This window comes from Mustelus asterias, unplaced genomic scaffold (genome assembly GCF_964213995.1).
Source record: "Mustelus asterias unplaced genomic scaffold, sMusAst1.hap1.1 HAP1_SCAFFOLD_229, whole genome shotgun sequence".
Classification (NCBI taxonomy): Eukaryota; Metazoa; Chordata; class Chondrichthyes; order Carcharhiniformes; family Triakidae; genus Mustelus; species Mustelus asterias.
Window position 1 is genome coordinate 479363 of NW_027590208.1, and position 233594 is coordinate 712956.

General features: G+C 50.7%; 2 protein-coding genes across 4 annotated transcripts; one reads left to right on the plus strand and one right to left on the minus strand.

Annotated features, from left to right (window-relative positions):
- The first annotated feature begins 28619 nt into the window (after positions 1–28619).
- Positions 28620–121666, plus strand: adar (adenosine deaminase RNA specific). 3 transcript variants are annotated; one of them, XM_078203901.1, is made up of 15 exons: positions 28620–28836; positions 74990–76606; positions 80580–80760; positions 83686–83852; positions 86389–86524; positions 89850–90064; positions 91272–91425; positions 93100–93271; positions 103456–103549; positions 108499–108618; positions 111722–111855; positions 113565–113747; positions 117029–117141; positions 118254–118381; positions 119393–121666. In XM_078203901.1, exons 2-15 carry the CDS (start codon positions 75093–75095, stop codon positions 119631–119633), a joined length of 3552 nt encoding a protein of 1183 aa, XP_078060027.1. In that variant the 5' UTR covers positions 28620–28836; positions 74990–75092; the 3' UTR covers positions 119634–121666. The 3 variants fall into 3 exon arrangements, with proteins under 3 accessions (XP_078060027.1, XP_078060028.1, XP_078060029.1); XM_078203902.1 differs by lacking the exon at positions 28620–28836 and adding an exon at positions 30300–30352; XM_078203903.1 differs by lacking the exon at positions 28620–28836 and adding an exon at positions 67029–67535.
- Positions 121667–133829: 12163 nt separating this feature from the next.
- On the minus strand, positions 133830–149093 carry LOC144485833 (neuronal acetylcholine receptor subunit beta-2-like). Its single transcript, XM_078203906.1, has 5 exons — positions 149049–149093; positions 144781–144825; positions 143724–143833; positions 139655–140657; positions 133830–133994 (listed from the first exon to the last, which is right to left on the minus strand). Exons 1-5 carry the CDS (start codon positions 149076–149078, stop codon positions 133830–133832), a joined length of 1353 nt encoding a protein of 450 aa, XP_078060032.1. The 5' UTR covers positions 149079–149093.
- Between the last annotated feature and the right edge of the window lie 84501 nt (positions 149094–233594).

The window sequence follows — 233594 nt, forward strand, 5'->3', positions numbered from 1 at the left end:
TTTGCCTCCTGCCTCTCAGACGGTACGGGTTTAAGCGCGGGGCACTGGGACAGCCGACACGGCAAAAGGCTAACAGTGCAAGGACCCCCAACAAGAATGAAGACTGTAGCATAGGAGTAGCTTTATGGATGCTCGGGGGGGAAAAGATGGAGATCCACGCATAGAGTCAGAGAGGTTTACAGCATGGAAACAGGCCCTTCGGCCCAACTTGTCCATGCTGCCCTTTTTTTTTAACCACCAAGCTAGTCCCAATTGCCCGTGTTTGGCCCATATCCCTCTATACCCATCTTACTCATGTAACTGTCTAAATGCTTTTTAAAAGACAAAATTGTACCCGCCTCTACTACTACCTCTGGCAGCTCGTTTCAGACACTCACCACCCTCTGTGTGAAAAAATTGCCTCTCTGGACCCTTCTGTATCTCTCCCCTCTCACCTTAAACCTGTGCCCTCTAGTTTTAGACTCCCCTACCTTTGGGAAAAGATGTTGACTGTCTAGCTGATCTATGCCCCTCATTATTTTATGGACCTCTATAAGATCACCCCTCAGCCTCATACGCTCCAGGGAAAAGAAGTCCCAGTCTATCCAGCCTCCCCTGGGGAGGAATGAATAAAGCTTTGGGAATGGTGCGCTCGAAGACTGGTGTGAGGAGAAGGAAGGCCCTGCAGGGTTGGGAATAGTTTAGGAGGGAAAGTTTAGACAAGCACTGACCTGATCAGGTTGATATATGGAGAGAAGCGTTGTGACAGAGAACGTGGGTGTGATTTTTAACACACTGAAAGCCCATTCATATGCATTGTGTTACAATCAGTAAGAAGTCTCACACCACCAAGTTAAAGTCCAACAGGTTTATTTGGTAGCACAAGCTTTCGGAGCGCTGCTCCTTCATCAGGTGAGTGCCTGAATAATGGTTGGAATGCGAGTCATTACAGGTAATCAAGTCTTAAAGGTACAGACAATGTGAGTGGAGAGAGGGTTAAGCACAGGTTAAAGAGGTGTGTATTGTCTCCAGCCAGGACAGTTAGTGAGATTTTGCAAGCCCAGGCAAGTCGTGGGGGTTACAGATAGTGTGACATGAACCCAAGATCCCGGTTGAGGCCGTCCTCATGTGTGCGGAACTTGGCTTGCACTCCAACCATTATTTTGTAAATTGAGTTTGTGTCTTTATATGCCCTGTTTGTGAACTGAAATCCCATTCACCTGATGAAGGGGCGGCGTTCCGAAAGCTAGTGGCTTGTGCTACCAAATAAACCTGTTGGACTTTAACCTGGTGTTGTGAGACTTCTTACTGTGTTTACCCCAGTCCAACGCCGGCATCTCCACATCAAGAGGCTGTGTGAGCAGGGAGATGGGAGACAGGGAAGTGATGAAAATAGAGAGAAACGTTTAGTCATAGGAAATGGTGTGATGTGGCTGGATTCCATCTGAGTGAGAGGATGGAGGTACCAGCTGTATAATAAGGGGTGCTGAAGATATTCCGCACAGTACCAGTGACTGCAGTCGAAGTGGCTGTTCAGTGTGCGGTACAATGGATGCCTGCGTTTTATCAGTTGCAGTATCTTGAGGAATTAAGATTTCATCATCTGCCATCAGCTCGATGATAATACCACTAAGCCACCATCTCCTTTCTTTCCCTCCCCTCCCCTTTGTTTAATTTTATCCCGAGTGAATGGATGACACAGCAGAGGGACAAGGGTGTGGAGTGAATGAGGATTTTTAAAAATGAGGATATAAAGGCACTGCCAAACCCTGACTAACAGCACAGAGGAAATCTGGTAATGCAGTCTATAGCGGACTATATAACGATGGCTTGTTTAGATATGCACCGCACGGCTTTAAAAAAAAACTAGAATTATCCTTCTATTAACCGCCTGGATAACTGTTTGCAATATTCGAATACCCGAACCTTGGCCAGACTCTTAGAGATTTCTTTTTTATTTTTTTATCGTACGGCAAAAGTATTTTACAAAGTGGTTCAGCCAAAGTTCGGGATCAATCCCTATCTCAGTCCGAATGATTTACAAGTGGAATGATAATGCCATTCTGAAGGAGAATCGTCTTGGACTCTGAACGTTAACTCTGTTCCTCTCTCCACAGATACTGCCAGACCTGCTGAATTTTTCCAGCACTTTCTCTTTCTATTTCCGATTTCCAGCATCCACGGTGTTTTGCTTTTATGAGAAAAAAATGCCATTCTTCTGTTATCTGGGAGACGATTTGATTTGAACCTACTTCCTGTGGATTATTAAGCGTGTCTGTATAAGTTGCTTCCTGGTATTCTGACTGGCAATGATATATATTTTATATATATATATATATATGTCACTCATTTATATTAGGGTAAAAGCGAGGTACAAATATCTCCTGACACCTGAATGCATACACACCCTGCCCAGTGCAATACTGAGCCAAGCAGAGTGGATCCCAGATTCCGTCCCTGTCTGTAATGAGTTAGCTTACTTTTAGGTGGAGCAGTGGTAAAGGTGTTACGATTAGCCTCAGGGCCCCTAGGCTGAGGAGGGGCTTAAACAACCAGGTTTCCCCTTCCCCCAACCACGCGCTTTAGATTACTACCCGGTGACAGTGGACTGTGGGTAGGTGAGGCCATCAAGTGGTTGGGTTCAGTTGGTGAGGCTATCACGGTTGAACACCCCCTGCCGCCACTCGCCATCTAGGCTGGTGCATGGAGATCAGTCACTGGGATGAAGGTGCAGGGGCTGGGCGCCATGCCAAGCGAAGTACTCCAGGGAGAGTCTGGTGCGGCACAGTGGCAGAGTGGTTAGCACTGCTGCCTCTCAGCACAAGGGACCCAGGTTCGATTCCCGGCCTTGGGTCACTGTCGGTGCGGAGTCTGCACGTTCTCCCCATGTCTGCGTGGGTTTCGAAGAACGAAGAAAATTACAGCACAGGAACAGGCCCTTCGGCCCCTCCAAGCCTGCACCGACCATGATGCCCAACTGAACTAAAACCCCCTACTCTTCTGGGGACCATATCCCTCTATTCCCATCCTATTCATGTATTTGTCAAGACGCCCCTTAAAAGTCACTACTGTATCTGCTTCCACTACCTCCCCCGGCATCGAGTTCCAGGCACCCGCCACCCTCTGTAAAAAATCTTCCTCGTACATCTCCTTTAAACCTTGCCCCCTTGCACCTTAAACCTGTGCCCCCTAGTAATTGACTCTTCCACCCTGGGGAAAAGCTTCTGACTATCCACTCTGTCCATGCCTCTCATAATCTTGTAGACTTCTATCAGGTCGCCCCTCAACCTCCGTCGTTCCAGTGAGAACAAACCAAGTTTCTCCAATCTCTCCTCATAGCTAATGCCCTCCATACCAGGCAACATTCTGGTAAATCTTTTCTGTACCCTCTCCAAAGCCTCCACATTCTTCTGGTAGTGTGGCGACCAGAATTGAACACTATATTCCAAGTGCGGCCTCACTAAGGTTCTATAAAGCTGCAACCTGACTTGCCAATTTTTAAACTCAGTGCCCTGGCCGATGAAGGCAAGCATGCCGTATGCCTTCTTGACTACCTTCTCCACTCCTCCGGGTACTCTGGTTTCCTCCCACAGTCCAAAGATGTGCGGGTTAGGTTGATTGGCCGTGCTAAATTGACCCTTGTGTCAGGGGGATTATAAGGGTAAATGTGTGGGGTTACGGGAATAGGGCCTGGGTGGGGATTGTGGTCGGTGCAGACTCGATGGGCCGAGGCAAGTTTTTTTACACGGAGGGTGGTGGGTGCCTGGAACTCGCTGCCAGGGGAGGTAGCGGAAGCGGATACGGTAGTGACTTTTAAGGGAAGTCTTGACAAATACGTGAATAGGATGGGAATGGAGGGATACGGTCCCCGGAAGAATCGGGGGTTTTAGTTCAGTCGGGGCAGCATGGTCGGTGCAGGCTTGGAGGGCCGAAGGGCCTGTTCCTGTGCTGTAATTTTCTTTGTTCTTTGAATGCTGTACTGTAGGAATTCTATGACTTTAGGGAGAGAGTGGATGAAAATCAGAGTTTATATTCCTGAATCCCGTGACTAGATTACATTTTGGGATAACGAAAGCCATGGCCCTCATTATTTACTGAGCCTCTCCAGGCAGCAGACTGTTTAGTTCCACAAAGCACCCACATTATCCTGTTCTGAATAGACCATAAGTTCATTGATCTTGTGTGTGTGATCAGGGCACTCCTGATTTATAATCCTGTTCCCGCTAAGTGCCTGGGAGCGGATGCGTCCCCTCATAAAATGGATTAGGTTTTATCTTAATGTTTGCCACTCTAACGGAAATGCTCTTTTAGAGTCCATGGTAAATTATATAGAGTCACAGAGGTTTACAGCATGGAAACAGGCCCAACTTGTCCATGCCGCCTTTTTTTTTTAACCACTAAGCTAGTCCCAATTGCCTGCGTTTGGCCCATATCCCTCTATACCCATCGTACCCATGTAACTGTTAAAAGACAAAATTGTACTCGCCTCTACTACTACCTCTGGCAGCTCGTTCCAGACACTCGCCACCCTCTGAGTGAAACAATTGCCCCTCTGGACCCTTTTGTATCTCTCCCCTCTCACCTCAAACCTAGGCCCTCTAGTTTCCATCTGGATTCAATCAGCTGTAGAGCAAGATAGCAAAACACAATGAAGGCACTTCGACAGCGACTGAGTCACCTCAAGTCTGCATCCAGAATAAGGTGAACATTAATATTAGGTTAACTCCCTCAAATACATATATTTGAGTAATAACAGCCCATCAAGCTAGATTCCCTGACCGTCATTACTTCAAACCTTAGAATTTTCTTTGTGATGATCACTACCCCTAAGTGGCCTCAAAGTCTGAGAATGGAAGTGTTCCACACCAGGGAGGGTGGGATGGGTTGTCAGCATCAGGGCATCAGGACCCTACTGATGAGTCCCCTGGCAGCCCCCCTATGGGTGGCATGATGGCGCAGTGGTTAGCACTGCTGCTTCACAGCGCCAGGGACCCGGGTTCGATTCCCGGCTTGGGTCACTGTCTGTGTGGAGTCTGCACGTTCTCCCCCGTGTCTGCGTGGGTTTCCTCCGGGTGCTCCGGTTTCCTCCCATAGTCTGAAAGACGTGCTGGTTAGGGTGCGTTGGCCGTGCTAAATTCTCCCTCAGTGTACCCGAACAGGCGCCGGAGTGTGGCGACTAGGGGATTTTCACAGTAACTTCATTGCAGTGTTAATGTAAGCCGATTTGTGACACTAATAAATAAACTTTACTTTACACCACCCTTCTTGAGAATATTTTGCTTGTGTCACGGAGGTGGATGTTTTGCCACTGACATTCTCCCCTGAAGATGCTAATTCTTGCCCCAGAATCACGTCATGGGTTCCAATCCAACCATGAGGAAACTGTGGCTGGGTCTATGATGAGACTTCATCCCAACTTGTTGGAGCGGGAATTACTGGATAGTGCTTAGCAAGGGGAAACCCTGCTTCAATTCTCTACGTTGGAGGGGCTCATAGAAGTTTAAAGTTTATTTATTAATGTCATAAGTAGGCTTACATTAACACTGCAATGAAGTTACTGTGAAAATCCCCCAGTTGCCACACTCCTGTTCGGATATACTGAGGGAGAATTTAGCATGGCTAATGCACCTAACCAGACGTCTTTCAGACTCAGAGGTAACAAGATCATTGATCGTGCCCAATTGCCGCACCCTGCTCAGTTCAACTAACTCATTACAGACTTAAGAATTGAAACTGGGCCCTTCCTGCTTTCAGTAGCACAATGGGCTATAAATTTGGGGTCAATGGAATCAAATGATTTGTACACTGTAAATGGCTGCCAGTTTGGAATAACGGTGCCCCGTGTTGTACATTAAAAATGACTACTGGTCTAGTACAATAGGTCATACAAATGTGCAGGAAGGTGGATGCAGAGATGTTGCTGGGTCGGAAATATTTTATTTCCCCCGGTCCCGCCAACCTCTTGGCCTTTTAGTCCCACCACCTAACAAGCAGTGACCACACAGGGACAAGTGAGACCTGTCGACATTGATTGCAAACATCCGATATGTTACTTGGTCATCCACTTTCCATCTCCATCTGGTTCTTGGCTTTGTTTTGGTCATGTGTGCAGTGTGATTGCAGCCAACAATCAGACACGGTCTAATCAATGGTTTAAACCTGTTCACTGTACAAAGTGCCTTGGACTTCAAGCTAAGGGGTCATCATATCAAAGGATATTCATTAAAGGCTTTAGAACCTAACCAACCGAGTCTTTGGTCATTTATTCTCTCCTAGGAACTTTCAGCTGTTATAACTCAAGGAGACAGGATGTATGAAGAAGAGCAAATTGAGCTTTGATTTGGTTTGATTTATTATTGTCACATGGATTGGGATACAGTGAAAAGTATTGTTTCTTGCGCACTATACAGACAAAGCAGAGGAGACCATAAGACATAGGAACAGAATGAGGCCACTCGGCCCATCGAGTCTGCTCCGCCATTCAATCATGGCTGATATTTTTCTCATCCCCATTCTCCTGCCTTTTCCCCATAACCCCCGATCCCCTTATTAATCAAGAACCTATCTATCTCTGTCTTAAAGACACTCAATGACCCGGCCTCCACAGCCTTCTGCGGCAAAGAGTTCCACAGATTCACCACTCTAACTACAGAAGGAAAGGAGAGAGTGCAGAATGTAGCGTTACAGTCATAGCTTGGGTGTAGAGAAAGATCAACTTAATGCAAGATAAATCCATTCAAAAGCAGCAGGGAAGAAGCTGTTCTTGAGACGGTTGGTGGGTGACCTCAGACTTTTGTATCTTTTTCCCGACAGGGGAAGGTGGAAGAGAGAATGTCCGGGGTGCGTGGGATCCTTGATTATGCTGCCTGCTTTTCCCCGAGGCAGTGGGAAGTGTAGACAGAGTTAATGGATGGGAGGCTGGTTTGCGTGATGGATTGGGCTACATTCACGACCTTTTGTAGTTCCTTGCGGTCTTGGGCAGAGCAGGAGCCATACCAAGCTGTGATACAACCAGAAAGAATGCTTTCTATGGTGCATCTGTAAAAGTTGGTGAAAGTCATAGTGGAGATGCCAAATTTCCTTAGCCTCCTGAGAAAGTAGAGGCGTTGGTGGGCTTTCTTAACTATAGTGTTGGCATGGGGGGGACCAGGACAGGTTGCTGGTGATCTGGACACCTAAAAGCTTGAAGCTCTCGACCCTTTCTACTTTGTCCCCATTGATGTAGACAGGGGCATGTTCTCCTTTACGCTTCCTGAAGTCGATGACTATCTCCTTCATTTTGTTGTCATTGAGGGAGAGATTATTGTTGCCGCACCAGTTCACCAGATTCTCTATCTCATTCCTGTACTCTGTCTCGTCATTGTTTGAGATATGACCCATTATGGTGGTTGTACAGAACTTTGGCCTGATGCCATCTGGAGTTCTGTGTTCAGTTTCACGTGCAACTCAAGAATGGAGAGGTTAACCTGCGAAGGGATGCAGAATCTAACTAGTGTTTGAAGAGTTAAATTTAGGGTTTATTCTCTCCAGTACAGCACGTGAGGTATTTAAAATGAGAAAAGGATTTTTTGGGTTAGATTTTTAAAAGAGTCTTCTGCTGGGAGAATCCAGAACAAGGGGATATAATCTTAAGAAAATAGAAGCAGACCATTCGGCAATGAAAATAAATTCTTGAGAATTTGAACAGCTCCAGCAGACCCGCTCGTAACCTTTTTGTTGGAAAGAGTTTCTCTAATCGCTCCTGCACCTTGCCTGTAGTTGGGATCCTCAGATAGTCAGTGTGGAAGCCAAGGCATTCGAGTTTGACCCTGCTGTCACAGCTGATTTCTGTAGCAGGGGATCACTGGGGCCCAGGCTCACCAGCCCTAGCATACCAAGTGCAGTTGTAGGACCCAGCTTGGATCAGCTACCTGGAAGTGGGTTTGCACCTCGGACTTTCGGGGCAGATCGTTTGTGAAGTCAGAAATCATAGAATCCCTACAGTACAGAAAGAGCAATTCGGCCCATCGAGCCTGCACAGAAAACTATCCCACCCAGGCCCTATCCCCGTAACCCCATTCATTTACCCTGCTAATCTCCCTGACACTAAGGGCCAATTGATTATGGCCAATCATAGAGTCATAGAGGTTTACAGCATGGAAACAGGCCCTTTGGCCCATCTTGTCCAACCCACTCAAGTTGTACCACTAAGCTAGTCCCAAATGCCCGCGTTTGGCCCATATCCCTCTATACCCATCTTACCCATGTAACTGTCGAAATGCTTTTTAAAAGACAAAATTGTACCTGCCTCTACTACTGCCTCTGGCAGCTCGTTCCAGACACTCACCACCCTCTGTGAGAAAAAATTGCCCCTCTGGACCCATTTGTATCTCTCCCCCTAAACCTATGCCCTCTAGTTTTAGACTCCCCTACCTTTGGGAAAAGATATTGACTATCTAGCTGATCTGTGCCCCTCATTATTTTATAAACCTCTATAAGATCACCCCTCAGCCTCCTACGCTCCAGAGAAAAAAGTCCCAGTCTATCCAGCCTCTCCTTATAACTCAAACCACCAAGTCCCGGTAGCATCCTAGTAAATCTCTTCTGCACTCTTTCTAGTTTAATAATATCCTTTCTATAATAGGGTGACCAGAACTGTACACAGTATTCCAAGTGTGGCCTTACCAATGTCTTGTACAACTTCAACAAGAGGTTCCAACTCCTATATGGACACTTATTTCAATCTATGTGGTGCACTATTAAAATCTGAGCCATCACTGTCAAGAAGGATGGCACGGTGGTTAGCGCTGCTGCCTCACAGTGCCAGGGACCTGGTTCGATTCCCGACTTGGGTCACTGTCTATGCGGAGTCTGCACATTCTCCCCGTGTCTGCGTGGGTTTCGCCCGGGTGCTCCGGTTTCCTCCCACAGTCCTAAGATGTGTAGGTTAGGTTGATTGGCCATGCTAAATTGTCCCTTAGTGTCAGAAGGGTAAATATGTGGAGTTATGGGGATAGGGCCTGGGGTGGGATTGCTGTTGGTGCAGACTCGATGGGCTGAATGGACTCCTTCTGCACTGTAGGGATTCTGCGAGGATGACTGTGGCTCGCCTTCCATATTCCGCACTTGATAAACTTAAAACTCATCCAGAACCTTGCTGACCATATCCTAATTAACATCAACTCCCGATCATCCATCATTGCTGTGCTAGCTTGCTCCCGGTTCAGCAACAGCTCAATTTTAAAATTCTCACCCTTGTTTTCAAAACCCTGGGGGGTACCTCCCCTCCTTGTCTCTGAAACTTCTTCTAGTGCTACAAGAGGGTGGTGTAGTGGCAATGTAGAGCAGGCGATGGCCTAGTGGTATTATCTCTAGACTATTAATCCAGAAACCCAGCTAATCACAGAATCGTACAGTGCAGAAGGAGGCCAATCGGCCCATCGAGCCTGCACCAACCACAATCCCACCCAGGCCCTATCGCTGTAATCCCATGCATTTACCCTAGCTAGTCCCCCTGACACTAAGGGACAATTTAGCACGGCCAATCCACCTAACCCCACACATCTTTCGACCGTGAGAGGAAACCGGAGCACCCGGAGGAAACCCCACGCAGACACGGCGAGAATGTGCAGACTCTGCACAGACAGTGACCCCAGCCGAGTATCGAACCTGGGGTCCCTAGCACTGTGAGGCAGCAGTGCTAACCACTGTGCCACCTGTTCTGGGGACCTGGGTTCGAATCCCGCCAAGGCAGATGGTGGAATTTGAATTCAATCATTTTTTAAAATCTGGAATTAAGAATCCACTGATGACCATGAAACCACTGTCGGAAAAACCCCTCTGGTTCACTAATGTCCTTCAGGGAGGGAAATTTGCCGGCCTTTCCTGGTCTAGCTTACGTGTGACATGTAATAAGTGTGAGTTTAAATTCCGCCATGGTGACTTGAGGATTGAAATTCAGATTTGTTTTAAGCTCTGGCACTAGCACCGTGGGTATACCGACACCACTGAGACTGCAGTGGTTCGAGAAGGCAACTCACCACCACCTTCTCAAGGGGCAATTAGCAAAGGGCAATAAATGCTGCACTGAGCCAATGACGCCCCACATCCCAGAAATGAATTTAACAAATAGAAACCTCGACTCAGTAAGAAGCACAGAATCCCTGCAGTGCAGAAGGAGGCCATTCAGCCCATCAGCTCCACACCGACCACAATCCCACCCAGGCCCTATCCCCACAACCCCATGCATTGATCCTAGCTAGTCCCCCTGACACTAAGGGGCAATTTAGCATGGCCAATTTCTCTAACCTACACGTCTTTGGACACTAAGGGGCAATTTAGCATGGCCAATCCACCTAACCCGCACCCCTCAAGAGTGACCATGAAGCTGTTGGATTCATAGAATCATAGAATTACTGCAGTGCAGGAGAGGCCATTCGGTCCATTGGGTCTGTGCTGACTCTCTGACAGAGTATCTTATAATGGCCCGCTCCCCCAGCACTGGCTCTGTAACCAGTTACCGTGGCTAATCCATCTAACTTACACATCTTTGGAGTGTGGGAGGAAACCCATGCAGACACGGGGAGAACGTGCAGACTCCACACAGACAGTGACCCGGGGCCGGGAATCGAACCCAGGTCCCTGGCGCTGTGAGGCAGCAGTGCTAACCCACTGTGCCACCGTGCCGGCCATAATTTGATTATCATGAAACGCAGAACTGATTGACAAACATATCTTGGCAATGGAAACCTGCTGTCCAAGTCTGGGCCGATATGTGACTTGAATTTCCGTGCCAACATGGTGTTGAAAATAATGTACTATATGTCATGTGTAGTAGGATCAACTGTTCTCTGAGCAAGGGCAACTAGGGATGGACAATAAATGCTGGCCCAGCCAGCAACACCCATGTCCCACGAGTGAATAAAACAAAATGTCCTGGACCTGGTAATTCAGAGGCCTGGGCTAATACTCCGGTGACGTGGGTTCGAATCTCACCCTGGTCGGTGGTGTAATTCATAAGACCATAAGACATAGGAGCAGAATTAAGCCACTCGGCCCATCGAGTCTGCTCCGCCATTCAATCACGGCTGATATTTTTCTCATCCCCATTCTCCTGCCTTTTCCCCATAACCCCTGATCCCCTTATTAATCAAGAACCGATCTATCTCTGTCTTAAAGACACTCAATGACCCGGCTTCCACAGCCTTCTGCGGCAAAGAGTTCCACAGATTCACCACTCTCTGGCTGAATTCCTCCTCATCTCTGTTTTAAAGGATCGTCCCTTTAGCCTGAGGTTGTGCCCTCTGGTTCTAGCTTTTCCCACTAGTGGAAACATCCTCTCCACGTCCACTCTATCCAGGCCTCGCAGTATCCTGTAAGCTTCAATAAGATCCCCCCCTCATCCTTCTAAACTCCATCGAGTACAGACCCAGAGTCCTCAACCGTTCCTCATACAACAAGTTCTTCATTCCAGGGATCATTCTTGTGAACCTCCTCTGGACCCTTTCCAAGGCCGGCACATCCTTCCTTAGATTATGGGGCCTAAAGCTGCTCACAATACTCCAAATGGGGTCTGACCAGAGCCTTATACAGCCTCAGAAGTACATCCCTGCTCTTGTATTCTCGCCCTCTCGACATGAATGCTCACATTGCATTTGTCTTCCTAACTGCCGACTGAACCTGCACGTTAACCTTAAGATTCAACCTCAATTAAATCTGGAATATAAAGCTGGTGCCAGTAATAATGGCCATGAAGCTGCCATCATCAATAATCATAAACCCATTTGGCCCCTCTAGGGAAGGAAAATCTTCTGGCCTCCAATGTGGCACGGAAACGCGATCGCCCTCTGAAATGGCCTAGCATCCACTTAGTTCAAGGGCAATCAGTGACACCCACAGCCCACGAAAGAATAAAATTTTAAAAAAACAGTATGATCTCTGTGCTCCTCTGTGCGGTCTCTTGAGCATCCATGTCTTCAGCTGCCTTGGCTCTACACCTCTCAACGCTCCAGCCGCCCTAACATCTCCTTTTGTGACTCAGTGTCAAAGTCTGCTTGGTTACACTCCCGCAAAGTGCCTCGGGGAGGCTTTACTACAGAAAGACGCTATAAGGGCGTCATGGTGGCACAGCGGTTAGCACTGCTGCCTCACAGCGCCAGGGACCCGGGTTTGATTCCCGGCTTCGGGGGTCACTGTTTTTGCGGAGTCTGCATGTTCTCCCCGTGTCTGCGTGGTTTCCTCTGGGTGCTCCGGTTTCCTCCCACAGTCCAAACATGTGCGGGGTAGGTGGATTGGCCATGTCAAATTGCCCCTTAGTGTCCAAAGATGTGTAGGTTAGGTGGATTGGCCATGCTAAATTGTCCCTTAGTGTCCAAAGATGTGTAGGTTAGGGGGATTAAGCCATGCTAAATTGCCCCTTAGTGTCCAAAGATGTGTAGGTTGGCGGGATTAAGCCATGCTAAATTGCCTCTTCGTCTCCAAAGATGTGTAGGTTAGGTGGATTGGCCGTGCTAAATTGCCCCTTAGTGTCCAAAGATGTGTAGGTTAGGGGGATTAAGCCATGCTAAATTGCCACTTAGTGTCCAAAGATGTGTGGGTTAGGTGGATTGGCTGTGCTAAATTGCCCCTTAGTGTCCAAAGATGTGCAGGTTAGGTGGATTGGCCATGCTAAATTGCCCCTTAGTGTCCAAAGATGTGCAGGTTAGGTGGATTGGCCATGCTAAATTGCCCCTTAGTGTCCAAAGATGTGCGGGTTAGGTGGATTGGCTGTGCTAAATTGCCCCTTAGTGTCCAAAGATGTGCGGGTTAGGTGGATTGGCTGTGCTAAATTGCCCCTTAGTGTCCAAAGATGTGCAGGTTAGGTGGATTGGCCATGCTAAATTGCCCCTTAGTGTCCAAAGATGTGCAGGTTAGGTGGATTGGCCATGCTAAATTGCCCCTTAGTGTCCAAAGATGTGCAGGTTAGGTGGATTGGCCATGCTAAATTGCCCCTTAGTGTCAGGGGGACTAGCTAGGGTAAATGCATGGGGTTATGGGAATCGGGCCTGGGTGGGATAGTGGTCGGCGCAGACTCGATGGGCCGAATGCCCCTTTCTGCACTGTATGATTCTATGATTCTCTAAATGCAAGCTGTTAACTGGTAGGGTCTGGAGAACAGACACTGATGGGGACTGTACAGCAGGGGGAGGCAGAGGGCCCGTGTTGTCAGCTGTTGGGATGCCCTTTACCCATCAGAAAGAACCACATTTCGCTTTGTGATCGTCCTCTAGTGGCTGGAAGCGGTAGGGGGAAATTAAACCAGGCCCGGTATTATGTTAAACATCCTTCCAACTTCTAAACTCAAGGGAATAGCTTCTGGAACTTCTCCTTATAATTTAACTCTTTATGCTCTGACCAAGTGGGAAGTTTAACAACACCAGGTTAAAGTCAACAGGTTTATTTGGTAGCAAAAGCCACACAAGCTTTCGAGGCTCTGAGCCCCTTCTTCAGGTGAGTGGGAATTCCCACTCACCTGAAGAAGGGGCTTGCAGCTCCGAAAGCTTGTGTGGCTTTTGCTACCAAATAAACCTGTTGGACTTTAACCTGGTGTTGTTAAACTTCTTACTGTGTTTACCCCAGTCCAACGCCGGCATCTCCACATCATGACTGACCAAGTGGCACAGTAGTTAGCACTGTTGTCTCTCAGCGCCAGGGACCTGGGTTCGATTCCCGACTTGGGTCTCTGTCTGTGTGGAGTCTGCACGTTCTCCCCGTGTCTGTGTAGGTTTCCTCCGGGTGCTCCGGTTTCCTCCTACAGTCCAAAATTGTGTAGGTTAGGAGGATTGGCCATGCTAAATTGCCCCTTAGTGTCCAAAGATGTGCAGGTTAGGTGGATTGGCCGTGCTAAATTAACCCTTAGTGTCCAAAGATGTGCAGGTTAGGTGGATTGGACGTGCTAAATTACCCCTTAGTGTCCAAAGATGTGCGGGTTAGGGGGATTGGCCATGCTAAATTGCCCCTTAGTGTCCAAAGATGTGCGGGTTAGGTGGATTGGCGAAGCTAAATTGTCCCTTAGTATCCAAAGATGTGCAGATTAGGGGGATTAGTGGGGTAAATCACTCTGTCGGAGAGTTGGCACAATAAGAAGTTGGGCGGCACGGTAGCACAACGGTTAGCACTGCTGCTTCACAGCTCCAGGGACCTGGGTTCGATTCCCAGCTTGGGTCACTGTCTGTGTGGAGTCTGCACATTCTCCTCGTGTCTGCGTGGGTTTCCTCCGGGTGCTCCGGTTTCCTCCTACAGTCCAAAGATGTGCGGGTTAGGTTGATTGGCCATGCTAAAAAAAAAATTGCCCTTAGTGTCCTGAGATGCATAGGTTAGAGGGATTAGTTGGATAAATATGTAGGGATATGGGGGTAGGGCCTGGGTGGGATTGTGGTTGGTGCAGACTCGATGGGCCGAATGGCCTCTTTCTGTACTGTAGGGTTTCTATGTTTCTATGAAGAAGTCTCACAACACCAGGTTAAAGTCCAACAGGTTTATTTGGCAGCACGAGCTTTCGGAGTCTCGCTCCTTCTTCAGGTGAGTGGGAGTTGTGTTCACAAACAGGGCATATACAGACACAAACTCAATTTACAAGATAATGATTGGAATGTGAGTCTTTACAGGTAATCAAGTCTTAAAGGTACAGACAATGTGAGTGGAGAGAGCGTTAAGCACAGGTTAAAGAGATGTGTATTGTCTCCAGCCAGGACAGTTAGTGAGATTTTGCAAGCCCAGGCAAGTCGTGGGGGGGTTACAGATAGTGTGACATGAACCCAAGATCCCGGTTGAGGCCGTCCTCGTGTGTGCGGAACTTGGCTATCAGTTTCTGCTCAGCGATTCCGCGTTGTCGTGTGCCGCGAAGGCCGCCTTGGAGAACGCTTACCCGAAGATCAGAGGCTGAATGCCCGTGACTGCTGAAGCGTTCCCCGACAGGAAGGGAACACTCCTGCCTGGTGATTAGTCTGCACCTAGGTGCAGAGTCGATGGGCCAAATGGCCTCAATCTGCACTGTCGGGATTCTGTTCTGTATCATACTAAAATGAAAGCTAAGCCACCCAGCCGTGAAATCAGGAATCGCTTTCCTATATTAGTTATGGTGGAAATCTGGACACCCCCCCACCTCCCCCTCCGCCCAGATTCTGAAAGGAAAAGCTGTATCTTAACTCCATTTCCCCACCTTTGTCTTACATCCCGTCACACCCTGAGCCAACAAAATTAAAACAGTAAACATGAGTTTAATTCCGCCATGGTGACTTGAGGATTGAAATTCAGATTTGTTTTAAGCTCTGGCACTAGCACCGTGGGTATACCGACACCACTGAGACTGCAGTGGTTCAGGAAGGCAACTCACCACCACCTTCTCAAGGGGCAATTAGCAAAGGGCAATAAATGCTGCACTGAGCCAATGATGCCCCACATTCCAGAAATGAATTTAACAAATAGAAACCTCGACTCAGTAAGAGTGACCATAAAACTGTCGGAATCATAAAATCCCGACAGTGCAGCAGAGACCGTTCTTTATTTATTTATTAGTGTCACAAGTCGGCTGACATTAACACTGCAATGAAGTTACTGTGAAAATCCCCTAGTCGCCACACTCCTGTTCGGGGACACTGAGGGGCAATTTAGCACGGCCAATGCACCCTAACCAGCGCGTCTCTCGGACTGTGGGAGGAAACCGGAGCACCCGGAGGAAACCCACGCAGACACGGGGGAGAACGTGCAAACTCCACACAGACAGTGACCCAAACCGGGAATCAAACCCGGGTCCCTGGCGCTGTGAGGCAGCAGTGCTAACCCACTGTGCTATATTCGACACATTGAGGCTGCACCGACTCTCTGATAGAGTATCTTAACCAGGCCCTCTCCCCCAGCCCTGTCCCCATCACCCCACACATTTTACCATGGCTAACCTACACATCTTTGGACACTAAGGGGCAATTTAGCATGGCCAATTCACCTAACCTTCATATCTTTGGACACTAAGGGGCAATTTAGCATGGCCAATCCACCTAACCTGCACATCTTGGGACACTACAGGGCAATTTATCATGGCCAATGCACCTAACGTACACATTAGACTGTGGGAGGAAACTGGAGCACCCGGAGGAAACCCACGCAGACACGGGGAGAACGTGCAAACTCCACACAGTCAGCCCAAGGAGGAATTGAACCCGGGTCCCTGGCGCTGTGAGGCAGCAGTGCTAACCACTGTGCCGCCCATAATTTGATCATCATCAGAAGCAAAACTTGGTTGACAACCAAATCTTAGCAATGGAAACCTGCTGTCCCTACCTGCTCTGGGTCTATATGTACCTGCTGTCTGTACCAGCTCTGGGTCTATATGTACCTGCTGTCCGTACCAGCTCTGGGTCTGTATGTACCTGCTGTCTGTACCTGCTCTGGGTCTATATGTACCTGCTGTCTGTACCAGCTCTGGGTCTATATGTACCTGCTGTCTGTACCAGCTCTGGGTCTATATGTACCTGCTGTCTCCACCAGCTCTGGGTCTATATGTACCTGCTGTCCCTACCGGCTCTGGGTCTATATGTACCTGCTGTCTCTACCTACTCTGGGTCTATATGTACCTGCTGTCCCTACCTGCTCTGGGTCTATATATACCTGCTGTCTCTACCTGCTCTGGGTCTATATGTACCTGCTGTCCCTACCTGCTCTGGGTCTATATATACCTGCTGTCTCTACCTGCTCTGGGTCTATATGTACCTGCTGTCTCTACCTACTCTGGGTCTATATGTACCTGCTGTCTCTACCAGCTCTGGGTCTATATGTACCTGCTGTCTCTACCTGCTCTGGGTCTATATGTACCTGCTGTCTCTACCTGCTCTGGGTCTATATGTACCTGCTGTCCGTACCAGCTCTGGGTCTATATGTACCTGCTGTCTCTACCTGCTCTGGGTCTATATGTACCTGCTGTCTCTACCTGCTCTGGGTCTATATGTACTTGCTGTCCGTACCAGCTCTGGGTCTATATGTACCTGCTGTCTCTACCTGCTCTGGGTCTATATGTACTTGCTGTCCGTACCAGCTCTGGGTCTATATGTACCTGCTGTCTCTACCTGCTCTGGGTCTATATGTACCTGCTGTCCGTACCAGCTCTGGGTCTATATGTACCTGCTGTCCCTACCTGCTCTGGGTCTATATGTACCTGCTGTCTCTACCTGCTCTGGGTCTATATGTACCTGCTGTCCCTACCTGCTCTGGGTCTATATGTACCTGCTGTCTCTACCTGCTCTGGGTCTATATGTACCTGCTGTCTCTACCTGCTCTGGGTCTATACGTACCTGCTGTCTCTACCTGCTCTGGGTCTATATGTACCTGCTGTCTCTACCTGCTCTGGGTCTATATGTACCTGCTGTCTCTACCTGCTCTGGGTCTATATGTACTTGCTGTCCGTACCAGCTCTGGGTCTATATGTACCTGCTGTCTCTACCTGCTCTGGGTCTATATGTACTTGCTGTCCGTACCAGCTCTGGGTCTATATGTACCTGCTGTCTCTACCAGCTCTGGGTCTATATGTACCTGCTGTCCGTACCAGCTCTGGGTCTATATGTACCTGCTGTCCGTACCAGCTCTGGGTCTATATGTACCTGCTGTCTCTACCAGCTCTGGGTCTATATGTACCTGCTGTCCCTACCAGCTCTGGGTCTATATGTACCTGCTGTCTCTACCAGCTCTGGGTCTATATGTACCTGCTGTCTCTACCAGCTCTGGGTCTATATGTACCTGCTGTCCCTACCTGCTCTGGGTCTATATGTACCTGCTGTCCCTACCAGCTCTGGGTCTATATGTACCTGCTGTCCGTACCTGCTCTGGGTCTATATGTACCTGCTGTCTCTATCAGCTCTGGGTCTATATGTACCTGCTGTCCGTACCTGCTCTGGGTCTATATGTACCTGCTGTCCCTACCAGCTCTGGGTCTATATGTACCTGCTGTCCCTACCTGCTCTGGGTCTATATGTACCTGCTGTCCCTACCAGCTCTGGGTCTATATGTACCTGCTGTCCCTACCTGCTCTGGGTCTATATGTACCTGCTGTCCCTACCTGCTCTGGGTCTATATGTACCTGCTGTCCCTACCTGCTCTGGGTCTATATGTACCTGCTGTCCCTACCTGCTCTGGGTCTATATGTACCTGCTGTCCCTACCTGCTCTGGGTCTATATGTACCTGCTGTCCCTACCAGCTCTGGGTCTATATGTACCTGCTGTCCCTACCAGCTCTGGGTCTATATGTACCTGCTGTCTCTACCTGCTCTGGGTCTATATGTACCTGCTGTCTCTACCTGCTCTGGGTCTATATGTACCTGCTGTCTCTACCTGCTCTGGGTCTATATGTACCTGCTGTCCCTACCTGCTCTGGGTCTATATGTACCTGCTGTCCCTACCTGCTCTGGGTCTATATGTACCTGCTGTCCCTACCAGCTCTGGGTCTATATGTACCTGCTGTCTCTACCTGCTCTGGGTCTATATGTACCTGCTGTCCCTACCAGCTCTGGGTCTATATGTACCTGCTGTCCCTACCGGCTCTGGGTCTATATGTACCTGCTGTCCCTACCTGCTCTGGGTCTATATGTACTGCTGTCTCTACCAGCTCTGGGTCTATACGTACCTGCTGTCCCTACCTGCTCTGGGTCTATATGTACCTGCTGTCCGTACCAGCTCTGGGTCTATATGTACCTGCTGTCTGTACCTGCTCTGGGTCTATATGTACCTGCTGTCCCTACCTGCTCTGGGTCTATATGTACCTGCTGTCTCTACCAGCTCTGGGTCTATATGTACCTGCTGTCTCTACCTGCTCTGGGTCTATATGTACCTGCTGTCTCTACCTGCTCTGGGTCTATATGTACCTGCTGTCCCTACCTGCTCTGGGTCTATATGTACCTGCTGTCTCTACCAGCTCTGGGTCTATATGTACCTGCTGTCTCTACCTGCTCTGGGTCTATATGTACCTGCTGTCTCTACCTGCTCTGGGTCTATATGTACCTGCTGTCTCTACCTGCTCTGGGTCTATATGTACCTGCTGTCTCTACCTGCTCTGGGTCTATATGTACCTGCTGTCCCTACCTGCTCTGGGTCTATATGTACCTGCTGTCTCTACCAGCTCTGGGTCTATATGTACCTGCTGTCTCTACCTGCTCTGGGTCTATATGTACCTGCTGTCTCTACCTGCTCTGGGTCTATATGTACCTGCTGTCTCTACCTGCTCTGGGTCTATATGTACCTGCTGTCTCTACCTGCTCTGGGTCTATATGTACCTGCTGTCTCTACCTGCTCTGGGTCTATATGTACCTGCTGTCCGTACCAGCTCTGGGTCTATATGTACCTGCTGTCCCTACCTGCTCTGGGTCTATATGTACCTGCTGTCCCTACCTGCTCTGGGTCTATATGAGACTCCAATTCCTGCACCGACGTGGTGTCAAAAATTATGTACAACACAGAAACAGGCCATTCGGGCCAACTGGTCTCTGTCGATGTTATGCTCTACACAAGCCCCCCCCCCCCCTTCCTCACTTTACTTTGTCTCACCCTATCTAACTGCCTTCTGATATGGCCAAGTAAACCACATCCTGTTGAATGAATGAAAATAAAAAGGGTGGTGGCCTCTGGAAGATCTTCACCATGCAGATTCGGTCAATTTAACTGATTGTCACCATGCCATGAGATTTAATATCCTTCTCCATCACCAGCGCACTGTAGCTACAATTTCCAGAAGGCATTTGATAAGGTGCCACATCAAAGGTTTTGATTTGATTTATTATTGTCACATGTATTAGTATACAGTGAAAAGTATTGTTTCTTGCGCGCTATACAAACAAAGCATACCGTTCATAGAGAAGGAAAGGAGAGGGTGCAGAATGTAGTGTTACAGTCATAGCTAGGGTGTAGAGAAAGATCAACTTAATGCGAGGTAGGTCCATTCAAAAGTCTGACAGCAGCAGGGAAGAAGCTGTTCTTGAGTCGGTTGATACGTGACCTCAGACTTTTGTATCTCTTTCCCGACGGAAGAGGGTGGAAGAGAGAATGTCCGGGGCGTGTGGGGTCCTCGATTATGCTGGCTGCTTTGCTGAGGCAGTGGGAAGTGTAGACAGAGTCAATGGATGGGAGGCTGGTTTGCGTGATGGGATTGGGCTACATTCATGACCTTTTGTAGTTTCTTGCGGTCTTGGGCAGAGCAGGAGCCCATACCAAGCTGTGATACAACCAGAAAAAGTACTTTGTATGGTGCATCTGTAAAAGTTGGTGAGAGTCGTAGCTGACATGCCGAATTTCCTTAGTCTTCTGAGAAAGTAGAGGCATTGGTGGGCTTGATGTAGACAGGGGCATGTTCTCCTCTACACTTCCTGAAGTCGATGACAATCTCCTTCGTTTTGTTGACATTGAGGGAGAGATTATTGTTGCCGCACCGGTTATTGTGGAAAATAAAAGCTCAGTTAGTTGCAATGAGGAAATAAGAACCTTTGGCAGGGGGATGGGACCCAAAGCAGTAGGGAGACAGAACAGAAGGTTGAGGACAGCACAGAAGTTAAAGAGAGCACATTAAATAGTAAAGGCAGTGACAGTAATCTTAGCACCAGACAGCTCAGGCAAAAGCAAGACAGAGGGCAAGGGAAGTCCAAGTTAAACTGCATTTATTTCAATGCAAGAGGCCTGATGGGCAAGGCAGATGAACTCAGGGCATGGATGGATACATGGGACTGGGATATTATAGCAATTACTGAAACATGGCTTAGGGAGGGACAGGACAGGCAGCTCAGTGTACAGATGCTATAGGAAAGATAGAACAGGAGGTAAGAGAGGAGGGGGAGTTGCACTTTTGATTAAGGAAAAGATCACAGCAATGCTGAGAGGGGATATATCCGAGGGTTCGCCCACTGAGTCTATATGGGGTAATCACTTTGATAGGGTTGTACTATAGGCCCCCAAATAATCAGCAGGAAATTGAGGAGCAAATATGTAAGGAGATTACAGATAGCTCCAAGAAAAATAGGATGATAATAGGAGATTTTAACTTTCCCAACATTGACTGGGACAGTGTAAGAGGGTTGGATGGAGGGAGATTTGTTGAGTGTATTCAGGAGGAATTTCTCATTCAGTATGTGGATGGCCCGACTAGAGAGGGGGCAAAACCTGACCTCCTCTTGGGAAACAGGGAAGGGCAGGTGACAGAAGTGTTAGTGAGAGATCACTTTGGGACCAGTGACCATAATTTTGTTAGTTTTAAGATAGCTATGGAGGTTGATAGGTCTGGCCCAAAAGTTAAAATTCTAGATTGGGGCAAGGCCAATTTTGATGATATCAGGCAGGAATTTTTAACAGCTAATTGGGGGAGTCTGTAGGAAGGCAAAGGTAAGTGGGAGGCTTTCAAAAGTGTGTTAACCAGGGTTCAGGGTAAGCACATTCCTCTTAGAGTGAAGGGCAAGGCTGGTAGAAGTAGGGAACCCTGGATGACTCAGGATATTGAGGCCCTGGTCAAGAAGAAGAAGGAGGCACATGACATGCATAGGCAGCAGGGATCAAGTGGATCCCTTGAAGAGTATAGGGGGTATAGGAGTAGAGTTAAGAAAGAAATCAGGAGGGCAAAAAGGAGACACAAGATTGTTTTGGCAGATAAGGCAAAGGAGAATCCAAAGAGCTTCTACAAATACATAAAGGGCAAAAGAGTAACTAGGGAGAGAGTAGGGCCTCTTAATGATCAACAAGGTCATTAAGTGCGGATCCACAAGAGATGGGTGAGATCCTAAATGAACATTTCTCATCAGTATTTACTGTCGAGAAAAGCATGGATGTTAGGGAACTTGGGGAAATAAATAGTGATGTCTCGAGGAGTGTACATATTACAGAGAAGGAGGTGCTGGAAATCTTAAAGCGCATCAAGGTAGATAAATCCCCGGGACCTGATGAAGTGTATCCCAGGACGTTGTGGGAGGCTAGGGAGGAAATTGCGGGCCCCCTAGCCGAGATATTTGAATCATCGATAGTCACAGGTGAGACGCCTGAAGATTGGAGGGTAGCAAATGTTGTGCCTTTGTTTAAGAAGGGCTGCAGGGAAAAGCCTGGGAACTACAGGCCGGTGAGCCTAACATCTGTAGTGGTAAGTTGTTAGAAGGTATTTTGAGAGACAGGATCTACAAGCATTTAGAGACGCAAGGACAGATTAGGGACAGTCAGCATGGCTTTGTGAGTGGAAAATCATGTCTCACAAATTTAATTGAGTTTTTTGAAGGGGTAACCAAGAAGATAGATGAGGGCAGTGCAGCTGATGTTGTCTACATGGACTTTAGCAAGGCACCTCATGGTAGGTTGTTGTATAAGGTTAAATCTCACAGGATCCAGAGTGAGATAGCTAAATGGATACAAAATTGGTTTGATGACAGAATGTGGAGATGCCGGCATTGGACTGGGGTGGGGCACAGTAAGAAGTCTCACACACCAGGTTAAAGTCCAACAGGTTTATTTGGCAGCACAAGCTTTCGGAGTCTCGCTCGCTCACCTGATGAAGGAGCGAGACTCCGAAAAGTTGATGACAGAAGCCAGAGGATGGTTGTAGAGGGTTGTTTTTCAAACTGGAGGCCTGTGACCAGCGGTGTGCCTCAGGGATCGGTGCTGGGTCCACTGTTATTTGTAATTTATATTAATGATTTGGATGAGAATATAGGAGGCATAGTTAGTAAGTTTGCAGATGACACCAAGATTGGTGGCACAGTGGACAGTGAAGAAGGTTATCTAGGATTGCAACGGGATCTTGATCAATTGGGCCAGTGAGCTGACGAATGGCAGATGGAGTTTAATTTAGATAAATGCGAGGTGATGCATTTTGATCGATCGAACCAGGGCAGGACTTATTCAGTTAATGATAGGGCATTGGGGAGAGTTATAGAACAAATAGATCTAGGGGTACATGTTCATAGTTCATTGAAAGTGGAGTCACAGGTGGGCAGAGTGGTGAAGAAGGCATTCGGCATGCTTGGTTTCATTGGCCAGAACATTGAATACAGGAGTTGGGACGTCTTGTTGAAGTTGTACAAGACATTGGTCAGGCCACACTTGGAATACTGTGTACAGTTCTGGTCACCCTATTATAGAAAGATATTATTAAACTAGAAAGAGTGCAGAAGAGATTTACGAGGATGCTACCGGGACTTGATGGCTTGAGTTATAAGGAGGGGCTGAATAGGCTCGGACTTTTTTCTCTGGAGCGTAGGAGGCTGAGGGGTGATCTTATCGAGGTTTATAAAATAATGAGGGACACAGATCAGCTAGATAGTCAATATCTTTTCCCAAAGGTAGGGGAGTCTAAAACTAGACGACATGGGTTTAAGGTGAGAGGGGAGAGATACAGAAGGGTCCAGAGGGCAATTTTTTCACACAGAGGGTGGTGAGTGTCTGGAACAAGCTGCCAGAGGCAGTAGTAGAGGCGGGTACAATTTTGTCTTTTAAAAAGCATTTAGACAGTTACATGGGTAAGATGGGTATAGAGGGATATGGGCCAAACGCGGGCAATTGGGATTAGCTTAGGGGTTTTTAAAAAAAGGGACAGCATGGACAAGTTGGGCTAAAGGGCCTGTTTCCATGCTGTAAACCTCTATGACTTTAATTAGAGAGATACTTACAAATGGATATGGATAGGTTAGGAGATTGGGCCAAAATGTGGCAGATGGAGTTTAACGTGGATAAGTGTGAGGTCATGCATTTTGGTTGGAAAAATGGGAAGGCGACTTATTATCTAAATGTGGAGAGACTTCAGGGTGCTCTGGTGCAGAGGGATCTGGGTGTCCTTGTCCATGAGTCACAGAAAACTAGCATGCAGCTACAACAGATAATAAAGAAAGCAAATGGAATGTGGGCATTTATAGCGAAAGGAATAGAATATAAAGGTAAGGAAGTCTTGCTGCAACTATACAAAGCTTGGTGAGGCCACACCTGGAGTATTGTGCACAGTCTTGGCCCTCTTATTTGAGGAAAGATGTAGTGGCATTGGAGGCAGTTCAGAGGAGGTTCACTCGATTGATTCCAGAGATGAGGGATTTGTCGTGTGAAGAGAGATTGAACAGTTTAGGCCGACACTCTCTGGAATTCAGAAGAATGAGGGGAGATCAAATTGAGGTTTACAAGATGGTAAACGGTCTGGATAAAGTAGATGTGGAGCGGATGCTGCCTCTGGTGGGACATTCTAGGAAGAGAGGTCATAGGATAAGGGGCAGCAACTTTAAAACAGAGTTGAGGAGAAACTACTTCTCCCAAAGGGTTGTGAATCTGTGGAATTCGCTGCCCCAAAGTGCGGTGGATGCTGGGACAGTGAGTACATTTAAGGAGGAGTTAGACAGATTTTTAATTGGTAATGGAGTGAAGGGTTATGGGGAGAAGGCAGGAAAATAGGGATGAGGAGCATATCAGCCATGATCGGGATGCCGACCTCCTCGTGAACCTGCTCCTGGGCCTGGCGAGACGCGCCATCAGTAGGTCCAGGCAGCGGGCGATCGACGGGGCCGTCCATCCCGACTGTCTGCCCCTCTACCGCGGCTACATTCGCGGCCAGGTGTCTCTGGAGTGGGAGCATGCGGTGTCCACGGGCGCGGTTGACGCCTTCCGTGACCGCTGGGCGCCGCAGGGGCTGGGGTGTATTATCGACCCCGATAATCACCTATTGGTTTGATGTTTTAAGTTTCCTTTCGACTTTGTTTTTGGTTCGGGCTGTTCCCCCTTCCTTTTGGGGAGCTGCCCCTCTTAATTTGTCCCTAAGTTAGTTTGAGTTAGTTTATTAAGTTGGTACCTTAAAAGAGATATCAGCCATGATCGAATGGCGGAGTGGACTCGATGGGCCGAATGGCCTAATTCTGCTCCTATATCTTATGAAGTTATGGAGGAGTTGGATTGTTCAGCATCGATACAATGGGCCAAATGACCCTCTTTCTGTGCTGGATCAGGTTCTGATTTTTCGAGCATGTTTTTCTTGCCTTTGTGGCATTAGGTCTTTATCTCAGTATCATTCTATTGGCTGGTTGTGATTGACAAAGTATTAAATTGCAGGGCAGTAATGATCTTGAGAACTTCATTTGGGAAGCTTATAAACAGTTGCTCAGTGTTGGGCAGCTGATTGGCTTCTTGTGTTTTAATCTTGTTAGTTAAGTATAAGCATGTGATGCTGGGTGGGAGGGGGCTGTAAGGGGAAGCTGGTTTCTTCAGCTAGCTTCATGGGTTGGAGATCCATGGGACTGGGCTCTGGCAGAGATAAGCTGGTTAATAGTGAAGATTTGTGTGTTTTTATATTTGCTGGGAGACTGTTTCCATAAAATTGGTGCAGTAGGAATGTGGCTTATTGGTGAAGTAAAGTGGAATTGTAAATGATCAGGCCCTTGTTTCCTCCTAGATTTAACTATTTTAATTCTCTCCTAGCCCACCTTCCATCCAAAACATTTACTATATCCTAATTTGGGTCAAATTTTATTTTCTCATTGCCCCTGTTACTGGCCTGACAATACCTCCGCTCTCCTAGGACCTTGCTCTATCCTATCTGTTACCTCCTTCAGCCCTTCAATTCTGAGGTCTGTGTTCCTTCAGCAGTTAGCACTGCTGCCTTGGTATTGGGGACCTGGGTTCAATTCTGGCCTCGGGTGACTGTCTCGTGTGGACTTTACATATTGTCTGTGTGGGGTTTGCTCTGGTTTCCTCCCACATAGAAAGCATTCTTTCTGGATGTATCACAGCTTGGTATGGGCTCCTGCTCTGCCCAAGACTGCAAGAAACTACAAAAAGGTCATGAATGAGGGCGGCACGGTAGCACAGTGGTTAGCACTGCTGCTTCACAGCTCCAGGGACCTGGGTTCGATTCCTGGCTTGGGTCACTGTCTGTGTGGAGTTTGCACATTCTCCTCGTGTCTGTGTGGGTTTCCTCCGGGTGCTCCGGTTTCCTCCCACAGTCCAAAGATGTGCAGGCTAGGTTGATTGGCCATGCTAAAATTGCCCTTAGTGTCCTGAGATGCGTAGGTTAGAGGGATTAGTGGGTAAATGTGTAGGGATATGGGGGTAGGGCCTGGGTGGGATTGTGGTCGGTGCAGACTCGATGGGCTGAATGGCCTCTTTCTGTACTGTAGGGATTCTATGATTCTGTAGCCCAATCCATCATGCAAACCAGCCTCCCATCCATTGACTGTCTACACTTCCCGCTGCCTCGGCAAAGCAGCCAGCATAATCAAGGACCCCACGTACCCCGGACATTCTCTCTTCCACCTTCTTCCGTCAGGAAAAAGATACAAAAGTCTGAGGTCACGTACCAACCGACTCAAGAACAGCTTCTTCCCTGCTGCTGTCAGACTTTTGAATGGACCTACCTCGCATTAAGTTGATCTTTCTCTACACTCTAGCTATGACTGTAACACTACATTCTGCACCCTCTCCTTTCCTTCTCTATGAACAGTATGCTTTGTCTGTGTAGTGTGCAAGAAACAATATTTTTCACTGTTAATACATGTGATAATAAATCGAATCAGTCCAAAGATGTGTGGGTTAGGTTGATTTGGCATGCTAAATTGTCCCTTAGTGTCAAGGGGATTAGGTGGGTAAATGTGTATAGGGCTAGGGCCTGGGTAGGATTGTTGGTGAAGGGCTGAATGGTCTCCTGTACTGTAGGGACTTTATTCATATGGGGATAAAAGTGCTGGAAACACAGCAGGGTTTTTTTGTTCATGGGATGTGGGCATTGCTGGCAAGGCTAGCATTTGTTGCCCATCCCTAATTGTCCTTGAAGTGAATAGCTTACCAGGCCACTTTCAGAGGGCAATTGTGTCGACCATGTTACTATGGATATGGAGTTGCAGGCAAGCCAGACCAGGTAAGGACGGCCGATTTCCTTCCTTAAAGGACTTTGTGAACCAGATGGTTTGTGGTTTTTTTTTACAGCAACTGACAGGTTTCATGGTTGTCGTTTGACTTTTAATTCCAGATTTTTATTGAGTACAAATATCGACATCAGTTGTGGTGGGATTTGAACTTGGGTCCCCAGAGCATTACCCAGCGTCTCTAGATTCCTAGTCCAGTGACAATTGGCTCCCCAAACCTGCTGCATTTTCCCGGTGAGAATGAGACGATTTATCCCCATGAAGCTGTGATCCTAGCCTCTCAGCACCAGGGACCTGGGTTTGATTCTGGCCTTTGGTGACTGCCTCACGTTCTCCTCGTGTCTGCGTGGGTTTCCTCCGGGTGCTCCAGTTTCCTCCCACAGTGCAAAGATGTGCAGGTTAGGTGGATTGGCCCACAACCCCATGCATTCACCCTAGCTAGTCTCCCTGACACTAAGGGGCAATTTAGCATGGCCAACCCACGCACAGACAAGGGGAGAACATGCAGACTCCGCACAGACTGACCCAAAGCCAGGAATCGAACCCGGGTCCCTTGCGCTGAGAGGCAGCAATGCTAGCCACTGTGCCACCGTGCTGCCTGCCTGTGTACCCGAACAGGCGGGTCACCTGGGGGGGGGGGAGGGGGTACCATCGCTGAATCCCCCCACTATCAACATCCTGGTGGTGGTGGTGGGGGGTGGTGTTTACCATTGACTAGAAACTGAACTGGACCCAGCCATATAAATACTATGGCTGCAAGAACAGATTAAGAAGTTTAACAACACCAGGTTAAAGTCCAACAGGTTTATTTGGTAGCAAAAGCCACACAAGCTTTCGGAGCTCCAAGCCCCTTCAGGTGAGTGGGAATTCTGTTCACAAACAGGGCATATAAAGACACAGACTCAATTTACATGAATAATGGTTGGAATTGAGTCTGTGTCTTTATATGCCCTGTTTGTGAACAGAATTCCCACTCACCTGAAGGGGCTTGGAGCTCCGAAAGCTTGTGTGGCTTTGGCTACCAAATAAACCTGTTGGACTTTAACCTGGTGTTGTTAAACTTCTTACTGTGTTTACCCCAGTCCAACGCCGGCATCTGCACATTACAGGAACAGATCACAGTTCTGCGAGTGACTCCCAAAGTCCGTCCACCACCTGCAAGTGTACACAAACAGGGGCAGGCTGGAGTGTGGCAACTGGGGGATTTTCACAGTAACTTCATTGCGGTGTTAATGTAAGCCTTACTTTGTGAGACTAATAAATAAAACTTTAAACTGGGTAAAAGACTAATGGACAAAACTTTACAGGGCAAAAGGAGGCCATTCAGTTTGGAGATCCTATGATTTTCCAGCATTCTCTCTTCTGGTTAGACTCCAGCATCCGCAAGTAATTTGCTTTTACTCTAGTGGCTTTATTACCTGTGCCACTTACACAAATGAACCCGAAACATTTAACACTGCCAAACCGTACACATTTACAAAGGTGAGCAGAAGCCACGCTGGTGGGGATTGTGGAGATCAGAAAAGATGCCTTGATCAAAGATGGCTGACTGACTTCCCCTTGATCAAAGATGGCCGACATCATCATCATCATCATCATCCTCCTCCTTGCGCGCGCGCGCGCTCACACTCCGGAAACGGCTTCAGCGCCGTGGCGCCTCCCTGCGTCGAGACGCCATTTCCGGTTGCCGTGAGGAGGGAGGGGCGGGAGAGCGAGCGGGAAAGGGGGCGGTGTGTGTGTGGGGGAGGGGGGGTTGTTGTCATTTGGAGCCGGGATACAATAGGAGCGGGTGTGTGTGTGTGTGGGGGGTTTTTTTAAAAAAGGGGGGAAATGAGCATATATTTAGATAGATATATATATAAAAAGGAACAGGAATAAAGCACCCATCCCATCCCACACACACAGACCACCCCCCTCCCCTCCCGCGATGCGGAGCTTAACCTGAGGAGAAAGCAGCACCGGCGCTCGGGGCCTAAGGAGTGATGGAGCTCGCCGCTTCGATGTAAATATGAACTTCCTCCATCCCCTCTTTACATGGCCCCCGGGAGGGGGAGGGGGAGGGAGAAAATAAAATATATTTTTGATGGCCTTACCTGAGGAGGAGGGAGAGGCTGCAGCCGCCGGCCAACCGTCCTCGAATGGAACGCGGTGTCGGCGGGCGCGAGGCGGCGCGAGAGGGGCAATTGGTGCCCAGAGGGGGGGTGGCGGTATTGAGTTGCCCCCTGTGTGTGTGTGTGTGTGAGGAGGAGGAGGGGAGGACATTGAGTTTCCCTCTGTATGTGAGGGGGGAGCAATTGGTGCCCAGAGGGGGGTTGGTGATATTGACCCTGTATGTGTGAGGGGGGAGCAATTGGTGCCCGGGTGGGGGGTGGGGGGGGGGGGGGATATTGAGTTGCCCCTGTGTGTGAGGGGGGAGCAATTGGTGCCCAGAGGGGGGTTGGGGATATTGACCCTGTTTGTGTGAGAGGGGGGGGGGGGGGGAGCAATTGGTGCCCAGAGGGGGGGTGGGGATATTGACCCTGTTTGTGTGAGGGGGGAGCAATTGGTGCCCGGGTGGGGGGGGGGGGGATATTGAGTTGCCCCTGTGTGTGAGGGGGGAGCAATTGGTGCCCAGAGGGGGGTTGGGGATATTGACCCTGTTTGTGTGAGAGGGGGGGGGGGAGCAATTGGTGCCCAGAGGGGGGGTGGGGATATTGAGTTGCCCCTGTGTGTGAGAGGGGGAGCAATTGGTGCCCAGAGGGGGGTTAGGGATATTGACCCTGTTTGTGTGAGGGGGGGGGGGGGGGGAATATTGACCATGTGAGGGGGGAGCAATTGGTGCCCAGAGGGGGGGTGGGGATATTGAGTTGCCCCTGTGTGTGAGAGGGGGAGCAATTGGTGCCCAGAGGGGGGTTGGGGATATTGACCCTGTGTGTGTGAGAGGAGGGGGGGGGGGATATTGAGTTGCCCCTGTGTGAGAGGGGGAGCAATTGGTGCCCAGAGGGGGGTTGGGGATATTGACCCTGTGGGGGGGGGGGGGGAAATATTGACCATGTGAGGGGGGGGGTTGGGGAAATTGACCCTGTGTGTGTGAGGGGGGGGGGATATTGAGCTTCCCCTGTGTGTGAGGGGGGGATCAATCGGTGCCAAGAGGGGGGGTGGCGGTATTGAGTTGCCCCTGTGTGTGAAGGGGGGGGGGGGGTGGCGATATTGAGCTTCCCCTGTATGTGAGGGGGGGGGGATCAATCGGTGCCAAGAGGGGGGGTGGCGGTATTGGGCTGCCCCTGTGTGTGAAGGGGGGGGATCAATCGGTGCCAAGAGGGGGGGTGGCGGTATTGGGCTGCCCCTGTGTGTGAAGGGGGGGGATCAATCGGTGCCAAGAGGGGGGGTGGCGGTATTGGGCTGCCCCTGCGGGGGAAATGGGCCGGAGCTGAATGAGGTGGGGGCGGGGCGAAGCATGCCGCCGGCGCGCAGGCGCACTCGGCCTCCCGCCTCTCTTCGTCCTGGGACCGGCTGGCTGGCTGCAGTAGCAGCACAGGGTAGGCCGCGTGTTGTGGCCAGCACGTTTTAACGCCTTTTAACACATTATTAATGTACATGTGGTGTTTAATGATTTATTTTCTAACCCTCTGTTTTTTTTAATGCTGCATTGGTTGTCCTGCAAAGAAAATCTGTGTTTATTTTTTGGGGCGGGGGGTTGGGAGAGAGAAAGGGAGCAAAAGTTTCAATGTAATGTTTCTTCTGATTTTTATATTTTTCTTTTAGTAAGCAGGCTGGTGTTTAATCATCTTTATTTGCCAAATATCCCCAAACAGGCTGAATTGCCTACCCCTGCTCCCAGTTCTTGAGTTGATTTGATTTATTATTGTCAAATGTATTGGGATACAGTGAAAAGTATTGTTTCCTGCGCGCTATACAGACAAAGCATACCGTTCATAGAGAAGGAAAGGAGAGGGTGCAGAATGTAGTGTTACAGTCATAGCTAGGGTGTAGAGAAAGATCAACTTAATACGAGGTAGGTCTATTCAAAAGTCTGATGGCAGCAGGGAAGAAGCTGTTCTTGAGTTGGTCGGTACGTGACCTCAGACTTTTGTGCCTTTTTCCCGAAGGAAGAAGGTGGAAGAGAGAATGTCCAAGGTTGCGTGGAGGGGGGTCCTTAATTATGCTGGCTGCTCTTCCCTGAGGCAGTGGGAAGTGTAGACAGAGTCGATGGATGGGAGGCGGGTTTGCGTGATGGATTGGGCTACATTCACGACCTTTTGTAGTTCCTTGCGGTCTTGGGCAGAGCAGGAGCCCATACCAAGCTGTGATACAACCAGAAAGAATGCTTTCTATGGTGCATCTGTAAAAGTTGGTGAGAGTCGTAGCTGTCATGCCAAATTTCCTTAGTCTTCTGAGAAAGTAGAGGCGTTGATGGGGCTTTCTTAACTATAGTGTTGGCATGGGGGACCAGGACAGGTTGTTGGTGATCTGGACACTGAAAAATTTGAAGCTCTCGACCCTTTCCACTTCATTGATGTAGACAGGGGCATGTTCTCCTTTACGCTTCCTGAAGTCGATGGTCTTAATGGCAGCATGTCGTTTGGTAGTAGGCTGGATTCATAGAATCCCTACAATACAGAAAGAGGCCCTTCGGCCCATCGAGTCTGTACCCACCACAATCTCACCCAGGCCCTCTCCCCATAACCCCATACATTTACCCTAGTAGTCCCCCTGACACTTAGCATGGCCAATCCACCTAACCAGCACATCTTTCGGACTGTGGGAGGAAACCGGAGCACCCGGAGGAAACCCACACACAGACACGGAGAAAATGCTTGCCACTGTGCCGCACCCTTGGGATTATTTGGTGCTGGCCAGCCCTTACGGAGGGTCATCTAGACTCGAAACGTTGGCACTGTTCTCTCTTTCTCCTCCCACAGATTCTGAGATTTTCCAGCATTTTTCTGTCTTTCAGATTCCAGCATCCACAGTTTTTTGGGTTTTATCTGGAATATTTGGTGCTGTCTTGGGACAGTATTATTATGCCGCTACGGTGGGGTTGTGTTGGGCCGGTATAAGAACATCAGGAGTAGGCTATTTGGCACTTTGAGCCTGTTCCGCCATTCAATAAGACCATGGCTGATCTTTTTGTGGACTCAGTTCCACTTACCCGTCCGCTCACCATAACCCTTAATTCCTTTACTGTTCAAAAATTTATCTACCCTTGCCTTCAAAACATTCAATGAGGAAGCCTCAACTGGGCAGGGAATTCCACAGATTCACAACCCTTTGTGTGAAGAAGTTCCTCCTCAACTCAGTCCTAAATCTGCTTCCCCCTTATTTTGGGGCCATGTCCCCTAGTTCTGGTTTCACCCGCCAGTGGAAACAACTTCCCTGCTTCTATCTTATCTATTCCCTTCATAACTTTATATAGAATCATAGAATCCTGCAGTGCAGAAGGAGGCCATTCGGCCCATCGAGTCTGCACCGACCACAATCCCACCCAAGCCCTATCCCCATAACCCCATGCATTTACCCTAGCTAGTCCTCCTGACACTAAGGAGCAATTTGGCGTGGTCAATCCACCTAACCCGCACATCTTTGGAGTGTGGGAGGAAACCGGGGCACCCGGAGGAAACCCACGCAGACACGGGGAGAATGTGTAGACTCCACACACACAGTGACCCAAGCCGGGAATCAAACCCAGGTCCCTGACGCTAAGGCAGCAGTGCCAACCACTGTGCCCGCAGATTGGGGCACATGCCTATGACAATAATAAAACAGTCGCTTTATTAATGAGTTGTGCATGTCAGTAACAAAAAGTACATAGTGAAAGATATATTAATATAATTTGTTTCTAAAAGTTCCCCCCCATTCTTCTAAATTCCAATGAGTATAGTCCCATTGTTGTTCTGCTGCTAAGATGAACCTGTATTACGCCGCACACCGTGTTATTCTTTGATTTTGATTTGATTTATTCTTGTCACATGTATTAGTATGCAGTGAAAAGTTTCTTGCGCGCTATACAGACAAAGCATACTGTTCATAGAGAAGGAAAGGAGAGAGTGCAGAATGTAGTGTTACAGTCACAGCTAGGGTGTAGAGAAAAATCAGCTTCGTGCAAGGTAGGTCCAAAGATGATTGGCCATGCTAAATTGCCCCTTAGTGGTGGGATGTGTGGGTTAGAGGGATTAGCGATCTAAATGTGTGGGGTTATGGGGATAGGGCCTGGGGTGGGATTGTTGTCGGTGCAGACTCGATGGGCTGAATGGCCTCCTTCTGCACTGTCGGGATTCTGTGATTCAAAGGTCTGACGGCAGCAGGGAAGAAGCTGTTCTTGAGTCGGTCTGTACATGACCACAGACTTTTGTATCTTTTTCCCGATGGAAGAAGGTGGAAGAGAGAATGTCCGGGGTGCGTGGGGTCCTTAATTATGCTGCCTGCTTTTCCTGGGGTAGCGGGAAGTGTAGACAGAGTCAATGGATGGGAGGCTGGTTTGCGTGATGGGATTGGGCTACATTCACGACCTTTTGTAGTTCCTTGCGGTCTTGGGCAGAGCAGGAGCCCATACCAAGCTGTGATACAACCAGAAAGAATGCTTTCTATGGTGCATCTGTAAAAGTTGGTGAGAGTCGTAGCTGACATGCCAAATTTCTTCACTCTTCTTAGATTCTTCTGCTGAGGTAGTGCTATGTTGTGGCAGAGTGTACTGTTCTTCAGTTAGGGTGGAGTACTGATGTGGCACAATGTGCTATTCTGCCGCTCAGGTAGGGCAGTGTTGTGACACAGTCGTCTTGTGTTACAGGCCTGTGTATTATTCTGTGACGAATATGATGCAATTGCTGTTTCTCTGTGCTGCACCTGTGTTGTAGCACAGCATTATTCTGCCGCTGCTAAGTGGGAGAAGTATTCGGGTGTCAAAGAACAAAGAAAATTACGGCACAGGAACAGGCCCTTCGGCCCTCCAAGCCTGCACCGACCATGCTGCCCGACTGAACTAAAACCCCCCTACCCTTCCGGGGACCATATCCCTTTATTCCCATCCTATTCATGTATTTGTCAAGACTCCCCCTTAAAAGTCACTATTGTACCTGTGCTTCCACTACCTTCCCAGAAGGCACCCACCACCCTCTGTGTGAAAAGAAAACTTGCCTCGTACATCTCTTTTAAACCTTGTACCGTAAACCTATGCCCCCTAGTAATTGACTCTTCCACCCTGGGAAAAAGCTTCTGACTATTCACTCTGTCCATGCCCCTCATAATCTTGTAGACTTCTATTAAGATTCTACTTAGGACGGAGGTGAGGAGACATTTCTTCACCCAAAGAGTGGCAGGCCGTTGGAATTCATTGTCACAGGAAGTAGTTGAGGCCTAAACACTGAATGTATTCAAGAGCCAGCTGGATAAAGACTTCAGCCCCTCAATTTCGGGGGATGATTTGCATTGCGTGAAAGTTTTGCAAATGGGTGGCTCCTTTTATAAGTGCCTTTGTCGCGTGGGTTTTCGAATATGTTGAAGTGTGCGTAGTGTTTACAAAACCCGGGTCCAAAGAGAACACCGTTTGTAATTCTGAATCTTGTCGGAAAGGGGCCATTACGAATCAGTGTTAATTATTCTGAATTCCTTAAAATCTTTGAATGTAAGAAATCGCAGACTCTTCCCGCGTCCCTTTTTTAATTTAAATTTTGTTAATGCGCGCAACAACATGCAGGTGCATAACGCGTGCTGTAGATATATTCAAAGAGTGTTAAATTCTAATTTAAGACTTGTACCTCCAGCTCTCTCTCGTTTGTCTATATTTGCTTGGTTTAATTAATTTTAATCACGTTTGTGCGGCTATTTATTCCCGACTGTTTGCGGTTCTGGATGTCACACCTCGGCAGCAGCAAATTGTTTTTATCCATTTTAAAATTGTGAGAGCTAATTTTGAATGTTTTCACTTGTGGATCACGGGCCTTGCAGTCCCTTGCTTGTGTTGTGTGGTTTTTTTTTTTGCCTCTGTGCTGTTTTTATAAACCGCGTGTATTAATATTTGTAGTCTGGTTCGAAATCACGTGCGCTACTTTGAAAAGGAATCAGTGTTTAAATCTTCCGTTTATTTCGGAGGCTTTATACAGTTCTGGATTCACAATAGGCTTCCATTTATTTTTCAGAGTTCTGGATTCACAACATTCTATGCTGGGTTTTTATTCTGATGGTTATTGTATTTCTGGGCGATGGGTGACACTGGCAAGGAGAATTACTATTTTCTCATCTGCATTTTCTCAGAGAACATTTAGGTAGGAGTCATACTGACATTGTGAGGAGGGTGGCACAAGTGGTTAGCACTGCTGCCTCACAGCGCCAGGGATCCGGGTTTGATTCCCGCCATGGGTCACTGTTTGTGCGGAATGGTTTCCTCCTAATGCTCCAATTTCCTCCCACGAGTTTGAAAGACGTGCGGGTTTGGTGTGTTGGCCAAAAGTAAATTGCCCCTTAGTGTTAGGGGGGATTAGCAGGGTAAATATATGTGTGGCTGTCTGTGCGGAGTCTGCACGTTCTCCCCCCTGTGTCTGTGCTTGGGTTTCCTCCGGGTGCTCCGGTTTCCTCCCACAGCCCAAAAAACGTGCTGGTTAGGGGGCATTGGCCGTGCTAAATTCTCCCTCAGTGTACCCGAACAGGCGCCGGAGTGTGGTGACTAGGGGAATTTCACAGTAACTTCGTGGCAGTGTCAATGTAAGCTGACTTGTGGCACTAATATATAAACTAAACTAGCCAACCCAAGTGGAGGTGGTAGAATCCCATCTCTGAATGATATTGGATTGATTTTTTTGATCATCCAGTGGTCGGTTTATTTCTGTACTTCAGTGCGGCGGCGGCTAGGAATCTGTGGTGCAGGATAAAGAGCAAAGAAAATTACAGCACAGGAACAGGCCCTTCGGCCCCTCCAAGCCTGCACCGACCATGCTGCCCGACTGAACTAAAACCCCCTCCCCTTCCGGGGACCATATCCCTCTATTCCCATCCTATTCATGTATTTGTCAAGTTGCCCCTTAAATGTCACTATCGTATCCGCCTCCACTACCTCCCGCAGCAATGAGTTCCAGGCACCCACTACTCTCTGTGTAAAAAAAAATCCGTCTTGTACATCTTTAAACCTTGCCCCTCGCACCTTAAACCTGTGCCCCCCCTAGTAATTGACTCTTCCACCCTGGGAAAAAGCTTCTGACTTATCCACTCTGCCCATGCCCCTCATAGCTGTTCCATGTTGTCACTGTACAGGATACTTGCTAACTGTTACCTTTTGAGAGTGATTCAATGACATGTAGTGTCGGTGAGCTGGAGCAACAGGCTATTGGTGACCTCTTGTTCCTTCGAAATGTGGAGGAGAGAATCGGGCAGGTCTCCTGTTCCAGCGATGAGCGGGTAAGTGCAGGGGCATTGACTGCAGCAAGAATTAGGGTCTGCGCGCCCGACATTTCTGCCAACCCCTCCCCCTTAATCAACCCTGGGGTGTGGTCACTTGGCTTTGGTATTGGAGCGTGCCCTGCTCGCCGGAATTTGACCCAGGTAACATCACGAGGCAGAAGGGAGGAACGCATAAAGCTTACGAAGTTAAGATGTCAAGGTTTGCATTTACCCAGATCCTCACCACCCGCACCCACCCTCCCAAAGCACCTTCAGAACTATGAATTTAACTGTGTAGCTATTGTTTTATGGGCAATTTTTAAAAAAAAGCCATTTGCAGGGCAGTAAGATTCCCAAAACAGGGATTGAGAGAAACGGGCAGTTGAGCTGTTGCTTCGGAAATTCTTCCTCTTGTTGCTTTTCCGTACTAATTCCAAACCCCACGCCAACACTATGGTTAAGAAAGCCCCATCAACGCCTCTACTTTCTCAGAAGACTAAGGAAATTTGGCATGTCAGCTACGACTCTCACCAACCTTTACAGATGCACCATAGAAAGCATTCTTTCTGGTTGTATCACAGCTTGGTCTGGGCTCCTGCTCTGCCCAAGAACACAAGGAATGACAAAAGGTCATGAATGTAGCCCAATCCATCAACCAAACCAGCCTCCCATCCATTGACTCTGTCTACACTTCCCGCTGCCTCGGGAAAAAGCAGCCAGCATAATTAAGGACCCCACACACCCCGGACATTCTCTCTTCCACCTTCTTCCTTCGGGAAAATGATACAAAAGTCTGAGGTCACGTACCAACCGACTCAAGAACAGCTTCTTCCCTGCTGCCGTCAGACTTTTGAATGGATCTATCTCGCATTAAGTTGATCTTTCTCTACACCCTAGCTATGACTGTAACACTACAATCTGCACCCTCTCCTTTCCTTCTCTATGAACGGTATGCTTTGTCTGTATAGCGCGCAACAAACAATACTTTTCACTATGTTAATACATGTGACAATAGTAAATCAAATCAAACCAAAAATACTGTGGGTGCTGGAACTCTGACATCGAAACAGAAAATGCTGGGAAATGTCCGGCAGTTTCTATGGAGAGAGAAAAAGAGTTAATGTTTCATGTCAAGGATATTGTCCTATCAAGGGAGGCTAAATAGCCTGGGTCTGTATTCCTTGGAGTTTAGAAGAGTGAGGGGGTGACCTTATTCAAACATAAGATAAAAAACAGGGGTGAGGAGGAATTTCTTCAGCCAGAGAGTGGTGAATCTGTGGAACTCTTTGCCGCAGAAGGCCGTGGAAGCCAGGTCCTTGAGTGTCTTTAAGACAGAGATAGATAGGTTCTTGATTAATAAGGGAATCAGGGGTTATGGGGAAAAGGCAGGAGAATGGAGATGAGAAAAATATCAGCCATGATTGAATGGCGGAGCAGACTCGATGGGCCGAGTGCCCTCATTCTGCTCCTATGTCTTATGGTCTTAAGATTCTGAGGAGGTTTGACAGGGTAGATGGTGAGATGTTTTCACTACTGGGAGGAGAATCTCGAGCAAGGGGACATCGCTACAGGATAAAAGGGCTGGTCATTTAAAACTGAGGTGTGTTGTGAATCTCTGGAACTCTCTGGGGAAATGGCACAGAAAAAGAGTGGAGGCTGGCATAGATCAGCCATTATTGACTGAATGGCAGGGTGGGCTTTAAGGGCCTGGTGGCCACTCCTGCTTCTAGTTCTTGTGTATCTAATCCCGTGCTGTACCTGTCCTGGGTGTGTTTGATGGGGGGGACAGTGTAGAGGGAGCTTTACTCCGTATCTAACCCCGTGCTGTACCTGTCCTGGGAGTGTTTGATGGGGGACAGTGTAGAGGGAGCTTTACTCTGTATCCAACCCCGTGCTGTACCTGTCCTGGGAGTGTTTGATGGGGGACAGTGTAGAGGGAGCTTTACTCTGTATCTAACCCCGTGCTGTACCTGTCCTGGGAGTGTTTGATGGGGACAGTGTAGAGAGAGCTTTACTCTGTATCTAACCCTGTGCTGTACCTGTTCTGGAAGTGTTTGAAAGGACAGTGCAGTGTACAGGGATATTTACACTGTGTGATAGATCTGGCTAAGCGATCACACACCGAACAGATAGGATCCAAGATCTGCAGTCCTGCCACATACAGTCATGGATGATAAAACAACTAATCAGAGGAGGAGGCTCCATAAAAATCCCTGTCCTGGGAGAGCCCAGCACATCAGTGCAAAAGGCAGGCTGAAGCATTTGCAATTCCCTTCAGCCAGAAGCGCTGAGTGGATGATGCGTCTTGGCCTCCTGCGGAGGCACTGAATACTGCAACGGCAATGGGCCCTGACAGCAATAGTGCTGAAGACTTGTGTTCTAGCTGCATCACTAACCAAGCTGCTTCAGTGCAACCACAACACTGGCATCTACCCAGCAATGTGGAAAATTTGCCCAGGCATGTCCTGTACACAATAAGAAGTCTCAACACCAGGTTAAAGTCCAATAGGCTTATTTGGTAGCACAAGCTTTTGGAGTCTCGGGCTCCTCCTTCAGGTGAGTGAGGAGTTGTGTTCACAAACAGGGCATACATAAGATACAGACTCAATTTACAAGATAATGGTTGGAATGCGAGTCTTTACAGGTAATCAAGTCTTAAAGGTACAGACAATGTGAGTGGAGAGAGGGTTAAGCACAGGTTAAAGAGGTGTAAATTGTCTCAAGCCAGGACAGTTAGTGAGATTTTGCAAGCCCAGGCAAGTTGTGGGGGTTACAGATAGTGTGACATGAATCCAAGATCTCAGTTGAGGCCGTCCTCATGTGTGCGGAACTTGGCTATCAGTTTCTGGTCAGCGATTCTGCGTTGTCGTGTGTCGTGAAGGCCGCCTTGGAGAACGCTTACCCGAAGTTCAGAGGCTGAATGCCCGTGACTGCTGAAGTGCTCCCTGACAGAAAGAGAACACTCCTGCCTGGTGATTGTCAAGCGGTGTTCATTCATCTGTTGCCGTAACGTCTGCATGGTCTCCCCAATGTACCATGCCTCGGGACATCCTTTCCTGCAGCGTATCAGGTAGACAAAGTTGGCTGAGTTGCAAGAGTAGGTACCGTGTACCTGGTGGAAGGTGTTCTCACGTGCGATGATGGCATCCGTGTCGATGATTCGGCAAGTCTTGCAGAGGTTGCTGTGGCAGGGTTGTGTGGTGTCGTGGTCACTGTTCTCCTGAAGGCTGGGTAGTTTGCTGCGGACAATGATCTGTTTGAGGTTGTGCGGTTGTTTAAAGGCAAGAAGTGGGGGTGTGGGGATGGCCTTGGCGAGATGTTCGTCTTCATCGATGACCTGTTGAAGGCTCCGGAGAAGGTGTCGTAGCTTCTCCGCTCCGGGGAAGTACTGGACGACAAAGGGTATTCTGTCTGCCGTGTCTCCTGTTTGTCTTCTGAGGAGGTGGATGCGGTTTTTCGCAACAAACAGGACAAATCCAACCCGGTCACTTACTACAAGTCAATTCTTGATCCTCCGAAAAGTGATGGAAGATGTTGGCAGTGTTATCAAGCAGTGCTTGTGTAGCAATAACCTCACTGATGCTCAGTTTTGGATCCGCCGGGACCACTTGTCTCCCGACCTCATTACCACCTCGTTCCAAATGTGGACAAAGGAACTGAACTCTCGGGTGGATGGTGGGAGCTGGAGAATTTCTCCACCATTTTAGTGTTATATCTGGCACATAGGAAGGTGGATGTTGGAGATCGGCCCCATCACATTACTGCACAAATTCCACAGGGTTGTGCCCCACGTCCAACCATCTTGGCTGTTTCATCAGCAATGATGCATCCCATCACTTGGCCTGCCTCGCAGCGGCTCGCACCCGGGTTCCATTCCCGGCTCGGGTCACTGTCTGTGCAGTCTGCACGTTCTCCCCGTGTCTGCGTGGGTTTCCTCCGGGTGCTCCGGTTTCCTCCCACAGCCCGAAAGACGTGCTGATTCGGGTGCATCAGCCGTGCTAAATTCTCCCTCGGTGTAACCCGAACAGGCGCCAGAGTGTGGCGACGAGGGGATTTTCACAGTAACTTCATTGCGGTGTTAATGTAAGCCGAGCTGTGACACTAATAAATAAACTTAAAAGTTAGTGAACCAGATGGGTTTTTCCGACAATCGACAATGGTTTCATGGTCATCAGTAGATTCTTAATTCCAGTGTTAATGTAAGCCTACTAATAAATAAACTTTAAACTTGGACGTGGGATGTTTGCTGATGATTGCACAGTGTTCAGTCCGATAATGAAGCCATCTGCATGGAAGCTGTGTTCTGTATCTAACCCATACTGTACCTAACTGGGAAAGTTGCAGCCTTAGCCCTGAGTGAAATGTTTGGTTTGAACATACTGAGTCTCCGCACAATGTCCCAATTGCGGTATCTGACCTTGCTATTGCAATATTGACATCAAGCGTCAGAAGTGGAAGAGGTGCCCATTTATTACAGTCTAGGCAGTGCAGTGAGATGAGCTGGGGCTTGCTGGAGAACGGTGGGACATGCTTTCCAATTGACAGCATTCAGGTGGAATCCAAGGTGGGCATTGACTGTCCTGCACTTGCCAACAGACAGAGGGTTTCTCATTGTCCTTATCAACATTCCTCCTTTAAACATCACTGCCAAGAAAATGATACACGCGACACTTGTCCTCTTTCTGTTTGTGTGATCTTTTCATGTGCAGCACAGGGTTAGATACAGAGTAAAGCTCCCTCTACACTGTCCCCCCATCAAACACTCCCAGGACAGGTACAGCACAGGGTTAGATACAGAGTAAAGCTCCCTCTACACTGTCCCACATCAAACACTCCCAGGACAGGTACAGCACGGGGTTAGATACAGAGTAAAGCTCCCTCTACACTGTCCCCATCAAACACTCCCAGGACAGGTACAGCACGGGGTTAGATACAGAGTAAAGCTCCCTCTACACTGTCCCCATCAAACACTCCCAGGACAGGAACGGCACGGGGTTAGATACAGAGTAAAGTTCCCTCTACACTGTCCCCCATCAAACACTCCCAGGACAGGAACAGCACGGGGTTAGATACAGAGTCAAGCTCCCTCTACACTGTCTCCCATCAAACACTCCCAGGACAGGTACAGCACGGGGTTAGATACAGAGTAAAGCTCCCTCTACACTGTCCCCCATCAAACACTCCCAGGACAGGTGCAGCAGGGGGTTAGATACAGAATAAAGCGGCAGCACAGTGGTTAGCACTGCTGCTTCACAGCTCCAGGAACCTGGGTTCGATTCCCAGCTTGGGTCACTGCCTGTGTGGAGTTTGCACATTCTCCTCATGTCTGCGTGGGTTTCCTCCGGGTGCTCCGGTTTCCTCCCACAGTCCAAAGATGTGCGGGTTAGGTTGATTGACCTTGCTAAAATTGCCCCTTAGTGTCCTGAGATGCATAGGTTAGAGGGGTTAGTGGGTAAATATATGGGGGTAGGGTCTGGGTGGGATTGTGGTCCGTGCAGACTCGATGGGCCAAATGGCCTCTTTCTGCACTGTAGGGTTTCTAAAGCTCCCTCTACACTGTCCCCATCAAACACTCCCAGGACAGGTACAGCACGGGGTTAGATACAGAGTAAAGCTACCTCTACACTGTCCCCCATCAAACACTCCCAGGACAGGTACAGCATGGGGTTAGATACAGAGTAAAGCTTCCTCTACACTGTCCCCATCAAACACTCCCAGGACAGGTACAGCACGGGGTTAGATACAGAGTAAAGCTCCCTCTAACCTGTCCCCATCAAACACTCCCAGGAGAGGTACAGCACGGGGTTAGATACAGAGTAAAGTTTTGTCAAAACTTTAACCAAGGGTCATCTGGACCCGATGCTGCCAGACCTGCTGAGATTTTCCAGCATTTTCTCTTTTGGTTTCAGATTCCAGCGTCCGCAGTAATTTGCTTTTTTCTCCAGAATATTAGCTGAGTTTCTGGATTAATAGTCTAGCGATAATACCACTGGGCCATCGCCTCCACCTCAGTGCTTGATGTACTGTGAGCCTCAGCATCGATGAAGTTGTGTAAATGCCATTCTTTACCAGATTTTCTCAGAAAGAGTTCAGTTCTGCACAGATCGAGAATTACTTGCTTCATGAGGGCAGTGGGAGGAGGGCAGATGATCAGGTGTGAGGAGAAAGATGCCATTAGTTGTATAAAGATATCCTAATAATTACCAACAAAGGTGGAAGTCTCTAGGTTCCTATCCTCCCGAGTGCTCAAGGCTTGACAATATTCTCTTGGCTGGGACTGAACCCACTCCATCTGACGAAGGAGCAGGGCTCCGAAAGCTAATGGCATTTGCTACCAAATAAACCTGTTGGACTTTAACCTGGTGTTGTTAAAACTCTTACTGTGGAACTGAGGTGTACAGATACAGGTGCCCCAAGTTGTGGCTGAATTGTGGTCTCGGCAAAAGGTAGCCTAGAGAGGGTAAAGTATAACCCAACTTCCTGCTCCCAGTTCAGTGACCTGCTTGGTAAAGTACGTCTATCCGGATTTGTGATGACTTGAGAACAATTTCCTTCCTGCTGCCATAGGGTGGCACAGTGGGTTCGAACTGCTGTCTCACGATGCCAGGGACCCGGGTTCGATTCCCGGCCTCGGGTCACTGTGCAGAATCTGCACCTTCTCCCCCGTGCCTGTGCATGGGTTTCCTCCGGGTGCTCCGGTTTCCTCCCACAGCCCGAAAGACGTGCTGGTTAGGGTGCATTGGCCGTGCTAAATTCTCCCTCAGTGTAACCCGAGCTGGTGCTGGAGTGTGGCCACTAGGGGGATTTTCACAGTAACTTCATTGCGGTGTTTATGTAAGCCTACTTGTGACACTAATAAATAAACTTATCAGACTCTTGAATAGACCTACCTTATATTAAGCTGATCTTTCTCTACACCCTAGCTATGACTGTAACATTCTGCGCCCTCCTTTCCTTCTCCCCTATGAACGGTATGAGCGAGCAAGAAACAATACTTTTCACCGTATCCCAATACACGTGACAATAAATCAAATCCGGATTTGTTTTTGCCCATGATTTTCTCTGTCCTCTCATCCTCGCCCCCTCGCTAGAAACTGGAAAAGTACCAAGTGTGCAGATAACGGGTGAGAGCCCTGTTGAAATCGGCTTTCTCTGCTGTCAGTCTGTTGACGTTCGCTGTCTCGATTCCCACATGATGTGGGGTGTTAGAGAGGTGATGATGACTAAAGCCGAACACTGTTATTATGTATTTTCAGAAGAGGAGGAATGTAAATTAGGCAGATGATGGAAGAGAAAGCGAATTAATTGTTTTTGGAAATGTTGGGTCAGGACGTTTCTCATGCCTACCGGGTGCGATTGGTCAATGTGAATCGACGGCTGTTCAGAATAACAGCGTGGCCTCAGTAACCCTTATCGGGCAGTCATAAGAGCAGAATTAGGCCACTTGGCCCACCGAGTCTGCTATTTTTCTCCTCCCCATTCTCCTGCCCTTTCCCCGTAACCCCTGGTCCCCTTATTAATCAAGAACTGTCTGTGAGGGGACGATGGTAGTCATGATGTGGAGATGCCGGCGTTGGACTGGGGTAAGCACAGTAAGAAGTCTCACAACACCAGGTTAAAGTCCAACAGGTTTATTTGGTAGCAAATACCATTTGCTACCAAATAAACCTGTTGGACTTTAACCTGGTGTTGTGAGACTTCTTACTGTGAGGGGGCAACATAGATCCCTTGCCAAGTGCATTGCGTTCAAAAATGCAGAGCTGGAGTGGTGTGTGCAGTTCTGGCTGCCACATTATCAGAAGGACGTGATTGCACTGGAGGGGGTGCAGAGGAGATTCACCAGGATGCTGCCTGGGATGGAACATTTAAATTATGAAGAGAGGTTGGATAGGCTTGGGTTGTTTTCTCTGGAGCAGAGAAGACTAAGGGGCAACCTGATCGAGCTGCTCAAGATTATGAGGGACATGGACAGAGTTTTAAAGTTTTTAAAAAAAGTTTATTTATTCGTGTCACAAGTAAGACTTACATTAACACCGCAATGAAGTTACTGTGAAAATTCCCGAGAGTGGATAAGGACAGCTGTTCCCCTTAGTTGAAGGGTCAGTCACGAGGGGGCCGAGGTTCAAGGTGAGGGGCAGGAGGTTCGGGGGGATTTGAGGAAAAGCTTTTTTACCCAGCGGGTGGGTGACAGTCTGGAATACGCTGCCTGGGAGGGTGGTGGAGGCGGGTTGCTTCAAATCCTTTAAAACATATCTGGGTGAGCACGTGGCACGTCATAACATTCAGGGCTATGGGCCAAGTGCTGGCAAGTGGGATTAGGTGGGCAGGTCAGGTGACTCTCGCGTGTTGGTGCAGAGTTGATGGGCTGAAGGGCCTCTTCTGCGCTCTCTGATTCCATGGCAGTTGAGTAAAGGAATTTGCTGTTAATTTCTGCTAGTACACTTAGGCACTGGTGATTTTGTTTTCACAACTCAGCGCGTAAGATGCTTCCATTACCATCATTTATTTTTTCACAGAAGCTAAGAGGAAGATAACAGGCATGACATTATCAATTCTGGTCACCCTATTATAGAAAGGATATTATTAAACTAGAAAGAGTGCAGAAGAGATTTACTAGGATGCTACTGGGACTTGATGGTTTGAGTTATAAGGAGAGGCTGGGTAGACTGGGACTTTTTTCCCTGGAGCGTAGGAGGCTTAGGGGTGATCTTATAGAGGTCTATAAAATAATGAGGGGCATAGATCAGCTAGATAGTCAATATCATTTCCCAAAGGTAGGGGAGTCGAAAACTAGAGGGCATAGGTTTAAGGTGAGAGGGGAGAGATACAAAAGGGTCCAGAGGGGCAGTTTTTTCCACACACAGGGTGGTGAGTGTCTGGAACAAGCTGCCAGAGGTAGTAGTAGAGGTGGGTACAATTTTGTCTTTTAAAAAGCGTTACATGGTTAAGATGGTTATGGAGGGATATGGGCCAAATGCGGGGCAATTGGGATTAGCTTAGGAGTTTAAAAAACAAAGGCGGCATGGACAAGTTGGGCCAAAGGGCCTGTTTCTATGCCGTAAACATCTATGATTCTAAATAGCGGTAACGGATAGGACTAATTGACTTTGTAAACTGGGTAATTTCGGAGCTCTGATTTTTACGATGCCCTCCTAGCCTCTGTAACAGAATAGCTTTGCCTGCTACCAAACGGTTTTGGTAATGCAGCAAGTGGTACTCATGATGCACAGATACTGACACTCAAAGTATAATTTGGATACGGTGAAACCTAATTATGTTGGGTCTGAGTCAGGCTGGTTGCTACGCTGCTTCCTTTTCAAAGCAAATGTGCGGAGGTGCTTGTCATTTCTCCCTGAGGGGTTTGTTTTTCAGTAACTGTGTATGTGGGGGGGGATAAATATTAGTATTGGGCAGTCGCGAGAGTGGTGCTGCAGTGTGGAGACCTGTGACTTGGGGGCCAATTTGGGATGACAGTGCATGCTGTCTGCCGCATGCAATCTGTCGCCTTGGGGGATAGTTCCACTCCTCTGCGTGCTGTAATGTCCGGCGCACCTCATTCTGACGATGCCTTCAGAGTATTTGGGTACCATTCCCAGCGTTGAGTCAGACACATCAGCGCATTGGCTAGCTGGGACGCCAACACATGACCCCTGCGAGAGGATGCCCTTGAAACAATACTTTTCACTGTATCCCAATATATGTCACAATAATGGGTTGGCACGGTGGTTAGCACTGCTGCCTCACAGCGCCAGGGACCCAGGTTCGATTCCCGGTTTGGGTCACTGTCTAGGAGGAGTTTGCACATTCTCTCATAAGAACATAACATAAGAACTAGAAGCAGGAGTAGGCCATCTGGCCCCTCGAGCCTGCTCTGCCATTCAATAAGATCATGGCTGATATTTTCGTGGCCTCAGCTCCACTTACCCGCCCACTCCCCTTAATTCCTTTACTGTTCAAAAATCTATCTATTCTTGCCTTAAAAACATTCAGTGAGGTAGCCTCAACTGGGCAGGGAATTCCACAGATTCACAACTCTTTGTGAGAAGAAATTCCTCCTCAACTCAGTCCTAAATCTGCTCCCCCTTATTTTGAGGCTATGCCCCCTAGTTCTAGTTTCACCTGCCAGTGGAAACAACTTCCCTGCTTCTATCTTATCTATTCCCTTCATAATCGTATATGTTTCTATCAGATCTCCCCTCTCCGTGTCTCACGAGCAGCCAGATCACTCTCTACACTCACTCCTTTATCTCCTGTCCCGTGGCTATCTCTACCCATATGGCTACATTCTTTTCTCTCTTTTTATTCTTTCATGGGATGTGGGCATCGCTGGCAAGGAGTGGGCAACGCGGTGGCACAGTGATTAGCACTGCTGCCTCACAGCCGTTCTAACCATGTTTGGTCCCTGGCTTGGAGTCACTGTCTGTGTGGAGTCTGCACGTTCTCCCTGTGTCTGCGTGGGTTTTCTCCAGGTGCTCCGGTTTCCTCCCACAGTCCGAAAGACGTGCTGGTTAGGGTGCATTGGCCGTGCTAAATTCTCCCTCAGTGTACCCGAACAGGCGACTAGGGGGATTTTCACAATAACTTCATTGCAGTGTTAATGTAAGCCTGCTTGTGACACTAATAAATAAACTTAAACCTAATTTGTCCACATGGTGCCCAGATTCCATCTGTGGGTTGATGTGAACTGACGCGCGAGCTTGCAGCTTCCTCAGCCTGACACCTTGCCGTTTAATAATTTAAGCAGTGGCCGTGTCAGTTACCAAGTTTTGTCTGAGGACCCCAAATAAATAGTCTGAGCAACGGGATATCCAGGTGAGCCAGAAAGGCATTAAGCACAGTTGCTGTGGATTAAATTGATGAAGTTGATTTTTGTTAAGTCATTGTGGTGCCAGATGGCAGAGGCCCGTTTAGATTGCTGTCCCGCTTCTTTGCGATTAAAGGATGAATTGTCCAGTGTGGAATTTCCTGTGGTGTGACTGGAAGAAGAGGAGCTGCTGGAGACTCATCGACAAAGGACAGTGTGTGTTGTACTTCTCCATTCAGGTCTGTGGCCTGTGTACAGGAGGTTAACCGTATCTTCCCCACCCCCCCAAAAAAAAACTTGTCAGACCCCTGGACAGGGTGAGCCTCTGTGAGGCACACGAGACTGTGGGGCAGCACGGTGGCACAGCGCCAGGGACCCGGGTTTGATTCCCGGCTCGGGTCACTGTCTGTGTGGAGTCTGCACGTTCTCCCCCTGTATCTGCGTGGGTCTCCTCCGGGTGCTCCGGTTTCCTCCCACAGCCCAAAGATGTGCAAGTTAGATGGATTGGCCATGCTAAATTGTCCGTCAGTGTCCCAGGTGCGTAGGCTAGAGGGATTACTGGAGTAAATCTGTGGGGTTACGGGGACAAGGCCTAGGTGGCGTTGTTGTCGCCACTCAATGGGCCGAATGACCACCTTCTGCACTGCAGTGTTTCTATATAAGTTTCTATATCATTGAGTGCTTCCCAGTACGACGTCATTGATCAGGGTGGCACAGTGGGTTAGCACTGCTGCCTCTCAGCGCCAGGGACCCGGGTTCGATTCCCGGTTTGGGTCACTGTCTGTGTGGAGTCTGCACGTTCTCCCTGTGTCTGCGTGGGTTTCCTCCGGGTGCTCCAGTTTTCTCCCACAGTCCGAAAGATGTGCTGGTTAGGATGCATTGGCCGTGCTAAATTCTCCCTCAGTGTACCCGAACAGGCGCCGGAGTGTGGCGACTAAGGGATTTTCACAGTGACTTCATTGCAGTGTTAATGTAAGCCTGCTTGTGACACTAATAAATAAAAGATGTGGGTACAAATCCCACTCCAGGACATAAGCGCAGCAGTTTAGACTGACGCTCTAGTGCAGTAGTTAGGGAGTGCTGCCCTGTTGGAGCTGCTGTCTTTTGGATGAGGTGTGAAACTCAGGTCAATGTTTTTATTTTAAAAATCCAGGACCTCCAGGAAGAAGAGCAGGGGCTTTGTTACATGTTGTATTTTTTTTATCAGAGCTTAATGTCAGCCGCAGTTCTTCTGAGCAGGTGTGGGGTGGGGGGTTGCAGGTCTTTGTCCCCATGCCAGGGAACAACCGGGCCAGATCTTGACGCAAACAGCATTCGGATTGTTGCGGGAAGTTGGTTTGGATTTGGTGAGAATGGAATTGGGTGGGAGGTTGTGGAATGTGGCTGTCTGGCATCGAGATACAGAAGCGATGGAAAGTGAATGAAAGCTTGGATGATCATGGAGAGTCTGGCAGCCTGGAGCAAGGTCAGATGAGATCCATTGACTGCAGCCAGAGAGACAGCAAATAATTCAGTGAATGATCCATGGCGCCCTGTACCTTGGTTTGAAATTGTTCCTATTTTCGACAGATACTCATTTCTTTCCTGCATTTGAACTTCAGGAAGTAAGGCCTGCCTATCAAATGCAAGAGATTTAATTTGACGGTGGGCCAATCAACATCTAGGGTGCAATCTTACCGGCTTACCGAAGTGACCGATCAGCGTGGCGATCCGGGAAGATGGCGGACAAGGATATAAAAACCAATTTGCACCCGTTTGTTATCCTCACGGCCCTGTTTTGCCGGCGAGATCTGGCTAACATAAAAGTAAAACGACTTATCTGCTCCCGCGCGACATTTTCCAGTCTCCTGGAATCTTCCCCTTCTCCGGTGGGATTGTCACATTAGCACGAGCCAGTACTGGTCTCCACCAGTGGAGACCAGACGCCATGGCCAAGGTGGCGGGGGGGGGGCTTACAAGTAAGGCTTACATTAACACTGCAATGAAGTTACTGCGAAAATCCCCGAGTCGCCACACTTGCCGCCTGTTCAGGTACGCTGAGGGAGAATTTAGCACGGCCAATGCACCCTAATCAGCACTCAATGACCCGGCCTCCTCTGTGGCAATGAGTTCCACAGATTCACCACATTCTTGGCTGAAGAAATTCCTCCTCATCTCTGCTCTAAAGGGTCGTCGTCCCCTTTACTCTGAGGCTGTGCCCTCGGATCCTAGTCTCTCTGACTAATGGAAACATCTTCCCCGCGTCCACTCTATCCAGGCCTTTTGGTTTTCTCTAAGTTTCAATAAGACCCCCCCCACCCACCCACCCCATCCTTCTAAACTCCATCGAGTACAGACACAGCTTCATAGAATCCTACAGTGCAGAAGGAAGCTGTTCGGCCCATCGAGTCTGCACCAACCACAATCCCACCCAGGCCCTATCCCCCTCAACCCTATGTATTTACCTTAGCTAGTCCCCCCCCCGACACTAAGGTGCAATTTAGCACGGCCAATCCACCTAACCTGCACATCTTTGGACTGTGGGAGGAAACCGGAGCACCCGGAGGAAACCCACGCAGAGACGGGAGAAAGTGCAGACTCCGCACAGACAGTGACCCAAGCCAGGAATCGAACCCGGGTCCCTGGCGCTGTGAGGCAGCAGTGCTAACCCACTGGGTGCCGTCCCATTTTAAAAACAGAAAATGCTGGAAATGTCCAGCAGGTAAGGCAGCATCTGTGGAGAGCGAAACAGGGTTAACGTTTCGAGTCTGTGTCACTCTTCCTCAGGCACACGGAATGTCAGATTTACTGGATTATCTCAACTAGTCACCAGTTCGCAGATGGCTGTGAGATCTGGGTTCACAGACATCGTCACACCATGTATAAATGCCAAGGTCACTGCTCGTTTACTGCCAACGAACTTAGCCGCTTATCTAGAGTTAGAAATTCCAATCAAACTGGCTCGCTGAACCGCAGCACTGCTGGGTAATATCAAAGCACAAGCTTACTACGGGTCCGGCTGTCAATGGATTCAATATCGCCCCCCGGGCCAAATCAGCAGACTGTAAATGTGTCACATCCCGTGGCAAGGCAGGGTCGTTTGCTCTTTAAAACCCAGCCACTCCGAGCGCAGACCAGACAATTCTGCCACTCGAGGTGGGATGAGGACAGACTAATGCAAAAAATTCAGTTACAATTAATACTAACATAGGACGAGGTAGCTTGTATAGAGTCGCAGAGGTTTACAGCGTGGAAACAGGCCCTTCGGCCCAACTTGTCCATGCTTTCCGGTTTTTATCATTAAGCTAGTCCCAATTGCCCACGTTTGGCCCATATCCCTCTATACCCATCTTACCAAGTGAGCGGCACAGTGGGTTAGCACTGCTGCCTCACAGCGCCAGGGACCCGGGTTCGCTTCCCATCTTGGGTCACTGTCTGTGCGGAGTCTGCACGTTCTCCCCGTGTCTGCGTGGGTTTCCTCCGGGTGCTCCGGTTTCCCCCCACAGTCTGAAAGACGTGTGGGTTAGGGTGCATTGGGCCGTGCTAAATTCTCCCTCAGTGTACCCGAACAGGCGCCGGAGTGCGGCAACTAGGGAATTTTCACAGTAACTTCATTGCAGTGTTAATGTAAGCCTACTTATGACATTAATAAATAGACTTTACCCATGTAACTGTCTAAGCGCTTTTTAAAAGACAAAATTGTACCCGCCTCTACTACTGCTTCTGGCAGCTCGTTCCACACACTCACCACCCTGTGTGTGAAAAATTGCCCCTCTGGACACTTTTGTATCTCTCCCCTCTCACCTTAAACCTGTGCCCTCTCGTTTTCATCTGGATTCAATAAACTGTAGAGCAAGATAGCAAAACACAATGAAGGCACTTTGACAACAACTGAGTCACCTCAAGTCTGCATTCAGAGAGAGTAAGGTGAACAGTAATATTAGGTTAAGTTCCTCAAATAAATATACGTAACTCTGAGTAATAACAGCCCATCAAGCTAGATTCCCTGACCGTCATTACTTCAAACCTTAGAATTTATTTTGTGAAGATCACTCCCCCTGAAAGTCTGAAAATGGGAGTGTTCCACACCAGGGAGGGTGGGATGGGTTGCCGGCATCAGGACCTTCCCAATGTGTCCCCTGAAGCCCCGCTACACCACCTCCACCATGCTGACCACCACACTGCACATAGTCATAGATAAAGTCATAGATGTTTACAGCATGGAAACAGGCCCTTTGGCCCAACTTGTCCATGCTGCCCTTTTTTTTATAAAACCCCTAAGCTAGTCCCAATTGCCCGCATTTGGCCCATATCCCTCTATACCCATCTTACCCACGTAACTATCTAAATGCTTTTTAAAAGACAAAATTGTACCCGCCCCTACTACTGCCTCTGGCAGCTCGTTCCAGACACTCGCCACCCCCTGTGTGAAACAATTGCCCCTCTGGACCCTTTTGTATCTCTTCCCTCTCACCTTAAACCTATGCCCTCTAGTTTTAGACTCCCCTACCTTTGGGAAAAGATATTGACTATCTAGCTGATCTATGCCCCTCATTATTTTATAGACATGCCACCACTCCCCTCACCACTCTGCATGAGCCCCTTCTATCTTCGTGCATGGCACAGTGGTTAGCACTGCTGCCTCACAGCGCCAGGGACCCGGGTTCGATTCCCGGCTTGGGTCACTGTCTGTGTGGAGTCTGCACGTTCTCCCCCGTGTCTGCGTGGGTTTCCTCCTGTTTCCACTGAAAGACGTGCTGGTTAGGGTGCATTGGCCATGCTAAATTCTCCCTAAGTGTACCCGAACAGGCGCCGGAGTGTGGTGACTGGGGGATTTTCACAGTAACTTCACTGCAGTGTTAATGTAAGACTACTTGTGACTAATAAATAAATAAACATAAATAAAAACTATTTAAGACAGCGGTAGATAGCTTCTTGATCGGTAAGGGGATCAGATGTACGGGGAAAAGGCAGGAGAATGGGATTGAGAAACGTATCAGCCATGATTGAATGGCGGAGCAGGCTCGATGGACCGATTGGCCCAACTCTGCTCCTATGTCTTATGGTCTTGTGCTTACCAAGCTCTTCGTTCAACTGAGGAACCCAAGTAGACCACCCATACAGTAATCAATCACAGGGAGGCACGGTGGTTAACACTGTTGTCTCACAGCTCCAGGGACCTGGGTTCGATTCCCGGCTTGGGTCACTGTCTGTGCAGAGTCTGTACATTCTCCCCATGTCTGCATGGGTTTCCTCCGCATGCTCTGTCCGGTTTCCTCCCACAGTCTGAAGATGGGTGGGTTAGGTGGATTGGCCATGCTAAATTGCCTCTTGGTGTCCCGGGATGCGTCGGTTAGAGGGATTAGCAGGGGAAATATGTGGGGTTATGGGGATAGGGCCTGGGTAGGATTGTGGTTGCTGCAGACTCGATGGGCTGAATGGCCTCCTTCTGCACTGTAGGGATTCTGTGATTCAATTGTTTGGTGTTTAACAGGCAGTTACTTCACCAAACTCTAAGTGGCTTGCTTTCTCCACGGCCAAACATGCGAGGTTTATTTATTATTCTTTCACAGGATGTCGCTGGCTGGGCCAGCATTTATTACCCATCCTTAATCCCCCGCTTGAGAAATCGTAGAAATCATAGAAACCCTACAATCCCACCCAGGCCCTACTCTCATATCCCCACATATTTTATCCATTAATCCCTCTAACCTACGCATCTCAGGACTCTAAGGGCAATTTTTTTAGCATGGCCAATCAACCTAACCCACACATCTTTGGACTGTGGGAGGAAACCGGAGCACCCGGAGGAAACCCACGCAGACACGAGGAGAATGTTCAATCTCCACACAGACAGTGACCCAAGCCGGGAATTGAACCCAGGTCCCTAGAGCTGTGAAGCAGCAGTGCTAACCACTGTGCTACCGTGCCGTGGACGTGAGCTGCTGCCCTGAGCCGCTGCAGTCCGTGCGGTGTGGGAACACTCACAGTGCTGTATGGGAGGGAGTTCCAGGATTTTGACCCAGTGGCAGTGAAGGAATGGCGGTATACCAGGATGGCATGTGGCTCAGAGGGGAGCTTGCAGGCAGTGGTGTTCCCCTGTGTCTGTTGTACTTGTCCTTTGAGGCGGTAGAGATCGTGGGATTGGAAGGTGCTGTCGAAGGAGCCTTAGCGATTTGCTGCAGTGCATCCCAAAGATGGTGCACACGGCTGCCACTGTGTTTTGGTTGATTGGGGTGCCAAACAAGTGGGGCCGCTTGGCCCTGGATGGTGTCGAGCTTCTTGAGTGTTGGAGCCGCACTCATCCAGGCAAGTGGAGAGTGTTCCATCACACACCTGATTAGTACCTGAAGTTTAAAATTTATTTATTAGTGTCACAAGTAGGCTTGCATTAATACTGCAATGAAGTTACTGTGAAGCTACCCGAGTCGCCACACTCTGGCCGGCGCATGTTCAGGTATACTTGCAGATGGTGGACGGACTTTGAGAGTCGGAAGTTGAGTTACTCACAGAACTTTGACCTGCTCTGGGAGCCACAGTATTTATATGGCTGGGTCCAGTTCAGTTTCTGGTCAATGGTAACCCCCAGGATGTTGATAGTGGGGGATTCAGTGATGGTCAATGGTAACCCCCCAGGATGTTGATAGTGGGGGGGGTTCAGTGATGGTAATGCCATTGAATGTCAAGGGGAGATGGTTAGACTTTATTTGTTGAGATGGCCATTGCCTGGCAGTTGTGTGGAGTGAATGTTACTTAGCATTTATCAGCCCAGGCGTGAATATTGTCCAGGTCTTGCTGCAGCGGTTGGGAGAATTACACTGAGACGCTAACACAAACCATTTGGCCCATCAAGTCCGTGCCAGAGTTTATATTCCTCTGGAGCTTCCTCCAACTGAGATGGCATTTTTTTTGTGTGTCCGGCTCCCTCCCCATGATTCTCAACCTGTGATGGGGAGTCGATCCACAGCATTGCGTGTGTGCCTGGGGCATAAGCTTTGGCACTCCACTCAGGAGAGGCGAGTGCGGCTGTGGCTCTCTACCAGCGGGCAGTGGGCTTGTTTCTGCGTGTACGCACCAGGGTCACAGGGTAGTGATCAGCAGCTGGACGTGGTCTCTCACACTTGTGTGGTTTTCCCCTTTTCTCTAGTCTGGGAGGTGCCCAGGTTACTCGGACATTTCCCCATTGTTGCCTTTGCAGAAATTAGTACAGAAGAACATAAGAACTAGGAGGAGGCCATCTGGCCCCTCGAGTCTGCTCCGCCATTCAATAAGATCATGGCTGATCTTTTCGTGGACTCAACTCCACTTACCCGCCCGCTCACCATAACCCTTAATTCCTTTACTGATCAAAAATCTATCTGTCCTTGCCTTAAAAACATTCAATGAGGGAGCCTCAACTGGGCAGAGAATTCCACAGATTCACAACCCTTTGTGTGAAGAAGTTCCTCCTCGACTCAGTCCTAAATCTGCTCCCCCATATTTTGAGGCTATGCCCCCTAGTTCTAGTTTCACCCGTCAGTGGAAACAACTTCCCTGCTTCTATCTTATCAATTCCCTTCATAATCTTGTATGTTTCTACAAGATCTCCCCCTCATTCTTCTGAATTCCAATGAGTATAGCCCCAGTCTACTCAGTCTCTCCTCATAAGCCAACCCTCTCAACTCCAGAATCAACCTAGTGAATCTCCTCTGTACCCCCTCCAGTGCCAGTATATCCTTTCTCAAGTAAGGAGACCAAAACTGTACACAGTACTCCAGGTGTGGCCTCACCAGCACCTTATACAGCTGCAACATAACCTCGCCGTTTTTAAACTCCATCCCTCTCGCAATGAAGGACAAAATCCATTTGCCTTCTTAATTACCTGCTGCACCTGCAAACCAACTCCTTGAGATTCCTGCACAAGGACACCCAGGTCCCTCTGCACAGCAGCATGCTGCAATTTTTTACCATTTAAATAATAGTCCATTTTGCTGTTCTTCCTACCAAAATGGATGACCTCACATTTACCAACATTGTGCTCCATCTGCCAGACCCTCGCCCACTCACTTAGACTATCTATATCCCTTTGCAGACTTTCAACATCCTCTGCACACTTTGCTCTGCCACTCATTTTAGTGTCATCTGCGAATTTTGAGACACTACTCTTGGTCCCCAACTCCAAAAAAATCCATGTAAATCGTAAACAATTGCGGCCCCAACACTGATCCCTGAGGCACACCCACTAGTCACTGATCGCCAACCAGAAAAACACCCATTTACCCCCCACTCTTTGCTTCCAACACAGACCCGGGAAACTGGCCTGGTCTCTTGTAGTCACTGGGAGTCAGTTGGTGAAGGAAATACGTGACTTGAGTGGTCAAGGATTCACTTAGTTTTGAAACTTTATTCAAAGGGTTGAAAATCTCTGAAATATTGTGTGCGTGCATGTGGGGGGGTGGGTCGGGCGCGTGACCAGCACGCGTGCGCCATCTAATCCAGTAGTGACATCTTTACTCTTACCTGTGCAGCCCAAAAGTATGTTGGAAGAGTTGAAGAGGCCACTACTGAAATAACGCAACAGACTATTTTTTTTTGACTGAACTGAATAGTTGAAAAATATTTTGCAGATAAAATTTTCACCAAGAAACTGCTGCAATTCTGGTCAAAGGCGTATCATCCGGAATGCCTATTGGGGAGATTTCTTTTTTAAGGACAAAATTGAAAGACGTTTTAAAGTTTATTTCTTAGTTACAAGTCGGCTTACGTTAACACTGCAATGAAGTTGCTGTGAAAATCCCCGAGTGGCCACACTCCTGTTCGGGTTACACTGAGGGAGAATTTAGCACGGCCAATGCACCCTACCTAACCAGCACATCTTTCGGACTGTGGGAGGAAGCCAGAGCACCCGGAGGAAACCCACGCAGACATGCGGGAGAACGTGCAAACTCCACACAGGCAGTGACCCAAGCCGGGAATCGAACCCGGGTCCCTGGCGCTGTGAGGCAGTAGTGTTAACCACTGTGCCACCCCCTTTGCAGCCGCGTAGCTTCTTGAAGCATTGCAAAAAGCGCAGGGTCTTTCAACAGTAACCCTCCTGGCGTGGTGAACAGTATGTAGGAAATGTGGCCACAGATGTAGTTAACGCAAAGTCTGGGGCGGGGGAGGGGGTGGTGGTTTGGGGGGAAAGATTCATTTGGCCCTCTTTTTTTTCAGGAGTCTGGTTGTTGCTTAGTAGAATTCCCCTAACCCATAATATCCTGTTGTTAACAGATGTCAAAGCCATTCTTGTTCTCAAATTCACTGATGCAGAAGCATGTACTTTTCAAACGCCATTCGCGTTACGCGGTCAGTATTACGTGCGTGAGAGTTGAGATTCTAATCTCTCTCACCGTTTGTGTGCCTATTTCTTGAATAACCGTACTAATGAGCTGTGCCTGAATTTGCATGCCAAACAAGGTCACCATAGCCTTTCGAGTGTACGCTGAGTTGTGATCACATGGCACTCTGAGGTGTGTACGCTTGGGATCCTGGTACAGTGCTTCGCCCTGGGAATGAGGGCGTTATATCCATCGGGGTCACTCCTTGGTGAGGCACAGTGTTCTCGGGAGCAGTAGCATTGGGTCAACCTTCGAAGGGTGCTCGGGAAGAATCATACGGTGCGGATGGAGACCATTCGGCCCATCGAGTCTGCACTGGCAACAATCCTATCCAGGCCTTCTCCCCGTAACCTCGTATTTACCATAGCTAGTCCCCCTGACACCTAAGGGGCAATTTAGCATGGCCAATCCACCTAACCCGCACATCCTTAGCACTGCTGCCTCACAGCTCCAGGGACCCGGGTTCGATTCTTGGCTTGGGTCACTGTCGGTGTGGAGTCTGCGCGTTCCCCCCGAGTCAGCATGGGTTTCCTCCCGGGTGCTCCGGTTTCCTCCCACAGTCTGAAAGACGTGCTGGTTAGGTTGATTGGCCGTGCTAAAATTGACCCTAATATCAGGGGGACTAGCTGGGGGTAAATATGAGGGGTTATGGGAATAGGGCCTGGGTGGGATTGTGGTCGGTACAGATTCAATGGGCCAAATGGCCGCCTCCTGTAGGGATTCTATGAAACCAGAAGAAGCCCACGCAGACACGGGGGGGGAACGTGCCGACTCCGTACAGACAGTGACCCGAGGCTGGAACCCAGGCAACGGGTCTTTGCTTGTTCCCTTTTGTTCCAGCGAGTTGGGATGTCGGTGCGGTCTGGCAGGGGGCGAAAATGAAATGGCTTAGCGGCTTCTAAAATAAACAGCCATCTGTTTTGCACCATGTAAACTGCAGTAAGTTTGGGAAAGTTATTTAGAGCTTTGAACCGGGAAACCAGGAAGTTTGAAAGTCTCTCTCTTTTTTCCAATCCAAACGGGAAATGGCCTGCAACTTGTGTTTTATCACTTTGTCGCACCGGCTGTCATTTCGGAGCGTCCTCGGAACATCTTTCACACACCAGCCGTTGCTCGCAAAAGGAACCATTTCCGTGCAGCAGGGCTTCCAATTTGACTGCGTTCTCAGTCAAGTGTAAAGACACTTGGTTAAGCGTTTAGCAGGGCGTGCATCTGTACGCAGGGTGTTGAATTGGGTGGCTTGCTCTGAAGGTGGGGGGGGGGGAGCTGCGTGCAAAGGGAAAATCCAGGATCTAAATATAGCTCAGCTTGGGAAGTCGGAAATAAAAATGGCAAAACAAATCAGCTGAACTGAGGAAACCTCTTCTCCATCAGGAAACGGACAGAATAGTTTCTCCCCCCGCTCTGGTTTTGCTGTATTCTAAACCAGGAGATACCCGGCGAAGCTTTGACTTCCAACTAATTGTGGCACGGAACTTGAATATTGCTAAAAAGACGCATGTTGCTGAAGCTTTTTGCCTTGCACTCATCAGGGCAAATGCAAGAATGCCAAATTTTATTTATTTATTAGTCACAAGTCGGCTGACATTAACACTGCAATGAAGTTACTGTGAAAATCCCCGCGTCGCCACACTCCGGCGCCTGTTTGGGTAACACTGAGGGAGAATTTAGCACGGCTAATGCACCCTAACCAGCACGTCTTTTGGACTGTGGGAGGAAACCGGAGCACGCGGAGGAAACCCACGCAGACACGGGGTGAATGTGCAGACTCCGCACAGACAGTGACCCAAGCCGGGAATCGAACCCGGGTCCCTGGGGCTATGAGGCAGCAGTGCTAACCACCGTGCCGCCATGCCACCCTAATTTCAAACGATCACAGCAATTTATACCACAGGAGCAAAACGATCTGATTGGTCGGCGAGACGTTGTCATGGAGAAAGCACCGGGGACCTGTGTGCTCCGAGGTCAAAAATGCTATTAGGCTTAAACATGCTAGGAGTGGCACAGTGTGTCAGCACTGCTGCCTCACAGCGCCAGGGACCCAGGTTTGATTCCTGGCTCGGGTCACTGACCTTGTGGAGTCTGCACGTTCTCCCCATGTCTGTGTGGGTTTCCTCCGAGTGCTCGGGTTTCCTCCTTCAGTCCGAAAGATGCGCAGGTTAGGTGGATTGGCCGTGCTAAATTGCCCCTTCCTGTCAGGAGTTTTGCACTGTAAATACGTGGGGTTACGGGGATAGGACGTGGCTGGGATTGTTGCCAGTGCGGGGGCACGATGGGCTGAATGGCCTCTTCACTGTAGGGATTCTTTGATTTCATAGATTTCATAGAATCCTACAGTACAGAAGGAGACCATTCGGCCCATCGATTCTGCAACAAACACAATCCCACCCAGGCACTATCCCCATAATCCCATGTATTTATCCTAGCTACTCCCCCTGACACTAAGGAGCAATTTAGCATGGCCAATCCACCTAACCTGCACATCTTTGGATACTAAGGGGCAATTTAGCATGGCCAATCCACCTAACCTGCACATCTTTGGATACTAAGGGGCAATTTAGCATGGCCAATCCACCTAACCTACACATCTTTGGACACTAAGGGGCAATTTAGCATGGCCAATCCACCTAACCTACACATCTTTGGACTGATATTCCTTTGTTTGCGGGGGGTGGGGGAGCTCCCTCCCTGTAGTATAAATTGTGATCATTTGAACTTTGGAATTCTTGCCTTTATCCTGATGAGTGCAGGATGAAAAGCTTCAACAATTCTGTTTCTCTTTTTATCGCAATGTTCCAGGTTGACTTCAGATGTCTTTCATTTGACAGTGAGGTTTACATGGGAGCATTTTAATCAGGTTGTTTTGTTAAAAAGCGCTGTTCGCATGTACAGTTTGACGCGGAATCATTGATTTGATTCACACACACACTCTTTTTCTCAGTGCCCTCAAGGCCACTGTGTCCTATACAGCAGCATAGTTTTAGATTTGAGTCTCTAGTTTCTGCTGAGTTGGCTGATGTACACGGTAAAGGCACATCGTCGCATTGCTCTGGATTAGGGAGGTGGAGGGGGAAGAGGAATATGTTATCTTTATCCCTTCCTTAACCTGCATGCCAAGGTTCAGTGCATAGCAATTGCTGGTCATTTTCACTGGAAGCTTTTACTGAACTAATTTTACTACTAATGCAAAAATCATTCGAGAAATTTACATATACATTTTATTTATTAGTCACAAGGCTTACATTAACACTGCAATGAAGTTACTGTGGAAATCCCCTAATCGCCACACTCCTGTTCGGGTAGACTGAGGGAGAATTTAGCACGGCCAATGCACCCTAACCATGTCTTTGGACATCTATCCCACTGTCCCTGGCTAAGTGGATATTCGTGCCAAAGCACTAAACAAGCCTGGTAACATAGAAACTAGAAGCAGAAGGAGACTATTCGGCCCTTCGAGCCTGCTCCGCCATTCATTTTGATCATGGCGGATCATCAAATTTAATATCCTGTTTTTTTCCCCCCCATATCCCTTTAGATTCTTGAAATCACACAACGTTTTGGCCTCAGCTACTTTCTGTGGTGGTGAATTCCACACATTCACCACTCTCTGGGTGAAGAAATTTCTCCTTACCTCAGTCTCACTGGGGCCTTGTTGCATTTCAGAGCAGCGCAGTGGGTGAGCACTGCTGCCTCACACGCCAGGGACCCGGGTTCGATTCCCAGCTTGGGTCACTGTCTGTGCGGAGTCTGCACATTCTCCCCGTGTCTGTGTGGGTTTCCTCCGGGTGCTCCGGTTTCCTCCCACAGTCCGAAAAACATGCTGGTTAGGAGCTAAATTCTCCCTCAGTGTAACCCAAACAGCCGCCGGAGTGTGGCAACTTGGGGATTTTCACAGTAACTTCATTGCGGTGTTAATGTAAGCCTTACTTGTGACACTAATAAATAAACTTTACCTTGAAAAGCTACCCTTTATCCCCAAACTATGACCCCCAGTTCAATTTACTTCAATGGATGCAGTGACTAACATGGCCACAATTTAAGTCACCTTTTATCTTGATGCTCATAGAGCAGTGTGTTAATTAGGAGGGAGCTACTTGCCCATTGCACTCCTGTCTGCCTGCGACTCTGTCTGCCTGCGACTCTGTCTGCCTGCGACTCTGTCTGCCTGCGACTCTGTCTGCCTGCGACTCTGTCTGCCTGCGACTCTGTCTGCCTGCGACTCTGTCTGCCTGCGACTCTGTCTGCCTGCGACTCTGTCTGCCTGCGACTCTGTCTGCCTGCGACTCTGTCTGCCTGCGACTCTGTCTGCCTGCGACTCTGTCTGCCTGCGACTCTGTCTGCCTGCGACTCTGTCTGCCTGCGACTCTGTCTGCCTGCGACTCTGTCTGCCTGCGACTCTGTCTGCCTGCGACTCTGTCTGCCTGCGACTCTGTCTGCCTGCGACTCTGTCTGCCTGCGACTCTGTCTGCCTGCGACTCTGTCTGCCTGCGACTCTGTCTGCCTGCGACCCTGTCTGCCTGCGACCTTGTGGGGGGGTCTGCGTGTGTGTGTGGGGGGGGGTCTGCGTGTGTGTGTGGGGGGGGGGTCTGCGGGTGTGTGTGGGGGGGGGGGTTCTGCGTGTGTGTGTGGGGGGGTGGTCAGCGTGTGTGTGGGGGGGGGTGTCTGCGTGTGTGTGTGGGGGGGGTCTGCGTGTGTGTGTGGGGGGGGTCTGCGTGTGTGTGTGGGGGGGGTCTGCGTGTGTGTGTGGGGGGGGTCTGCGTGTGTGTGTGTGGGGGGGGCTGTGTGTGGGGGGGGTCTGCGCGTGTGTGTGTGGGGGGGGCTGTGTGTGGGGGGGGTCTGCGTGTGTGTGTGTGTGTAGGGGGGTCTGCGCGTGTGTCTGGGGGGGGTACGCGCGTGTGTGTTGGGGGGGGGGCTGCGCGTGTGTGTGGGAGGGTCTGCGCGTGTGTGTGGGGGCGTCTGTGCGTGTGTGTGTGGGGGGGTTTGCGCGTGTGTGTGGGGGGGGAGGGTCTGCGTGTGTGGGGGGGGTCTGCGTGTGTGGGGGGGTCTGCGTGTGTGGGGGGGTCTGCGTGTGTGGGGGGGTCTGCGTGTGTGGGGGGGTCTGCGTGTGTGTGTGGGGGGGTCTGCGTGTGTAGGGGGGGTCTGCGTGTGTGGGGGGGTCTGCGTGTGTGGGGGGGTCTGCGTGTGTGGGGGGGTCTGCGTGTGTGGGGGGGTCTGCGTGTGTGGGGGGGTCTGCGTGTGTGGGGGGGTCTGCGTGTGTGGGGGGGGTCTGCGTGTGTGGGGGGGTCTGCGTGTGTGGGGGGGTCTGCGTGTGTGGGGGGGTCTGCGTGTGTGGGGGGGTCTGCGTGTGTGGGGGGGTCTGCGTGTGTGGGGGGGTCTGCGTGTGTGGGGGGGTCTGCGTGTGTGGGGGGGTCTGCGTGTGTGGGGGGGTCTGCGTGTGTGGGGGGGTCTGCGTGTGTGGGGGGGTCTGCGTGTGTGGGGGGGTCTGCGTGTGTGGGGGGGTCTGCGTGTGTGGGGGGGTCTGCGTGTGTGGGGGGGTCTGCGTGTGTGGGGGGGTCTGCGTGTGTGGGGGGGTCTGCGTGTGTGGGGGGGTCTGCGTGTGTGGGGGGGTCTGCGTGTGTGGGGGGGTCTGCGTGTGTGGGGGGGTCTGCGTGTGTGGGGGGGTCTGCGTGTGTGGGGGGGTCTGCGTGTGTGGGGGGGTCTGCGTGTGTGGGGGGGTCTGCGTGTGTGGGGGGGTCTGCGTGTGTGGGGGGGTCTGCGTGTGTGGGGGGGTCTGCGTGTGTGGGGGGGTCTGCGTGTGTGGGGGGGTCTGCGTGTGTGGGGGGGTCTGCGTGTGTGGGGGGGTCTGCGTGTGTGGGGGGGTCTGCGTGTGTGGGGGGGTCTGCGTGTGTGGGGGGGTCTGCGTGTGTGGGGGGGTCTGCGTGTGTGGGGGGGTCTGCGTGTGTGGGGGGGTCTGCGTGTGTGGGGGGGTCTGCGTGTGTGGGGGGGTCTGCGTGTGTGGGGGGGTCTGCGTGTGTGGGGGGGTCTGCGTGTGTGGGGGGGTCTGCGTGTGTGGGGGGGTCTGCGTGTGTGGGGGGGTCTGCGTGTGTGGGGGTGTCTGCGTGTGTGTGGGGGGAGCCTGCGTGTGGGTGTGGGGGGGGTCTGCGTGTGTGTGTGGGGGGGGGTCTGCGTGTGTGTGTGGGGGGGGGTCTGCGTGTGTGTGTGTGGGGGTGGTCTGCGTGTGTGTGTGTGGGGGTGGTCTGCGTGTGTGTGTGGGGGGGTGTCTGCGTGTGTGTGTGGGGGGGTGTCTGCGTGTGTGTGAGGGGGGGTGTCTGCGTGTGTGTGAGGGGGGGTGTCTGCGTGTGTGTGAGGGGGGGTGTCTGCGTGTGTGAGAGGGGGGGTGTCTGCGTGTGTGTGTGGGGGGGGTGTCTGCGTGTGTGTGTGTGGGAAGGTCAGTGTGTGGTGGGGGTCGGTGTGTGTGTGTGGGGGGGGTCTGCGTGTGTGTGTGTGGGGGGGCTTTGCGTGTGTGTGTGGGGGGGCTTTGCGTGTGTGTGTGGGGGGGCTTTGCGTGTGTGTGTGGGGGGGCTTTGCGTGTGTGTGTGGGGGGGCTTTGCGTGTGTGTGTGGGGGGGCTTTGCGTGTGTGTGTGGGGGGGCTTTGCGTGTGTGTGTGGGGGGGCTTTGCGTGTGTGTGTGGGGGGGCTTTGCGTGTGTGTTTGGGGGCTTCTGCGTGGGTGTGGGGGGCTTCTGCGTGTGTGTGAGTGGGTTCTGCGTGTGTGTGTGGGGGGGTGTCTGCGTGTGTGTGGGGGGAGCCTGCGTGTGGGTGGGGGGGGGGCCTGCGTGTGTGTGTGGGGTGGGGGCCTGCGTGTGTGTGGGGGGGGGGGCCTGCGTGTGTGTGTGGGGGGGGTCTGCGTGTGTGTGTGTGGGGGGGGTCTGCGTGTGTGTGTGGGGGTGGTCTGCGTGTGTGTGTGGGGGGGTGTCTGCGTGTGTGTGAGGGGGGGTGTCTGCGTGTGTGTGAGGGGGGGTGTCTGCGTGTGTGAGAGGGGGGGTGTCTGCGTGTGTGTGTGGGGGGGGTGTCTGCGTGTGTGTGTGTGGGAAGGTCAGTGTGTGGTGGGGGTCGGTGTGTGTGTGTGGGGGGGGGTCTGCGTGTGTGTGTGTGGGGGGCTTTGCGTGTGTGTGTGGGGGGGCTTTGCGTGTGTGTGTGGGGGGGCTTTGCGTGTGTGTGTGGGGGGGCTTTGCGTGTGTGTGTGGGGGGGCTTTGCGTGTGTGTGTGGGGGGGCTTTGCGTGTGTGTGTGGGGGGGCTTTGCGTGTGTGTGTGGGGGGGCTTTGCGTGTGTGTGTGGGGGGGCTTTGCGTGTGTGTGTGGGGGGGCTTTGCGTGTGTGTGTGGGGGGGCTTTGCGTGTGTGTGTAGGGGGGCTTTGCGTGTGTGTTTGGGGGCTTCTGCGTGGGTGTGGGGGGCTTCTGCGTGTGTGTGAGTGGGTTCTGCGTGTGTGTGTGGGGGGGAGCCTGCGTGTGGGTGGGGGGAGCCTGCGTGTGGGTGGGGGGGGGGCCTGCGTGTGTGTGTGGGGTGGGGGCCTGCGTGTGTGTGGGGGGGGGGCCTGCGTGTGTGTGTGGGGGGGGCCTGCGTGTGTGTGTGGGGGGGTCTGCGTGTGAGTGTGTGTGGGGGGGGGTCTGCGTGTGTGTGTGGGGGGGTCTGCGTGTGTGTGTGTGTGTGTGGGGAGGGTCTGCATGTGTGTGTGTGGGGGAGGATCTGCTTGTGTGTGTGGGGGGGTCTGCGTGTGTGTGTTTGGGGGGTTCTGCGTGTGTGTGGGGTGCTTCTGCGTGTGTGTGGGGGTTCTGCGTGTGTGTGTGTGGGGGTTCTGCGTGTGTGTGGGGGTGGGTCTGCGTGTGTGTGTGTGGGGGGGGTCTGCGTGTGTGTGGGGGGGGTCTGCGTGTGTGTGGGGGGGTCTGCGTGTGTGTGTGGGGGGGTCTGCGTGTGAGTGTGTGGGAAGGTCTGTGAGTGTGTGTGGGGGGTCGGTGTGTGTGGGGGGGGGTCTGCGCGTGTGTGTGGGGGGCTTTGCGTGTGTGTTTGGGGGGTTCTGCTTGTGTGTGTGTGGGGGGTGGTCTGCCTGTGTGTGTGGGGGGGGTCTGCGTGTGTGTGTGGGGGTCTGCGTGTGTGTGTGGGGGTCTGCGTGTGTGTGTGGGGGTCTGCGTGTGTGTGTGGGGGTCTGCGTGTGTGTGTGGGGGTCTGCGTGTGTGTGTGGGGGTCTGCGTGTGTGGGGGGGGGTCTGCGCGTGTGTGTGGGGGGCTTTGCGTGTGTGTTTGGGGGGTTCTGCTTGTGTGTGTGTGGGGGGTGGTCTGCCTGTGTGTGTGGGGGGGGTCTGCGTGTGTGTGTGGGGGTCTGCGTGTGTGTGTGGGGGTCTGCGTGTGTGTGTGGGGGTCTGCGTGTGTGTGTGGGGGTCTGCGTGTGTGTGTGGGGGTCTGCGTGTGTGTGTGGGGGTCTGCGTGTGTGTGTGGGGGTCTGCGTGTGTGTGTGGGGGTCTGCGTGTGTGTGTGGGGGTCTGCGTGTGTGTGTGGGGGTCTGCGTGTGTGTGTGGGGGTCTGCGTGTGTGTGTGGGGGTCCGCGTGTGTGTGTGGGGGTCCGCGTGTGTGTGTGGGGGTCCGCGTGTGTGTGTGGGGGTCCGCGTGTGTGTGTGGGGGTCCGCGTGTGTGTGTGGGGGTCCGCGTGTGTGTGTGGGGGTCCGCCTGTGTGCGTGGGGGTCCGCCTGTGTGCGTGGGGGTCCGCCTGTGTGCGTGGGGCTCCGCCTGTGTGCGTGGGGCTCCGCCTGTGTGCGTGGGGCTCCGCCTGTGTGCGTGGGGCTCCGCGTGTGTGCGTGGGGCTCCGCGTGTGTGCGTGGGGCTCCGCGTGTGTGCGTGGGGCTCCGCGTGTGTGCGTGGGGCTCCGCGTGTGTGCGTGGGGCTCCGCGTGTGTGCGTGGGGCTCCGCGTGTGTGCGTGGGGCTCCGCGTGTGTGCGTGGGGCTCCGCGCGTGTGCGTGGGGCTCCGCGCGTGTGCGTGGGGCTCCGCGCGTGTGCGTGGGGCTCCGCGCGTGTGCGTGGGGCTCCGCGCGTGTGCGTGGGGCTCCGCGCGTGTGCGTGGGGCTCCGCGCGTGTGCGTGGGGCTCCGCGCGTGTGCGTGGGGCTCCGCGCGTGTGCGTGGGGCTCCGCGCGTGTGCGTGGGGCTCCGCGCGTGTGCGTGGGGCTCCGCGCGTGTGCGTGGGGCTCCGCGCGTGTGCGTGGGGCTCCGCGCGTGTGCGTGGGGCTCCGCGCGTGTGCGTGGGGCTCCGCGCGTGTGCGTGGGGCTCCGCGCGTGTGCGTGGGGCTCCGCGCGTGTGCGTGGGGCTCCGCGCGTGTGCGTGGGGCTCCGCGCGTGTGCGTGGGGCTCCGCGCGTGTGCGTGGGGCTCCGCGCGTGTGCGTGGGGCTCCGCGCGTGTGCGTGGGGCTCCGCGCGTGTGCGTGGGGCTCCGCGCGTGTGCGTGGGGCTCCGCGCGTGTGCGTGGGGCTCCGCGCGTGTGCGTGGGGCTCCGCGCGTGTGCGTGGGGCTCCGCGCGTGTGCGTGGGGCTCCGCGCGTGTGCGTGGGGCTCCGCGCGTGTGCGGGGTGGTCCGCGCGTGTGCGGGGTGGTCCGCGCGTGTGCGGGGTGGTCCGCGCGTGTGCGGGGTGGTCCGGGGGGGTTCGCGCGTGTGTGGGGGGGGGTCCGCGCGTGTGTGCGGGGGGGGGTCCGCGCGTGTGTGCGGGGGGGGGGTCCGCGCGTGTGTGCGGGGGGGGTCCGCGCGTGTGTGCGGGGGGGGTCCGCGCGTGTGTGCGGGGGGGGTCCGCGCGTGTGTGCGGGGGGGGGGGGTCCGCGTGTGGATGCGGGCGGGGTCCGCGCGTGGCTGCGGGGGGGTGTGTGTGTGTGCGGGGGGGGGGGTGTGTGTGCGGGGGGGGGGGGGGGTGTGTGTGTGCGGGGGGGCGGTGTGCGCGTGCAGGGGGCGGTGTGTGCAGGCGGTGTGTGTGTGTGCGTGCAGGGGGCGGTGTGTGTGTGTGCGTGCAGGGGGCGGTGTGTGTGTGAGTGCAGGGGGCTGTGTGTGCGTGCAGGGGGCGGTGTGTGTGTGCGTGCAGGGGGCGGTGTGTGTGTGCGTGCAGGGGGCGGTGTGTGTGTGCGTGCAGGGGGCGGTGTGTGTGTGAGTGCAGGGGGCGGTGTGTGTGTGAGTGCAGGGGGCTGTGTGTGCGTGCAGGGGGCGGTGTGTGTGTGCGTGCAGGGGGCGGTGTGTGTGTGCGCGTGCAGGGGGCGGTGTGTGTGTGTGCGGGGTGGTGGGTGTCTGTGGGGAGGGGGTGGGTGTCTGTGTGTGGGGGTCTGTCTGTGTGTAGATAGCCACATGAACGGAGTGGGAATGGAGGGATACAAAAGAATGGTCTAGTTTGGACCAGGGAGCGGCACGGGCTTGGAGGGCCGAAGGGCCTGTTCCTGTGCTGTATTGTTCTTTGTTTTGACCCTGCAAGTTGTGTGGAAGTAACTGAGGGCCAGGCTGCAGGTGGTGCAGAGCCTTTAGTTCTTGTTTTTTTGAGGAAGCGAAAGTGAAACTCCCAATCGGAGTAACTTTGTGAGCTTCAAAGAGGTGGAGCTACCCGTCGGCCCCGAGTGTGTGTGTGTCAGGCCCAATAACCATTCAGAATAACAAGTCACTTCCCATTATCCAGGAGTGTGGAGCAGAATCAAAACTGAAACTGGGGCCTTGCTGAACAAGGCATTGTTGAAGGCAGTGTCAGGGAGCAAGGAAGTGCAGCTAAACTCTGCTTAAGATCAAGTAGGATTCTCGTAGCTCAAACTCATCCATTTAATCTTTTGTGATTCATCTGTAAACTGATAAGTAACTCTTCAGGGCATTTGCCTGTAAGTGACTTGTTCTTGAGTAGAGTGAGCTGTACTGTAGGGACTCTAGCAGCGAGAGCCCTCTTCCCGGGGATCACTCAGTCTTGGTTTTTTTTCTCTGTGGAAGCGATTGGCTCAGTTTTTATACCCCCAATTCGCATGCACCCCAAAGTTTTTCGGGTAGGGAATCTGTCTGACTTTCACTGACCCAGGAAGCTTCAAATCGGTGCATTTCCAGGGAACGGGGGGACGACTAGAGGCTGTCTACTCCAAACCACAGACCCTCCTCCCCCAATTCCCCCCCCGCACTGTGAGAGCTTTCCCCCTCTGTGTTAAAGGTTGTGCTGTTCCAGGGTCGTGTTCTAACCACAGGTATTTTATAACGAAAAACTTGTTAATTTGTGCCGTGACTTTTAAGTGTTTCGTTCAGCTTCTGTGGAGCAGTTTGTCCCAGGTTTTGTTTTTGCTAAGTATCTGATAATCTAATTCACTACGCTTGCTCGCTGGTGTGTGTGTTGTTGGTACCAATAACACAAGCTGTTTTTTTATATATATATACGGTTGTGTGGGCTCCTGGCACACCGCAGCCAGTGATAGTAAAATAAATATGCCGGAACAGGAGGCTGGAGCGTCTATTTTAACTAGGTCTGTTGGCCTCCAAGAATGACCAAGAATTTGCAGCACAGAAGGACATCTGGTGCAGCCGGTGTTAAAGCAGCCACTCCACCTCATTCGCCCAGTCTGCAAAGCTTTCCATTCCTTTCTCCCTCCCTTTCAAACACATCGCCCCTGTTCTCCTCAACCTCGAGTTTCACATTCTCGCAAATCTCGAAGGAAAAAGTGTTTCTTCTTGATTTCCCTGTTGGATCTCTTGGTGAGCAAGAAACAAAGGAGCAGAGGTGGGCAAAGTAGTCTGAGGTCACGTACCAACCCACACTCAACAGCCTCTTCCCTGCTGCCGTCAGACTTTTAGAGTCATAGAGGTTTACAGCGTGGAAACAGGCCCTTCGGCCCAACTTGTCCATGCCGCCTTGTTTTTTAAACCCCTAAGCTAGTCCCAATTGCCCACGTTTGGCCCATATCCCTCTATACCCATCGTACCCATGTAACTGTCCAAACGCTTTTTAAAGGACAGAATTGTACCCTCCTCTACTACTGCCTCTGGCAGCTCGTTCCAGACACTCACCATTCCTCTGGAATGCCCTGCCTGCAGCAGTGGTGGACTCGTCAACGGTGAGAGCGTTCAAGTGGTTATTGGATAAACATATGGATGATATTGGAATAGTGTAGATTAGAGGGGCTTTAGATTGGTTTCACTGGTCGGCGCAACATCGAGGGCCGAAGGGCCTGTACTGCGCTGTAATGTTCTATGTGTGAAAGAATTGCCCCTCTGGACGCTTTTGTATCTCTCCCCTCTCACCTTAAACCTACGCCCTCTAGTTTTAGACTCCCCTACCTTTGGGAAAAGATATTGACTATCTAGCTGATCTGTGCCCCTCATTATTTTTTAGACCTCTATAAGATCACAGCTCAGCCTCCTACGCTCCAGGGAAAAAAGTCCCAGTCTATCCAGCCTCTCCTTATAACTCAAACCATCAAGTCCCGGTAGCATCCTCGTAAATCTTTTCTGCACTCTTTCTAGTTTAATAATATCCTTTCTATAATAGGGTGACTAGAACTGTACACGGTATTCCAAGTGTGGCCTTACCCAATGTCCTGTACAACTTCAACAAGACGTCCCAACTCCTGTATTCAGTGTTCTGACCGATGAAACCAAGCATGCTGAATGCCTTCTTCACCACTCTGTCCACCTGTGACTCCACTTTCAGGGAGCTATTTGAATGGACCTGCCTCGCATTAAGTTGATCTTTCTCTACACCCTAGCTATGACCGTAACACTACATTCTGCACCCTCTCCTTTCCTTCTCCCCTATGTACTCTATGAATGGTATGCTTTGTCTGTATAGCGCGCAAGAAACGATACTTTTCACTGTATGTTAATGCATGTGGGATATGGGCCAAATGCGGTCAATTGGGACTAGCTTAATGATAAAAACTGGATGGCATGGACAAGTTGGGCCGAAGGGCCTGTTTCCATGCTGTAAACCTCTGTGACTCTATGTGGCAATAATAAATCAAATCAAATGACTGTAACACTACATTCTGCACCCTCTCCTTTCCTTCTCTATGTCAACCACATTGCTGTGGCTCTGGAGTCACATGTAGGCCAGACCGGGGTGAGGACGGCAGATTTCCTTCCCTAATGAGAACCAGATGGGTATTTCCGACAATGGGTCATTCCAGATATTTTAAAAATTGAATTCAAGTGCCACCATCTGCGTGGCGGGATTCGAACCCGGGTCCCCAGAACATGAGCTGAGTTTCTGGATTAATAGTTTAGCGATAATAGACTGGGTCATCGGCTCCCCGTTTATACTCCATTCCCTTTGAAATAAAGGCCAACATTCCATTTGCCTTCCCCATCACCTGCACGCTAGCTTGTGATTTATGCACAAGGACCCCCAAATCCCTCTGTGCTGCAGCTTTCTGTAGTCTTTCTCCATTTAACTTTGTGATTCCACACTGCACGGGAACAGTGGCGTAGTGGTTACGTAACTACATTAGTAATCCAAAGATGGAAACTCATGATCCAGGGAATTCGTTACAGCTGGGAAGTTAAATGTGTGGTGGGGGGGGTGTGTGTGGGTGGGGTGGGGGTGGTGTTTGGGTGGGGTGGGGGGGGGGTGTGTAGCTGGGTGGGGGGGGGTGTGTAGCTGGGTGGGGGGGGTGTAGCTGGGTGGGGGGGGTGTGGCTGGGTGGGGTGTGTGGGTGTGGGGGGGGGTGTGCGGGTGGGGGGGGGTGGGAGGAGGAGGTGGGGGGGTGGGTGGAGGAGGTGGGGGGGTGGGTGGGAGGAGGAGGGTGGGGTGTGTGGGTGGGGTGGGAGGGGGCGTGTGGGGGGTGGGGTGTGTGGGGGGTGGGTGGGTTGGGGGGCGGTGGGTGGAGGGGGTTGGGGGTGCGGTGGGGGGGGGAGGGTTGGGGTGTGGAGGGGTGGCGTGGGGGTGGGGGTGCGGGGAGGGTTTAAAAAGACAAGGACGGTGATTTAATTACTGAATTTGCCCCCCGGTTCACCATCACCCTCCTGGAAAGGAAATCTGCCATCCTTACCTGGTCTGGCTGATATGTGGATCCAAACCCGCAGCGATTCTTAACTGCTCCCTGAAAGGGCTGAGCAAGCCACTCAAGTAAAGTTAAAGTAAAGTTTATTTATTAGTGTCACAAGTCGGCTTACATTAACACTGCAGTCAAGTTACTGTGAAAATCCCCTAGTCGCCGCACTCCGGCGCCTGTTCGGGTACACTGAGGGAGAATTTAAGCATGGCCAATGCACCCTAACCAGCACGTCTTTCGGACTGTGGGAGGAAACCCACGCGGACACGGGGAGAACGTGCAGATTTTACTCAGTGACCCAAGCTGGGAATCGAACCCGGGTCCCTGGCGCTGTGAGGCAGCAGCACTGACCCACTGTGCTGCCCCATTTGGTTATTTAGAGGGTGGTTCACCACTTTCTACCTTCTCGAGGGCAATTAACAGCGAATGCTGGACTCGCCGGTGACACCTCCCGATCCTGTGGATAAATTACTTTTTTTTAAAAATGCTTAATGGAATAACTATAATCGCCCGCAGGCTGGTTTAAAAGCGCCTGACCCAGGAAATATATGGATAGCATTTAACAAAAGCATTTTTACATTTAAAAAAAAATGTTTAATTACAGGACGAATTTCCTTTCCTAGTTCTTAATTCCCGTGACGTTCTGTAAGACTCCAGCAGCGTCAGTACTTGTGCTGTGCACAGACTGGTGGGACTAAGGTACAAGTGCCTGCCCAGGTGAAACTTGACCCCCCCATCACTGCTCCTGGGTTACCTGACCTGGGAGAATGTGGATCCTGGCACTGTCAGCCGAGCCCGGGCTGCCTTTTGTTGCTGTCCGCGGCGCAGTTTCCAGAATTTTAATTGTTTTGTTCTCGAGAGGGATATGGAGACGAGTAATTGAGGCAGTAGGTTTCAGTACATTTTCTTAATTAAAATACAATCGCGCAACAGACGACTTGCAGGGGAGGTCCTCGTTCTCTGCAGTCTCCTGGCCCTGCCTTACTCTCTCTCTCCTTTCACTGCCTCTTGGGCTGAGAGTGATTAGAATGTAGAACTCGCTCCCACATCGATCGGCACGGATGCACTTCGGGGGGCCCCTCCAGTACCCGCATGAGGGTGAAAGTATTCGGAGGATATAAGGCCACTCGGCCCATCGAGTCTGCTCCGCCATTCAATCATGGCTGATATTTTTCTCATCCCCATTCTCCTGCCTTTTCCCCATAACCCCTGATCCCCTTATTAATCAAGAACCTATCTATCTCTGTCTTGAAGACTTTTAATTTGATTTATTATTGTCACATGTATTAACGTATAGTGAAAAGTATTGTTTCTTGCACACCATACAGACAAAGCATATTGTTCATAGAGAAGGAAAGGAGAGGGTGCAGAATGTAGTGTTACAGTCATAGCTAGGGTGTAGAGAAAGATCAACTTAATGCGAGGTAGGTCCATTCAAAAGTCTGACGGCAGCAGGGAAGAAGCTGTTCTTGAGTCGATTGGTACGTGACCTCAGACTTTTGTATCTTTTTCCCAACGGAAGAAGGTGGAAGAGAGAATGTCCGGGGTACGTGGGGACCTTAATTATGCTGGCTGCTTTTCCCAAGGCAACGGGAAGTGTAGACAGAGTCAATGGATGGGAGGCTGGTTTGAGTCATGGATTGGGCTACATTCACGATCTTTTGTAGTTCCTTGCAGTATTGGGCAGAGCAGGAGCCCATACCAAGCTGTGATACAACCAGAAAGGATGCTTTCTATGGTCATGAGGGTGAAAGTATTCAGAGGATATAAGACCATAAGACATAGGAGCAGAATGAGGCCACTCGGCCCATCGAGTTTGCTCCCCCATTCAATCATGGCTGATATTTTTCTCATCCCCATTCTCCTGCCTTTTCCCCATTCTCCTGCCTTTTCCCCATTCTCCTGCCTTTTCCCCATAACCCCTGATCCCCATATTAATCAAGAACCTATCTATCTCTGTCTTAAAGACACTCAATGACCCGGCCTCCACAGCCTTCTGCGGCAAAGAGTTCCACAGATTCTCCACTCTCTGGCTGAAGAAATTCCTCCTCATCTCTGTTTTAAAGGATCATCCCTTTAGCCTGAGGTTGTGCCCTCTGGTTCTAGTTTTTCCTACGAGTGGAAACATCCTCTCCACGTCCACTCTATCCAGGCCTCGCAGTATCCTGTCAGTTTCAATAAGATCCCCCCCTCATTCTTCTAAACTCCAACGAGTACAGACCCAGAGTCCTCAGCCGTTCCTCATACGACAAGCTCTTCATTCCAGGGATCATTCTTGTGAACCTCCTCTGGACCCTTTCCAAGGCCAGCACATCCTTCCTTAGATACGGGGCCCAAAACTGCTCACAATACTCCAAATGGGGTCTGACCAGAGCCTTATACAGCCTCAGAAGTACATCCCAGCCCTTGTATTCTAGTACATATGTTGATATGTATATATGTATGTAGACTCTATTCTATATGTTGATGGGAAGTAGGAGGAGACCGATGCAAAATGTAAAGTAGAGCCCCCCCCGCCCCGCCCCAGGTGGAAGGAATATGTGTACAATGTGCTGGGGATGACTGGGGTGCAGTGCTGCCTAAGACCACCAAACTGGGGTGGCAGAGTGGCTAGCACTGCTGCAGGGACCCAGGTTCGATTCCCGGCTTGTGTGGAGTTTGCACGTTCTCCCCGTGTCTGCGTGGGTTTCCTCAGGATGTTCTGGTTTCCTCCCACAGTCCAAAGATGTGCAGGTTAGGGCGGATTGGCCATGCTAAATTGCCCCTTAGTGTCCAAAGATGTGCGGGTTAGAGGGATATGCAGGGTAAATGCATGGGGTTATGGGGCTGGGTGGGATTGTGGTCAGTGCAGACTCCATGGGCCGAATGGCCTCCTTCTTCTGCACTGTCGGGTTTCTAAATTAAGATGATCAACTCCTGGGGTTCAGCAGCATCCTGGGTCTGGATTATACGGAGATGTGTGGGCAGACACAACCCCACCCTCTCACTGCGACCAGGTGCAATTGCAGAACACCTTATGGACTGCATGCTGAAACTAAAATTGCTGCTGAGAAGACTTTCTTTGTACACGATTTGCTTCCACTCGAAGGTGCTGAGCGTTGCTATGGTGCTGCCTCACTGGTTCCAGCAGCCCTCTGCCACTTAACCCAGTGGGCTCTTCTTAAAAGTTGAAAGTTTATTTATTAGTCACAAGTAAGGCTTACATTAACTCTGCAATGAAGTTACTGTGAAAATCCCCTAGTCGCCACACTCCGGTGCCTGTTCGGGTACACTGAGGGAGAATTTAGCACGGCCAATGCACCCTCACCAGCACGTCTTTCAGACTGTGGGAGGAAACCGGAGCATAGAACAGTACAGCACAGAACAGGCCCTTCGGCCCACAATGTTGTGCCGAGCTTTATCTGAAACCAAGATCAAGCTATCCCACTCCCTATCATCCTGGTGTGCTCCATGTGCCTATCCAATAACCGCTTAAATGTTCCTAAAGTGTCTGACTCCACTATCACTGCAGGCAGTCCATTCCACACCCCAACCACTCTCTGCGTAAAGAACCTACCTCTGATATCCTTCCTATATCTCCCACCACGAACCCTATAGTTATGCCCCCTTGTAATAGCTCCATCCACCCGAGGAAATAGTCTTTGAACGTTCACTCTATCTATCCCCATCATCATTTTATAAACCTCTATTAAGTCTCCCCTCAGCCTCCTCCGCTCCAGAGAGAACAGCCCTAGCTCCCTCAACCTTTCCTCATAAGACCTACCCTCCAAACCAGGCAGCATCCTGGTAAATCTCCTCTGCACTCTTTCCAGCGCTTCCACATCCTTCTTATAGTGAGGTGACCAGAACTGCACACAATATTCCAAATGTGGTCTCACCAAGGCCCTGTACAGTTGCCGCATTACCCCACGGCTCTTAAACTCCAACCCCCTGTTAATAAAAGCTACCACACTATAGGCCTTCTTCACAGCTCTATCCACTTGAGTGGCAACCTTTAGAGATCTGTGGATATGGACCCCAAGATCTCTCTGTTCCTCCACAGTCTTCAGAACCCTACCTTTGACCCTGTAATCCACATTTAAATTAGTCCTACCAAAATGAATCCCCTCACATTTATCAGGGTTAAACTCCATTTGCCATTTTTCAGCCCAGCTTTGCATCCTATCTATGTCTCTTTGCAGCCTACAACAGCCCTCCACCTCATCCACTACTCCACCAATCTTGGTGTCATCAGCAAATTTACTGATCCACCCTTCAGCCCCCTCTCTAAGTAATTAATAAAAATCACAAAGAGCAGAGGACCAAGCACTGATCCCTGTGGCACTCCGCTAGCAACCTGCCTCCAATCCGAAAGCACCTGGAGGAAACCCCCGCAGACACGGGGAGAACGTGCAGACTCCGCACAGACCGTGTCCCAAGCTGGGAATCGAACCCGGGTCCCTGGCGCTGTGAGGTGGCAGTGCTAACCACTGGGCCATCTTTCTTCTGCCTGACCGTCCCAGCCTGTGAAGAACCCATTCTGTTGCCGCTCCAAAGACCTGGCGTTTATTCCCCAGCACGAGTTGCCGGATGCCCATCCAGACTGGGAACCCTGGGTCTGTTTCCTGCTGTCGGAATCTATTCCAAGTCCACAACTTTCTGTTGTTTGTTTTAACCAGGTGCACTCGGATGATCTGATCGACTGGAGCACGATTCCGGTCCCACCTGCATGCCAGTTTGTGTGTTGACAAAGGCAAACCCCACTGCTCTTATCACAGAGCTATGAGCAGAGGTGGAGGCGGTGATAGAAGAACACATCGAGGTAAATCCAAAAGCTTTCACCAGAATAACCAGCTCCACCACGATCTGTACGGCTACAATAGTCCGACTTTCCACCCCCTGAATCAAGGAGCGGGAGCCGATCACTTTCGAAGCCAGCAGGTTCGCTTTCTGACTGGGCAGATCTCTCAGGCCCCTGCCTTTGTGTTTCAGCCTCACTACAGGAACCAGACGTCGCACCATCAGAAGCAGCGAGATTACCGTCCCGCGGCCAAGAACTGGAACGGCCACCTGTGCCCGCAGCCAGTTAGATCCCCTCGGCCCCCGGTTGCCCCTGCCCAGAGAGGGAACAAGAACGCCAAGGCTGACAAGGAGCTCGATCAGCTCTTCTCGAGATTTCAGAACATTTCATTGGGTGGCAACAACCAGCAGGAGGTTGTGTCCATCTTGGAGAAGCTTAGACCAGGGGAGCTGGTCCCGGCGCGCACGCTTGCCAAGCAGCTCTGCATTCAGAGGAAAGCAGTCAATCAAATCCTGTATGGTCTGCTGAGAGCAAACCGGGTGAGAAAGGAAGCCACTTTACCCCCTCTCTGGTGCCTCGTGGGCCCAACCGGTGCCGGGCAGGACACTGCGAACCCCGAAAGCCCACAACCGTTACCCGAGGGCACAGCTCTGCCCCTGCCCCCCGAGATCGAGGAGCCGGTATCCGAAGACGACGACAGCTCCGAAGGCAGCATGGCCGATCAGTCGGGCATCGGAGACGGCGAGAGCCAGAAGGACAAGATCCTCTCCTTCCTGCTGGAGAAGGAGAAGGCCACCGCCCTGGAGATTGCCAAAAACATCGGCCTGAAGTCAGCCCGGCAAGTCAACCCCACCCTGCACCTGTTTGAGAACCAAGGCGACCTGTACAAAGAGTCGGCCTTCCCGCCCATCTGGAGCCTCTCCAACCGCAAGAAGGAAGTGCTGCTGAGGAAGAGGAAGGTGCACGAGTTGGGCGAGCCCAGAATCGGGGCAGCGGAGGCAATGCCCATGGCCATCCCGGGGGAAGGCGACGATTCTCGCCAAGGCGCGGCGGGGGTGGCGGTCAAGCAAGAGGGGGGCATCGGGAACGGCCAGGCAGTTGGCCTGCAAGGAGAGGCGAATGACGTGCGGCCCCTGCCCGCCCCCGTCCCGCTGCTGCTGCTCGACGTCAAGGGGGAGGGCAACAGGGCCAACCACGCCGAGGTGAGCTACTACGACAGCACCACGGGGAACGGCCAGTGGGCCTCCGATGACATCCCCGACGACCTGAACATCATCAACCGCGTGAGCGAGGCCGGCGAGACGGTTGGCTTGCCGCAGGGTGTGTTACCCAGCAAGCCCAGCGCCGACCAACACCCCACCCTTTCGCCGACAGACAGGCTGCGGGCCTGCTTAACGAAGAATCCCGTCAGCGGCCTCATGGAATACTCTCAGGGTTCGGCGCTGCAGTGTGAATTCATTCTCCTGGCCCAGACTGGTCCGTCCCACGACCCCAGGTAAGGGAACTCTCGTATCTTTTTAAACAAACTCTCCTGGCGGGCTGACTCAGAGTCGTAGAAATATACAGCACAGAAACGGGCCCTTCAGCCCAACTCCTCCATGCAGATAGATTCCTAGAAGATAGGAGCAGGAGGAGGCCAGTTGGCCCATCGAGCCTGCTCCTTAAACTGAACTAGTCCCATTTAGACCATAAGATACAGGAGCAGAATGAGGCCACTCGGCCCATCGAGTCTGCTCCGCCATTCAATCATGGCTGATATTTTTCTCATCCCCATTCTCCTGCCTTTTCCCCATAACCCCTGATCCCCTTATTAATCAAGAACCTATCTATCTCTGTCTTAAAGACACTCAATGACCCGGCCTCCACAGCCTTCTGCGGCAAAGAGTTCCACAGATTCACCACTCTCTGGCTGAAGACATTCCTCCTCATCTCTGTTTTAAAGGATCGTCCCTTTAGCCTGAGGTTGTGCCCTCTGGTTCTAGTTTTTCCTACTGGTGGAAACATCCTCTCCACGTCCACTCTATCCAGGCCTCGCAGTATCCTGTAAGTTTCAATAAGATTCCCCCCCTCGTCCTTCTAAACGCCGAGTACAGACCCTGCGTTTGGTCCCGTCTCCCTCTAAACCTTTCCCATCCATGTACCTGTCCAAATGTCTTTTAAATGTTGCCATTGTTGCCTTAGGGGCAGCACGGTAGCACAGCAATTAGCGCTGCTGCCTCACCGCACCAGGGACCCGGGTTCGATTCCCGGCTTGGGTCACTGTCTGTGTGGAGTCTGCACGTTCTCCCCCGTGTCTGCGTGGGTTTCCTCCGGGTGCTCTGGTTTCCTCCCACAGTCTGAAAGACGTGCTGGTTAGGGTGCATTGACCCGAACAGGCATCGGAGTGTGGCGACGAGGGGAATTTCACAGTAACTTCATTGCAGTGTTAATGTAAGCTTTACAAATAAACTCTTTAACTTTAACTTGTAGCCGCCTCTGCCGCCTCCTCTGGCAGTTCATTCCACACACGCACCACCCTCTGTGTGTGGAAACATTACATCTCCAGGTCCCTTTTAAATCTTTCCCCTCTCTCCTTAAACCTCTGCCCTCGAGTTTTGGACTCCCCCTTCCTTTGCTTGCATTTGGCCCATCTCCTTCTAAACCTTTCCCATCCATGTACCTGTCCAAATGTCTTTTAAATGTTGTCCTTGTAGCCGCCTCTGGCAGCTCATTCCACACACGCACCACCCCCTGTGTGGAAAAAGCTGCCCCTCGGGTCCCCCTTTCCCCTCTCGTCTTAACCCTCTGCCCTCTCCCCAACAAGACCCTGGCTATTCACCTGATCTACGCCCCCTCACATGATTTTATAAACCTCTATAAGGTCACCCCCTCAGGATGGAGCTACCGGGTGATTCTGTGTGCGTGCACATTTCCCATCACACGTTCGGAATTGACTGACCTTGCTTCTGGTAAGGTCACATTGTACAGCTATGCTAAGAAACGTCAGCTGCTTTTACATGATGCCGAAGGGGATTCAGAATGCCCGGGTATCTTGCCTGCTGCAGTTGCATGGCTGCTGCAGGCTGTTTCTCTGCTTTCGCCTTCTGTCACAGTCCCATTGTGTCATCTACCCTGCAAGTCCCCAAATACTTGCATTGCCCTTCCCACATCTGTCCCTCCACGGTGAGGTAGGGATCTCCAGAGGGTGAATAGGACTCAGAATTGTAGATCCAGCGGTGAATTTCCAATCAGGAGATCCACCTCTTTTCTAATTATGAAGCATCAAAAGAAAAGTACAGCACAGGAACAGGCCCTTCGGCCCCTCCAAGCCCGTGTCGATCATGATGCCTTAACTAAACCAAAAAAAGACCTTCTGCCCTTACACAGTCTGTATCCCTCTATTCCCTCCCTATTCACGCGCCCATCCGGGTGCCTCTTAAATGTTGCTAATGTGCCTGCTTCCACCACCTCCTCTGGCTGCGCGTTCCAGGCACCCACCACTCTCTGTGTAAAAAACCTCCCCCCGGATGGGGGAAAAAAGCCTCTGACTATCCACCCTGTCTGTGCCCGTCATCATTTTGTAGACCAGGTCTCCCCTCAGCCTCCGTCTTTCCAGTGAAAACAATCCCAGTTTATTCAACCTCTCCTCATAGCCGACACCCTCGAGACCAGGCAACATCCTGGTGAACCTTCTCTGCACTCTCTCCAAAGCTTCCATATCCTTCTGGTAGTGTGGCGACCAGAACTGCATGCAACACTCCATTAGCCGGCACCCTGTTGTAACCTAGATGAGAGTTGCTTTGAATCCTCGGGCAACTGTCTGTGTGCAGTTTGCACGTCCCCTCCGTGTCTGTGTGGGTTTCCTCCCACACTCCAAAGACACGCAGGTTAGGTTGATTGGCCATGTTAAATTGTCCATTAGTGTTAGGGGGATTAGCGGGGTAAATATGTGCGGTTACAGGGATAGGGCCTGGGTGGGATTGTTATCTGTGCGGGCTCGATGGGCCAAATGGCCTTCTACTGCACCGTAGGGATTCTATGACTCGCCTTGCCTGAAAGTTATCCAGTTTGGGAGGCAGATTACTATTTGAATGGGTGCAAATTGAGAGAGGTGTTCTCGTGCATCAGTCACTGAAAGTAAGTGTGCAGGTACAGCAGGCAGTAAAGAAGGCAGATGGTATGTTGGCGTTCATAGCGAGAGGATTCGTGCATAGGTAGAGGGATGTTTTGCTGCAATTGTATAGGGCGATAGTGAGGCCACACCTGAAGTATTGTGTGCAGTTTTGGTCTCCTTATCTGACGATAGATGGTCGAGTCTGGATGACCCTTTGTCAGAGCTTTGTCAGCTCTGACGAAGGGGGACCTAGCCTCGAAACGTTGGCTCTCTTCCCTCTCCACAGATGCTGTCAGACCTGCTGAGATTTTCCAGCATTTTCTGTTTTTGTTTCAGATTCCATCATTTACAGTATTTTGCTTTTAGCGGACACCTCCTATAATCTATGTACGTTTCTGTCGGAGCCGGTTCATGAATCCAGGTTCATAAGAACCAGGAGCAGGAGTGGGCCATCTGGCCCCTCGAGCCTGCTCCACCATTCAATAAGATCATGGCTGATCATTTCGTGGGCTCAGCTCCACTTACCCGCCCGCTCACCATAACCCTTAATTCCTTTACTGTTCAAAGATCTATCTATCCTTGCCTTAAAAACATTCAATGAGGGAGCCTCAACTGCTTCACTGGGCAGTGAATTCCACAGATTCACAACCCTTTGTGTGAAGACGTTTCTCCTCAACTCAGTCCTAAATCTGCTCCCCCTTATTTTGAGGCCACTCCCCCTTATTTTGAGGCCGCTCCCCCTTATTTTGAGGCCGCTCCCCCTTATTTTGAGGCCACGCCCCCTAGTTCTAGTTTCACCCGCCAGCGGAGACAACCTCCCTGCTTCTATCTTATCTATTCCTTTCATAATTTTATATGTTTCTATAAGATCTCTCCCTCACTCTTCTAGTTCAGAACCTGCATTCATGAAAGGAAGGCGTCAGACCACAGATCGAAATATGATTCAGTAAATCAGCCACTTTCTACCCCCATCCTGGTAAAAATAGCCCTGCCAAGCTATTAAAAAAATACTCAAACTTCCCCAGAGGCTTTTTTCAGAGTTGCAGTATGCCCTGGAGTTTCCCAAAAATAACGCAGTATTTCACTGGCCCAAGAGCTTCTGTCTCTGCATCTGGCAGCACTTAGGGTAGAGTGCATCCTCCAGCTATCTGAGAGTTCTCTTAGGAAACGGTCGCGTGTACGCCCTGCAAGACTGCCTGATGCATCTCGTTCTGCGTTACGACAGCGAGGATGCTTCTCAAGTGGATAATTGGCCTCGGGGCTCTTCGGGGTGACTTGGAAAGTTGGGGGGGATGTGCTTTGTAAATGCGAGTTTTGGTTTTCTTTCGCTGACCCTCGCCTCACTCTCTCTCTTTCTTTCTCCTCGTGACGCCAGGTTCAGGATGCAGGCCGCGATAGGCGGCCGGAGATTCCCTCCAGCCGAAGCCAACAGCAAGAAAACGGCCAAGAAGGACGCGGCCACCAACGCCCTGAAGGTTCTGTTGAAAGAGATTCTGGGCGAAGACGTGGAGATTCCCCCTTCCTCGCCCCATCCCGAGCCACCGGTTACCATGGAGGTATGGACTCAGGCCAGGCCGCCCCCTCCCGAAAGGCTTTGACAGACTCCTGATGGTGTTGCAGTGCTTTAGTCTCTGGGAACCAGTGGGGCAACGTTTTGTGTTAAATCTCAGCTATCCTCTTCCCACTCCCCAAGGGTGACCCCCCCCCCCCCTTTAGAATCCATACAGTGCAGAGGGAGGCCATTTGGCCCATCAAGCATACACCGACAACAATCCCAGCCCATTGAGTCTGCAGTGACTCTCCAAAAGAGCATCTTACCCATGCCCATCCGCTCCCCTATCCCCATAACCCCATGCATTTAGCATGGCCAATCCCCCTAACTACACATCCCAGGACACTAAGGGGCAATTTAGCATGGCCAATCCCCCTAACCTACACATCCTGGGACACTAAGGGGCAATTTAGCATGGCCAATCCCCCTAACCTACACATCCTGGGACACTAAGGGGTAATTTAGCACGGCCAATCTAGTTAACCCGCACATCTTTGGACTGTGGGAGGAAACCGGAGCACCCGAAGGAAACCCAAGCAGACGTGGGGAGAAAGTGCAAACTCTACACACTCAGGAATTGAACCCGGGTCCCTGGAGCTGTGAGGCAGCAGTGCTAACCACCATACCACCATTTTAAAATCCAGTGCAAGTGGTCCATTGACATCGCCAAAAGGTGCCCCAGGAAAAAGAATACCTCAGTCACGTCTGTCTTATTCTACATAGTAAGAACTCACCTGATGAAGGAGCAGTGCTCCAAAAGCTCATGGTTCCAAATAAACCTGTTGGACTTTAACCTGGTGTTGTGAGAATTCTTACCGTGCCCACCCCAGTCCAACGCCGGCATCTCCACCTTATTCCACGTCGGACAATATTATTGTTGAGGTTTTGAACGCTTGTGAAATGTAAGGAATTGACGGGCAGGAAATGATCAGCTGGCCCATCAATCCTAGCCCACAGTGCCAGGGACCCAGGTTCAATTGTCATTGGCTAAACACTCCTTGAGGGGGGTTAAAGAAGCAATAGGGGAATTGTACGCTGAATAACTCCTCTCCAACTCAGTCAGACGGTGGAAGCCAACCCAGTAGACCACATAGACCTAGTGTTATAGAGTCATAGATGTTTACAGCATGGAAACAGGTCCTTTGGCCCAACTTGTCCATGCCGCCCTTTTTTTTAAACCCCCAAGCTAGTCCCAATTTGGCCCATATCCCTCTATACCCATCTTACCCATGTAACTAAACACTTTTTAAAAGACAAAGTTGTACCCGCCTCTACTACTGCCTCTGGCAGCTCGTTCCAGACACTCACCACCCTCTGTGTGAAAAAACTGCCCCTCTGGACACTTTTGTATCTCTCCCCTCTCACCTTAAACCCATGCCCTCTAGTTTTAGACTCCCCTACCTTTGGGAAAAGATATTGACGATCTAGCTGATCTGTGCCCCTCATTATTTTATATAGACCTCTATAAGATCACCCCTCAGCCTCCTACGCTCCAGAGAAAAAAGTCCCAGTCTATCCAGCCTCTCCTTATAAACTCAATCCATCAAGTCCCAGGAGCATCCTAGTAAATCTCTTCTGCACTCTTTCTAGTTTAATAATATCCTTCCCCCCCCCCCCATCTGAGTTAGGAGCTAGACAGGCTCCCCTCTTGAAGGTGAACAGAGGGGCAGCGGCCACTCCACTAGCCAGCCGTGTACTCACGACTCTCTGGGAAATGATTAATGAGCCGACATCTGGTCTGGTTCCTACTCTTGCAGCTTAACCCCATGTCCCCTGATCCTTGTCAATCTATTAAACTGGAGTAATCCATCAACAGGGACATTACCCAGCCCTTGCATTGTTTTACACTTCTCATCCATAAACCTGTGCTGCTCAAATGTAAATAGATTGTGGGCATTGCACCAACGTGGGCTGTTCCTCTATCTACCCTGTCCTATCCTTCGGAAATCCTAAATGTTCCTCAGTGGGCTGGGGGAGGGCCACTCGGATAGACCCCCCCCCAGTTTCTATCGCGTAGTTTGCATTTCAGAGGGTTGTGCTGACGCCCTGCAGGCTGGGGATGGGAGATAATAATCGGCCATTTTCTTACAGTTTGCCTTTTGCCTCAGCAAGTGAAGGGTTGTGTCACAAGCAGCATTTCTGAATCGCCCATCAATGAACGTCCCATCGCCAAGCAGTCAATGCAAGGGCACCGAATCTACTGAGGACACGGTGGCACAGTGGGTTAGCACTGCTGCCTCACGGCGCCAGGGACCCGGGTTCGATTCCCAGCCTCGGGTCACTGTCCATGTTGAGTTTGCACATTCTCCCCGTGTCTGCGTGGGTTGCTCCGGGTGCTCCGGTTTGCTCCCACAGTCCAAAGATGTGTAGGTTAGGGGGATTGGCCATGCTAAATTGCCCCTTAGTCTCCAAAGATGTGTAGGTTAGGGGGATTGGCCGTGCTAAATTGCCCCTTAGTCTCCAAAGATGTGTAGGTTAGAAGGATTGGCCGTGCTAAATTGCCCCTTAGTCTCCAAAGATGTGTAGGTTAGGGGGATTGGCCGTGCTAAATTGCCCCTTGGTATCAGGGGGATTAGCAGCGTAAATATGTGGGGTTATGGGGAGAGGGCCTGGGTGGGATTGTTGCAGGCGTGATGGGCTGAATGGCTTCCTTTTGTACTCTTGGGATTCTATGATTCCATGAAGGGGACTTTGTTCTCCAAACCTTATGCACACCTGACTGAGAAATGGGAATGTTGGTTTCTTAAGTGTTTGATTAGCCCACAGAAAGGCAGGCTGATGGGGTGAGCGGAACCTTGTGTGGATCGCAGAGATTGGCACGGACCATCTTGACCGGACAGACTGTAACTGTGCTGCGCGAGGTGTTACTGTGCGGTCATCTGTGCTTTTCCAAAATGTGTTAAGATGTCGTCTTTTCCTCCCACTCCAGTGTGCGCCTCTACCGAGTGAAGTGAAGGCCGAACCATGTTCTGTGTCTCAACCCACACAGCCTGCGGGGAAAAACCCAGTCTGCATGTTAATGGAGTACGCCCAGAAGTCGGGCAACGCCTGCGAATTTCAACTCGTGTCTCAGAGTGGGCCTCCTCATGATCCCAGGTAGGTGGATTCCGACGCAGAATCTCTGAATGCAGGAAGAAAACATTGTGAATTTTTCTCAGTGGGGGGTGAGTCTGGAACTTTCGTCCTCAAAATGCGGTGGAAGCAGGGAACCTTTGAATATTTTTAAGGCACAGTTAGATTCTTGATTATCGATTCTTATTGCGGCACAGTGGTTAGCACCGCTGCCTCACGGCGCCAGGGACCCGGGTTCGGTTCCCGGCTCGGGTCACTGTCTGTGCGGAGTCTGCACGTTCTCCCCGTGTCTGCGTGGGTTTCCTCCGGGTGCTCCGGTTTCCTCCCACAGTCCGAAAGACGTGCTGGTTAGGGTGCATTGACTCAAGCAGGCGCCAGAGTGTGGCGACTAGGGGAATTTCACGGGAACTTCATTGCAGTGTTAATGTAAGCCTTACTTGTGACTAATGAATAACCTTTAAAAGGGGGCGATAGCTCATCACGGGTTGGTGGGGATGTGGAGTTGAGGTTGCAGTCTGATCAGCCATAATCCTTCTGAGTGGCGGAACAGGCTCGAGGGGCTTACACCTGCTCCCAACTTGTGTGTTCTTTACGTTGTTAATGTCGAATAGTCAGAGTGATAGAGGTTTACAGCATGGAAACAGGCCCTTCGGCCCAATGTGCCCATGCCACCCTTTTCTTTTAAACCCCTAAGCTAATGCCAATTGCCCGCATTTGGCCCATATCCCTCTATACCCATCGTACCCATGTAACTATCTAAATGCTTTTTAAAAGATAAAATTGTACCCGCCTCTACTACTACCTCTAGCAGCTTGTTCCAGACACTCACCACCCTCTGTGTGAAAAAATTGCCCCTCTGGATCCTTTTGTATCTCTCCCCCTCTCACCTTAAACCTATGCCCTCTAGTTTTAGACTCCCCTACCTTTGGGAAAAGATATTGACTATCTACCTTGTCTATGCCCCTCATTATTTTATAGACCTCTATAAGGTCACCCCTCAGCCTCCTACGCTCCAGAGAGAAAAGTCCCAGTCTATTCAGCCTCTCCTTATAACTCAAACCATCAAGTCCCGGTAGCATCCTAGTAAATCTTTTCTGCACTCTTTCTAGTTTAATAATATCCTTTCTATAATAGGGTGACCAGAATTGCACACAGTATTCCAAGTGTGGCCTTACCAATTTCTTGTACAACTTCAACTAGACGTCCCAACTCCTGTATTCAATGTTCTGACCAATGAAACCAAACATGCCAAAAGCCGCCTTCACCACTCTGTCCACCTGTGACTCCACTTTCAAGGAGCTATGAACATGTACCCCTAGATCTCTTTGTTCTGTAACTCACCCCAGTGCCCTACCATTAACTGAGTAAGTCCTGCCCTGGTTCAATCTACCAAAATGCATCACCTCGTATTTGTCTAAATTAAACTTCCATCTGCCATTCGTCAGCCCACTGGCCCAATTGATCGAGATCCCATTGCAATTGGAGATAACTTTCTTCACTGTCCACTACGCCACCAATCTTGGTGTCATCTGCAAACTTACTAACCATGCCCCCCTGAATGTTGTAGAAACACTCTCCATAACCACTCCTCAGGATCAATCAAGTCGCCTCATACGCTTCTACACTCCAGTGGATTCATAGAATAGAATCCAACACTACGGAAGGAGGCCATTCAGCCCATCGAATCTGCACCGACCACAATCCCACCCAGGCGCTTTCCCTGTAACCCCACGTATTTACCCTGCTAATCCCCCGACACTAGGTTCAATTTAGCACGGCCAATCCGCCCAACCCGCACATCTTTGGACATTCAAGCCTAGCTTGTCCAATCTGTCCTCATCAGGCAATCCTCCCATTCCAGGTATTAGCCCAGTAAACCCTCTCTGACCTGCTCCAACACGTTTACGTCTTTCCTTAGGTAGGGAAACCAATACTTTCCATCGTGGTGGCACAGTGGGTTAGCACTGTTGCCTCACAGGGACTCCGGTTCAATTCCAGCCATGGGTGTGGAGTTTGCACAGTCTCCCCGTGTCTGTGTGGGTTTCCTCCGGGTGCTCCGGTTTCCTCCCACAGTCCGAAAGATGTGCGGGTTAGGTGGATTGGCCGTGCTAAATTGCCCCTTAGTGTCCAAAGATGTGCAGGTTGGGTGAATTGGCCATGCTAAATTGCCCCTTAGCGTCAGGGGACTATTTAGGGTAAATACATGGAGTTATGGGGATAGGGCCTGGGTGGAATTGTGGTCGGTGCAGACTCAATGGGCCGAATGGCCTCCTTCTGCACTGTAGGGATTCTATGATTCTATTCTATATAAAATGTTTTGGGGCCGAACCGCAGTGAGCTGCCAAGGACAGTTCATTTCTTGCACTGAACCAAGGTGGAATATTTGGGTCCCCTCCGATTAAAGATGCCATGGAGATATTTAGTGATGCAGTTAAAAATAAGTCCGGGTTTCCACTACGTCCTGCATTGTTCTGAGGCCAGTCTTGACATGCTCTGCTCTACACCCGGGTTTGGTGCTTTCACGTGTGTGTGTGTTTTTTTCTGAAATCCCTCCCTGTAGATTCACCATCATGGTTAAGCTGGGCAACGATACCTTCCCGGCCGCCACAGCAAACAGCAAGAAGCTGGCCAAGATGCTGGCGGCCCAGGCAGCTGTGGTCATCCTCCTGGGAAATTCTCCTCCCTTTTCCTCCAAGGTAAGCTGCGGACCCACGCGGCGGCGGCTGCTCTCAATCCGACGGCTATGGTGGGGTTTGCGAGGCAGAGGGTCGGAGAGGCAGCAGGATGTGGCGCTGACAGGTGTAAAACTGCCCGGTGGCTGTACTGGTTCCGTGTTGTCAGGGAGGCCGAGTGCTCTAAGGCACCAGACTCGAGGGGTGTGATTCCTTGCCTTGTGTAAGCCTGGTGAATCCCGGTCCCTTTCCCTTACCGTGCCGTCCCTTCGCACGGTAGCACAGTCTTTAGCACTGCTGCTTCACAGCGCCAGGGACCCGGGTTCGATTCCTGGCCTTGGGTCACTGTCTGTGTGGAATTTGCACCTTCTCCCCGTGTCTGCGTGGGTTTCCTCCGGGTGCCCAGGTTTCCTCCCACAGTCCAAAGATGTGCGGGTTAGATGGACTGGCCGTGCTAAATTGCCCCTTAGTGTCAGGGGGACTAGCTAGGGGGTAAACATATGGGGATAGGGCCTGGGTAGGATTGTGCGTGGTGCAGACTCGATGGGCCGAATGGTGGGGCGGCACAGTGATGAGCACTGCTGCCTCACAGCTCCAGGGACCCGGGTTCGATTCCTGGCTTGGGTTACTGTCTGTCTGTTTGCACCTTCTCCCCCGTGTCTGCATGGGTTTCCTCCGGGTGCTCCGGTTTTCCCCCACAGTCTGAAAGACGTGCTGGTTAGGGTGCATTGGCCGTACTAAATTCTCCCTCAGTGTTACCCGAACAGGAGTGTGGCGACTAGGGGATTTTCACAGTAACTTCATTGCAGTGTTAATGTAAGCCTTACTTCTAACTAATAAATAAACTTTTTTTTCCAGGGGCATGGGTTCAAATCCCACTCTTGACATTTCTCTTTAGGGTGGCACAGTGGGTTAGCACTGCAGCCTCTCAGCGCCAGGGACCCGGGTTCGATTCCCGGCTTGGGTAACTGTCTCTGCAGTCTGCCCGTTCCCCATGCCTGCTTGTGTTTCCTCTGGCACCAAGTGGGTGCCAGAGGAAACACAAGATGGATTGGCCGTGCTAAATTGCCCCTTACTGTCAGGGGGACTAGCTAGGGGCCATCCATTCGTGGGACAGGGGTGTCGCTGGCTGGCCAGCATTTATTGCCCATCCTTAGTGCCCTTGAACTGAGTGTCTCACTCGGCCATTTCAGAAGGCGGTTGAGAGTCAACCACATTGCTGTGGATTCTGGAGTCAGATGTAGACCAGACCGGACAAGGATGGCAGATTTCTTTCCCTAAAGGACATTAGCACAAGGTTTGGAGGTGGGAAGTAGGCCATATTGGGGTGGCACAGTGGTTAGCACTGCTCCTCACAGTGCCAGGGACCCGGGTTCGATTCTCGGCTTGGGTCACTGTCTGTGTGGAGTCTGCACCTTCTCCCCATGCCTGCGTGGGTTTCCTCCGGGTGCTCCGGATTCCTCCCACAGTCCGAATGACGTGCTGGTTTGGGTGCATTGACCCGAACAGGCACCGGAGTGTGGCGACTAGGGGATTTTCGCAGTAACGTCATTGCGGTGTTAATGGAAGCCTACTTGTGACACCAATAGATAAACTTTGAACTTCTATTTTTAAACTCCATTTGGAATTTCACTATTAAATCTGCTTCTGCTGCCCTTTGAGGCAGCGTGTTCCAGATCGTAACAAATGACAGCGTTTTAAAATAATAATAATCATAGAAACCCTACAGTGCAGAAGGAGGCCATTCGGCCCATCGAGTCTGCACCGACCACAATCCCACCCAGGCCCGACCCCCACATATTTACCCGCTAATCCCTCTAACCTACGCATCTCAGAACTCTTAAGGAGCTATTTTTAACCTGGCCAATCAACCTACCCCGCGCATCTTTGGACTGTGGGAGGAAACCGGAGCACCCGGAGGAAACCCACGCAGTCACGAGGAGAATGTGCAAACTCCACACAGACAGTGACCCAAGCCGGGAATCGAACCCAGATCCCTGGAGCTGTGAAGCAGCAGTGCTAACCACTGTGCCACAGCCGCCCTAATGAAATAATAATCTTCAATACCCCATTCCCCCCCTCTCCCCAACTCCATCACTAGTGTTTCACAAGGGTGGCAACTGTCACCTGTCCAGAACTAGGGGGTCACAGTTTGAGGATAAGGGGTAAACCTTTTGGAACTGAGGTGAGGAGAAATTTATTCACCCAGAGGGTGGTGAATGTGTGGAATTCACTCCCACAAAAAGTAGTTGAGGCCAAAACGTTGTGTGTGATTTCATAAAGGAATTGGATATAGCTCTTGGGGCTAAAAGGATCGAGGGATATGAGGGGAGGGGGGGGGGGGGGGGGAGGGGGAATCAGGATATTGAATTTGATGATCAGCCATGATCAAAATGAATGGCGGAACAGGCTGGAAGGGCCGAATGGCCTCCTCCTGCTTCTCATTTCTATGTTTCTATGATTGGAAATTTGCAACATGGGGAGCAGGTTGGTTCTAGTGATATTGTCAGTGGTCCCTTGAGCGGGGGGGGGAGACATGGATTGAAATTCCCCCACGGGGAGCTGGTGGGAATTTAAATTCGATTCATAAAATCTGGAATTGAGAGCGAGTCTCAGTAACTGTGACCGTGACAACTATCATTTGATTTGATTTGATTTATTCTTGTCACATGTATTGGGATACAGTGAAAAGTATTGTTTCTTGCACGCTGTACAGAGAAAGCATACTGTTCATAGAGAAGGAAAGGAGAGGGTGCAGAATGTAGTGTTACAGTCACAGCTAGGGGTGTAGAGAAAGATCAGCTTAATGCGAGGTAGGTCCATTCAAGATGAATGGTGGAGCAAGCTCGAAGGGGCCGATTGGCCTCCTGCTTCTATGTTGTGCCAGTGAGAATCCCTGACCGTGGGCCCTCCGCACTAACCCTTTGTTGGGGAGGCAGCAGGCACGTTCCGCCGTGGAGCCCTGTGCTTGGGCAGGGAATGTTTTCTTCTTACTGCGTGATAATGCAGGCACAAGTGGGTCAGTTTGTCTGAATCAATAGCACTTCCGCCTCTCCGAGGGGTTGCATGTTTGAGCTGCAGTGCGGGCGTAATTAGGCTGGTAACCTAGTTAAAATGAGGCCCCACCAATCTACTCGATGGCATTTTTAAAATTGTCTTCCCGTCTCAAAAAGAAAGCAGCTAAAATCCGTATCCTTCACAATTCGCGAGGAACAGGCCATCAGAAACGCTGTCCCGTATTCCCATTTATCGTTTAGACTCCTCCTGCCCACCGCCTCCTCATACGTTTGGTCCCACTGGTAACTAAATCTCTCCTTTTTTACTCTCTCTCTCTCTCTCTCTCTGCCAGCCCTCGGACGCCAACATGGAGAATTCTATGGCGCAAACCTCTATTCCGTCCCTGTCGGCGTTGGATCTGGAAGCCGCCCAGGCGGCAGGCTTGGGAGAGCTCATCGCCTACCTGAACAAGAATCCCATCGGAGGCCTCTTGGAATACGCGCGCTCGAAGGGATTCGCAGCGGAGCTGAAGATGATAGACCAATCGGGACCGCCACACGATCCCAGGTTGGTGTTTTCTCTCCTTTCTTTCCGGGTCCGGGGCGTCACGATGGTCAGCACCACGGCCTCTCGGCGCCAGGGATCCGGGTTCGATTCCCTGCTTTTGCTGACTGAATATTACGAAAGCTGCAAGTGGCGGTCAGCGGGAATTTTGAAGGGAGGTATCTGCGTGGGATACCTCCGGATGCTCCGGTTTCCTCCAAAGATGTGCAGGTTAGGTGGATTGGCCATGCTAAATTGCCCCTGAGTGTCCGGAAATGTGTAGGTTAGGGGGATTGGCCATGCTAGATTGTCCCTTAGTGTCTAAAGATGTGGGGGTTAGGTGCATTAGCGGGGTAAATATGTGGGGTTACGGGGATAGGGTCTGGTTGGGATTGTTGGTGCAGACTCTGGGCCGAATGGCCTCCTGTACTATAGAGATCCTACGACATTTTGCATGGTGTGTCCCCCGCCCACTATGCTTCCCATGGCGGGCTGGACGGAACAATTCCACCCTTTTGAGTTTTCATCAGCTGGAATCGTAGAACCTTGGGGAACGGCACGGTGGCACAGTGGTTAGCACTGCTGCCTCACAGCGCCAGGGACCCCGGGTTCGATTCCCAGCTTGGGTCGCTGTCTGCATGTTCTCCCAGTGTCTGCGTGGGTTTCCTCCGAGTGCTCTAGTTTCCTCCCACAGTCCGAAAGACGTGCTGGTTAGGGTGCATTGGCAGTGCTAACTTCTCCCTCAGTGTATCCGAACAGGCGCCGGAGTGAGGCGACTAAGGGATTTTCACAGTAACTTCATTGCAGTGTTAATGTACGCTGACTTGTGACACTAAGACATTGGTAAGGCCACACTTGGAATACTGTGTACAGTTCTGGTCACCCTATTATAGAAAGGATATTATTAAACTTGAAAGAGTGCAGAAAAGATTTGCTAGGATGCTACCGGGACTCGATGGATTGAGTTATAAGGAGAGGCTGGATAGACTGGACTTTTTCCCCTGGAGCGTAGGAGGCTGAGGGGTGATCTAATAGAGGTCTATAAAATAATGAGGGGCACAGATCAGCTAGATAGTCAATATCTCTTCCCAAAGGTAGGGGAGTCTAAAACTAGAGGGCATAGGTTTAAGGTGAGAGGGGAGAGATACAAAAGGGTCCACTGTTTGATGTTACTCTCCAAACGCTTCATGGTGACGGGCGAAAGATTGACTTATTTTGTCTCTGGCCGCAGGTTTACCTACCAGGCGAAGGTGGGAGGCCGGTGGTTCCCTCCGGTGAGCTCAAGCAGCAAGAAGCAGGCGAAGCAGGAGGCAGCAGACGCTGCTCTCCGTGTCCTGATTGGTGAGGGCGAGAAGGCAGCACGGACTGGAGAGTTTCCCTCGGAGGTGGGTGTCTCAAAAAAAAAAACATGCACAGCTTGTCGGGCAAAGTCTCGTAAGTGGCGGCAGCTGGTGATTCAGTATATCTAACTGCAGGGACAGAGAGGGGGAGACTCAAACGGTATATCCACTCCTGACCAGTCAGGAAACCCATGACTGTGTGGGGGGTGTGCTTGCGTGTTGTCAGTGGGGGGTGTGCTTGCGTGTTGTCGGGGGGGGGGGGTGTGGGTGTGCGCACGTTGTCGGGTGTGTGCGCATGTGTGTTGTCAGGGAGGGGTATGTGTGCGCATATGCGTTGTTGGGGGGTGTGCGCGTGTGTGTGTTGTTGGGGGGGTATGCGCGCGTATGCGTTGTCGGGGGGGGTGTGCGCGTGTGTGTTGTTGGGGGGTGTGCGCGCGTATGCGTTGTCGGGGGGGGTGTGCGCGTGTGTGTTGTCGGGGGGGTGTGCGCGTGTGTGTGTTGTTGGGGGGTGCGCGCGCGTATGCGTTGTTGGGTGTGTGCGCGTATGCGTTGTTGGGGGGTGTGTGCGCGTATGCGTTGTTGGGGGGTGTGTGCGCGTGTGTGTTGTCGGGGGGGGGTGCGCGTGTGTGTTGTCGGGGGGTATGTGTGTGTGTTGTCGGGGGGGGTGTGCGCGTGTGTGTTGTCGGGGGGGGGTATGTGTGTGTGTTGTCGGGGGGTGTGTGCGCGTGTGTGTTGTCGGGGGGGGTATGTGTGTGTTGTCGGGGGGGTGTGCGTGTGTGTGTTGTCGGGGGGGGTGTGCGCGTGTGTGTTGTCGGGGGGGGGGTATGTGTGTGTGATGTCGGGTGTGTGCGCGTGTGTGTTGTGGGGGGATGTGTGTGTGTTGTCGGGGGGGGGTGTGCGTTGTCGGGGGGTTTGTGCGTGTGCGTGTTGTCGGGGGGGGGTTGTGCCTGTTGGGTGTGTGTGTGTGTGTGTGTTGGCTGGGTGGGTGTGTGTGTGTATTGGTGAGGTGTGTCTGTCGGGGTGTGGGTATGTGTGTTGTCGGTGGGTGTGTGCCTGTTGGGTGTGTGTTGGCTGGGTGGGTGTGTGTGTGTGTGTATTGTCGGGGTGCGTGTCGGAGTGTGTGCGTGTGAACACTTGTTACCCCACAGTATTCACAGTAGTCTCACGAGATGAATGTAACACCTGGATAAAGTTGAGAGCGGACACCCTCTGCACTACCCACTGCTGTCTAGAATGAGCCAGCAGCTCCCAGGTTCCCCTCCCAAGCTGCACCCCCCTGGACTGGGAAAGACACACGGTCTATTCCTTTATCACCGTGGGAGTGCGTACCTCAGCTCGGGGCTGTGGCTGTTCGCAGGCGCCCCCTTTGAGAGCGGGCTTTAGATAAAGCCGGCTCTCGGGCCTGAGTCAGCGCTGTTCAGCTGGGGAGGGAGAGAGCTGTGGTGGGTGGAAAGGCTTCGAATTGTGTGCGAGCTGCAAAATGACACTTGGCTGCCGAGCGTGTTGTTTTGCAGAACGGAGTAGGTACCTATTGCCACGGCAACCGAAAGCAGTGTGGAGCCAGCGGTGCAAATCACTCCACCTTGCAATGGGATGAACAATAAAGAAACAATGATGTTGCCTGATGATATAACAGGTTAAACCACCTGTGAAGGATTTGCTGGAGGCAGGGTGTACTCCCCCTTGCATGAGTAATACTCTCTCTCTCTCTCCCTGCAGCTGCCGGTGTCCGGGGGTACAATGCACGATCAGATTGCCATGCTCAGCCACCAGTGCTTCAACAACTTGACAGCCCGGATCCAGCACAGCCTGCTAGGCCGCAAGATCCTGGCCGCCATCATCATGAAGAAAGGAGACGATGACCTGGGAACCACTGTCAGCCTGGGCACAGGTACACATACACGTGGACGGCGCGGTGCTTAGCACTGCTGCCTCACAGCGCCAGGGACCTGGCTTCCATTCCCGGCTTGGGTCACTGTCTGCACGTTCTCCCTGTGTCTGCGTGGGTTTCCTCCGGGTGCTCCGGTTTCCATCCACAGTCCAAAGATGTGCCGGTTAGGTGGATTGGCCGTGCTAAATTCTCCCTCAGTGTACCCGAACAGGCACCGGAGTGTGGCGACTGGGGGATTTTCACAGTAACTTCTTTGCAGTGTTAATGTAAGCTGACTTGTGACACTGATAAATACACTGTAGAGGCAGTGGGCAGTTCAGCAATTTGTTGGGACTGTAGAATTTCTGTTCTTGTATACGAAACAAAAGCAGGAATATTCAAATACTGAAATGAACAGCCTGAGAGAAAGTAAGATTCACCCTCTTGGCCCCTTCCAAATTCACCTGCCCTTTTCAACTTAGATAGCTGATCGACTTCTGTACAGGAAAGCACAGTGTTGGCAGGTACAGCACGGGGTTAGATACAGAGTAAAGCTCCCTCTACACTGTCCCCATCAAACACTCCCAGGACAGGTACAGCATGGTGTTAGATACAGAGTAAAGCTCCCTCTGCACTGTCCCCTGTCAAACACTCCCAGGACAGGTACAGCACGGGGTTAGATACAGAGTAAAGCTCCCTCTACACTGTCCCACATCAAACACTCCCAGGACAGGTACAGCACGGGGTTAGATACAGAGTCAAGCTCCCTCTACACTGTCCCACATCAAACACTCCCAGGACAGGTACAGCACGGGGTGAGATACAGAGTAGCTCCCTCTACACTGTCCCCCATCAAACACTCCCAGGACAGGTACAGCATAGGGTTAGATACAGAGTAAAGCTCCCTCTACACTGTCCCCCATCAAACACTCCCAGGGCAGGTACAGCACGGGGTTAGATACAGAGCAAAGCTCCCTCTACACTGTCCCCATCAAACACTCCCAGGACAGGTACAGCACGAGGTTAGATACAGAGTAATGCTCCCTCTACACTCTCACCCATCAAACACTCCCAGGACAGGTACAGCACTGGGTTAGATGCAGAGTAAAGTCCAATCTACACTGTCCCCCATCAAACACTCCCAGGACAGGTGCAGCACGGGGTTAGATACAGAGTAAAGCTCCCTCTACACTCTCCCCCATCAAACACTCCCAGGACAGGTACAGCACTGGGTTAGATACAGAGTAAAGCCCCATCTACACTGTCCCCCATCAAACACTCCCAGGACAGGTGCAGCACGGGGTTAGATACAGAGTCAAGCTCCCTCTACACTGTCCCCCATCAAACACTCCCAGGGCAGGTACAGCACGGGGTTAGATACAGAGTAAAGCTCCCTCTACACTCTCCCCCATCAAACACTCCCAGGACAGGTACAGCACAGGGTTAGATACAAAGTAAAGCTCACTCTACACGGTCCCCCATCAAACACTCCCAGGACAGGTACAGCACGGGGTTAGATACAGAGTCAAGCTCCCTCTACACTGTCTCCCATCAAACACTCCCAGGACAGGTACAGCACGGGGTTAGATACAGAGTAAAGCTCCCTCTACACTGTCCCCATCAAACACTCCCAGGACATGTGCAGCACGGGGTTAGATACAGAGTAAAGCTCCCTCTACACTGTCCCCCATCAAACACTCCCAGGACAGGTACAGCACTGGTTAGATACAGAGTAAAGCCCCATCTACACTGTCCCCCATCAAACACTCCCAGGGCAGATACAACACGGGGTTAGATACAGAGTAAAGCCCCATCTACACTGTCCCCCATCAAACACTCCCAGGACAGGTACAGCACTGGGTTAGATACAGAGTAAAGCTCCCTCTACACTGTCCCCCATCAAACACTCCCAGGGCAGATACAACACGGGGTTAGATACAGAGTAAAGCTCCCTCTACACTGTCCCCATCAAACACTCCCAGGACAGGTACAGCACTGGGTTAGATACAGAGTAAAGCTCCCTCTACACTGTCCCCCATCAAACACTCCCAGGGCAGATACAACATGGGGTTAGATACAGAGTAAAGCTCCCTCTACACTGTCCCCATCAAACACTCCCAGGACAGGTACAGCACGGGGTTAGATACAAAGTAAAGCTCCCTCTACACTGTCCCCCATCAAACACTCCCAGGACAGGTACAGCACGGGGTTAGATACAAAGTAAAGCTCCCTCTACACTGTCCCACATCAAACACTCCCAGGACAGGTACAGCACGGGGTTAGATACAAAGTAAAGCTCCCTCTGCACTGTCCCCCATCAAACACTCCCAGGACAGGTACAGCACGGGGTTAGATACAAAGTAAAGCTCCCTCTACACTGTCCCCCATCAAACACTCCCAGGACAGGTACAGCACGGGGTTAGATACAGAGTAAAGCTCCCTCTACACTGTCCCCCATCAAACACTCCCAGGACAGGTACAGCACAGGGTTAGATACAAAGTAAAGCTCCCTCTATGGTGGTGTAAAGGTTGCGAAGTTATGGTGAGAAATGGGGATTAAGCCATTGGAGTGACCCTGGCTAATCAGATTGCAGCTTTATTACTAGTGAAGTTTTGTAGCGGTACCCTTGCCAAGCACCAAGCTTGCACACAGGCTGCAGAAGGTACACATATCACTGATTGGTGAGTTGAAATCTCCACATCGTTTCCTCCTTTGGTTTCTCCTCATCCACTCATCTCTCTCTCTCTCCCATCCTACTCCCACCCCACTGGTACCCTAATACAAGAGAATATTTTGCTTAAAGACTAATCCAAAAGGCTATTGCTTCACCTCCTCCACAACTGGGTGGCACAGTGGTTAGCATTGCTGCCTCACAGCGCCAGGGACCCGAGTTCGATTCCCGTCTTGGGTCATTGTGCAGAGTCTGCACCTTCTCCCCTGTGTCTGCGTAGGTTTCCTCCGGGTGCTCCGGTTTCCTCCCACACTCCAGAGATGTGCCGGTTAGGTTGATTGGCCGTGCTAAATTGATCCACTGGAGCAAGCTGAGAGGGGTGATTGAAAAGCAGCAGTGCTGGTAAGAGATTAATTGGATTAATTGAATTGTTTATTTATTTAATTAGTCAGCTAGTGTGTGTATTTTTTTGGCCTTTACTTTAACAGCAGTTTTTCAAGTTTAAAGTGAAAACTAGAAGTGGGCAGCAAAGGAGTCTGGGAAGGGTTTTTATTTTAACTTTAAAAGTCAGTTACCTGGGAGGTTCCCCCTCATTGATCCACTGGAGCAAGCTGAGAGGGGTGATTGAAAAGCAGCAGTGCTGGTAAGAGATTAATTGGATTAATTGAATTGTTTATTTATTTAATTAGTCAGCTAGTGTGTGTATTTTTTTGGCCTTTACTTTAACAGCAGTTTTTCAAGTTTAAAGTGAAAACTAGAAGTGGGCAGCAAAGGAGTCTGGGAAGGGTTTTTATTTTAACTTTAAAAGTCAGTTACCTGGGAGGTTCCCCCTCAGTAGTAGTTTTTTTTTTCTCTCGGGCCCCTAGCCCTATAAATTGGTGCAGAGGAGATACCCGATCCTCTACACTGGTAGAGGATCCCACCCTTCCATCCTCCTCTAACCTAATTATAAGTGTGGGGAAGTTTTTTGTTTTCTTTTTTTCTTGCTGGTAATGGCTTCAGGGATGGCAGTTCAGGCAGTATGCTGCATCTCCTGTGGGATGTATGTGGTGAGGAAATCCAGTAGTGTTTCAGGAGATTTTAGTTGTAAGAAGTGCATTAGATTGCAGCTTCTGGAGGAGCGTGTAAAGGAGCTGGAGGGGGAGGTAGAGGAACTCCGCATAATTCGGGAGGCGGAGGTGGAAGTTGATAGGAGTTATAGAGAAATAGTAACTCCTAGAAATGAGGCTTGGGTCAATGCCAGGAGGAGGGGTAAGAAGCAATCGGGAAGACAATCCCCTGGGGCGGTTCCCCTCCATAATAGGTTTTCGGTGCTGGAGGCTACAGTTGAGGAGGAATCAACTGAGCATAGAGAGCAGATCTCTGGGGGTGAGCCGAGTGAGAAAGCTCAGGTGGTTAGGGGCTGTAAAAGACTGGGCCTTGTGATTGGGGACTCCACAATTAAGGGGACAGATAGGAGGGTCGGAACTAAAGGTAGGGACTCAGGGTTGGTGTGTTGCCTACCAGGGGCTGGGGTCCGGGATGTGTCTGACAGGGTATTCAGGACTCTTAGGGGGGAGGGAGATAAACCACAAGTTATCGTACATGTGGGGACACACGACATAGGGAGGATAGGGGAAGGGGATATTAGGCAGGGATTTATGGAGTTGGGGTGGAAACTAAAGGCCAAGACTGACAGAGTGGTTATCTCTGGACTCTTGCCTGTACCACGGGATAGTTTAGAGAGGAATAGGGAGAGGGAAGGTTTGAATTCATGGCTGAGGGGATGGTGCAGGAGGGAGGGGTTCAGGTACTTAAGCAATTGGGGCTCGTACTGGGGAAGGTGTGACCTCTATGAGAAGGATGGTCTACACCTTAATCAGAAGGGGACCAATATCCTGGGGGGTAAATTTGCTAAGGCCATGCAGGGAGGTTTAAACTGATTCGGGGGGGGGGAGGGATCCTGAGTAGTGGGGCTGAAAGTGAGGGATGCATGGATGGGGACTGCAATGCACGGCATTGCAGAGGTGGGGTGGAGCAGGGTTTGAAATGTGTATACTTCAATGCCAGGAGTATTCGCAATAAAGTGGGTGAACTTGCAGCGTGGATCAGTACCTGGGACTTCGATGTTGTGGCTATTTCAGAGACATGGATAGAGCAGGGGCAGGAATGGATGCTGCAGGTCCCGGGGTTCAAATGTTTTAGTCGAAGTAGGGAAGGAGGTAGAAGAGGGGGAGGGGTAGCATTATTGGTCAGAGATTGTATCACAGTGTCAGAGAGGAGGTTTGATGAGGACTTATCTGTTGAGGTAGTATGGGCGGAGATTAGAAATAGGAGAGGAGAGGTCACCCTGTTGGGAGTCTTTTATAGACCTCCTAAAAGTTCTAGAGAGGTTGAAGAAAGGATTGCGGAGTCAATCCTGCTTAGGAGTGAAAGTAATAGGGCAATTGTTATGGGGGATTTTAACTTGACTAATATTGACTGGAATTGTTATAGCTCTAGCTCGTTAGAGGGGTCAGTTTTTGTTCAAAGCGTGCAGGAAGGTTTTTTGACTCAGTATGTAGACAGGCCAACTAGAGGTGAGGCTATATTGGATCTGGTGCTGGGAAATGAGCCAGACCAGGTGCTAGACTTGGAAGTTGGTGTGCATTTTGGTGATAGTGACCACAATTCGGTTACGTTCACCTTAGTGATGGAAAGGGATAGGCATGAACCTCGGGCCAGTGGTTTTAGCTGGGGGAAGGGTAATTATGAGGCTATTAGGAGAGAATTAGGAAACATAGGTTGGACTAGGAGATTACAGGGACTGGGAACGTCCGACATGTGGAGTTTTTTCAAGGAGCAGCTACTGCGAGTCTGTGATAGGTATGTCCCTGTCAGGCAAGGAGGAATTGGTAGGGCTAGGGAACCGTGGTGCACCAAAAAAGTTTCTTTGTTGGTTAAAAAGAAAAAGGAGGCTTATGTTCGGATGAGACGTGAGCACTCGGGTAGTGCACTAGAAAGCTTTAGATTGGCTAAGAGGGAGCTGAAGAGCGAGCTTAGAAGGGCTAAAAGGGGACATGAGAAGACTTTGGCGGATAGGGTTAAAGAGAATCCTAAGGCGTTCTATAGGTATGTCAAGAACAGAAGGTTGGTTAGGGCAAGTTTAGGGCCAGTTATAGATGGCAGAGGGAAGTTATGTGTGGAACCGGAGGAGATTGGTGAAGCATTGAACCAATATTTCTCTTCGGTGTTCACGCAAGGGGACATGAATATAGCTGAGGAGGACACTGGGTTGCAAGGGAGTAGAATAGACAGTATTACAGTTGATAAGGAGGATGTGCAGGATATTCTGGAGGGTCTGAAAATAGATAAATCCTCTGGTCCGGATGGGATTTATCCAAGGATTCTCTGGGAGGCAAGAGAAGTGATTGCAGAGCCTCTGGCTCTGATCTTCAGGTCGTCGTTGGCCTCTGGTATAGTACCAGAAGATTGGAGGTTAGCGAATGTTGTCCCATTGTTTAAGAAGGGGAACAGAGACTTCCCCGGGAATTATAGACCGGTGAGTCTCACTTCTGTTGTCGGCAAGATGTTGGAAAAAATTATAAGGGATAGGATTTATAGTTATTTGGAGAGTAATGAATTGATAGGTGATAGTCAGCATGGTTTTGTGGCAGGTAGGTCGTGCCTTACTAACCTTATTGAGTTTTTTGAGAAAGTGACCAAGGAGGTGGATGGGGGCAAGGCAGTGGACGTGGTATATATGGATTTTAGTAAGGCGTTTGATAAGGTTCACCATGGTAGGCTTCTGCAGAAAATGCAGATGTATGGGATTGGGGGTGATCTAGGAAATTGGATCAGGAATTGGCTAGCGGATAGGAAACAGAGGGTGGTGGTTGATAGTAAATATTCATCATGGAGTGCGGTTACAAGTGGTGTACCTCAGGGATCTGTTTTGGGGCCACTGCTGTTTGTAATATTTATTAATGATCTGGATGAGGGTATAGTTGGGTGGATTAGCAAATTTGCTGATGACACCAAAGTCGGTGGTGTGGTAGACAGTGAGGAAGGGTGTCGTAGTTTGCAGGAAGACTTAGACAGGTTGCAAAGTTGGGCCGAGAGGTGGCGGATGGAGTTTAATGCGGAGAAGTGTGAGGTAATTCACTTTGGTAGGAATAACAGATGTGTTGAGTATAGGGCTAACGGGAGGACTTTGAATAGTGTGGAGGAGCAGAGGGATCTAGGTGTATGTGTGCATAGATCCCTGAAAGTTGGGAATCAAGTAGATAAGGTTGTTAAGAAGGCATATGGTGTCTTGGCGTTTATTGGTAGGGGGATTGAATTTAGGAGTCGTAGCGTTATGTTGCAACTGTACACAACTCTGGTGCGGCCGCACTTGGAGTACTGTGTGCAGTTCTGGTCCCCACATTACAGGAAGGATGTGGAGGCTTTGGAGAGGGTGCAGAGGAGGTTTACCAGGATGTTGCCTGGTATGGAGGGGAGATCCTATGAGGAGAGGCTGAGGGAGTTGGGATTGTTTTCGCTGGAAAGGCGGCGGCTAAGAGGGGATCTTATTGAAACATATAAGATGATTAGAGGTTTAGATAGGGTGGATAGTGATAGCCTTTTTCCTCTGATGGAGAAATCCAGCACGAGGGGGCATGGCTTTAAATTGAGGGGGGGTAGTTATAGAACCGATGTCAGGGGTAGGTTCTTTACCCAGAGGGTGGTGAGGGATTGGAATGCCCTGCCAGCATCAGTAGTAAATGCGCCTAGTTTGGGGGCGTTTAAGAGATCCGTAGATAGGTTCATGGACGAAAAGAAATTGGTTTAGGTTGGAGGGTCACAGTTTTTTTTTAACTGGTCGGTGCAACATCGTGGGCCGAAGGGCCTGTTCTGCGCTGTAATGTTCTATGTTCTATGTTCTTAGTGTCCAGAGATGTGCCGGTTAGGTTGATTGGCCGTGCTAAATTGCCCCTTAGTGTTAAGGGGACTGGCAGGGTAATTACGTGGGGTAGCGGGGATAAAGTCTGGCTGGGTTTGTGGTCAGTGCAGGCTCGATGGGCGGAATGGCCTCCTCCTGCACTGTAGGGATTCTATGATTCTAACTCTTAATCTTCCTCCTGGCATCTTCCAGCCTGACCCTGTGCAGGAAGGGAGAAAGAAGAAGCAGAGTTTTAGCGCCCACGTGCTGTAAGAGGAGCAGTGTTAGCAAAACTGAGAAAGGAAATGTAAATACTCTCCCGTCCTTCAAGCCTCTTGTACAGAAGCACTCAATTTTTAATTTCAGCTTTTTATTTCTGCCCAATGTAAATAGATCTTCGATGTAAAATGGATTTGTTTAACTGTTAATCTTAAGCTCCGGCATCGCCAGCCGGGGCAGTACATTCAGCAGACCCGCTCAGGTCTGCTCAGTATTAGATTGCCATCTGTGCCTGAGAAGTTAGGATTTATTGAATTGCAAATCACCAGAAAACAAGGCCGCTCCTTGAAGCTTTTAGTTTTCGCTCTTATTTCCTGTAATCTTTCTCTGAGCTGCAGTTTGATTTGCAAGGAGCTTGTGCTGGAAAAGTCTCTTGAGGAGATTTACCAAGCCCAGCGCCCTTCAATTGGTCTCCACTTATTGGGTTTAATAAATAGACTGTGAAGCAGCACTTCCAGCTTGGTGGGGGGAAGGGGTCCCCAACCAGTCTCGACAGTGGGTGAAAACCGAGCGAGCGTGTTCCATCAGGCGACCAATATTGCCTGCCTCCTCTCTCTCTCCCCCCCTCACACACAACGCCCAGTTTGTGCCAAGTAAACTGATCCCAGCAAGGCAGAGACAAAGGGGGAACCAGGGTTCCCGCTCCTCATCACTGTCCAGTGATCCCTGGGTTAGAGAGAGAGAGGAAACAGCCAGGGTTCCTGCTCCTGATCACTGTCCAGTGATCCCTGGGTTAGAGAGAGAGAGAGAGGGGAAATCAGCCAGGGTTCCTGCTCCTGATCACTGTCCAGTGATCCCTGGGTTAGAGAGAGAGAGGGGAAATCAGCCAGGGTTCCTGATCACTGTCCAGTGACCCCTGGGTTAGAGAGAGAGAGGAAACAGCCAGGGTTCCTGCTCCTGATCACTGTCCAGCGATCCCTGGGGGAGAGAGAGAGAGGGGAAATCAGTCAGGGTTCCTGCTCCTGATCACTCTCCAGTGATTCCTGGGTTAGAGAGAGAGAGAGGGGAAATCAGCCAGGGTTCCTGCTCCTGATCACTGTCCAGTGATCCCTGGGTTAGAGAGAGAGAGGGGGGAAATCAGCCAGGGTTCCTGCTCCTGATCACTGTCCAATTATTCCCTGTTGGAAAGTCTGTGTGTGAGTGACAACAACAAGCTTGGGCGATGGTACAACTACATGGTCAAATAGCTGTTGAGTTGTGACAATGATAGTTCTTGAGTGGGATATGGGAAGGTCCACACTTGCAAAAGTCAGAGCCTGAGGGAGAGGAGGAGAGAGAAAGTGAACCTTTGAAATGTAAAAAAAACTATCACTGCTTCCACGAGAGTGGAAACCGCGTTCTTGACACTCAGAGGGGTTGTAGCTTGTTAAAATGGCCACAGCTCGTGCCTCAGCAGTGTGACCCCAGGATGAGAGGATATGAGTGTTGTGGGCAGTCCAGGAGTCCGAAATGGTGGCACGATGGTTAGCACTGCTGCCTCACAGCGCCAGGGACCCCGGTTCAATTCCGGTGACTGTCTGTGTGGAGTTTGCACGTTCTCCCCATGTCTGCATGGGTTTCCTCCCACAGTCCAAAGATGTGTAGGTGTGATGACTTCAGTCAAGCTAGTGAGATTGGCCTGCTAGAGTATTTGGGGAGGCGATGGCCCAGTGGTATAATCACTCAACTATTAATCCAGTAACTCAGCTAATGTTCTGGGGGCCCTGGTTCAAATCCCGCCTCGGCAGATACTGGAATTTGAATTCAATAAAATATATCTGGCATTAAGCATCTGCTGATGACCGTTTGGTTCACTAATGTCCTTTAGGGAAGGAAATCTGTTGTCCTTCCCTGGTCTGTGACTCAACAATGTGGTTGACTCTCAACTACCCTCTGAACTAGGGGTGGGCAATAAATGCTGGCTGGCCAGCGACGCCCATGCCACAGGAATAAATTCAACAAAAGATGTCCCTGATTGATGGCCAAATCAAGGAATCTCGTGTTCCCCATTTAAAGCAGGTGTGTCAGTCTCTCTGCCTGCTGAAGCGGGGAGCACTCTGTTGTGTCGTATATCTTGTTTATAAAGGAACTTTTGGTGACGGGACCTTCGCCTCTGTGGATTTATTACACGAGGTTAGGTAGATTAGCCATGATCAATGCCAGGGGTTACGGGGATAGGGTGGGGGAGTGGGCCTCGGTAGAGTACTCTTTTGGAGGGTGGGTGTAGAATCGATGGGCCGAATGGCCCCCTCCTGCTCTGCAGGGACTCCACGGATATGCACTCACGGTTCTCTGGATATCGGTTTTACTGGTGGAAATGTTGAGCTTCGCTGTTGGTCTGCTGGTAAACAGTGCTGATGCTCTCTCTCTCTCTCTCTCTCTCTCCCTTGCAGGTAACCGATGTGTTAAGGGGGAAGAGCTAAGTCTGAAAGGGGAAACGGTTAACGACTGTCATGCTGAAATCATCTCACGGAGGTGTTTCATAAGGTAAAGTCTTTCTCAGGGAAGTGGGGAGGGGGGGGTAAGGACCGAGAGGTTTAACGCGGCTGGGTTAACCGGCTTCCTCGTTTGTGTGGTGCAACATCACAAGAGGAAGATCCCAGTCCTGATTCCTGGTCTGGGCTGAGATAGAAGTCTCACAACACCAGGTTAGAGTCCAACAGGTTTATTTGGTAGCACGAGCTTTCGGAGTCTCGCTCCTCCTTCAGGTGAGTGAAGAGTTGTGTTCACAAACAGGGCATACATAAGATACAGACTTAATTTGCAGGATAATTGCTGGAATGTGAGTCTTTACAGGTAATCAAGTCTTAAAGGTACAGACAATGTGAGTGGAGAGAGGGTTAAGCACAGGTTAAAGAGGTGTGTATTGTCTCCAGCCAGGACAGTTGGTGAGATTTTGCAAGCCCAGGCAAGTCGTGGGGGTTACAGATAGTGTGACATGAACCCAAGATCCCGGTTGAGGTCATCCTCATGTGTGCGGAACTGTGCTGAGATGGCAACCAAGCAAATGAAGGAACACTGGTGTTCAGGTGGGGTGGGGAGAATGAACAAAGAAAATGACAGCACAGAGACAGGCCCTTCGGCCCTCCAAGCCTGCACCGACCATGCTGCCCGACTGAACTAAAACCCCCTACCCTTCCGGGGACCATATCCCTCTATTCCCATCCTATTCACGTATTTGTCAAGACGCCCCCTTAAAAAAAGTCACTATCGTATCCGCTTCCACTACCTCCCCCAGCAGCGAGTTCCAGGCACCCACCACCCTCTGTAAAAAAAAAAAAAAACCTGCCACGTACATCTCCTTTAAACCTTGCCCCTCGCATCTTAAACCTGTGCCCCCTAGTAATTGACTGTTCCACCCTAGCAAACAGCATCTGACTATCCACTCTGTCCATGCCCCTCATAATCTTGTAGACTCCTATCAGGTCGCCCCTCAACCTCCGTCATTCCAGTGAGAACAAACCAAGTTTCTCCAACCTCCTCATAGCTAATGCCCTCCATACCAGGCAGCATCCTGGTAAATCTTTCCTGTACCCTCTCCAAAGCCTCCACATTCTTCTGGTACTGTGGCGACCAGATTTGAACACTATATTCCAAGTGCAGCCTAACTAAGGTTCTATAAAGCTGCAACATGACTTGCCAATTTTTAAACTCAATGCCCCGGCCGATGAAGGCAAGCATGCCGTATGTCTTCTTGACTACCTTCTCCACCTGCGTTGCCACTTTCAGTGACCTGTGTACCTGTACACCCAGATCCCTCTGCCTATCAATACTCTTTTTTGTATATTTCCTATCTGTATTAGACCTTCCAAAATGCATTACCTCACATTTGTCCGGATTAAACTCCATCTGCCATCTCTCCACCCAAGTCTCCAACTGATCTATATCCTCCTGTATCCTCTGATGGTCCTCATCGCTATCCGCAAATCCACCAACCTTTGTGTCGTCCGCAAGCTTACTAATCAAACCAGTTACATTTTCCTCCAAATATATTACAAACAGTGGTCAGACCGAGGATGAAAGGAAGAAGGGAGGGACTGAGGAGCACCAGATTCTAGGGATGTGGGCTTCGCTGGCAAGGCCAGCATTTATTACGCATCCTCAATTGCCTGTGGTGTTGGTGGACCACCCCCTTGAACCACTGAGGCCTGCGCAATGAAACCACTCTTAGAACAGCTCCAGGGTTTAGATGCAGCAACAATGGAGGGACGGTTGATATATTTCCAAGTTGGGGTGCTGTCCGACTTTGTAGGTGTGCCTGCCGCCCTTGTCCTTGTAGATTTTCTTTTAATTCGTCCGTGGGACATGGGTGTCGCTGGCTGGGCCAGCATTTATTGCCTATCCCTAGTTGCCCTTGGAGGGCAGTTGAGAGTCAACCACATTGCTGTGGCTCTGGAGTCACATGTAGGCCAGACCGGGGTAAGGACGGCAGATTTCCTTCCCTTTAGACTATAAGACATAGGAGCGGAATTAGGCCACTCGGCCCATCGAGTCTGCTCTGCCATTCAATCACGGCTGATATTTTTCTCATCCCCATTCTCCTGCCTTTTCCCCATAACCCCTGATCCCCTTATTAATCAAGAACCTATCTATCTCTGTCTTAAAGACACTCAATGACCCGGCCTCCACAGCCTTCTGCGGCAAAGAGTTCCACAGATTCACCTCTCTCTGGCTGAAGGAATTCCTCCTCATCTCTGTTTTACAGGATCGCCCCTTTATCCTTTGTGGGTGGCACAGTGGTTAGCACTGCTGCCTCGCAGCGCCAGGGACCCGAGTTCAGTTCCGGCCTCGGGTCGAGGAGGGAACCTGTGTGGAGTTTGCACATTCTCCCCGTGTCTGCGTGGGTTTCCTCCGGGTGCTCTGGTTTCCTCCCACACTCCAAAGATGTGAGGGTTGGGTGGATTAGCCATGCTAAATTTCCCCTTAGTGTCCAAAGATGTGCGGGTTAGGTAGATTGGCCATGCTAAATTGCCCCTTTAGTGTCAGGGGGAGCTAGGACGGGGGTTACAAGATAGGGCCTGGGTGGGATTGTGGTCTGTGCAGACTCGATGGGCCAAATGGCCTCCTTCTGCATTGTAGGGATTCTGTGATTCTAAAGGGAACCAGATGGGTTTTTCCGACAATGGGTCATCAGTAGATTCTTAATCCCAGATATTTTTTATTGAATTCAAATTCTACCACCTGCCGTGGCGGGATTTGAACCCGGGTCCCCAGAACATTCGCTGAGTTTCTGGATTAATAATCTAGTGATAAGACCACCAGGCCATCGCCTGCCCGTGTGGTAGAGGTCGTGGGTTTGGGAACATGCTGGAAAATAATGTCGGCAAGCAACAGTGCCACAAATATTTCGGGCAGACACGCAGGACGTAGCCGAGAGATTCCTTGCTGAATGACTGGATCCTGGGCTGCTTGGCGAAATGCGCACTGCTGCCCGTCAGCTATGTTGCGTTCGGCTGGCTCGGGGACTGAGGGCAATTCTCTTTCTCGATTTCCCCTCCGCGGTGTGTAATTAAAGCTGGCCTCGTCACGGCAGCGTCTGTGCTGCCCTAATCCCTGCAGATCCTGATTTTTTAATTCTGCCAGCAGGACCCTGCAGTGTTTAAATCCCCCATCTGTGGCACGGTTAACCTTGAGGCTCCTTCACGAGCTCTCAAAAGTGTGGGCTTTGTCTCGTGTGTGTAGTGCCCCCCTCCTCCCCAAATAACTGAATCAAATTCAGAAACTTAAGAGAGCAACGTTCACAGGTCACTGTTCTCTGCACTGGGTTTGCAATCCGGGGTGGGGGGTGTTGGGGGTTGGAAGGGTCGGAGGGGTGGGGAGGGAGGAAAGGAGGGAGGTTGGTGTAAGGGAACAGGCAAACCATCTCTGTGGAACAGATGGTTCAACGTTAACAAACCAGTTGCTGCATTGTGGATAGGAGCGGCATCACAATGGGCTACTTGTGACAGCTTTACAGGGACTTTTCAGTAGCAGGATTTAATAAGATGGGTTGTAACAGAGACAGGTTGTCCACCACTGGTGTACGGAATTAGTGAAGGAAATGCATGGGACAGAGTAAACCCTCCAATGAAGATGAGCCCACTGACTATCTGAACAGCTCACTTCACCTTTGTCTAATCCCCTGTGAAAGTCGCAGCCTGTACAGGAGTTGCCGTCCAACTCAATGTTTTTATCTCACCTGCTTGCTTCGCTTTCCTTAATGCGTCATTTTTCTGCAAATCCCGGCACCCACCCATGTCCTTTGGGTATCTTTTCTCCCTATGGCAAGGGGGCGGCACGGTGGCACAATGGTTCACACTGCTGCCTCACAGCGTCAGGGACCCGGGTTCGATGCCCGGCTTGGGTCACTGTCTGTGTGGAGTTTGCACGTTCTCCCCGTGTCTGCGTGGGTTTCCTCCGGGTGCTCCGGTTTCCTCCCACAGACTGAAAGACGTGCTGGTTAGGGTGCATTGGCCGTGCTAAATTCTCCCTCTGTGTACCCGAACAGGCGCCGGAGTGTGGCGACTGGGGGATTTTCACAGTAACTTCATTGCAGTGTTAATGTAAGCCTACTTGTGACTAATAAATTAACTTTAACTATGTACTCTATGAGCAGTATGCTTTGTCTGCATGGCGTGCAAGAAACAATACTTTTCACTGTTTCGCGATACATGTGACAATAATAAATCAGATTAAATCCTTTTCCTTCTCCCCATGTACTCTATGAACGGTATGCTTTGTATAGCGTGCAAGAAACAATACTTTTCACTGTATCGCGATACATGTGACAATAATAAATCAAATCAAATCCGTGTTGTATTGTCACAACAACACAGAGGGTCGCGCTCCTTTTGGGAATTAAGACGTATGGAGCAAAAAGTTAATAGGCAGCAGATAGAAAGGTAAGATGTAATTGGGCAGCAAGGTGGCACAGCGGTTAGCACTGCTACCTCACAGCGCCAGGGACCCGGGTTCGATTCTGGCCTCGGGTCACTGTCTGCGTGGAGTCGCCACGTTCTCCCCCCCCGTATCTATGTGGGTTTCCCCCGGGGGCTCCGGTTTCCCCTCTCAGTCCAAAGATGTGCAGGTTAGGTGGATTGGCCATGCTAAATTGTCCCTTACTGTTCAAAGATGTGCAGGTTAGGTGGATTGGCCATGCTAAATTGCCCCTTAGTGTCAGGGGGATTAGCAGGGTAAATATGTGGGGTTATGGGAGTAGGGCTGGGTGGGATTGTGGTCGGTGCAGGCTCGATGGGCCGAATGGCCTTCTGCACTGTGGGGATTCTATGATTCATAAGACGATGAGCAGGAAAATCCTTACAGAACCGGTCCAGCAGCATCTGTGATGAGAACAATCCAGTGAGGGTTACAAGGAGGGAATCTGTCGTACCTTCCGAGTGTTTCGATATTTCATACGTCTACACCTTTTTTAAATCGGATTGCTGCTTCCTCTGCAGGTTCCTGTACAGTGAACTGTTGAAATACGACTCTGCATCTCCGGCCGACAGCCTTTTTACTCCCGCTCAGGACAACAGGTTACAGATCAAACCAGGAATAACGTTTCACCTCTATATCAGGTTAGTATAAAACCTGCCACCCACCGGCCGCTTTGTGTTGTGCTCTGTGGGTGGTTGCCCAGGACTGTTCATTGTGGTCATGGACTTGCTTAGATAGAGGCTCCAAGTTAGAATGAGTCTAACATGCGCACAAGCACAAGTGGCAGATGGACTTCAACCCGGATAAGTGTGTAGTGATCCATTTTGGCAGATCCAATGGGATGGAGCAGCAGTATAAAATGAAGGGTACCATTCTTAGCAGTGTAGAGGATCAGAAGGACCTTGGGGTCCGGGTCCATAGGACTCTTAAATCGGCCTCGCAGGTGGAGGATGCGGTCAAGAAGGCGTATGGCGTACTAGCCTTCATTAATCGAGGGATTGAGTTTAGGAGTCGGGAGATAATGCTGCAGCTTTATAGGACCCTGGTTAGACCCCACTTGGAGTACTGCGCGCAGTTCTGGTCACCTCATTACAGGAAAGATGTTGAAGCCATTGAAAGGGTGCAGAGGAGATTTACAAGGATGTTGCCTGGATTGGGGGGCATGCCTTATGAGGATAGGTTGAGGGAGCTTGGTCTCTTCTCCCTGGAGAGACGAAGGATGAGAGGTGACCTGATAGAGGTTTACAAGATGTTGAGGGGTCTGGATAGGGTGGACTCTCAGAGGCTATTTCCAAGGGCTGAAATGGTTGCTACGAGAGGACACAGGTTTAAGGTGCTGGGGGGTAGGTACAGGGGGGATGTCAGGGGTAAGTTTTTCACTCAGAGGGTGGTGGGTGAGTGGAATCGGCTGACGTCGGTGGTGGTGGAGGCAAACTCGTTGGGGTCTTTTAAGAGACTTCTGGATGAGTACATGGGATTTAATGGGATTGAGGGCTATAGATAGGCCTAGAGGTGGGGATGTGATCGGCGCAACTTGTGGGCCGAAGGGCCTGTTTGTGCTGTGACTTTCTATGTTCTATGTTCTATGAGTCAGACAGATTTGTCTTCCGTGACCTCAGGACATCCCAAAGCGCTTTGCACCCCCTGCTGCAATGTGGAAAACACATGATGTGGAGATACCGGCGTTGGACTGGGGTAAGCACAGTAAGAAGTATCACAACACCAGGTTAAAGTCCAACGGGTTTATTTGGCAGCACAGGCTTTCGGAGTCTCAGGTTGAGTCTCGCCTGAAGAAGGAGCCTGAGACTCCGAAAGCTTGTGCTGCCAAATAAACCTGTTGGACTTTAATCAGGTGTTGTGAGACTTCTTGGTGTGGAAAACACAGCAACCTGCTTGCGCACAAGAACAGCACGGTGGCACACTGGTTAGCGCTGCTGCCTCACAGCGCCAGGAACCCGGGTTGGGTCACTGTCTGTGTGGAGTCTGCACGTTCTCCCCGTGTCTGCATGGGTTTCCTCCGGGTGCTCCAGTTTCGTCCTAACGTGTGGGTTAGGTGGATTGGCCATGATAAATTGCCCCTTAGTGTCCAAAGATGTGCTGGTTAGGTGGATTGGCCATGCTAAATTGCCCCTTAGTATCCAAAGATGTGCAGGTTAGGTGGATTGACCATGCTAAATTGCCCCTTAGTGTCCAAAGATGTGCAGGTTAGGTGGATTGACCATGCTAAATTGCCCCTTAGTGTCCAAAGATGTGCACGTTAGGTGGATTGACCATGCTAAATTACCCCGAATGGCCTCCTCCTGCACTGTAAGAGTTCTATGGGATCTTTAACATCCAGCATGGGCGGGGCTTTGGTCTAACATCTCATCCAAAAGTTGGCCCCTTCTGCAGTGCAGCTCTCCCTCTGTATAGCATTTCAGGAATTGAGCTGGATTGTGTGCTCAAGCCTCTGGCATGGGGCATGGACCCACTGACATAGAGAGTGAATGAGCTACATGCTGATCCAGGGCTAACAGAAAATGGAGAGCGAGACGGGAAGCCCAGCAGATTTTTCTTGTCTGAAGGATGGCCAAGCCATAGAAGATAAGACGGTGTCTACTGACGGTGAAGGGATAGTGCCACAGTTTGAATTTCACACTGGGTGCTGCCGGTTTGATTCAATGGCAGCAGGTGTCTAGAGTCCTGTGAGACTTGCTTCGCAGGCACAGCAGGCAGTAAAGAAGGCAAATGGTATGTAGGCCGACACAGCGAGAGGATTTGAGTCTCGGGACAGAGTTGTTTTGCTGCAATTGTACAGGGCGTTGGTGAGGCCACACCTGGAGTATTGTGTGCAGTTTTGGTCTCCTTAACTGAGGAAGGATGTCCTTGTTATAGAGGGAGCACAGCGAAGGTTTACCAGGCTGATTCCTGGGATGGCAGGTCTGTCATATGAGAGGAGACTATGTCGACTAGGATTATATTCACTGGAGTTTAGAAGAGTGAGAGGGGATCTCATAGAAACTTATAAAATTCTAACAGGGTTAGACAGGGTAGATTCAGAAAGAATGTTCCCGATGGTGGGGGGAGTCCCAAACTAGGGTCATAGTTTGAGGATAAGGGGTAAACCTTTTAGGACTGAGGTGAGGAGAAATTTCTTCACCCAGAGGGTGGTGAATGTGTGGAATTCACTCCCACAGAAAGTAGTTGAGGCCAAAACGTGTGATTTCAAGAAGGAATTAGATCTAGCTCTTGGGGCTAAAGGGATCGAGGGATATGAGGGGGGAAGGGGGGGGGATCAGGATATTGAATTTGATGATCAGCCTTGATCAGAATGAATTGCGGAGCAGGATCGAAGGGCCGAATGGCCTCCTCCTGCTTCTAGTCTTTGTTTCCTCGGCACACTGGTTACCATGCTGCCTCTCAGTGCCAGGGACCCGGGTTCGATTCCCAGCCTTGAGTCACTGTCTGTGTGGAGTTTGCACATTCTCCCCCCCATGTCTGTTTGGGTTTCCTCCCACAGTCTGAAAGACATGCAGGTTAGTTGCTTTGGCCGTGCTAAATTGCCCCTTAGTGCCCAAAGACGTGTTGGTTAGGTGCATTGGCCAGGCTAAATGTACGAACAGGCGCTGGAGTGTGGCGACTAGGGGAATTTCACAGTAACTTCATTGCAGTGTTAATGTAAGCCTTCCTTGTGACTAATAAATAAAAACTTAAACTTAACTATCATGCTTTACCTTTCTGCTTTGCTGTGCCTCCCTCCCCCAGCACTGCCCCCTGTGGCGACGGAGCTCTGTTTGACAAGTCGTGCAGCGAGCCCCCCACCAAAGAGGGAGACGAGTCGCACCACCCGCTCTTTGAGAACATGAAACAGGGCAAGCTACGCACCAAGGTCGAGAACGGTGAGTCCGCAACCTGTGAAGAGAGAGTGTGAGCACCGCAGGCTCGTGTCGAATGTGACTCAATCTACACGCGTCAGAAACAGCTCAATGCCACACCTGTAAACTATGGGAATCAGGATGCGTTAAACTCTGTAATCTCACTTTTAACCCAGACCAAACTGGAAGATAAAATATTCCCCTCTATGCAGGGAAATGTCTGCTGCAGACCAAGCAAGGTTTCAGTGTGTGACATTATTATCTCGGAGAAAAGGGGAGCTTTACTCTGTATCCAACCCCGTGCTGTACCTGTCCTGGGAGTGTTTGATGGGGGACAGTGTAGAGGGAGCTTTACTCTGTATCTAACCCCGTGCTGTACCTGTCCTGGGAGTGTTTGATGGGGGACAGTGTAGAGGGAGCTTTACTCTGTATCTGACCCTGTGCTGTACCTGTCCTGGGAGTGTTTGATGGGGACAGTGTAGAGGGAGCTTTACTCTGTATCTAACCCTGTGCTGTACCTGTCCTGGGAGTGTTTGATGGGGGACAGTGTAGAGGGAGCTTTACTCTGTATCTAACCCCGTGCTGTACCTGTCCTGGGAGTGTTTGATGGGGACAGTGTAGAGGGAGCTTTACTCTGTATCTAACCCGGTGCTATACCTGTCCTGGGAGTGTTTGATGCGGCAGTGTTGAACTATACTATCTGATCCATGCTGCAGTGACACCAATGCATTTGTTACTGATACTCAGCGCTAAAACTGATGCATGGGTTTCCTTAGCAGTGACATCTCTCAGTCCCTGTGCAGTTAGCTGACTCAAACTGAACTTGATTCACAGAAAGTTTGCTGTACAAACTTAGAAACTTTAATCAACTGATATAACTTTAGCCAGGCACCAATCAAAGTGTTAGTGGTGTTTATGCCTTAAAGAGAAGTGAAAATTTCAGGAGGTGTCCTTTAAATCAGAGAGCCACCTTCCACACTTAGACAATGCTGCAAACTGTAGTATGAACGCAAAATACTGCGGGATGCTGGAATCTGAAACAAAAACAGAAAAATGCTGGAAAATCTCAGCAGGTCTTGACAACATCTGTGGAGAGAGAATAGAGCCAACGTTTCGAGGCGAGGTGACCCTTCGTCAGAGCTCTGACAATGTGTTATGCACAGTAAGAAGTCTCACAACACCAGGTTAAAGTCCAACAGGTTTATTTGGTAGCGCGAGCTTTCGGAGTGTCACTCATTCTTCAAGTGAGTGCCTGATGAAGGAGCGGCGCTCCGAAAACTCGTGCTACCAAATAAACGTGTTGGACTTTAACCTGGTGTTGTGAGACTTCTTACTGTGCCCCACCCGAGTCCAACGCCGGCGTCTCCACCTCATGTGTTATGAAGTCAGCCTAGATGTTAGATTTTGCACTTCGATTTTTTTTTTTTGTTGCACGTTCTCCCCGTGTCTGCGTGGGTTTCCTCCGGGTGCTCCGGTTTCCTCCCACAGTCCGAAAGACGTGCTGGTTAGGGTGCATTAGCCATGCTAAATTCTCCCTCAGTGTAACCCAAACAGGCGCCGGAGTGCAACAACTTGGGGATTTTCACAGTAACTTCATTGCAGTGTTAATGTAAGCTGACTTGTGACACGAATAAATAAACTTAGAAAAAAACTGCAGAGAAACCTGAGTAAAACACATTTCTTTTTAAGGGCACAGTAGCGTGACAAATAATTCATCACTGTCTGGTCTGCAGGTGAAGGCACCATCCCAGTGGAGTCGAGCGACATCGTCCCAACATGGGACGGGATTCAACATGGGGAGCGACTCCGCACCATGTCCTGTAGCGACAAGATCCTGCGCTGGAACGTGTTGGGACTTCAGGGGGCTCTGCTGTCCCACTTCATCCACCCCGTCTATCTGAGCTCTGTCACTTTGGGTAAGCTACCAGCCTGGCTCCTTGGCCTCTTCCAGCCAAGGGTTAAAACACTGTTATTTGGCATTTGTATTAATGATTTGGATGAGAATATAGGAGGCATGGTTAGTAAGTTTGCAGGTGACACCAAGATTAGTGGCATCGCGGGCAGTGAAGAAAGTTATCTCCGATTGCAACGGGATCTTAATCAATTGGGCCAGTGGGCTGGCAAATGGAGTTTAATTTGGATAAGTGCGAGGTGATGCATTTTGGTAGATCGAACCAAATTCTTTGGTTTGGAGGGTAGGTCTTATGAGGAAAGGTTGAGGGAGCTAGGGCTGTTCTCTCTGGAGCGGAGGAGGCTGAGGGGAGACTTAATAGAGGTTTATAAAATGATGAAGGGGATAGATAGAGTGAACGTTCAAAGACTATTTCCTCGGGTGGATGGAGCTATTACAAGGGGGCATAACTATAGGGTTCATGGTGGGAGATATAGGAAGGATATCAGAGGTAGGTTCTTTACGCAGAGAGTGGTTGGGGTGTGGAATGGACTGCCTGCAGTGATAGTGGAGTCAGACACTTTAGGAACATTTAAGCGGTTATTGGATAGGCACATGGAGCACACCAGGATGATAGGGAGTGGGATAGCTTGATCTTGGTTTCGGATAAAGCTCGGCACAACATCGTGGGCCGAAGGACCTGTTCTGGGCTGTACTGTTCTATGAACCAGGGCAGGACTTATTCAGTTAATGGTAGGGCGTTGGGGAGAGTTACAGAACAAAGAGATCGAGGGGTGCAGGTTCATAGGTCCTTGAAAGTGGAGTCACAGGTGGACAGAGTGGTGAAGAAGGCATTCAGCATACTTGGTTTCATTGGTCAGAACATTGAATACAGGAGTTGGGACGTCTTGTTGAAGTTGTACAAGACATTGGTAAGGCCACACTTGGAATTCTGTGTACAGTTCTGGTCACCCTATTATAGAAAGGATATTGTTAAACTAGAAAGAGTGCAGAAGAGATTTACTCGGATACTACCGGGACTTGATGGTTTGAGTTATAAGGAGAGGCTGGATAGACTGGGACTTTTTTCCCTGGAGCGTAGGAGGCTGAGGGGTGATCTAATAGAGGTCTATAAAATAATGAGGGGCACAGATCAGCTAGATAGTCAATATCTTTTCCCAAAGGTAAGGGAGTCTGAAACTAGAGGGCATAGGTTTAAGGTGAGAGGGGAGAGATACAAAAGGGTCCAGAGGGGCAATTGTTTCACACAGAGGGAGGTGAGTGTCTCGAACAAGCTGCCAGAGGTAGTAGTAGAGGCGGGTACAATTTTGTCTTTTAAAAAGTGTTTAGACAGTTACATGGGTAAGATGGATATAGAGGGATATGGGGCAAACGCGGGCAATTGGGATTAGTTTAGGGTTTTATTTTTTAAAAAAGGGCGGCATAGACAAGTTGGACCGAAGGGCCTAGTTCTATGCTGTAAACCTCTATGAGATCACGGGGATTCGGGTCAGGAGTTGGCACTGGAGGAGAACGAGAGGTATCTGTAATGTCCAATTCATCGCTTTGAAAGTCGAGTCACTGTTTACCGAGATAAACTTGGAATTGCACAGGAATTGTAATGGTGCAGGGCAAGAAAGCCGCTGCCAGAGATATTCAGTGTAAATGTTCAGGGTGGGAGGCGATGGCCTAGTGGTATTATCGCCAGACTATTAATCCAGAAACTCCGCGAATGTTCTGGGGGACCCGGGTTCGAATCCCGCCACGGCAGATGGTGGAATTTGAATTCTTGGGACCTGGACAGTGGGTCACTGTCTGCGTGGAGTTTGCACATTCTCCTCGTGTCTGCGTGGGTTTCCTCCGGTTTCCTCCCACAGTCCAAAGATGTGCGGGTTAGGTTGATTGGCCATGCTAAAATTGTCCCTTAGTGTCCAGAGATGTATTGGTTAGAGGGATTAGCGGGTAAATATGTAGGGATATGGGGGTAGGGCCTGGGTGGGATTGTGGTCGGTGCAGACTCGATGGGCCGAATGGCCTCTTTCTGCACTGTAGGGTTTCTATGATTCTATGAATTCAGTAATAAATATCTGGAATTAAGAATCTACTGATGACCCATTGTCGGAAAAACCCATCTGGTTCACATTTCGTAAAGAAGTCATTCATCCAGTCATTCAGCAAGGAATCTCTTTTCTTCATCCTCCATGTCTGGCCAAAATATTTGTGGCACTGTTGCTTGCCGACATTATTTTCCAGCACGTTCCCAAACCCACGACCTCTATGGCCTAGAGTCTTATTGCTAGATTATTAATCCAGAAACTCAGCTAATCTTCTGGGGGACCCGTGTTCGAATCCCGCCACGGCAGATGGTGGAATTTGAGTTCAATAAAATATATCTGGAATTAAGAATCTACTGATGACCCATTGTCGGAAAAACCCATCTGGTTCCCTTTAGGGAAGGAAATCTGCCGTCCTTACCCCGGTCTGGCCTACATGTGACTCCAGAGCCACACAGCAATGTGGTTGACTCTCAACTGCCCTCCAAGGGGCAACTAGGGATGGGCAATAAATGCCGGCCCAGCCAGCGACACCCATGTCCAATGAATTAAGAGTGAGAGCCATGAAGGAGGGCAAGATGTTGGGAGGTGGATCGTCTTGTCAACCCTGTCAAAGGCGGCTGAGGAAATAAGAGTTTGCAGTCCAAAGCTCCTTGTGTGACTCAGAAAGCCCCAAAGAGCCAATTGAAGGTCCTTGTCACTGTTGTGGTGCAGGAAATTCGGCAGCCAACTTGCGCACAGCAAGCCCCTACACCGTGCTGTGATAATGACCAGATCATCTGTTGTTGCGACGGGTAAGGATCGACCAGTGCGCTGGGGATAACTCCCCTGCTCCTCTTCACAATTGTACCATGGGGTCTTTTACATCCAGCTGAGAGGGAGGACCCCAGGTCTCGGATAAATGTCTGAGAGATTGGGATCTCCCAGAGCCTGGCACTGCTCCTTGCATTGGAATTTGATTTGATTTATTATTGTCACATGTACTGAGATGCAGTGAAAAGCATTGTCCCTTGCGCGCTATACAGACGAAGCATACCGTTCATAGAGAAGGAAAGGAGAGGGTGCAGAATGTAGTGTTACAGTCATAGCTCGGGTGTAGAGAAAGATCAACTTTTTGCGAGGTAGGTCTTATTTCTGAGGAAGCAGGTGATGACTGCGGTTTTGAAAGTGAGGGTGGAGAGAGAAAATGTTCTCTGGCTCTGCCACACCCTGTGGAAAAGGAATAAAGCTGTCTCTTCCATCAACCCCGCAGGTTACCTGTACAGCCACGGACATCTGGCCCGGGCTGTCTGCTGCCGCATGTCCAGGGATGGTGCGGAGTTTCAAACGGGCCTGCCTTATCCTTACACGTTGAATCACCCCCAGGTAAGCACGACAACAAGCTTGGACCCAGCTCCTTCCAGCTGCTGTACAAGATGACAAACTCTCATCCGTCGCAGGTGGGCACGGCAGTCAGGACAGGCTGAGAACGTCCAGCTGAATGAATGTCGTACGGGCCAATGCATGTCCACCTCCGGTGGTGTACGACTTGGGTGTGTGACCTCCCCATGTCAGGACGGTGTGTGTGACCTCCCCATGTCCATGTCACGATGCTGTGTGACCTCCCCATGTCCATGTCAGGACGGTGCGTGACCTCCCCATGTCAGGACGGTGTGTGACCTCCCCATGTCCATGTCACGATGCTGTGTGACCTCCCCATGTCCATGTCAGGACGGTGTGTGACCTCCCCATGTCCATGTCAGGACGGTGTGTGACCTCCCCATGTCCATGTCAGGACGGTGTGTGACCTCCCCATGTCCATGTCAGGACGGTGTGTGACCTCCCCATGTCCATGTCACGATGCTGTGTGACCTCCCCATGTCCATGTCAGGACGGTGTGTGACCTCCCCATGTCCATGTCAGGACGGTGTGTGACCTCCCCATGTCCATGTCATGATGCTGTGTGACCTCCCCATGTCCATGTCAGGACGGTGTGTGACCTCCCCATGTCCATGTCATGATGCTGTGTGACCTCCCCCCACGTCCATGTCACGATGCTGTGTGACCTCCCCATGTCCATGTCAGGACGGTGTGTGACCTCCCCATGTCCATGTCATGATGCTGTGTGACCTCCCCATGTCCATGTCATGATGCTGTGTGACCTCCCCCCATGTCCATGTCATGATGCTGTGTGACCTCCCCATGTCCATGTCAGGACGGTGTGTGACCTCCCCATGTGCTAGGTCGCCCTGAATACACTGGCTGAAGCCTCCAGGGGCCCAGCAATGACAGCACGCAAACATTTGGATGAGGAAAATGCAGCTCATGAACAGTCCGTTTGACCCAATTAGCCCCCCCCCCCCCCCGTTCCCCCTTGCTCACCTTTCCCCCTTGCCCGTCCTGCCCTGCCCGCTCGCCCACCCTGCCTGCTCTCCGCCGTCTTTTCCCCCCTCTGTCCCCTGCTGAGTAAAGGATTAATGATTGCTTTCTGCTTGCAGATCGGCAGGGTCAGTGTCTACGACTCAACGCGGCAGACTGGGAAAACAAAGGAGTCAAGTGTAAACTGGTCCCTGGCAGATGGAACAGAGATAGAAGTTCTGGACGGAACGAAAGGAAAACTTGATGGGTAAGAAAAACAAATCAGCCAGTCCGTTTTGTATGTTCTGACCCCCCCACAGTGCGGCGCTCCCTCAGCACTGACCCTCCCACAGTGCGGCGCTCCCTCGGCACTGACCCTCGCGCAGTGCGGCGCTCCCTCAGCACTGACCCTCGCGCAGTGCGGCGCTCCCTCAGCACTGACCCTCCCACAGTGCGGCGCTCCCTCAGCACTGACCCCCCCGCAGTGCGGCGCTCCCTCAGCACTGACCCTCCCGCAGTGCGGCGCACCCTCAGCACTGACCCTCCCACAGTGCGGCGCTCCCTCAGCACTGACCCTCCCACAGTGCGACGCTCCCTCAGTGTTGGCACCGGGAGTGTCAGCCTGGGCTAGGTGCTCACAGTCTCTTGTGTGGCTCTGAAATCCCGAGGCTCCTGACTCGAAGGTGAACGGATTCTGCCCACTGAGTGGAGGCCAAAGCTGACCGAGTATTACTGACGCTGCAAGTGGCGGTCAACGGGAATTCTGGGGGGAGGCGCGGCCGGGTGTCTGACCTTCACACACACACAAAGCAGCACGGTGGCACAGCGGCTCGCACTGCTGCCTCACAGCACCAGGGACCCGGGTTCGATTCCCGGCTTGGGTCACTGTCTGTGTGGAGTCTGCACGTTCTCCCCGTGTCTGCGTGGGTTTCCTCCGGGTGCTCCGGATTCCTCCCACCATCCGAAAGATGTGCTGGTTAGGGTGGATTGGCCGTGCTAAATTCTCCCTCCGTGTAACCCGAACAGGCCCCGGAGTGTGGCGACTAGGGGATTTTCACAGTGACTTCATTGTAGTGTTAACGTAAGCCGACTTGTGACGCTAATTAATAGGCAAACAAACAATTTTTAAAAACTGACAGAAATTGGAGCCTCTTGATTTTTATTTGTGCTTCCCCCCCCTCCCCCACTCTCTCCCCCTCATCCCTCAACCACCCCCCCCCCCCCCCCCCCCCCCCCCCCCGCCCTCTCAACTCCTCTTCCCCAACCCCCTCCCCCCCAGGCCTCAGCTGGACGTCTCCCGGGTCTCCAAGAACAACTTGTACAATCTCTTCCGGCGGCTCTGCACCAAGAACGACCGGCAGGACCTGCTGGCCTTGGCCTCCTACTCCGACGCCAAGGCTGCCGCAGCGGACTTCCAGAACGCCCGGACCCTGTTCTTCAAAGCCCTGGAGCAGATGAACTATGGCAACTGGATCCAGAAACCTCTGGAGGAGAAGAGTTTCATGAACAGTGACGCATAGTGGGGCAGGGGGGGGGAGCGGGTGGAAATGGGTTCAAGGGGGTTTGGGGAGGGGGAGGGAGGGGACAATCCTGTACAGAGGTTGTAGAGAATTTAAAAAAAAACATCCCCAGACAACTTTTTTTTAAATGACTACACAATTCCTGACATTCCTTTATAAATCTCTCAAATGTTTATAATCGAATGTAGCTTAAAAAAAAACGAGACAGATAATGATGTAGGCCTGATTTTAAAAGGAGAACCATTCTAGCCAAGAATTGGGACGGATGGAGGACCAGGAGGGGGTGACCTCTTTCACGCACAGGCTTCCATGCCATCGGGGGGGGCCGGGTGTTCCTCGCGGGAAGGAGCGGCTCGAAGTTGGGAGGCTCAGACACAGAGAGAGAGAGACACTGTAATAATTCTTGTCCTGTATTGTTATTGGACCAACTGCATGATTCTGAGAAAGGACCAGAGTGAGGAAGGAGAGAGAGAGAATGCAAGGGCACAACATGGGGTGATTATATGTGCCGACAGCGCTTAGGGCTTCACTGCCTATCCCATTCCCACCCCCCCCAAGCCCCTGCTTGCCAGCTTCATAGCTTCAAAGGTGCTGGTTACATTCCTCCTGCTTGCGACACCGTGGCGGTGGTGAACACTGCTGTCTCACAGCGCCAGGGACCCGGGTTCGATTCCAGTCGCGGGTGACTCTGTCTGAATATGTGTGGAGTTTGCCCCCCCCCCCCCCACCGTGGGTTTCCTCCGGGTGCTCCAGTTTCGTTCCACAGTCCCAAAGATGTGTGGGTTAGGTTGATTGGCCGTGCTAAATCCTCCCTCCGTGTACCCGAACAAGCCCCTCATTGTACCCGAACAGGCACTGGAGTGTGGGGACCAGGGGATTTTCACAGTAACTTCATTACGGTGTTAATGCGCTCCGGCTTCCTTCCACATCCAAAGATGTGTAGGTTAGGTGGATTAGCCATGCTAAATTGCCCCTTAGTGTCCCCAGATGTGTAGGTTAGGGGGATTGGCCATGCTAAATTGTCCCTTAGTATCCAAAGATGTGTAGGTTAGGGGGATTAGCGGGGTAAATACCTCGGGTTACGGGATAGGGCCTGGGTGGGATTGTTGTCGGTGCAGACTCGATGGGCCGAATGGCTTCCTCCTGCACTGTCTGGATTCTATGAGTTCTGACACGACCATCGCAAATATTTTAAATTGGGAAAAGATATAGATAACACCGGGGGAGAAACCTCGCTGCCCTCTTGCCACCCGTTTCGGAGAGTGATCCACGTGTTCTGAAGGTTCTACCTGAGTCTTGGCTCCGCGTGGCCACAAACACTCTGGGATCAAGTTCCAGTCCGTTGTCCGGTTCACCGAGAGCCCGTGGGATTAGCTCGGAGGAATCGACTTGTGATCCTGGTCCCCCCCCAGTCGGTGGCACAAGGATGTGGGCGCACGCAAGAGACTCGGGTGTGGAATTGCCTCGCTTTCCTCTCCTTGCCCCCCCCCCCCCCCCCCATCCCCCGTCCCCCCTGTCGAGACTTGAATGTGAGGGTGAGGACCGCGGTGGCTGTCTGTTGTACCCGAGAGAAGCGCTGCACCCTCGCAGTCAGTCAGCCCCCTCCAGGAGAGAGGGGAAAAGGGAGAAGTGACTGTTAAAACAGGATGGGAACATGATCTGGGAACATGATCGAAAGCCAACTGACTTGTTACTGCTTTGTTAGAAGGTAGAATCTCCTCATTTGACCAGCTTCGAATTAGTCGCAGACGCCCGACATCCTTTGATATCCTGGCTGTGCGAGTGTGCGTGACTTCCGCCGGGGCTCGGGTCGGGCAATGAGGGGGGAGGGGGGGGAGTGCAGGGCTGGGGCTAGTGACAGGAACTCCGGCTATGTACGGAGCCACGAGTCAGATGGGTTCAGAAAGGCCTCCCTTACTTAACGTGTGCCCAAGTGAAATCACTGGTACTGTTGGTGTCGCATGTTTTATCATTTTCTTTTTTTTTTTAAATTCACTATTAAAAGACTGACCAACAAACTGTGTGGAACTTTGAAGCGGAACTTCCCCCCCCCCCCCCCCCCCCCTCCCCCCAAAGTACTAACAGCGACGCAGAACCTTTGTCACCCACCTTACGCAGACAGACCCTGGTGCGTACTTTCTTCCAGCGCTCTCCATCTTCCGTTTCCGCTCCATGAGCATTGTGGGATGCCAGGCTGAGCTAGACCGTCTCTTCCCCCCCCATCCCCCTTCAGCTGCTTTTACAAACTGTTTCCACCCTCCTCGGGGTGATTCGGAGTGCCGCTACAGACCCGTCCTCTTGGGGACGTTGCTGAGCTTGAGGGGACGGGGGGTGTGTTCTTGTGCCTGACTTGAGGCCGTTGCAGCTAACTGCCTCCCATCTCTAGCTTTTTGGGCATCTGAGGGTTGGTGGTTCGCCCAAAGGCCGCGGGGAAGGATGTTGTCACAGGGAGGGTAGAGAAATGGATCAGAACCCTCTCGCATTCCCCACCTCTGGGGACCAGCCTTGAATCCAGCACTGAAATCAGCACATGCACTTAAATCGCCCAGCTGTGTAACACTGGGGTACAGTGCTGGTGGGGACGGGTCTGTCACTGTATGACACTGGGGTACAGTGCTGGTGGGGACGGGTCTGTCACTGTGTAACACTGGGGTACAGTACTGGTGGGGACCGATCTGTCGCTGTATAGCACTGGGGTACAGTACTGGTGGGGTTAAGTCTGTCGCTGCATAACACTGGGGTACAGTACTGGTGGGGACGGGTCTGTCGCTGTATAACACGGGTACAGTACTGGTGGGGACGGGTCTGTCACTGTATAACACTGGGGTACAGTACTGGTGGGGACGGATCTGTCACTGTATAACACTGGGGTACAGTGCTGGTGGGGACGGGTCTGTCGCTGTATAACACTGGGGTACAGTACTGGTGGGGACAGGTCTGTCACTGTATAACACTGGGGCACAGTACTGGTGGGGATGGGTCTATCGCTGTATAACACTGGGGTACAGTACTGGTGGGGACGGGTCTGTCGCTGTATAACACTGGGGTACAGTACTGTGGGGACGGGTCTGTCACTGTATAACACTGTGGTACAGTACTGGTGGGGACGGATCTGTCACTGTATAACACTGGGGTACAGTACTGTGGGGACGGGTCTGTCACTGTATAACACTGGGGTACAGTACTGGTGGGGACGGGTCTCTCGCTGTATAACACTGGGGTACAGTACTGGTGGTTATTCAATGGAGCGAGCAGCAAAGGATTCAGTTTGTGATACTGAGTTATGTACAGACCATGGGTAATTTTGTTTTTTGTCTCTTGGTGAGTGGATCACGGGGCTGGCAGTGTGGTTGTAGAATAACGCACCTGAGGTTTCTGGTTGTATTTGCAGCCATTACAGAGAACCTTGCAGTCAGTAACCAATCTAGTTGAAAGCCCCTAAGTGTGCTGCCTGGCATCTTATTTCCCTTGCACCCACCCCTCATCGATGTGCAAGTTTGTACTTGTAAGAGAACGGGAGAGCAGTCGGTGTTACTTGACGGAGGAGAGGGAGCGTTTAACGAGCGCTGCGCTTTCTCTCAGCAATTGTGAAGTAACTTGCCAGCGTATTTTTTTTCTTTTTAGTTTAATCACTCTCTGGCGTATCGCAGTTTTGGAAAGTCCGCCCGTTGTTGTATCCGATTTTAGTTCCCGCTAAACGTTCTGCGGACAGAAGCAGGATTGAAGCTCGCGTTCTTCCAGGTGTGTGTTGTGCTTTGTTGCTGCTGCTGTTATTACCAGTCCAGGTTTGCAGATCGGTGTGGGTCTTAGACAACTGATTCCCCCGTCCCCCAATCACAGGTGTAGTGTCGGAGATCTCAGACAGCAAGGGAACCTTGTTCAAATATCCAACACTGATGGCCGTGTGGGCAGCAAAGTAAATTACTGTTTTATTTCCCCCCTTCAGTCCGCACCGGTGTGTGAGTAAGGCCGCTCTTGCCTCTGTGAGGCAGTGGTGTCAATTGGGTCTCATGTTGAGTGGGCAATGGTCGGTTGAATCTAAAGCCAGCAGTCATCCACAGGGTTGGCATTTGTGTCTGGCTGAGTTTAACAATGATGTGGAGATGCCGGCGTTGGACTGGGGTAAGCACAGTAAGAAGTTTACCAACACAACACTTTAACCTGGTGTTGGTAAACTTCTTACTGGGTTTAACAATCCCATCTTATCTCCCTTCTCTTTCCCACCCCCAAAACCCATGTGCAGTGTCAGTCCAGCCACATTCTTTCCTGCATCACTCACCGGAAACATAGGCGTGCACCCGAGGGCCTGAGGAGGGAACAGCGTTGGTGAGTGCTCCGAGATGGAGCTATTGGGGTAGGATTTAGGGGTAGGGCCGTGCCTGGGCGGCACGGTGACGCAGTGGGTTAGCACTGCTGCCTCACAGCGCCAGGGACCCGGGTTCGATTCCCGGCTCGGGTCACCGTCTGTGCGGAGTCTGCACGTTCTCCCCCGTGTCTGCGTGGGTTTCCTCCGGGTGCTCCGGTTTCCTCCCACAGTCCGAAAGACGTGCTGGTCAGGTGGATTGGCCGTGCTAAGATTGCCCCTTAGTGTCCCGGGATGTGTAGGTTAGAGGGATTAGCGGGGTAAATGTGTTAAGGATTAGAGCCTGGGGTGGGATTGTGTTCGGGGTGCAGACTCGATGGGCCTCGAATGGCCTCCTTCTGCACTGTAGGGTTCCTATGATTCAGACCCGGCTCGTGCTCCCACCCCAGTTCCCGATGAGAGACCAGTGCTCTGCAAAGGCTGGAAATGGCACTCACTCCTCAGAGTGTCTGACTCCACCTGACAAGTTGTTTCAGAGGTCATTGGGGGGGGGGGTTCTCCTGTCATTTAGCTGGATTAGTGGAATCTTGCTTCAACCGTCCGTGACGGTGATCGAAATGGGTAAACCCCTTGTGCTGGGGCACCGCACCCCCCCAGGCAGATGTTGTACCTGCCATTCTCCCACCCACCTGTTTGAGTGCGGGTTTCCCAAGGACTGATTCAATCCCCTCTGTATCATCCCGTTCGCAGTTGTTAATGGTCCAAACATTTTGAATGTAAACCTTTTGTCTACGGTGCGGAGGGGATGCACAACGCAGAGCCTACAGAAACCGGGGTCTGGAGAGAATTGTTATGAATTATTCTCTCTCTCTCTGTCTCCCCAGCCCCCGGGCTACTGAACCTCCACCTGAGCCATTTTGGAATATGTGTGCCAGTTTGTTTATATTTCCCCCCCCCCCCCTGTAAACGCAGTGATGGGGTTCACTCCTACGTACTGGCACATCTTGCCCGTCCCACTGTGGTGGGGGGGTGGTACCTGTGTACGAAGGGAAAGCCCCCTGGGCAGCACGTGGCGGCTGGGCCGCAGGTTCTGAGGTTCAGGTCCGCAGCGTTCCTGGGAAAGGAGAGGGAGGAAGATGTTGCGTATCTCTCAATCTTGGGGAGCATTTTCTGTTTTAAATCGGCTCCTCTCAATCCTTTCTTCCTGAGGAGGGGGGGGCACCCTCCCCTCCTCGCCTCCTCTCCCTCTCCTCCCTCCCCCCCCCTCCTCTCCCTCCCCCCCTCCTCTCCCTCCCCCTCTCCTCTCTCTCCCTCCCCCCCCTCCTCCTTCCTCCCCCCTCCTCAAGAAGGAAGGATTGAGAAGAGCCAATTTAAAGCAGAGCTCCCCGATACTGGGAGTTTAGAAGGATGGGGGTGGAGGGTAGAATTGGATTGAATTGAAACTTACAGAATACCGAGCGGCCTGGATAGAGTGAACGTGGAGAGGATGTTTCCACTAGTGGGAGAGACCAGAACCGGAGGGCACGACCTCAAAGAGTGAAGGGACGCTCCTTTAAAACCGAGATGAGGAGGAATTTCTTCAGCCAGTGAGTGGTGAATCTGGGTGCCACAGTGGACGTTGGGTCACTGAGTGTCTTTTAAGACAGAGACAGATGGATTCTTGGTCAATAAGGGGATCAAGGGTTACGGGGAGAAGGCAGGAGAATGGGGTTGAGAACCATATCCGCCATGACTGAATGGCGGAGTTGACTCGATGGGCCGAATGGCCTGTGTCTTACGGGGTTGTATGTGTGAGAGGCTGGAAGTTGTTCTGAAGGCAGCACGTTGCATGTTGTTCCCACTGCTCGTTAGTACGCTTTGGGGGTTTTATTGTGTGCGGGGGGGGGGTGGGGGAATGTGTTACCTTTTCTGTGTGCGTGTGTATATGCTCCGTTTTTACAAGGGTTATGTTTTTTTGTAACAGCTAGTAAGTGTCTTTGTTTTCATCCATTTAATCCTCTAGAATAAATTGGATGTTCGTCTTTTCAGAGTATTGGTGCAGAACTTTTTTTTTCTTATTCTGTGGCTTGGGACGGGAGTGGGGAGCAGGAGGATAGGAGCTGGGGGAGGCCATTCGGCCCTTCGAGCCTGCTCCGCCATTCATCACGCTCATGGCTGATCATCCAACTCAATAGCCTAATCCTGCGTTCTCCCCATCACCTCTGATCCCATTCACCCCAAGCGCTGTATCCAGCCGCCTCTTGAATACATTCAATGTTTTGGAATGAACTACTTCCTGTGGGAATGAATTCCACAGGCTCACCGGGTGAAGAAATGTCTCCTCACCTCCGTCCTAAATGGTCTCCCCCGAATCCTCAGACTGTGACCCCCTGGTTCTGGACACCCCCCACCATCAGGACCATCCTTCCAGCATCTATGGTCTCTGAGGAGGCCATTCGGCCCTTTGAGCCTGCTCCGCCATTCATTTTGATCATGGCTGATCATCAAATTCAATATCCTGCTTTTCTCCCCCCCCCCCCTTCGCCCCATATCCCTTTAGCCCCAGAGACTTGTATCTAAGGTTTAAATTTCTTTACTTGTGTCACAAGTCGGCTTACATTAACACCGCAATGAAGTTACTGCGAAATTCCCCTAGTCGCCACACTCCGGCGCCTGTTTGGGTAACACTGAGGGAGAATTTAGCATGGCCAATGTACCCTAACCAGCACATCTCTTGAACTGTGGGAGGAAACCGGAGCACCCGGAGGAAACCCACGCAGACACAGGGAGAACGTGCAGACTCCTCACAGACAGTGACTCAAGCCAGGAATCGAACCCGGGTCCCTGGCAGTATGAGGCAGCAGTGCTAACCCACTGGGCCATAGATAATTCCTAAGTGAAATCACACGACGTTTTGGCCTCAACTACTTTCTGTGGTAGTGAATTCCACACATTCACCACCCTCTGGGTGAAGAAATTTCTCCTCACCTCAGTCCTAAAAGGTTTAGCCCTTATCCTCCAACTATAACCCCTAACGTGGAGATGCCGGCGTTGGACTGGGGTGGGCACAGTAAGAAGTCTCACAACACCAGGTTAAAGTCCAACAGGTTTATTTGGAATCACAAGCTTTGGGAGCACCGCTCCTTCATCAGGTGAGCGGAGAGTTTGTCTGTATAGCGCGCAAGAAACAATACTTTTCACTGTATACTAATACATGTGACAATAATAAATCAAATCAAATACATCACAGCACACCAATTTGCATTTATTAATGAGGAACTTGCCTATTTCCAGCAGATGTATTTTCTGTCAGAGTCAGTTTCTGACGAGTAACAGGCAGCATTGGGGGCGATTTTCACTCTTTTAACTGCTCGCTCACCCCATTCTCCCAAGGTAAAAATCAAAGTTTTTAGCAAGATGATTGTGAGAGAAAAGCTTCCACATGAAGGACTGCTGATTAAACGTTCCAAAATAAATGTAATACGTGGACATGGCCATCGCAGGTCACAATAACTGAGGTTATACAAACATGGCACAGAAAGACTGTCTATATAAGCCCTGTTTGTGAATCCAACTCCCACTCACCTGATGAAGGAGCAGCGCTCCGAAAGCTTGTGATTCCAAATAAACCTGTTGGACTTTAACCTGGTGTTGTGAGGCTTCTTACTGTGAACCCCTAGTTCTGGACTCCCCCCACCATCGGGAACATTCTGTCTGAATCTACCCTGTTAGAATTTGATAAGTTTCTGTGAGATCTTCAGCGGGTAAGCTTTGATCTGCAGTCGTGGCGTACTGTGGACATGGGAAAAGGTCGGCAGTCGTGGCGTACTGTGGACATGGGGGAAGGCCTACAGTCCTGGCGTACTGTGGACATGGGGGAAGGCCTACAGTCCTGGCGTTCTGTGGACATGGGGGAAGGCCTACAGGCCTGGCGTACTGTGGACATGGGGGAAGGCCTACAGTCCTGGCGTTCTGTGGACATGGGGGAAGGTCTACAGTCCTGGCGTACTGTGGACATGGGGGAAGGCCTACAGTCCTGGCGTACTGTGGACATGGGAAAAGGTCGGCAGTCGTGGCGTTCTGTGGACATGGGGGAAGGCCTACAGTCCTGGCGTTCTGTGGACATGGGGGAAGGTCTACAGTCCTGGCGTACTGTGGACATGGGGGAAGGCCTACAGTCCTGGCGTACTGTGGACATGGGGGAAGGCCTACAGTCCTGGCGTTCTGTGGACATGGGGGAAGGTCTACAGTCCTGGCGTTCTGTGGACATGGGGGAAGGTCTACAGTCCTGGCGTACTGTGGACATGGGGAAGGTCGGCAGTCCTGGCGTACTGTGTACATGGGGAAGGTCTACAGTCCTGGCGTACTGTGTACATGGGGAAGGTCTACAGTCCTGGCGTACTGTGGACATGGGGGAAGGCCTACAGTCCTGGCGTACTGTGTACATGGGGAAGGTCTACAGTCCTGGCGTACTGTGTACATGGGGAAGGTCGGCAGTCCTGGCGTTCTGTGGACATGGGGGATGGCCTACAGTCCTGGCGTACTGTGGACATGGGGGAAGGCCTACAGTCCTGGCGTACTGTGTACATGGGGGAAGGTCTACAGTCCTGGCGTACTGTGGACATGGGGGAAGGCCTACAGTCCTGGCGTACTGTGTACATGGGGAAGGCCTACAGTCCTGGCGTTCTGTGGACATGGGGAAGGTCGGCAGTCCTGGCGTTCTGTGGACATGGGGAAGGTCGGCAGTCCTGGCGTTCTGTGGACATGGGGGATGGCCTACAGTCCTGGCGTACTGTGGACATGGGGGAAGGCCTACAGTCCTGGCGTACTGTGGACATGGGGGAAGGCCTACAGTCCTGGCGTACTGTGTACATGGGGAAGGCCTACAGTCCTGGCGTTCTGTGGACATGGGGGAAGGCCTACAGTCCTGGCGTACTGTGGACATGGGAAAAGGTTGGCTGTCCTGGCGTACTGTGGACATGGGAAAAGGTCGGCAGTCCTGGCGTACTGTGTACATGGGAAAAGGTCGGCAGTCCTGGCGTACTTTGGACATGGGGGAAGGCCTACAGGCCTGGCGTACTGGGGGAAATCAGTTGATGGATTTGTTCAATCAGGTCTGGTGATTGGAGCTGCTCCTCCTTTTCTCAAGACTGCTGTACAGAGTTTGGACACTTGTGATGTACTCTTCCAAGTTGGCTGTTGAAGCTTTGCTCCACTTCATGTACCTTCTAAACAAATATTTTTCGCTTGAGATTTTATTGTGCAGCCATTGAGGAACGAGACATTTATGCAGGGGAATTCAACCCCTCACTTCCTGGCACCCAGCATTCACATTCAGCATGGGGTTAGATACAGAGTAAAGCTCCCTCTACACTGTCCCCATCAAACACTCCCAGGACAGGTACAGCATGGGGTTAGATACAGAGTAAAGCTCCCTCTACACTGTCCCCATCAAACACTCCCAGGACAGGTACAGCACGGGGTTAGATACAGAGTAAAGCTCCCTCTACACTGTCCCCATCAAACACTCCCAGGACAGGTACAACACGGGGTTAGATACAGAGTAAAGCTCCCTCTACACTGTCCCCATCAAACAGTCCCAGGACAGGTACAGCACGGGGTTAGATACAGAGTAAAGCTCCCTCTACACTGTCCCCCATCAAACTCTCCCAGGACAGGTACAGCACGGGGTTAGATACAGAGTAAAGCTCCCTCTACACTGTCCCCCATCAAACACTCCCAGGACAGGAACAGCACGGGGTTAGATACAGAGTAAAGCTCCCTCTACACTGTCCTTATCAAACTCTCCCAGGACAGGAACAGCACAGGGTTAGATACAGAGAAAGCTCCCTCTACACTGTCCCCATCAAACACTCCCAGGACAGGTACAGCACGGGGTTCGATACAGAGTAAAGCTCCCTCCACACTGTCCCCATCAAACACTCCCAGGACAGGTACATCGTGTGTTTTATTATTGCAGACTAGTTAATGAGAGAAAGAAATGTTTTTAAATCAATCTTGTTACGTTTTACAAACAACACTTTATTTAACACACAAAAAAGACACATGAACCAACGCTGTGAACTATCTGGGCCTGCCACTCCGGTTAACACGTGCCGGGCAGCAGACAGCTGGGGCAAGCATTTCTCCAGATCGCCACCCAACTCCCAGCCTCACATGTGATCTCTGCGTGGCACAGTGGGTTAGCACTGCTGCCTCAGCGCCAGGGACCCGGGTTCGATTCCTGACTTGGCTCACTCTGTTGGAGTTTGCACATTCTCCCCGTATCAGCGTGGGTTTCCTCCAGGTGCTCCGGTTTCCTCCCGCAGTCCGAACGATGTGTAGGTTAGATGGATTGGCTGTGCTAAATTGCCCCTTAGTGTCCAAAGATGTGCAGGTTAGGGGGATTAGCAGGGTAAATGAGTGGGGTTGCAGGGATAGGGCCTGGGTGGGTGCAGACTCAATGGACCGAATGGCCTCCTTCTGCACTGTAGGGATTCTATTCTGATTCACTCGAGTGGGAGCTCAAAGACTTTGGGCTGATACCCACTGGGGAGAGCAGATAAGTCTGGGGCTGGGTGATGGGGAGGGGGGCTCAATAGACTTGCATCTCGTGCTGAACAAACAGTGTTCCCTCTCTGGGCGAGGGACCAGCGCGGCAAGTTGTGTCATCGCTGGAATTGGGCGTGTCGGTATCCAGTGATTGCTGAATTAGCCCGGGGGGTAGGCTGCACGCTGTAGACTGAAGGCGTTCATGGGTAAGTATGTAGAACAGTAACAGGCCCTTCGGCCCATCATGTAGTGCTGTACATGACGCCAAATTAAACAAATCCCTTCTGCTTGTCCTTGCTCCATATCCCTCCAATCCTTGCATATTCATGTGCCTATCTAAAAGCCTCTTAAATGTCCCTATCGTATCTGCCTCCACCAACCCCACTGGCAGCGCGTTCCAGACACCCACCACTCCCTGTGTAAAAAAACGTACCCCTCACATCTCCTTTGAACTTTCCCCCCTCTCACCTTAATTGCATGCCCCCTAGTATTAGACATTTCAACTCTAGGGGAGAAGATTCTGACTGTCAACCCTATCTATGCCTCTTAATTTTACTGACTTCTATCAGGTCTCCCCCCTCAGCCTCCGCCACTCCAGAGAAAACAACCCTAGTTTGTCCAGCCTCTCCTTAAAGCTCACACCCTCTAATCCAGGCAGCAAATCTCTGCACCCTCTCCAAAGCCTCCACATCCTTCCTGTAAATGTGGCGACCAGAATTGAACGCAATGTTCTTAAAAGTGCGGCCTAACCAAAGTTTTATAAAGCTGCAACATTCTGACTCTTTTATTCGATGCCCCGACCAATAAAGACAATCTGCCTTCTTCACCACCCTATCTACTTGTGTGGCCACTTTCAGGGAGCTATGGACTTGAACCCCAGGATCCCCCTGTACATCAGTGGTGTTCGGGGTCCTGCCATTAACTGTATACTTGCCCTTAACATTTGATCTCCCAAAGTGCAGCGCCTCTCACTTGCCGGGATTAAACGTCATTTCTCCGCCCCTATCTACAGCTGATCCATATCCAGCTGTATCCTTTGACAACCTTCTACACTATCCATAACTCCACCTTATCTTTGTGTCGTCTGCAAACTTACTCACCCACCCATCGACGTTTTCACCCAAGTCGGGGGGGGGGGGGAATCCGTAACCTTAACATCAAAACTGGGCCCTTCAGTGGCGGAAGCAGTTTCAGATTCACAGGTTGGTGACAATCTGGTAAACTCACCCCCCACACACACACGGCTGTGTAGAGCCAATTTAAATTTAGTACAGTTGAAATCAATAGATTTTTATTGGGTTGGATATTGAGGCGTATGGAGTAAGGGAAGGGCTGAAGTAGAGAGATGGGGAATGGAGTTGAGGGACAGCTCGGACACAATTGATCTCGAGCGGTGGGGCACGCTGGGGGCTGAATAACCTCCTGCCGCCTTTAGCTTCCCCATGACAGGGGGCGGCACAGTGGGTTAGCACTTCTGCCTTACAGCGCCAGGGACCGAGGTTCAATTCCGGCCTCGGGTCACTGTGTGGAGTTTTGCACCTTCTCCCCGTGTCCGCGTGGGTTTCCTCCGGGCGCTCCGGTCTCCTCCCACACTCCAAAGATGTGCAGGTTAGGTGGATTGGCCCTTCGTGTCAGCGGGACTAATACGTGGGGTTAAGGGGATGGGGCCTGGGTGGGATTGTGGCCGGTGCGGGCTCGATGGGCCGAATGGCCTCCTTCTGCCCTGTAGGGATTCTATGAATCGTTGGCTCAATTTACCTGTTAATCTGCAAGGATGTATTTTCTGTGAGTTCGGGACTCGAGGGGCAGGAAATATTCTTTTCAGTATTGAACAGAATGGCCGCTGCCGCCGTCTAATTTGGACACGCTCGGGAACATGATGGAGAACAAAGGCGGAAAAATCATATTGATTGAGAGGGAATATATTGGGGATGCACCCCCAACCCCAGCACACATTGCAAGGCGTACAGAGGGTCCCAACGTGTGGTGTACTAAAAAGAGCTACATAATTATCTGTAGGACATTTTAGAGACTAATGGTGATATGGTCAGAACATTTCGAGAACATCGTATCTAACCTCGTGTGTACCTGTCCTGGGAGTGTTTGATACAGAGTAAAGCTCCCTCTACATTATCGCCATCAAATACTCCCAGGACGGGTACAGCACGGGATTAGATACAGAGTAAAGCTCCCTCTACATTATCGCCATCAAATACTCCCAGGACAGGTACAGCACGGGATTAGATACAGAGTAAAGCTCCCTCTACACTGTCCCCCATCAAACACTCCCAGGACAGGTACAGCACGGGGTTAGATACAGAGTAAAGCTCCCTCTACACTGTCCCCATCAAACACTCCCAGGACAGGTACAGCACGGGGTTAGATACAGAGTAAAGCTCCCTCTACACTGTCCCCCATCAAACACTCCCAGGACAGGTACAGCACGGGATTAGATACAGAGTAAAGCTCCCTCTACACTGTCCCCCATCAAACACTCCCAGGACAGGTACAGCATGGGGTTAGATACAGAGTAAAGCTCCCTCTACACTGTCCCCATCAAACACTCCCAGGACAGGAACAGCAACGGGGTTAGATACAGAGTACAGCTCGTTCTACATTATCGCCATCAAATACTCCCAGGACAGGTACAGCACGGGTTGGATACAGAGTAAAGCTCCCTCTACACTGTCCCCCATCAAACACTCCCAGGACAGGTACAGCACGGGTTGGATACAGAGTAATGCTACCCTCAACACTGCCCCCATCAAACACTCCCAGGACAGGTACAGCACGGAGCTAGATACAGAGTGAAGCTCCCTCTACACTGTCCCCATCAAACACTCCCAGAACAGGTACAGCATGGAGTTAGATACAGAGTAAAGCTCCCTCTGCACTGTCCCCATCAAACACTCCCAGGACAGGAACAGCAACGGGGGTTAGATACAGAGTGAAGCTTACAGCAATATCCTGGGCTTCCCTTGCTGACTGTACCTGTATGTGAATTTCCCTATTATCAACAAAGGTGGCCTCCCTGAGTGAGCATTTCTCCTGGTGGGAAGTTGAGAGGTTGGGAGATAAATCCTGACTAAATTCACCTTGGGAGAGCCCATGAAAGGTCATATGGTTCTCCTATGGGTGCCATTAGCTAAGCTGTTGGGTGTGGAGGCTGGGCGCCAACTGCCCTCCTCCACCTCCCTCACTTGTCCATTGTTCAAGGGAGTCCAATGTTGGCACCAGAGCCTGGACAGTCTGTGCGGTAGGCCCAATCGGGTGGTGGGGAGTGGGTAAGTCCGAGAGCTTTTACCTAAAATTGTATTTTCAGAGTGAGAGCGGGAGGGGAGACCTTGTGGGGGCTTCGACTTCTACTCCTCTTCCGGACCCATGAACGAGATTAACTTCTTGAACCTCAGGTTCTGGAAGAGTGGCTGGAGAAACATCCCGGTGGTCCCAAACACGCACACCACCACGAAGATCCAGAGGAAGAGGCGATCGACCACCATGGCTACATATTTCCAATCCTCAACCACCTGAAAGAGCAGAAGAATTTGCATTTATAAAGCACCTCGGGACATCCCAGAGTGCCGTTCCCCCCAATCGAGGCATATTCGCTGTGGTATCGTGGGAAAAGCAGCATCATTACACAGCAAGATTCTACACGCTATACAATGTGTGACTAGCTCTGGCTGCACAATCTGCTTTTGGTGACATAGGATCCCTACAGTGCAGAAGGAGGCCATTCATCCCATCAAGTCTGTACTGACCACAATCCCACCCAGGTCCTATTCCCATAATCCCACATGTTTAACCCTGCTAATCCCCCTGACATGGGTCAATTTAGCATAGCCAATCAACCTAATCAGCACGTTTTTTGGAATGTGGGAGGAAACCCATGCAGACAGAGAACATGCATACTCCACACACGTGACCCAGGTCTCTGGTGCTGTGAGGCAGCAGTGCTAACCACTCTGCCACCGTGTCGGCAGTGGTTGACGGCTAAGAATTGATCATATGGTGGCACAGTGGTTAGCACTGCTGCCTCACAGCGCCAAAGACCCGGGTCCAATTCTGGCCTTGGGTCGCTGTGTAGAGTTTGCACATTCTCCCCGTGTCTGTGTGGGTTTCCTCCGGGTGTTCCGGTTTCCTCCCACAGTCCAAAGATGTGCGGGTTAGGTGGATTGGCCGTGATAAATTGCCCCTTAGTGTCATGGGGACTGGCTAGGGTAAATGTGTGGGGTAATGGGGATAGGGCCTGGGTGGGATTGTGGTCGGTGCAGACTTGATGGGCTGAATGGCCTCCTGCACTATAGGGATTCTATGACTGGGGAGAAACTCCCTGATACAGCAGCCCTGGACCAGTTCATGGCCGCCTGCTAGGCCAAACAGGGCCTCAGTTTAATCTCTCATCCAAGAGAACCTCTCTGCTCCTCCCCCCCCCCACCACCCCCTCAGTACTGCACTGGTAATGTCCACCTCAATCTTGCGCTCCACTGTGGAGCAGGAGGCCAGGATCTCCTGACCCAGGCGAGGATGCTACCTGCTGGAGAAGGACTCAATGTGTTACAACTGCTTGGTCTTATGGCCGTGGGTTATTGATGAATATTTTAAGTGCTGTGGCCCTGCGGTCTCTGACACCGGTTCCATTAACTCAGCCCCTGCTTTCTGACCTCTCCTCCCCATCCCTCTCTTCACACTTCCTTTTAATGCCCTTGATTGTAGCCTCCCATGTGGATTCCCCATCCAGTGCCTTCAGAATGCCCATATACACAGCATCCACTGCGATTCCTTTGTCAAAAACCTCCACTATTCCCTGGAAAAACTCTCACATCCTCTGGTGTCACTTGCCTTTCCACCAATGCTGGCCGTTCTCTCTTCATTCCCTGCTTTCCCCCTTATCCTCACTCCTGCTTTCCCAGACTGTGGAACACCCCACTTTGCTTTTTTCTTAAATTCCCTTCTACAACCGGCTGACCTTTTGACATTTACAAGGGGTTTTTTCCCCCATCATTCCTACTTCCTGGGCCCCCTTGGTTAGGTGAATTGGCCGTGCTAAATTCTCCCTCAGTGTATCCAAGTGTGGCGACCAGGGGATTTTCACAGTAACTTCATTGCAGTGTTAATGTAAGCCTACTTGTGACACTAACAAATAAACTTTCCCTTCAGTTATCCAAATATCTTGCGTTGTGAATGTAGCCCAGTCCATCACGCAAACCAGCCTCCCATCCATTGACTCCGTCTACACTTCCCGCTGCCTCAGCAAAGCAGCCAGCATAATCAAGGACCCCACGCACCCCGGACATTCTCTCTTCCACCTTCTTCCATCGGGAAAAGGATACAATAGTCTGAGGTCACGTACCAACCGACTCAAGAACAGCTTCTTCCCTGCTGCTGTCAGACTTTTGAATGGACCTACATCGCATTAAGTTGATCTTTCTCTACACCCTAGCTATGACTGTAACACTACATTCTGCACCCTCTCCTTTCTTTCTCTATGAATAGTATGCATTGTCTGTATCACGCGCAAGAAACAATACTTTTCACCATAGCCCAATACACGTGACAATAATAAATCAAATCAAAACTTGGATACTGAGAGGACAGCTGATCTGTCACCTGCCTCACAGAAACATAAGCGGGCGCACCAGGACTAGACTCTCCTCCCCTGGACCACCCAGGAGAGGTTACGAAAACCCAGGTCCAAGGAAGAAGAAAATATTTGGCAAAATTCCTCTCCAACTCCCTCAGTTGGGAATGTGGAGTTTGCACGTTCTCCCCGTGTCTGCGTGGGTTTCCTCCGGGTGCACTGGTTTCCTCCCACAGTCCAAAGATGTGTAGGTTAGGTGGATTGGCCCTCATGGTAGATTGGTGCAAAAGGTTGGATCTCATGGGATAAAGCGGGAGGTGACTAGATGGGTGGAGAACTGGCTTGGTCACAGAAAGAAGTCTCACAACACCAGATTAAAGTACAACAGGTTTATTTGGTAGCAAATACCATAAGCTTTCGGAGCGCTGCTCCTTCGTCAGATGGAGTGGAAATGTGCTCTCAAACAGGGCACAGAGACACAAAGTCAAGTTACAGAATACTGATTAGAATGCGAATCTCTACAGCCAACCAGGTCTTAAAGGTACAGACAATGTGGGTGGAGGGAGCATTAAACACAGGTTAAAGAGATGTGTATTGTCTCCAGACAGAGCAGCTACTGAGATTCTGCAAGTCCAGGGGGCAAGCTGTGGGGGTTACTGATAATGTGACATAAATCCAACATCCTGGTTTAGGCCGTCCTCATGTGTGTGGAACTTGGCTATCATATGATATCGTATGATAGCCAAGTTCCGCACACATGAGGACGGCCTAAACCGGGATGTTGGATTTATGTCACATTATCAGTAACCCCCACAGCTTGCCTCCTGGACTTGCAGAATCTCACTAGCTGTTCTGTCTGGAGACAATACACATCTCTTTAACCTGTGTTTAATGCTCCCTCCACCCACATTGTCTGTACCTTTAAGACCTGGCTGGCTTTAGGGATTCGCATTCTAATCAGTATTCTGTAACTTGATTTTGTGTCTCTGTGCACTGTTTGAGAGCACATTTCCACTCCATCTGACGAAGGAGCAGCGCTCTGAAAGCTTATGGTATTTGCTACCAAATAAACCTGTTGTACTTTAACCTGGTGTTGTGAGACTTCTTACTGTGTTCACTCCAGTCCAACGCCGGCATCTCCACATCTTGGTCACAGAAGACAGAGGGTGGTAGTGGAAGGGTCTTTTTCCGGCTGGAGGCCTGTGACTAGTGGTGTTCCGCAGGGCTCTGTATTGGGACCTCTGCTGTTTGTGATTTATATAAACAACTGGAAGAAGGTGTAACTGGGGTGATCAGTAAGTTTGCGGACGACACAAAATTGGCAGGACTTGCAGATAGTGAGGAGCATTGTCAGAGGCTACAGAATGATATAGATAGGCTGGAAATTTGGGCAAAGAAATGGCAGATGGAGTTCAATCCTGATAAATGCGAAGTGATGCATTTTGGTAGAACTAACGTAGCGGGGAGCTATACGATAAATGGCAGAACCATAAAGGGTGTAGATACGCAGAGGGACCTGGGTGTGCAAGTCCACAGATCCTTGAAGGTGACGGCACAGGTGGAGAAGGTAATGAAGAAGGCATATGGCATGCTTGCCTTTATAGGACGGGGCATAGAGTATAAAAGTTGGGGTCTGATGTTGCGGTTGTATAGAACGTTGGTTCGGCCGCATTTGGAATACTGCGCCCAGTTCTGGTCGCCACACTACCAGAAGGACTTGGAGGCTTTGGAGAGAGTGCAGAGGAGGTTTACCAGGATGTTGCCTGGTATGGAAGGGCTTAGTTATGAGGAGAGATTGGGTAAACTGGGGTTGTTCTCCCTGGAAAGACGGAGGATGAGGGGAGACCTAATAGAGGTGTATAAAATTATGAAAGGCATAGATAGGGTGAACGGTGGGAAGCTTTTTCCCAGGTCAGTGGTGACATTCACGAGGGGTCATAGGTTCAAGGTGAAGGGGGGGAGGTTTAACACAGATATCAGAAGGACGTATTTTACACAGAGGGTGGTGGGGGCCTGGAATGCGCTGCCGGGCAAGGTGGTGGAGGCGGACACACTGGGAATGTTTAAGACTTATCTAGATAGCCACATGAACGGAGTGGGAATGGAGGGATACAAAAGAATGGTCTAGTTTGGACCAGGGAGCGGCGCGGGCTTGGGGGGCCGAAGGGCCTGTTCCTGTGCTGTATTGTTCTTTGTTCTTTGGCCATGCTAAATAGCCCCTGCATGTCCAAAGATGCACACATGAGGGGGATTGACCATGTTAAATTGCCCCTTAGTGTCCAAAGATGTGTAGGTTAGGTGGATTGGCCGTGCTAAATTGCCCCTTAGTGTCCAAAGATGTGCAGGTTAGGTGGATTGACCATGCTAAATTGCCCCTTAGTGCCCAAAGATGTGCAGGTTAGGGTGATTGGCCATGCTAAATTGCCCCTGAGTGTCCAAATATGTGTAGGTTAGGTGGATTGGCCATGTTAAATTGCCCCTTCGTGTCCAAAGATGTGTGGGTTAGGGGGATTCGCTAGGTAAATGTGTGGTGTTACGGAGATAGAACAAGGCTGTCGGAGTGTTGGCGCAGACTCGATGGACAGGATGACTACTTCACCGAAGGGGTTCTATTCAACAATTGCACTTTCAGGGAGCCAGCACAGGCACAGTGGGGCTGAATGGCCAGCTTCTGTAAGATTGGGAGATTCTAGAATTTGATGGTGAGAAAGCTGGCCCAGCAGAGGTGGGGTTGGGGGAGAAAGAGGGAAGGGAGGTGGAGAGGGGGAGGTGCGCAAGGGGCCGATGTTTTTAAGGAGTTGCAGCCTAAACCGCTTGAACCCCAATTTATTTATTTATTAGTCACAAGTAGGCTTACATTAACACTGCAATGAAGTTACTGTGAAAATCCCCGAGTCGCCACACTCCAGTGCCTGTTCGGGTACACTGAGGGAGAATTTAGCACAACCAATGCACCCTAACCAGCACGTCTTTGGACACTAAGGGGCAATTTAGCATGGCCAATCCACCTAACCCGCACATCTTTGGATACTAAGGGGCAATTTAACATGGCCAATCCACCCAACCCGCACATCTAAGGAGCAATTTAGCATGGCCAATCCACCTAACCTGCACATTTTTGGACACTAAGGGGCAATTTAGCATGGCCAATCCAACTGATCCGCACATCTTTGGACACTAAAGGGCAATTTAGCATGGCCAATCCATCTAATCTGCACATCTTTGGACACTAAAGGGCAATTTAGCATGGCCAATCCACCTAATCTGCACATCTTTGGACACTAAAGGGCAATTTAGCATGGCCAATCCATCTAATCTGCACATCTTTGGACACTAAAGGGGCAATTTAGCATAGCCAATCTCCCTAATCTGCAGATATTTGGACACTAAGGTTCAATTTAGCACGGCCAATCAACCTAACCCGCACATCTTTGGAGTGTGGGAAGAAACTGGAGCACCCGGAGGAAACCCACGCAACATGGGGAGAACGTGCAGACTCCACACAGACAGTGAACCCAGGTCCCTGGCGCTGTGAGGTAGCAGTGCTAACCACTGTGACCCCGTGCCGCCCCAATTTCTGTTCAGTGACGAGGACAGCACACTCACGCTTTGATCTCCGTCCTCGTTCTGCATGTGATCAGCGATGAATTCCACTCCCTCCATCGCGTCTTCGATCCTGTGGCTGCAGAGTTGCCCGCGTGACGTCTTTGCCCAATGGTCCCGCACCCCGTTGATGCCTTCCGGCAGCTCCACGCACCTCGGCCCGTAGCCACGCCCGCTGGCCTGGTTGGCGTGGCATGTGCAGGGCTTGCCACCGCTCCTGGGCGGGAGCCACCTGCCTCCTCCTCCTCCACCTCCTCCCGGTGCCGCCATCCTGACCCTCTGCTGCCGCAGCCTCTGCTTGGCGCAGTTGTTCCTGGGCTGCTTCATGAGGAGGAGGGCGGGCAGCTTGTCCAGGAACACCAGGCGGACCCAGAGGGGCATGGTGTGGGTGGTGGGCGAGCGGTGATGGACGTTGAGCACGCACACACTGGTGACGATGGAGAAGGTGACCAGCACCATGGTGAACATCAGGTACTTGCCCATGAGTGGCACATCCAGCGAGGTGGGGGGCACGATCTTGGAGATTAGGAGGAGGAAGACGGTGAGGGCCAGCAGCACGGAGATGCAGAGGGTCATCTTCTCGCCGCAGTCGGAGGGCAGGTAGAAGACCAGGATGGCCAGAGAGGTGATGAGCATGCAGGGGATGATGAGGTTGATGGTATAGAAGAGGGGCTTCCTCCGGATGATGAAGTCGTAGGTGATGTCCACGTAGGTGTGATCGTCCGCGTTCTCGTTACGCCGCCCCGGCAGCGCCACGATGTCCCACTCGCCGCTCGGCGTGAAGTCGTCCAGGCTGGCCACGTCGGAGCGCAGCACCAGGTCGATCTCGGTGCGGTCGTAGGTCCAGGAGCGGAACTTGAGGGTGCAGTTCTGCTGGTCGAAGGGGAAGTGCTTGACCTCGATCTTGCAGGCGCTCTTGTAGATGGCGGGGGGCAGCCAGAAGACACTGCCATCGTGCGAGACCACCGCGTTGGAGTAGAAGGAGACCTCGTACGTGCCATCAGCGCTGCAGGGGGAGCAAAGAGCAACAGCGTTGCAGGAAATGAAGACGACCATACCTTTCACAACCTCGGGAAACCTCAAAGCACTTAGCACATGAAAGTCTTTATTTGGAGCAGTTTAAAGTTTAGCATGGCCAATCCACCTAACCTACACATCTTTGGACACTAAGGGGCAATTTAGCATGGCCAATCCACCTAACCTACACATCTTTGGACACTAAGGGGCAACTTTGCATGGCCAGTCCACCTAACCTGCACATCTTTGGACACTAAGGGACAATTCAGCATGGCCAATCCACCTAACCTGCACATCTTTGGACACTAAAGGACAATTTAGTATGGCCAATCCACATAACTACACATCTTTTGACACTAAGGGACAATTTAGTGTTGCCAATCCACCTAACCTATGCATCTTTGGACACTAAGGGGCAATTTAGCATGGCCAATCCACCTAACCCACACATCTTTGGACACTAAGGGGCAATTTACCATGGCCAATCGCCCTAACCAGTACATCTTTGGACACTAACGGGCAATTTAGCATGGCCAATCCACCTAACCTATGAATATGGTTGCCATCACAAAGGAGAAAGTGCTAGAGAAACTAAAAGGTCTGAAAATTGATAAATCTCCGGGCCCAGATGGGCTACATCCTAGAGTTCTAAAGGAGATAGCTGAAGAAATAGTGGAGGCGTTAGTTATGATCTTTCAAAAGTCACTGGAGTCAGGGAAAGTCCCAGAGGATTGGAAAATCGCTGTTGTAACCCCACTGTTCAAGAAGGGAACAAGAAAAAAGATGGAAAATTATAGGCCAATTAGCCTAACCTCAGTTGTTGGCAAAATTCTAGAATCCATCGTTAAGGATGAGATTTCTAAATTCTTGGAAGTGCAGGGTCGGATTAGGACAAGTCAGCATGGATTTAGTAAGGGGAGGTCGTGCCTGACAAACCTGTTAGAGTTCTTTGAAGAGATAACAAATAGGTTAGACCAAGGAGAGCCAATGGATGTTATCTATCTTGACTTCCAAAAGGCCTTTGACAAGGTGCCTCACGGGAGACTGCTGAGTAAAATAAGGGCCCATGGTATTCGAGGCAAGGTACGAACATGGATTGACGATTGGCTGTCAGACAGAAGGCAGAGAGTTGGAATAAAAGGTTCTTTCTCAGAATGGCAACCGGTGACAAGTGGTGTCCCGCAGGGTTCAGTGTTGGGGCCACAGCTGTTCTCTTTATATATTAACGATCTAGATGACGGGACTGGGGGCATTCTGGCCAAGTTTGCCGATGATACAAAGATAGGTGGAGGGGCAGGTAGTATTGAGGAGGTGAGGAGGCTGCAGAAAGATTTAGACAGTTTAGGAGAGTGGTCCAAGAAGTGGCTGATGAAATTCAACATGGGCAAGTGCGAGGTCTTGCACTTTGGAAAAAAGAATAGAGGCATGGACTATTTTCTAAACGGTGACAAAATTCATAATGCTAAAGTGCAAAGGGACTTGGGAGTCCTAGTCCAGGATTCTCTAAAGGTAAACTTGCAGGTTGAGTCCGTAATTAAGAAAGCAAATGTAATGTTGTCATTTATCTCAAGAAGCTTGGAATACAAAAGCAGGGATGTACTTCTGAGGCTTTATAAAGCACTGGTTAGGCCCCATTTGGAGTACTGTGAGCAATTTTGGGCCCCACACCTCAGGAAGGACATACTGGCACTGGAGCGGGTCCAGCGGAGATTCACACGGATGATCCCGGGAATGGTAGGCCTGACATACGATGAACGTCTGAGGATCGTGGGATTGTATTCATTGGAGTTTAGGAGGTTGAGGGGAGATCTAATAGAAACTTACAAGATAATGAACGGCTTAGATAGGATGGACGTAGGGAAGTTGTTTCCATTAGCAGGGGAGACTAGGACGCGGGGGCACAGCCTTAGAATAAAAGGGAGTCACTTTAGAACAGAGATGAGGAGAAATTTCTTCAGCCAGAGAGTGGTGGGTCTGTGGAATTCATTGCCACAGAGGGCTGTGGAGGCCGAGACGTTGAGCGTCTTCAAGACAGAAATTGATAAATTCTTGATTTCTCGAGGAATTAAGGGCTATGGGGAGAGAGCGGGTAAATGGAGTTGAAATCAACCATGATTGAATGGTGGAGTGGACTCGATGGGCCGAATGGCCTTACTTCCGCTCCTATGTCTTATGGTCTTATGGTCTTATCTTTGGACACCAAGGGGCAATTTAGCATGGCCAATCCACCTAACCTGCATATCTTTGGACACTAAGGGACAATTTAGCATGCCCAATCCCCCAACCTATGCATCTTTGGACACTAATGGGCAATTTAGCATGGCCAATCCATCTAACCTGCACATCTTTGGACACTAAGGGGCAGTTTTGCATGGCCATTCCACCTAACCCGCACATCTTTGGACCCGAAGGGGCAATTTAGCATGGCCAATCCACCTAACCCGCACATCTTTGGACACTAAAGGGCAATTTAGTATGGCCAATCCACGTAACTACACATCTTTTGACACTAAGGGGCAATTTAGCATGGCCAATCCACCTAACCTCCACATCTTTTGGACTGTGGGAGGAAACCGGAGCACCCGGAGGAAACCCTCGCAGACACGGGGAGGACGTGCAGACTCCACACCGACAGTGACCCGAGGCCGGAATCGAACCCGGGTCCCTGGCGCTGTGAGGCAGCAGTGCTAACCACTGTGCTGCCTTGCCACCCTCTGAGAGAAAGAAATTTGCCTGTTTTAAACAGGCGGCCCCATATTCTTAAACAGTGATCCCCTGAGTTCTAGCTGTTGAGGTAGTGAGGCGACCTACGACCATTCCGAGTACCATGCCAGGCTGGAACCATTAACCCAGAGTGTAAACCAGTGCCACAGACACAAGGACATACTCACTGACCACTGCTGTGATATACTTGCCCTTCAACTGTTGACTCTCAATTTAATCTTTTCTGCAATAAAGTGGCACTGTTTCTACCCCCTCGCCATAGAGAAGGTAGCCCCCTGAATGGGTAAAGGATGTTCTGGACCTCACTGATGTGAAGCAACCTGTTACCTACTTGTTATAAAGGACCACATCAGGCAGCCAGATGTGAGTGGACGGGAGGCGAACCTTTACGATCCCCTCATACTCTGCTGGATTCCAGGTCAGTCGATAATCATTCCATTCCTGTCAGGAACAAAAATCCCAACAGGTCAGGCTTCAGGCAAAGGGACAGAACTGTCAGAGCAACAGCTGTTAACGCAAAGATTTGTTACACCCATGAGTGGTATAGATCAGCAATAAAGACTCCCAGCACGGGGTTAGATACAGAGTAAAGATCCCTCTACATTAACTCCCATCAAACACTCCCAGGACAGGTACAGCACGGGGTTAGATACAGAGTAAAGCTCCCTCTACACTGTCCCCCATCAAACACTCACAGGACAGGTACAGCACGGCATTAGATACAGAGTCAAGCTCCCTCTACACTGTCCCCATCAAACACTCCCAGGACAGGTACAGCACGGGGTTAGATACAGAGTAAAGCTCCCGCTACACTGTCCCCATCAAACACTCCCAGGACAGGAACAGCACGGGGTTAGATACAGAGTAAAGCTCCCTCTACACTGTCCCCCATCAAACACTCCCCAGGACAGGTACAGCACGGGGTTAGATACAGAGTAAAGCTCCCTCTACACTGTCCGCATCAAACACTCCCAGGACAGGTACAGCACGGGTTAGATACAGAGTAAAGCTCCCTCTACACTGTCCCCCATCAAACACTCCCAGGACAGGGACAGCACGGGGTTAGATACAGATTAAAGCTCCCTCTACACTGTTCCCATCAAACACTCCCAGGACAGGTACAGCACGGGATTAGATACAGAGTAAAGCTCCCTCTGCACTGTCCCCATCAAACACTCCCAGGACAGGTACAGGACGGGGTTAGATACAGAGTAAAGCTCCCTCTACACTGTCCCCATCAAACACTCCCAGGACAGGTACAGGACGGGGTTAGATACAGAGTAAAGCTCCCTCTACACTGTCCCCCATCAAACACTCCCAGGACAGGTACAGCACGGGGTTAGATACAGAGTAAATCTATCTCTCAGTGAGGACACGGTATCACTGACCTGTGTGAGCCAGACATTGGTGGTCATTATCTGTTCTCGTTCGTGCTGTAAACACAAGAAGCCAACAATCATTGATTGATAAAAGACATAAGTTTATCAGGGAGTTATTTTAGCAGCTGGAGCTGTTGTGGCCATGCATCCTCCAGACCCATGGATAATGTGTGTGTCTGATACGACTCAAGGTCTGTTGTGCTGTGGTGATAGGCCTGCCAACCATTCCCCAGGCCCTGCCAACCATTTTCCAGACCCACTAACCATCCCCCAGACCTGCCAACCATTCCCCAGACCTGCTAACCATCCCCCAGACCCACTAACCATTCCCCAGGCCCATCAACCATTCCCCAGACCCGCCAACCATTGCCCAGGCCCGCTATCCATTCCACAGACCCACTAACCATTCCCCAGCCCTGTCAACCATTCCCCAGGCCGAGCTAACCATTCTAAAGACCTGCAAACCATTCCCCAGGCCCGCTAACCATTCCCCAGACCCGCTAACCATTCCCCAGACCAGCTAACCATTCCCCAGGCCCGCTAATCATTCCCCAGGCCCGCTAACCATTCCCCAGGCCCGCTAACCATTCCCCAGGCCCACTAACCATTCCCCAGGCCCCCTAACCATTCCCCAGACCAGCTAACCATTCCCCAGGCCCGCTAATCATTCCCCAGGCCCGCTAATCATTCCCCAGGCCCGCTAACCATTCCCCAGGCCCGCTAACCATTCCCCAGACCCGCTAACCATTCCCCAGACCAGCTAACCATTCCCCAGGCCCGCTAATCATTCCCCAGGCCCGCTAACCATTCCCCAGGCCCGCTAACCATTCCCCAGGCCCACTAACCATTCCCCAGGCCCGCTAACCATTCCCCAGGATGAGCAACCATTCCCCAGGCCCGGCAACCATTCACCAGGCCCAGCAACCATTCCCCAGCCCCGGCAACCATTCCCCAGGCCTGCTAACCATACCCCAGACCTGACAACCATTCTCCAGACCCACTAACTATTCCCCAGACCTGGAAACTGTTCCCCAGGCCCGCTAACAATTCCCCAGACCAGCTAACCATTCCCTAGATCCGCTAACCATTCCCCAGGCCCGCTAACAATTCCCCAGGCCCGCTAACCATTCCCCAGGCCCCCTAACTATTCCCCAGGTCCCCTAACCATTTCCCAGGCCTGCTAACCATTTCCCAGACCCGCTAACCACTCCCCAGGCGCAGCAACCATTCTCCATATCCGACAACCATTCCCCAGGCCCGGCAACCATTCCCCAGGCCCGCTAGCCATTCCCCAGACCCGCTAACCATTCCCCAGGCCAGCTAACAATTCCCCAGGCCCGCTAACCATTCCCCAGGCCCCCTAACCATTCCCCAGGCCCCCTAACCATTTCCTAGGCCTGCTAACCATTTCCCAGACCTGCTAACCATTCCCCAGGTGCGGCAACCATTCTCCAGACCCGACAACCATCCCCCAGGCCCGGAAACCATTCCCCAGGCCCGGCAACCATTCATCAGACCCGGCAACCATTCCCCAGACCCGCTTACCATTCCCCAGGCCCGGAAACCATTCCCCAGGCCCGGCAACCATTCCTCAGGCCCGGCAACCATTCCCCAGGCCCACTAACCATTCCCCAGGCCCGGCAACCATTCCCCAGGCCTGCTAACCATTTCCCTGACCTGCTAACCATTCCCCAGACCCGATAACCATTCCCCAGGCCCACTAACCATTCGTCAGTCCCAGCAACCATTCCCCAGGCCCGGCAACCATTCCCCAGGCCCGGCAACCATTCCCCAGGCCCACTAACCATTCCCCAGGCCCGGCAACCATTCCCCAGGCCCACTAACCATTCCCCAGGCTCACTAACCATTCTCCAGGCCCACGAACCATTCCCCAGGCCCGGCAACCATTCCCCAGGCCCGGCAACCATTCCCCAGGCCCAGCAACCATTCCCCAGTCCCACTAACCATTCCCCAGGCCCGCTAACCATTTCCCAAACCCGCTAACCATTCCCCAGGCCCATCAACCATTCCCCAGACCCACCAACCATTCCCCAGGCATGACAACCATTCCCCAGCCCTGTCAACCATTCCCCAGGCCCGGTAACCATTTCCCAGGCCTGCTAACCATTCCCTAGACCCGCTAACCATTCCCCAGGCCTGCTAACCATTCCCTAGGCCCGGCGACCATTCCCCAGGCCCGCTAACCATCCTCCAGGCCCGGCAACCATTTTCCAGGCCCGGAAACCATTCTCCAGACTCGCTAACCATTCCCCCAAGCATTAGGTGGAGGGATGGCTTTGGCATCACAGGAGATAAAGTTAAAGTTTATCTATTAGTCACAAGTAAGGCTTACATTAACACTGCAATGAAATGTGGAGTTTGTACATTCTCCCCGTGTCTGCGTGGGTTTCCTCCGGTTTCCTCCCACAGTCTGAAAGACGTGCTGGTTAGGGTGGATTGGCCGTGCTAAATTCTCCCTCAGTGTAACCCGAACAGGCGCCGGAGTGCGGCAACTCGGGGATTTTCACAGTAACTTCATTGCAGTGTTAATGTAAGCCTTACTTGTGACTAATAAATAAACTTAACACTAAGTTACTGTGAAATTCCCCTAGTCGCCACACTCCGGCGCCTGTTCGGGCCAATGCACCCTAACCAGCACGTCTTTCGGACTGTGGGATGAAACCGGAGAACCCGGAGGAAACTCACGCAGACACGCGATATCAAATCGAGCACTGTATGTGGCAAAGGTGGTGAGCACTGCTGCCTCACAGTGGCAGGCACCCGGGTTCGATTCCTGGCTTGGGTCACTGTCCGTGTGGAGTCTGCACGTTCTCCCCGTGTCTGCGTGGGTTTCCTTCGGGTGCTCGGGTTTCCTCCCACAGTCCGAAAGACGTGCTGGTTGGGGTGCATTGGCCGTGCTAAATTCTCCCTCAGAGTACCCGAACAGCACCTTCAGGAGAGGAGGGGGACCCTGTACCCCAGTGAGAGTCAGCACCTTCAGGAGAGGAGGGGGGCCCTGCACCCAAGTGAGAGTCAGCACCTTCAGGAGAGGAGGGGGGCGCTGTACCCCAGTGAGAGTCAGCACCTTCAGGAGAGGAGGGGGACCCTTTACCCCAGTGAGAGTCAGCACCTTCAGGAGAGGAGGGGGACCCTTTACCCCAGTGAGAGTCATCACCTTCAGGAGAGGAGGGGGACCCTTTACCCCAGTGAGAGTCATCACCTTCAGGAGAGGAGGGGGACCCTTTACCCCAGTGAGAGTCATCACCTTCAGGAGAGGAGGGGGACCCTTTACCCCAGTGAGAGTCAGCACCTTCAAGAGAGGAGGGGGACCCTTTACCCCAGTGAGAGCCAGCACCTTCAAGAGAGGAAAGAGACCCCGTACCCCAGTGAGAGTCAGCACCTTCAAGAGAGGAAAGAGACCCCGTACCCCAGTGAGAGTCAGCACCTTCAGGAGAGGAGGGGGACCCTGTACCCCAGTGAGAGTCAGCACCTTCAGGAGAGGAGGGGGACCCTTTACCCCAGTGAGAGTCAGCACCTTCAAGAGAGGAAAGAGACCCCGTACCCCAGTGAGAGTCAGCACCTTCAAGAGAGGAAAGAGACCCCGTACCCCAGTGAGAGTCAGCACCTTCAGGAGAGGAGGGGGACCCTGTACCCCAGTGAGAGTCAGCACCTTCAAGAGAGGAAAGAGACCCCGTACCCCAGTGAGAGTCAGCACCTTCAGGAGAGGAGGGGGACCCTGTACCCCAGTGAGAATCAGCACCTTCAAGAGAGGAAAGAGACCCCGTACCCCAGTGAGAGTCAGCACCTTCAGGAGAGGAGGGGGACCCTTTACCCCAGTGAGAGTCAGCACCTTCAGGAGAGGAGGGGGACCCTTTACCCCAGTGAGAGTCAGCACCTTCAGGAGAGGAGGGGGACCCTTTACCCCAGTGAGAGTCAGCACCTTCAGGAGAGGAGTGGGACCCTGTACCCCAGTGAGAGTCAGCACCTTCAAGAGAGGAAAGAGACCCCGTACCCCAGTGAGAGTGTGGCATTTTCACAGTAACTTCATTGCAGTGTGAATGTAAGCTTGCTTGCGACACTAATAAATAAACTTTACTTGACTAACTTTACCAAACTTTCCATTGCCTCTTCGTCTCTGCTCTTCCCCCTTTGTGTTTGAGTTTTGTGTTGTGTGCTGGTGCGTCTCTATCTCTCTCTAGCGTCTCCCTGTATCAGTATGGCTGCCTGTGAATGCTAATCTCTCACCCTCCTGCTCCCATTTGGCCGGGTGCACTCACCACACTGATGAGCTGTGCCAAGGATACCATGAGCTGCACGGACACCAGTTGGGAGCTGTTGGTCGCTGGTCGGATCAGCTTGTTGTAGTGCGCTGGGTTCAGGAGATGGATCACCAACCTTTCCTCCGTAGAGATTGACAAGCTTTCTGGAAGAGAAAGAAAGTTGTTCCTCTGTTAATACAATCCCCCTTTCTATACCCCTGCTCTCCTGAAGGTGCTGACTGGGGTACAGTGTCCCCCCTCCTCTCCTGAAGGTGCTGACTCTCACTGGGGTACAGGGTCCCCCCTCCTCTCCTGAAGGTGCTGACTCTCACTGGGGTACAGGGTCCCCCCTCCTCTCCTGAAGGTGCTGACTCTCACTGGGGTACAGGGTCGCCCCCCCTCTCCTGAAGGTGCTGACTCTCACTGGGGTACAGGGCCCCCTCCTCTCCTGAAGGTGCTGACTCTCACTGGGGTACAGGGTCACCCCCCCTCTCCTGAAGGTGCTGACTCTCACTGGGGTACAGGGTCTCCCTCCTCTCCTGAAGGTGCTGACTCTCACTGGGGTACAGGGACCCCCTCCTCTCCTGAAGGTGCTGACTCTCACTGGGATACAGGGTCCCTCCTCTCCTGAAGGTGCTGACTCTCACTGGGATACAGGGTCCCCCCTCCTCTCCTGAAGGTGCTGACTCTCACTGGGGTACAGCATCCCCCCTCCTCTCCTGAAGGTGCTGACTCCCACTGGGGTACAGGGTCTCCCTCCTCTCCTGAAGGTGCTGACTCTCACTGGGGTACAGGGACCCCCCCCCTCTCCTGAAGGTGCTGACTCTCACTGGGGTACAGGGACCCCCCCCTCTCCTGAAGGTGCTGACTCTCACTGGGGTACAGCATCCCCCCTCCTCACCTGAAGGTGCTGACTCCCACTGGGGTACAGGGTCTCCCTCCTCTCCTGAAGGTGCTGACTCTCACTGGGGTACAGGGTCCCCCCTCCTCTCCTGAAGGTGCTGACTCTCACTGGGGTACAGGGACCCGCTCCTCTCCTGAAGGTGCTGACTCTTACTGGGGTAAAGGGTCCCCCTCCTCTCCTTAAGGTGCTGACTCTCACTGGGGTACAGGGTCCCCCTCCTCTCCTGAAGGTGCTGACTCCCACTGGGGTACAGGGTCTCCCTCCTCTCCTGAAGGTGCTGACTCTCACTGGGGTGTAGGGTCCCCCCACCCCTCCTGAAGGTGCTGACTCTCACTGGGGTACAGGGTCCCCCTCCTCTCCTGAAGGTGCTGACTCTCACTGGGGTGTAGGGTCCCCCCACCCCTCCTGAAGGTGCTGACTCTCACTGGGGTACAGGGTCCCACCTCATCCCCTGAAGGTGCTGACTCTCACTGGGGAACAGGGTCTCCCTCCTCTCCTGAAGGTGCTGACTCTCACTGGGGTACAGGTCCCCCTCCTCTCCTGAAGGTGCTGACTCTCACTGGGGTACGAGTGTATTACTGTGTGTCAGACTCCTGGACATGTTATACAACACACTCTGACACTGACGGTGCTGATTTAAGTCTAGCCAAATGCACTACGACCAGCCGACCAGCTATCTGTGCCAAGGGGTCAGTCTGTCTGTCAGCCCAGAACCACCACCAGCTAGTGTCACAGTCTGGGACCACATTCCTTCAATGCCCTCTCGCTGGATCTGTGCCCAATGAGATATGTCACATCTTGTCGAATCAGTCACCATTAATCACCTCACTGGAGTGGGAACGCAGACATCCGCTTGGAATGCAAGGTAGAAAATCATTCTGCCTCATTCGGTCTTGTTTCCATGGGGATTTCACTAGTCCACACACACAGCAGACTCTATCTGCAGCCTCTGGGGTTATACGGGATCCACTCAGTTCCTTGAGAATCCTTGGGACCCTCGGAGAGATCTCTTCCCTCTTTCTTCTCCTGCCCCCTGAATCTTCCCAGCTTCCTGGGCTACTCTTACCTCCTTCTACCCCATCCGATCAAAATCCTGAGGCTTGCCGTTGATCAGATTTAGCACCGGGTCAGCTAGCACATCAGAGGCTGGGAATCCTGCGGAGAGTAACTCACCTCCTGACTCCCCAAAGCCTGTCCACCATCTACAAGGGCACAAGTCAGGAGTGTGATGGAATACTCCCCACTTGCCTGGATGGATGTGGCTCCAACAACACCCAAGAAGCTCGACACCATCCAGGACAAAGCAGCCCCGCTCGATCGACACGCTAACCACAAACACTCACTCCCTCCATCACCAATGGAGCCATGTGTACCATCTACAAGATGCACTGCAGCGACTCGCCAAGGCTCCTTCAGCAGGACCTCCCAAACCCGCCACCTCTACCATCTAGAAGGACAAGGGACAGCAGACACATGGGGAACACCAGTATCTGCAAGTTCCCACCAAGCCACTCACCATAGAATCCCTACAGTACAGAAGGAGGCCATTCAGCCCATCGAACCTGCACCAACTCTCCAAAAGAGTATCTTACCCAGGCCCATCCCCATATGCATTTACCAAACTAATTCCCCAAACTTGCTCTTCTTGGGACACAAAGGAACAATTTAGCATGGCCAATCCACCTAACCCGCACATCTTTGGACACTAAGGGGCAATTTAGCACAGCCAGTCCACCTAACCAGTACATCGTTTGGACTGTGGGAGGAAACCGGAGCACCCGGAGGAAACCCACACGGACACGGGGAGAACATGCAGACTCCGCACAGACAGTGACCCAAGCCAAGAGTTGAACCCGGGACCCTGGCGCTGTGAGGCAGCAGTGTTAACCACCGTGCCACCGTCCCACCCTGGCTTGGAAATAAATCAGCCGTTCCTTCACTGTCATTGGATCAAAACCCTGGAATCCCTCCCTAACAGCACTGTGTGTGGACCTACACCACTCGGGACTGCAGCAGGTCAGGAAGGCAGCTCACCACCATCTTCTCAAGGGGCAATGAGGAATGTGGGTAAAATGCTGGCTTAGCCAGCGATGCCCACATCCCATGAAAGAATGGAAGAGAATCCTAGTGGCTATTTCGGTATAACCTCTCAAACCTCTCATGCCCACGTTTTCCAGCAAGGGACCACTGCACAGCAGAGTTTATCCTTTCTACATCTGCCTTGTCAAGACACGGGCAACACGGCAGCACAGCGATTAGCACTGCTGCCTCACAGCGCCAGGGACCCGGGTTCAATTCCCGCCTCAGGTCACTGTCTGTGTGGAGTCCACACATTCTCCCCCATGTCTGCGTGGGTTTCCTCCGGGTGCTCCAGTTTCCTCCCACAGTCCAAAGATGTGCAGGTTAGGTGGATTGGCCATGCTAAATTGCCCCTTAGTGTCCAAAGATGTGCGGGTTAGGTGGATTGGCCATGCTAAATTGCCCCTTAGTGTCCAAAGATGTGTAGGTTAGGTGGATTGGCCATGCAAAATTGCCCTTTAGTTCCCAAGATGTGTGGGTTAGGTGGATTAGCCATGCTAAATGGCCTCTTAGTGTCCAAAGATGTGTGGGTTTGATGGATTGGCCATGGTAAATTGCCGCTTAATGTCCAAAGATGTGTGGGTTTGATGGATTGGCCATGGTAAATTGCCGCTTAGTGTCCAAAGATGTGCAGGTTAGGTGGATTGGCCATGCTAAATTGCCCCTTAGTGTCCAAAGATGTGTGGGTTTGATGGATTGGCCATGGTAAATTGCCGCTTAGTGTCCAAAGATGTGTGGGTTTGATGGATTGGCCATGGTAAATTGCCGCTTAGTGTCCAAAGATGTGCAGGTTAGGTGGATTGGCCATGCTAAATTGCCCCTTAGTGTCCAAAGATGTGTGGGTCAGGTGGATTAGCAGGGTAAATACATGGGGTTACGGGGATAGGGCCTGGGTGGGATCGTGTTCGGTGCAGACTCAATGGGTCGAATGGCCTCCTGCACTGTGGGGATTCTATGAAAGACCACTCAGGGTCTTATGTATTTCAATCAGTTGACCCCTCACTCTTCATTTTCGGGTAAATTTTGAGTCCATAGCTGGCTACGTGAGCCATTTCCCGAAACGTCTGACCCTGGGATGTCTTGCTCCGTTTGAACATTCCTATACACCAGTCGCTCTTCACCCCCACGGTTGATGATTGGGGAGGTGGTTGCAGTTGACAGTCCACTCTTAAACATCGTGGGTTTGGATTCTTGCCCCATCGAAAATGATGGGATTTCCTAGCTGAGTCAACAACAACTAGCGAGCTGGTGCTTAACTGCACTCTGTTAGGGTACCGATTGGAAACCCCAAGGTATATTATGAAGCCAGACTAGACCCCAACAATTTTCCATGAGCCAAGACAAAACATGTGGTCATCTCTGGTACGTTGCCGGTGCCACGTGATAGTGAGTTGAGGAACAGGGAGAGAGTGCAGTTAAACATGTGGTTGCAGGGATGGTGTAGGAGGGAGGGTTTCAGATACGTGGATAATTGGAACACATTCTGGGGAAGGTGGGACCTGTACAAACAGGACCTGAACCAGAGGGGCACCAATATCCTGGGAGGGAAATTTGATACGGCTCTTCAGGGGGGTTTAAACTAATCTGTCAGGGGAGTGGGAAAAGGAGTTGTAGTCCAGAGGTCAGTGTTGAGGGTGGTGAGGTATTGGGGAAGGTATCAAGGTCAAGGGTGGGTACCGGTAGACAGGAAGGTGGGTTGAAGTGTGTCTACTTCAATGCAAGGAGCATCCGGAACAAGGTAGATGAACTTGGGGCGTGGATTGGTACTTGGGACTACGATGTTGTGGCCATTACGGAGACGTGGGTAGAACAAGGACAGGAATGGTTGTTGGACGTTCCGGGGTATAGATGTTTCAGTAAGTGTAGGGAAGCTGGTAAAAGAGGTGGAGGAATAGCATTGTTAATCAAGGATAGTTTAACGGCTGCGGAAAGGCACTTCGAGGGGGATCTGCACACTGAGGTAATATGGGCTGAAGTTAGAAATAGGAAAGGAGCGGTCACATTGTTAGGAGTTTACTATAGGCCCCCAAATAGTAATAGAGATGTGGAGGAAGAAATTGCTAAGCAGATTATGGATATGTGCAGGGGTCGCAGGGTAGTTGTCATGGGGGACTTTAACTTTCCAAATATTGATTGGAACCTTTGTAGGTCAAATAGTTCGGATGGGGCAGTTTTTGTGCAGTGTGTGCAGGAGGGTTTCCTGACACAATATGTGGATAGGCCGACAAGAGGTGAGGCCACATTGGATTTGGTACTGGGAAATGAACCGGGCCAAGTGTTAGATTTGGTTGTGGGAGAGCACTTTGGAGATAGTGACCACAATTCGGTGTCTTTTGTTATTGCAATGGAGAGGGATAGGGCCGTACAGCAGGGCAAGGTTTACAACTGGGGGAGAGGTAATTATGATGCGATTAGGCAAGAATTAGGGGGCATAAGATGGGAACAGAAACTGTCAGGGAAAGGCACTAATGAAAAGTGGAACATTTTCAAGGAACAAATACTGGGTGTCCTTGATAGGTATGTCCCTGTCAGGCAGGGAGGAAATGGCCGAGTGAGGGAACCATGGTTCACGAAAGAGGTGGAATGTCTTGTGAAAAGGAAGAGGGAAGCTTATGTAGGGATGAGGAAACAAGGTTCAGATGGCTCGATTGAGGGTTACAAGTTAGCAAGGAATGAGCTGAAAAAGGGGCTTAGGAGAGCTAGGAGGGGACACGAGAAGTCCTTGGCGGGTCGGATCAAGGAAAACCCCAAGGCTTTTTACTCTTATGTGAGGAATAAAAGAATGACCAGGGTGAGGTTAGGGCCGGTCAAGGACAGTAGTGGGAACTTGTGTATGGAGTCAGTAGAGATAGGCGAGGTGATGAATGAATACTTTTCTTCAGTGTTCACCAAGGAGAGGGGCCATGTTTTTGAGGAAGAGAAGGTGTTACAGGCTGGAGGAAATAGATGTTCGGAGGGAGGATGTACTGGCAGTTTTGAATAAACTGAAGGTTGATATGTCCCCTGGGCCTGATGAAATATATCCTAGGATTCTTTGGTAGGCAAGGGATGAGATTGCAGAGCCTTTGGCTTTGATCTATGGGCTCTCACTGTCCACAAGGATGGTGCCAGAGGACTGGAGAATGGCGAATGTTGTTCCTCTGTTTAAGAAAGGGAATAGAAATGACCCTGGTAATTATAGACCGGTTAGTCTTACTTCGGTGGTTGGTAAATTGATGGAAAAGGTCCTTAGGGATGGGATTTACGACCATTTAGAAAGATGCGGATTAATCCGAGATAGTCAGCACGGATTTGTGAAGGGCAAGTCGTGCCTCACAAATTTGATTGAATTTTTTGAGGAGGTAACTAAGTGTGTTGATGAAGGTAGGGCAGTTGATGTCATATACATGGATTTTAGTAAGGCGTTTGATAAGGTCCCCCATGGTCGGCTTATGATGAAAGTAAGGAGGTGTGGGATAGAGGGAAAGTTGGCCGATTGGATAGGTAACTGGCTATCTGATCGAAGACAGGGGGTGGTGGTGGATGGAAAATTTTCAGACTGGAGGCAGGTTGCTAACAGAGTGCCACAGGGATCAGTGCTTGGTCCTCTGCTATTTGTGATTTTTATTAATGACTTAGAGGGGGCTGAAGGGTGGATCAGTAAATTTGCTGATGACACCAAGATTGGTGGAGTAGTGGATGAGGTGGAGGGCTGTTGTAGGCTGCAAAGAGACATAGATAGGATGCAAAGCTGGGCTGAAAAATGGCAAATGGAGTTTAACCCTGATAAATGTGAGGTGATTCATTTTGGTAGGACTAATTTAAAGGTGGATTACAGGGTCAAAGGTAGGGTTCTGAAGACTGTGGAGGAACAGAGAGATCTTGGGGTCCATATCCACAGATCTCTAAAGGTTGCCACTCAAGTGGATAGAGCTGTGAAGAAGGCCTATAGTGTGTTAGCTTTTATTAACAGGGGCTTGGAGTTTAAGAGCCGTGGCGTTATGCTGCAACTGTACAGGGCCTTGGTGAGACCACATTTGGAATATTGTGTGCAGTTCTGGTCACCTCACTATAAGAAGGATGTGGAAGCGCTGGAAAGAGTTCAGAGGAGATTTACCAGGATGCTGCCTGGTTTGGAGGGTAGGTCTTATGAGGAAAGGTTGAAGGAGCTAGGGCTGTTCTCTCTGGAGTGGAGGAGGCTGAGGGGAGACTTAATAGAGGTTTATAAAATGATGAAGGGGATAAATAGAGTGAACGTTCAAAGACTATTTCCTCGGGTGGATGGAGCTATTACAAGGGGGCATAACTATAGGGTTCATGGTGGGAGATATAGGAAGGATATCAGAGGTAGGTTCTTTACGCAGAGAGTGGTTGGGGTGTGGAATGGACTGCCTGCAGTGATAGTGGAGTCAGACACTTTAGGAACATTTAAGCGGTTATTGGATAGGCACATGGAGCACACCAGGATGATAGGGAGTGGGATAGCTTGATCTTGGTTTCAGATAAAGCTCGGCACAACATCGTGGGCCGAAGGGCCTGTTCTGTGCTGTACTGTTCTACGGTAAGATGGGTAGAGGGATATGGGCCAAACGCGGGCAATTGGGACTAGCTTAGGGGTTTAAAAAAAAGGGTGGCATGGACAAGTTGGGCCGAAGGGCCTGTTTCCATGCTGTAAACCTCTATGACTCTATGATTCTGACACCCCGGAGATAGACTGCTGACTGATAGCCCAGTGTACTGCTGTTAGAGTTGTAAATAAAGCAATTCTGGTGAAGGGACTTCTGCCTCCGAAGACTTACTAAAGAGACTACAAACTGTTCTCTCTCTTTCAAGGGGGAGGGTGTGCCCTGATTTGACAAGGGGGCATGGGTACCAACCCCCTGGTCCCAGGGGCACATGAATGGCCTCATCGAATGGGGATGATAGGTCCGAGTCTCCATCTGCCTGGCTCCTGAGCTCTGGGATTCTCTCCCTCAACTTCTCCCTTCTCCGATGCTCCTTAAAACTTACCTCTTTGCCCAAGTCTTTAGATTTCTTTAGAATCAGTGTGTATGGGACCCATACCCCAATGAGAGTCAGTGTGTGTGGAACCCGTACCCCAGTGAGAGTCAGTGTGTGTGGAACCCGTACCCCAGTGAGAGTCAGTGTGTGTGGAACCCGTACCCCAGTGAGAGTCAGTGTGTGTGGAACCCGTATCCCAGTGAGAGTCAGTGTGTGTGGAACCCGTACCCCAGTGAGAGTCAGCGTGTGTGGAACCCGTACCCCAGTGAGAGTCAGTGTGTGTGGGACCCGTACCCCAGTGAGAGTCAGTGTGTGTGGGACCCGTACCCCAGTGAGAGTCAGTGTGTGTGGAACCCGTACCCCAGTGAGAGTCAGTGTGTGTGGAACCCGTACCCCAGTGAGAGTCAGTGTGTGTGGAACCCGTACCCCAGTGAGAGTCAGTGTGTGTGGAACCCGTACCCGAGTGAGAGTCATTGTGTGTGGAACCCATACCCCAGTGAGAGTCAGTGTGTTTGGAATCCGTACCCCAGTGAGAGTCAGTGTGTGTGGAACCCGTACCCCAGTGAGAGTCAGTGTGTTTGGAATCCGTACCCCAGTGAGAGTCAGTGTGTGTCGAACCAGTACCCCAGTGAGAGTCAGTGTGTGTGGAACCCGTACCCCAGTGAGAGTCAGTGTGTGTGGAACCCGTACCCCAGTGAGAGTCAGTGTGTGTGGAACCCGTACCCGAGTGAGAGTCATTGTGTGTGGAACCCATACCCCAGTGAGAGTCAGTGTGTTTGGAATCCGTACCCCAGTGAGAGTCAGTGTGTGTCGAACCCGTACCCCAGTGAGAGTCAGTGTGTTTGGAATCCATACCCCAGTGAGAGTCAGTGTGTGTCGAACCCGTACCCCAGTGAGAGTCAGTGTGTTTGGAATCCGTACCCCAGTGAGAGTCAGTGTGTGTCGAACCAGTACCCCAGTGAGAGTCAGTGTGTGTGGAACCCGTACCCCAGTGAGAGTCAGTGTGTGTGGAACCCGTACCCCAGTGAGAGTCAGTGTGTGTGGAACCCGTACCCGAGTGAGAGTCATTGTGTGTGGAACCCATACCCCAGTGAGAGTCAGTGTGTTTGGAATCCGTACCCCAGTGAGAGTCAGTGTGTGTGGGACCCGTACCCCAGTGAGAGTCAGTGTGTGTGGAACCCGTACCCCAGTGAGAGTCAGTGTGTTTGGAATCCGTACCCCAGTGAGAGTCAGTGTGTGTCGAACCCGTACCCCAGTGAGAGTCAGTGTGTTTGGAATCCGTACCCCAGTGAGAGTCAGTGTGTGTCGAACCCATACCCCAGTGAGAGTCAGTGTGTGTGCAACCCATATCCCAGTGAGAGTCAGTGTGTGTTGAACCTGTACCCCAGTGAGAGTCAGTGTGTGTGGAACCCGCACCCCAGTGAGAGTCAGTGTGTGTGGGACCCGTACCCCAGTGAGAGTCAGTGTGCGTGGAACCATAACCCAGTGAGAGTCAATGTGTGTGGAACCCGTACTCTAGTGAGAGTCAGTGTGTGTGTCGCACCCGTACCCCAGTGAGAGTCAGTGTGTGTGGGACCCGTACCCCAATGAGAGTCAATGTGTGTGGAACCCATACCCCAGTGAGAGTCAGTGTGTGTGGAACCCGTACCCCAGTGAGAGTCAGTGTGTGTGGAACCCATATCCCAGTGAGAGTCAGTGTGTGTGGAACCCGTACCCCACTGAGAGTCAGTGTGTGTGGGACCTGTACCCCAGTGAGACTCAGTGTGCGTGGGACCCGTACCCCAGTGAAAGCCAGTGTGTGTGGGACCCGTACCCCAGTGAGAGTCAGTGTGTGTGGGACCTGTACCCCAGTGAGAGTCAGTGTATGTGGAACCCATACCCCAGTGAGAGCCAGTGTATGTGGAACCCGTACCCCAGTGAGAGTCAGTGTGTGTGGAACCCGTACCCCAGTGAGAGTCAGTGCCCGTGGGGCCCGTACCCCAGTGAGAGTCAGTGTGTGTCGTACCCCAGTGAGAGTCTGTGTGTGTGGAATCCATACCCCAGTGAGAGTCAGTGTGTGTGGAACTCGTACCCCAGTGAGAGTCAGTGTCTGTGGGGCCCACACCCCAGCGAGAGTCAGTGTGTGTGGAGCCCGTACCCCAGTGAGAGTCAGTGTGTGTGGAACCCGTACCCCAGTGAGAGTCAGTGTGTGTGGAACCCGTACCCCAGTGAGAGTCAGTGTGGGCAGCATGGTGGCACAGTGGTTAGCACTGCTGCCTCACAGCGCCAGGGACTCAGGTTCAATTCCAGCCTTGGGTGACTCTCTGTGTAGAGTTTGCACGTTCCCCCCATGTCTGCGTGGGTTTCCTTCAGGTGCTTTGGTAGCAATAATAGGAAGACAGATTATTGTTTGAATGGGTGTAAATTGAGAGAGGCGGATACTCAGCGAGACCTTGGAGTCCTCGTGCATCAGTCGCTGAGAGTAAGCGCGCGGGTACAGCAGGCAGTAAAGAAGGCAGATGGTATGTTGGCCTCCATAGCGAGAGGATTTGAGTAGAGGGACAGGGATGTTTTGCTGCAATTGTACAGGGCGTTGGTGAGGCCACACCTGGAGTATTGTGTGCAGTTTTGGTCTCCTTATCTGAGGAAGGATGTCCTTGCTATAGAGGGAGCGCAGCAAAGGTTTACCAGGCTGATTCCTGGGATGGCAGATCTGTCATATGAGGAGAGACTCAGTCAGTTAGGATTATATTCACTGGAGTTTAGAAGAGTGAGAGGGGATCTCATAGAAACTTATAAAATTCTAACAGGGTTAGACAGGGTAGATTCAGAAAGAATGTTTCCGATGGTGGGGGGAGTCCAGAACTAGGGGTCATAGTTTGAGGATAAGGGGTAAACCTTTTAGGACTGAGGTGAGGAGAAATTTCTTCACCCAGAGGGTGGTGAATGTGTGGAATTCACTCCCACAGAAAGTCATTGTGTTCTGATTTCAAGAAGAAATTAGATGTAGCTCTTGGGGCTAAAGGGATCAAGGGATTTGGAGGGTAGGAGGGATCAGGATAGAGAATTTGATGATCAGCCATGATCAAAATGAATGGCGGAGCAGGCTGGAAGGGCCGAATGGCCTCCTCCTGCTTCTAGTTTCTATGTTTCTATTGTCGCTATACTATTAATCCACAAACTCAGCTAATGTTCTGGGGGACCCCGGGTTCGAATCCCGCCGCGGCAGATGGTGGAATTTGAATTCAATTTAAAAATATCTGGAATGAAGAATCTACTGATGACCCATTGTCGGAAAAACCCATCTGGTTCCCTTTAGGGAACGAAATCTGCCGTCCTTACCCCGGTCTGGCCTACATGTGACTCCAGAGCCACACAGCAATGTGGTTGACTCTCAAATGCCCTCTGAAATGGCCCAAGCGAGACACTCAGTTCAAGGGCATCTAGGGGATGGGTAATAAATGCTGGCCCAACCAGCGACGCCCATGTCCCATGGATGGCATTTTGAAAATATAAACTCTTGAGGGGGGTTGATGGGGTGGACACTAGAAGATGTTTGCGGGAGAGACAGAATGTAAAAATTAGGGGCCACCAACTTAAAATGGATAATTTATCTTCCCACAGAGGGTGGTTAGTCTGTGGAATTCTCCCCCAGGGAGTAATGGGTCATTTAAGACTGAGTTAGACAGATTATTATTTATTCATTCGTGGGACATAAACGTCGCTGGCTGGACCAGCATTTATTGCCCATCCCTAGTTGCCCTTGGAGGGCAGTTGGGAGTCAACCACATTGCTGTGGCTCTGGAGTCACATGTAGGCCAGACCGGGGTAAGGACGGCAGATTTCCTTCCCTAAAGGGAACCAGATGGGTTTTTCCGACAATGGGTCATCAGTGGATTCTTAATTCGAGATTTTTTTAAATTGAATTCAAATTCCACCATCTGCCGTGGCCGGGATTCGAACCCGGGTCCCCCAGAACATTAGCTGAGTTTCTGGATTAGTAGCCTAGTGATAATACCACTAGGCCATCGCCTCCCTCCATTGATTAACAAGGGAGTCAAAGGGATGAGGCAGAAAACAGGAATGGAGACCACAATCAAACGGATCTTATCAAATGGCGGAGCAGGCTCGAGGGGCCGAGTGGCGCCCAGTTCACATGTTTGTACACGTGGACATCTTCGCTGGCTTCTTGCTGAGGTATTTCTACAGGGGGCTTTCCAGTAGAACACAGGTAATCGTTATAGAAATGTCAATCTTAAACTTAGGCTGTTCAGCCTCCATGTTACTCTTCCCCCACCTCTCCTGACTCCAGCTGAAATTCATTGTCTCGAATCCTAGAATCCTACAGTGCAGAAGGAGGCCATTCGGCCCATCGAGCCTGCACCGACAACAATCTCTCTCACACCCTATCCCCGTAACCCCATGTATTTACCCTCCCAAATCCCCCTGACATTAAAGGGCAATTTAGCATGGCCAATCCACCTAACCTACACATCTTTGGATACTAAGGGGCAATTTAGCGTGGCCAATCCACCCAACCTACACATCTTTGGATACTAAGGGGCAATTTAGCACAGCCAATCCACCCAACCTACACATCTTTGGATTCTAAGTGGCAATTTAGCATGGCCAATCCACCCTAACCTGCACATCTTTGGACACTAAGAGGCAATTTAGCATGGCCAATCCACCTACCCTACACATCTTTGCACTGTGGGAGGAAACCAGAGCACTCGGAGGAAACCCACACAGACAAGGGGGAGAATGTGCAGACTCCGCACAGACAGTGACCCAAAGCTGGTATTGAACCTGGGTCCCTGGCTCTGAGAGGCAGCAGTGCTAACCACTGTGCCAGCATGCCGCTCACTGCCTGCTGGTACCTCATCCATGATCGCTCACCTCACATCCACACCAAGACTATTTGGCCATGTAGGGCATCGCTGCTACGGGGTGAGACGGTGGCATCGTGCTAATGTCACTGGACTAGTAATGCATTGGATCAGAAGAATGTCGGAGGGTCAGTACTGAGAGAGCGCCGTACTGTGGAAGGGTCAGTACTGAGAGAGCACCGTACTGTGGAAGGGTCAGTGCTGAGGGAGCGCCGCACTGTGGGAGGGTCAGTGCTGGGCGAGCACCGCATTGTGAGAAGGTCAGTGCTGAGGGAGTACCGCACTGTCAGAGGGTCAGTGCTGAGGGAGCGCCGCACTGTGGGAGGGTCAGTGCTGAGGGAGCGCCGCACTGTGGGAGGGTCAGTGCTGAGGGAGCGCCGCACTGTGGGAGGGTCAGTGCTGAGGGAGCGCCGCACTGTGGGAGGGTCAGTGCTGAGGGAGCGCCGCACTGTGGGAGGGTCAGTGCTGAGGGAGCGCCACACTGTGGGAGGGTCAGTGCTGAGGGAGCGCCGCACTGTGGGAGGGTCAGTGCTGAGGGAGCGCCGCACTGTGGGAGGGTCAGTGCTGAGGGAGCGCCGCACTGTGGGAGGGTCAGTGCTGAGGGAGCCCCGCACTGTGAGAAGGTCAGTGCTGAGGGAGTGCCGCACTGTCAAAGGGTCAGTGCTGAGGGAGTACCGCACAGTCTAAGGGTCAGTGCTGAGGGAGCGCTGCAATGTCAGAGGGTCAGTGCTGAGGGAGCGCCGCACTGTCACAGGGTCAGTGCTGAGGGAGCGCTGCAATGTCAGAGGGTCAGTGCTGAGGGAGCTCCGCATTGTGAGAGGGTCGGTGCTGAGGGAGCACCACACTGTGGGAGGGTCAGTGCTGAGGGAGCGCAGCATTGTGGGAGGGTCAGTGCTGAGGGAGCGCCGCGCTGTGGGAGGGTCAGTGCTGAGGGAGCGCAGCATTGTGGGAGGGTCAGTGCTGAGGGACCACCGCACTGTCACAGGGTCAGTGCTGAGGGAGCACCGCACAGTCAAAGGGTCAGTACTGAGGGAGCGCTGCAATGTCAGAGGGTCAGTGCTGAGGGAGCGTCACACTGTCACAGGGTCAGTGCTGAGGGAGCACTGCACTGTGCGAGGGTCAGTGCTGAGGGAGCGCCGCACTGTGGGAGGGTCAGTGCTGAGGGAGCATCGCCCTGTCGGAGGGTCAGTGCTGAGGGAGCGCCGCACTGTGGGAGGGTCAGTGCTGAGGGAGCGCCGCACTGTGGGAGGGTTGGTGCTGAGGGAGCGCCGCATTGTCAGAGGGTCAGTGCTGAGGGAGCGCCGCACTGTGGGAGGGTCAGTGCTGAGGGAGTGCCGGACTGTCGGAGGGTCAGTGCTGAGGGAGCGCCGCACTGTCAGAGGGTCAGTGCTGAGGGAGCGCCGCACTGTGGGAGGGTCAGTGCTGAGGGAGGGCCGCACTGTGGGAGGGTCAGTGCTGAGGGAGCACCGCACTGTGGGAGGGTCAGTGCTGAGGGAGCGCCGCACTGTGGGAGGGTCAGTGCTGAGGGAGCGCCGCACTGTGGGAGGGTCGGTGCTGGGGGAGCGCCGCACTGTCAGAGGGTCAGTGCTGAGAGTACTGTACCTGTGATGAGATTTCCCTTGCTCAGATGCTAATATTTGCAGCATTTCATTGCAGTGTCCCTTTAGCCCTTTTAATTTTTGCAGAATGCAGAATTATTGCTAATTGCTACTCACACCAACTCCGACCTTGCACAAGTTGGAAAAGGGAGGGGGGGGGAGGTGGGGAAATGCCCCGAGGTTAACAGTTTACTCACTCACCTGTCAGAGCCACCAGCAACCAGGTACAAGTCAGTAAAAGAGCCATCGTTCCCCACTCTGGGAGGATGGAGGGAGTCCCTCCCCCCTCCCCACCACGGTCCGGCGAGGGAAGGGCTCGAACCGGGACACCGCCTGCAGCCAGGGGGTCAGACCTTGCATGGATCAAGGGGGGAAGAGAGCCGGAGGTGGGAACGAAAGACTGCGGCGGGTGGGGAGGGAGGACTGACTTGATCTGCCTGCGTCTTGTGTCTCGTGTGTGTCCTCCCCAGCAGTGGCACTGTCGCTGTCCGCGGTGCTGAAAGCTGCCTCTCTTGAGTCCCAGCCAACCCAGTCAGTGCATTGCAGCCTCAGTGGAGATGGTTTAGAGAAGAGAGAGAGGGGGGGGGGGAGGATGGTTTTGATGTGGGGGGGGGGGGCGGTGGAGATGGGTAGACACAGACGCTGAAGCTAAATTGCTACCAATTTGTCCACCAGTTCTTGTAACTGTTCCCAAGACATCATCATCATCATAATCCACTGGAAAGATTGAATAGACCGCAGCATCTGTGAGACTGGAGGTGCCACCACAAACTGTGCAGAGGAAGTTCCTTCTTGCGAATCACCACCAGATTAAAAATAAAATTTACAGATCCCCCCCACATCCCCCCACCCGGCCCGCAAAGGGATATGAATCTGCCCAGGTTTTATCATGCAGAGAGAGAGAGAGAGAATACTGGAAAATACTCTGCATTCATTGAACATAGAACATTACAGTGCAGTACAGGCCCTTCGGCCCTCGATGTTGCGCCGACCAGTGAAACCAATCTAAAGCCCATCTAACCTACACTATTCCAATATCATCCATATGTTTATCCAATGACCATTTGAATGCTCTTAATGTTGACGAGTCCACTACTGCTGCAGGCAGGGCATTCCACGCCCTTACTACTCTCTGAGTAAAGAACATACCTCTAACATCTGTCCTATATCTTTCACCCCTCAATTTAAAGCTATGTCCCCTCGTGCTAGCTATCACCATCCAAGGAAAAAGGCTCTCACTGTCCACCCTATCTAATCCTCTGATCATCTTGTATGCCTCTATTAAGTCACCTCTTAACCTTCTTCTCTCTAACGAAAACAACCTCAAGCCCCTCAGCCTTTCCTCATAAGACCTTCCCACCATAGCATGCAACATCCTGGTAAATCTCCTCTGCACCCTTTCCAATGCTTCCACATCCTTCTTATAATGCGGCGGCCAGAACTGTACGCAATACTCCAAGTGCAGCCGCACCAGAGTTTTGTACAGCTGCAACATGACCTCCTGGCTCCGAAACTCAATCCTTCTACCAATAAAAGCTAACACTCTGTACGCCTTCTTAACAACCCTATCAACCTGGGTGCCAACTTTCAGGGATCTATGCACATGGATACCGAGATCTCTCTGCTCATCCACACTACCAAGTACCTTACCAATAGCCCAGTACTCTGTAATCCTGTTACTCCTTCCAAAGTGAATCACCTCACACTTTTCCGCATTGAATTCCATTTGCCACCTCTCAGCCCAACACTGCAGCTTATCTATGCCCCTCTGTAACCTGCAACAACCTTCTGCACTGTCCACAACTCCACCGACTTTAGTGTCATCCGCAAATTTACTAACCCATCCTTCTACGCCCTCATCCAGGTCATTAATAAAAATGACAAACAGCAGTGGCCCCAAAACAGATCCTTGTGGTACACCACTTGAAACTGAACTCCAGGATGAACATTTCCTATCTGTGTGCAGGGAGGAGGAGAAGATATTGATAGCAACTAGTAGCAGGAGAAGGCCATTCAGCCCTTCTGACTATTCATTATGATCATGGCTCATCATCGAATTCAATAAAAAATCTGAAGTTTATTTATTAGTGTCCCAAATAGGTTTACATTAACACTGCAATGGAGTTACTGTGAAATCCCCCTAGTCGCCACACTCCGGCGTCTGTTCGGGTTACACTGAGGGAGAATTTAGCACGGCCAATGCACTCTAACCAGCACGTCTTTCGGACTGTGGGAGGAAACCCACACAGACACACGGGGAGAGATCATGCAAACTACACGCAGACAGTGACCTAAGCTGGGAATCGAACCCGGGTCCCTGGAGTTGTGAGGCAGCAGTGCTAATCACTGCGCCACCAATATCCTGATCTCCCCCCTCCACCCCCCCCCCGCCCCATTTCACTCGATCCCTTTAGCCCCAAGAGCTATATCTAATTTCTTCTTGAAATCTCACAACGTTTTGGCCTCAACTGTGGCACAGTGGTTACCGCTGCTGCCTCACAGCGTCAGGGACCCGGATTCGATTCCCAGCTTGGGTCACTGTCTGTGCGGAGTCTGCACATTCTCCCCCCGTGTCTGCGTGCGTTTCCTCCGGGTGTTCCGGTTTCCTCCCACAGTCTGAAAGATGTGCTGGTTAGGGTGCATTGGCCGTGCTAAATTCTCCCTCAGTGTTACCCGAACGGGCGCCGGAGTGTGGCGACTAGGGGATTTTCACAGTAACTTCATTGCAGTGTTAATGTAGGCCTACTTATGACACTAATAAATAAACTTAAACTTTAAAACAATTACTTTCTGTGGGAGTGAATTCCACACATTCATCACCCTCTGGGTGAAGAAATTTCTCCTCACCTCAGTCCTAAAAGGTTTACCCCTTATCTTCAAACTGTGACCCCCTAGTTCTGGATTCCCCCACCATCAGGAACATTCTTTCGAATCTAACCCTGTTAGAATTTTATAAGTTTCTATGAGATCCCCTCTCACTCTTCTAAACTCCAGTGAATATAATCCTAACCGACTTAGTCTCTCCTCATATGACAGACCTGCCATCCCAGGAATCAGCCTGGTAAACCTTCGCTGCGCTCCCTCTATAGCAAGGACATCCTTCCTCAGATAAGAACACCAAAACTGCACACATGACTCCAGGTGTGGCCTCACCAACGCCCTGTACAATCGAAACGTTGGCTCTATTCTCTCTCTCCACAGATGCTGTCAGACCTACTGAGATTTTCCAGCATTTTCTGTTTTTGTTTCAGATTCCAGCATCCGCAGTATTTTGCTTTTATACTTTGCTAACTCTTTGACTGACCCCTATTGCTTCACTCGAAATCCATCCTCCCTAACCCTGAGCCCCATTGGGGACAAAATGGGCACTCAGGGCCTGATTTTACCATCAAGTTGCGTCCGATTCTGGGCGTGAAAACTTGGTAAAGTCGAGCGTGAGGCGAGTAGCATGATCCGCACCCACCTCCACGCCGGTTCCCCCTTTACCAAGGCCCAAAAATGGCCGCGATCGGGACCGCGCCCAAAACTGGCACGACGGCCATTTAAATGAATTTGCATGCATTTAAATTGACTTAATGGGCTGCACGCCCAATCTTACCGCCACTTCCCCCTTTACCACCGTGTTCGCCCATCCAGAATCGGCGCAAAACAGACATGCTCCATAAAAGTCTGATTCAGGCGCTCCAGTTAGTGAGGTGGTAAGTGCCGAGCGTCCGACCTCTCTCTGCCTGAGATCGATAGGGGGGAAGGGGGAGGGTCCGCTGCCACTCTGCCTGAGATCAGTGAGGGGGGGAGGGTGGGTCCGCTGCCACTGCCTGAGATCAGTGAGGGGGGGAGGGAGGGGGGTCCGCTGCCACTCTGCCTGAGATCAGTGAGGGGGGGTCCGCTGCCACTGCCTGAGATCAGTGAGGGGGGGAGGGAGGGGGGTCCGCTGCCACTCTGTCTGAGATCAGTGAGGGGGGGAGGGAGGGGGGTCCGCTGCCACTCTGTCTGAGATCAGTGAGGGGGAAGGGGAGGGACCGCTGCCACTGCCTGAGATCAGTGAGGGGGGGGAGGGTGGGTCCGCTGCCACTCTGCCTGAGATCAGTGAGGGGGAGAGGGGGGGGGGTCCGCTGCCACTCTGCCTGAGATCAGTGAGGGGGGGAAGGGGGGTCCGCTGCCACTCTGCCTGAGATCAGTGAGGGGGGGGAGGGTGGGTCCGCTGCCACTCTGCCTGAGATCAGTGAGGGGGAAGGGGAGGATCCGCTGCCATTCTGCCTGAGATCAGTGAGGTGGGGGAATGGGGGGTCCGCTGCCACTCTGCCTGAGATCAGTGAGGGGGGGAAGGGGGGTCCACTGCCACTCTGCCTGAGATCAGTGAGGGGGGGAGGGAGGGGTGTCCACTGCCACTCTGCCTGAGATTGGTGGGGGGAAGGGGGGGTCCACTGCCACTCTACCTGTGATTACTGAGGGGTGAGGGGGGGGTCTGCTGCCCCTCTGCCTAAGATCAGTCAGGGGGGTGTAGGGGGGGATCCGCTGCCACTCTGCTTGAGATCAGTGAGGGGGAAGGGGGGGAAGGGGGCCACAATCGGTCTGGGTGACGAAGGGTGGGGGGATAAGGGGGTCAGTAATGTTGTGGGGCGGGGGGGGTGGGGGGGGGGAGCAATGTCTGTGGGTGCCCAGGGGAAGGCATTATCCAGCCCGGGAGGGATGTGGCAGCGGAGCGTTATTCTATTTTTTTTCTGCGCATGCGCAGTTGGAGGCTCCGATTGGAGCTGCAGGAATTTGGGTGCGATAAGTCCCGCCCACAGGCTTGCGTAGCGCGATTAGGAATCGCTGATATATTTTCAGGCAGAGTGTGTATGGGGGCGCCTGAGAACGGGTCTAAAAGTCTGATCTGAAACACTCCCAGTTTCAAGTCCGCCCAGCACTTCGAATCAAAATGGTAAAATAGGGTCCTAAGTTTTATGTTTGCATTCTCAATTCACGCTCAGTAATCTTTTCTTTGGAGGGAGAGAGTTCCGGATGTTCACCAGTGTCTGTGTCAGTAAGTCCTTCCTGATACCACCCTGGGAATTCTGGTTCTAAGTTTCAGGGTTAGACCCCTTAACACTCACCCCCCCATGTTCTGGACTCTTCCCCCATGCCCACCCCAACCTAATACCCCTATTTGATCACCCTATCCTCACCCTTACCCAATCCTTCCAGCTAATACACCCCCCAACCAGAGAAAACAGTTTCTTTCTCTCTCTCTCTTAACCCTATTAACTTTCTTTAATCAAAGAATAAAGATCAGTACAGCACACGAACAGGCCCTTCGGCCCTCCTGCGTCGATCATGGTGCCTGCCTAAACTAAAACCGTATGCATTTACAGAGTCCGGATCCTTCCATTCACATCCTATTCATGTGTTCGTCTAGTTGCCCCTTAAATGCCGCTATCGTACCCGCTCCCACCACCTCCCCGGGGCAGCGCCTTCCAGACATTCACCACCCTCTGTGTAAAAAACTTGCCTCGCCCATCTCCTCTAAACTTTTCCCCACGCACCTTAAACCTATGTCCCCGAGTACTTGACCTTTCTACCCTAGGAAAGAGCTTCTGACTATCCGCTCTGTCCATGCCCCTCATAATCTTGTAAACCCCTATCAGGTCACCCTCTCAACCTCTGTCATTCCAGTGAGAACAAACTGAGTTTCTCCAACCTCTCCTCATAGCCACTGCCCTCCAGACCAGGCAACATCCTGGTAAACCTCTTCTGTACCCTCTCCAAAGCATCCACGACCCTCTGGTAATGCGGCGACCAGAATTGTACACAATATTCTAAATGAGGCCTAACTAAGGTTCTATTCAGCTGCGGCATGACCTGCCAATTTTTAAACTCAATGCCCCGGCCGATGAAGGCAAGCATGCCGCATGCTTTCTTGACTTCTTTATCCACCTGCGTTGCCACTTTCAGTGATCGATGGACATGTACACCCAGATCTCTCTGCCTGTCAATACTCCTAAGGGTTCTACCATTTACTGTATAATTCCCACATGCATTGGACCTTCCAAAATACATTACCTCACACTTGTTCGGATTAAACTCCATCATCATAATTAAACTCGATCATCATCATATGATTAATCATCATAAACACTTCAGTAAAACCTCCACCTCTTTAATCTGCGACGCGCGAGAGAATACATGCCTCAACAGTTCAACTTGCCCCTCAGAATTAAGCGCTTTTGATTTGATTTGATTTGATTTATTATTGTCACACGTATCAGGATACAGTGAAAAGTATTGTTTCTTGCGCGCTATACAAACAAAGCATACCGTTCATAGAGAAAGAAAGGAGAGGGTGCAGAATGTAGTGTTAGTCATTTGATTTATTATTGTCACATGTATTAGTATACAGTGAAAAGTATTGTTTCTTGCGCGCTATGCAGACAAAGCATACCGTTCATAGAGAAGGAAAGGAGAGGGTGCAGAATATAGTGTTAGAGTCATAGCTGGGGTGTAGAGAAAGATCAACTTAATGCGATGTAGGTCCATTCAAAAGTCTGACGGCAGCAGGGAAGAAGCTGTGCTTGAGTCGGTTGGTACGTGACCTCAGACTTTTGTATCTTTTTCCCGACGGAAGAAGTTGGAAGAGAGAATGTCCGGCGTGCATGGGGTCCTTGATTATGCTGGCTGCTTTTCCTGAGGCAGCGGGAAGTGTAGACAGAGTCAATGGATGGGAGGCTGGTTTGCGTGATGGATTGGGCTACATTCACGACCTTTTGTAGTTTATGCGGTCTTGGGCAGAGCAGGAGCCCATACCAAGCTGTGAAATGTCTCGAAAGAATGCTGTCTATGGTGCATCTGTAAATATTGGTGAGAGTTGTAGCTGACATGCCGAATTTCCTTAGTCTTCTGAGAAAGTAGAGGTGTTGGTGGGGCTTTCTTAACTATAGTGTCAGCATGGGGGGACCAGGACAGGTTGTTGGTGATCTGGACACCTAAAAACATGAAGCTCTCGACCCTTTCTACTCCGTCCCTGTTGATGTAGACAGGATGTGGAGATGCCGGCGTTGGACTGGGGTAAGCACATGGGATTGTGGGCAGTGCAGACTTGATGGGCCAAATGGCCTCCGTTGCCCTGTAGGGATTCTAGAGGGCATAGGTTTAAGGTGAGAGGGGAAAGATACAAAAGGGTCCAGAGGGGCAATTTTTTCACACAGAGGATGGTGAGTGTCTGGAACGAGCTGCTAGAGGCAGTAGTAGAGGCGGGTACAATTTTGCCTTTTAAAAAACATTTAGACAATTACATGGGTAAGATGGGTATAGAGGGATATGGGCCAAAGGTGGGCAATTGGGACTAGCTTAGTGGTAACAACTGGGCAGCATGGACAAGTTGGGCAGAAGGGTCTGTTTCCATGCTGTAAACCTCTATAAGGAGACCAAAACTGCACACAATAGTCCAGGTGTGGCCTCACCAACACCATGGACAATTACAGCAAAACATCCCTATACCTATACTCAAATGCTCTCGCTATGAAGGTTAACATTCCATTTGCCTTCTTTACTGCCTGCTGTACCTGTGCGCTTACTTTCAAGGACTCCTCTTTCTGCAGTGACCTCTGAACAGTCTAACATCTCACTGGAAGGTTGGCATGGCGGGCCCTGCTGCAATTCCTTCAGTGCTGCACCACAGCCTGAACGGAGATTTCAACATTGAGCAAAGAGATTGCCCAGTGACCTTCCTCTCTTAATCACAAAAACAAACCTGGAGTACTGTGTACAGTTTTGGTCTCCTTACTTGAGAAAGGATATACTGGCACTGGAGGGGGTGCAGAGGAGATTCACTAGGTTGATTCCGGAGTTGAGAGGGTTGGCTTATGAGGAGAGACTGAGTAGACTGGGGCTATACTCATTGGAATTCAGAAGAATGAGGGGAGATTTTATAGAAACATACAAGATTATGAAGGGAATAGATAAGATAGAAGCAGGGAAGTTGTTTCCACTGGGGGGGTGAAACTAGAACTAGGGGGCATGGCCTCAAAATAAGGGGGAGCAGAATTAGGACTGAGTTGAGGAGGAACTTCTTCACACAAAGGGTTGTGAATCTGTGGAATTCCCTGCCCAGTTGAGGCTCCCTCATTGAATGTTTTTAAGGCAAGGATAGATAGATTTTTGAACAGTAAAGGAATTAAGGGTTATGGTGAGCGGGCGGGTAAGTGGAGCCGAGTCCACAAAAAGATCAGCCATGATCTTATTGAATGGCAGAGCAGGCTAGAGGGGCCAGATGGCCCACTCCTGCTCCCAGTTCTTATGTTCTTATGTTCTTAAACACTTCAAAAGTAGTTAGTTAATGACAGAGTGATGAATAAATGTCATTTTTTTCTCTACTGGAAAGATCCCCAATGATCAAATGATGGAAAATATTCGATTTGATTTATTACTGTCACACGTATTGGGATACAGTGAAAAGTATTGTTTCTTGCGCGCCACACAGACAAAGCATACTGTTCATAGACTACCTGGATTTGATTTATTACTGTCACATGTATTGGGATACCGTGAAAAGTATTGTTTCTTGCTCGCTATACAGACAAAGCATACCATTCATAGAGTAAATAGTGAAGCAGGAAAGGAGGGGGTGCAGAATGTAATGCTACAGTCATAACTAGGGTATAGAGAAAGATCAACTTAATGCGAGGTAGGTCCATTCAAAAGTCTGACAGCAGCAGGGAAGAAGCTGTTCTTGAGTCGGTTGGTGCGTGACCTCAGACTTTTGTATCTTTTTCCATAAGGCCAAAAGATATTTTAGCAGAATGAGGCCACTCGGCCCATCGAGTCTGCCCCGCCATTCAATCATGGCTGATATTTTTCTCATCCCCATTCTCTTGCCTTTTCCCCATAACCCCTGATCCCCTTATTAATCAAGAACCCATCTATCTCTGTCTTAAAGACACTCAATGACCCGGCCTCCACAGCCTTCTGCGGCAAAGAGTTCCACAGATTCACCACCCTCTGGCTGAAGAAATTCCTCCTCATCTCTGTTTTAAAGGATCGTCCCTTTAGCCTGAGGTTGTTCCCTCTGATTCTAGTTTTTCCTACTAGTGGAAACATCCTCTCCACGTCCACTCTATCCAGGCCTCACAGTATCCTGTAAGTTTCAATAAGATCCCCCCCCTCATCCTTCTAAACTCCAACGAGTACAGACCCAGAGTCCTCAACCGTTCCTCATACGACAAGCTCTTCATTCCAGGGATCATTCTTGTGAACCTCCTCTGGACCCTTTCCAAGGCCGGCACATCCTTCCTTAGATACGGGGCCCAAAACTGCTCACAATACTCCAAATGGGGTCTGACCAGAGCCTTATACAGCCTCAGAAGTACATCCCTGCTCTTGTATTCTAGCCCTCTCGACATGAATGCTAACATTGCATTTGCCTTCCTAACCACCGACTGAACCTGCACGTTAACCTTAAGAGAATCTTGAACAATGACTCCCAAGTCTATTTGTGCTTCAGGCAGAAGATGGTGGAAGAGAGAATGTCCGAAGTTGCGTGGGGTCCTTGATTATGCTGGCTGCTTGGGATTAGCTTAGTGGTAACAACTGGGCGGCATGGATAAGTTGGGCAGAAGGGTCTGTTTCCATGCTGTAAACCTCTATAAGGACACCAAAACTGCACACAATAGTCCAGGTGTGGCCTCACCAACATCCTGGACAATTACAGCAAAACATCTCTATACCTATACTCAAATGCTCTCGCTATGAAGGCCAATATTCCATTTGCCTTCTTTACAGTGAAAAGTATAGATGGAGTCAATGGATGGGAGGCTGGATTACGTGATGGATTGGGCTACGTTCACGGCCCTTTGTAGTTTCTTGCAGTCTTTAAGGAAAAAGAAAGGATAGTGTTGGCAAGTTGCAGCCAATTTTCACTCAGCAAGCTCCCACGAGCATTGCTGCACCTAAACTATAATAAAAGGAGAAAGTTCTGGAAATCTCAGCAGGTCTGGCAGTACCTGAGGAGAGAGAAACTGAGTGAATGATTTCAGTCCAAAGCACTATCCTATTGTACTCAAAACAGTAGCACAGTGGGTTAGAGTTGCTGCCTCACAGCGCCAGGGACCCGGGTTCAATTCCCGGCCTCGGGTCACTTTCTGTGTGGAGTTTGCGATGTTCTCTCCCCGTGTCTGCGTGGGTTTCCTCCGGGTGCTCCGGTTTCCTCCCATAGTGCGAAAGATGTGCAGGTTGGGTGGATTGGCCATGCTAAATTGCCCCTCAGTGTCCAAGATGTGCGGGTTAGATGGATTGGCCATGCTAAATTGTCCCTTAGTGCCCAAAGATGTGGTTAGGTGGATTGGCCATGCTAAATTGCCCCATAGTGTCCAAAGATGTGAAGGTTAGGTGGATTGGCCATGCTAAATTGCCCCTTAGTGTCCAAAGATGTGCGGGTTAGGTGGATTGGCCATGCTAAATTGACCCTTCGTGTCCAAAGATGTGCAGGTTAGGTGGATTAGCCATGCTAAATTGCCCCTTCGTGTCCAAAGATGTGCAGGTTAGGTGGATTGGCCATGCTAAATTGCTCCTTACTGTCCAAAGATGTGTGGGTTAGGTGGATTGGCCGTGCTAAATTGCTCCTTACTGTCCAAAGATGTGTGGGTTAGGTGGATTGGCCATGCTAAATTGTCCCTTAGTGTCCAAAGATGTGTGGGTTAGGTGGATTGGCCATGCTAAATTGTCCCTTAGTGTCCAAAGATGTGTAGGTTAGGTGGATTGGCCGTGCTAAATTGCTCCTTACTGTCCAAATATGTGTAGGTTAGATGGATCGGCCATGCTAAATTGTCCCTTAGTGTCAGGGGGACTAGCTAGGGTAAATGCATGGGGTTATGGGGATAGGGCCTGGGTGGAATTGTGGTTGGTGCAGACTCGATGGGCAGAATGGCCTCCTTCTGCACTGTAGGATTCTATGACAAAGCATTAATTCTGCTACTCTCTCTGTGACTTCTGTCAGACGGCCTGAGTTTTTATTTATTTTATTCTGTTTTTATTTCGGATCCCTGGCACTGAAACTGCCAGCCTCTGGATGGGAAGCTGGTTTGTGTGATGGATTGGGCTACATTCACAACCTTTTGTAGTTCCTTGTGGTCCTGGGCAGAGCAGGAGCCATACCAAGCTGTGATACAACCAGAAAGGATGCTTTCTATGGTGCATCTGTAAAAGTTGGTGAGAGTCGTAGCTGACATGCCAAATTTCCTTAGTCTTCTGAGAAAGTAGAGGCGTTGGTGGGGCTTTCTTAACTATAGTGTCGGCATGGGGGGGACCAGGACAGGTTGTTGGTGATCTGGACACCTAAAAACCTGAAGCTCTCGACCCTTTCTACTTCATCCCTGTTGATGTAGACATGGGCATGTTCTCCTTTACGCTTCCTGAAGTCGATGACAATCTCCTACTTGTTTGGATGGAGGCAGTGGTGTAATGGTATTGCCACTGAACTAGTATTAAGCTGATCTTTCCCTAATTATGATGTGGAGATGCCGGTGTTGGACTGGATGGGCACAGTGAGAAGTCGCACAACACCAGGTTATTCGAGCCCAGGTCCCAGGCCACTCACCTGATGAAGGAGCAGCGCTCCGAAAGCTCGTGATTCCAAATAAACCTGTTGGACTTTAACCTGGTGTTGTGAGACTTCTTACTGTTTCTCCAAGTAAAGTAAAGTTTATTTATTAGTATCACAAGTAGGCTTACATTAACACTGCAATGAAGTTACTGGACACCTAAAAACTTGAAGCTCTCGACCCTTTCTACTTCATCCCCATTGATATAGACAGGAGCATGTTTTCCTTTATGCTTCCTGAACTCGATGACAACCTCCTTCGTTTTGTTGACATGGAATATAACGTGGAAAAGTGTGAGGTTCTGCACTTTGGAAGGAGGGATGGAGGCACAGACTATTTTCTAAATGGGAAAATGCTTAGGAAATCAGAAACACAAAGGGACTTGGGAGTCCTTGTTCAAGATTCTCTTGAAGTTAACGTGCAGGTTCAGTCGGCAGTTAGGAAGGCAAATGCAATGTTAGCATTCATGTCGAGAGGGCTAGAATACAAGAGCAGGGATGTACATCTGAGGCTGTATAAGGCTCTGGTCAGACCCCATTTGGAGTATTGTGAGCAGTTTTGGGCCCCGTATCTAAGGAAGGATGTGCTGGCCTTGGAAAGGGTCCGAAGAGGTTCACAAGAACCTGGAATGAAGAGCTTGCCGTATGAGGAACAGTTGAGGACTCTGGGTCTGTACTCGTTGGAGTTTAGAAGGATGAGGGGGGATCTTATTGAAACTGACAGGACACTGCGAAGCCTGGATAGAGTGGACATGGAGAAGATGTTTCCATGAGTAGGAAAAACGGGAACCAGAGGGCACAACCTCAGGCTAAAGGGACGATCCTTTAAAACAGAGATGAGGAGGAATTTCTTCAGCCAGAGAGTGGTGAATCTGTGGAACTCTTTGCCGCAGAAGGCTGTGGAGGCCGGGTCATTGAGTGTCTTTAAGACACAGATAGATAGGTTCTTGATTGGTAAGGGGGTCAGGGGTTATGGGGAAAAGGCAAGAGAATGGGGATGAGAAAAATATCAGCCATGATTGAATGGCGGAGCAGACTCATTGGATCGAGTGGCCTCATTCTGCTCCTATATCTTATGGTCTTATATAGGCGTCGCTGGCCGGGCCCAGCATTTATTGCCCATCCCTAATTGCCCCTTGAGAAGGTGGTGGGTGTGCCCAGCCGCAGTGAAGGAACAGCCGATATATTTTCCAGTCGGGCTGGTGAGTGGCTCGGAGGGGGGTACTTGCAGGTGGTGGTGTTCCCCATGTGTCTGCTGCCCCCCCACCCTTGTTCTTCTCGATGGTAGAGGTGGTGGGTTTGGAAGGTGCTGTGGAAGGAGCCTTGGTGAGTCGCTGCGGTGCATCTTGTAGATGGTACACACGGCTGCGTCGGTGGTGGAGGGAGTGAGTGTTTGTGGTTAGCGTGTCGATCGAGCGGGGCTGCTTTGTCCTGGATGGTGTCGAGCTTCTTGAGTGTTGTTGGAGCTGCACTCATCCAGGCAAGTGGAAAGAATTCCACCACACTCCTGACTTGTGCCCTTGTAGATGGTGGACAGGCTTTGGGGAGTCAGGAGGTGAGTTACTCTCTGCAGGATTTCCAACTTCTGACCTGCTCTGGGAGCCACTGTGCTTATATGGCTGGGTCCAGCTCAGTTTCTGGTCAATGGTGACCCCCAGGATGTTGATAGTGGGGGGATTCAGTGATGGTCAATGGTGACCCCCCAGGATGTTGATAGTGGGGGGATTCAGTGATGGTCAATGGTGACCCCCCAGGATGTTGATAGTGGGGGGATTCAGTGATGGTCAATGGTGACCCCCCAGGATGTTGATAGTGGGGGGATTCAGTGATGGTCAGTGGTAACCCCCAGGATGTTGATAGTGGGGGGATTCAGTGATGGTCAATGGTGACCCCCCAGGATGTTGATAGTGGGGGGATTCAGTGATGGTCAGTGGTAACCCCCAGGATGTTGATAGTGGGGGGGATTCAGTGATGGTCAATGGTGACCCCCCAGGATGTTGATAGTGGGGGATTCAGTGATGGTCAATGGTCACCCCCAGGGTGTTGATAGTGGGGGATAAAGTGATGGTAATTCCATTGAATGTTAAGGGGCGATGGTTGGATTCTCTCTTGTGGGAGATAGTCAATGCCTGGCACTTGCGTGGCGCGAATGTTAATCGCCACTTGTCAGCCCGAGCCTGGATATTGTCCAAGTCTTGCTGCGTTTGAACATGGGCTGTTTCAGTATCTGAGGAGTTGTGAATGGTGCTGAACATTGTGCAATCATCAGCGAACATCCCCACTTCTGACCTTATGATGGAGGGAAGGTCATTGATGAAGAAGCTGGAGATGGTTGGGGCCGAGGGCACTACCCTGAGGGACTCCTGCAGAGATGGCCTGTGACCTTTTGATTCGATTTGATTTGATTTATTGTCACATGTATCGGGATACAGTGAAAAGTATTGTTTCTTGCGCGCTATACAGACAAAGCATACCGTTCATAGAGAAGGAGAGGGTGCAGAATGTAGTGTTACAATCATAGCTAGGGTGTAGAAGAAGATCAACTTAATGCGAGGTAGGTCCATTCAAAAGTCTGACAGCAGCAGGGAAGAAGCTGTTCTTGAGTCGGTTGGTACTTTTGTATCTTTTTCCCGACGGAAGAAGGTGGAAGAGAGAATGTCTGGGGTGTGTGGGGTTCTCCAATAACCACAATCATTTTTGTGCAGATATCACTCCAACCAGCGGAGAGTTTGCCCCCGATACCCATTGATTCCAGTTTCGCGAGGGCTCCTTGATGCCACACTCGGTCGAATGCGGTCTTGACGTCAAGGGTGGTCACTCTCACCTCACCTCTGGAATTCAGCTCTTTCATCTATGTTTGAACCAAGGACATGCACACGCAGACACACACACATGTACTCACTTGCACGCACATACACACACACACTCTCACACACACACATAGCTTGCACGCACATACATACACACACACACTCACACATAGAAACTCACACGCACACTTACATGCACATACACACACACACATGTACTCACTTGCACGCACATACATACACACACGCACTCACACATAGAAACTCACACGCACACTTACATGCACATACACACACATAGAAACACAGAGACACACACATACACACATGTGCACACACACATACATACACACACGCTCACACATAGAGACACACATACACACACACTTACATGCACATACGCACACTCACGCATGTACACATAGCAACACAGAGGCACACACACACACATACACATATACACACAGACACAAACACATTGACACACGTGTGTGCGCGCACACACACACACACTTATACGCACATACACACACTCATACACAGAGACACACACATGCACACACACACACACACACAGACAGACACATATACACACACACAGAGGCACACACAGAGACACCTACACACACACTCACACAGACACACACACACACACATACACACGCAGACACACACACATTAACACACGCGTGTGCGCACGCACACACACACGTGCACACACACACGTGCACACATACACACATTTACACATACACACACCCACACACACACAGACACACACACACAGACACACACCATGTCCTGCATGAAGGGTTCCTTCACTACACTGTTCTATATATAGATTCCTGCAGCACAGCCTGCAGGAGGTTTGCAACCTATTTACAGACTCACAGCGCTGCCGCTGCTGTCCTCCAACACTCACCAGACTGATCGAGAGCAGAGAAAAGACAGCCGTCATCACAGCTCTCACCTTCATATCCCACTTGACATCACCCCACTCACTGAGAGGAAATTCTGAGGCCTCCACAGCCTCTGTTTCCCTCAGACTCCCGCCAGTCATCTCCCCTCACCCCGCTGACATTCCTCTGTGAACGGCTCATTCCCCGGCTGGTGGGGGAGATTTGTGAATTTGCACTTTGTGTCTGGAAGGTAGAGACAGGTCCGAGAGAAACTGAGCGTGAATCTTGCAAATAAACAGACCAGTCCCCTCCAGTGAAGACAACCAGAGATCCTTGCCCTCTCTGAGCTGTCTGTGTCTCTTTAATCCTTTAATGGGAGGCGATGGCCTAGTGATATTATCACCAGACTATTAATCCAGAAACTCAGCTAATGTTCTGGGGGACCCGGGTTCGAATCCCGCCACGGCAGATGGTGGAATTTGAATTCAATAAAAGATATCTGGAATTAAGAATCTACTGATGACCCATTGTCGGAAAAACCCATCTGGTTCCCTTTAGGGAACGAAATCTGCCGTCCTTACCCCGGTCTGGCCTATATGCGGCGGCACGTGGGAGAATGTGCAAACTCCGCACAGACAGTGACCCAAGCCGGGAATCGAACCCGGGTCTCTGGCGCTGAGAGGCAGCAGTGCTGACCACTGTGTCACCATGCCGCCTTTAGTGTCCAAAGATGTGCGGGTTAGGTGGACTGGCCATGCTAAATTGTCCCTTAGTGTCCAAAGATGTGCAGGTTAGGTGGATTGGCCGTGCTAAATTGCCCCTTAGTGTCCACAGATGTGCAGGTTAGGTGGATTAGCCATGCTAATCCACCCCCTTGGTGTCCAGAGATGTGTAGATTAGATGGATTGGTCATGCAAAATTGTCCCTCATTGTCCAAAGATCTGCAGGTTAGGTGGATTGGCCATGCTAAATTGCCCCTAAGTGCCCAAAGATATGCAGGTTAGGTGGATTGGCCATGCTAAATTGCCCCTAAGTGCCCAAAGATATGCAGGTTAGGTGGATTGGCCATGCTAAATTGCCCCTTGGTGTCCAGAGATGTGCAGGTTAGGTGGATTAGCCATGCTAAATTGTCCCTTACTGTCAAAAGGTGTGTGGGTTAGGTGGATTGGCCGTGCTAAATTGCCCCTTAGTGTCCAAAGATCTGCAGGTTAGGTGGATTGGCCATGCTAAATTGTCCCTTAGTGTCCAAAGATCTGTAGGTTAGGTGGATTGGCCATGCTAAATTGCCCCTTAGTGTCCAAAGATGTGCAGGTTAGGTGGATTGGCCGTGCTAAATTGCCCCTTACTGTCAAAAGGTGTGTGGGTTAGGTGGATTGGCCGTGCTAAATTGCCCCTAGTTTTGGGGGGATTAACGGTGTAAATATGTGGGGTTACGGGTCTAGGGTCTGGGTGGGATTGTTGTCGGTGCAGGCCCGATGGGCCGAATGGCCTCCTTCTGTGCTGTAGGGATTCTATGATGTGACCCCAGAGCCACAGCAATCTGGTTGGCTCTCAACTGCCCTCCAAGGGCAACTAGGGATGGGCAATAAACGCTGGCCCAGCCAGCGACACCCATGTCCCATGAATGCATTCAAAAAACTGCCCTCTGAAATGATTTATCACACCGCCGTCTCGGTACATTACATGAACAGTGAAGGCTGCTCCTGCTATTGACACTTGAGAAGAAAGAGCTCTTGAAAGGTTGGCACTGCCAGGAAAGTACTGGTTACACTGGTCTCAAATTATTCTCTCCTTCACATTGCTGTTTATCACCTCCCCCACAGGTAAATTACATAGATTACTGCCGGCTACTTTCAGCCTATACACAGGCTGATACTGCGGTTACCCTCAATAGCTCACTAACAGGACCTGAACCGGCAGTGCAGAACTTTACTCTGTATCTAACCCCATGCTGTACCTGTCCTGGGAGTGTTTGATGGGAGACAGTGTAGAGGGAGCTTTACTCTGTATCTAACCCCATGCTGTACCTGTCCTGGGAGTGTTTGATGGGGACAGTGTAGAGGGAGCTTTACTCTGTATCTAACCCCGTGCTGTACCTGTCCTGGGAGTGTTTGATGGGGACAGTGTAGAGGGAGCTTGACTCTGTATCTAATGCCGTGCTGTACCTGTCCTGGGAGTGTTTGATGGGGACAGTGTAGAGGGAGCTTTACTCTGTATCTAACCCCGTGCTGTACCTGTCCTGGGAGTGTTTGATGGGGACAGTGTAGAGGGAGCTTTACTCTGTATCTAACCCCGTACTGTACCTGTCCTGGGAGTGTTTGATGGGGGACAGTGTAGAGGGAGCTTTACTCTGTATCTAACCCCGTGCTGTACCTGTCCTGGGAGTGTTTGATGGGGGACAGTGTAGAGGGAGCTTTACTCTGTATCTAACCCCGTGCTGTACCTGTCCTGGGAGTGTTTGATGGGGGACAGTGTAGAGGGAGCTTTACTCTGTATCTAACCCCGTGCTGTACCTGTCCTGGGAGTGTTTGATGGGGGACAGTGTAGAGGGAGCTTTACTCTGTATCTAACCCCGTGCTGTACCTGTCCTGGGAGTGTTTGATGGGGGGGACAGTGTAGAGGGAGCTTTACTCTGTATCTAACCCCGTGCTGTACCTGTCCTGGGAGTGTTTGATGGGGGACAGTGTAGAGGGAGCTTTACTCTGTATCTGACCTCTGTTGTGCTTGTCTGTGAGAGGACAGTTAGGGATTAAAGGTTGGAGGATAAAGGATAAAGAAAAAGTGAATCTAAGAGCAGAACCAGGTGGTTAAAAGACGAAGAAAGAGCGCAGTGTTAGGTTACATCCCCTAAGGAAATCTGAACAGCTGTATGGACAAGTACTATTGGGCAGGTACTTACTGCAATGATTGTTTGTAAGAAACATATTGTATAATAGCAAAGAGCAGAAAAGATGGGCGCTATTTGATCTTGTTTGATATTAAAAGATTAACTTAACTTAAAGGGGTAAGACATGGCAGGGGAGCTCCAAGCCGTGGTTTGCTCTTCTTGCTCCACGTGGGAGACCAAGAAAACTTCCAGTTCCTCGGACCAGAATGAGTGCAGGAAGTGTCTGCAGCTGCAGCTCCTGGGAGCCCGAGTTATGAAGCTGGGGCAGTGGCTGGGGACACTGTGGCGCAGGGGGGGAGTCGATGGCCTAGTGGTATTATCGACTATTAAGCCAGAAACTCAGCTAATGTTCGGGGGACCCGGGTTCGAATCCCGCCACGACAGATGGTGTGAATTTGAATTCAATAAAAAATATCTGGAATTAAAATCTACGGTGGCACAGTGGTTAGCACTGCCGCCTCACAGCGCCAGGGACCCGGTTCGATTCCCGGCTTGGGTCACAGTCTGTGCGGAGCCTGCATGTTCTCCCCGTGTCTGCGTGGGTTTCCTCCAGGTGCTCTGGTTTCCTCCCACAGTCCGAAAGATGTGCAGGTTAGGTGGATTGGCCATGCTAAATTGCCTCTTAGTGTCCAAAGATGTGTAGGTTAGGTGGATTGGTCATGCTAAATTGCCCCTTAGTGTCCAAAGATGTGTGGGTTAGGTGGATTGGCTGTGGTAAATTGCCCCTTAGTGTCCAAAGATGTACAGGTTAGGGGGATTGGCCGTGCTAAATTGCCCCTTGGTGTCCAAAGATGTGTAGGTTAGGTGGATTGGCCATGCTAAATTGCCCCTTAGTGTCCAAAGATGTGTGGGTTAGGTGGATTGGCTGTGGTAAATTGCCCCTTAGTGTCCAAAGATGTGTGGGTTAGGTGGATTGGCCATGCTAAATTGCCCCTTAGTGTCCAAAGATGTGCAGGTTAGGTGGATTGGCCATGCTAAATAGCCCCTTATTGTCCAAAGATGTACAGGTTAGGGGGATTGGCCGTGCTAAATTGCCCCTTATTGTCCAAAGATGTACAGGTTAGGGGGATTGGCCGTGCTAAATTGCCCCTTAGTGTCCAAAGATGTACAGGTTAGGTGAATTGGCCATGCTAAATTGCCCCTTAGTGTCCAAAGATGTGCGGGTTAGGTGGATTGGCCATGCTAAATTGCCGCTTAGTGTCAGGGGAACTAGCTAAGGTAAATGCATGGGGCTTTTGAGGATCGGGCCTGGGTGGGATTGTGGTCGGTGCAGACTCGACGGGCCGAATGGCCTCCTTCTGCACTGTCGGCATTCTATGATTCTATACTGATGACCATGAAACCATTGTTGATTGTCGGAAAAACCCATCTGGTTCACTAATGTCCTTTAGGGAAGGAAATCTGCCGTCCTTACCTGGTCTGGCCTACATGTGACTCCAGAGCCACAGCAATGTGATTTGACTCTCAACTGCCCTCTGAACAAGTGCGACTAGGGATGGGCAATAAATGCTGGCCCAGCCAGCGACACCCATGTCGTGGAATCACAGGCCCACGGATGAATAAGAAGAATCCGCGAGGCGGAGAGTATTGTCGATAGCGCGTGTGGAGAGCTGGTCACACTGCAGACTCAGGAAGGCAATGGGTGACCACAAGGCAGAGCAAGAGAGATTGGCAGGCAGTGCAGGAATCTCCTGTGGCCATTCCTCTGCAAAACAGATAGACCGCTTTGGATACTGTAGAGGGGAATGGCCTCTCTGGGATAACTAAAGTAGCCAAACATGTAGTGTTACTATAGACTCTGCTGCACAGGGGAGGAACATAGAAAGGCAATAGTTAGAGGGGATTATAGAGTCATTTGACAAGGAAGTATACTCTGAAAGGTCTGACACTGGGGAGTTCCGAAGAACAAAGGGACCTTGGTGTGTTTGTCCATAGATCTCTGAAGGTGGAAAGACAGGTTAATAGGGTGGTGAGAAAGGCATAGGGCACACTCGCCTTTATCCATCGGGGTATAGATTACAAAAGCAGAGAGGTCACAGCTGGAGCACTGTGTGCAGTTCTGGTCGCCACATTATAGGAAGGACGTGATTGCACTGGAGTGGAATGTTCCTCCCCTGTGCAGCAGAGTCTATAGTAACACTACATGTTTGGCTACTTTAGTTATGATGTGGAGATGCCGGCGTTGGACTGGGGTAAGCACAGTAAGAAGTTTAACAACACCAGGTTAAAGACCAACAGGTTTATTTGGTAGCAAATACCATAAGCTTTCGGAGCGTGCTGCTCCTTCGTCAGATGGAGTGGTTATGGGGCAGGTGGGACCTGTACAAAATGGACAGGGTTACACCTGGGCATGATCGGGACTGATGTCCTTGGTAGAGTGGTTGGGGAGGGTTTAACCACTCCATCTGACGAAGGAGCAGCACGCTCCGAAAGCTTATGGTATTTGCTACCAAATAAACCTGTTGGACTTTAACCTGGTGTTGTGAGACTTCTTACTGTACTTTAGTTATCCCAGAGAGAATCCCTACAGTGCAGAAGGAGGCCATTCAGCCCATCGAGTCTGCACCGACCACAATCCCACCCAGGCCCTATCCCCATAACCCCACATATTTACCCTAGCTCGTCCCCCTGGCACTAGGGTCAATTTAACACAGCCAATCCACCTAACCCGCACATCTTTGGACACTAAGGGGCAATTTAGCATGGCCAATCCACCTAACCTGCACATCTTTGGAGTGTGGGAGGAAACCGGAGCACCCAGAGGAAACCCACGCAGACACGGGGAGAATGTGCAAACTCCACACAGACAGTGACCCAAGGCCAGGAATCGAACCTGGGTCCCAGGCGCTGTGAGGCAGCAGCGCTAACCACTGTGCCACCGTGTCGGCCCAGGATGCTGCCTGGGATGGAACATTTAAGTTATGAAGAGAGGTTGGATAGGCTTGGGTTGTTTTCTCTGAAGCAGAGAAGACTGAGGGGTGACCTGACTGAAGTGTTCAAGATTATGAGAGACACGGACAGAGTGGATAAGGAGCAGCTGGTCCCCTTCGTTGAAGGGTCAGTCACGAGGGGACACAAGTTAAAAGTGAGGGGTGGGAGGTTTAGGGGGGGATTTGAGGAAGCGCTTTTTTACCCAGAGGGTGGTGAGGGTCTGGAATGCGCTGCCTGGGAGGGTGGTGGAGGCGGGTTGTCTCACATCCTTTAAAAAGTACCTGGATGAGCACTTGGCGCGCCATAACATTCAGGGCTACGGGCCAAGTGCTGGCAAGTGGGATTAGGTGGGCAGGTCAGGGCCTTTCATGCGTCGGTACAGACTCGATGGGCCGAAGGGCCTCTTCCGCACTGTAGGATTCTGTGATTCTGATTCTGTGAGGGGAATAGACAGACGTTTCTGTGGCCGCAAACGAGACTCCAGGATGGTATGTTGCCTCCCTGGTGCGAGGGTCAAGGATGTCTTGGAGCGACTGCAGGACATTCTGAAGGGGGAGGGTGAACAGCCAGTGGTCATAGTCCACATTGGTACAAATGACATAGATTTTAAAAAGGGAAGAGGTCCTAAAAGCAGAATATAGGGAGCAGGGAGGCACGCTGAAAAGTAAGACCACAAATCGTACCTCATGATTAGGGCCAGTGTTAGTCAGAGTAGAAACAGCAGGAAATATGGGGTGAATACATGGCTGGATCGATGGTATGAAGGGGAGAGTTTCAGATTCCTGCAGCATTGGGACCGGTGCTGGGGCAGGTGGGACCTGTACAAAATGGACGGGGTTACACCTGGGCATGATCGGGACTGATGTCCTTGGTAGAGTGGTTGGGGAGGGTTTAAACTAATATGGCAGGGGGGGGTTGGGAATCTTTGCAAGGATTCAGAGCCGGGGGAATCAGGAACAAGAGGAAAAGACAGTAAGGAGAAACAGGAAAATGAAAGGCAGAGAAATCAAAGGCCAGAATCAGACAAGGACAGAGTAAAAAATAGTAGGAACGGAACAAGGAAGGTTAAAAGTGCCCACCTTAAGGTTTTGTACCTGAACACTTGAAGAATTCGAAACAAAATGGATGAATTAGTTACACAGAAAGATGTAAAGGGGGATGATATAGTTGGCATTACGGAGACATGGCTCCAAGGTGTCATAGAGTCATAGAGTCATAGAGGTATACAGCATGGAAACAGGCCCTTCGGCCCAACTTGTCCATGCCGCCCTTTATTTTTAAACCCTTAAGCTAGTCCCAATTGCCCGCGTTTGGCCCATATCCCTCTACATCCATCTTACCCATGTAACTGTCTAAACGCTTTTTAAAAGACAAAATTGTACCCACCTCTACTAGTACCTCTGGCAGCTCGTTCCAGACACTCACCACCCTCTGTGTGAAAAAATTGCCCCTCTGGACACTTTTGTATCTCTCCCCTCTCATCTTAAGCCTATGCCCTCTAGTTTTAGACTCCCCTACCTTTGGGAAAAGATATTGACTATCTCGCTGATCTCTGCCCCTCATTATTTTATAGACTTCTTTAAGATCACCCCTCAGCCTCCTACGCTCCAGAGAAAAAAGTCCCAGTCTATCCAGCCTCTCCTTATAACTCAAACCATCAAGTCCTGGTAGCATCCCGGCAAATCTTTTCTGCACTCTTTCTAGTTTAATAATATCTTTCTATAATAGGGTGACCAGAACTGTACACAGTATTCCAAGTGTGGCCTTACCAATGTCTTGTACAACTTCAACAAGACGTCCCAACTCCTGTATTCAATGTTCTGACCAATGAAACAAAACATGCCGAATGCCTTCTTCACCACTCTGTCCACCTGCGACTCCCCTTTCAAAGTGAGCAAGGACGGGAACTAAACATTGAGGGTTATTCAGTGTTTAGGAAGGACAGACGGAAAGGAAAAGGTGGTGGAGCTGCATTGTTGATTAAAGGTGATATTGATACAATATTGAGGAAAGATATTAGCATAGATGATGTGGAATCTGTACGGGTGGAGTTAAGAAACAACAAGGGACAAAAAACATTGGTGGGGGTGGTTTACAGACCACCAAACTGTTGTGGTAATGTTGGGAAAAGCATTAGACAGGAAATCAGAGATGCATGTGTTAAAGGAACATCTGTAATTATGGGCAATTTAAATCTGCATATAGATTGGGAGAGTCAGATTAGTCACAGTGCAATAGAGGAGGAATTTCTGGAATGTATACGGGATGGTTTTCTGGAGTAATACATTGAGGAACCAGCAAGGGAGCAGGACATCATGGACTGGGTGTTGTACAATGAGGAAGGATTAGTTGGCAATCTAGTTGTGAGAGAACCCTTGGGGAAGAGTGACCATAATATGGTAGAATTCTTTGTCAAGGCGGATAATGATGTAGTTGATTCTGATTTTAAAAACCGCACCGACCTCCTCAGAAGACAAACACGGGACACAGTGGACAGAGTACCCTTCGTCGTCCAGTACTTCCCCGGAGCGGAGAAGCTACGGCATCTCCTCCAGAGCCTTCAACATGTCATTGATGAAGACGAACATCTCGCCAAGTCCATCCCCACACCCCCACTTCTTGCCTTCAAACAACCGCACAACCTCAAACAGACCATTGTCCGCAGCAAACTACCCAGCCTTCAGGAGAACAGTGACCACGACACCACACAACCCTGCCACAGCAACCTCTGCAAGACGTGCCGGATCATCGATACAGATGCCATCATCGCACGTGAGAACACCATCCACCAGGTACACGGTACTTACTCTTGCAACTCGGCCAACGTTGTCTACCTGATACGCTGCAGGAAAGGATGTCCCGAGGCATGGTACATTGGGGAAACCATGCAGACGCTACGGCAACAGATGAATGAACACCGCTCGACAATCACCAGGCAAGACTGTTCTCTTCCTGTTGGGGAGCACTTCAGCGGTCACAGGCATTCGGCCTCTGATATTCGGGTAAGTATTCTCCAAGGCGGCCTTCACAACACACGCAGAGTCGCTGAGCAGAGACTGATAGCCAGGTTCCGCACACATGAGGACGGCCTCAACCGGGATCTTGGGTTCATGTCACACTATCTGTAACTCCCACAACTTGCATGGACTTGCAAAGTCTCACTGGCTGTCCTGTCTGGAGACAATACACACCTCTTTAACCTGTGCTAATGCTCTCTCCACTCACATTGTCTGTACCTTTAAAACTTGATTAGCTGTAAAGACTCGCATTCCAATCATTATTCATTATTCTGTAAATTGAGTTTGTGTCTTTATATGCCCTGTTTGTGAACAGAACTCCCACTCACTTGACGAAGGAGCAGCGCTCTGAAAGCTAGTGGCGTTTGCTACCAAATAAACCTGTTGGACTTTAACCTGGTGTTGTGAGACTCCTTACGTTGATTCTGAGACCAGGGTCCTGAATCTCAGTAAAGGTAGCTATGATGGTATGAGGCATGAATTGGCCGTGATGGACTGGGAAACATTACTGAAAGGACAGACAGTGGACAGGCAATGGCAGGCATTTACAGAACAAATAGGTGAACTCCAGAAGTTATTTGGCGCAAGAGTGGAAAGGGAACTGTGGCCAAACCATGGCTTACAAGGGAAATTAGAGATAGTATCAGATTCAAGGAAGAAGCCTACAAATTGGCAAGAAAAAGCAATAGGCCTGAGGATTGGGAGCAGTTTAAAATTCAGCAAAGGAGGACCAAGGGATTGATTAAGAAGGGAAAAATAGAGGGTGAAAGTAAGTTAGCGAGGAACATAAAAACTGACTGGAAAAGTTTCTATAGATGTGTAAAGAGAAAAAGATTGACAAAAACACAAAAAACCCTTACAACCAGAAACGGGAGAATTCATAACGGGGAATAAAGAAATGGCCGAGGAATTAAATTTGTACTTTGCTTCAATCTTCACAAAGGAAGACATGAATAATGTACCAGAAGTGCTGAGAGAAACGTGTTTTAGTGAGGAGCTGAAGGAAATCAGCATTAGGAGAGAAATGGTTTTGGGAAAATTGACGGGATTGAAGGTGGATAAATCCCCAGGTCCTGATAATCTTCATCCCAGAGTACTTAAGGAAGTGGCCCTGGAAATAGTAGATCCATTGGTGGTTATTTTCCAAAATTCTTTAGACTCTGGACTGGTTCCTACAGATTGGAGGGTAGTTAATGTAAGCCCACAATTCAAAAAGGGAGATAGAGAGAAAACAGGGAACTATAGACCAGTGAGCCTAACGTCGGGACTGGGGAAGTTGCTGGAGTCTATTATCAAGGATTTCATAACTCAGCATTTGGAAGGCAGTGGTATAATCAGACAAAGTCAGCATGGATTTACAGAAGGGAAATCATGCTTGACCAATCTACTGCAATTCTTCAAGGATGTAACCAGTAGAGTTGACCAATGAGAACCAGTGGATGTGGTTTATTTAGACTTTCAGAAGGCTTTCAATAAGGTCTCACATAACAGACTATTATGTAAAGTTAAAGCACATGGGATTGCAGGTAATGTCTTGAGATGGACAGAAAGCTGGTTAGCAGATAGGAAGCAAAGAGTTGGCATAAATGGGTCTTTTTCTGATTTGCAGTCAGTGACTAGTGAGGTTCCACAGGGATCTGTGCTAGGACCCCAACTGTTCACATTATATATTAATGATTTGGAAGAGGGAACTGAATGTATTATTTCCAAATTTGCAAATTAGACAAAGTTGGGTGGGTGGTGAGCTGTGAGGAGGATGCAGAGAAGATTCAGCGTGTTTGGACAGGCTGAGTGTGTGGGCATGTCCATGGATAAATGTGAGGTTATCCAGTTTGGTAGCAATAATAGGAAGACAGATTATTATTTGAATGGGTGTAAATTGAGAGAGGGTGGATACTCAGCGAGACCTTGGAGCCCTCGAGCATCAGTCGCTGAAAGTAAGCGTGCAGGTACAGCAGGCAGTAAAGAAGGCAAATGGTATGTTGGCCTCATAGCGAGAGGATTTGAGTAGAGGGATAGGGATGTTTTGCTGCAATTGTACAGGGCGTTGGTGAGGCCACACCTGGAGTATTGTGTGCAGTTTTGGTCTCCTTATCTGAGGAAGGATGTCCTTGCTATAGAGGGAGTGCAGCGAAGGTTTACCAGGCTGATTCCTGGGATGGCTGGTCTGTCATATGAGGAGAGACTAAGTCGGTTAGGATTATATTCACTGGAGTTGAGAAGAGTGAGAGGGGATCTCATAGAAACTGATAAAATTCTAACAGGGTTAGACAGGGTAGATTCAGAAAGAATGTTCCCGATGGTGGGGGAGTCCAGAACTAGGGGTCATAGTTTGAGGATAAGGGATAACCTTTTAGAACTGAGGTGAGGAGAAATTTCTTCACCCAGAGGGTGGTGAATGTGTGGAATTCACTAACACAGAAAGTTTAAGTTGAAGTTTACTTATTAGTCACAAGTAGTGTTACATTAACACTGCAATGAAGTTACTGTGAAAATCCCCCAGTCGCCACACTCCGGTGCCTGTTTGGGTTACACTGAGGGAGAATTTAGCACGGCCAATGTACCCTAACCAGCACGTCTTTCAGACTGTGGGAGGAAACCGGAGCACCAGGATGAAATCCACGCAGACACGGGGAGAACGTGCAAACTCGCACAGACAGTGACCCAAGCCGGGAATCGAACCCAGGTCCCTGGCGCTGTGAGGGCGGCAGTGCTAACCCACTGTGCCACCCACAGAAAGTAGTTGAGGCCAAAACGTTGTGTGATTTCAAGAAGGAATTAGATATAGCTCTTGGGGCTAAAGGGATCAAGGGATATGGGGGGGAAGGGAGGGATCAGGATATTGAATTCGGTGATCAACCATGATCAAAATGAATGGTGGAGCAGGATTGAAGGGCCGAATAAAGATCAAAGAACAAAGAAACTTACAGCACAGGGACAGGCCCTTCGGCCCTCCAAGCCTGCACTGACCATGTTGCCTGACTGAACTAAAACCCCCTACCCTTCCGGGGACCATATCCCTCTATTCCCATCCTATTCATGTATTTGTCCAGACGCCCCTTAAAACTCACTATCATATCTGCTTCCACTACCTCCCCCGGCAGCGAGTTCCAGGCACCCACTACCCTCTGTGTAAAAAATCTTGCCTCGTACATCTCCTTTAAACCTTGCCCCTCGCACCTTAAACCTATGCCTCTTAGTAATTGACTCTTCCACCCTGGGAAAAAGCTTCTGACTATCCACTCTGTCCATGCTCCTCATAATCTTGTAGACTTCTATCAGGTCGCCCCTCAACCTCCGTCGTTCCCCGGCCACTGTAGGTAAGCATGCCGTATGCCTTCTTGACTACCTTCTCCACCTGCATTGCCACTTTCAGTGACCTGTGTACCTGTACACCCAGATCCCTTTGCCTATCAATACTCTGAAGGGTTCTGCCATTTACTATACATTTCCTATTTGTATTGGACCTTCCAAAATGCATTACCTCACATTTGTCTGGATTAAACTCCATCTGCCAGCTCTCCGCCCAAGCCTCCAACCGATCTATATCCTGCTGTATCCTCTGATGGTCCTCATCGCTATCCGCAAATCCACCAACCTTTGTGTCATCTGCAAACTTACTCATCAATCCAGTTACATTTTTCTCCAAATCATTTATATATATTACAAACAGCAAAGGTCCGAGCACTGATCCCTGAGGAACGCCACTTGTCACAGCCCTCCATTCAGAAACACACCCTTCCACTGCTAACCTCTGTCTTCTTTGACCGAGCCAGTTTTGAATCCACCTTGCCAGCTCACCTCTGATCCCATGCGACTTCACCTTCTGCACCAGTCGGCCATGAGGGCCCTTGTCAAAAGCCTGACTGAAGTCCATGTAGACAACATCCACTGCCCTACCCTCATCAATCATCTTCGTCACTTCCTCGAAAAACTCGATCAAGTTAGTGAGACACGACCTCCCCTTCACAAAACCATGTTGCCTCGCGCTAATACATCCACTTATTTCCAAGTGGGAGTAAATCCTGTCTTGAAGAATCCTCTCCAATAATTTCTCTACCACTGATGTAAGGCTCACCGGCCTGTAATTACCTGGATTATTCTTGCTACCCTTCTTAAACAAAGGAACAACATTGGCTATTCTCCAATCCTCTGGGACCTCCCCTGCAGCCAGTGAGGATACAAAGATTTCTCTCAAGGCCCCAGCAATTTCGTCCCTTGCCTCTCTCAGTATTCTGGGGTATATCCCATCAGGCCCTGGGGACTTGTCTGCCTTAATGTTTCTCAAGAACCCCAATACCTCCTCCTTTTTGATCTCAACATGACTCAAACTATCTGCACATCCTTTCCCAGACTCATCATCCACCAAGTCCTTCTCGTTGCTGAATACTGACGCAAAGTACTCATTTAATACCTCGCCCATTTCCTCTGGCTCCACGCATAGATTCCCTCCCCTGTCCTTGAGTGGGCCAACCCTCTCCCTGGCTACCCTCTTGCTCTTTACATATGTATAAAAAGCCTTGGGATTTTCCTTAATCCTGCTGGCCAATGATTTTTCATGACCCCTTTTCGCCCTCCTTAGTCCTTGCTTAAGTTTCTTTCTACTTTCCTTGTATTCCACACTTGCTTCGTGTGTTCCCAGCCTCCGAGCCTTGAAAGGCTTCCTCTTGCATCTATTTTCTATGTATGTTCCTATCTGGGAATGTACAATTAAGGCTGTAGACAAAAATATATTTTAATGTCCAAACTCTAACTGGTTTGACTTGAAGCTTTCAGTAAAAATGGGAGATGTGTCAACAACCCTCCTCCCCCTCAGCTTGCTCCACTCGTCATCGTAGTCAACCCTGAGTGGGTGCTGCCATCTGCTGGGGGTTCAGCATCTGCTCCTGAAATTAAGCCAGATAAACTGACTCTCACTGGGATACGGGTCCCACACACACTGACTCTCACTGGGGTACGGGTTCCACACACACTGACTCTCACTGGGGTACGGGTTCCACACACACTGACTCTCACTGGGGTACGGGTTCCACACACACTGACTCTCACTGGGGTACGGGTCCCACACACACTGACTCTCACTGGGGTATGGGTTCCGCACACACTGACTCTCACTGGGGTACGGGTTCCACACACATTGACTCTCATTGGGGTATGGGTTCCACACACACTGACTCTCACTGGGTACGGGTTCCACACACACTGACTCTCACTGGGGTACAGGTTCCACACACACTGACTCTCACTGGGGTATGGGTTCCACACACACACTGACTCTCACTGGGGTATGGGTCCCACACACACTGACTCTCATTGGGGTATGGGTTCCACACACACTGATTCTCACTGGGGTATGGGTTCCACACACAATGACTCTCACTGGGGTACGGGTTCCACACACACTGACTCTCACTGGGGTATGGGTTTCACACACACTGACTCTCACTGGGGTACGGGTTCCACACACACTGACTCTCACTGGGGTATGGGTTTCACACACATTGACTCTCACTGGCGTATGGGTTCCACACACAATGACTCTCACTGGGGTACGGGTCCCACACACACTGACTCTCACTGCGGTACGGGTCCCACACACACTGACTCTCATTGGGGTATGGGTTCCACACACACTGATTCTCACTGGGGTATGGGTTCCACACACACTGACTCTCACTGGGGTACGGGTCCCACACACACTGACTCTCACTGGGGTACGGGTCCCACACACACTGACTCTCACTGGGGTACGGGTTCCACACACATTGACTCTCACTGGGGTACGGGTCCCACACACACTGACTCTCACTGGGGTATGGGTTCTGCACACACTGACTCTCACTGGGGTACGGGTTCCACACACATTGACTCTCATTGGGGTATGGGTTCCACACACACTGACTCTCACTGGGGTATGGGTTCCGCACACACTGACTCTCACTGGTGTACGGGTTCCACACACATTGACTCTCATTGGGGTATGGGTTCCACACACACTGACTCTCACTGGGGTACGGGTTCCACACACACTGACTCTCACTGGGGTACGGGTTCCACACACATTGACTCTCACTGGCGTATGGGTTCCACACACAATGACTCTCACTGGGGTACGGGTCCCACACACACTGACTCTCACTGGGGTATGGGTCCCACACACACTGACTCTCATTGGGGTATGGGTTCCACACACACTGATTCTCACTGGGGTATGGGTTCCACACACAATGACTCTCACTGGGGTACGGGTTCCACACACACTGACTCAGTGGGGTACGGGTCCTACACACACTGACTCTCACTGTGATACAGATCCCACACACACTGACTCTCACTGGGGTATAGAACATAGAACAATACAGCATAGTACAGGCCCTTCGGCCCTCGATGTTGTGCCGAGCTTTGTCCGAAACCAAGATCCAGCTATCCCACTCCCTATCATCCTGGTGTGCTCCATGTGCCTATCCAATAACCGCTTGAAAGTTCCTAAAGTGTCTGACTCCACTATCACAGCAGGCAGTCCATTCCACACCCCAACCACTCTCTGCGTAAAGAACCTACCTCGGACATCCCTCCTATATCTCCCACCATGAACCTTATAGTTATGCCCCCTAGTAACAGCTACATCCACCCGAGGAAATAGTCTCTGAACGTCCACTCTATCTATCCCCCTCATCATCTTATAAACCTCTATTAAGTCGCCTCTCCTCCTCCTCCGCTCTAAAGAGAAAAGCCCTAGATCCCTCAACCTTTCCTCATAAGACCTAACCTCCAAACCAGGCAGCATCCTGGTAAATCTCCTTTGCACTCTTTCCAATGCTTCCACGTCCTTCTTATAGTGAGGTGACCAGAACTGCACACAATATTCCAAATGTGGTCTCACCAAGGTCCTGTACAGTTGCAGCATAACCCCACGGCTCTTAAACTCAACCCCCCTGTTAATAAACGCTAACACACTATAGGCCTTCTTCATGGCTCTATCCACTTGAGTGGCAACCTTCAGAGATCTGTGGATATGAACCCCAAGATCTCTTTGTTCCTCCACAGTCTTCAGAACCCTACCTTTGACCCTGTAATCCACATTTAAATTAGTCCTACCAAAATGAATCAGCTCGCACTTATCAGGGTTAAACTCCATCTGCCATTTTTCGGCCCAGCTCTGCATCCTATCTATGTCTCTTTGCAGCCTACAACAGCCCTCCACCTCATCCACTACTCCACCAATCTTGGTGTCATCACAATTTACTGACCCACCCTTCAGCCCCCTCCTCCAAGTCATTGATAAAAATCACAAATAGCAGAGGACCCAGCACTGATCCCTGTGGTACACCGCTGGTAACTGGTCTTCAGTCTGAAACTTTTCCATCCACCACCACCCTCTTCTATGAGATACAGTAAGAGTTTTAACAACACCATGTTAAAGTCCAACAGGTTTATTTGGTAACAAATGCCATTAGCTTTCGGAGCGCTGCTCCTTCGTCAGATGGAGTGGATATCTGCTCTCAAGCAGGGCACAGAGACACAAAATCAAGTTACAGAATACTGATTAGAATGCAATTCTCTACAGCCAACCAGGTCTTAAAGATACAGACAATGTGAGTGGAGGGAGCATTAAGCACAGGTTAAAGAGATGTGTATTGTCTCCAGACAGGACAGCCAGTGAGATTCTGCAAGTCCAGGAGGCAAGCTTTGGGGGTTACTGATAGTGTGACATGAACCCAACATCCCGGTTTAGGCTGTCCTCATGTGTGCGGAACTTGGCTATCAGTTTCTGCTCAGCGACTCTGCGCTGTCGTGTGTCGTGGAAGCCGCCTTGGAGAACGCTTACCCGAAGATCAGAGGCTGAATGCCCGTGACCGCTGAAGTGCTCCCCCACAGGGAGAGAACAGTCCTGCCTGATGATTGTCGAGCGGTGTTCATTCATCCGTTGTCGTAGCGTCTGCATGGTCTCCCCAATGTACCATGCCTCGAGACATCCTTTCCTGCAGCGTAGCAGGTAGACAACCTTGGCCGAGTTGCAAGAGTAAGTACCGTGTACCTGGTGGATGGTGTTCTCACGTGAGATGATGGCACCTGTATCGATGATCCGGCACGTCTTGCAGAGGTTGCTGTGGCAGGGTTGTGTGGTGTCGTGGTCACTGTTCTCCTGAAGGCTGGGTAGTTTGCTGCGGACAATGGTCTGTTTGAGGTTGTGTGGTTGTTTGAAGGCAAGAAGTGGGGGTGTGGGGATGGCCTTGGCGAGATGTTCGTCTTCATCAATGACATGTTGAAGGCTCCGGAGGAGATGCCGTAGCTTCTCCGCTCCGGGGAAATACTGGACGACGAAGGGTACTCTGTCCACCGTGTCCCGTGTTTGTCTTCTGAGGAGGTCGGTGCGGTTTTTCTCTGTGGCGCGTCGGAACTGTCGATCGATGAGTCGAGCGCCATATCCTGTCTATGAGATAGCCAGTTACCTATCCAATCGGCCAAATTTCCCTTTATCCCACATCTCCTTACTTTCTTCATGAGCCGACCATGGGAACCTTATCAAACGCCTTACTAAAATCCATGTATACGACATCAACTGCTCTACCTTCATCTACACACTTAGTTACCTCCTCGAAGAATTCAATCAGATTTGTGAGGCAAGACTTCCCCTTCACGAATCCGTGTTGACTATCCCGGATTAAGCTGCATCTTTCTAAATGGTCATAAATCCTATCCCTCAGGACCTTTTCCATTAACTTACCGACCACCGAAGTAAGACTAACCAGCCTATAATTGCCAGGGTCATTCCTATTTCCTTTCTTGAACAGAGGAACAACATTTGCCACTCTCCAGTCCTCTGGCACTATCCCTGTGGACAGTGAGGAACCAATGATCAAAGCCAAAGGCTCTGCAATCTCATCCCTTGCCTCCCAAAGAATCCTAGGATATATCCCATCTGGCCCAGGGGACTTATCGACCCTCAGGTTTTTCAAAATTGCTAATACATCTTCCCTCCGAACATCCACCTCCCCCAGCCTATCAGCCTGTATCACATACTCATCCTCAAAAACATGGCCCCTCTCCTTGGTGAACACTGAAGAAAAGTATTCATTCATCACCTCTCCTATCTCTTCTGACTCCATGCACAAGTTCCCACTACTATCCTTGACCGGCCCTAACCTCACCCTGGTCATTCTTTCATTTCTCACATAAGAGTAAAAAGCTTTGGGGTTTTCCTTGATCCGACTCGCCAAGGACTTCTCATGCTCCCTCCTAGCTCTCCTAAGCCCTTTTTTTTAGCTCATTCCTTGCTACCTTGTAACCCTCAATCGACCCAATTGAACCTTGTTTTCTCATCCTTACATACGCTTCCTTTTTCCTCTTGACAAGACATTCAACCCCTTTTGTGAACCATGGTTCCCTCACTCGGCCATTTCCTCCCTGCCTGACAGGGACAGACCCATCCAGGACACCCAGTATTTGTTCCTTGAACAAGCTCCACTTTTCATTTGTGCCTTTCCCTGACAGTTTCTGTTCCCATCTTATGCTCCTTAATTCCTGCCTAATCGCATCATAATTACCCCTCCCCCAATTATAAACCTTGCCCTGCCGTATGGCCCTCTCCCTCTCCATTGCAATAATGAAAGACACCGAATTGTGGTCACTATTTCCAAAGTGCTCTCCCACAAACAAATCTAACACTTGGCCCGGTTCATTACCCAGTACCAAGTCCAATGTGGCCCCACCTCTTGTCGGCCTATCCACATATTGTGTCAGGAAACCCTCCTGCACACACTGTACAAAACCTGCCCCATCCGAACTATTCGACCTATTAAGATTCCAATCAACATTTGGAAAGTTAAAGTCACCCATGACAACTACCCTGTGACCTCCACACCTATCCATAATCTGCTTTTCAATTTCTTCCTCCACATCTCTATTACTATTTGGGGGCCTATAGTAAACTCCTAACAACGTGACCGCTCCTTTCCTATTTCTAACTTTAGCCCATATCACCTCAGTAGGCAGATCCTCCTCGAACTGCCTTTCTGCAGCCGTTAAACTATCCTTGATTAACAATGCTACTCCTCCACCTCTTTTACCACCTTCCCTACTCTTACTGAAACATCTATACCCCGGAACTTCCAACAACCATTCCTGTCCCTGTTCTAACCATGTCTCCGTAATGGCCACAATATCGTAGTCCCAAGTACCAATCCACGCGCCAAGTTCACCTACCTTATTCCGGATGCTCCTTGCATTGAAGTAGACACACTTCAATCCACCTTCCTGTCTGCCGGTACACTCCTGCGACCTTGATACCCTCCTCAGTACCTCACTACACTCAACACTGGCTTCTGGACTACAGCTCATTTTCCCATCCCCCTGACAAATTAGTTTAAACCCCCCCCGAAGAGCCGTAGCAAATTTCCCTCCCAGGATATTGGTGCCCCTCTGGTTCAGGTGCAAACCGTCCTGTTTGTACAGGTTCCACCTTCCCCAGAATGTGCTCCAATTATCCATGTAACTGAAACCCTCCCTCCTACACCATCCCTGCAGCCACGGGTTTATCTGCACTCTCTCCCTGTTCCTCAACTCGCTATCCCGTGGGACCGGCAACAAACCAGAGATGACAACATGGTCTGTCCTGGCTCTCAGCTTCCACCCTAGTTCCCTAAATTCCTGCTTTAAATCCCCGTCCCTTCTCTTACCTATGTCGTTGGTACCGATGTGTACCACGACTTGTGACTGTTCCCCCTCCCCACTTAAGGATCCTGAAAACACGGTCCGAGACGTCACGGACCCTGGCACCCGGGAGGCAACGTACCATCCTCGAGTCTCTTTCGCTGCCACAGAACCTCCTATCTGTCCCTCTAACCATCGAGTCCCCAATAACTATTTCTCTCCTGCTCTCCCCCCCTTCCCTTCTGAGCCACAGGGACGGACCCAGTGCTGGAGATCCGGTCACCGTGGCTTACCACTGGCAGGTCGTTCCCCCCCAACAGTATCCAAAGCGGTATACTTGTTGCCGAGGGGAACGCCCACAGGGGATCCCCGCACTGACTGCTTCCTCCCAGCCCCTCTCACCATCACCCATCAATCTTCATTCTTCGGAGTAACTGTATCCCTAAAGCTTCTGTCTATGGCCACCTCTGCCTCCCGAATGATCCAAAGTTCATCCAACTCCAGCTCCAATTACCGAACGTGGTTTTTGAGGAGCTGGACATGGGTGCACTTCCCACAGGTGAAATCAGCAGGGACACTGACGGCGTCCCTCACCTCAAACATTCAGCAGCAGGAACATTGCACTGGCTTCCTGCCATCCCCTCGAGATAGCTTGTGGATAAAACAAGAAAAAGGAAGAAACAGCTGACCTGATATTCACTCACCCCCTTGAGGGGTACGGGTTCCACAGACACTGACTCTCACTGGGGTACGGGTTCCACACACACTGACTCTCACTGGGGTACGGGTTCCACACACACTGACTCTCACTGGGGTACGGGTTCCACACACACTGACTCTCACTGGGGTACGGGTCCCACACACACTGACTCTCACTGGGGTACGGGTTCCACACACACTGACTCTCACTGGGGTACGGGTCCCACACACACTGACTCTCACTGGGGTATGGGTTCCACACACACTGACTCTCATTGGGGTACGGGTCCCACACACACTGACGTCTCACTGGGGTACGGGTCCCACACACACTGACTCTCACTGGGGTATGGGTTCCACACACACTGACTCTCACTGGGGTACGGGTCCCACACACGCTGACTCTCACTGGGGTACGGGTTCCACACACACTGACTCTCACTGGGGTACGGGTTCCACACACACTGACTCTCACTGGGGTACAGGTTCCACACACACTGACTCTCACTGGGGTACGGGTCCCACACACACTGACTCTCACTGGGGTACGGGTCCCACACACACTGACTCTCACTGGGGTATGGGTTCCACACACACTGACTCTCACTGGGGTATGGGTTCCACACACACTGACTCTCATTGGGGTACGGGTCCCACACACACTGACGTCTCACTGGGGTACGAGTCCCTCACACACTGACTCTCACTGGGGTACGGGTTCCACACACACTGACTCTCACTGGGGTACTGGTTCCACACACACTGACTCTCACTGGGGTACGGATTCCACGCACACTGACTCTCACTGGGGTACGGGTCCCACACACACTGACTCTCACTGGGGTACGAGTCCCTCACACACTGACTCTCACTGGGGTACGGGTTCCACACACACTGACTCTCACTGGGGTACTGGTTCCACACACACTGACTCTCACTGGGGTACGGGTTCCACGCACACTGACTCTCACTGGGGTACGGGTCCCACACACACTGACTCTCACTGGGGTACGGGTCCCACACACACTGACTCTCACTGGGGTATGGGTTCCACACACACTGACTCTCACTGGGGTATGGGTTTCACACACACTGACTCTCACTGGGGTACGAGTCCCTCACACACTGACTCTCACTGGGGTATGGGTTCCACACACACTGACTCTCACTGGGGTATGGGTTTCACACACACTGACTCTCACTGGGGTACGAGTCCCTCACACACTGACTCTCACTGGGGTATGGGTTCCACACAGACTGACTGTCACTGGGGTATGGGTTCCACACAGACTGACTCTCACTGGGGTACAGGTCCCACACACACTGACTCTCACTCGGTACGGGTTCCACACACACTGACTCTCACTGGGGTATGGGTCCCACACACACTGACTCTCACTGGGGTACGGGTTCCACACACGCTGACTCTCACTGGGGTATGGGTCCCACACACACTGACTCTCACTGGGGTATGGGTCCCACACACACTGACTCTCACTGTGGTACGGGTTCCACACACACTGACTCTCACTGGGGTACGGGTCCCACACACACTGACTCTCACTGGGGTACGGGTTCCACACACACTGACTCTCACTGGGGTACGGGTCCCACACACGCTGACTCTCACTGGGGTATGTGTGAGTCAACCCAAGAACAAACTGGAACGGGCTGGCTTGACAGGAGGTGTTCTTGATGGTGTTTAGAAGGATGAGCGGGGATCTCATTGAAACTTACAGATTACTGAGAGGCCTGGATAGAGTGGATGTGGAGAGGATGTTTCCATTAGTCGGAGAGATTAGGATCCGAGGCACAACCTCAGAATAAAGGGACGACCCTTTAGAACCGAGATGAGGAGGAATTTCTTCAGCCTGAGGGTGGTGAATCTGTGGAATTCATCGCCACAGAGGAGGGCGGGTCATTGAGTGTATTTAAGACAGAAACAGATAGGTTTTGGTTAGTAAAGGGGATTATCCTCAAAGGCGGCACGTGGCACAGTGGTTATCACTGCAGCCTCGCAGCGCCAGGGACCCGGGTTCAATTCCTGGCCTCGGGCCACTGTCTGCGTGGAGTCTGCATGTTCTCCCCTGTGTCTATGTGTGGGTTTCCTCCGGGTGCTCCGGTTTCCTCCCACAGTCTGAAAGACGTGCTGTTTGCTGGATTGGCCGTGCTAAATTCTCCCTCAGTGTACCCGAACAGGCACCAGAGTGTGGTGACGAGGGGATTTTCACAATAACTTCATTGCAGTGTTAATGTAAGCCATACTTGTGACACTAATAAATAAATAAGCTTTAAACTAACCTGCACATCCTTGGACACTAAGGGGCAATTTAGCACGGCCAATCCATCTAACCTACACATCTTTGGACACTAAGGGACAATTTAACATGGCCAATCCACCTAACCTACACATCTTTGGACACTAAGGGACAATTTAACATGGCCAATCCACCTAACCTACACATCTTTGGACACTAAGGGACAATTTAGCATGGCCAATCCACCTAACCTACACATCTTTGGATAGTAAGGGACAATTCAGCATGGCCAATCCCCCTAACCTACACATCTTTGGATAGTAAGGGACAATTCAGCATGGCCAATCCCCCTAACCTGCACATCTTTGGCCACTAAGGGGCAATTTAGCATGGCCAATCCACCCAACCTACCGGTGAGTCTCACTAAGGGACAATTTAGCATGGCCAATCCACCCAACCTACCGGTGAGTCTCACTTCTGTTGTCGGCAAGATGTTGGAAAAAATTATAAGGGATAGGATTTATAGTTATTTGGAGAGTAATGAATTGATAGGTGATAGTCAGCATGGTTTTGTGGCAGGTAGGTCGTGCCTTACTAACCTTATTGAGTTTTTTGAGAAAGTGACCAAGGAGGTGGATGGGGGCAAGGCAGTGGACGTGGTATATATGGATTTTAGTAAGGCGTTTGATAAGGTTCACCATGGTAGGCTTCTACAGAAAATGCAGATGTATGGGATTGGGGGTGATCTAGGAAATTGGATCAGGAATTGGCTAGCGGATAGGAAACAGAGGGTGGTGGTTGATAGTAAATATTCATCATGGAGTGCGGTTACAAGTGGTGTACCTCAGGGATCTGTTTTGGGGCCACTGCTGTTTGTAATATTTATTAATGATCTGGATGAGGGTATAGTTGGGTGGATTAGCAAATTTGCTGATGACACCAAAGTCGGTGGTGTGGTAGACAGTGAGGAAGGGTGTCGTAGTTTGCAGGAAGACTTAGACAGGTTGCAAAGTTGGGCCGAGAGGTGGCGGATGGAGTTTAATGCGGAGAAGTGTGAGGTAATTCACTTTGGTAGGAATAACAGATGTGTTGAGTATAGGGCTAACGGGAGGACTTTGAATAGTGTGGAGGAGCAGAGGGATCTAGGTGTATGTGTGCATAGATCCCTGAAAGTTGGGAATCAAGTAGATAAGGTTGTTAAGAAGGCATATGGTGTCTTGGCGTTTATTGGTAGGGGGATTGAATTTAGGAGTCGTAGCGTTATGTTGCAACTGTACACAACTCTGGTGCGGCCGCACTTGGAGTACTGTGTGCAGTTCTGGTCCCCACATTACAGGAAGGATGTGGAGGCTTTGGAGAGGGTGCAGAGGAGGTTTACCAGGATGTTGCCTGGTATGGAGGGGAAATCCTATGAGGAGAGGCTGAGGGATTTGGGATTGTTTTCGCTGGAAAGGCGGCGGCTAAGAGGGGATCTTATTGAAACATATAAGATGATTAGAGGTTTAGATAGGGTGGATAGTGATAGCCTTTTTCCTCTGATGGAGAAATCCAGCACGAGGGGGCATGGCTTTAAATTGAGGGGGGGTAGTTATAGAACCGATGTCAGGGGTAGGTTCTTTACCCAGAGGGTGGTGAGGGATTGGAATGCCCTGCCAGCATCAGTTGTAAATGCGCCTAGTTTGGGGGCGTTTAAGAGATCCGTAGATAGGTTCATGGACGAAAAGAAATAGGTTTAGGTTGGAGGGTCACAGTTTTTTTTTTTAACTGGTCGGTGCAACATCGTGGGCCGAAGGGCCTGTTCTGCGCTGTAATGTTCTATGTTCTATGTTGTTCTATGTTCTATCTTTGGCCACTAAGGGGCAATTTAGCATGGCCAATTCACCCAACCTAGACATCTTTGGACACGAAGGGGCAATTTAGCATGGCCAATCCACCCAACCTAGACATCTTTGGACACGAAGGGGCAATTTAGCATGGCCAATCCACCCAACCTAGACATCTTTGGACACGAAGGGGCAATTTAGCATGGCCAATCCACCCAACCTAGACATCTTTGGACACGAAGGGGCAATTTAGCATGGCAAATCCACCTGACCTAGACATCTTTGGACACGAAGGGGCAATTTAGCATGGCAATTCCACCTGACCTAGACATCTTTGGACACGAAGGGGCAATTTAGCATGGCCAATCCACCTAACCTGCACATCTTTTGGACTGCGGGAGGAAACTGGAGCACCCGGAGGAAACCCACGCAGACACGGGAAGAACATGCAGACTCCGCACAGACAGTGACCCAAGCCGGGAATCGAACCCGGGTCCATGGCGCTGTGAGGCAGCAGTGCAAACCCACTGTGCTGCCCCTTTCATCATTTGAAGAGGAGGACTGAATTATGCCTGTGTGTTCTGAGGATTCAGTGATCTCCAGCCCACACGCTAACCCCACTTCACTCAAAAACAGCATCTCGTGAAGACATGTCCCATTGCTCAGTCACCACTCCCCATTCAACCTGACTGTACAACCTGCAGTTACACAATGTGACCAGCAGGCAGCGCGGTGGTGTCAGTTTCAGATATCCCTTTCCCAATTCCATCATTACCCATGATTTGATTTAATTTACTTATTTATTATTATTTATTTATGATTTATTTATTTTTTACTGTCAGATGTATTAACATACAGTGAAAAGTGTTGTTTCTTGCGCGCTATACAGACAAAGCATACCGTTCATAGAGAAGGAGAGGGTGCAGAATGTAGTGTTATAGTCACAGCTAGGGTGTAGAGAAAGATCAACTTAATGCGAGGTAGGTCCATTCAAAAGTCTGACAGCAGCAGGGAAGAAGCTGTTCTCGAGTCGGTTGGTACGTGACCTCAGACTTTTGTATCTTTTTCCCGACGGAAGAAGGTGGAAGAGAGAATGTCCGGGGTGCGTGGGGGTCCTTGATTATTCTGGCTGCTTTTCCCGAGGCAGCGGGAAGTGTAGACAGAGTCAATGGATGGGAGGCTGGTTTGCGTGATGGGACTGGGCTGCATTCATGACCTTTTGTAGTTTCTTGCGGCCTTGGGCAGAGCAGGAGCCATACCAAGCTGTGATACAACCAGAAAGAATGCTTTCTATGGTGCGTCTGTAAAAGTTGGTGAGAGTCGTAGCTGACATGCCAAATTTCCTTAGTCTTCTGAGAAAGTAGAGACGTTGGTGGGGCTTTCTTAACTATAGTGTCGGCATGGGGGGGACCAGGACAGGTTGTTGGTGATCTGGACACCTAAAAACTTGAAGCTCTCGACCATTTCTACTTCATCCCCGTTGATGTAGACAGGGACATGTTCTCCTTTACACTTCCTGAAGTCGATGACAATCTCCTTTGTTTTGTTGACATTGAGGGAGAGATTATTGTTGCTGCACCAGTTCACCAGATTCTCTATCTCATTCCTGTACTCTGTCTCATCATTGTTTGAGATCCGATCCACTACGGTGGGTAAAGACCCTTCCCTGCAAATGTCTTCGCTTTCAAATGTCCCACAGACCTCAGCACCCACAAGGTTTCAGGGCGAATCCTACATTTCCATTACCCTTTTGTTCAGGTGAGATCCTTCCTCAATCCACTCAACAGCCCAGCACTGATTTTAAGGCTTTGTCCCCTTAGAACTGGACACCCCCCCCGAACCCCCACACCACACACCCCACCCTCCCCACCTTCACAACATCCCCCAGCCCCCCCCCCCCCCCTCCGCTCCACCTCAGCAAATAGTCTCTCTTCATCGACTGCATCGAATCCTTTCATATCAATCATAGAATCACTACAGTGCACAAGGAGGTCCTTTGGCCCATCGAGTCTGCCCCAAATTTCTCCGACAGAGTACCTTACCCAGGCCCCTTTCCCCACCCTACCCCATAACCCCACACATTCAGCATGGTCAAACCACCCTAACTCGTACATCTTAGGACACTAAGGGGCAATTTAGCATGGCCAATCCACCTAACCTGCACATCTTTAGACACTAAGGGGCAATTTAGCATGGCCAATCCACCCTACCCTGCACATCTTTGGACACTAAGGGGCAATTTAGCATGGCCAATCCACCTAACCTGCACATCTTTGGACACTAAGTGGCAATTTAGCATGGCCAATCCACCTAACCTTCACATCTTTGGACAATAAGGGGCAATTTAGCATGGCCAGTCCACCTAACCTGCACATCTTTGGACACTAAGGGACAATTTAGCATGGCCAATCCCCCTAACCCGCACATCTTTGGACACTAAGGGGCAATTTAGCATGGCCAATCCACCTAACACGCACATCTTTGGACACTAAGGGGCAATTTAGCATGTCCAATCCACATAACCTACACATCTTTGGACACTAAGGGGCAATTTAGCATGGCCAATCCACCTAACCTACACATCTTTGGACAATAAGGGGCAATTTAGCATGGCCAATCCACCTAACCTACACATCTTTGGACACTAAGGGCAATTTAGCATGGCCAATCCACCTAACCTACACATCTTTGGACACTAAGGGCAATTTAACATGGCCAATCCACCTAACCTACACATCTTTGGACACTAAGGGCAATTTAGCATGGCCAATCTACCTAACCTACACATCTTTGGACACAAAGGGCAATTTAGCATGGCCAATCCACCTAACCTACACATCTTTGGACACTAAGGGACAATTTAGCACGGCCATTCCACCTAACACGCACATCTTTGGACACTAAGGGGCAATTTAGCATGTCCAATCCACATAACCTACACATCTTTGGACAATAAGGGGCAATTTAGCATGGCCAATCCACCTAACCCGCACATCTTTGGACACTAAGGGCAATTTAGCATGGCCAATCCACCTAACCTACACATCTTTGGACACTAAGGGGCAATTTAGCATGGCCAATTCACCTAACCTACACATCTTTGGACACTAAGGGACAATTTAGCATGGCCAATCCACCTAACCTACACATCTTTGGACAATAAGGGGCAATTTAGCATGGCCAATCCACCTAACCCGCACATCTTTGGACACTAAGGGCAATTTAGCATGGCCAATCCACCTAACCTGCACATCTTTGGACACTAAGGGGCAATTTAGCATGGTCAGTCAGGCCGGCATGGTGGCACAGTGGGTTAGCACTGCTACCTCACTGCGCCAGGGACCCGGGTTCGATTCCCGGCTCGGGTCACTGTCTGTGTGGAGTCTGCACGTTCTCCCCGTGTCTGCGTGGGTTTCCTCCGGGTGCTCCGGTTTCCTCCCACAGTTCAAAAAACGTGCTGGTTAGGGTACATTGACCCGAACAGGTGCTGGAGTGTGGCGACTAGGGAATTTTCACTGTAACTTCATTGCAGTGTTAATGTAAGCCGACTTGTGATTAATAAATAAGTAAACTTTAAACTAACCTGCACATCTTTGGACACTAAGGGACAATTTAGCACGGCCAATCCACCTAACCTGCACATTTTAGTCTGTGGGAGGAAACTGGAGCACCCGGAGGAAACCCACGCAGACACGGGGAGAACGTGCAGACTCCGCACAGTGACCCAAGCCGGGAATCGAACCCGGGTCCCTGGCGCTGTGAGGCAGCAGTGCGAACCCACTGTGCTGCCCCTTTCATCATTTGAAGAGGAGGACTGAATTATGCCTGTGTGTTCTGAGGATTCAGTGATCTCCAGCCCACACGCTAACCCCACTTCACTCAAAAACAGCATCTCGTGAAGACATGTCCCATTGCTCAGTCACCACTCCCCATTCAACCTGACTGTACAACCTGCAGTTACACAATGTGACCAGCAGGCAGCGCGGTGGTGTCAGTTTCAGATATCACTTTCCCAATTCCATCATTACCCATGATTTGATTTAATTTACTTATTTATTATTATTTATTTATTATTGTCACATCTATTGGGATACAGTGAAAAGTATTGTTTTTTGCACACTATTCAGATAAAGCATACCGTTCATAGAGAAGGAAAGGAGAGGGTGCAGAATGTGGTGTTACAGTCATAGCTAGGGTGTAGAGAAAGATCAACTTAATGCGAGGTAGGTCCATTCAAAAGTCCGATGGCAGCAGGAGATATGTAGGATAGGTGGATTGGCCGTGCTAAATTGTCCCTTAGTGTCCAAAGATGTGCAGGTTAGGTGGATTGGCCATGCTAAATTGCCCCTTAGTGTCCAAAGATGTGCAGGTTAGGTGGATTGGCCGTGCTAAATTGCCCCTTAGTGTCCAAAGATGTGCAGGTTAGGTGGATTGGCCATGCTAAATTGCCCCTTAGTGTCTAAAGATGTGCAGGTTAGGTGGATTGGCCATGCTAAATTGCCCCTTAGTGTCCAAAGATGTGCAGGTTAAGTGGATTGGCCATGCTAAATTGCCCCTTAGTGTCCAAAGATGTGCAGGTTAAGTGGATTGGACATGCTAAATGTTTGGGTTTATGGGATATGGTGGGGGAAGGGGCCCGGGTAAGGTACTCTGTTGGAGAAAGTCGGCACAGACTCGATGGTCCAAAGGGCCTCCTTCTGCACTGTTGGGATTCTATGCTTTCTCAGAAGGGATTCGATACAGTAGATGGAGAGAAACTATTTGCTCAGGTGGAGCGGAGGGGGGTGGGTGGGGAGTCCAGTTCTAAGGGGACAGAGCTGTGAATGTAGCCCAATCCATCACGCAAACCAGCCTCCCATCCATTGACTCCGTCTACACTTCCCGCTGCCTCGGGGAAAAGCAGCCAGCATAATTAAGGACCCCACGCACCCCGGACATTCTCTCTTCCACCTTCTTCCGTCGGGAAAAAGATACAAAAGTCTGAGGTCACGTACCGACCGACTCAAGAACAGCTTCTTCCCTGCTGCCGTCAGACTTTTGAATGAACCTACCTCGCATTAAGTTGATCTTTCTCTACACCCTAGCTATGACTGTAACACTGCATTCTGCACTCTCTCCTTTCCTTCTCTATGAACGGTATGCTTTGTCTGTGTAGCGCGCAAGAAACAATACTTTTCACTGTATCCCAATACATGTGACAATAATAAATCAACTCCATTCAAATTAAATGAAGGGGGTTAAATGGATTTGTAAATGCAGGTTAGCCATGGTCTGACAGAATGGCGGAACGGGCTGAATGGCCTCCTCCTCTCCCCTTGTTCGGCCAGGCAAAGATTCAGTCATGTTGTCAGAACCGGAGTCAGTTACCAGGCACAGGACGGGGGCGCTTGTAGGGACTGTGTAAAATGTCCAGAGTGGCGCCACTTGACTGTAAAGGGTCACTTTCGGAAACCACATTCGTGAAGCAAAAGGGATTTATTTCCAATGACCTCCCAGAGCAGCAGCTAACTCTGAAATACCTCTGCCCAGGAGAACCCCACCCCCTGGGGTGATTCCCCACTCTGAGTCCCGATTGGCCACCCAGTCCAGGTGACCCTTACTCTGCTGTGTTGCCCTTCAAGGGGTCATCATCGACCAGTGAACCAGATAGGCTGCAAAAGTTTCTTTGCTTTGGTTTAGATTTATTATTGTCACATGTATTGGGATGCAGTGAAAAGTATTGTTTCTTGCGCGCTATACGGACAAAGCATACCGTTCAGAGAGAAGGAAAGGAGAGAGTGCAGAATGTAGTGTTACAGTCATAGCTAGGGTGTAGAGAAAGATCAACTTAATGCAGAACCATAGAATAACTACTGTGCAGAAGGAGGCCCTTTGGCCCATCGAGTCATGATGGTTTGAGTTATAAGGAGAGGCTGGATAGACTGGGACTTTTTTCTCTGGAGCGTAGGAGGCGGAGGGGTGATCTTATAGAGGTCTATAAAATAATGAGGGGCACAGATCAGCTAGATAGTCAATATCTTTTCCCAAAGGTAGGGGAGTCTAAAACTAGAGGGCATAGGTTTAAGGTGAGAGGGGAGAGATACAAAAGGGTCCAGAGGGCCAATTTTTTCACACAGAGGGTGGTGAGTGTTTGGAACGGGCTGCCAGAGGTAGTAGTAGAGGCGGGTACAATTTTGTCCTTTAAGAAGCATTTAGACAGTTACATGGGTAAGATGGGTATAGAGGGATATGGGCCAAATGCGGGCAATTGGGACTAGCTTAGGGGTTTATAAAAAAAGGGCGGCATGGACAGGTTGGGCTGAAGGGCCTGTTTCCATGCTGTAAACCTCTATGACTCTATGAGTCTGCACCGACCACAATCCCACCCAGGCCTGTAACCTATCCCCGTAACCCCATAAATTTACCCTGATAATCCCCCCGGCACTAAGGGACAATTTAGCATGGCCAATCCATCTTACCCGCACATCTTTGGACACTAAGGGACAACTTAGCACGGCCAATCCCCCTAACCGACACATCTTTGGACACTAAGGGACAACTTAGCACGGCCAATCCCCCTAACCGACACATCTTTGGACACTAAGGGGCAACTTAGCACGGCCAATCCACCTAATCTACACATCTTTGGATACTAAGGGGCAATTTAGCATGGCCAATCCCCCTAACCTACACATCTTTGGACACCAGGGGACAATTTAGCACGGCCAATTCCCCTAACCTACACATCTTTGGACACTAAGGGACAATTTAGCACGGCCAATCCACCTAACCAGCACATCTTTCGGACTGTGGGAGGAAACCGGAGCACCCGGAGGAAACCCACGCAGACACGGGGAGAACGTGCAGACCCCACACAGACAGTGACCCAAGCCGGGAATCGAACCTGGGTCCCTGGCGCTGTGAGGCAGCAGCGCTAACCCACCGTGCCACCGTGGCACCCACTATAAGATATGTCCATTCAAAAGTCTGACAGCAGCAGGGAAGAAGCTGTTCTCGAGTCGGTTGGTACGTGACCTCAGACTTTTGTATCTTTTTCCCGATGGAAGAAGGTGGAAGAGAGAATGTCCGGGGAGCGTGGGGTCCTCAAAAGTTTATTTATTAGTCACAAGTCAGCTCACATTAACACTGCAATTAAGTTACTGTGATAATCCCCTAGTCACCACACTCCGGAGGAAACCCACGCAGACACGGGGAGAATGTGCAGACTCCGCACGGACAGTGACCCAAGCCGGGAATCGAACCCGGGTCCCTGGCGCTGTGAGGCAGCAGCGCTATCCACTGTGCCATCATGTCACCCTGCTGGCTGCTTTGCCTGAGACAGCGGGAAGTGTAGACAGAGTCAATGGATGGGAGGCTGGTTTGCGTGATGGGACTGGGCTGCATTCACAACCTTTTGTAGTTTCTTGCGGTCTTGGACAGAGCAGGAGCCCATACCAAGCTGTGATACATAGGGCAGCACGGTGGCACAGTTGGTTAGCATTGCTGCCTCACAGCACCAGGGACCTCACAGAGTCATAGAGTCATAGAGGTTTACAGCATGGAAACAGGCCCTTCGGCCCAACTTGTCCATGCCGCCCTTTTTTTAAAAAACCCCTAAGCTAATCCCATTTGCCCGCGTTTGGCCCATATCCCTCTATACCCATCGTACCCATGTAACTGTCTAAATGCTTTTTAAAAGATAAAATTGTACCCGCCTCTATTACTACCTCTGGCAGCTTGTTCCAGACACTCACCACCCTGTGTGTGATAAAATTGCCCCTCTGGACACTTTTGTACCTCTCCCCTCTCACCTTAAACCTATGTCCTCTATTTTAGACTCCCCTACCTTTGGGAAAAGATATTGACTATCTAGCTGATCTGTGCCCCTCATTATTTTATAGACCTCTATAAGATCACCCCTCAGCCTCCTACGCTCCAGAGAAAAAAGTCCCAGTCTATCCAGCCTCTCCTTATAACTCAAACCATCAAGTCCCGGTAGCATCCTAGTAAATCTTTTCTGTGCTCTTTCTAGTTTAATAATATCCTTTCTATAATAGGGTGACCAGACCTGTACACAGTATTCCAAGTGTGGCCTTACCAATATCTTATACAACTTCAACAAGACGTCCCAACTCCTGTATTCAATGTTCTGACCGATGAAACCAAGCATGCTGAATGCCTTCTTCACCACTCTGTCCACCTGTGACTCCACTTTCAAGGAGCTATGAACATGTACCCCTCGATCTCTTTGTTCTGTAACTCTCCCCAACGCCCAACCATTAACTGAGTTTCGACCTGGTTTCGATTCTCGGCTTGGGTCACTTTGTGTGGAGTTTGCACGTTCTCCCCGTGTCTGCGTGGCTTTCCCCAGGGTGATCCGGTTTCCTCCCACAGTCCGAAAGACGTGCAGATTAGGGTGCATTGTCCGTGCTAAATTCTCCCTCGGTGTAACCCGAACAGGCACCGGAGTGTGGCGACGAGGGGATTTTCACAATAACTTCATTGCAGTGTCAATGTAAACTGACTTGTGACTGATAAATAAAGTTTAAACATCGGGAAAGGATGCTTTCTATGGTGCATCTGTAAAAGTTGGTGAGAGTCGTAACGGGCATGCCTTGTTTCCTTAACATCACTTAATAGCAGGTCATTTGGGTCATTGCTGATTGTGGGATCATGCTGCGCACAAACATGCTGATTCCGGGGAGGGCAGGGGGAGAGGGCAGAGGGGGGGGTGGGGGGGAGGGGGTTGCGGGAAGGGATGAGACCTTTTTGAAATCTGACCTCCTCACGTGAGCTATCGATTGTAAATATTCACACCACGCTCACCTGTCCTCTTGAGTGGCAGCCATCCCGAAAGTGTTCCCAACACAAGTGAGTGGGCGAGGGTCTGGCAGATGGAGCACAATGTTGGTAAATGTGGGGTCATCCATTTTGGTCGGAATAACAGCAAAATGGACTATTATTTAAATGGTAAAAAATTGCAGCATGCTGCTGTGCAGAGGGACCTGGGTGTCCTTGTGCAGTAATCTCAAGGAGTTGGTTTGCAGGTGCAGCAGGGAATTAAGAAGGCAAATGGAATTTTGTCCTTCATTGCTAGAGGGATGGAGTTTAAAAACGGCGAGGTTATGTTGCAGCTGTATAAGGTGCTGGTGAGGCCACACCTGGAGTACTGTGTACAGTTTGGGTCTCCTTACTTGAGAAAGGATATACTGGCACTGGAGGGGGTGCAGAGGAGATTCACTAGGTTGATTCCGGAGTTGAGAGGGTTGGGTTATGAGGAGAGACTGAGTAGACTGGGGCTATACTCATTGGAATTCAGAAGAATGAGGGGAGATCTTATAGAAACATATAAGATTATGAAGGGAATAGATAAGATAGAAGCAGGGAAGTTGTTTCCACTGGCGGGTGAAACTAGAACTAGGGGGCATGGCCTCAAAATAAGGGGGAGCAGATTAATGACTGAGTTGAGGAGGAACTTCTTCACACAAAGGGTTGTGAATCTGTGGAATTCTCTGCCCAGTTGAGGCTACCTCATTGAATGTTTTTAAGGCAAGGACAGATAGATTTTTGAACAGTAAAGGAATTAAGGGTTATGGTGAGCGGGCGGGTAAGTGGAGCTGAGTCCATGAAAAGATCAGCCATGATCTTATTGAATGGCGGGGCAGGCTCGAGGGGCCAGATGGCCCACTCCTGCTCCTAGTTCTTATGATTCTTATGTTCTTACAACGGGGCAGTTTGAAAGTTCAAGTCATCAAAAGCGATCTGCATGGCAGATGCAGTATAATGTGGATAAATGTGAGGTTATCCAGTTTGGTAGCAATAATAGGAAGACAGATTATTACTGGAATGGGGTGTAAATTGAGAGAGGTGGATACTCAGCGAGACCTTGGAGTCCTCGAGCATCAGTCGCTGAAAGTAAGCGTGTGGGTACAGCAGGCAGTAAAGAAGGCAAATGGTATGTTGGCCTCTATAGCGAGAGGATTTGAGTATAGGGATAGGGATGTTTTGCTGTAATTGTATTGGGCGTTGGTGAGGCGACACCTGGAGTATTGTGTGCAGTTTTGGTGTCCTTATCTGAGGAAGGATGTCCTTGCTATAGAGGGAGCGCAGCGAAGGTTTACCAGGCTGATTCCAGGGATGGCAGGTCTGTCATATGAGGAGAGACTAAGTTGGTTAGGATTATATTCACTGGAGTTTAGAAGAGTGAGAGGGGATCTCATAGAAACTTATAAAATTCTAACAGGGTTAGACAGGGTAGATTCAGAAAGAATGTTCCCGATGGTGGGGGAGTCCAGAACTAGGGGGTCATAGTTTGAGGATAAGGGGTAAACCTTTTAGGAGTGAGGTGAGGAGAAATTTCTTCACCCAGAGGGTGGTGAATGTGTGGAATTCACTCCCACAGAAAGTAGTTGAGGCCAAAACGTTGTGTGATTTCAAGAAGGAATTAGATCTAGCTCTTGGGGCTAAAGGGATCGAGGGATATGGGGGGTAAGGAGGGGCGGCACGGTAGCACAGTGGTTAGCACTGCTGCTTTACAGCTCCAGAGACCTGGGTTCGATTCCCGGCTTGGGTCACTGTCTGTGTGGAGTTTGCACATTCTCCTCGTGTCTGCGTGGGTTTCCTCCGGGTGCTCCAGTTTCCTCCCACAGTCCAAAGATGTGCGGGTTAGGTTGATTGGCCATGCTAAAATTGCCTGGGATGTGTAGATTAGAGGGATTAGCAGGTTAAATATGTAGGAATATGGGGGTAGGGCCTGTGTGGGATTGTGGTCGGTGCAGACTCGATGGGCTGAATGGCCTCTTTCTGTACTGTAGGGTTTCTATGATTTCTATGGGATCAGGATATTGAATTTGATGATCAGCCATGGTCAGAATGAATGGCGGAACAGGCTCGAAGGGCCGAATGGCCTCCTCCTGCTTCTCATTTCTATGTTTCTATGATTGGAAATTTGCAACATGGGGAGCAGGTTGGTTCTAGTGATATTGTCAGTGGTCCCTAGAGTGGCGGGGGGGGAGGTGGCATGGATTGAAATTCCCCCACGGGGAGCTGGTGGGAATTTAAATTTGATTAATAAAATCTGGAATTGAGAGCGAGTCTCAGTAACTGTGACCGTGACAACTATCTTTTGATGTCTATGACTCTATATGAGTTCTGGTCACCCTGTTATAGAAAGGATATTATTAAACTGGAAAGAGTGCAGAAGAGATTTACAAGGATGCTACCGGGACTTGATGGTTTGAGTTATAAGGAGAGGCTGGATAGACTGGGACTTTTTTCTCTGGAGCGTAGGAGGCTGAGGGGTGATCTTATAGAGGTCTATAAAATAATGAGGGGCACAGATCAGCGAGATAGTCAACATCTTTTCCCAAAGGTAGGGGAGTCTAAAACTAGAGGATATAGGTTTAAGGTGAGAGGGGAGAGGTACAAAAGTGTCCAGAGGGGCAATTTTTTCACTCAGAGGGTGGTGAGTGTCTGGAACGAGCTGCCAGAGGTAGTAGTAGAGGCGGGTACAATTTTGTCTTTTAAAAAGCGTTTAGACAGTTACATGGGTAAGATGGGTATAGAGAGATATGGGTCAAATGCGGGCAATTGGGATTCGCTTAGCGGTTAAATAAAGGGGCGGCATGAACAAGTTGGGCTGAAGGGCCTGTTTCCATGCTGTAAACCTCAATTACTCCATGATTTGGTTTGATTTATTATTGTCACATGTGTTGGGATATAGTGAAAAGTATTGTTTCTTGCGCGCTATCCAGACAAAGCATACCGTTCATAGAGTACATAGATTTTGATTTATTATTGTCATGTGTATTGGGATACAGTGAAAAGTATTGTTTCTTGCGCGCTATACAGACAAAGCATACCGTTCATAGAGAAGGAAAGAAGAGGGTGCAGAATGTAGTGTTACAGTCATAGCTAGGGTGTAGAGAAAGATCAACTTAATGCGAGGTAGGTCCATTCAAAAGTCTGATGGCAGCAGGGAAGAAGCTGTTCTTGAGTCGGTTGGTGTTAGATTGTCGTTTTAAAAAAAAACCCCCATCTGGTTCACTCATGCCCCCTTGAGGGAAGGAAATCTGCTGTCCTTACCCGGTCTGACCTACATGTGACTCCAAAACCACCCCCCGCCCCACACACACACACACACTCACACACACACACTCTCCAATGAGGTTGACTCTTAACTTCCCCCCTCTGATATGGCCCGAGCGAGACACTCAGTTCAAGTGGGCAATTAGGGGTGGGTAACAAATGTTGGGTCTCGCTCTGGGGGTGTCTGCAATTCGAGGCAGATTTCCTCTCCAAACCTCTCGTCACCCTGGTATGGAAGTATATCGGCTGTTCCTTCACTCCCGTTGCCTCAGGGGACAATTCGGGGTGGACAGTAGGCTAGGCCAGCCAGTGACACCTATGATATACATCTATATATATTTGTTTAAAATACAAGGGGTCTGGAGACAAATCAGTCACATTTGGCCTTTTATTTCTTAAACGAAGACATTGGCTACTCCATCCCCTAAGAAATTAGCACTGGTTAGCACTGCTGCCTCACAACACCAAGGTCCTGGGTTCAATTCCGGCCTTGGGTCACTGTCTGTGTACTGTTTGCACGTTCTCCCCGTGTCTGCGTGCGTTTCCTCCGGGTGCCCCGGTTTCCTCCCACGCTCCGAAGACGTGTAGGTTAGGTGGATTGGCCATGCTAAATTGCCCCTTAGTGTCCAAAGATGCACGGATTAGGTGGATTGGCCATGCTAAATTGCCCCTTCGTGTCCAGTGATGTGCAGGTTAGATGGATTGGTCATGGTAAATTGTCCCTTAGTGTCCAAAGCTATGAGGATTAGGTGTCCCTTAGTCCCTTAGTGTCCCTTAGTGTCCAAAGATGTGCAGATTAGTTGGATTGCCCATGCTAAATTGCCCCTTAGTGTCCAAAGATGTGTAGGTTAGGTGGATTGGCCATGCTAAATTGCCCCTTAGTGTCCAAAGATGTGTAGGTTAGGTGGATTGGCCATGCTAAATTGCCCCTTAGTGTCCAAAGATGTGTAGGTTAGGTGGATTGGCCAGGCTAAATTGTCCCTTAGTGTCCAAAGATGTACAAATTAGGTGGATTGGCCATGGTAAATTGCCCCTTAGTGTCCAAAGATGTGCGAATTAGTTGGATTGGCTATGCTAAATTGTCCCTTAGTGTCCAAAGATATGCAGATTAAGTGGATTGGCCATGCTAAATTGCCCCTTAGTGTCCAAAGATGTACAGGTTAGGTGGATTGGCCGTGCTAAATTGTCCCTTAGTGTCCAAAGATGTACAGGTTAGGTGGATTGGCCATGCTAAATTGCCCCTTAGTGTCCAAAGATGTACAGGTTAGGTGGATTGGCCGTGCTAAATTGCCCCTTAGTGTCCAAAGATGTGTGGGTTTAATGATTTGAATTTGATTTGATTTATTATTGTCACATGTATTGGGATACAGTGAAAAGTATTGTTTCTTGCGCGCTATACAGACAAAGCATACCGTTCATAGAGAAGGAAAGGAGAGGGTGCAGAATGTAGTGTTACAGTCATAGCTAGGGTGTAGAGAAAGATCAACTTAATGCGAGGTCGGTCCATTCAAAAGTCTGACAGCAGCAGGGAAGAAGCTGTTCTTGAGTCGGTTGGTGCGTGATTGTAGAAGTGAATATGTGAGGTTAGAGAATAGTGCCTGGGTAAGATGCTCTGTTGGAGAGTCAGTATAGACACAATGGGCCAAATGGCCTCTTCTGCACTGGAGGAATTTCACCAAATAAAGCAAATTCCAGGTAGTTTTTCAGAGGTTGGGAGGGTTTTGACTCTGTCTACACTTCCCGCTGCCTCGGGGAAAAGCAGCCAGCATAATCAAGGACCCCACGCACCCCGGACATTCTCTCTTCCACCTTCTTCCTTCGGGAAAAAGATACAAAAGTCTGAGCTCACGTACCAACCGACTCAAGAACAGCTTCTTCCCTGCTGCTGTCAGACTTTTGAATGGACCTACCTTGCATTAAGTTGATCTTTCTCCACACCCTAGCTATGACTGTAACACTACATTTTGCACCCTCTCCTTTCCTTCTCTATGAACGGTATGCTTTGTCTGTATAGCGCGCAAGAAACAATACTTTTCACGATATCCCAATACACGTGACAATAATAAATCAAATCAAATCAAAGATGCGTCGGTTATATGGATTAGTCGGGTTAATAACGCCTTAATGTCCAAAGATGTGCAGGTTAAGGAGGAGTTAGCAAGGTAAATATGCGGGGCTTTTGGGAGGGTGGCACGGTGGCACAGTGGGTTAGCGCTGCTGTCCTCACAGCACCGGGGACCTGGTTCGATTCCTGTCTGTGTGGAGTCTGCACGTTCTCTCCGTGTCTGCGTGGGTTTCCTCCGGGTGCTCCGGTTTCCTCCTACAGTCCGATAGACGTGCTGGTTAGGGTGCATTGTCCGTGCTAAATTCTCCCTCGGTGTACCCGGACAGGCGCTGGAGTGTGGCGACTAGGGGAATTTCACAGTAACTTCACCGCAGTGTTAATGTAAGCCTGCTTGTGATATTAATAAACTTTTTTTTGTATACTAGCTCATATGACAATAATAAATCAAATCAAAGATGTATTGGTTAGATGGATTGGCGGGTTAATAGTGTGTTTTGATTTGATTTATTATTGTCACATGTATTGGGATGCAGTGAAAAGTATTGTTTCTTGCGTGCTGTACAGACAAAGCATACCGTTCACAGAGAAGGAAAGGAGAGGGTGCAGAATGTAGTGTTACAGTCATAGCTAGGGTGTAGAGAAAGATCAACTTAATGCGAGGTAGGTCCGTTCAAAAGTCTGATGGCAGCAGGGAAGAAGCTGTTCTTGAGTCGGTCGGTACGTGACCTCAGACTTTTGTATCTTTTTCCCAACGGAAGGAGGTGGAAGAGAGAATGTCCGGGGTGCGTGGGGTCCTTGATTATGCTGGTTGCTTTTCCCAAGGCAGCAGGAAGTGTGGACAGAGTCAATGGATAGGAGGCTGGTTTGCGAGATGGGACTGGGCTACATTCATGACCTTTTCACTTTTTAACTCAGCAAGGTAAATATTGGGGTTAGTGAGGTGAATATTGGGGTTAGTGAGGTGAATATTGGGGTTAGCGAGGTGAATATTGGGGTTAGTGAGGTGAATATTGGGGTTATTGAGGTAAATATTGGGATTATTGAGGTGAATATTGGGGTTAGTGAGGTGAATATTGGGGTTAGTGAGGTGAATATTGGGGTGAGTGAGGTGAATATTGGGATTATTGAGGTAAATATTGGGGTTAGTGAGGTGAATGTTGGGGTTAGTGAGGTGAATATTGGGGTTAGTGAGGTGAATATTGGGGTTAGTGAGGTGAATATTGGGGTTAGTGAGGTGAATATTGGGGTTATTCAGGTGAATATTGGGGTTAGCGAGGTGAATATTGGGGTTAGTGAGGTGAATATTGGGGTTATTGAGGTAAATATTGGGGTTAGCAAGGTGAATATTGGGGTTATTGAGGTGAATATTGGGGTTAGTGAGGTAAATATTGGGGTTATTGAGGTGAATATTGGGGTTAGTGAGGTGAATATTGGGGTTAGTGAGGTGAATATTGGGGTTAGCGAGGTGAATATTGGGGTTAGTGAGGTGAATATTGGGGTTATTGAGGTGAATATTGGGGTTAGTGAGGTGAATATTGGGGTTAGCGAGGTGAATATTGGGGTTAGTGAGGTGAATATTGGGGTTATTGAGGTGAATATTGGGGTTAGTGAGGTGAATATTGGGGTTAGTGAGGTGAATATTGGGGTTAGTGAGGTGAATATTGGGGTTAGTGAGGTGAATATTGGGGTTGGCGAAATAAATATAGGGGTTAGCAGGGTAAATATTGTGGTTAGAAAGGTGAATATTGGGGTTCGTAGGTAAATATTGGGTTTGCAGGGTAGATATTGGGGTTCGCGAGGTGACTATTTGGGTTAGTGAGGTAAATATTTGGTTTGGGGGTCAGTAGGGGGGGCAGGGGGCTGATTTCAGGGTCGGTGAGGGGGGCAGGGGGCTGGTTTGGGTGTGTGTGGTGGTCGCAGGGGGTTGGTTTGGGGGGCAGTGGGGGAGTAGGGGGCTTGTTTAGGGGGCAGGGGGCTGGTTTGGGGGCAGTGGGGGGGCAGGGGGCTGTTTTGGGGGGTGTGGGGGGGGGCAGGGGGCTGGTTTGGGGGTGTGTGGGGGGCAGGGGGCTGGTTTGGGGTCAGTGGGGGGCAGGGGGCTGGTCTGGGGGGCAGGGGGCTGGTTTGGGGGCGTGTGGGGGGCAGGGGGCCGGTGTGGGGTCAGTGGGGGGGCAGGGGGCTGGTCTGGGGGGCAGGGGGCTGGTTTGGGGGCGTGTGGGGGCAGGGGGCTGATTTGGGGTTCAGTGGGGGGGTCAGAGGGCTGGTTTGGGGGTCAGTGGGGGTGCAGGGGCCTGGTTTGGGGGTCAGTGTGGGGCAGGGGGCTGGTTTGGGGGTCAGTGGGGGGTCAGTGGAGGGGTTTGGGGGTCAGTGGGGGGGCTGGTTTGGGGGCCATTGAGGTTTAGGGGGCTGATTTGTGGGGCAGGGGGCTGGTTTGGGGAGGTGTGGGGGGCAGGGGGCTGGTTTGGGAGTGTGTGGGGGGGCAGGGGGCTGGTTTGGGGGGGTGTGGGGGGCAGGGGGCTGGTTTGGGGGGGTGTGGGGGGCAGGGGGCTGGTTTGGGAGTGTGTGGGGGGGCAGGGGGCTGGTTTGGGGGGGTGTGGGGGGGCAGGGGGCTGGTTTGGGGGGGTGTGGGGGGCAGGGGGCTGGTTTGGGAGTGTGTGGGGGGGCAGGGGGCTGGTTTGGGGGGGTGTGGGGGGCAGGGGGCTGGTTTGGGGGGGTGTGGGGGGCAGGGGGCTGGTTTGGGGGGGTGTGGGTGGCAGGGGGCTGGTTTGGGAGTGTGTGGGGGGGCAGGGGGCTGGTTTGGGGGGGTGTGGGGGGCAGGGGGCTGGTTTGGGGGGGTGTGGGGGGCAGGGGGCTGGTTTAGAACATAGAACATAGAACATTACAGCGCAGTACAGGCCCTTCGGCCCTCGATGTTGCGCCGACCAGTGGAACCAATCTAAAGCCCCTCTAATCTACACTATTCCAATATCATCCATATGTTTATCCAATAACCATTTGAATGCTCTTAATGTTGACGAATCCACTACTGTTGCAGGCAGGGCATTCCACGCCCTTACTACTCTCCGAGTGTGGTGAACCATAGTTGGTTACCACTATGGGTACTGAACCATAGATGGTTAGCACTATGGGTACTTGTACATATGTTACTGTTGTCACTGTTGGGGTTAGGGTTGGGGTGTCCTACCTGTTGATATTGTTCTGTGGTACACTCCGGTTGGCTCCGCCTACCTGTAGGAGTATAAAGGTCACTGCACTGCCTGGTGACCCTTTAGTCTGGGATTGTATTGTTATGCAGTATGCTCCATTCTTGTTACTAATAAAAGCCTTTATTTCCCGGGTACGATCCAGCCTCCCGAGTGATTTAATCGCGAATCAATTTTATTAGTAACAATTTTGGTTAAAAAAAAAAACCATGGAGCAAATATTAAAATCCGATCGGCTTACCTTAGATCCGCGTGCAGCTGGAGCGTCGAACACTTTCGACCATTGGTTGAAGTGTTTTCAAGACTATATCGACGCCTCAACAGCCATTCAAAACGACGCCGATAGACTGCGGGTCCTCCACGCAAGGGTAAGCGACACCGTATACTCATCAATCCGCGATGCCCAAGACTACAAAGGGGCCATCGAACTACTTAAGAAACTGTACAACAAACCGCCAAACGAGATTCATGCTCGACACCTTCTAGCCACTCGACGGCGGCAGCCCGGTGAAACGACGGGACAGTACCTGCGCGAACTTCAGCAGCTAGCCAGAGCCTGCAATTGCAAGCCAGTGTCGGCGGCCCAGTATATGAACGACTTGATCCGAGATGCGTTCGTACATTCGCCTTCGGCTGCTAGAGCAAGGTAACTTAGACCTAGCTAAGACGGTGGAATTGGCTGACACGATGGAAACGGCCGCCAGAAGTCTAGAAACTTACCCCACCGACCACGTGGGAACATCGTGGCAAGTACAGCCACCGACTGAATTCTACCCAGCGGCTCCGAAAAACTGCGCGATTGTGCTTTCAACCTCGGACCTGACGACGGCGGCAGCTCCAGGAGGCCCGCGGTGCTATTTCTGTGGATTGGCAAAACACCCTCGGCAGCGATGTCCGGCCAGAACGGTATTTTGCTCCGCGTGTGGGAAGAAAGGGCATTACGCCAAAGTATGCAGAGCTAAACCACCCTCGAAGCCTAGCAGCGCGGCGTGTGATTCTCCAGAACCTGTCTCCTTGTCTCCGGCTTCTTCGAGGTCTTCCACCACGTGCGATTCCAGAGCGCCGCCATTCCTGATGACGACGACGCAAGACACGTGCGACCTGCAGGGGCCGCCACTTTCAGCGCCACCGACCACGTGCGATCCATGGGCGCAGCCATTTTGGTCGGCACCGACCACAGACGACCAGCAGGGGTCATCATCATCAACCATCTCAGCTGCCTGCAGGTGCACTCAAGACTCAACGGTGGCGTCAATCATCCTGGACCAGGCCAAGCCTCACAGACTCGACAAGTCCATTATGGGCATAGAGGTAAATGGACGCCTAATACATTGTCTGTTTGACAGCGGGAGCACGGAGAGTTTCATTCATCCTGACACCGTGAAACGGTGCGGTCTCCGAGTACAGACTGTCAGACAGACAATTTCTATGGCGTCGAGGTCCCGATCTGTTACCGTTCTTGGGAGCTGCGTGGTCAACCTAACGGTGCGGGGCACAGTTTATGAGAACTTCAGGCTCCTCGTGTTACCGCACCTTTGTGCTCCGATACTCCTGGGACTAGACTTTATGGTCCACCTGAGGAGTGTGACCCTGCAGTACGATGGGCCACTCCCTCCACTTTCAGTGGGAGAACAGCAGCCTCCAAATTGCCCAGCGCACTCCACGTGCAGTCTCTCGACACTCAGAATCACCCTGCCATCTTTATTCGAGAATCTCGTGCCAGGCTGCAAGCCCATCGCAACTAAGCGCAGGCGTTACAGCGCTGAGGATCGGATCTTTATTCGATCTGAGGTTCAGCGGCTCCTCAGGGAAGGGATCATTCAACCTAGCACTAGTCCATGGAGAGCGCAAGTCGTGGTGGTTAAAACTGGAGACAAACCCCGGATGGTCATAGACTATAGTCAGACCATTAATAGGTACACGCAGCTGGACGCGTATCCTCTCCCGCGCATATCTGACATGGTCAACCAGATTGCACAGTACCGGGTGTTCTCCACCATTGACTTGAAGTCAGCTTACCACCAGCTCCCCATTTGCCCAGAGGACCGAAAATATACGGCCTTTGAGGCGGATGGTCGTCTCTTCCACTTCTTAAGGGTCCCCTTTGGCGTCACGAATGGGGTCTCGGTCTTCCAGCGTGCAATGGACCGAATGGTGGACCAAAACGGGCTACGGGCTACCTTCCCGTACCTGGACAACGTCACTATCTGCGGCCATGACCAGCAGGACCACGATGCCAATCTCCTAAAATTTTTACGCACTGCGTCTCGCCTGAATCTGACCTACAATAGGGAGAAGTGTGTATTTAGCAAGCACCGCCTAGCAATTCTCGGATACGTGGTGGAAAACGGGGTCCTTGGCCCTGATCCAGACCGTATGCGTCCCCTCCTTGAACTTCCCCTACCCACTAGCATCAAAGCACTGAGAAGATGCTTAGGCTTCTTTTCGTATTACGCACAGTGGGTTCCCAATTATGCGGACAAAGCCCGTCCGCTCATAAAGTCTACCTCTTTTCCCCTGGCAGCAGAGGCTCGCTTAGCCTTTGAAGGGATAAAAGCTGACATCGCGAAAGCCACAATGCACGCTGTCGATGAGTCCATCCCCTTCCAGGTGGAAAGCGATGCATCTGATTTCGCCCTGGCCGCCACACTTAACCAGGCGGGCAGGCCCGTCGCCTTTTTTTCTCGCACCCTCCAAGGCCCTGAAATTCGGCACTCCGCGGTGGACAAAGAGGCTCAGGCCATTGTGGAGGCCGTACGGCATTGGTGCCATTACTTGGCTGGAAAACGATTCACCCTGCTCACGGACCAGCGGTCCGTGGCCTTCATGTTCAACAACACGTTACGGGGTAAGATCAAAAATGATAAAATCTTGAGGTGGAGAATCGAACTCTCCACCTACAACTATGATATCATGTACCGTCTGGGGAAGCTCAATGAGCCCTCAGACGCCCTGTCGCGTGGAACATGTGCCAGTGTGCAGGAGGATCGATTACAGGCCCTCCACAATGATCTCTGCCATCCGGGGATCACTCGGCTCTTCCATTTCGTAAAAGCCCGGAATCTACCCTACTCAGTAGAGGATGTCAGGTCAATAACCCAAAGCTGCCAGGTATGTGCTGAATGCAAGCCGCACTTCTATCGACCTGACAGGGGCACACCTCATTAAGGCCACTCGCCCTTTTGAAAGACTGAGTGTGGATTTCAAGGGCCCCCTTCCTTCGACAGATGGGAATGTGTACTTCCTCAATGTGATTGACGAGTACTCCCGATTCCCTTTTGCCATTCCCTGTTCAGACATGACCGCTGCCACGGTTACCAAAGCATTGCGGGATCTTTTCACCCTGTTTGGTTACCCCAACTATATCCACAGTGATAGAGGCTCGTCGTTTATGAGCGACAACTTGAGGCAATACCTGCTCTCAAAAGGGATTGCCTCAAGTAGAACTACGAGTTACAACCCCAGGGGTAACGGGCAGGTTGAAAGAGAAAATGCTACAGTCTGGAAGGCTGTCTTACTGGCGTTGAGGTCTAAGGGTCTTCCAGTCTCCCGTTGGCAAGAGGTACTTTCTGATGCGCTCCATTCAATCCGGTCCCTCCTGTGTACGACAACCAACGTTACCCCACATGAGCGGATGTTTACCTTCCCTAGGAAGTCTTCCTCTGGGACCTCACTGCCGTCGTGGTTGACGTACTCAGGACCTGTCCTCCTGCGGCGGCATGTTAGGACCCGCAAGTCCGACCCTTTGGTTGAACAGGTCCATCTCCTCCACGCCAACCCTCAATATGCCTATGTGGCGTACCCTGACGGGCGAGAGGACACGGTCTCTATCAGAGATCTGGCACCTGCAGGGGACTTGGAAACCCCCGTCGCTCCCGCACCCCTGGTTAGGGACCCCTTGACCTTTATCTCCCCTCCTGACACGGCGCGGGGCAGTATCGGGACCACCACTTAATCCTCTTACTCCCGTGTACAGCTTGCCTGAGTCCAGGAGATTGTCGCCACCTCAGGCCGTGCTCGAGTCCAGGAGATTGTCGCCACCTCGTGGTCCACCTGTCCGTGAGGAACTGGAGGAGTCACTGGACACCGCCTTGGAGAGAGGGTCATCACGGTCACCAGAACCGGCGCTACCGCCAGTGTTGAGGAGGTCGCAGAGACGGTGCGGCCCTCCGATACGACCGAACTTGTGAATATATGGACAGTTCGTTCTGGTTTTTTTTGCCCCGCCGGCCTTTGTTTTAAAGGAGGGGTGAATGTGGTGAACCATAGATGGTTACCACTATGGGTACTGAACCATAGATGGTTACCACTATGGGTACTGAACCATAGATGGTTATCACTATGGGTACTTGTACACATGTTACTGTTGTCACTGTTGGGGTTAGGGTTGGGGTGTTCTACCTGTTGGTATTGTTCTGTGGTACACTCCGGTCGGCTCCGCCTACCTGTAGGAGTATAAAGGTCACTGCACTGCCTGGTGACCCTTTAGTCTGGGATTGTATTGTTATATAGAATGCTCCATTCTTGTTACTAATAAAAGCCTTTATTTCCCGGGTACGATCCAGCCTCCCGAGTGATTTAATCGCGCATCACTGAGTAAAGAACCTACCTCTAACATCTGTCCTATATCTCTCACCCCTCAATTTAAAGCTACGTCCCCTCGTGCTAGCCATCACCATCCGAGGAAAAAGGCTCTCACTATCCACCCTATCTAATCCTCTGATCATCTTGTATGCCTCCATTAAGTCACCTCTTAACCTTCTTCTCTCTAACGAAAACAACCTCAAGCCCCTCAGCCTTTCCTCATACGATTTTCCCACCATACCAGGCAACATCCTGGTAAATCTCCTCTGCACCCTTTCCAACACTTCCACATCTTTCCTATAATACGGCGATCAGAACTGTACGCAATACTCCAAATGCGGCCACACCAGAGTTTTGTACAGCTGCAACATGACCTCCTGGCTCCGAAACTCAATCCCTCTACCAATAAAAGCTAACACACCGTACGCCTTCTTAACAACCCTATCAACCTGGGTGCCAACTTTCAGGGATCTATGCACATGGACACCCAGATCCCTCTGTTCATCCACACTACCAAGTATCTTACCATTAGCCCAGTACTCTGTATTCCTGTTACTCCTTCCAAAGTGAATCACCTCACACTTTTCCGCATTAAACTCCATTTGCCACCTCTCAGCCCAGCTCTGCAGCTTATCTGTGTCCCTCTGTAACCTGCCACTTCCCTCCGCACTGTCTACAACTCCACCGACTTTAGTGTCATCCGCATATTTACTAATCCATCCTTCCACGCCCTCATCCAGGTCATTAATAAAAATGACAAACAGCAGTGGCCCCAAAACAGATCCTTGCGGTACACCACTAGTAACTGAACTCCAGGATGAATATTTCCCATCAACCACCACTCTCTGTTTTCTTACAGCTAGCCAATTCCTGATCCAAACCACTAAATCACCCTCAATCCCATGTGTCCGTATTTTCTGCAAAAGCTTACCATGGGGAACCTTATCAAATGCTTTGCTGAAATCCATATACACCACATCAACCGCTTTACCCTCATCCACCTCTTTGGTCACCTTCTCAAAGAACTCAATAAGGTTTGTGAGGCACGACCTACTCTTCACAAAACCATGCTGACTATCCCTAATCAAATTATTCCTTTCTAGGTGATTATAAATCCTATCTCTTATAATCCTTTCCAATACTTTGCCCACAACAGAAGTAAGGCTCACCAGTCTATAATTACCAGGGTTGTCCCTACTCCCCTTCTTGAACAAGGGGACAACATTTGCTATCCTCCAGTCTTCTGGCACTGTTCCTGTTTGTGAACAGAATTTTTGTTTGTGAACAGAATTCCCACTCACCTGAAGAAGGGGCTTAGAGCTCCGAAAGCTTGTGTGGCTTTTGCTACCAAATAAACCTGTTGGACTTTAACCTGGTGTTGTTAAACTTCTTACTGTTCCTGTAGACAGTGACGACACAAAGATCAAAGCCAAAGGCTCTGCAATCTCATCTCTAGCCTCCCAGAGAATCCTAGGATAAATCCCATCCGGCCCAGGGGACTTATCTATTTTTACCCTTTCCAGAATTGCTAACACCTCCTCCTTATGAACATCAATCCCATCCAGTCCAACAGCCTGCATCTCAGTACTCCCCTCGACAACACTGTCCCTCTCCAGTGTGAATACCGACGAAAAATATTCATTTAGTGCCTCTCCTATCTCTTCAGACTCAACGCACAACTTCCCACTACTGTCCTTGACTGGCCCTAATCTTACCCTAGCCATTCTTTTACTCCTGACATACCTATAGAAAGCTTTAGGGTTTTCCTTGATCCTACCCGCCAAAGACTTCTCATGTCCCCTCCTGGCTCTTCTTAACTCTTTCTTTAGGTCCTTCCTGGTTTGGGGGTGTATGGGGGGCACGGGGCTGGTTTGGGGGTCAGTGGGGGGCAGGGGGCTTGTTTGGGGTGTGTGGGGGCAGGGGGCTGGTTTGGGGGGGGGTGTGGGGGGCAGGGGGCTGGTTTGGGGGTGTGTGGGGGGCAGGGGGCTGGTTTGGGGGTGTGTGGGGGGCAGGGGGCTGGTTTGGGGGTGTGTGGGGGGGGCAGGGGGCGGGTTTGGGGGTGTGTGGGGGCAGGGGGCTGGTTTGGGGGTCAGTGGGGGGGGGCAGGGGGCGGGTCTGGGAGGCTGGCAGCATTCCGGTCCTGGGACGGAAATGACTTCCGGGTTGGTGAATGCCGCTTTAAGGGCGGGTGCTGCTTTAAGAGGGGCTCTTCCCCTTTCTGTGTGAGTCTCTCACGGGGTTTCAGTGGCGATCAGGATGGAGGCCGGCACCCGGGCCTGGAGCTGGTCGCCATTTTGGGGGCTGTGAAGAAGTTTGTTGAGAAAGAGGGAGGGAGAGAGTGTGGGAAAGGAGAGAGAGAAGGAGGGAGGAGGAGGAGTGCTTTGTGTTTGCTCTGCTCCCTCTCTGTGTCTCACTGTGGGCTGGGGGGGGGCTTCAGCCTCTGCTTTCCCCCCCCTGGGTAAGGGGGCTCTCCCCCCACTGTAGACAGGCACAAGTTGCTGCCCTTTCCCCCCCCTCTATCTCCTTCCCCCCCTTCTCTCTCTCTTCTGTCTCTCTATCTCCTCCTCCTCCTATCCCCCTTCCTCTCTTCCCCCTTCCTCTCTTCCCCCTTCCTCTCTTCCCCCTTCCTCTCTTCCCCCTTCCTCTCTTTCTCTCTTCCCCCTTCCTGTCTTCCCCCTTTCTCTCTTCCCCCTTCCTCTCTTTCTCTCTTCTCTCTTCCCCCTTCCTCTCTTCCCCCTTCCTCTCTTCCCCTCTTCCCCCTTCCTCTCTTCCCCCTTCCTCTCTTCCCCCTTCCTCTCTTTCCCCCCCCTACTCCAGTCTCTCTCTCTCTACCCTCAGACTCCAGTCTCTCTCTCTCCTACCCTCAGACTCCAGTCTCTTTCTCTCTCCTACCCTCAGATCCAGTCTCTCTCCCTACCCTCAGACTCCAGTCTCTCTCCCCCTCCTCCTAAGCCTCTGCTTTCTCTACCTCTTTCTGCTCTCTCCTCCTGTTTGTCCCTCCATCTCTCCCCCCTTACTCCTCCTCTCTTCCCTCTCTTCCTCCCTCCCTCCTTCCGAACCCCCTTCCTTCACGCTCTATACCTCTGTCCTCCACTCTCTTCCTCCTCAGTTGAGTTTATCTATCTCACTCTCCTCCTGGTCTCCAGTTTGTCGCTTAGTTTCGCCCCCGCTCCCCCTCCAGAATAATTTACGATAGGGGGAGGACAGCAAGTTTGTTTTTTCCTCCATGACAATATATTAGATTTTTTGGGGTTTTTTTTTATTTTAAATTTCCGCCGTTGGAAATGGTGAGAAAATGTCGGGTTCTGCGGTTGAAACAAGAACTCAAATTACTGGAGTCCATCTTCCACCAGCGGCACGAGAGATTCCGCATCGTCTCCGGCTCCTGGACGAGATCAGTTGTCAGTTTGTCACCCAGGAGCAAGTCCTTGTCATTCACTGTAACATCACGGTGAGTACAGAGCAGCGGAACCCAGGGTGCGACTAACTGGCGATGAGGTGGAACTAACGCACTGGCGCACACAGACTGGGGGGAGATACACTCACTCAGCTCATATACACTCACCTCCATATACACAATGCACCTCATATACACACAACGCACCTCATATACACACTCACAGACTGGGGAGGAGATACACTCACTCAGCTCATATACACTCACCTCCATATACACAATGCACCTCATATACACACAACGCACCTCATATACACACTCACAGACTGGGGAGGAGATACACTCACTCAGCTCATACACTCACCTCCATATACACAATGCACCTCATATACACAAAACGCACCTCATATACACACAGACTGGGGAGGAGATATACACTCGCCTCCATATACACAACGCACCTCATATACACAAAACGCACCTCATATACACTCTCACACAGACTGGGAGCAGATACACAACTCTCACCTCATATACGCACACACCTCATATACACACTTCCGTATACACAGCATACCTCATGTACACTCACACACACAGACTGGGGAGGAGATACACACACACACACCACCATATACACAACACACACCTCATGTACACACAGACTGGGGAGGAGATACACAGCTCATATACATAAGAACATAAGAAATAGGAGCAGGAGTAGGCCATCTAGCCCTCGAGCCTGCCCTGCCATTCAATAAGATCATGGCTGATCTGAAGTGGATCAGTTCCACTTACCCGCCTGATCCCCATAACCCCTAATTCCCTTACTGATCAGGAATCCATCTATCCGTGATTTAAACATATTCAGCGAGGTAGCCTCCACCACTTCAGTGGGCAGAGAATTCCAGAGATTCACCACCCTCTGAGAGAAGAAGTTCCTCCTCAACTCTGTCCTAAACTGACCCCCCTTTATTTTGAGGCTGTGCCCTCTAGTTCTAGTTTCCTTTCTAAGTGGAAAGAATCTCTCCACCTCTACCCTATCCAGCCCCTTCATTATCTTATAGGTCTCTATAAGATCCCCCCTCAGCCTTCTAAACTCCAACGAGTTGCAAACCCAATCTGCTCAGTCTCTCCTCATAATCAACACCCTCATCTCTGGTATCAACCTGGTGAACCTTCTCTGCACTCCCTCCAAGGCCAATATCTCCTTCCGCAAATAAGGGGACCAATACTGCACACAGTATTCCAGCTGCGGCCTCACCAATGCCCTGTACAGATGCAGCAAGACATCTCTGCTTTTATATTCTATCCCCTCGCGATATAGGCCAACATCCCATTTGCCTTCTTGATCACCTGTTGCATCTGCAGACTGGGTTTTTGCGTCTCGTGCACAAGGACCCCCAGGTCCCTCTGCACAGCAGCATGTTGTAATTTCTTTCCATTTAGATAATCATCCAATTTGCTATTATACACACACACACTGCTCCATATTCATAGACCCACCCCTCTACATACCTCATATACACACACAATATATATACACACAACATATACACACCTCATATATACACATATTATATAGATGTATCTACTCAAACAAACACGTCACAGGTACACCTCCTCCCTCACAATGTAGATTGTGTATATACACTCACCTCATATACACAAAGTGTGTGTGTGTGCGTGTCTGCACACACCTCGTCCACATCAGATATATGTGTATATATTTATGATGTGGAGATGTTGGACTGGGGTAAACGCAGTAAGAAGTCTCTCAACACCAGGTTAAAGCCCAACAGGTTTATTTGGTAGCACGAGCTTTCGGAGCGCCGCTCCTTCGTCAGGTAAGTCGTATTTACCCGATGAAGGGGCAACGCTCCGAAAGCTCGTGCTACCAAATATACCTGTTGGACTTTAACCTGGTGTTGTGAGACTTCTTACTGTCTATATTTATGCACGCGCACATGGTGTGTATATAAAAATATGTGTCTATATACGCACACCTCACATAATATGTACACATGTGTATATGTGAATGTGCGCATGCACACATACCTTGTATACATTACCTCCCGATAAACACTGACTGGGGCGGAGATGCGCGCACACACAAACTAACCAGCGCCTGTGGAGGAGATAATACTTAAAACACGTGCACACACACAGGCAGTGCACACACAACTCGTACACGCACAAACACAGACTTGTCTAATACACGCACACTCTCTCTCTCTCTCTCTCTCTCTGACACACTCTCTCTCTCTCTGACACACTCTCCTCTCTCTCTCTCTCTGACACACACTCTTCTCTCTCTCTGACACACACTCTCTCTCTCTCTGACACACACTCTCTCTCTCTCTGACACACACTCTCTCTCTCTCTGACACACACACACTCTCTCTCTCTCTGACACACTCTCTCTCTCTCTCTCTCTCTCTCTCTGACACACACTCTCTCTCTCTCTGACACACTCTCTCTCTCTCTGACACACACTCTCTCTCTCTCTGACACACACTCTCTCTCTCTCTGACACACACTCTCTCTCTCTCTGACACACTCTCTCTCTGACACACTCTCTCTCTGACACACTCTCTCTCTGACACACTCTCTCTCTGACACACTCTCTCTCTGACACACTCTCTCTCTGACACACTCTCTCTCTGACACACTCTCTCTCTGACACACTCTCTCTCTGACACACTCTCTCTCTGACACACTCTCTCTCTGACACACTCTCTCTCTGACACACTCTCTCTCTGACACACTCTCTCTCTGACACACACTCTCTCTGACACACACTCTCTCTGACACACACTCTCTCTGACACACACTCTCTCTCTCTCTCTCTGACACACACTCTCTCTCTCTCTCTCTCTGACACACACTCTCTCTCTCTCTCTCTGACACACACTCTCTCTCTCTCTCTCTCTCTCTGACACACACTCTCTCTCTCTCTCTCTCTGACACACACTCTCTCTCTCTCTCTCTCTCTCTCTGACACACACTCTCTCTCTCTCTCTCTCTGACACACTCTCTCTCTCTCTCGACACACACTCTCTCTCTCTCTCTCTCTCTCTCTGACACACACTCTCTCTCTCTCTCTCTCTGACACACTCTCTCTCTCTCTGACACACACTCTCTCTCTCTCTCTCTGACACACACTCTCTCTCTCTCTCTCTCTCTGACACACACTCTCTCTCTCTCTCTCTCTCTGACACACACTCTCTCCTCTCTCTGACACACACTCTCTCTCTCTCTCTCTCTCTGACACACACTCTCTCTCTCTCTCTCTCTGACACACTCTCTCTCTCTCTGACACACACTCTCTCTCTCTCTCTCTCTCTCTCTGACACACACTCTCTCTCTCTCTCTCTCTGACACACTCTCTCTCTCTCTGACACACACTCTCTCTCTCTCTCTCTGACACACACTCTCTCTCTCTCTCTCTCTCTGACACACACTCTCTCTCTCTCTCTCTCTCTGACACACACTCTCTCTCTCTCTCTGACACACACTCTCTCTCTCTCTCTCTCTCTGACACACACTCTCTCTCTCTCTCTCTAACTAACCAGAGACTTGGGTGGAGAGAATAAACTTTTCAAACGCAACGTACACCTCGTACAGACAAACACACACAACTCTATCGTTATCCATACCTGGGACATGGGCGTCTCTGGCTGGTCCGGCATTTATTGCCCATCCCTAGTTGCCCTTGGAGGGCAGTTGAGAGTCACCCCCATTGGCTGTGGCTCTGGAGTCACATGTAGGTCAGACCGGGGTAAGGACGGCAGATTTCCTTCCCTAAAGGGAACCAGATGGGTTTTTCCGACAATGGGTCATCAGTAGATTCTTAATTCCAGATATTTTTTATTGAATTCAAATTCCACCATCTGCCGTGGCGGGATTCGAACCCGGGGTCCCCCAGAACATTAGCTGAGTTTCTGGATTAACAGCCCAGCGATAATACCACTGGGCCATTGTTACGCGTACACCTCATCGGCACACACACACACACACACACACAGATACAGAGAACCTCGCCCCCACCCCCCCCGGACACACTTTCTCTCGCCCCACGGCCCCCCCCCCCAACGGCCCCCCTCCCCACCCACACGCCCGGACACACTTTCTCTTGCCCCGCCGCCCACCCCCCCCCCCCCCCCCCCCCCCCCCCCCCCTGCTGGGCACACTCACTGTTGCCCCCCCCCCCAACCCAGCCCGTCGGACACACACTCCCTCGCCCACCCCCACCCAGACACACACCCTCGCCCCCACCCCATAGGACACTCTCCCCCTCACCCCCTCGCCCCCACCCCATAGGACACTCTCCCTCTCACCCCCCCCCCCCCCCACCCCTCCGGACACACTGTCTCTCGCTCCCTCCCCCCCTCTCTCTCTCTCTTCTGACACACACACCCTCTCTCTCTCTCTCTCTCTCTGACACACACACCCTCTCTCTCTCTCTCTCTGACACACACACACTCTCCCTCTCTCTCTCTCTGACACACACACCCTCTCTCTCTCTGACACACACACCCTCTCTCTCTCTGACACACACACCCTCTCTCTCTCTCTCTCTCTCTGACACACACACACTCTCCCTCTCTCTCTCTCTCTCTCTCTGACACACACCCTCTCTCTCTCTGACACACACACCCTCTCTCTCTCTCTCTCTCTGACACACACACCCTCTCTCTCTCTCGCTCTGACACACACACCCTCTCTCTCTGTCACACACACACACTCTCCCTCTCTCTCTCTCTCTGACACACACCCTCTCTCTCTCTCTCTGACACACACACCCTCTCTCTCTCTCTCTCTGACACACACACCCTCTCTCTCTCTCACTCTGACACACACACCCTCTCTCTCTGTCACACACACACTCTCCCTCTCTCTCTCTCTGAGACACACACACACACACACACACACTCTCTCTCTCTGACACACACCCTCTCTCTCTCTCTCTGACACACACACCCTCTCTCTCTCTCTCTCTGACACACACACCCTCTCTCTCTCTCACTCTGACACACACACACCCTCTCTCTCTGTCACACACACACTCTCCCTCTCTCTCTCTCTGAGACACACACACACACACACACACTCTCTCTCTCTGACACACACATCCTCTCTCTCTCTCTCTCTCTCTGACACACACACACACCCTCTCTCTCTGACACACACACACTCCCTCTCTCTCTCTCTTGACACACACACACACACACTCTCTCTCTCTGACACATGCTCCCCTCTCTCTCTGTGAGA

What these genes read in the sequence shown, in the direction of transcription:
- adar (XM_078203901.1), top strand. Translation starts at nt 75,093, where the DNA reads ATGAGCAGAGGTGGAGGCGGTGATAGAAGAACACATCGAGGTAAATCC. An exon ending in CTCCTCCCTTTTCCTCCAAG is followed by an intron (nt 86,525 to 89,849) that starts GTAAGCTGCGGA and finishes TCTCTCTGCCAG; the next exon opens with CCCTCGGACGCCAACATGGA. An exon ending in GGACCGCCACACGATCCCAG is followed by an intron (nt 90,065 to 91,271) that starts GTTGGTGTTTTC and finishes CTCTGGCCGCAG; the next exon opens with GTTTACCTACCAGGCGAAGG.
- LOC144485833 (XM_078203906.1), bottom strand. Translation starts at nt 149,078, where the DNA reads ATGGTATCCTTGGCACAGCTCATCAGTGTG. An exon ending in CCAATGTCTGGCTCACACAG is followed by an intron (nt 143,834 to 144,780) that starts GTCAGTGATACC and finishes TGTTCCTGACAG; the next exon opens with GAATGGAATGATTATCGACT. An exon ending in ACGAGGACGGAGATCAAAGC is followed by an intron (nt 133,995 to 139,654) that starts GTGAGTGTGCTG and finishes CTGCTCTTTCAG; the next exon opens with GTGGTTGAGGATTGGAAATA.